General features: G+C 43.0%; 4 protein-coding genes and 2 pseudogenes across 6 annotated transcripts; 3 read left to right on the top strand and 3 right to left on the bottom strand.

Annotated features, from left to right (window-relative positions):
• The first annotated feature begins 29,811 nt into the window (after nt 1–29,811).
• Nucleotides 29,812–81,917, top strand: LOC135507815 (capping protein, Arp2/3 and myosin-I linker protein 3-like). The gene is given in 41 exon segments (XM_064927489.1): nt 29,812–29,869; nt 31,447–31,541; nt 46,300–46,350; nt 46,808–46,867; nt 47,116–47,237; nt 50,457–50,551; nt 50,874–50,944; nt 52,505–52,578; nt 55,330–55,405; nt 55,548–55,636; nt 55,842–55,936; nt 59,049–59,135; nt 62,153–62,262; nt 62,351–62,428; nt 63,065–63,141; nt 66,527–66,631; nt 67,036–67,105; nt 67,197–67,278; nt 67,375–67,471; nt 67,564–67,618; nt 69,852–70,024; nt 70,339–70,407; nt 70,772–70,865; nt 71,052–71,150; nt 71,269–71,388; nt 71,492–71,605; nt 71,830–72,005; nt 72,108–72,195; nt 72,353–72,466; nt 72,547–72,613; nt 75,898–76,085; nt 76,771–76,850; nt 76,931–77,050; nt 77,323–77,467; nt 77,470–77,505; nt 78,893–79,295; nt 79,423–79,520; nt 79,605–79,842; nt 80,000–80,068; nt 80,416–80,526; nt 81,224–81,917. Coding segments are annotated over 41 exon segments (4,296 nt in total). The 3' UTR covers nt 81,271–81,917.
• A 6,975-nt stretch (nt 81,918–88,892) lies between these two features.
• Nucleotides 88,893–112,294, bottom strand: LOC135506799 (uncharacterized; annotated as a pseudogene).
• A 14,156-nt stretch (nt 112,295–126,450) lies between these two features.
• Nucleotides 126,451–158,157, top strand: LOC135511179 (GTP-binding protein REM 2-like). Its single transcript, XM_064932790.1, has 5 exons — nt 126,451–126,758; nt 128,415–128,730; nt 129,302–129,375; nt 140,522–140,699; nt 155,729–158,157. Exons 1-5 carry the CDS (start codon nt 126,747–126,749, stop codon nt 156,052–156,054), a joined length of 906 nt encoding a protein of 301 aa, XP_064788862.1. The 5' UTR covers nt 126,451–126,746; the 3' UTR covers nt 156,055–158,157.
• Nucleotides 158,158–178,098: 19,941 nt separating this feature from the next.
• LOC135511156 (protein-glutamine gamma-glutamyltransferase K-like) lies at nt 178,099–195,057 on the top strand (annotated as a pseudogene).
• A 653-nt stretch (nt 195,058–195,710) lies between these two features.
• abhd4 (abhydrolase domain containing 4, N-acyl phospholipase B) lies at nt 195,711–199,412 on the bottom strand. Of its 3 annotated transcripts, none has more exons than XM_064932767.1 (8): nt 199,223–199,412; nt 198,965–199,006; nt 198,347–198,654; nt 197,908–198,199; nt 197,487–197,674; nt 197,272–197,383; nt 196,851–197,037; nt 195,711–196,723 (listed from the first exon to the last, which is right to left on the bottom strand). In XM_064932767.1, exons 3-8 carry the CDS (start codon nt 198,606–198,608, stop codon nt 196,634–196,636), a joined length of 1,131 nt encoding a protein of 376 aa, XP_064788839.1. In that variant the 5' UTR covers nt 198,609–198,654; nt 198,965–199,006; nt 199,223–199,412; the 3' UTR covers nt 195,711–196,633. The 3 variants fall into 3 exon arrangements, with proteins under 3 accessions (XP_064788839.1, XP_064788848.1, XP_064788832.1); XM_064932776.1 differs by lacking the exon at nt 198,965–199,006 and having other exon boundaries at nt 198,347–198,451; nt 198,569–198,654; nt 199,223–199,410; XM_064932760.1 differs by lacking the exon at nt 198,965–199,006.
• A 4,603-nt stretch (nt 199,413–204,015) lies between these two features.
• Nucleotides 204,016–205,609, bottom strand: LOC135507808 (C-X-C chemokine receptor type 4-like). Its single transcript, XM_064927476.1, has 2 exons — nt 205,540–205,609; nt 204,016–205,360 (listed from the first exon to the last, which is right to left on the bottom strand). The coding sequence occupies exons 1-2, from the start codon at nt 205,552–205,554 to the stop codon at nt 204,254–204,256; spliced, it is 1,122 nt and encodes a 373-aa protein (XP_064783548.1). The 5' UTR covers nt 205,555–205,609; the 3' UTR covers nt 204,016–204,253.
• Between the last annotated feature and the right edge of the window lie 10,684 nt (nt 205,610–216,293).

The following is a 216,293-nucleotide window of genomic DNA, read 5'->3' as shown; positions in this document are numbered from 1 at the left end:
GAAAGTGTGTGTGTGTGGGTGTGTGAGAGAGAGTGTGAGAGAGTGTGTGCATGTGTGTAGGTGTGTGTGACTGTTGGTTGAGTCAGCAATGTAAAAAGTATTTGAAATCTCTTCAGAACCAGAGAGAGGAACACCTTGTCTGTTCTGATCGACTCCACTCTAGACAGGGGATCGAAGGTCAATAAAGGAGGACAGATAGTTCTGGAGCTACCACACCATTTCAGAAGATACAAGATACTTTTCTGCTTGTTGACCCGGTGACAAATAGACATTGTGAGCTCAGGAGGGCTGCCAAAAAAGGCCAGGAAATAGAACAAACCTGACAGGGTGCACTGAACGTGATAATGTACATTTACAAAACCTACAGCACTCCTAGGCTAGCAGAATGACAGTGATTCCTCTGTGTTGACAAACACAATGTGGAGAATGATTTATTTTCAAAAGTAACACTAATACAATGGATTATATTTGTTTACTTAAGTTATTCTTTTTTCGAAGGGACTTTGTTTAGATTTGATTGGATTCAAGTATGCATGCCCAAGTCAGGAGGCAGGAACTAAGAGAAATACTCTATTATTAAATAATATTATTCTAATTGTATTATATAAATTCTACAAAAGGGATTGTAACAACAACTGACAGTATACAATTCACTGAAATGTGAATTCATATTATATTGTAATAATACCATATAAACGCTGCTCATTACAGGTTTTAACTGTATTTGATTATCAAGAATGTGCTGTAATGCCTAAAGGGGATTCTCAGGAATGTACTGTAATGCCTAAAGGGGATTCTCAGGAATGTACTGTAAGGCCTAAAGGGGATTCTCAGGAATGTACTGTAATACCTAAAGGGAATTCTCAGTAATGTACTGTAATGCCTAAAGGGGATTCTCAGGAATGTACTGTAATGCCTAAAGGGGATTCTCAGGAATGTACTGTAATACCTAAAGGGGATTCTCAGGAATGTACTGTAAGGCCTAAAGGGGATTCTCAGCAATGTTCTGTAAGGCCTAAAGGGGATTCTCAGGAATGTACTGTAATGCCTAAAGGGGATTCTCAGGAATGTACTGTAAGGCCTAAAGGGGATTCTCAGCAATGTTCTGTAAGGCCTAAAGGGGATTCTCAGGAATGTACTGTAATGCCTAAAGGGGATTCTCAGGAATGTACTGTAAGGCCTAAAGGGGATTCTCAGCAATGTTCTGTAAGGCCTAAAAGGGATTCTCAGCAATGTACTGTAATGCCTAAAGGGGATTCTCAGGAATGTACTGTAAGGCCTGAAGGAGATTCTTGAAAACACAAGGAACCAAACAAAACTGTACATCAGTAATGAAATGATCTGTGTTCAATTCATATGAATGGACACACGTATGACAAAACTCTAAATCAAGCCAATAAATAGTCTATGGATCAAGTTTCAAGTTGGTTTTACCATCTGAGTGTGGCACTATGACTGCAGGGCTGTTCACTCAGATGAAACGCTGCCTGCAGTAATACTGTACTAAAGGTGGAAAGGTTCCCTTTCAGAACAATAACAGCAATTATTAACCTGAATAATAGATAATAGTGAACTAACAACAGAGCTGGGCTGGAATGGGCCTGGGACGCAGTGCAGTGCTGCAAGGGGCAAGAAAGGCTAGGCAAGCACTCTGATATACTGTACACTACACAACACACAGTGCTGCAGGATTACATCACAGAGCGCAGGGCTGGTGTGTGTTCAGCGGGAAGCCACTACATGGAGATTCCTCATTCTGTTTGATCCTAACTGACACACTGAATACCCCATAGCTACAGTACTGCCTATGTGCAGTGTGTGTGTGTGTGTGTGTGTGTGTGTGTGTGTGTGTGTGTGTGTGTGTGTGTGTGTGTGTGTGTGTGTGTGTGTGTGTGTGTGTGTGTGTGTGTGTGTGTGTGTGTGTGTGTGTGTGTGTGTGTGTGATAACAGCCTCTGATGGTATCTGTGTAAACATATAAATATTTACAAAATATTGTCATTTTAACTTGGGGTGGAAACACAGTAAGTCACACAAACTTCCTGTCCTTAAGACAAGTACAGCATTTAACCCTATCTTTTCCTTGCTGTTTCTCCCTCTCCCCATATTCTCTCTCCCTATCTCATTCTCATTCTGTTACACTGGCTGCTCTGTTCAGTGGCTCGTTTGAAGTAGAAAATTAAATCTTCATTAACAATCTTAATTAGACTTTGATCTCCCAACAGTAAGTCGACAGATAATCTATAGTGTAACGGGAAGACAGGGGTAGGGGTGGGGGGCTAAGGAGGCAATCAGAGAATGAGAGCTTTGGGGCTAGCTAGTTAGTTACACAGGAAGAACTAGGCCTGCTCTCCAAAGGCAATGAGATGAGAAAGGATGGAGAGCACCAGAGTCATGGTAATGAGATGTATGCAAGCATTCAGACTGGGATGATGCAAAATGTATTGTGAATGTGTGATATATTCTGAACTCAATCATTGGATTGTTTGCTACATTCTGTTTATTCAGAATTCAAAATAAAAGAAAGCATTCTTTTGCAAATGTTTTGTTCAAATGACTGTTTGTATTGCTCTTCAGTGACTTGATGTTAGCTGAGGGGACATTATATTTTGTCATACTTACAGTACATAAGCATAAAGCAATTCTCTAATACTAGTTTGAAGAAACTTTTCATGTCCTCAGACAAAAAACGAACAGCTAAACGTATTATTGTAATATAAAAACTACCCACAACATACTCACCTTACTGTGTATCCACTTCCTAATGTCATCTACATTCAGAGTAGAAGCTCATAGGTTACAAGCAAACTGAGTGGAGCTGACTGGGCTTTGCCTCGGGGAAAACCTGTGAGGCAAAACGAAACAAAGACATCCTCTGTACTCTAAATATGACTGGTACAACTACAGACAACGTCTAAATGGAATTCCTATGGGAGATAGCGTAAGGCAGAAATCTATATTTATGAGTTTACCTGGGTCCTGATGTTGTGTACATTATAGAGGAACACAATGAATATGACCCCAGAATGTTTCTAAACTGTAAGAGCGGTAGATAATGTCAGGGGGAGGGGTATTTATCTGCCTTGGAGTGGTGCTGCACTATGCTGTGTGATCCTATCTGTGGTTAAGTTGTGCTGTTTGTGTGGACTCTGAGGGAAGTGTGTGTGTGTGTGTGTGTGTGTGTGTGTGTGTGTGTGTGTGTGTGTGTGTGTGTGTGTGTGTGTGTGTGTGTGTGTGTGTGTGTGTGTGTGTGTGTGTGTGTGTGTGTGTGTGTGTGTGTGTGTGTGTGTGTGTGTGAAAAAAATATTCAGAGTCAGAGAGGAAAGTCAGATTGTCAGGAGATTTATCAAGCTGTTTACAAAGACCATTAAATCCTAGTGAAAATATAGTGCATTGGAATTGCAAGTCCTGACATAGCTACATGTAGTGTTTCAAGGGTGTGTGGTTCTACTCTGTGTGTGTTCTGGAGGGTGGAAGGTGAACTTTGAACCCCACCAGACAACCCCAGGTTAGTCTCCCTTTGGGGCTTCATCGCTCCTGCACGATGTTGATAAAATTCCACGATGGCGTGTTGAATAAAGTGTATTTATTACTCTGTTGTATTTTTCCTGTTTGTGTGCGTGTGTGTTTCTCTGTGTGCGTGTGTGTTTCTCTGTGTGCGTGTGTGTTTCTCTGTGTGCGTGTGTGTGCTTGTGATTCTGGCTCTATTTGCACAGCTGATTAGAGAGAAAATCACATTGACAGGGAAACTGTAAACTGCCACCAATATACACACACAGGGCCTACTGTAAAATTGGTTCGTTAACAAAATAAATGACTGGAATAATAACTAATAAAAGGATATTGTATCCTCTCGATTCAAGGGTGTCTGAGATTGGTTCTCCGCTGTTGTATTTCATATGACACGGAGCATGAAATAATGACAATGGTAGGAAGACACAGAAATACATGCATTGTAATTTATGGCTCGTTTAATGTGACTGTCCATTGTTTGAACACATAAATAATAGATTGAATACAATAAGGTAGATCAAGTGACTGTGAATATGTCATATAACAATGGAATGGAACTGTTGTGTAAACATTCATGTTCTGTGGCACTATTTGTCAAAAATAATGATTTTAATGTGCTCAGAGGAGGATAACGCTCTTGAACCTGACACACCAGTGACACCACCACCAAAGTACATCACGTATGCGCTTAACCATTGTAAGGAGCATTAACTTAATTCAAACAGATTTCAAATACCACACCCATTACATGTGTTGCTACTGCCACCTGGTGGGGATGAGATGAAGACTTCATGAAGGCCTTGCTAAAGTATAATCGTATGTGTGTGTACTGTTCATAATGCATTTTCATCAATATGTTTCATGTGACTGGGCTGTCAATGATCACGTTAGCTTCTGTTACAATCATATGTGTGTATGCTGACTGACTGCTGTCACCTGGTGGAACTTTGCTTTGGAAACACGATCTAAACATAATTTTGACTGTTAATTTTTTCAAATCAGATCTGAACATGTTTTTTTTATCACAATCTTACAAACAGACTCAAAAAGACTCAAATTAATCCAGTGAAAAGCTCGCTATGGTTTCTAAACATGCCCTTACAGAAAAGCTCAAGAATGGCGCTGCTAAGATCAGAGATTTGAGTACACACCTTCGACTATTGAGTACCTACCTTGGTCTCCTGAATACAAACCAAGTAATCTTACCTTTATGTCTTCTTGTTCTCTTGAGAATCTCGAGGATCTCACAATGGAGTTGGTCGGCAATGGTGAGAACTCTGAGGTTGAGTCAGACCAGGATGAAGTGGCCCTATCTGTGGCGACTGGTGTAGTGGAGACTTCTAACATTTGAGCTGAGAATCCTACCGGGACCGGTAGGAGTGAGATTTTTGGAAAGGGTGGATTCATGCCTCTTGACCGACTCATACACGACCGGTCAAATGTTTTAAAACACCTACTCATTCAAGGGTTTTTCTTTATTTTTACTATTTTCTACATTGTAGAAAAATTGTGAAGACAACACTATGCAATAACACATATGGATTCATGTAGTAACCAAAAAAGTGTTATACAAATCGAAATATATTTTATATTTGAGATTCTTCAAATAGCCACCCTTTGCCTGGTTGACAGCTTTACACACTCTTGGCATTTTCTTAACCAGCTTCATGAGGTAGTCACTTGGAATGCATTTGCATTAACAGGTGTGCCTTGGTAAAAGTACATTTGTGGAATTGCTGTTCTTCTTAATGCGTTTGAGCCAATCAATTGTGTTGTGATAAGGTAGGGGTGGTATACAGAAGATAGCCCTATTTGGTAAAAGACCAAGTCCATATTATGGCAAGAACAGCTCAAATAAGCAAAGAGAAATGACAGTCCATCATTACTTTAAGACATGAAGGTCAGTGAATACTGACAATTTCAATAACTTTGAAAGTTTCTTCAAGTGCAGTCGCAAAAACCATCAAGCATTATGATGAAAGTGACTCTCATGAGGACCGCCACAGGAAGGGAAGACCCAGAGTTACCTCTGCTGCAGAGGATAGTTACTAGCCTCAGAAATTAGTTAATTAGTTACTAGCCTCAGAAATTGCAGCCCAAAAAATTGTTTCACAGAGTTCAAGTAACAGTAATCAAAAAACAATCAGCTGTTCAAAGGAGACTGTGTGAATCAGGCCTTCGTGGTCGAATTCCTGCAAAGAAACCACTACTAAAGGACACCAATAAGAAGAATTTGGCGAGAGACGTTAGACATTAGACGAGTGAAAATTTGTCATTTAGCTTGGAGTCCGAATTTGAGATTTTTGGTTCCCACCGGCGTGTCTTTGTGAGACACAGTGTGGGTGAACGGGTGATGTCTACATGTGTATTTCCCACTGTAAAGCATGGAGGAGGAGGTGTTATGGTGTGTGGGTGTCACGCCCTGGTCGAAGTATTTTGTGTTTGTCTTCATTTATTTGGTCAGGCCAGGGTGTGGCATGGGTTTTTGTATGTGGTGTGTTTGTATTGGGATTGTAGCTTAGTGGGGTGTTCTAGTTAAGTCTATGGCTGTCTGAAGTGGTTCTCAATCAGAGGCAGGTGTTTATCGTTGTCTCTGATTGGGAACCATATTTAGGCAGCCATATTCTTTGAGTGTTTGGTGGGTGATTGTCCTTAGTGTCCTGATGTCCTTGTTCTGTGTTTATTTACACCAGTATAGGCTGTTTCGGGTTTTCGTTACGTTTTGTAGTGTTTGTAATTGATTTGTGTTTTACGTTTGTTTCTTAAACATGGATCGCAATCTACACGCCGCATTTTGGTCCGACTCGCCTTCCCACCTAGAAAGCCGTAACAGTGGGTGCTTTGCTGGTGACACTGTCTGTGATTTATTTAGAATACATTTAAAAATATATATATATATATATTTCCACTTTTTTGGTTACTACATGATTCCATATGTGTAATTTCATAGTTTTGATGTCTTCACAATTATTCTACCATGTAGAAAATAGTAAAAATTAAGAAAAACCCTTGAATGAGTAGGTGTTCTAAAACTTTTGACTGGTAGTGTACATTGTGTCAAGCTGGGTAAAGGACAAACTGGGAATGGTTACATCTATGAAAGTGTAGAGAAGTGGAATGTATTTGTTTTTTTTGTGTATCCGCCGCCCACAGGAAGCGGGCGCTTCGAGTCATGTGTCTCAACTTGTGTCGTGCTTTGCTCTTTGGAGCAGGCCGCTGTTCAAAGGTGTGATCAGTGGGGTAACGTTGAGTGTAGAGGTGGATCAAATGAAAAATCATATTCCTGGTGTTTGTGACGCCCACCGTTTAGTGAGACATAGACCAGGTGGAAATGGCACAACTGAGAATACCCTGTTTGTCTTGTTGAGCTTTGACACAGAGCTTCTACCTGATAAGGTCATGTTGGGTAGTATTTGTTATTCTGTGAGGGACTTTGTTCTGAACCCGGTACAGTGCTTTAGGTGCCAAGGATTCTGAATGTTTCAGCAATGTGCAGAAGGGACATCCGGCCTCCCGGGTGGCGCAGTGGTTAAGGGCGCAGTACCGCAGCGCCAGCTGTGCCACCAGAGACCCTGGGTTCGCGCCCAGGCTCTGTCACAACCGGCCGCGACCGGGAGGTCCGTGGGGCAACGCACAATTGGCCGGCTTAGGGAGGGTTTGGCCGGTAGGGATATCCTTGACTCATCACGCACCAGCGACTCTTGTGGCGGGCCGGGCGCAGTGCCCGCTAACCAAGGTTGCCAGGTGCACGGTGTTTCCTCACACATTGGTGATAGGGGAATTTATATGTTTAAGGTAATGACTAAAGAATTCCACCCTGAAGATTAATTATTAGATTATGTAACATGTATAAGAATAATTTGACTTACGTAATTATTAGACTATGTAAAATGTATTAATAATATTTAGACTAAAGTCCAATAAGGTTTGGTTGAGAGAAGTAAGGAAGAGAAATGTGCGTGACTAAGAGGAGAGGACAATAAACTATACATGACCTGACCTGGTTAGAACTTTGAAAAACTTTTGACAGGAAAGAGACACTGTCAAGGTCCCTCTAATCTCAGGAGGGAGGCAACGGTATGGAACTGCCAGCTTGGTAGTGATATACGAGGAATGTGAACTGTGGGGAGGGATACAGCCCACCTACGGTTTGTGTGTGTGTATGTTCAAGGAAGTAGGTGGGGGTGAGAGTTATAAAATGCATGTTTGGACTTTAGAATGTTCTCTGAATAAACTTTACAGACCTTTTGCAGAAGCTGAGTCTTTGCCTAATTATTATTAAACCCAGGGTCATACAAACCTCGGGGATTGGTCAAAGCCTAAATAATGGTTTAGTTATCATCATTGGGATTGAAAATTCTCGTGACAGAGAGATTTTAGTGCAGAAGATCTACAGGAAGTTTTGAGAGAAGTGGTTCCATCCTCCCAGACCAACAGCCTGGTGTAGGATTGTTTAGCGCCAAAGTACTGGGATGGGTGGTGGGTTTTTGCGGATAGTGTATAGGTGGATGGTGGTGCAATTTAGGTTTTCCCATCAAAAGTTGTGGTAGAAGACAAGGACTGGTCCAATAATGCATTTCTTATTGGACTGCGTTTTTTTGGACAATGAGATTAATTTGGGAATTCCATTTGTTATATTGAGGACTGTGAAGAAATCAGTGGGAAAGGTGGATTTAATCAAGGATATTAGAAGCTGCCTTGTTTTGGTTAATTGTGTTGATGAAGAACAGAAGAACCAGGCACTGGATCTGGCAAAATTGTCCACCTCAGAAGTAACATGGAGCAGGGAGCCTGCAAAGGAGTTATAGCTGGAGTCTCGTTGGATATAGATGATGAGTACCAGGAGTGGTCAGTGCAAGTCGCCTGACCCGTATGGTAAATGAAAGTTAGGAAAAATCCTAGCAATATTATTGGTGTTTAAGGAGACTACCTGAATATGTGACGTTTGGATATGTGAGGTATGCGGTGAGAGCATTTGAGTCCAAACCACTACAGTGTGGAAATTGTGAAGGATATGGTCAAATGTTTGCAGATGGGAGAAGTATGATATTGAAGAATCTGTGAATGGAAAATGTAGCAACACTGGTGTGGATCATACCATGGACTTCCTTGAGTGCCCTGTTAGACTGAAGGAGGTCGAGGTGTCCAGGATTAGAGGGCTGCGCAGTGAATCTCCTATGCGGAGGCATTGAAGAGAGTTGAACGGACAAGATGGAACAGTGATGAAGATATGGAGGTGGATGTATTGCAACCAGTTGCTAGTATTTTAAGTCAATTGGATAATCTGGATACACTCATTGTGAAGAAGGTGGATAAGAAGGTGGATTTTGTGGCATTTATAGCCACAGTGACTAACTGTACAATGGGTCTTAGGGGTCCAAGAAGCTGGAAATCATTATATCTGCAGCCAAGAAGTTTTTTGGGCTCCAAGACTTCACTACAAGGACTAATGTTGCTAGGAAATGTTCCGGCCTAACAGGAGGCTTCTAAGCCTGTGTTCTGAGCCTGCCAGGTGTCAGGCCAGGGTGTCCTCAGTTGCGGTCCAAGCGCTTCAGGCCCTCCGGAAGGAGAGACAGAGAAAAAGATGAGGGTTAGTGAGAGCACGTCTAAGACCATAGTACACCAGATACAGTGCATTCAGAAAGGATCTCTTTTCCCATATTTGTTACATTACAGCCTTATTCTAAAATGTATTAAATAAATGTTTTTCTTCATCAATCTACACGCAATACCCCATCGTGACCACGCGAAAACAGGTTTTTAGAATTTTTAGAATGTATATACATTTAGACATATATATATTTGTTTATTTATTTTTGTAAATACCTAGTAGCCTAGTGGTTAGAGCGTTGTGCTAATACCCAGAAGGTTGCATGTTCAAATCCCTGAGCTGACAAGGTGCAAATCTGTCGTTCTGCCCCTGAACAGGCAGTTAACCCACTGTTCTTAGGCCGTCATTTAAAATAAGAATTTGTTCTTAACTGACTTGCCTAGTTAAATAAAGGAAAAGTAAAATAAAAATACGTATTCAGACGTGCATCCTGTTTCAATTCATCACTCTTGTTTCTACAACTTAATTGGAGTCCACCTGTGGTAAATTCAATTGTTTGGACATGATTTGGAAAGGCACACACCTGTTTATATAAGGTCCCACAGTTGACAGTGCATGTCAGAGCAAAAACCAAGCCATGAGGTTGAAGGAATTGTCCGTAGAGCTCCAAGACAGGATTGTGTTGAGGCACAGATCTGAGGAAGGGTACCAAAACATTTCTGCAGCATTGAAAAACTCCCCAATAACACAGTGGGGAGCTTTTCTAAGATGACAGAACCATGGCTGACCCACTGTAAAATGAGAGGCTTGCTAGCGGAACCCCTCGACAACATTCCGCTGAAAACGCAGTGCGCGAAATTCGAAAATATTTTTTTGAAATATGTAACTTTCACACATCAACAAGTCCAATACAGCAAATGAAAGATAAACATCTTGTTAACCTCTAGCGTCGAGCAATCCCGTATCCGGGGGCGTAATCATAGCCTCAAGCTCATTAGCATAACGCAACGTTAATTCATGAAAATCGCTAATTGTTAAAAACACTGTCATCTCAGATTTTAAAAATATGCTTTTCAACCATAGCTACACAAGCATTTGTGTAAGAGTATTGATAGCTAGCATAGCATTAAGCCTAGCATTCAGCAGGCAACATTTTCACAAAAACAAGAAAAGCATTCAAATAAAATAATTTACCTTTGAAGAACTTCGGATGTTTTCAATGAGGAGACTCTCAGTTAGATAGCAAATGTTCAGTTTTTCCAAAAATATTATTTGTGTAGGAGAAATCGCTCCGTTCTGTTCATCACGTTTGGCTAAGAAAAAACCCTGTAAATTCAGTCATTATAACGCCAAACTTTTTTCCAACTTAACTCCATAATATCGACAGAAACATGGCAAACGTTGTTTAGAATCAATCCTCAAGGTGTTTTTCACATATCTATTCGATGATAAATCATTCGTGGCAGTTGCCTTTCTCCTCTGAACCAAATGGAAAAGTGGACGCAGCTGGAGATTGCGCAATAATTTCGACGGAGGACACCAAGCGGACACCTGGTAAATGTAGTCTCTTATAGTCAATCTTCCATTGATATGCCTACAAATACGTCACAATGCTGCAGACACCTTGGAGAAACGACAGAAAGTGTAGGCTCATTCCTGGCGTATTCACAGCCATATAAGGAGACATTGGAACACAGCGCATTCAAAATCTGGGGCATTTCCTGTATGAAATTTCATCTTGGTTTCGCCTGAAGAATTAGTTCTGGGGCACTCACAGACAATATCTTTGCAGTTTTGGAAACGTCAGAGTGTTTTCTTTCCTTTTCGTGACAAAATATCTTGTTTAAAACGGGAATGTTTTTTTATCCAAAAATTAAAAGACCGCCCCCTATACGCAACATTTTCACAAAAACCAGATAACCAAATAAATAAAATCATTTACCTTTGAAGAGCTTCGGATGTTTTCAATGAGGAGACTCTCAGTTACATACCAAATGTGCAGTTTTTCCTGAAAGCGTCTTTGTGTAGGAGAAATCGCTCCGTTTTGTACATCACATTTGGCTACCGAAACGAACCGAAAATTCAGTCACCTACAATGTCAAACTTTTTCCGAATTAACTCCATAATATCGACCGAAACATGGCAAATGTTGTTTGGAATCAATCCTCAAGGTGTTTTTTCACATATCTCTTCATTGATATATCGTTTGTGGAAGCCTGCATTCTTCTCTGAATTCTGTGGAAAAATACTTGCAGCTGACTTTTGCGCACCAATTTCGGCACAGGACACCGGGCGGACACCTGGTAAATGTGGTCTCTTATGGTCAATCTTCCAATGATATGCCTACAAATACGTCACAATGCTGCAGACACCTTGGGGAAACGACAGAAAGGGCTGACTCCCTCCTCTCGCATTCACAGCCATATAAGGAGACAATGGAAAACTGAGCCTCAAAAATCCTGCTAATTTCCTGGATGCCGTTTCATCTTGGTTTTGCCTGTAGCTCACGTTCTAGGGCACGCACAGAAAATATCTTTGCAGTTCTGGAAACGTCAGAGTGTTTTCTTTCCAAAGCTACCAATTATATGCATAGTCGAGCATCTTTTTGTGACAAAATATTGCGCTTAAAACGGGCACGTCTTTTTATCAAAAAATGATATAGCGCCCCCAGAGTTTCAACAGGTTAATGCAACTGCTGTGTCAGATATTGAAAAAAACTTGAAGGAAAAAGCATAATCTGAGAACGGCGCTCAGAACCCAAAACAGCCAGAGGAATATCCAACATTTTGGAATCAACAAAGTTAGAAACAACACCATAAATATTCACTTACCTTTGATGATCTTCATCAGAAGGCACTCCCATGAATCCCAGTTCGACAATAAATGACTGATTTGTTCCGTAAAGTTCCATCATTTATGTCCAAATAGCCACTTGTTGTTGTTAGCGTGTTCAGCCCAGTAATCCATCATCATGAGGCGCAGGCACTTCATCCAGACAAAAACTTGAAAAGTTCTGTTACAGTCCTTTAGAAACATGTCAAACAATGTATGGAATCAATCGTTAGGATGTTTTTAACATAAAACATCAATAATGTTCCAACCGGAGAATTCCTTTGTCTTCAGAGAAGCACAGGAACGAGAAGTAACTCTGTCGGGAGCGCGCGTCATGAGACCAAGGCTCTCTGCCACACCACAGACTTAAAGAGGTCTCATGAGCCCTTCTTTTATAGTAGAATCCTCAAACCAGTTTCTAAAGATGGTTGACATCTAGTGGAAGCCCTGGGAAGTGCAACCTCATCCATATCTCAATGTGTATTCGGTAGGCCAAGCTTTGAAAAACTACAAACCTCAGATGTCCCACTTCCTGGTTGGATATTTCTCAGGTTTTCACCTGCCATATGAGTTCTGTTGTACTCACAGACATCATCCAAACAGTTTTACAAACTTCAGAGTGTTTTGCATCCAATACTATTAATACTATGCATATATTAGCATCTGAGACAGAGTAGGAGGCAGTTCACTCTGGGCACGCTATTCATCCAAAAGTGAAAATGCTGTCCCCTATCCCAAAAAGGTTCAAACATGTCCCAGCCCCAGTGTTGCCAACCTATATTTAGCGAATATTCTGACCCCACTAGCGACACATTTTCAAAAAATCGACTAGCAACAAATGATACGTGCTTACTCTTCTCAACGAGCAGTGGGTGCTGACGTAGGCCCCACGCCTGTCTCACAGGCAGCCCAGTCCTCGCGCAGCAGTCCCTCCCAGCTGCAGTCAGGGCTTGGCTTACATTCAGGGTGGGATGTAAATGTAAAATGTTCTTTGTCTAAAATACATCACTGCACAAAAATTAGGCAGATCATTGAAGACTGACATAAGAGACCACATTGTCCTGCGCCGATGCTGAATTGGTGCGCAAAAAGTCACCTGCCAGTATTTTTCCTTGGGATACAGAGAGGAAAGCAAGCTTCCACGAACTGCATATCAATGAAGAGATATGTGTACCTTGAGGATTGACAGGGATATTATCAATGAAGAGAGTTCCATGTGAAAAACACCTGGAGGATTGATTCCAAACACGTTTGCCATGTTTCGGTCGATATTATGTAGTTAATCCGGAAAAGTTTTAGGTTTGGGTGACTGAATTTTGGAGCCGTTCGGGCAGCCAGACGCAATGTAAGCAGACGTTTCTCCCTACGGCACAGGCGACCATTCTCCAAGAAAAACTGCGAAAATTTGGTATGTAACTGAGAGTCTCCTCATTGAAAACATCAGAACTCTTCAGGTAAATGATTTTATTTATTTGGTTATCTGGTTTTTTGTGAAAATGTTGCGTGCTAAATGCTACTCAAAACCACACCTGTTTATATAAGGTCCCACAGTTGACAGTGCATGTCAGAGCAAAAACCAAGCCATGAGGTTGAAGGAATTGTCCGTAGAGCTCCAAGACAGGATTGTGTTGAGGCACAGATCTGAGGAAGGGTACCAAAACATTTCTGCAGCATTGAAAAACTCCCCAATAACACAGTGGGGAGTTTTTCTAAAATGACAGAACCATGGCTGACCCACTGTAAAATGAGAGGCTTGCTAGCGGAACCCCTCGACAACATTCCGCTGAAAACGCAGTGCGCGAAATTCAAAAATATTTTTTTGAAATATGTAACTTTCACACATCAACAAGTCCAATACAGCAAATGAAAGATAAACATCTTGTTAACCTCTAGCGTCGAGCAATCCCGTATCCGGGGGCGTAATCATAGCCTCAAGCTCATTAGCATAACGCAACGTTAATTCATGAAAATCGCTAATTGTTAAAAACACTGTCATCTCAGATTTTAAAAATATGCTTTTCAACCATAGCTACACAAGCATTTGTGTAAGAGTATTGATAGCTAGCATAGCATGAAGCCTAGCATTCAGCAGGCAACATTTTCACAAAAACAAGAAAAGCATTCAAATAAAATAATTTACCTTTGAAGAACTTCGGATGTTTTCAATGAGGAGACTCTCAGTTAGATAGCAAATGTTCAGTTTTTCCAAAAATATTATTTGTGTAGGAGAAATCGCTCCGTTCTGTTCATCACGTTTGGCTAAGAAAAAACCCTGTAAATTCAGTCATTATAACGCCAAACTTTTTTCCAACTTAACTCCATAATATCGACAGAAACATGGCAAACGTTGTTTAGAATCAATCCTCAAGGTGTTTTTCACATATCTATTCGATGATAAATCATTCGTGGCAGTTGCCTTTCTCCTCTGAACCAAATGGAAAAGTGGACGCAGCGGGAGATTGCGCAATAATTTCGACGGAGGACACCAAGCGGACACCTGGTAAATGTAGTCTCTTATAGTCAATCTTCCATTGATATGCCTACAAATACGTCACAATGCTGCAGACACCTTGGGGAAACGACAGAAAGTGTAGGCTCATTCCTGGCGTATTCACAGCCATATAAGGAGACATTGGAACACAGCGCATTCAAAATCTGGGGCATTTCCTGTATGAAATTTCATCTTGGTTTCGCCTGAAGAATTAGTTCTGGGGCACTCACAGACAATATCTTTGCAGTTTTGGAAACGTCAGAGTGTTTTCTTTCCTTTTCGTGACAAAATATCTTGTTTAAAACGGGAATGTTTTTTTATCCAAAAATTAAAAGACCGCCCCTATACGCAACATTTTCACAAAAACCAGATAACCAAATAAATAAAATCATTTACCTTTGAAGAGCTTCGGATGTTTTCAATGAGGAGACTCTCAGTTACATACCAAATGTGCAGTTTTTCCTGAAAGCGTCTTTGTGTAGGAGAAATCGCTCCGTTTTGTACATCACATTTGGCTACCGAAACGAACCGAAAATTCAGTCACCTACAACGTCAAACTTTTTCCGAATTAACTCCATAATATCGACCGAAACATGGCAAATGTTGTTTGGAATCAATCCTCAAGGTGTTTTTTCACATATCTCTTCATTGATATATCGTTTGTGGAAGCCTGCATTCTTCTCTGAATTCTGTGGAAATATACTTGCAGCTGACTTTTGCGCACCAATTTCGGCACAGGACACCGGGCGGACACCTGGTAAATGTGGTCTCTTATGGTCAATCTTCCAATGATATGCCTACAAATACGTCACAATGCTGCAGACACCTTGGGAAACGACAGAAAGGGCTGACTCCCTCCTCTCGCATTCACAGCCATATAAGGAGACAATGGAAAACTGAGCCTCAAAAATCCTGCTAATTTCCTGGATGCCGTTTCATCTTGGTTTTGCCTGTAGCTCACGTTCTAGGGCACGCACAGAAAATATCTTTGCAGTTCTGGAAACGTCAGAGTGTTTTCTTTCCAAAGCTACCAATTATATGCATAGTCGAGCATCTTTTTGTGACAAAATATTGCGCTTAAAACGGGCACGTCTTTTTATCAAAAAATGATATAGCGCCCCCAGAGTTTCAACAGGTTAATGCAACCGCTGTGTCAGATATTGAAAAAAACTTGAAGGAAAAAGCATAATCTGAGAACGGCGCTCAGAACCCAAAACAGCCAGAGGAATATCCAACATTTTGGAATCAACAAAGTTAGAAACAACACCATAAATATTCACTTACCTTTGATGATCTTCATCAGAAGGCACTCCCATGAATCCCAGTTTGACAATAAATGACTGATTTGTTCCGTAAAGTTCCATCATTTATGTCCAAATAGCCACTTGTTGTTGTTAGCGTGTTCAGCCCAGTAATCCATCATCATGAGGCGCAGGCACTTCATCCAGACAAAAACTTGAAAAGTTCTGTTACAGTCCTTTAGAAACATGTCAAACAATGTATGGAATCAATCGTTAGGATGTTTTTAACATAAAACATCAATAATGTTCCAACCGGAGAATTCCTTTGTCTTCAGAGAAGCACAGGGAGAAGTAACTCTGTCGGGAGCGCGCGTCATGAGACCAAGGCTCTCTGCCACACCACAGACTTAAAGAGGTCTCATGAGCCCTTCTTTTATAGTAGAATCCTCAAACCAGTTTCTAAAGATGGTTGACATCTAGTGGAAGCCCTGGGAAGTGCAACCTCATCCATATCTCAATGTGTATTCGGTAGGCCAAGCTTTGAAAAACTACAAACCTCAGATGTTCCACTTCCTGGTTGGATATTTCTTAGGTTTTCACCTGCCATATGAGTTCTGTTGTACTCACAGACATCATCCAAACAGTTTTACAAACTTCAGAGTGTTTTGCATCCAATACTATTAATACTATGCATATATTAGCATCTGAGACAGAGTAGGAGGCAGTTCACTCTTGGCACGCTATTCATCCAAAAGTGAAAATGCTGTCCCCTATCCCAAAAAGGTTCAAACATGTCCCAGCCCCAGTGTTGCCAACCTATATTTAGCGAATATTCTGACCCCACTAGCGACACATTTTCAAAAAATCGACTAGCAACAAATGATACGTGCTTACTCTTCTCAACGAGCAGTGGGTGCTGACGTAGGCCCCACGCCTGTCTCACAGGCAGCCCAGTCCTCGCGCAGCAGTCCCTCCCAGCTGCAGTCAGGGCTTGGCTTACATTCAGGGTGGGATGTAAATGTAAAATGTTCTTTGTCTAAAATACATCACTGCACAAAAATAAATCACTGCATTTGACTCACCCAGCCTCAGTCACTTACTCACCTTGTCCACTGTGTGTGTGCCTCTCTGTGAGATAAGCTAAACATCTAGCTGGCTAGCTCATCATGTCTCAGTCTAAACTGTACACTCAAAAATACAGAAAAGAGTGGGAATCAAACCCTGAATTCAAAGGCTGGTTGAAGCTGTTTATTGGAGATGATACACGGGCATACTGTCTGTATTGTAAGGCTGGTTTCTACGCCAAACTTAGTGATGTAAAAAAACACATGACAACTCAAAAACATACTCAAAAGCCTTATAACAGTTCCACCCAAACCAAGCTGCCATTTGTGGTTAAAAAAATGGCAAAATAGGCTGAGGCCACCATGGCCTCGCCATGGCCTGCAATGCCTCTCTGAACACTGTTCCATGCTGGCATGTGATCACATTTGGAGAAGCATGTAGAGCTGCTTTCTCAGACTCCACTGCTGCTACCCCCTTCAAAAAGGACAGGACAAAGTGCACAGAAATTATTAATGATGTTCTAGGACCATACTTTCTGAAAAAGTTGGTTGCAGATGTGGGTGACCAGCGTTTCAGTCTCCTCCTCGATGAGTCCACAGATGTAAGTGTTTCTAAGTACCTGGGGGTTGTGATAAGGTACTTTAGTGACACCAGGCAGACAATTGTATCAACATTTCTGGGGCTTATTGAGTTTGAGGGAGAAGATGCCAAATCTATAGCCTGTGCTGTTGTGGCTTTCCTCAAGAAGTGTTGTCTTAAAGAGAAACTCCTGGGGACAGGGACTGACAATGCCTCTGTTATGACAGGATTAACAATGGGGTCCATAAAGTGATGGAGGAGGAGTATGGCCTCAAATGTCTGGTTCCTATTTGCTGTGTGTGCCACTCTCTGCAGCTTGCTGTAAGTCATGCTTCCAGTGACACCATCCCCTGTGGTGTGGAGTACTTGGTACGAGAGACTTATAACTGGTTTTCAGTGTCTCCAAAGTGCAGGGAGGCCTACAAGGCCATATATGAGACCATCAACTGTGGGGAGAAACCTTTACAGATAACCAAGGGGTGTGCCACACGTTGGCTCTCCATTGAACCCGCGGTTTCACGCATTTTGGACCAGTGGGAGGAGCTTAGGCTGCATTTTGCAGTCCCCAAGTCCAGTGAACACTGTGACATGGCTGAGGTTTTACACTCCATGTACAGTGATCCTCAAAACATATTGTATCTGACTTTTTTGAAGTCAGTGCTGGGTGGCCATCAAGGCTTTTGAGGGAGAGCAAATAGACCTTCTTAAGCTACTTGACAGCTTGGTTAGCCTGATCAAGTCTGTGAGCAGCAGGGTGCTGAATCCAATGGAAAATGTTGATGTACTCAAAGGGGCAATAGATGGATTCATGAGTCCCAAACCGTACCTTGGTTACCTTTTTGAGTCAAATGCAGCTGAGCTCCACCTTGCGCCTGTGGATGAAAACAATGTCCGAAAGCGGTGTGTAGCCATCACCATCTCCCTCACTAATGAGTTGAGGGTGAGACTGCCAGACAACATCGAAACATTGCAGTACATGTCAGTTTTCAATGTGTAGGAAACTCTAAAGTCCAATAAGAGAAATAGAAAAAATAGCCAAGATCCTTGGCTACACCCCTGCAGAGATAGACAAGATTATCCAGCAATGGCGTGCCATCCATCTTAGTAAATGGAACGAGACAAAAACACACTGGGCTTCTGGAGTGAGATTTGGACGTTCAGGGATGCAGCTGATATCAACCTGTTTCAAGAACTTGCCATGGCAGCTGTGTCTGTGTTGTCCTTGCCACACTCCAATGCTGAAGTCGAGAGAGTATTCAGACAGATGAGTGTGGTAAAAAGCAAACTTAGAAATCGGATGTCCTTGCAGACCCTTAACTCCATCCTGTACATTCGATATGGACTGAAGCTGTCTGATGAGGCTTGCTATGCGCACCAGCTGCCTGATAATATTTTGCAGCTTTTTGGCACATCAGCTGCTTACTCATTTAAGTCAGCTCCCTCAGTTACTGAACCTGCCATAGAGAGCCTTGACCAAAATGACGATGACCCACTCTTTCTGTGAGTCAGCACAGTCTGTGTGTGTGTGTGTGTGTGTGTGTGTGTGTGTGTGTGTGTGTGTGTGTGTGTGTGTGTGTGTGTGTGTGTGTGTGTGTGAAGGGGGGTCTGGGAAAAAAAGGCCAGACGAGTTACCATAATTTCTCACATTGCCATTGACAGCTTTTTCTATTGTCCCTTTTTGGTCCATTTAGATTGTTAATGTAGATTGTATACTATTTTGTATTTTTTTTAATGTTATGGTTAAAAATGTTCCTGTTTTACTGGGACTTGTTGTTGGCTACTAAGTGTACCATAAGGTTAAAAACCAAAGCAAATTAAGAAAACTAAACTAAAAAACACAATAAAAACGAAGTAACTCCGCCAGAGTGTCTCTTTTGGGTCACTTTTGTCGGTCCCAATCCCGAATAAAGGAGGAGGGTTGGAATTGTTACATAAAAAAAACAAAACAAGAATCAACAGAAGAAAGTTCAGTTGTCGTTCTAAACATATTTAGGGTGTTTTTTACTACATTTTTGTCTCTCCCACGGTGTTATTCCTCTCTCCTACAGCGTCCATCACAATAGATGCCTGATGCACATTCTATGATCAAAAGTTCTAAACACAATTCCTATCGGTTTGGCAATTTCCGGTCAATCTAGTTGTTATCGACGATATAACGTTACTACCACTATGTCGCAGTTTTTTTACTAAATTATTCGGGACTTGCCTCAAATTAATATTGTACATCGAATTGTTACATCAGCCTCCGAGACACCAGCTAGCAAGAATGAAAATGGGTTCAAGATGTATATAGGAAGCTACATAGACAACTATGAAGGTGAGTACCAAGTCAGTGACAGATATAACGTTAGCTAGCTACAATCATTAGCTAGCTAATTTAACTATTAACTGTAGCTAGCTAGTTACTTCGTAAAATGACGTAACTTTTACAGAATCTACCTGAGAATGTGTGTATTTTCGTTAGCTTGGTTAAGTTATGATTGCTAGCTATATTTGCTAGCTAAAACAATTGTTATTCATGTTTTCTAAACAGTATCTAACAAATATACATTGACAGGGGAGATCACCGTGAGGCCTGCCTGCCACAGGTCCACGAGGGAGAGTAAAAAGCCGCACAGCATGAAAGTAGGGAAAGGTTATAGATAGCTACTAGGGACCTTGTTAAACAAGTGAGACACTGTCATCATGGTCAAAATGTGATGGAGACAGTATCCACGTTTAATCTTATCAGTAGAAAGATATTAATGATGGGTCCCAATCCCAATTTAGAATTGCCCACTTAACAGGTTATTGGGTTAAGATCTGTTGATGCAGTGTTTGGTAGTTTTGTTAATGAAACACAATGTATTCCTGTATAGTTAAATTAGCCCATAGTTAAGAAGACTAGACACTACTATGTTTATTGTTATTCATTCTCACTTCAGTCTTCCATCACACTTATCTTCACAGATGGTGTTAAAGCACTCAGTACCAGTGATAGTGGTCCAAAGCCACTGCTCCTGTGTTGCAGGAAGTGTTCTGTGTATGCAAACCATGGAGATGAAGTCATGGAGCCAGTGGGATCTGGTATACAGACCATGGAGATAGGGGGCCATGGAGCCAGTGGCTGTACAGGGATCTGGTATACAGACCATGGAGATGAAGAGGGGGCCATGGAGCCAGTGGCTGTACAGACCAGGGGGGATCTGGTAGGGATCTGGTATACAGACCATGGAGATGAAGAGGGGGCCATGGAGCCAGTGGCCATGGAGCCAGTGGCTGTACAGGGATCTGTATACAGACCATGGAGATGAAGAGGGGCTAGCCATGGAGCCAGTGGCTGTACAGGGATCTGGTATACAGACCATGGAGATGAAGAGGGGGCTAGCCATGGAGCCAGTGGCTGTACAGGGATACAGACCATGGAGATATACAGAGCCATGGAGATGTATACAGACCATGGAGATGAAGAGGGAGCTAGCCATGGAGCCAGTGGCTGTACAGGGATCTGGTATACAGACCATGGAGATGAAGAGGGGGCCATGGAGCCAGTGGCCAGGGATGGTATACAGACCATGGAGATGGCATGTACAGGGATCTGGTATACAGACCATGGAGATGAAGAGGGGGCTAGCCATGGAGCCAGTGGCTGTACAGGGATCTGGTATACAGACCATGGAGATGAAGAGGGGGCTAGCCATGGAGCCAGTGGCTGTGTATACAGACCATGGAGATGAAGAGGGGGCTAGCCATGGAGCCAGTGGCTGTACAGGGATCTGGTATACAGACCATGGAGATGAAGAGGGGGCTAGCCATGGAGCCAGTGGCTGTACAGGGATCTGGTATAGGGGGCTAGCCATGGAGCCAGTGGCTGTACAGGGATCTGGTATACAGACCATGGACCATAGCCATGGGAGTGGCTACAGGGATCTGGTATACAGACCATGGAGATGAGGGGGCTAGCCATGGAGCCAGTGGCTGTACAGGGGGATGAAGAGGGGGCTAGCCATGGAGCCAGTGGCTGTACAGGGATCTGGAGACCATATAGCCATGGAGCCATGGAGATGAATGGAGATGAAGAGGGGGCTAGCCATGGAGCCAGTGGCTGTACAGGGATCTGGTATACAGACCATGGAGATGAAGAGGGGGCTAGCCATGGAGCCAGTGGCTGTACAGGGATCTGGTATACAGACCATGGAGATGAAGAGGGGGCTAGCCATGGAGCCAGTGGCTGTACAGGGATCTGGTATACAGACCATGGAGATGAAGAGGGGGCCATGGAGCCAGTGGCTGTACAGGGATCTGGGATATAGCCAGAGCCATGGAGATGAAGATGAAGGGGCTAGCCATGGAGCCAGTGGCTGTACAGGGATCTGTATACAGACCATGGAGATGAAGAGGGGGCTAGCCATGGAGAGTGGCCAGGGATCTGGTATACAGACCATGGAGATGAAGAGGGGCTAGCCATGGAGCCAGTGGCTGTACAGGGATCTGGTATACAGACCATGGAGATGAAGAGGGGGCTAGCCATGGAGCCAGTGGCTGTACAGGGATCTGGTATACAGACCATGAAGAGGGGAGCCATGGAAGTGGCTGTACAGGGATCTGGTATACAGGCCATGGAGCCAGTGGCTGTACAGGGATCTGGTATACAGACCATGGAGATGAAGAGGGGGCTAGCCATGGAGCCAGTGGCTGATCTGGTATACAGACCAGGGATCTGGCTGTACAGGGATCTGGTATACAGACCATGGATACAGGGATCTGGTATACAGACCATGGAGATGAAGAGGGGGCTGGCCATGGAGCCAGTGGCTGTATAGGAGTACTGCACACTGAAGAATGTGGACTTCTTTCCGTGTGGCTTCGTAGTGCACCCAGGTGCTCCGTGGTGGTTAGGATCCTCTCCAGATGGAATCATATTTGATCCCAGTGTGAGACCACACTTTGGAGTCTTAGAGGTCAAGTGCCCAAATGTACCAAGTTATGTTGACTGCCCTTACCTGAAGATACAGAATGGAGAGCTGAAGTTGAAGAGATCTCATGCTTACTACTAGCAGGTGCACCTCATAGTCACCTCATACAAGTTCTTGGGAGTATGGCTAGACGGTACACTGTCCTTCTCTCAGTACATATCAAAACTGGAGGAAAAAAAACACTAACTGGACAATTATCTCCATCTCTTCATTCAAAGACTCAATCATGGACACTTACTGACGGTTGTGGCTGCATTGTGTGATGTATTGTTGTCTCTACCTTCTTGCCTTTGTGCTGTTGTCTGTGCCCAATTGTTTTTGTGATATGTTTTATGCTGCTACCATGTTGTTGCTAACTTGTTGTCATGTGGTGTTGCTATCATGCTGTGTTGTCATGTGTTGCTCCGATGCTATGTTGTCTTAGGTCTCTCTTTATGTAGTGTCATGGTGTTTTTGTCCTATATAAAACAACATTGAATCCCCCACAGGAGGCCTTTTGGTAGGCCGTCATTGTAAATAAGAATGTGTTCTTAAATGTCTTGCCAAGTAAAGTAAAATATTTGAGCAATTACATTTACTTTTGATACTTAAGCATATTGAGAACCAAATACTTTTACTCAAGTAGTATTTTACTGGGTGAATTTTATGAGTCATTTTCTATTAAGTTATCTTTGCTTTTACTCAAGTTTGATAATGAGGTACTTTTCCCACCACTGATGATGTGTGTTCCTCCATTTTCTGTGTGTGTCATAAAAGGAAGCAGTGGCAAACTGCAAGAAAACCACCAACTCTTTAATGGCTGCGATGAGAGGGCGGCAAACGGAGATTGCCGTTATTTTTTTGTACTGGTCCCCTGTGGGAATCTAACCAACAACCCTGCCGTTGCAAGCGCCGTGGATTAGCCTGGTGGATCCAGCCTGATCACTGCGTTCACCATTCTATTTCACTTCAAACAATGGTGAACGAAGAGGGCAGGCTGGTTCTACCAGGCTAATAGGCTGTATCACCATCAATATATTATAGGCAATAAACCTACTGTAGTTGCTCTACAAATGCATTTTTACAATCCCACTTGACACTTTTTTTTCTTACAGATCAACATTTATCATCAAGACTTATGCAGTCTCAATAGCATGATGGACAAATAAACACACTCTTTGGAAACAGGATGGCACTAATAGGCCTAAATCCTTGTCTCCTTCCATATTGTCCATCTCTCCCACTGTCTGACATTCGGAGGGGTTAGTCTGGGATAGACACACTTAATTCTTCTTCAGGTCACAACATGAACCTTGATGTCACCCATGGAGAACCCTCAGCAAGTTGAAGAGTATTTGGGCCCTAGCCCATGTTGCCTGGGGTGGAGGTTTTATAATGGTGTAAGCTCAGTGATGAGGCCCCCTCATCACTGATTTTATATAACAAGACAGACACGCCCCCCGTTTCTAGTTCCTAGCCAACTTTGCAGTAATTTGCTAATGACCATTTTGCTGCTTTAACATCTGCTAATCAGTGTATGTGACAAATAAACTTTGATTGGATTTACTTTGACATGTGCAGTCAAACGCAGTGACAAACCGGGCTTTCCATGGTGAAGAATGTGTACAGCACAGTGAACATAATTATAGAATTTACTATATGCAACACATGTCAGTATCAGCCAACTTTCATCTACGTGGTAAGGAATAGAAGAAATGGATGTGATTTTACCCTGTCACCAGAGGAGGGCAGCACACCATAAGCACTGGAAGGCCTATTAACATGAAGTATTGTCTTATCCTACTTTCACACATCCTGGTGTACTATAGACTAAGGAAAATATCAAGGCACAGAAGGAGGAAATGGATACAGTTCGTAAAACATCTTTAGCTAAGCACCACTGTGTAATTGTAAATGCGCTGATTGAAAATGTTTTTTGACATTTTGTGCCTCTTGCTTTCTGACTAATTATACAATCTATAGGACCATGCATGGCGGTCAAAAGAACAGTCAACTGTACATTTGATTGGAAATGCCTTGTCCGAGCCATTTTACTGAGAAAGTTCATAAATGCATAGATCCGTACAGACAGAAGTAGTTGAGAGTACACTAAGGACCTATCTGCTCTCTTTGAGAGGCAATATTCATGAGTAAAGGTTGAGATCTTACTTTCAAGTCTGTGTGAACAGCTGAAGACTTTAACCCTGTGAAACCTGGACCCCATGCCGGCCTGTCTGTCACCTCAGTTAACCTCTCAAGGGCCCATCTCAATAGTCTACTGTCAAGGCTCAGGAGAAGACCCAGACAGTTCTGAAGACACAAAAGTTTATTACAAAAACTGGGGGGCAGGCAAACAACAGGTCAAGGGCAGGCAGTGGTCAGTAATCTAGAGCAGAGTCCAAAAGGTACAGAACGATAGGCAGGGTCAGTGAAACCGATCAGGGTGTGACAGTCTACAGTGGCCATCTGTACTAGTGTTGAACAACTGGACAGGGAAAGAACATTCCAGAAGGAGAGGAGACAAGGCGATGGAGACACTTAGACTATTACGACTATTAAGAGACCCTAAACCTTTTAATAGACCTTCAGTTTTCACTGTCGCTCTCTCATCCTCCTCCCCTCACTCCCTCCCTCCCCCTTCTCTCTCTGCTGTTATTCTCCCCACTGGGGTCTTTTACTCCAGTGACATATTTGAGAGACACAGACACAAAGGTCTCCTCTCATACATGTATACACAGACACACACACATGTTCAGGGCCAGTGTTCGGGATGACACCAGAGCCAGCTGCGTCTGTGCCCTCCACAAACACACACTCAACCTCTCACACACTCCAGCTATAAACCTGAACTGTGTGTCTACGTACACTGCTGACAGAAGGTATTCACTCCCCTGAACTTTTTCCACATTTTGTTGTGTTACAGCCTGAATTTAAAATAGATTAAATTGAGATGTTTGTCACTGGCCTACACAAAACACCCCATATTATCAAAGTGGAATTATGTTTTCAGGTTTTTTACAGATTTGTTAAAAATAAAAAGCTGAAATGTCTTGAGTCAACCCCTTTGCTATGGCAAGCCTAAATAAGTTCAAAGTAAAAATGTGCTTTACAAGTCACATAATGAGTTGCATGTACGGAATGTCAAACACACATTCAACCACAAAGACCAGGGAGGTTTTCCAATGCCTCTCAAAGAAGTGCACCTATTGGTAGATGGGTATTAAAAAAGTAGACATGGCATATCCCTTTGAGCATGGTGACGTTATTAATTACACTTTGGATGGTGTATTAATACACCCAGTCCCTACAGGCGTCCTTCCTAACTCAGTTGCCAGAGAGAAAGGAAACCGCCCAGGGATTTTACCATGAGGCCAATGGTGACTTTAAAACAGTTACAGCGTTTAATGGCTGTGGTAGGGGGAAACTGAGGATAAATCAACATTGTAGTTAATCCACAATACTAACCTAATTGACAGAGTGTTAAGAAGAAAGCCTGTACAAAATTAAAAAAAATATTCCAAAACCAAGCACTAAAGTAATACAGCAAAAAATGTGGCAAAGCAATAACATTTTTGTCCTGAATACAAAGTGTTATGTCTAGGCAAATCCAATTCAACACATTTCTGAGTACCACTCTCCATAGAAGAATAGTGGTGGCTGCATCATGTTATGGGTATGCTTGTAATAGTTAAGGACTGGTAAGTTTTTCAGGACAAATAAGAAATGGAATGGAGCTCAGCACAGGCAAAATCCTAGAGGAAAACCTGGTTCAGTCTGCTTTCCACCAGACACTGGGAGATGAATTCACCTTTCAGCAGGACAATAACTTAAAACACAAGGCCAAATCTACACTGGAGTTGCTTACCAAAAACACAGTGAATGTTCCTGAGTGGCCGAGTTACAGTTTTGACTTAATTCTGCTTGAAAATCTACGGGAAGACCTGTAAATGGTTGTCTAGTAATGATCAACAACCAATTTGACAGAGCTTGAAGAATTTTGAAAAGAATAATGGGCAAATGTTGCACAATCCAGGTGTGGAAAGCCCTTAGAGACTTACCCAGAAAGAGTCACAGCTGTCGTCAATGGCAAATGTAATTCTAACATGTATTGACTCAGGGGCTTGAATACTTATCTAATCATGATATAGCAGTGGTTTTTCATTCTTTAAAAAAATAAATGTTAGAATTTTGACATATCAGAGTATTTTATTTAGATCGTCGATAAAAAACATATAATTTTTTTAAATCCCACTTTGTAACCAGTGGCGATTTAAGCATGAAAAAAAGTGGGATGCATGCCAGCAAAGACATTACACAAAAATAAACAATACATGAATTGCACTATGTGACAAACAGATCCCACAAACTGTTAGGGCATACATAAAGCTTTCCCAACAGCAGAGTCCCAACAGCAGTCCCAACACCTTACCACTGCTACACCTGGCTATCAGCGGAGCCTTGTCTGGTAGCAAAACAGTTCATTCAGCCTCATTTACTGCCTTTAAAAAAACATAGCAGATATGGCAGACTTGCTTAAACAAATGTGATTTATAATGACAATTGAGATGTACAAACTATGGCATGAGGGGATGACAAGCGGATAAGAGGCAATCCGTAATTTCTATTAAGATATTAATGAGCGAGCTAGGACAGACATGGTCAATATAGCTATTTATTTAACACTTTTGAAATGTACAGCGACAGAATTCAGAACATGGGCCATTCTTACAGTGTTCTCCCTGTATACCAAGTCAGAACCGTAGGATAAATAAAGGGGGCATTCTGTATAAGCAGACTTAGAAAGCTCTTACAAAATGTGATGATTACATTTCTCTAAAACAGGTTATGGGCTACATGTGCACCAACAAGTCAGAACAGTAGGCCGAATTAAAAAGGGTAAATAGACCACATTTTTAGTGTGAGGCACATGGGCTACTAACAGTTTACTACACAATATACGCTTAGTATTACGTTCTTAGCTACAGTTTACATATCTCCCTGGCATATTACATCATTTATGCAGCAGCATACAATACATTTTTGGACTCACCTTGTTGTGCTGTGCTCACTTGAACAGGAAGTTTGCACGCCGGTCCTTCGTAGGCAAATTTTGTCATCAAAGTCTGGCATTCTCTGGATTTATGGTGCTTTCAAGACAACTGAGAACTCTGAAAAAAATATGTCAAATCATGATGGCGTCATTGATCCTCTATAAAGAGGCCCGAGTTCCCGGCTTGTTTTTTCTGGAATTCCCAGTGGTCTTAAACTCACTGAAGTAAATTTTTCGCAGTTCCTGAATTAACAGTTGTTTTGAGAGTGGCACAAATCATGCTTCGTTGAAAGCATGGCCAATGTTGAATGTTTATCATTTTAAACTTGGAAAAGAGATACTTGATCCCAGATTTGAGATCACACAGCCACTCCACTGAATAGCAGGCTAGTGTTTGCTTTGCAATGCTTGCAGTTAGCCACTATTACTGATTCCTTCCAAACCCCTCATTGTTGAATTTACGATTTCCCACTTGTTGTATAATGTTTATGTCAATGGCCGATGAGCACCGATACTTTTTATCTATAATTTCTCTTAATTATTTTTCTCCATATGACAAGGATTAAAAATGATTTGCCAGTAGATTGTCGACTTCATTCATGATGATGACTAATAGCTTTGAAAGTATGATGTTGACAGGATCAGTCCAATCATAGCTACTGTTGGTATAATGTGATTTGATGTAATTTTATTTGTGGCCAATGACCTTGAGCCTTCTTGGATAGACACTTCTAATGTAACTCTATGGCAGCACCCAAGGGGCTTGAATTTTCGAGGTCTACCCTTAGACTTGGTGGTGATGTACTGTCCCCACAAGTGACAGAACACTGAGCTAATCATGGCGCAACTAGAGAACATTACCAACACCTACACTCCGTATTTTCCGCTGGCTGCCCCACCACCACAGAAAGCACTGAGCTCGGATGAAACACCTGCATTTTGGAGCTGCTTTACTCAAGAAAGCAAAAAAGAGACCATGTTTGTATCCGGCTTTATTAACTCAATTATTCTTATGATTTTTTACATTGTTTGCAAACTGATATGTGACACGTATTAATGCCAATATAACATGAAAAACACCTGCTCTGAATGTGAGAAAAGTCAAGGGGTGTGTATACTTTCTGAAGGAACTGTACAAGGTGCATTCTCACACACATGGGTTCATCGTCCAGTTAAGTCTGCGGAGTGCTGTGTGGCTCAGTTGGTAGAGCATGGCACTTGCAACATCAGCGTTGTGGGTCCCAAGGGGGACCAGTATGAATGAAAATATATGCACTCACTACTGTAAGTCCCTCTGGATAAGAGTGTCTGCTAAATTGAGTGAAAGACACGAGAGGGAAGTACACACTACGCAGTGAAACAATCGTAGAAATGGCTTTGACGAGCGATGGGTGGAATTATCTTCTTGCTGCTTTGGGATTTATTTACTGCTTGATCCAACCTGGCCTCTCGAGCCCTTTGAACTCCCCTTTGCCAATCCTATCAAGAGTACAAAGGGAGGGGTAGTGTCTGAAAACTGAATGGATTTGTGCTTAACAAAACTCATGTCTGTACCATACTGTGAAGATTGATGCATTGTAATATGTTGTTATGTTACATGAAGGCATCCACATCTTCAAAAATATTGATTCCAATACAGATAACTGAATGGCCAGAACCTGGCTTGCCCTTGAAACAGTCTCAACATACTTGCCTCAATGCCTCTCCAGTTTTCACCTCTAAATGTATTACCATATGGTACAATAGCTTACTTGTTGGCAATCATCCAGCTCATGTACAAGAAATAGGCTTCATGGCCAAGGGTGACCATGGGAGCAAGGCCTAGCTCTACGTTAGGCTAAAAAAATATATATTAATAAAATAAGCCAATAGTTTTTGGTCTAATGAAGCAAAATAGTCATTATTAATTAAGGTAATAATTATTATAATTATCATTGTATCAATGTCATTAGTATTAGTATTGAGAATGTGGAGACTCGAGATCGCCATCATTATCCTTTTCTTGAATAAAGGTCCAGTGCAGTCAAAAACGTGATTTCCTGTGTTTTATATATATTTCCACACTATGAGGTTGGAATAATACTGTGACATTGTGAAAAAGATGATAATGCCCTTTAAGTGTAAGAGCTAGTTTGAAAAGATGGTCTGAAATTTCAGCCTGTTTTGGTGAGATGGAGTTTTGGCCTGACATCACCAGGGGATACATTTGTTAATTGACCAATCAGGAAGGGCATCCAAACTTCTTTGCCAATACGTTTTCAGTTTTCCCCTCCCCACGTAGACCACTCCCAGACAGTACGAGCACAATTCTTGCTTGCGAAATTAAAACAATCACAGTAAGGTAATAATTGTTACCCAGAAATTATTTGATATTGAGATAAAAAAAAGGGCTGCATTGGACCTTTAAAAAATAACTGACGCATCTCTCTCTCTGGAGTCGCCAGCGCTACTCTCGGATTGCCAGTGGAAACGCATTAGCGTCCCTTGATTATAAGAAGCGGAGAGAGGGCGAGTGAGTGAAGAGAAGAGAAGAGGGGAGCAGGAGTCGGAGCGCACTATGGCCTCTAAAGAGTCCACCGCTGCAGTTTTCATTAACGTCAGTAGGGAAATTACAGGTAAACTCAAAACTGCTCTTTTAAAAATCCCTGTCAAACTCGATACATGCTGTAGCTGACAGACCGCGTTTATTTGGCAGTATGTAATTAGTACGCATGTTACGCAGCTTATGGCTCTTATGAATTCGAATGGTTATTTTATTGAAAATGTCACTCTTTGGCATCTATTTGCGCTTGTGTGATCTTAAGCGTTAGTGCCGCTGCCGCAGGTAAATGACATGCACTCATAGGGCAGGCTAATGGCTGTGTAATCCTACTTCGAGAACGATAACCTGATACGATAAACAATCATACTGTAAACGGTTCATTCATCCCCATTTCGTTCAGCAGCGATTTGGTTTGTGTGCATTTCTGCAAATTCTTGCCTGCGCTTTGTGGGTATGGCCATTGTGCGTGCGTCTGTGAGTGCTTTGAAGTGTGTGTGTGTGTGTGTGTGGGGAGGGGGGGGGGGTCTCTACGAATAAGCATTTTTGTGTGAAGCGTAAGTTTCTGCATTGAGGGGCTGGTCCCCTCCACTGATGAGCTAGTCTATAGTTCCCTGATGGTGTGCAGCGCTCAGCACAATACTGCTTATAACACACAGAGCGGCAGGGAGAGTTACATTTATACACACTTATGACAAGCACAATCACATTCACATTGGTCACACATGCTAACACAATGGAATTGTCTGACACACACACATCGACTGACCCCATTGGTCTCTCACTGTTAATTATTGTGATGGCAAATTAATCCCTTGTTTGTTTCTGTCCCCCCTCCACCTGCATCTCTGTTTTAATGATCAGTCACAGCTAGAAGTACAGGGAGTGAGGAAGGAAGGGTTGTGTGTTGAGCAGGTCCATTCCATTAGACAATCAAGGCAGGGTTTTAACTCCTCCTCTCCCATCTCTCTCTCTCCCATTCCCTACTTCGCTCTCTAATGGTGGTGCAGCATATGCTGTGTCCGGCCGTCTGTGGGAATGCCCAGTGTTAAGGGCTTTAAGTGATTGGATTTGACTGAGATTAACGTTGATTACAGCTGCATTAACTCTCTGCTGGTCTTTCTCTGATCCTTCTCATCTCTCCTTCTATCCCCATCCCCCACTTCTCTGCTTGTAAAGCTCTCGGGTTATGTGAGTATTGGGAAGACCCGGGTTCATGAATGTGATTGAATGTGACAAGTGAGAATGAAGAATATTGCTATCCAGTGGGAGACTGGGTCTATCCAGTGGGAGATCCAGTGGGAGACTGGGTAGATTCTGACTGGGTTTGAGAAGGATGTGTGTGTTTGATTGCTTAGGGTTTCTTTTGGATATGACAGTTTTAGAAATATTATGACGATATATCAACTATTTGCTAAGACTTCTTTCATATTACATTTTTCTCTCTGACATGTCGCTCTGTCTTGTTGTCCCTTACCTCCACTATTCACAATCATAACAGTTCCCTCCCTCGGGATAAATATAAAATCAGTTTTGTGGTTTTGTTTCCTCTTGTTGTGTGACAAGGTGGTGTGTTTGTAATGTTGTGTATAAGAGTTTGTGAGAATAATTTACCTGCAGGATTGACTTTTCTTTGATGCCTTCTATCCACAGAGAGCATCAGGAGGCTCACTGATAAACAATCCATCAAATTTGTGCGAGCTGTGAAGCAGGACACCAAGAACGGCAAATCAGAGGACCGGATACTGGTGAGGCCCCTTCACCATCAAACTCTACTGGCAGAATTCGGTACTTTATACCTCAAGTCAATGCAGTGCATTTCAAACTTTCAATTACATTTCAATCCATTTTTAAAGCTAAATGTAAAAAAATAATAATAATCTAAAAATGTTTGGGTCCACACACTCCCTAACACCTCGCTCACACTGACCGCGTCATTGCATTTTGGTTCACCAGAAGTAAATTCAGTTCCAATGGAACACTGCGTTTGCATTGCTTTGCAGGGGCAGTTGCAGTGTGTTCTATGTGGTGAATACTTTGGACTTATCGAAGGTATGCTTCAAACTGTGTGCATAGAATGCTTGTCACAAATGGTGGCAGAAGGTTCATGTTGAACTTCTGTTGCACACATTAAAATGATGCTGCATACTATTTTGCGCAATGTTGGTGTGATCAAGGCGTAAGGAGCCAACTGGACACCATGGCGTAATTGAGTCCATCTTTTCAACCTTTATTAAAAGTGGCAGTGTGCCTCCAACGCCAGAGGTGTGTGTGTCCATGCCACTGGTTGTGTAGGTGTACTGAGAGGTGTCCCAGCAGCTTGTGCAAGCCAATACACACCGTTGCAATTGAGACTTCAATTAGTCACCCGTATCAGTTACTAATGACACACACTGGGCAAAAGGGTGGTAAATGAGTGAAGAGGCCATGAGCTCACTTCCTTTGCCTGCTGACTTAACTGGTGCTGGAGAGAAGGCACACGAGATTTGAGAATTTTCTGTCTTTGTCTCTGTTATTCTTGTTCTCCCCCACTTTCTCATTCCTTCACCCCCCCTTCTCATTTGTGCAGTTCTTTCCTTTCTACCTCTATCTCACTAGCTGTCATTACCACTCCCCCCTCTATTTTTGTCTGACTAGTCTTTGTTTCCCTCTCTGTCCATCTCTATTACGCTCCCGTCACCCTTCCCCCTCTACTCTCTTGCTTTTCTCCTTCCCTCCTTTATTTGGCAGAACTCAATTAGGCCTTATGAGAATGTTAGTCTAAATGGGTTTTACTGATACAACTTCTCAAAATACTTATGACATGATGGCAAGTAAATACAGTAGAACCAGGCATATATGTGTGTTGTGCATATGTAAAAGTTTGTTAATGGACAAAGATTTTGGAACAAAGTGTACTGTATATTAAACACACAGGCATGCATGTAGGAAGCTGGTTGTTGAATATGTACTACAGAGTATGTACTACAGAGTAGAGGTCGACCGATTATGCTTTTTCAACTCTGATACCGATTTATTGGAGTACCAAAAGGCCGATACTGATTAATCGGACAATTTTTATTTTATTTTTTTACATGTATTTGTAATAATAACAATTACAATGACACTGAATGAACACTTATTTTAACTTAATACATAAATAAAATCAATTTAGCCTCAAGTAAATAATGAAACATGTTCAATTTGGTTTAAATAATGCAAAAACAAAGTCTTGGAGGTGAAAGTGCAATATGTGCCATGTAAGAAAGCTAACATTTCAGTTCCTTGCTCAGAACATGAGAACATATGAAAGCTGGTGGTTCCTTTTAACATGAGTCTTCGATATTCCCAGGTAAGAAGTTTTAGGTTGTAGTTATTATAGGACTCTTTCCTCTATACCATTTATTTCATTAAAAATTAACCTTTGACTATTGGATGTTCTTATAGTCACTTTAGTATTGCCAGTGTAACAGTAGAGCTGCCGTCCCTCTCCTCGCTCGAATCAGCAACACAACGACAACAGCCACCATCGAAGCAGCGTTACCCATGCAGAGCAACTACTAGAAGGTTCAGAGCAAGTGACGTTTGAAACGCTATTAGCGCGCGCTAACTAGTTAGCCATTTCACTTCGGTTACACCAGCCTCATCTCGGGAGTTGATAGGCTTGAAGTCATAAACAGCGCAATGCTTGACGCACAACGAAGAGCTGCTGGCAAAACGCACGAAAGTGCTGTTTGAATGAATGTTTACGCGCCTGCTTCTGCCTACCACCGCTCAGTCAGAAACTTAGATACTTGTATGCTTGTATGCTCAGTCAGATTATATGCAACGCAGGACACGCTAGAGAATATCTATAATATCATCAACCATGTGTAGTTAACTAGTGATTATGATTGTTTTTATAAGTTTAATGCTAGCTAGCAACTTACCTTGGCTTACTGCATTTGCGTAACAGGCAGTCTCCTTGTGGAGTGGAATGAGAGAGGCAGGTCGTTATTGCGTTGGACTAGTTAACTGTAAGGTTGCAAGATTGGATCCCCCGAGCTGACAAGGTGAAAATCTGTCATACTACCCCGAACGAGGCAGTTAACCCACCATTCCTAGGCCGTCATTGAAAGTAAGAATGTGTTCTTAACTGACTTGCCTAGTTAAATAAAGGTGTTTATAAACCAATTTTAAAAAATTGGCAAATCGGTGCCCAAAAAATACTAATTTCCGATTGTTATGAACTTGAAATCGGACCTAATTAACCGGCCATTCCGATTAATTGGTCGACCTCTACTACAGAGAATCTACTGTTTGTCCCTCCGTCCAGTCTTTCTCACTGTTTCTTCCTCTTTATGCCCTTTCTCTCTCTGGGGCCGTGCTGGCATCCAGCTGTCTGTGTACTGTACCAGCCATCATGCTGTGCCACACACACACACACAACCATTCTCACCCTCCTAGTGCGTTTCATTCAGACACATGGTATGCTCAGCAAGACATCCTTACTGTGCCAAAGGCAATGCTACAAAGAGTACCAACATGCTCCCAGACACACCCTGTCATGCACATACAAACTGGAACATACACACACAGAGGGAACAAAACATCTTCAAAGACCGAGAGGAGGGGTGATGGGAGTCGAGGGGGGCACCAGGAGAAAAGGGGTGATGAGAGGAGAGGGAGAAGTCTGATGTTTTGCTGCCTTTTTGTCGCCCCGTTGGCGTCCATTAGTTATCTTAATCTGTCGCTCCATTTCACCCTCCAATGGTTCCCCGCTCCCTCTATCCACACTAATAATGGCCCGAGTTCTGGGCTGTGATTGCTAGTGTGACACCCCAAACGCATTGGGATGTTTTGGCTCTACCTAGATTTCCACATTCCTTTTCAGTCGTCATCATGAGATTAGATGTCTCTTCTCCTGTAGCTACCAAGCGGGATCTGTCCACTTCCATGAGAGATTAGGCTACATGTGGAGAAATTCAACTGCAGGAGCGAAAGATGACTGTTTCTCTTAAACACTGCAGAATACCATGTTTCTATATCTATTAGCACATCCTAATGAATTGGCAGATGCACATCATTGTTTGAGTACCTGTTGAGGTATGCCGTACTGTCTCTAGACGGCAGGCATCTAATGGTGGTAGGATTGATCTGATGATAGACGTCTTATTATAGGGATATGACTCTGTCTATGGAGAGAGATTTATTGGTCTCTGTACGTACCCGTTGGGAAGGCATATGTATTGTGACTGTTGACCTTCTCTCTGTTCTCCCATAGGGTACAGCTTGCTAAGATTTGAGTGCTCTTATCTGGAGGGCTTCTGTTCTGACAGCGGCCGCATCCTATTTCTCCCTCCTCTCTCCCTCTCCCATAGCCCTTCGAGGTTCCACAGGGTTGAGTTGCACGTTTCTTTGATTTAGAGTTGTGCAGCCTTTTGTGTGAGCAAAATCTGCACCAAGATGTTTTTATTTTTTTAAGCTGTGCATTTTCTCCCTCATTTGCCGCCTCTATTTATCTCTCTCTGTCTTATTTAAAGGCTGCTTATAGAGCAGGACCTGGGGCAGCTGTGGCCTCACTCTGTCAGGCTCTCTGCCATGGAAGATTGAAGTTTTTGTCCTTTTTGATGCTGGGTTCACCTGGGTAAAAGCAGAATGTCTCTTGAGGATTGTGTGTGTGCACGTCCTTAAGTTGTCTTCGGCAGAGCCAGAGAGATGGGATCCCAGATCAGTGGCCAGAACTCTCACACTCTGACTTCTCAGTCTCCCGGAGGCAGAGTTGTGACGCTTTGCTGCTCAGAGACAGCTTTTGAATGGCAGGTTCCGTTTTGAAGGGCCGGCCCAAAGCTTAATGGCTTATGATTAACATAAGCCAGCCCCTTCCCTCCCTGCCCTGCTCCCTCCACACATACCCACACTGGCTCTGCCTGGCTCTTTGAACTGAGAGCTCTTGACTTTGTGCAATTATTGCTGGAAGGGCACCTCTGTAGCCCCCATCACTTTAAAATTCTCCCTGTATGTCTCAGACAGCCAGGTTATAGCTAGATCATTAATTTAAATGAGAACAAAGTCGTTGCCCTGACTCAGTTTTGGTTAAAAGCTGAGGGATGGGCCTGGAAGAGTAACTCATTCCTCAAAAAATATAGTTTTAACCACCTTGAGGCTATACAGTTAGTGAACAAACTTTTAGAAGCTTATATTTTGGGTTCTGATGGGGTACGACAGTTGACCTAAGCTCATGAGGCATGTTCTACGCAGTGTTAGGGAAGCTACTCTGAAAAGTTTACCAAGGAACCAATGACTTCTCAATGGAAGACGCTAAGCTGCACTCGGCCCAGACGGCATCCCCAGCCGCGTCCTCAGCAGGCGCAGACCAGCTGACTGGAGTGTTTACCAACATATTCAATCAATCCCTGTCCCAGTCTGCTGACCCCACATGCTTAAAGATGTCCACCATTGTTCCTGTACCCAAGAAAGCAAAGGTAACTAGACTAAATGACTATCGCCATGTAGCACTCACTTCTGTCATCATGAAGTGCTTTTGAGAGACTAGTCAAGGATCACATCACCTCTACCTTACCTGACACCCTAGACCCACTTCAATTTGCTTACCGCCCCAATAGATCCACAGACGATGCCATCGCACTGCCTTATCCCATCTGGACAAGAGGAATACCTATGTAAGAATGCTGTTCTTTGACTATAGCTCAGCATTCAACAGCATAGTACCCTCCAAGTTCATCAATAAGCTTGGGGCTCTGCGTCTCAACCCCGCCCTGTGCAACTGGGTCCTGAATTTCCTGACGGGCTGACCCCCAGGTGGTGAAGGTAGGAAACAACACCTCCACTTCGCTGATCCTTAACACAGGGGCCCCACAAGGGTGCATGCTCAGCCCTCTCCTGTACTCCCTGTACACCCATGACTACATGACCACGCACACCTCCAACTCAATCAAGTTTGCAGATGACATAACAGTAGTAGGCCTGATTACCAACAATGACAAGACAGCCTACAAGGAGGAGGTGAGGGCCCTGGGAGTGTGGTGCCAGGAACATAACCTCTCACTCAACATCAACAAAATGAAGGCAATGATTGTGGACTTCAGGAAACCGCAGAGGGAGCACCCTCCTATCCACATCGACAGGACTACAGTGGAGAAGGTGGAAAGCTTCAATTTCCTCAGCGTACACATTTCTGACAGACTGAAATGGTCCACCCACACAGACAGTGTGGTGAAGAAGGTGCAACTGCGCCTCTTCAACCTCGGGGCGCTGAAGAAATTTGGCTTGGCATCTAAAACCCTCAAACTTTTACAGATGCACAATTGAGAGCATCCTGTCGGGCTGTATCATCGCCTGATATGGCAACTGCGCCACCCGCTACTACGGGGCTCTTCAGAGGGTGGAGGAATCTGCCCAATGCATCACCAGGGGCAAACTACCTGCCCTCCAGGACACCTACACCACCCGCTGTCACAGGCCAAAAAGATCATCAAGGACAACAACCACCTGAGCCACTACCTGTTCACCCCGCTATCATCCAGAAGACAAGGTCAGTACAGGTGCATCAAAGCTGGGACAGAGAGACTGAAAAACAGCTTCTATCTCAAGGCCATCAGACTGTTAAACAGCCGTCACTAACATTGAGTGGCTGCTGCCAACATACTGACTCAAATCTCTAGCCACTTTAATAATAAAACATTGGATGTAATAAATGTGTCACTTTAAACAATGGCACTTTATACAATGTTTACATACCCTAAACTACTCATCTCATATGTGTATATACTGTACTCTATACCATCTACTGCATCTTGCCTATGCCGTTCGACCATCGCTCATACATTTATATTTTTATGTACATCTTCTTATTCATTCCTTTACACTTGTATGTATAAATTAGTTGTGAAATTGTTAGCTATTACTGCATCGTCGGAACTAGAAGCACAAGCATTTCGCTACACTCGCATTAACATCTGCTAACCATGTGTATGTGACAAATAAAATTTGATTTGAGAATGCAATTGCTGAATTTATGTAGACATTCTAAACTAAGTGTTTTAATAACTTTCAAATGTATTAACAGGTCCATGTAGAATAAACAACCATTTACATAATACCATAGAAGCAGTGTTCTCCTAATATAATAATGTGCACCTTTCATTGCCATTCCCAGATACTAAGCCTATCGGCGTTTTGTCTGGTGGTAGTAAGGCTACCTTGACAAACGTGTCAGTGGTCCTACCTTCCTGTGTGGTGTCCTGTATGCAACAGGGGACCCCTGATCCTGGTGCAGAATACAAAGGGTTTCTCCCTCCCCACATACTGATACCATTTAGATTCAATCACACGGAAAAGTTGTCTAACATTTTAATGTCGACTGCCAGGTATCTTTCCATTCAAAAACATCCTTACCAAGTCAGTCTGGACTTCATCACATCCTCTTGCAAGTCTCCATGCGCTGGCTCCAAACATGTTGCTGTGAACACATCTACACAGTCACTGTTCTGTTACGAATGGCAGTTAGGGATCTGACACTCAAACCTATATTGTGTGTGTGTGTATATATATCTCTTGAAGAATTTGAACAGGTCGGCTCAAACCTACCCAAGTGATGGTCTACCCATCAAATGACCCAGGCTGCCGTCTGGCTAAAGCATCTCCCGTCAATCTGTAGAAATAAGCAGTTGAGGTAGAGTTCATCACTGAAAAAAGGGTGTTGCTATTACTAGACAGCTGTACTATATTAGTAGTGATCCCCTCATTGTGTCTGTGTTGAGTGCCTGGTCTCTCTGCATCTGTGAACACACACACACACAAACACACACACACACATAGTCACTGTTCTATTAGGGCAGTTAGGGATAGATGATATCTTACATATACAGTGCCTTCAGAAAGTGTTCACATTCCTTTTACTTTTTCCAAATGTTGTGATTTAAATGGATAATTAAAATTGTAAAACAATTCACTGGCCTATACACTAACCCATTATGTCAAAGTGAAATGTTTTACATGTTTGTTTTTTACAAATTAATAAATGAAAAGCTGAAATGTCTTGAGTCAATAAGTATTCAATCCCTTTTTTTATGGCAAGCCTAAATCAATTCAGGAAGTAAAAATGTGCATTGAAAATCCCTTTGAGCATGGTGAAGTTATTAATTGCACTTTGGATGGTGTCTCTTTACACCCAGTCACTACAAAGATACAGGCGTCCTTCCTAACTCTGTTACCAGAGAGGAAGGAAACCGCTCAGGGATTTCACCATGAGGCCAATGGTGACTTTTAAACAGTTAGAGTTTAATGGCTGTGATAAACTGATGGATCAACAACATTGTAGTTACTCCACAATACTAACATAATTAACATAGTGAAAAGTACCCCCTGTATATAGCCTCGTTACTGTTATTTTATTGTTGCTCTTTATTTTTATAGTTTATTGTTTTACTTCAGTTTATTTAGTAAATACTTAACACTTGTTTTTTTTCTTAACTGCATTGTTGGTTAAGGGCTTGTAAGTAAGCATTTCACTGTAAGGTCTACACCTGTTTTGTATTCGGCGCATGTGACAATGTGATTTGTATTGAGGTAGGCTAGTTAGAGTAGCTTGCTAGCTAACTTTAGCTAGCAATGGTAATGATGATCAAAATATTTTAATTTAACCAGGCAAGTCAGTTAAGAACAAATTCTTATTTTCAATGACGGCCTGGGAACAGTGGGTCAACTGCCTGTTCAGGGGCAGAATGACAGATTTGTACCTTGTCAGCTCAGGGGTTTGAACTTGCAACCTTCCGGTTACTAGTCCAACGCTCTAACCACTAGGCTACCCTGCCGCCCCCATGATCAAAATATACATGGTCTAGCTACAGGTATACTCACCACCACTGGGGACCAATGCACCTATTTCACATATGGTCCATTGGCAGGGCATGCAATCCAGTTGGCTGGCTTTTCAGTCTAAAACGGCCATGCTCCTTTGACCACGTTGGGACGATTAAACAACAGAACCCCATTCAATGAAGAGAAGCGGAGGGGTGATTTGCACGTGGAGTTTTTCAAAATGGTGTATGATTTGTTGACAATTGTCATTCATACCCATCCTTAATTTACTCGTTGTGACGCACTGAGGTTCCAAACTCTGCTTTAGACAAGACTGACTTTATGACCAAAATGATCTTATTTACACTTTGCAGTATTTTGACACTAGAATAAATGATTCTGACTCATTTTGATGCCAAAAACTGTTGTTTTTTTTCAAAGGGAATAGTTGTTTTTAGGGGAAGTTGCTCTTTAAGAAAATATAGTTTACTTAAGTCTATTGATGCACCCGTGTGTCAATCTAAGTAACATAATAAAAAATCACCATCAAAATCTGTCAGTTTAAATTTTTTTGTATGGGCTTTGTCTCAATCCACCCCATCCGACTATGTTGGCCTTCTGATGGAACGTGGCCCAAATACAGCGGTGTTTGTCAGGCCATGAGACATCCCGAAAAATTTAGCATCCCAACTGTTTGGCCTGCATGCTGTTATGAATATTCTATGGAAAGGAGACACTCACGGACATGATTGTGTTTTCTATTTTGCTCTACAACCCCCACAAGTTTAAAGGTAACCAATACAATCAAATGGATGACAAACTCCTGGCTGTCCGCAGTCCACCTGGTCATGCTGCTGCTGCTCCAGTTTCAACTGTTCTGCCTGTGGCTATGGAACCCTGACCTGTTCACCGGATGTGCTACCTTGTCTTGGACATGCTGTTTTGACTCTCCCTCTCTCACTTATTTACATACATATATATATATATACACACACACACCTGCTCTCTCAACCTCTGAATGCTTGACGATGAAAGCCAACTGACATTTACTCCTGAGGTGCTGACCTGTTGCACCCTCTACAACCACTGATTTATTATTTGACCCTGCTGGTCATCGTTGAATGTTTGAACATCTTGAAGAACGATCTGGCCTTGCACTCTTTATTATCTCCACCTGGCACAGCCGTATGATGACTGGCCACCCATCACAGCCTGGTTCCTCTCTAGACATCTTCCTAGGTTCCTGCCTTTTCTGGGGAGTTTTTACCAGCCACTGTGCTTCTACATCTGCATTGCTTGCTGTTTGGGGGTTTTGGCTGGGTTTCTGTAAGCACTTCGTGACATCTGCTGATGTATAAAGGGCTTTATAAATACATTTTGAAAGAACCGTTCACTCTGGAGTCGGATGTTAACAGTGTGTAAGCTTGTTTCAAGTGAAAACTAGGCTGGTCTGAAGCCAAAAATAGAAAGTTCTTGCCTACTTCACCCATATTTTCAAATCAAATCAAATGGCATTTGTCACATATGCTGAATACAACATGTATTCCTGACAGTGAAATGCTTACTTACAAACCCTTAACCAACAATGCAGTTAAGAAAAATAAGTCTTAAAGTATTTACTAAAATAAACTGAAGTAGTTTCCGTAATAGTCTAAAAACACTACCATTATTGTAATTTAGTTAAACTACTACCAAGCTACTGCAAAATGTAGTTAAATTACTAGTTCAACTACATGTAGTTTAAGGTGTAATATGCGGAAATCGCTCTGCCATTTCCTGGTTGCAAAAATTCTAACAGTTCGCCTAATTTCAGTATACAGTAGGTGACAAAACAAGCAGAGCAGAGAATCATTGTACCATTTAAACCACACTGCAATATATTTTCAATAACCAAAAATATTGTCTTTTCAGCTGATTGAAGCTGGTATACAAAACCGAAACTAAAAGACGTTAAAACGAAACTTAAGAATGGGAAGCATAGAAATAGCGCACATAGAACAGATCTACCACTTCTTAGTCTTGCTTTCAATTAGAATGACAGATCTTTCTGTGTGAATTTGGTCGGGTCGCTCAAAGTGACACATTGCAGCACAACAAAAATTCTATTAATAATACAGTGAATTTATAACACAGTTTTTTCAATGAAAAATAATATCTCAATGCTACAGTGAGTACATTAAATTAGAACAAGATGTAGAGAAAGGAAACAACTAGTCAGGGCTACTGACCCATAACAAGCTGACGCTACAAGGGACAAGGACAACAAGGAACACCGCTATAACAGGCTTTTTATGCCATTTTTAAAGGAGCCTAGGTTCTGTGGTGCATTCAGGTCAACCAGAAAGCCTGATCCCCCATGGAGCAAAGCTTGGTCCTGGGGGCATGGAGGAGCAGCCTATTGCTCAATCTGAGGTTGTGGGTGGGGAATGGGTGCACTGAAATGGATGCACTGGAATGTCAGCAGGGTGGTTTTGAACTCGATTCTGAGATGGGGAACCAGTGCAGAAATGCCAGGACGGGGGTGATTTCTTGATGTTTACACACTCTTATCAGGAGGCGACAGGTAGCCTACCTTGTAACCGAAAGGTTGTTTGTTCAAATCCCTGAGCCGACATGGTGAAAAATGTGTCGCTGTGTCCTTGAGCAAGGCACTTAACCCAGATTGTTCCTCTAAGTCACTCTAGATAAGTGTTTGCTAAAATACTGTAGTGAACCAATGTAATCAGGATCCTGGCAGCGCCGTTCTGAATGTAATGGATCTTCCGGAGACTCCTGCCAGGGATCCTGGTGAAGATGGCATTGCAGTAGTCCAGCCTTGAGGAGACCCCGGCATACAAAACATATTTTGTGACTAAATCAACAATGGACGAATGAAACAAATACCAAAACAGTTTTTGGGTAGAATTTTCCTTTTACGGTGAAAGAATGACGCTTTGCACAGATGTTTGATGTGATCAACGAAGGTCAGAGAGGAGTTCAGTTTAACGCCCAGATTAGAGATTATAGATGATAAAGGGATGTTCTGCCCTGCAATGGTGAGGTGGGTTATGGGTGACTGCTGGACCTGGTAAGGGGTACCAACAGCACTTATCCAGCTCGGTTAAAGTCCTCTCCTCTGGGCTATTAGGATTCTGATTGGTCATATCAGAGCTGCTAGGAAAGTCCTCTATATGTCTGAGAGCACTGATGAGATTTCACAGGCAGTAGGGCAACGTTATCTTTTCCCTCTCTCCAAGGTTGCGATTGGACAGTTGTTTCCTAAAGTCTGCTCTGACCGCTGTCTCTGATTAGGTCCACTAAACCAGATTTTCACTTCTGCATACCTTGAAAGTACAAAACAAATGAGTTGTTAATATGGCGTATGGTGTGGGGGATCTGAAATCAAGTGCAAATTCCACACACCTGGGTCAGAAAATGGCAATCCTGCTTTTTGAATAATGTACACAGAATCAGAAGGGACTATTCCATCCCAAGCCTTAATGGATAGGTCACAACAGATGGCCTTCTATTGGCAGTCATTCATAAAGTCTTGTTGGAACATGTTTTTTTATTTCCCCAATGCTCATATTACATTCTAATCATTGTTCCCTCATTTTGGGGAGGCACTGAGCAAATTTTAAGTATTGTGAGCGGTAACTTGAACATTGTGAGAATTTACTGTGAACACAGTTTCAGAGAGTAGCCAATAGGTTATTGTGGCTGTTGGAGCATAATGTAGGCCTACCAACATAACCAATGGAGCAAATCACATAACATTTTCACGTGAAATAGCTTTTGATTTCTATGATATAGCCTACAGTAGCCTATATGTGGTGTTCAATGCAGGCCTACATTGCATGAGACTTTTAAAAATGTTTTTATGTTAAGGGCTTGACATTGTTTTACTTGGTCTGTAACACTATGGGCCAAATAAGTTAATGTAAATTGTATTGTGTTGTATGATGCAAGAAACCACTTGACAAAATAAAATTCATTATTACCATACAGAGAATTAGACATTGTAGGCAACCCCTCCGTCTATTGGCTTATTTGCATATTCAAGTCTGTCTCAAAATACAACATTGCCCCTTTAATTAAGACAAGCTTTTTACCTGACTGGCTTTTCAAAGACAGCTTGAAATGTAGCCTACAGATTTTGTGCTCTTGTAGGAAGCAGGTTCTCCCCATTGCTGTCCTATACTTAAATATAACCGGGCTAATAGCTCACAAAGAATATCAACAAATGTGCACACGCTCTAATCCGCGCTCTGATCTGCACTGAAAAGCACATTCACTTGAAAAAGCAATCTATATAGTGCAAACGACTGGGTGGAACTCAGTGAAGTTCTCCAGTCTCTGGAATGGCATGTCTTCTGCGCTGCAGTATTGAAGGAAGTGCACATCCTCACACGTCCACAGCTTAGAGGGAACATTGATTTTTATACCCAAAATGTTTACCCTGATCTTGATTGACATATATTTTCTAAACAAACACCAAAACCAATCCATTGATTTGTTTTAATAATGATATCTCAATAGATGTTGAATGATATGTGAGCAGGCGAAATCCATGGCGGGCTGTGTTCAACCTCCCAGTCAATCAAATCAAAGCCCACCATAAGGCCTACATTATTGATGCCCATGTTTATGCGCTGATCTTTTGTGTCTGACAAAGGCTTTGATGAGAGATCTGCATCTCTGTCTCTTTTTCTCCCCCGGTCCCTCTCCCGCTGAGCGGTTCAGTCATCATCACAGTGTTCTCTCCTCCTCCGCTGTTCTCTGATCAGGTTTATATAACCGGGTTTTCCACACTTGTCAGAGCATTCTGACATGAGTAACAATCTCTGTAATAAGGGCTCTCAGAAGGCCTTGTTTCAAAGCGGTTTGGTGAGGCTGCCTGTCTCTCCTCTGACAGACCTCTGGGTCTGCTTCCTGGCTGCCTGGCCGTCTCATCAGATACAACTTGATCCACTGCCAACGTGCTAACTTAGCTAAGAATAGGGTGAAGAGATGCTCAATCTGAGGACTTTATTCATGGGAAATCTGGTGCCGCCATCTCTCTCTCTCTTTCGCCCTCCGTCTCCCTTTCTCTCCTCCTCTCCCTTTCTCTCCTCCTCTCCCTTTCTCTCCTCCTCTCCCTTTCTCTCCTCCTCTCCCTTTCTCTCCTCCTCTCCCTTTCTCTCCTCCTCTCTCTTTCACCCTCCCTCTCCCTTTCTCTCCTCCTCTCCCTTTCTCTCCTTCTCTCTCTTTCACCCTTTCCCTTTCTCTCCTCCTCTCTTTCACCCTCTCCCTTTCTCTCCTCCTCTCTCTTTCGCCCACCCTCTCCCCTTTCTCTTTCGCCCTCCCTCTCTCTTTCGCCCTCCCTCTCTCTTTCTCTCCTCCTCTCTTTCGCCCTCCCTCTCCCTTTCTCTCCTCCTCTCCCTTTCTCTCCTCCTCTCCCTTTCTCTCCTCCTCTCCCTTTCTCTCCTCCTCTCTCTTTCGCCCTCCCTCTCCCTTTCTCTCCTCCTCTCTCTTTCGCCCTCCATCTCCCTTTCTCTCCTCCTCTCTCTTTCGCCCTCCCTCTCCCTTTCTCTCCTCCTCTCTCTTTCGCCCTCCCTCTCCCTTTCTCTCCTCCTCTCTCTTTCGCCCTCCCTCTCCCTTTCTCTCCTCCTCCTCTCTTTCGCCCTCCCTCTCCCTTTCTCTCCTCCCCTCTCTTTCGCCCTCCCTCTCCCTTTCTCTCCTCCTCTCTCTTTCGCCCTCCCTCTCCCTTTCTCTCCTCCTCTCCCTTTCTCTCCTCCTCTCTCTTTCGCCCTCCATCTCCCTTTCTCTCCTCCTCTCTCTTTCGCCCTCCCTCTCCCTTTCTCTCCTCCTCTCTCTTTCGCCCTCCCTCCCTTTCTCTCCTCCTCTCTCTTTCGCCCTCCCTCTCCCTTTCTCTCCTCGTCTCCCTTTCTCTCCCCGGTGGGGTTCCATTAACAATTCAGCACAGAGAGGCCTTGAGGAATTGAAAGCAACAGAGCAGAAAAAGAATTGAAATCTCCTAGCGAATAAGAAAGGGGAGTGAGCGGGGGTCAGCGGGGCCAGGGAGGGAGGGCACAATACACAGAAAGGTGACTGGTGAGATGGGAAGATTAAGAAGATAGGCCGATGGAATACTGAACATATTTCCATGGTGATGGAGAGGTAAATGGAGTGATGGCAGGGGGCAAGAGAGGAGAGGTGTTAAAGAAAGGAGAACCAACTGGAATTGGGTTTAAACTTAGGAAGGAGAGGGCAAAGAAGTATAGACTTAGGGATGTAGGGAGTGAGGCAGGGTGTGTGTAATAAAGGCGTGGATGGAGTATGCTAATTTGTAGTTTGAATTATGAATGATAAATTACTTCTGCAGACGGAACGTTGAATATATGCACACTTTCACTCCCACCAACCACTAAGTGATGATTTGATTTGATAATCCCCTGCTCTGGATGAAATGGACTCTTCGTCCTTTTCTCCTGTTTCCCCCTGTCTCCTCAACTCCCTACTCCTAAATCAATTCAAGCTATGACACATTGACACTAAAATCTATTTGAAAATAACTATGTTAAGTAATGAAATGTCACCATCAATGTTTTTAAAAATAACCCTAGGAAGTAATGTCTAGACATGACAGAGTAGTGTGATGTTTGAGTGATCAGATCCTCTTTATTGGTGTTAATGCTTTATTTGTTGCGATGTTTTATTTGTATTTCTTTCCGGCTGACAGCTAAATACATCTTGTTTTCTTTTCAGGTTCTGGCAACATGGCGACTCTTTCTATTTGCTGTCAAAGTCCCCTCCAAGGTATTTCACCATTTGACTTTTAATAGACTAATAGTGTTTTTTAATGTATAATGAGTATGATGATGCTTGTGAGGATGGTGAAGCTTGTGAGGATGGTGATGCTTGTGAGGATGGTGATGCTTGTGAGGATGGTGATGCTTGTGAGGATGGTGATGCTTGTGAGGATGGTGATGCTTGTGAGGATGGTGATGCTTGTGAGGATGGTGATGCTTGTGAGGATGGTGAAGCTTGTGAGGATGGTGAAGCTTGTGAGGATGGTGAAGCTTGTGAGGATGGTGAAGCTTGTGAGGATGGTGAAGCTTGTGAGGATGGTGATGCTTGTGAGGATGGTGATGCTTGTGAGGATGGTGATGCTTGTGAGGATGGTGATGCTTGTGAGGAAGATTATCAAAATAATATGTCAGTAAAGGGAATTTGGTCATATTGACCACTATAACAACTATCAATCGCATTTCAGATGGAGGTTACTTTCAACTTCCTGGAGATTCGGGCAATGAACACTTATCCAGATCATCAGGTGAGAAACTATTGTATTCCCTAAACCAACCATCTGCCTCATTTCACTTTTTCCATAAATACTGTATTTGTTTATCAAAACTCTTCAAAGGTTTCAGTCACAACTATATTCCCAAGATTGTTTGTTAATCAGGATAAATTTGTTTCAGCTATGCTGATTTTTGTCTTCTGAAATGATAATTTCCTTTACTCTGGTTAAGTGTTTGGTTACTGAAGTCTCATCTCAATGATGTCAACTCCCCCTTTCAGGTTGTAATAGACACAGACAAGTCGACCCACTCCTTGAGACTGCAGTCACAAGACCACCTTGATCATATGATGAACCATGTCAACTATGCCCTCTCAAGAATATTCAACAACTCTATGTATGCGTAAGTCTACCTTGTTTTATTTTATTACTCATAGCAAGGGCCGAGAGTTTTTCTGGACCATGTGACCTGAAAAGAAGAAACTCTGGGTTGTTAGATTCTAAATGAACAGAGTAAACTTACAGACGACTCAAAGCTCAAACTAAGTTTATTCACCAACTGGGTCACACAGCTGCATATAAGACAAAAACATATTTACACAAACACATCTATTTATACCTTCCTCCTATGCACATCTGGACAGCCAATACATATGTTGCTAGACAGGACTTTAGTGATGCCTGTTCTTTCTCACTTCATCTGACCTGACCTCGACCCAAATTCTTCACCCCTCCCCAACTCACGGCTGTCCTACCTTACCTGTTGACTGAAACCAGACTGCGGCTCTTCTCCTCTCCATAGGATATCTGAGATTTAACAATAACATGTTCTGATAGAATGTACTTTCTGCACTCGGTAGATTTCCATACCCTCAATTCTAATATGAATAAGGATATTTCATATTTCAAGTTTAGAAGTTAGTTCCCAACAGGGTCCTACTTATGACTTAATGTCCCCTCGTACTACCGACCTTGCTATGTTGTCTGTAAGAAGAGTGACCTCTGTAACCCAATGTGAATAGTTACGGTATGGAATACAGATGTTAAAGACTACAAACAAAATACAGATTGGAAAAGAGTCTGGAACTATGTCTCAGTGTTCTCCGAAATGTTAATAATCAACCTATACACTATAAATGAATTCACCGATTTTATTTGACTCCGCAAACGTGATGTGGGACATGATGTGGGACTGCCCCGGTGTGAAGACCTTCTGGTCACATGATGTGGGACTGCCCCGGTGTTAAGACCTTCTGGTCACATGATGTGGGACTGCCCCGGTGTTAAGACCTTCTGGTCACATGATGTGGGACTGCCCCGGTGTGAAGACCTTCTGGTCACATGATGTGGGACTGCCCCGGTGTGAAGACCTTCTGGTCACATGATGTGGGACTGCCCCGGTGTGAAGACCTTCTGGTCACATGATGTGGGACTGCCCCGGTGTGAAGACCTTCTGGTCACATGATGTGGGACTGCCCCGGTGTGAAGACCTTCTGGTCACATGATGTGGGACTGCCCCGGTGTGAAGACCTTCTGGTCACACGATGTGGGACTGCCCCGGTGTGAAGACCTTCTGGTCACATGATGTGGGACTGCCCCGGTGTGAAGACCTTCTGGTCACACGATGTGGGACTGCCCCGGTGTGAAGACCTCCTGGTTACATGATGTCTGACTGCCCCAGTGTGAAGACCTCCTGGTTACATGATGTGGGACTGCCCCAGTGTGAAGACCTCCTGGTCACATGATGTGGGACTGCCCCAGTGTGAAGACCTCCTGGTCACATGATGTGGGACTGCCCCAGTGTGAAGACCTCCTGGTCACATGATGTGGGACTACCCCAGTGTGAAGACCTCCTGGTCACATGATGTGGGACTGCCCCAGTGTGAAGACCTCCTGGTCACATGATGTGGGACTGCCCCGGTGTGAAGACCTCCTGGTCACATGATGTGGGCCTCCTCCTGTGTGTGAACGTCCTGGTCACATGATGTGGGACTGCCACAGTGTGAAGACCTGAAGACCTCCTGGTCACATGATGTGGGACTGCCCCAGTGTGAAGACCTCCTGGTCACATGATGTGGGACTGCCCCAGTGTGATGACCTCCTGGTCACATGATGTGGGACTGCCCCAGTGTGAAGACCTCCTGGTCACATGATGTGGGACTGCCCACATGATGTGGGGTGTGAAGACCTCCTGGTCACATGATGTGGGCCTCCTCCTGTGTGTGAACGTCCTGGTCACATGATGTGGGACTGCCCCAGTGTGAAGACCTCCTGGTCACATGATGTGGGACTGCCCCAGTGTGAAGACCTCCTGGTCACATGATGTGGGACTGCCCCAGTGTGAAGACCTCCTGGTCACATGATGTGGGACTGCCCCAGTGTGAAGACCTCCTGGTCACATGATGTGGGACTGCCCCAGTGTGAAGACCTCCTGGTCACATGATGTGGGACTGCCCCAGTGTGAAGACCTCCTGGTCACATGATGTGGGACTGCCCCGGTGTGAAGACCTCCTGGTCACATGATGTGGGCCTCCTCCTGTGTGTGAACGTCCTGGTCACATGATGTGGGACTGCCCCAGTGTGAAGACCTCCTGGTCACATGATGTGGGACTGCCCCAGTGTGAAGACCTTCTGGTCACAGGTTGCCAGGTCTGTGTCGAGCATAGTTGGTGCTGCCATTCTCCATCTCTACATTATATTATTGTTGAATGATGACTCTTCACTGACTCTCACAGTACCCCAGAAACAAGTATGGTTGTCTGGACTGACTGCGACAAAAATAGTATTAGTGACCAGATGGAAGCCTCCACATAAGTTCAGCATAACTCAATGGCTACGAAGCCTCTTTGACATTCTTTCAATAGAGCTCTCTATAGCTTGTGTGATGGAATTTATAAATTGTATTTTGAATATCAGTATAGAATATCGATGTACTCTATGCAGGCTGATTCTATTCATGTGTGCCGTGGTCCCACAAACAATTATATAAACATAAGATGAGTTACCCATGATGTTTTATACATCAATATTTCCATAACATGAGCCCGAGGTGTGGAGAGCGGGAGGAATAGGAATGGGTTGCACCTGCTGAGATTGGTGGAGGGGAGATGGGACAGTTAGGACAAATAATGCTTATTTTATTTTCCTACTGTTTTTAGTTTCTTTATGTATGTACTTTTTGAATACTATTGCCTGTGTGTGTTCTGAACCCCTCAAAAACATTTTTTTTTTGATACAAAGTTGGTCACAAAAAGGGATTGGCTGTGTTCTGGGTATTGACCTCTGAGAGGCTCATCCACAGCACAGTATATCATCTTCCAAAATGACTGTTTTCCAGCAGATCAGATCATTTAACAGGATCCAGAGAAACTGTAGTTAAAGGAGTAAGTTAAAGTACTGGATTAAAGGTTGGTTAGGGGTATTGAACTAAGGATGATTAGGGTCAGAGATAACACCAGACAATAGGGTTGGTTCTACTATACAACTTGGTGAAGGACACTGTGCATTTAATATAGTAGTACAGTCACGTCACAAACATGCGTAATAAGTACTATATTCATATTTTCACTGACTGAGTTAATCTTTCTTTTTCTTCTCTCCCTCAACTCTCTCTCTCTTTCAGTCCGGCCATCTGTCGAACAGAGGGTGACGTCTCTGATGGAGTCCAAAAGTTTTCACCAAACTCTGAATCATCTGTAGAGACTCAGAAAACCTGTGGTGAGCCGCCTACTCAGTCAATCGGTCAGAGTCATCACTCTGCTAGTCAGTCAGTCAGTCAGTCAGTCAGTCACTGACTCACTCACACAATCTGTTCAGTCAGTGACACATTTTAAATTCACCTGGAGCATAATTGTATTCATTCATGAATTAATGAATCTATGACTGTATCTGATCAGTTATGATTTGAATCTAATTTAACTGAAGTTCTTTCATGAAGTTGTCTTTAATCTCACCTCAATATTTACCCCCCCCCCTCTTGCTCTGTTTCTCTTTCATCTCTTGCCCCTTCTCCTTTTCCTCTCCTTACTTTCTCTCCCAGGCGGTTTCTCTGAGACCTACGCAGCTCTGTGTGACTATAATGGCATCGGCTGTAAGGAGGAAGTGCAGTGGGTAAGAATACCACTCTGTGGGCCTCCCAAGTGGCGCAGTGTTCTAAGGCATTGCAGTGTTGCGGCGTCACTATAGCCTTGGGTTCGATCCCAGGCTGTGTCACAACCGGAAGTGACTGAGTCTCATATGGCGGCGCACAATTGTCCCATTATCGTCCGGGTTTGGGGAGGGTTTGGCCGGGGGGGCTTTGCTAGGTTCATTGCGCTCTAGCAACTCCTTGTGGTGGGCCGTGCGCCTGCAGGCTGACTTCCGTCATCAGTTGAACAGCGATTCATCTGACACATTGGTGCATCTGGCTTCCGGGTTACAGTAAGCGAGCAGGTGTTAAGAAGCGCGGCTTGCAGCGATGAGACAAGACCGTAATCATGAAATTGGGGGAAAAAAAGGAGGAACATTTTGAAGGAAAAAAAGAAAAATAGAATACCACTCTGTACCACATCCACAATACATCCACCAGATATAGTACCCAATGAACCTCTCTGGGGTATGTGGGCTAGCGTCCCACCTGGCCAAAAGCCAGAGAAAATGCAGAGCGCCAAATTAAAATAAATAACTATAAAAATCAAACTTTCATGAAATCACACATGTAAGATACCAAATTAAAGCTACACGTGTTGTGAATCCAGCCAACATGTCAGATTTCAAAAAGGCTTTTCGGCGAAAGCAAACGATTCTATTATCTGAGGATAGCACCTCCGTCAACAAAAGAGAGAAAACATATGTCAACCCTGCCGGCGAGACACAAAACACAGAAATAAAAATATAAATCATGCCTTACCTTTGACGAGCTTCTTTTGTTGGCACTCCAATATGTCCCATAAACATCACAAATGGTCCTTTTGTTCGATTAATTCCATCGATATATATCCAAAATGTCCATTTATTTGGAGCGTTTGATCCAGAAAAACACTGGTTCCAACTTGCGCAACATGACTACAAAATATCTCAAATGTTACCTGTAATCTTTGCCAAAACATTACAAACTACTTTTGTAATACAACTTTAGGTATTTTTTAAAGTAAATAATTGATAAAATTGAAGACAGGATGGTCTGTGTTCAATACAGGAAGAAAACAAACTGAGCTACCTTTCTGGTCACGCGCCTCTAACAAACAGTACACTTGAAGTGACCCTCGTTTTGAACAGGGCTACTTCTTCATTACACAAAGGAAAAACCTCAACCAATTTCTAAAGACTGGTGACATCCAGTGGAAGCAGTAGGAACTGCAAGAAGGTCCCTGAGAAATCTAGATTCCCAATGAAATCCCATTGAAAATAGTTTTTTTTCCTCAGGGTTTCTCCGGCTACATAAGTTCTGTTATACTCACAGACATGATTCAAACAGTTTTAGAAACTTCAGAGTGTTTTCTATGCAGATCTACTAATGATATGCATATCTTATCTTCTGGGGATGAGTAGCAGGCAGTTGAATTTGGGCATGCGTTTCATCCGGACGTGAAAATACTGCCCCCTGTCACCAAGAAGTTAATGGAGTTGTATTATGGTGTCGCTAGCATCATCATACAGCATTTGTAACCTGCTTCTCTCTCTCTCGCTCAGGATGTGGACACCATCTATCACTCTCAAGACAACAGGGAGTTCAACCTGTTGGACTTCAGCCACCTGGACAGCAGGTACACCACTTGTTCTATTCTGTAACCCTGGACAGCAGGTACACCACCTGTTCTGTAACCTGGGATAGTAGGTACACCACCTGTTCTGTAACCCTAACCCTGGACGCAGGTACACCACCTGTAATGTTCTGTAACCCTGGACAGCAGCTACACCACCTGTTCTATAACCCTAACCCTGGACAGCAGGTTCACCACCTGTAAGGTTCTATAACCCTGGACAGCAGCTACACCACCTGTTCTATAACCCTAACCCTGGACAGCAGGTTCACCACCTGTAAGGTTCTGTAACCCTGAACCACAGGTACACCACCTGTAAGGTTCTGTAACCCTGAACCACAGGTACACCACCTGTTCTATAACCCTAACCCTGGACAGCAGGTTCACCACCTGTAAGGTTCTGTAACCCTGAACCACAGGTACACCACCTGTAAGGTTCTGTAACCCTGAACCACAGGTACACCACCTGTTCTATAACCCTAACCCTGGACAGCAGGTTCACCACCTGTAAGGTTCTGTAACCCTGAACCACAGGTACACCACCTGTAAGGTTCTGTAACCCTGGACAGCAGGTACACCACCTGTAAGGTTCTGTAACCCTGAACCACAGGTACACCACCTGTAAGGTTCTGTAACCCTGGACAGCAGGTACACCACCTGTAAGGTTCTGTAACCCTGGACAGTAGGTACACCACCTGTAAGGTTCTGTAACCCTGGACAGCAGGTACACTACCTGGTCTGTTCTAACATCAGGTAACTGACGTAAGCAATAAAATTACATTTAAAAAACTTTTTTTTTAAACTTATGGAACAGCAGGGACTGTGAAGCAACACACACACACACACACACACACAATAACGTACGCACTATACATACACATGGATTTATTACTGTAGATATGTGGTAGTGGTGGAGTAGGGGCCTGAGGGCACACAGTGTGTTGTGAAATCTGTGAATGTATTGTAATGTCTTTAAAATTGTTTAAACTGCCTTCATTTTGCTGGACCCCACGAAGAGCAGCTGCTGCTTTGGCAGCATAAGAAATACACCACCTTTTCTGAGATGTGAATATGACATGAGAATAATGTGCAGGTGATTTGAGACTTGACTTTAGTCCTATGAAGTGACTGTCAGGTGCTCTAGTTCCAGCATGTCCTGTAGGCTGACCCTCTGACTGTCTGACTTCCCTGTCTCCCTACCAGGAGGCATTTGTGGTGCATCACTCTGGGCTGTCATTTCACATTCCCCCAATGTCTTCTGATTTCTGCCTTCTACAGTTACAACCTCCGACACCATGCTTTGTCTGCTGACTGCTGTACTCTTCTACTGTATTTCATTTAATTCTTCCTGTGTACACCTTTCTCTCTCTGCTGCCTGTCTGGCACTGCAGGAATAACCCAGGGGGTTCAAAATTCTCCCCCACAGCGAGCTAAACCTGGTTCCTGTGTGTGTGTGTCTCTGGATTATAGCTGGCAGTCGTCTGTCATGCTCTCGTGCCCTACCAACCCCAAGGGGATAGATAGAGCTCATAGACATGGACTAGAAGAGAAGCTCATCCTTTTAATGTAATTGTTGATTCAGGGAAATCGTTCCAGTAACCAAGGGTAAGATGGTGCTGCTGCTGGCTGGTGGGAGCACTGGGAGAGGTTGTGGAGTGTACACACACGCATACCACACACATCATTTGGCCAGCCAGAGGGAAGTCCTCTCCATGATGGCATGTGAAATGAGAACACAGCCCTCAGCCATACACTGGACTGGGCCCTAATGTAATTGAGTGCATTCCCCTTTAAGAGCTCTATCTCTCTTAATCTGTTGTACTTTCTCTCTGTTGGTCTCTGTTTGCTGCTTCCTCTCTCTGCCACTTTCTCTCTCACTCTCAGCCTCTCGCCCTCCGTCCCCCTGTCTCTCGCCCTCCGTCCCCCTGTCTCTCGCCCTCCGTCCCCCTGTCTCTCGCCCTCCGTCCCCCTGTCTCTCGCCCTCCGTCCCCCTGTCTCTCGCCCTCCGTCCCCCTGTCTCTCGCCCTCCGTCCCCCTGTCTCTCGCCCTCTGTCTCTCGCACTCATCCCTCTCTCTCGCACTCCTGTACCCTGTCTCTCGCACTCCTGTACCCTGTCTCTCGCCCTCCGTCCGACTGTCTCTCGCCCTCCGTCCGACTGTCTCTCGCCCTCCCTCCGTCCGACTGTCTCTCGCCCTCCCTCCGTCCGACTGTCTCTCGCCCGCCCTCCGTCCGACTGTCTCTCGCCCGCCCTCCGTCCGACTGTCTCTCGCCCGCCCTCCGTCCGACTGTCTCTCGCCCGCCCTCCGTCCGACTGTCTCTCGCCCGCCCTCCGTCCGACTGTCTCTCGCCCGCCCTCTGTCTGTCTATCTTCCTGCATCCCTCTGTCTCTCCTTCCTACTGGACACATGGTGTGTTGGGCAGGATTAAACGGTTTTAGGCCGTTGGCTAGGATCAAAACATGGCTCTGTGGAACCTCACACTGAGTAATCCACTGACCTGGCCTCCCTCAGTCAACCCATCGATCCTCCTCTCTGCCCTCTCTCCTTCCTTCGCTATCAGTTTAGCTCTATCTCGCTCTTTCCCACCACCCCAACAGGGAGAGTGTGCTGCAGAATCATACATCATTTCTCAATCCATCCCTAGGGCTCTCTCTGATGAATTGTTTTGCTGGATATTTTTTTGTTTAGCTGTAGGAATGTATTATTTCATTTTTTTTACATCTAAGGCTGAAATTGTGTGTGTGTCTATTTCAGGGACCTGGCAGTGATGGTTGCTTCCATGGCGTACAACACTTGGTTCACCAAACTCTACTGCAAAGACATGCGCATTGTAACTATCCACTCTACATTACTGATTGCATGTGATATGCAGTCTGTGTTTAGACAAGGCTACCAGGTTTTCATTATTTCCTAGTTGGTTAGAACAGGAGCTGGGCCTGTTCATGTAACAGTCTCTCTCTGTGTCACCCCAGGGGTCAGAGGTGGTGGAGCAGGTCCTTCACACCGTCAGTAAGTCCAGCAGTCTGGAAGAACTTACTCTGGAGAACGCTGGCCTCAAATCGTGAGACTCCTCCCATCCTCCTGAAATGTCATTTCTCTCTTTCATCTCCTCTTTTATCTGTCTTATTCTTGTCTTGCCATTCTGACTTCACTCCTGACTTTAGATGTTTCTCTACCATGACTCAGACATACTTTGATGTATAATGTATTACAGCAAGCATCAAAACAATATTTAATCCATCTTCTTTCTATATTGACTATTTTAGAGATTTCCCTCAGAAAATGGCGACAGCTCTGTCCGAAAACCCTGCCTCTGTGATCCACTCACTCAACCTGGCCCACAACCCCCTGGACAACCAAGGTACAGGAGCCTCAGACACACTCTGTTACTCATTCACTCTTTTTCAGCATCAGTAATGTGTGTGAATGCCAGTCTGGGTGCATCTTTCTCAGTGTTTGCTGTTTACTCTGCAGATTGTGTGTGTGTGTGTGTGTGTGTGTGTGTGTGTGTGTGTGTGTGTGTGTGTGTGTGTGTGTGTGTGTGTGTCCTCCATTGTGAGTCAGAGTTGTCTGCGTGCCAAGAACTCTCATTAGTACATCAGAATGTGCCGTTCTGACACCTGTCACTCCCACTCACATCACTGTGTGTCTGTGTGCCTGTAGACGCCATGTACTAGATTAGCTTTTTGTGTGCGTAGATTATGCACATATGTGTATGTGTTGATTTTGCTGACCATGTACACACTACCAATCAAAGTTTTAGAACACCTACTCATTCAAGGGTTTTGATTTTATTTTTACTATTTTCTACATTGTAGAATAATAGTGAAGACTTTAAAACTATGAAATAACACAAAGGAATCATGTAATAACCAAAAAAGTGTTATACAAGATTCTTCAAAGTAGCTACCCTTTGCCTTGATGACAGCTTTGCACACTCTTGGCATTCTCTCAACCAGCTTCACCTGGAATGCTTTTCCAACAGTCTTGAAGGAGTTCCCACATATGCTGAGCACTTCTTGGCTGCTTTTCCTTGACTCTTTTATTTATTTTATTTTTTATTTCACCTTTATTTAACCAGGTAGGCCAGTTGAGAACAAGTTCTCATTTACAACTGCGACCTGGCCAAGATAAAACAAAGCGGTGCGACCAAAAACAACAACACATGGGATAAACAAACGTACAGTCAATAACACAATAGAAAAATCTGTACAGTATGTGCAAATGAAGTAAGGATAGGCAATAAATAGGCCAATAGTGGCAAAGTAATTACAGTTTAGCAATTTACACTGGAGATGTGCAGATGCGGATGTGCAAGTAGAAATACTGGTGTGCAAAAGAGCAGAAAAACAAAAACGGGGATGAGATAGGTAGTTGGTTGGATGGGCTATTTACAGATGGGCTGTGTACAGCTGCAGCAATCGGTAAGCTGCTCTGACTGCTGACGCTTAAAGTTAGTGAGGGAGATATAAGTCTCCAACTTAAGTGATTTTTGCAATTTGTTTCAGTCATTGGCAGCAGAGAACTGGAAGGAAAGGTGGCCAAAAGAGGTGTTGACTTTGGGGATGACCAGTGAAATATACCTGCTGGAGCGCGTGCTACTGGTGGGTGTTGCTATGGTGACCAGTGAGCTGAGATAAGTTGGAGCTTTACCTTGCAAAGACTTATAGATGACCTGGAGCCAGTGGGTTTGGCGACATATATGTAGCAAAAGTCGGACTCTGAGGTCTGACTCATCCCAAATCATCTCAATTCGGTTGTGGTTGCGGGATTGTGGCGACCAGGTCATCTGATGCAGCACTCCATCACTCTCCTTTTTGGTAAAATAGCCCTTACACAGTCTGGAGGTGTGTGGTTCATTGTCCGGTTCAAAAACAAATGATAGTCCCACTAAGCCCAACCCAGAGGGGATGTCGTATTGCTGCAGAATGCTGTGGTAGCCATGCTGGTTAAGTGTGCCTTAAATTCTAAACAAATCACAGACAGTGTCACCAGCAAGACATCCCCACACCATAACACCTCCTCCTCCATGCTTTCCGGTGGGAAATACAGATGCAGAGATCATCCGTTCACCCGCACCGCGTCTCACAGAGACACGGGGGTTGGAACCAAGAATCTCCAATTTGGACTCCAGACCAAAGGACACATTTCCACCGGTCTAATCTCCATTGCTCGTGTTTCTTGGCCCTAATAAGTCTCTTCTTAATATTGGTGTCCTTTAGTAGTGGTTTCTTTGCAGCAACTCGACCATGAAGGCCTCTCCTCTGAACAGTTGATATTGAGATGTGTCTGTTACTTGAACTCTGTGAATGTAACGGCTTTCTTCCTGGGAAGGAGAGGACCAAAGTGCAGCGTGGTGAGTGTCCATCTTATTTAATAATAAATACAAAATAACCAACGTGGCAAAACCGAAACAGTCCTATCTGGTGCAGAAAACACAAAGACGGGAAACAACCACCCACAAACAAACAGTGAAACCCAGGCTACCTAAGTAGGATTCTCAATCAGAGACAACTAATGACACCTGCCTCTGATTGAGAATCATACTAGGCCGAAACATAGAAATCCCAAAATTATAGAAAAACAAACATTGACTGCCCACCCCATCTCACGCCCTGACCATACTAAATAACGACAAAACAAAGGAAATAAAGGTCAGAATGTGACAGTGAAGCATTTATTTGGGCTGCAATCTGAGGTGCAGTTAACTCTAATGAACGTATCTTCTGCAGCAGAGGCAACTCTGCATCTTCCATTTCTGTGGTGGTCCTCATGAGAGCCAGTTTCATCATTGCGCCTGATGGTTTTTGAGACTGCACTTGAAGAAACTTTCAAAGTTCTTGACATTTTCCGGACTGACTGAACTTCATGACTTAAAGTAATGATGAACTGTCATTTCTCTTTGCTTATTTGAGCTGTTCTTGTCATAATATGGACTTGGTATTTTACCAAATAGGGCTATCTTCTGTATACTCCCCTACCTTGTCACAAAACAACTGATTGGCTCAAATGCATTAAGAAGGACAGAAATTCCACAAATTAACTTTTAAGAAAGCACACCTGTTAATTGAAATGCATTCCAGGTGACTACCTCATGAAGCTGTTTGAGGGAATACCAAGAGTGGGCAAAGCTGTCATCAAGGCAAAGGGTCACTACTTTGAAGAATCTCAAATGTAAAATATATTTCAATTTGTGTTACACTTGTTTGGTTACTACATGATTCCATATGTGTTATTTCATATTTTTGATGTCTTCACTATTATTCTACAATGTAGAAATTTGTAAAAATAAAGAAAAACCCTTGAATGGTGTTATAAAACTTTTGACCGGTAGTGTGTGGTGTTGTCAATGTTGTGTTTTTGTGTGTGTGTTGTGTGTGTGTGTGTGTGTGTGTGTGTGTGTGTGTGTGTGTGTGTGTGTGTGCGTGTTTCTTTCACTCTGACAACTTACTCCCATATGTGTTTCTCTCCAGGAGTGTCAAACCTCATCCAACTGGTGTGTCGCCTCAACAAAGGCCTTCGTCTGCTCAACCTCTCCAAGACGTCCCTCTCCTCTAAGGGTGTGTTCATCCCTCTGTCCTCCCTCTGTCCCCTGGGCCACAGTGCCCCCGTGTGGTGGTCACCGCTCCACTGCTCTCGGAACCTAATGACCTCATATAGGGCCTGGAGTTTTCAGGAGGAAAAAAAGACACTGGGCCCTACTCATGGGACTCTTGAGCCATTCAGGGTCCTAAGGTTTATGTTCTCTTATGTTTGTCACATTTATGATTCAAATCTAGTTATATATATATATATATATATATATATACTCAGCAAAAAAAGAAACCTCTCACTGTCAACTGCATTTTTTTTCAGCAAACTTAACATGTGTAAATATTTGTATGAACATAACAAGATTCAACAACTGAGGCATAAACTGAACATGTTCCACAGACATGTGACTAACATAAATTGAATAATGTGTCCCTGAACAAGCCAGTATCTGATGTGGCCACCAGCTGCATTAGGTAGTGCAGCGCATCTCCTCCTCAATGACTTCACCAAATTTGCCAATTCTTGCTGTGAAATATTACCCCACTCTTCCACCAAGGCACCTGCAAGTTGACGGGCATTTCTGGGGGAATGGCCCTAGCCCTCACCCTCCGATCCAACAGGTCCCAGACGTGCTCAATGGGATTGAGATCCTGGCTCTTTGCTGGCCATGGCAGAACACTGACATTCCTGTCTTGCAGGAAATCACGAACAGAACGAGCAGTATGGCTGGTGGCATTGTCATGCTGGAGGGTCATGTCAGGATGAGCCTGCTGGAAGCGTACCACATGAGGGAGGAGGATGTTTTCCCTGAAACGCACGGCGTTGAGATTGCCTGCAATGACAACAAGCTCAGTCCGATGATGCTGTGACACACCGCCCCAGACCATGACGGACCCTCCACCTCCAAATCGATCCCGCTCCAGAGTACAGGCCTCGGTGTAACTCTCATTCCTTCGACGATAAACGCGAATCCGAACATCACCCCAGGTGAGACAAAACCGCGACTCGTTAGTGAAGAGCACTTTTTGCCAGTCCTGTCTGGTCCATCGACGGTGGGTTTGTGCCCATTGGCCATGTTGTTGCCAGTAATGTCTGGTGAGGTCCTGCCTTACAACAGGCCTACAAGCCCTTAGTCCAACCTCTCTCAGCCTATTGCGGACAGTCTGATGGAGGGATTGTGCGTTCCTGGTGTAACTCTGGAAATTGTTGTTGCCATCCTGTATCTGTACCGCAGGTGTGATGTCTGGATGTACTGATCCTGTGCAGGTGGTGTTACACGTGGTCTACCACTGCGAGGACGATCATCTGTCCGTCCTGTCTCCCTGTAGAGCTGTCTTATGCGTACGGACATTGCAATTTATTGCCCTGGCCACATCTGCAGTCCTCATGCCTCCTTGCAGCATGCCTAAGGCACGTTCACGCAGATGAGCAGGGACCATGGGCATCTGTCTTTTGGTGTTTTTCAGAGTCAGTAGAAAGGCCTCTTTAGTGTTCTAAGTTTTCATAACCATGACTTTAATTGCCAACTGTGTGTAAGTGGTTAGTGTCTTAACGACCGTTCCATAGGTGCATGTTTATTAATTGTTTATGGTTCATTGAACAAGCACGGAAAACAGTGTTTAAACCCTTTACAATGAAGATCTGTTAATCCAAATAATGTATCTATGAAAGACAGGGTCCTGAAAAAGGGACATTTTGCTGACTTTATATATTTACTCACCTTGATAGTGAATACTGCATTGTTGGGAAAGAGTTTGCAAGAAAACATTTCACTGTACTATTTTAGACTGTGCACGTGACATAAACGTTGAAACAAGATAGATTTACAGGAGAAGGATTGCCTCCTGAGTACAGCACAATGCAACATGCCTGTCTGCTGTCTGCTAATTTCCTATTTAATCTAGGCGAATTAGGGATTAAAATAATCTACTATATGGTGGCAGTAGTTTGGTAGAGCAGAGTTAGTTCTGCCACTGTATGTGGTTCATTACTAACAGTTTGGTAGAGCACAGGGCCAAGTTACTAACAGTTTGGTAGAGCACAGGGCCAAGTTACTAACAGTTTGGTAGAGCACAGGGCAAGTTACTAACAGTTTGGTAGAGCACAGGGCATGTTACTAACAGTTTGGTAGAGCACAGGGCAAGTTACTAACAGTTTGGTAGAGCACAGGGCAAGTTACTAACAGTTTGGTAGAGCACAGGGCAAGTTACTAACAGTTTGGTAGAGCACAGGGCAAGTTACTAACAGTTACTAACAGTTTGGTAGAGCACAGGGGCTAGTTACTAACAGTTTGGTTACTAACAGTTTGGTAGAGCACAGGGCTAAGTTACTAACAGTTTGGTAGAGCACAGGGCTAAGTTACTAACAGTTTGGTAGAGCACAGGGCAAGTTACTAACAGTTTGGTAGAGCACAGGGATAAGTTACTAACAGTTTGGTAGAGCACAGGGCTGTTACTAACAGTTTGGTAGAACACAGGGATAAGTTACTAACAGTTTGGTAGAACACAGGGATAAGTTACTAACACTCTTTGCTTCATTGCTCTAACTGTAGACTTTCGTTCCAGGCTTCAAAGCCAACATGAAAGTACAAAGTCTTGCCCTCATTTTGGCCAAATTAGGATGTATTGAGTTCACTTGCTTACTAAATCTGCTCTTACTATTTTGTTTCTCTTACGAATAAACTGTATTTTCTGCAATGAAGAGATTTAAAAATAGATTTTAATTTGCTGCTCTAATGTAATGGGCTGATTATATACACATATTTGTGTTTTGGTTTCAGATGGAGGGTTTTATGTGATTAGTGGTTGGCTCTGGTTAATAGTGCTGATTTGGTTTCAGATGCAGGGTTTTATGTGATTAGTGGATGGCTCTGATAGTTGTCTGGTTAATAGTGCTGATTTGGTTTCAGATGGAGGGTTTTATGTGATTAGTGGTTGGCTCTGGTTAATAGTGCTAATCTGTGACTCTTTCCCTCCCCTGCTGCAGTTTCTGTATTTTCTCTATGTCAACAGACTATTTCTTAATGAATGAATTTGTCTCTCAGGTGTGGTGTCTCTCTCCCAGGCCCTCTGCTCCAGTGATGACTACACCAACTCTCTGCTTCTCCTGGACCTGAGTAAGAACCCTGGGATTCTGTCTGGGGAGGACGCCACGGTGAGACCACACATAAACTCTACATGTACAGTACACTCATGCAACATACACAAACACACTGACTGTCTCTCTGTTTATCACTCTCCAGAACATGTACCTCTTCCTAGCCCAGACGAATTGCCTGGTTCATTTGGACCTCTCTGGGACCGACTGCGCTGTGGACTCGGTTAGTAATGTGTCCACTCTGAGTGCTTCACGCTTTGATCATACAGTTAAAGGTGCTTATTAACATACACTGTCTGATCTATGATCAGGATAGTCTCACTAACACGCATAATGAAGTGGACTTTGTAGTAATTGAAGTGGAGGTGTGGATGCGCTAATTGGGCTATTTATCAGTTCTGTACTACAAATGTATGAGCATGACATTTCATCTGTATAACTGAGAGGAACATTCTGCCCTAGAAACAGGAAGAACATACCTCTAATGTTGAGCATGAATTTTGTATAGAATATTAATGTATTCTGAGACATAAAGCTTGTTCCCAACTCACTCCTCTTCCTCTGGTGTCTTTTTGGGATGAAAGGAGAACACTCTCTTTACGGATGAGTTATCGTGACGATGTTATTGGTTGCATATCTTGTTTTCTCCCCTGTCGAGTGTCTGGTGGACTTTTTGAAATTGTCATTTTATTTTGTTAATAGATTTTTCAGAACATTTGCATTTTTGCTAACAGATAATCTTGACTCTTAGGAAAATGACAATGAAACTGCAAAGCTTATTTTCTTGACTGATATTTGTATGTATTTGTTGTTGTGTAAACATAATTATTACTAATGTGTTGGTTTCTCTCCATAACAGTTATTTGGCGCTCTGCTGAGGGGATGTTGTGCTGATCTCTCTTACCTGAATCTCTCCAAGAACTGCTTCTCTCACAGGTGAGGTGTTTGTCAATCCCCTTGAATGGACATGAATCCAATTCTATTCACGTATCTTTATTTATCCCTGAGGGGCAACCACCAGTAAGCCTACATGACAGCTTATCATCCCAAAGGAAAGTGTCCATCTAGACATTCCAGTCTACATGGACTCCAAGGAGTCAGCACAAGACATTCTATCACAGATGGGCATTTAGCCCTGTACCTACCACCTAGACCGAATTAGATAGAAATGTGTACAACTGTACAAGTTGCCTCCTCATCTATCTATTCTGTCTCTGAGCCAGTGTTTAACTAGTTTGGATTAGAATAATCTGGAGCAGCAGATCCATCTCTCACCTGGCCTCCCTCGGGACGGTCAGAGCCGCAACCCCTTTGCTGCTCTGCAGATTACTCCATTATGGAAAAGTTTCTGAAAAATGAGACTAATTTTAGAAGGGAGTTATTGTTCAAATCCCCAGGCTCTCGCGCCACTATTTTCTCACTCACCCACTCACCTCTCTCGCTCCAGCTCTTTTCTCTCTACTATTTCTCTCTCTCTCTCTTTCTACTATTAATATACATCTTTCTCCATGCCTCTCATGGCTCTCTTTCTCTATTGCATCTCTCTTGATTGTTTTCTTACTCGCTCTCCTCTCCCTTTCTGTGTGTCTGTCCTTCACTAGGTCAGGTTAATCAGCTGTATGTATGGCAGCAGTCACTGGAGCCGTGGTGGTTCTGCCTGAGCTCTGATCGCGCCACATGAAACGGGACATAAATCTGTTTGAGCTGATAAGAGGGAATATTAACAGCCAGCGCTATTTTCTCTCTCTGTCTCTCTCTCTCTCTCTCTCTCTCTCTCTCTCTCTCTCTCTCTCTCTCTCTCTCTCTCTCTCTCTCTCTCTCTGTCTCTCTCTCTCTCTCTCTCTCTCTCTGTCTCTGTCTCTGTCTCTCTCTCTCTCTCTCTCTCTCTGTCTCTGTCTCTCTCTCTGTCTCTCTCTCTCTCTCTCTCTCTCTCTCTCTCTCTCTCTGTCTCTCTCTCTCTCTCTCTCTGTCTCTCTCTCTCTCTGTCTCTGTCTCTCTCTCTCTCTCTCTCTCTCTCTCTCTCTCTCTCTCTCTCTGTCTCTCTCTCTCTCTCTCTCTGTCTCTCTCTCTCTCTCTCTCTCTCTCTGTCTCTGTCTCTCTCTGTCTCTCTCTCTCTCTTTCCTCCAGAGCATTGACTGTAACAGTGTGCAGTGTTTACCCTGGCCCTTCTGTGCTGTGTGTATCTGTTGCTCATCTCTATGTGACTAAAGCCTAAGTCTCTTGCCTGCAGCCCCGTCTGACAGGATTTATGCTGATGAGCCCATAGGTCGGATAGCACATGTTGGGAACACAGACCTGTTATCATAATGTCCTGCTCTGGCATGAGCCCCCATAAACCCCTTGTCCGCTATCTCTTTCTATGTCTTTCTGCCTCTCTCCACTTCCTCTGTTTAATTATTTGAATGGTCAGGCTAAAATGGGTGTTAGTTATGCGTTCTACAATTTAGGAACATACCATCCCCTGTATTACAATTAAATGCCTGGATGCTTCTGTTACCTGCTATGGCTCAGATGACTTTTTTCAACATGCTTAGAATTAGTTTATTCTTCTTCTGGTGTACAACCACATATGGGCCGCTGAAGTGTGTGTCTGGGTCCACGAGGAAAATATTTCACTCCTAGTTGTGTTAGCAGATGGTTTGATACAAAACTATTTTTGTAAGTTAAACTGTTTCGTGTTGTTCACATTCTCTGATATCATAAACTCAGCAAAAAAATAAACATACATTTTTCAGGACCCTGCCTTTCAAAGATAATTTGTAAAAATCCAAATAACTTCACAGATCTTCATTGTAAAGGGTTAAACACGGTTTACCGTGCTTGTTCAATGAACCATAAATAATTAATGAACATTCACCTGTGGAACGGTCGTGAAGACACTAACCACTTACACACAGTAGGCAATTAAAGTCATGGTTATGAAAACTTAGAACACTAGAGAGGCCTTTCTACTGAATTTGAAAAACACCAAAATAAAGATGCCTTGCGTCCCTGCTCATCTGCGTGAATGCGCCTTAGGCATGCTGCAAGGAGGCATGAGGACTGCAGATGTGGCCAGGGCAATAAATTGCAATGTCCGTACTGTGAGACGCCTAAGACAGCGCTACAGGGAGACAGAACGGACAGCTGATCGTCCTCGCAGTGGCAGACCACACGTAACAACACCTGTACAGGATCAGTACATCCTAACACCACACCTGTGGGACAGGTACAGGATGTCAACAACAACTTCCCGAGTCACACCAGGAATGCACAATCCCTCCATCAGTGCTCATACTGTCCGCAATAGGCTGAGAGAGGTTGGACTGAGGGCTTGTAGGCCTGTTTTAAGGCAGGTCCTCACCAGACATCACTGGCAACAACGTGGCCAATGGTCACAAACCCACCGTCGATGGACCAGACAGGACTGGCAAAAAGTGCTCTTCACTAACGAGTCGCGGTTTTGTCTCACCTAGGGTGATGGTCGGATTCACGTTTATCTTCGAAGGAATGAGCGTTACACTGAGGCCTGTACTCTGGAGCGGGATCGATTTGGAGGTGGAGGGTCCGTCATGGTCTGGGGCGGTGTGTCACAGCATTATCGGACTGAGCTTGTTGTCATTGCAGGCCATCTCTACGCTGTGCGTTACAGGGAAGACATCCTCCTCCCTCATGTGGTACCCTTCCAGCAGGCTCATCCTGACATGACCCTCCAGCATGACAATGCTTGTTTGTGATTTCCTGTAAGACAGGAATGTCAGTGTTCTGCCATGGCCAGCAAAGAGCCCGGATCTCAATCCCAATGAGCACATCTGGGACCTGTTGGATTGGAGGGTGAGGGCTAGGGCCAACTTGCAGGTGCCTTGGTGGAAGAGTAGGGTAACATCTCACAGCAAGAACTGGCAAATCTTGTGCAGTCCATGAGGAGGATATGCACTGCAGTACTTAATGCAGCTGGTGGCCACACCAGATACTGACTGTTACTTTTGATTTTGACACCCCCACCCCACCCTTGTTCAGGCAAACATTATTCCATTTCTGTTAGTCACATGTCTGTGGAACTTGTTCAGTTTATGTCTCAGTTGTTTAATCTTATGTTCATACAAATATTTACACATGTTAAGTTTGCTGAAAATAAATACAGTTGACAGTGAGAGGACGTTGACAGTGAGAGGACGTTTCCTTTTTTGCTGACTTTAGTAGTTATTTGAATGCCTGCCATTTACTGCAGTTGACTGTGCAATAATGGTGACCTAGCCTTCATGTCTATTCTTCTCACTTCTTTCTCTCTCTCATTTGTTCTCCCCCTCTCCACCTTTCTCCCTGTCTCTTTATCTTTCAGGAAAGTGAGGGAGACTCTTCCTGTCTTCAGGCAGTTCTTCAGCTCAGCCTTCAGTCTCACACACGTCAACCTGTCTTCTATGAAGCTTCCTCTGGACACCCTGAGGTAAGATAGGGACTCCGCTCTGGCCAATTGCCAAAATGACTCACTCAAGACCAGCTAACTTAGTTTATCATTTATTTACCTACCCTACATGAATTCCTTATCATGTTTGTTGGTAAATCTAAACTTCCTGAAGGTGTGTTTTTTCCTTGCCACACTCTTGCACTTTTCAATTTAAGCCTTACTGGTCCTTGGCAAAGTAGGTTTAGTTTCTCTAAGCTCCTTTTCTCCAAAATCCTTTAAGACGGCTGCAGAACCACTCAGTGTGTGAATAGAAAAGCCACGTGGTTTAATTTGAGGAAAATGTATGAAAAATTAGTCACAGCAATTAAGGGAAAAAAATGAAATGAGTTTGCTATGCATTGATGTTTCTTGACCGCTTCTCTCTCCCTTCTTCCATTTTTCAGAGCTCTCTTCCTGGGCCTGTCTTCCAATCTTCACATCACTGATTTACACTTGGACATCAGCGGCTGTGAGGTGAAGTGCCCGTCTGCTACAGTCTGAATTACCTTGCCTTCCTGTCTCTCCATTTAATTTAGTCTTCTCTCTCTCCCCTTTCCTCACTCAGCTGAGGTCTGCAGGTGCCGGGGTGCTCCAGGAGCTGTTTCCTAGAGTGGCCTGCATCGGAACTTTGGACATATCAGACAACGGTGAGAGAGTGACCCTTACGCATGCAACAGTCTTATGGGCCTTTTCAGGGCTGGCAGTTAAAATGGATTATTCTGTGTTTCTGTCTTTGATCTCAGGGTTGGATGGCGACCTGCTGGGTGTCATCCCAGCCTTCTCCAGACACCCTTCCCTCAAACACCTGCTGCTGGGCAAGAACTTCAACATCAAGGGCAGGTAGGGACAGTAATCCATTCGCCACAGGCACTCAGAAACACGCCCTGGGAAGATGGATGTTTTGTCTTACACTGCCAATTCTTTGTCTGCAGGGTACTACATGAAATTCTGCAGAAACTAGTTCAGCTAGTGCAAGATGAAGAGTGTGTGAGTTGTATAATGCATTTGAACACACACTGAGACACACAAACTCTCCTACGCACTCATACACATACGATACAGGTATATTTATGTACTCAAATGTTTAACCTTCTCACCCACACACTGCCATACCCTAGTATGATGATGAACTGACACCATTATTTACTGCTGTTGATGCTGATAACACAAAAAAATAACATGAACGTACAGCACTCAGACAGACACACACACGCACACACACACATATGCACACACACTAGTGATGCGCCAGTCAGCTGTTTGTTTATCCGCCTGCAATTGCCAATAACCCATCCGCAACCACCCGTATGTGATAAAGTGAGAAACTAAGGCCTGCATCCGAACTTAGCCTGCAAACATAACACATACGCTGTACAGTCAGAGATGGAGGAGTGATTTTATTTTTTTATAGGCCTTTTTAGATCAAATAAAAATTTATTGGTTGCATACACATATTTAGCAGATGTTGTCGCAGGTGCAGTGAAATGCTTGTGTTTCTAGCTCCAACAGTGCAGTAATACCTACTGTAAGAATACAAAACAATACACACAAATCCCCAAAATAAAAATAAAGGAATTAAGAAATATCAGGATGAGCAATGTCAGTCTCAAATTTAAATACACCGAACAAAAATATAAACGCAACATGCAACAATTTCAAATATTTAACTGCGTTACAGTTCATATAAGGAAATCAGTCAATTGAAATAAATTAATTATGCCTAATCTGTGGATGTCACATGACTGGCAATACAGATATGCTTCTGTTGGTCACAAATACCTTTAAAGAGGTAGGACCAACATGGGACCAACACTTTACATGTTGCATTCATATTTTTAATCAGAAATGCAGTGTAGACATTGATAATGTTGTAAATGACTATTGTAGCTTAAATTTTAAAAGGCTAATTGATCATTAGAAAACCATTTTGCAATTATGTTAGCACAGCTGAAAAGTATTGTGCTGATTAAAGTGGCAGCATGCTGTGGGGATGTTTTTAAGTCAGGATCGAGGGAAAGATGAAAGGTGCAAAGTGCAGAGAGATTCTTGATGAAAACCTGTTCCAGAGCGCTCAGGACGTCAGACTGGGGCCAAGGTTCACCTTCCAACAGGGCAACGATCTTAAGCACACAGAACATGTTTCCTCCAGATGTGACGCTTGGCATTCAGGCCAAAGAGTTCAATCTTGGTTTCATCAGACAAGAGAATCTTGTTTTTCATGGTCTTAATCTTTATGGGCCTTTTGGCTGTTGTGCCTTTTACTGAGGAGTGGCTTCCATCTGGCAACTCTACCATAAAGGCCAGATTGGTGGAGTGCTGCAGAGATGGTTGTCCTTCTGGAAGGTTCTCTCATCTCCACGGAGGAACTCTGGAGCTCTGCCAGGGTGACCATCAGGTTTTTGGTCACCTAACTGACCAAGGCCCTTCTCCCACAATTGCTCAGTTTGGCTGGCCAGCTCTAGGAAGAGTCTTGGTGATTCCAAACTTCTTCCATTTAAGAATGATGGAGGCCACTGTGTTCTTGAGGACCTTCAATTTTGCATAAATGTTTTGGTACCCTTCCCCAGATCTGTGCCATCTCCTGTCTTGGAGCTCTACAGAGAATTCCTTTGACCTCATCGCTTGGTTTTTGCTCTGACATGCACTGTCAACTGTGGGATCTTATATAGACAGGTAGTGTGCCTTTCCCGAATCAATTGAATTTACCACAGCTGGACCCCAATCAAGTTGTATAAACATATCAAGGATGATCAATGGAAACAGGATGCACCTGAGCTCAATAGGGTCTGAATTTTTTTTTCTTTCTATTTGCAGAAATTTCTAAAAACCTATTTTTGCTTTGTCATTATGGGGTTATTGTGTGTAGATTGATGTGGAAATCAATTTAATCAATTTTAGAATAAGGCACTGTATTGAACAATAATTATATATTCATGGATTTTTTTAATGTATTGTTTTCTCTTTATTCAACCCACCACCGCCCTTCATACACACTATTTCATGACCACCATGCAGATATAACCATGGGGACTGCGGGTTTTGAGTCAACACACACACACACACACACACACACACACACACACACACACACACACACACACACACACACATATTTCACAACTTCACTTTGAGAGCCTAGGCCCTTAACCCCTTTTGCCCCATCTCTCTCTTGCTCTCCCTCTCCTTTTCTTTATCCCTCTATCTATCCTTCTGTCCTCAGGCCCTGCAGTCCCTTTCTCTGGCTGACTCACGCCTGCGCTCTCGGGGCACGGTGATGGTGAATGCTCTGGGAAGCAATGCTTGCCTACGCAAGGTGGATCTGAGTGGGAACAGCCTGGAGGATGCGGGGGCTAAGATGCTCAGCAAAGCCCTGCAAATCAACACTACACTCAGGTAAGAGAGAATGAGGGAGGGGATGGGAGAAGTGGATTTGGGGCGGGGCGCTCATTATACAGTTGCTATGCTGTAGGTTAATAGAGTGACAATGTATTGAGGTGGTTTGTTATACGGCTGTGCAGTACACTCTGTAGTCAACACATTGCAACTTATTAGCACTTGTAAGGTTATTCATGTTTTGCAGTTCTGAATTTGTAATTTGACAGGTGTTATGTATGTGAGCTGTAGATGTAGTTATGAAGTCAATTATTGATCTATTTCTGTCTCCATTTATATCTTTCTTTTTCTTCCTCCCATCTGATCCTTCTAAGGAGTGTGACGTGGGATCGCAATAACACCACGGCTACAGGATTCCAAGATGTGGCTCGGGGCCTGGAACAGTGAGAGAGCGAGAGAGACACACACACACACACACACACACACAAACTTGAACAAACTTGAACACGAGAGACTCTCATTAAAGTCCATAGACAGATGTATCTTTGAGCTTGCTTTGCAGTCAAGTGTTTGTCATTGCACAGCATTTCATCAGCACTCTGACCTGTTTGTGCGGTAGGGCTGCCTGTGTGAGTTCTAGTGACAAGGATTCACATAAAGAGGCTAATATATTAGAACGCTATCTGCTACTGCCTCAAGCCTTTCCATTCTGTACTAGTTAAAGGCAAGGTAGCTGTAATTATTCATATCAACGTTATGGATGATTAATGATTCTTCTTTTCTCTCTTTCTCACTCTCACTTTACAGTAACTTCACCCTGCAGTACATGCCCATCCCCCTCAGTGATGTCACACAGGCATACCGAAGCGCACCTGAGAAGATTGACCAAGCACTGACCAAGGTGGGTTACCTGGGGGTGTGATATCACACCATGACTTAATCACACCTTGACATCATGACTGTTTTCAACAGCTTGTGTCTCATATCCATCTCTCATATGTACTTATTTCTCCTCTGTTCAGTTTACTTTGTAAAACCATCTCTCTTTCACTCTTCTTCCATCACATACCCTCCCTCCATCTGTCAGATCCAGCATGCTCTGCTGAGGAACAACCAGACCCAGAGGTTCTCTCAGAAACAGGCTCTGCGTCTACACCAGGGCCTGGTCACCAGCACTGCTGAACAGGTACGAATACTGTGTGCACTGTGATTTTTACGAGAAGACAGTCTTTAAGTCACAACTCCACAGACTGACGGCAGTGTGTATGCGTGTGTGTATGCGTGTGTGTATGCGTGTGTGTCAGGTGATGGAGCGGCTGTGTGTACGCGTACACCAGCAGGTGTGTGTTCTCCGAGGCTCAGAAGAAGGAAAGGAGCTGCAGGCTGCCAGACAGGTCCTGAAGGAGGCCAGAAACTCTCGTGCGGTAAGTGTGTGTTAGTGTATATTCTAAACCACTCTTTCTGTCCCTCTCAGCTATACTATGTGTGTGTGTTTATATATTTTAAGCTCCTCTCTCGTTCTCTCAGCTATACCCATCTCTGTGTGAGCTGGTTCATGTTCTCTCAGTGGATGGGCCTGTCAGACAGAAACTGGACTTTCTGGCAGGAGAGCTGACCAAGGCTGCTGATAAGGAACTACAGGTAGACTACTTAACACTCCTCTCCCCTGGATGGTTGGAGTTGGACTATGATGGATTCTATCAGAAATAGATTCTGAAGATGGATAGATGTATTCCCTTACAGGAAACCTGGTCATGGTTGCTGATAAGGAAATACGGTACTGTGATTCTTATCAGAGACAGGACTTATTGAATGAGGAACTAACATATTGATTGCTATAATGACTGACTTCCGTTTATTCCCAGGTGATAGTAGACTCCATGGTGTCTCTGTGTCGAGAGTTGTGTCCCATGTCCTCCTCTGCAGCAGAGAGACTCAACCCTCCGCTCTCCTCCATCTCAGAACGCGTCTCCATCCCTCGCTCCACCATCCGCACCGCCCTGATGGAGAGAGCAGCACAGGACATCAACAGAGCCCTGGAGTAAGTGTGGGAAGAAGAAATGCGAGAGGAGATGAAAAGGGTCTACACTAAAGAGAAAGAAGGAATTTGAAGGAAGTATTTTTTTCTCTCTCTCTCTCTCAGGGAGGTGAAGCTGTCTGTGGTCTCCTATCTGACCAACTCCATAGTGGACCAGATCCTTCAGGAGCTCTACACCACTCACAAAGCCCTGGTACTAACACACGCACACTATCTCTCTCTATCTGTGTCTCGGAGTCTTGATCTGGCTGGAAAATATGCAAGTGTATCTATAACAGTGACTTAGTGCAGTCTCAGTTTTGTCAACTCTTTCATGTAGTCTTAACAAGTAGATGGCTTTGTTGTCTCAGCTTCGTCAGGTGTCCCAGGTGAAGCGTTGGGATGATGGAGGAACAGGCAGACACACCATCAGAATCACAGACACACTGGACTTCCCTGATGAGGAAGGCCTGGGCATGAACATCGTACGTGTGTGGGTGGTTGTATGTGTATGATTGCATTTTTCCATTGCTCTATCACCTTTCCTTTCTCTGTGTCTTACTAGGACACCATTGCCATCCAGAAGCGCAGCGCCAGAACCCGAAGGATTCGGCCAGTGTCCACCAGACTGAGTAAGCTCACCTGATTAACTAAATCAATATTAGTCTTTTTTTACAGGGCATTATATGTGCATTAACATAAGTTTGACGAGAATGGCGCTGGAGAGAACAGCAGCTGTTTTACTAGCTACGCTATTTTGTACATATTGTTTCCCATGACCAAACATAGCTTCTGGACATCAGAACAGTGATCACTAACCTCGATTTGGATGAGGATTTCTACTTCAATGAGTCAGCAGCAAAGGACATACAGCTCACTCTGGACCAGGCCCAAATCCCTGACACTCGAAAAAGGAAGAGTTTATGTTATAGAGGCCGGCGTGCAGGACACCTGACGAGACTATGTTGGTGAATGGATAAACCGCTTCTACCCTCTGTTCTATTGGTGAGAGTGCAATCACTGGAGAATTAACCTGGCGAGCTCCGTTCGAGACTATCCTATCAACATGATCTGAAGGATTGTAATTTTCTATGTTTCTCCGAGACGTGTCTGAACAAGGATATATATCTAGCTGTTTTTTTCAATACATCGGCAGGACAGAACGGCAGCGTCGGGCAAACTCAAGGGTGGTGTGTCTCTAATCTATAATATTAAGGACATCTTGAGGTTCTGCTCACCTAAGTTAGAATACTTCATGATAAGCTGTATACCATACTATTTATCAAGAGTTTTCATCTATATTTTTTGTAGTGGTATATTTACCACCACAACCGATGCTGCCACTAAGACTGCACTGAATGAGCTGTGCAGGGCCATAAGCAAACAAGAAAATGCTCACCCAGAGGTGGCGCTCCTAGTGGTTGGGGATTTTAATGCAGGAAAACTGAAATCCGTTGCACCTCGTTTCTACCAGCAGAGGCAAAAACTCTAGATCACCTTTACTCCACACACAGAGATCCATACAATGCTCTCCCTTGCCCTCCATTTGGCAAATATGACCATAACTCTATCCTCCTGATTCCTGCTTGCAAGCAAAAACTCAAACAGGAAGTACCAGGGAATTGATGGGAAATTATGTAAAATATATCACTAGCCACTTTAAACAATGCTACCTAATATAATGTTTACATACCCTACATTATTCATCTCATATGTATACGTATATACTGTACTCTATATCATCTACTGCATCTTTATGTAATACATGTATCACTAGCCACTTTAACTATGCCACTTTGTTTACATACTCATCTCATATGTATATACTGTACTCGATACCATCTACTGTATCTTGCCTATGCCGCTCTGTACCATCACTCATTCAAATATCTTTATGTACATATTCTTTATCCCCCTACAGTAGTTTTGGAATTGTTAGATTACTTGTTGGTTATTACTGCATTGTCGGAACTAGAAGCACAAGCATTTCCCTACACTCGCATTAACATCTGCTAACCATGTGTATGTGACAAATAAATTTGATTTGATTTGGGGGATTTGATTTGACTCCCTCAATATGGAACTGGTCCGACGACACGGATGCTAAGCTACAGACTGGAATATGTTCCGGGATTCATCCGATGGTATTGAGGAGTTTACCACATCAGTCACTGGTTTCATTAGTAAGTGCATCGATGGCGTCGTCCCCTCAGTGACCATACGTACATATCCCAACCAGAAGCCATGGATTACAGGCAACATCCGCATCTGAACTAAAGGCTAGAGCTGCCGCTTTGAAGGAGCTGGACACTAAATCGAACACTTAATAAATCTTAATAATAAATTTCAGTACGCCCTCCGACGAACCATCAAACAAGAAAAGCGTCAACAGGACTAAGATAGAATCCTACTTCACCAGCTCTGACGCTCATTGGATGTAGTGGGGCTTGCAAACTATCATAAATTACAAAGGGAATCCCAGACAAGCTAAATGCCTTCTATGCTTACTTCGAGGCAAGCAACACCATACCTTGCATGAGAGCACAGCTGTTCAGGATGACTGTGATCACGCTCTCCGTAGCAGATGACAGGTTAACATTCACAAGGCCGCAGGGCCAGAAGGATTATCAGGATGCCTACTTGGAGCGTACGCTGACGAGCCGCATGTTTATTCACTGACATTTTCAACCTCTCACTGATCCAGTCTGTAATACCTACATGTTTCAAGCAGACCACCATAGTCCCTGTGCCCAAGAATGCCAAGGTAACTTGTCTAAATGACTACAGCCTCGTAGCACTCACATCTGTAGCCATGAAATGCTTTAAAAGGTGGGTCATGGCTCCCATCACCTGGACCCACTCCAATTCGCATACCGCCCCAACAGATCCACAGATGACGCAATCCCTATTGCCCTTCACACTGTCCTTTCCTACCTGGATGAAAATAACACCTACGTGAGAATGCTGTTCATTGACTACAGCTCAGCGTCCAACACCATAGTACCCTTCAAGCTCATCACTAAGCTAAGAAACCTGGGACTGAACATCTCCCTCTGCAACTGGATCCTGGACTTCCTAACGAGCCACCCCCAGGTGGGTAGACAGGGGGGTAGACAACAACACACGCTGACCCTCACCACGGGGGCCCCTCAGGAGTGCGTGCTTAGTCCCCTCCAGTACTTCCTGTTCACCCACAACTGCGTAGCCGCAAATAACTCCAACACCATCATTAAGTTTGCCGACGACAAAACAGTGGTAAGCTTGATCACCGACAATGATGAAACAGCCTATAGGGAAGAGGTCAGAGACCTGTCAGCCTCAACGTCAGCAAGAGAAAGGAACTGATTGTGGAATACAGAAAACCGAAGGGCCAAGCATGCCCCCCATTCACATCAACAGGGCTGTAATGGAGTGGGTTGAGAACTTCATGTTCCTCGGTGTCCACATCACTAAGGACTAAGGTGTTTATTGTTGTCAGTTGTCTCGTTTATGTGATTCTGGATTTTTGTTCTCCTTGTTGGAAGATTATTTTTTGAGTAAAGTTACTATTATTACTCATCTCTGTGTCCTGCGCCTGACTCTGCCTTACCCACATCACCTAGACTCTGCCTTAACCACATCACCTAGACTCTGCCTTAACCACATCACCTAGACTCTGCCTTACCCACATCACCTAGACTCTGCCTTACCCACATCACCTAGACTCTGCCTTACCCACATCACCTAGACTCTGCCTTAACCACATCACCTAGACTCTGCCTTACCCACATCACCTAGACTCTGCCTTACCCACATCACCTAGACTCCGCCTTACCCACATCACCTAGACTCCGCCTTACCCACATCACCTAGACTCTGACAGCATGAGACAAAAAAAAGTGATTTGATTTGACCCACCCCTCTTTCCCTCTCTCAGGTCTGGGAGATGATCCCACCTCCTCTCCTCCTCCCTCGGCCCTGTCTCACTCTGCCCCCCTGTCCCGCTCAGCATCATGGGAGTGTCTATCCTCATTGCCTACCCATGGTGCACCACTGCGCCACGTGACGCACGCCAGGCCGCGGCCCCCTCGAAGGCACAGCCGAGGACAAGTCCCTCTGGACACAGTGAGTCACCTTTGGACTCATAGCAACCTCTATGACTTTCTACCATATTGCTTCTACAATACTGTACCTGTCCTTCTCATATCTTCACAAGTGCGTAGGGGGTATTGATGAGGGGTGGGTGCTGGACCTTGCATCTGAGTCAAACAGGGTTTACTTTATTTTCTATTTACCTCACAGTTAAAATCCACTTTCCTTTTATGCTCATATTTATCATCCTGTTTTTTTTTCATGCCAGAGGCATTCCAAAAATAAGTTTCTTTATGACTGTGAATCTGTCACATTGTTTATGACATTCTTCAATCCGCGAGGCAACGTTTCTCAATTAGTTTTTTTTAGTCGTTGTTGGAAGCGTTTCTAAATCGGTTAAACCAGGTTAGTGATCTAGTCATGTGGAATCATGTTGAGCTCTGAATATAGCTCTCTATTGGCAGGCTATCAGATTCCTCTGATGCATCCCAAATGGCACCCATTTTGTCTATATATTGCACTTCTTTTGACCAGAGCCTTATGGGACCTAGTCAAAAGTAGTGATCTATATAGGGAATAGTCCTACAGCCAGTCATTGTAAATTATAATTGGCTGTGTCAGCACTGCAGTAGTTTCAGTAAGACAGAAACATGTTGTTGGTGGCTGTAGTGTGTGTGTGTTTGGCTGTATTGGAAGCCTGTTATCTTTGTTCTCTCAGAACTGTTCAGAGAATGGAGGAGTCAACCTGCTGGAGGATGGACTGCCTGATTTCTACACCAAGAGAGTCTTGACTGACAGGTAGGATTTACACAATACACACACACACACACTAGTGCTCTCACTGACCCGGTACCCATATCTGTATCTCTCCCCACCAGTCAGCTGTCATCACTTCATCATGCTCAGTCCTTGAGGAGGAAGAAGAGACGCAGTGTGCTGTCAATCTTCTCTGGGTTCCGCAAGAATCGCAATTCCACCATCTCCAATCAGGAAACTGAGTACGGATGGAGTCATGAGAAGTCATACACATGATTACATGTCCTTGTTATAAATGGTTCATTAATGGTTACCAACAACTATTTAATAAACGGATCAACTCTCTGTCTCTCTCTCTGTCTCTCTGTCTCTCTGTGTCTCTGTCTCTCTGTGTCTCTGTCTCTGTCTCTGTCTCTCTCTCTGTCTCTCTGTGTCTCTGTGTCTCTGTCTCTCTCTGTCTCTGTCTGTCTCTCTCTGTCTGTCTCTGTCTCTCTCTCTGTATCTGTCTATGCAGTGGCTCAGAGAATGTGTACTCTATGATTCAGCACCCTAAGGATCCTGGGAAGGTGGAGGCCATGATTGTGGTGGGGGCCAATGGGAGGATGATGCCGTCCCCCAGGCCCATCCAGGGTGTACCACTGCCTGGGATGAGGGGGCCAGCCCCAGCCCCAGCCCCCACTGTCTCACACAGAGACAGGTAGGAACATACCACTGTAGATCTGTCCCTAGCTCAGGCAAGCTTCAATGCCATACAACTCTCCTTCTGTGGCCTCCAACTGCTCTTAAATACAAGTAAAACTAAATACATGCTCTTCAACCGATCACTGCCTGCACCTGCCCGCCTGTCCAACATCACTACTCTGGACGGCTCTGACTTAGAATACGTGGACAACTACAAATACCTAGGTGTCTGGTTAGACTGTAAACTTTCCTTCCAGACCCACATCAAACATCTCCAATCTGAAGTTAAATCTAGAATTGGCTTCCTATTTCGCAAAACAAAGCAAACATCACTCATGCTGCCAAACATACCCTTGTAAAACTGGCCATCCTACCAATCCTCGACTTCGGCGATGTCATCTACAAAATAGCCTCCAATACCCTACTCAACAAATTGGATGCAGTCTATCACAGTGCAATCCGTTTTGTCACCAAAGCCCCATATTCTACCCACCACTGCGACCTGCACGCTCTCGTTGGCTGGCCCTCGCTTCATACTCATCGTCAAACCCACTGGCTCCATGTCATCTACAAGACCCTGCTAGGTAAAGTCCCCCCTTATCTTAGCTCGCTGGTCACCATAGCATCACCCACCTGTAGCACACGCTCCAGCAGGTATATCTCTCTGGTCACCCCCAAAACCAATTCTTTCTTTGGCCGCCTCTCCTTCCAGTTCTCTGCTGCCAATGACTGGAACAAACTACAAAAATCTCTGAAACTGGAAACACTTATCTCCCTCACTAGCTTTAAGCACCAACTGTACATAGCCCACCTATAATTTAGCCCAAACAACTACCTCTTTCCCTACTGTATTTTTTTATTTTTTTATTTATTTTGCTCCTTTGCACCCATTATTTTTATTTCTACTTTGCACATTCTTCCACTGCAAATCTACCATTCCAGTGTTTTACTTGCTATATTGTATTTACTTTGCCACCATGGCCTTTTTTTGCCTTTACCTCCCTTATCTCACCTCATTTGCTCACATCGTATATAGACTTATTTATACTGTATTATTGACTGTATGTTTGTTTTACTCCATGTGTAACTCTCTGTCGTTGTATGTGTCGAACTGCTTTGCTTTATCTTGGCCAGGTCGCAATTGTAAATGAGAACTTGTTCTCAACTTGCCTACCTGGTTAAATAAAGGTGAAATAAAAAAATAAAAAATGTATACGGCCATGAGTTTTACTTGACCTGACCAGCCATCTCCTGGTTTATTCCACTCATTACATAGAAAGTAAAAGCATACATGCTGTACTATGATAATCTATTGCATACGACACAGTCTAAGCCTTACAATTTTCTCTCTCTCTTTCCCTCGCTCTCTCCCTCGCTCTCTCCTTCTCTCTCCCACCTTCCAGCCTTCAGACCTTGTCAGCATGGTGTACAGTTGTATCGGAGCAGAAGATGAGGACTCCGACAGTAGCTTTGAGACCAGACCAGTGGACAGAGACACTGACAGATCGACTACATCAGACATCCAGACAGAGACCCATGCCAATGGACATGCAATGTCCTCCACTTCTCTCACAGACGGACAGCCTGACAGACAGCCTGACAGACAGACAGATCCAGTCAGTCAGGACCTGCCAATGCCCAGCACTCAGACAGACACACAGAAGGAGGTGGACAGAGGGACAAAGGGGACAGAGTCGTTGGACAGGCAAGAGGGAGCCCCCTGTGGACAGAAATCAGAACCCCCTTCTCAGAGCAGCAAGCCCAGTCTGGCCAGCATGAGACAGAGACACCTGCAGGGGAGTTCCGGTACTGCAACATAAATATCTAGATGCTTTTATGGCTCCGGGTGCTGCATGTGCCATGGATGTAGTTGTAACAAAATTACAATTTAACTTATGTTTCACACTTTCTTCCTTTTAAGATAAATCAACAGATGGTGTAGGATGGATAGATAGAGACGGGGTAGAAGAGGAGAAGAATGAAAAGAAAGACAGAGGAGCAGAAGGACAGCGTCCTCCCATTCCTGAAAAGGTGGGTGTGTGTCCCCTAATTGCTTGTATCGTTGTGTGTGTACGGTAGTCTGTATCTAACTATGTGTACATTCTCTCTCCACAGCCTGGTAAAGATAAGACTTCTCCAAAGACACCGTCTGCTGTCACTCCACCTGAGGAAACAGCCAATGAGAGAACCCCGCCTCCTGTTCCAACTGCCTCTACCAAGCCCACTTTTGATTTGTCTGGTCCTTCTGTCACTCACGATGGAGGAACTAATGAGATGAAAAGCCTGCCTCCTGTGCCACCTGCGTCTACCAAGCCGGTGGTAGACGCAGGGCTACCACCTGCTGGTTGTCAAGGTACCACTGTGATGAAATACCATTGAAGATGGTTTTAAGAATTATTATTAATTGTAATGATAATTGGTTCCTTTCTTGACCAACAAATCATTAATGGCTATGAAAATGTTGTTGATGATGGCGATGGCTAAGGTTGACATTTTGACAATTCAATCAGATGAGGGAGGAACAAATGGTTTTCCACTGAAGGCACATCGCAACAGGAAAGCAAACTCATGTGACGCAGGTATGTGTGTGACCGTGAGCGTGTGTGTGTGAGCGGGTTCACTGCATGTGTGAATGTGTGCTGTACATGCATGTTTGTCTACAGATGTTTGTGGGAATGTGCTTGTTTTATGATAGATTTTCAATTCGGATTTCTGATTTGATGCATTTATATTCTTGTTATTTCAGTCATTGAATGCAGTCCCATTGTCTCTGCTATATACTTGGTCCATTGCTCTGCCATGGACATTCCAGTAGATCTCTTAGGATGTTTATCATGACTGCTACATTTCTGCAACATGCCCCTGTGTGACCCAGTCACCATCTGTGTGGCCCTGTGTGTGTGTGTCTCATATCATTTTCCTTCAGGCATGGAACCGGACAGTCCCAACGATCTGGAGAGGGGGTTCTCAGATCGCGAATCCCCTGTGAGAAAAACCAGACTCCCCCAGAACAGAAACAGATCTCTGGACACTGGGTGTATGTATCTGTGTCTCTGGACCACGCTCTGTGCCATACCGCATGTGTATGTCTGAATGGTCATTCTGTAGTTTGTTTGTGTGTGCGAGCCTGTTCAAAGCCTTCTTTTCATGGCTCAGTGGTGAAAGAGAATTGACATGTCATGACAGTCTAACCCTAACCCAATGTGTCACATGGTCAGGAAACACTGGGCCATTAACATCTAGTTGACTGTGTCCCAGACACTGGGCCATGATGGGCATTTAAATCTAGTTGACAAATTCCAGATAGGATGAGTGTTTGGGGAGATTCTTAGCGGCAGGTAGTCTAGCGGTTAGGAGCGTTCGGCAAGTAACTGAAAGGTTGCTGGTTCAAATCCTCGAGCTGACTAGGAGAAAAATCTGTCTGTGCCCTTAAACGAGGCACTTAACCCTAATTTCTCCTTCGCTCTGGATAAGAACATCTGCTAAATGACTCAAATGTTGACATTTTGTCAATTAAGCCCTTTTTTCTACTTAACCAGAGTCAGATTAAGAAAGTTAAATGTCATTTCTGGAGCCATTTCTAACTAGCATTAGCACAATGATTGGAAGTCTACAGGAGCATCTAAGAAGAAAAAAGGGCCTATTTGCCAAAATGTTGAATTATCCCTTTAATGGCAGATTAGATTAGACCAAACCAGGACCCTGACATTCAACTCTGTCTGTGTGCTGTCTAGGTCCTGAATGTCCAGAGCCCGGCACCGGCAATGGTGAGACGTCATGACAACAAACGTCAGGAGGCAAAGACAATGTTCAGGACAGCTGTCGGGAGATGTGAAGAGAGCGCGAGACAGATAGATAGAAAAGGGAAGTTATGAACTTGGTCACCATAGACCCAACTGTGGTTATCCTCATATACAGTAGTAATTTCTCTCATATTGGCTAAACATGCATGATTTTTTCCCTTTCTCATACTCAGTTGCACTTGCTTTCATTCCTTTACAGAGGACACACACACACAGGTGTCTGAGGGCCCTCTGGTATTCTCATGCTGGTATTTCTTGCACTTCTTGTTGTACAAAAATCTTTGATCATATTTCTCATTCTCCCTCGTCTTTCTTTCATTGACAATTTGTGTCACTGCTACTATAAGAATGAGTTGGTATTTATTCTAAACCAGTATTATGTCAATATTGAATATAAGTTTTTTTTTAAACTGCACTAACCATTGTTATTACTAAGTCATTACATGGTAACAGGTAACTTCTTGTTTTCATTTACAATAAGGTTATAATGAATATGATTGGATGTTTTAAGGATGTTTTTCCTATGGTGTATGATAAGTGAAGATTGAGACGATGACGTGTATTGTTTATCATTATTACAGTAATCTATTAGTTGATCAATGGAACATAATTGCAGTTTGTTTAAATCTGTACATTTTCAAAAAATCCATATGATTAAACAATCAACAAAAAAATTATTTTACCAAAGTAACCAAACTGATGATGCACTCTCTCCTGGGGACAAAAACACCCCAACCTGACTTCTGCATCGGGAACTCTTATATTTTTTTTGTGAGATCTGGCCCACTAGGAGGCTGAGTTTAGACAAGTAGCCCAATTCTGATTATTTATTTAATTATTTATTTTTACACTAATTGGTCTTTTGACCAATCACATCAGATATTTTTCAGAGCTGATGTGATTGGTCAAAAGACCAATTAGTGAAAAAATAACAGAATTGGGCTGCCTGTGTTAAAGCAGCCAAACTGCCCTTCTACACTACAGCCATTGGGCATCCAGCATTGCAGCCAGACATACGCCATTGAGGGAATGCTTCCTTTGAAATCAATGAAAGCTGCTATGCTGCCCGTGTTGCACTCACGTCCAAGCTCAAGAATCGCAGAGGTTCAATTTGACTGCTGATACTTATGTTCATTATATCTTGTGAATTGTAAATAATGAGAAATAAAGTTGATTTTGGTTGCAAATGGCCTCGATTCTACACCACTGGTTATTTTACTAAGATTTATGAAGTAAATAAGCTACTAGCTAGCAGAAACGGTATCTACATTGACTATGTTCACAATGTAAACAAAAGCAACATGTGTGATTAGAGGATCACTTGCAACAATTTGAGAGTACTTGTGAAAAACTGAACCAAAGCTATTGTACTTACCCATAATCGATGAATATGGTACAGTAGGGGAAATAGAATAAATATGTTCTTCCCCTCTGGTCCTCTACACACTCCGTGTTGCAGGTAGAACGTCACATTGAAATGATGCACAGGACCCTTAAAGTGGAGCTGAAGTGTAATAAGCTGACCACACCGCAAAATAAATTTAGAAACCTATGTTATTCAATTATTGCACCCACACTGATCACGAGCGTCTGCGTTGCCAAGGGCTAAAATAGAAATCAGTTATATTTCTGACGCAGATCTCGCAGCAAGTCCTGCCTCTCCCATCTCCTCATTGGTTTATAGAAGCAGGTACCCATGTGCCATCTCCTCATTGGTTATACCCACGTGGGTGATTGAAAGACGAACTGTGTTGCCGGTCGGTGTAGTAATACTCTGAAAGTTTAGATGCCAATCACTATATAAGTTCGATTCGGTTGACCGTTTTATATGTGGATTAATTGTCGGAGCAGAGGACCTTGTGCATTTCATGTAAAATAACAACTCAATGTTTATATCCCAGGACAAATTAGCTAGCAATAGCAAGCTAAATAGCTAAATTGCCATAAATGTTGAATGCTTTTTGACTTGTTCCCAAATTAATGTAATTGAGAGTTTGTTCAGAGTTTGTGTTGATATTTTATCCTGCATGTCATGATAGCGTTTGGTGTAGGGGGACAAAATAAATGTATGCACGATGGAGCATGCGCGCAGCCGGTTTGGGTTCCTGAGCAGTGTCTGTAAAAAGTATTTTTCATAGAATTGGTAGCATCGATTTGCTTGAGGTAGCCTTCTGCTGAAAGAGGGTCCAAGAAGAAATGAATTAGGCAAGGATTAAATTTGCTGTGTAAAAAGTCAACATTCATTAACACTTTACAATAAGTTTTAATTTGTAAAGGGTTTATAAAGGGTTTGCAACAGTGTTATTAATGGTAATTTAATCATTTGTAAATGCATTATAAAACATCAAATGGGTTATAACAAATTGGTCAAAATAGTGTGATAGCCTGTCAGTGCTTGTCAAATAGTGAGCCACTACTTACATCCAGCTATTAACCATTTGTAAATGCACTTACAAATATGCATAATATTGAACCCTTATGTATCATCATATAACATTATTTTCAATGGTTGCACAGTTAAACAATAATGTAGTAATTTTCTCACTTTTGGGTGCGTTGTTGCGCTGTCCAAGGAACAGAAATGGTTGGTTTTCAGACCAATGGTCAACTCCCATGATGTGTCTTGCTCCACATTGAAAACCCTGATGATGCATTGATACTGTGCTATTTATTCCAGGGATGAAGGCCTCATCTGAAAATCTCAAGCCATGTCATTGGTGTGGTTTGCTGGTTTCGTGGAAATTCCCCCGACTTTGTGAGATCTGCCCATCTGTGAAACGCGCTTCAAATAAAGACGACCTGGAACATGCCCAGAAATGTATGTTAATTATGCTATAATATGCATATAATTGACAGCTTAGGATAGAAAACACTCTAAAGTTTCCAAAACTGTAAAAATATAGTCTGTGAGTATAACAGAACTGATATTGCAGGCGAAAGCCTGAGAAAAATCCAATCAGGAAGTGACTCTTATTTTGAAACCTCTGCTTTCCTATGCATCCCTATTGACCATTGAAAGGGATATCAACCAGATTCCTTTTTCTATGGCTTCCCTAATGTGTCTACAGTCACTAGACATAGTTTCAGGCTTTTATTTGGAAAAATGAGAGTGAACGACAACGACAATTGCGTCAGTGGTCCGGTGGTGGCTCTCAGTGATTTGTGCGTAATAGACAAAGGCGGCCATTGTTCCTCTCGCTCCTAGTGAAAGCCAATTGTCCCGGTTGATATATTATCGAAAAGTTATTTGAAAAATACCTTGAGGATTGATTATAAAAAACGTTTGCCGTGTTTCTGTCGATATTATGGATCTAATTTCGGCGTTGTCGTGTCCGCAATTTCCGGTGGATTTCTCAACAAAACGTGAACAAGAAAAGGAGGTATTTCGGCTATACAAATAAGCTTTATGGAACTTAATGAACATTTGCTGTCTAACTGGGAGTCTAGTGAGTGAAAACATTCAAACCTCAAAGGTAAACGATTTAATTTGATTGCTTTTCTGATTTTCGTGACCAAGCTTCCTGCTGCGAGCTGGACATAATGCTATGCTAGGCTATCAATAAACTTACACAAATGCTTGTCTTGCTTTGGCTGTAAAGCATAATTTCAAAATCTGAGATGACAGGGTGATTAACAAAAGGCTAAGCTGTGTTTCATTATATTTCACTTGTGATTTCATGAATATGAATATTTTCTAGTAAGATTTTTTTTGTCCGTTGCGTTATGCTAATTAGTGTCAGTTGATGACAATTCTCCGGGAGGGGTAGTTCTAAGAAGTTAACACTGACATCATGACATCATGTGACAGTGCGTCGTGAAGAATTACCAGTATGAGGTTACATGATGATACATAAGGGTTCAATATTATTCATATTTATAAGTGCATTTACAAGTGGTTAATAGCTGGAGGTAAATAGTGGCTCACCATTTGACACCAACCTTAAAACGCTAGCATCGCACCTCGACAACTTCCGGTGAAATTAGAGAGCGCCAAATTCAAATTAAATTACTATAAATATTTAACTTTCATGAAATCACAAGTGTAATACATCAAAATAAAGCTTAACTTGATGTTAATCCAGCTGCCGTGTCAGATTTCAAAAAGGCTTTATGGGGAAAGCAAACCATGTGATTATCTGAGGACAGCGCTCAGCGCACAAAACATTACAAGCAGTTAGCAGCCAAGTAGATTAGTCACGAAAGTTTGAATTAGCAACAAAATGAATCATTTACCTTTGATGATCTTCGTATGGTTGCACTCACAAGACTCCCAATTACACAATAAATGTTTGTTTTTTATTCGATAAAGTCCCTCTTACATACAAAAACCTCAATTTTGTTGGGGCATTTTGTTCAGTAATCCAATGGCTCAAATGCGGTCACAAGAGGAAGACGGAAATTCCAAATAGTATCCGTAAAGTTCGTAGAAACATGTCAAACGATGTTTATAATCAATCCTCAGGTTGTTGTTAGCCTAAATAATCAATAATATTTTAACTGGACAATAGCGTTGTCAATATAAAAGAAAAACAACGAAAGGCGGGATCTCGGGATTGCGCACCAAACAGGTTGGGGACTTTCCACTGACCTCTCATTGAAACTGCTCATTCTCCCTCATTTTTCAGAATAAAGGCCTGAAACAATGTCAAAAGTCTGTTCACAGCTAATCAAATCAAATCAAATCAAATTTTATTTGTCACATACACATGGTTAACAGATGTTAATGCGAGTGTAGCGAAATGCATGTGCTTCTAGTTCCGACAATGCAGTAATAACCAACAAGTAATCTAACTAACAATTCCTAAACTACTGTCTTATACACAGTGTAAGGGGATAAAGAATATGTTCATAAGGATATATGAATGAGTGATGGTACAGAGCAGCATAGGCAAGATACAGTAGATGGTATCGAGTACAGTATATACATATGAGATGAGTATGTAAACAAAGTGGCATAGTTAAAGTGGCTAGTGATACATGTATTACATAAGGATGCAGTCGATGATATAGAGTACAGTATATACGTATGCATATGAGATGAATAATGTAGGGTAAGTAACATTATATAAGGTAGCATTGTTTAAAGTGGCTAGTGATATATTTACATAATTTCCCATCAATTCCCATTATTAAAGTGGCTGGAGTTGTGTCAGTGTGTTGGCAGCAGCCACTCAATGTTAGTGGTGGCTGTTTAACAGTCTGATGGCCTTGAGATAGAAGCTGTTTTTCAGTCTCTCGGTCCCAGCTTTGATGCACCTGTACTGACCTCGCCTTCTGGATGATAGCGGGGTGAACAGGCAGTGGCTCGGGTGGTTGATGTCCTTGATGATCTTTATGGCCTTCCTGTAACATCGGGTGGTGTAGGTGTCCTGGAGGGCAGGTAGTTTGCCCCCGGTGATGCGTTGTGCAGACCTCACTACCCTCTGGAGAGCCTTACGGTTGAGGGCGGAGCAGTTGCCGTACCAGGCGGTGATACAGCCCGCCAGGATGCTCTCGATTGTGCTTCTGTAGAAGTTTGTGAGTGCTTTTGGTGACAAGCCGAATTTCTTCAGCCTCCTGAGGTTGAAGAGGCGCTGCTGCGCCTTCTTCACGATGCTGTCTGTGTGAGTGGACCAATTCAGTATGTCTGTGATGTGTATGCCGAGGAACTTAAAACTTGCTACCCTCTCCACTACTGTTCCATCGATGTGGATAGGGGGGTGTTCCCTCTGCTGTTTCCTGAAGTCCACAATCATCTCCTTAATTTTCCTGATGTTGAGTGTGAGGTTATTTTCCTGACACCACACTCCGAGGGCCCTCACCTCCTCCCTGTAGGCCGTCTCGTCGTTGTTGGTAATCAAGCCTACCACTGTTGTGTCATCCGCAAACTTGATGATTGAGTTGGAGGCGTGCGTGGCCACGCAGTTGTGGGTGAACAGGGAGTACAGGAGAGGGCTCAGAACGCACCCTTGTGGGGCCCCAGTGTTGAGGATCAGCGGGGGGAGATGTTGTTACCTACCCTCACCACCTGGGGGCGGCCCGTCAGGAAGTCCATTACCCAGTTGCACAGGGTGGGGTCGAGACCCAGGGTCTCGAGCTTGATGACGAGCTTGGAGGGTACTATGGTGTTGAATGCCAAGCTGTAGTCGATGAACAGCATTCTCACATAGGTATTCCTCTTGTCCAGATGGGTTAGGGCAGTGTGCAGTGTGGTTGAGATTGCATCGTCTGTGGACCTATTTGGGCGGTAAGCAAATTGGAGTGGGTCTAGGGTGTCAGGTAGGGTGGAGGTGATATGGTCCTTGACTAGTCTCTCAAAGCACTTCATGATGACGCAAGTGAGTGCTACGGGCGGTAGTCGTTTAGCTCAGTTACCTTAGCCTTCTTGGGAACAGGAACAATGGTGGCCCTCTTGAAGCATGTGGGAACAGCAGACTGGTATAGGGATTGATTGAATATGTCCGTAAACACACCAGCCAGCTGGTCTGCGCATGCTCTGAGGGCGCGGCTGGGGATGCCGTCTGGGCCTGCAGCCTTGCGAGGGTTAACACGTATAAATGTTTTACTCACCTCGGCTGCAGTGAAGGAGAGACCGCATGTTTCCGTAGCAGGCCGTGTCAGTGGCACTGTATTGTCCTCAAAGCGGGCAAAAAAGTTATTTAGTCTGCCTGGGAGCAAGACATCCTGGTCCGTGACTGGGCTGGATTTCTTCCTGTAGTCCGTGATTGACTGTAGACCCTGCCACATGACTCTTGTGTCTGAGCCGTTGAATTGAGATTCTACTTTGTCTCTGTACTGACGCTTAGCTTGTTTGATAGCCTTACGGAGGGAATAGCTGCACTGTTTGTATTCAGTCATGTTACCAGACACCTTGCCCTGATTAAAAGCAGTGGTTCGCGCTTTCAGTTTCACGCGAATGCTGCCATCAATCCACGGTTTCTGGTTAGGGAATGTTTTAATCGTTGCTATGGGAACGACATCTTCAACGCACGTTCTAATGAACTCGCACACCGAATCAGCGTATTCGTCAATGTTGTTATCTGACGCAATACGAAACATGTCCCATTGGAAGCCATAGGGAACAGAATCTGGGTCCTATCCCTTTAAATGGTGGATAGGCTTTCAATGGAAAAACACCCATAGCACTTCCTGGATGAATTTTCCTCAGGTTTTTGAATGCCATTTCTGTTCTGTTAAACTCACAGACATTATTTTAACAGTTTTGGAAACTTTAAAGTGTTTTCTATCCAAATCTACCAATATGCATATCCTAGCTTCTGGGCCTGATTAGCAGGCAGTTTACTTTGGGCACGCTTTTCATCCAAAATTCTGAATGCTGCCCCCTATCCTAAAGAAGTTAACCAGAGATCTTCTTCAGGTAAACTTTTTTTTTGTGTACTAAGTACAATGTTGTTTGTTGACACATCTTAATTTTTCTCCTATCACAGCTATTCAAATCTGCAACAGTTTTAAAGTCAACATTGGCATCATGCTGAAATCCCTGAGCGATTTCCTTTCTCTCCGTTAACAGTTAGTAAGGACACGTAACTTTGTAGTGATTGGGTGTATTGATACACCTTCCAAAGTGTAATTAAAAACTTTACCATGCTCAAATAGATATTTACATAGCGCAGGCTACATGTGAAAGGATAGCTTCCATCTGACTAAGTTTCAAATGTTGGCAGGGGCTGTATTTGACCCCTGTTGCTTTGGCCTTGTAGAGGACAAAGCCACACATAATGGCAATGGCTGCTAGGAAACATCCAGCCATGAACACCATGTTCATGTTGGTCACTGAAAAGACAAGAAAACAAGTCAACACTTTCTTTCACCAAAACACACCAAAATACCCTCCCATCCAGAGATGTATCTTGAGGACTTGACTGCAGAGGTCCTTTAAAAATCATGGATAAGAACTGTTGTAACTTCAACTCAAAAGTACAACATTTCATTTTTTGCTTGTCCTGAGCTAATTACCCTCAAGGTAAGTGTTACCTGAGCTCTCAGAAGTCTTTATCAGGCGCAAAGGACCCTGGGAAATGTGATGCCTGGCCGTTTGCATGGAGGCATCTCTCTTACGGTGGTGGTGATCAGCAGATTGGAGGTGAGGTGGAGTTGATGCAGCCCTGGGCGCACCGGGTGTTGGGGTTCCCAGCCTCACACAGAATCACTGAACAGCTGATGACACCTACAGCCAGAGAGATCAAAGGTCACTTAACTGAGATGATATCATACTGGGTAGTCTAGTGGTTAAACACATTGGCACAGTAACCGAAAGATCGCTAGTTCAAATACCTAAACAAACTAGGTAAAAATATCCGTCGATGTGCCCTTGAGCAAGGCGCCTAACCCTAATTGCTCCTGTAAGTTTCAAGTTTTATTAGTCGTATGTACGGGATACACATTGTATATTGTACATTGTCCAACAAAATGCTTACTTTCAGCTCTGGATAAAAGTGCTACATGAATAAAATGTCAAATGTAAATATGACCTTTGAATAATCCAGCAACCTGTTCCTATGTACCTGGTCGTGCAGTCCGATGAATTTGAAAGCTTCCTTTTCTGAACCGGAAATGTCTCTTGTGTGAGAAGATTTGAACAGTCTCGTCCACATTGCACCTGGTAAAATAAAACATGATATTACAGCATTAATGGTAATGTTTCTTTCATTCAGAAAAATCTGTTAATGGCGTATCTCGTATTCCAATAAAATGTTAACATTACAGTGACTAGTGCCATTATGACGATGATGAATGGATGTCTTTGTGTTCTGAGTCTCAAACGTTTTCCACGATGGGGTAGGTGGGGTGGTAGTTGGCGTTGTCGTATGGCGCCGCTCTGCAAGACTCCACGAAGATCTCTGTGTTGTTCACGGTGGTTGTGGCCTCGATGTCCATGTAGATCATCTGCTTCACCACCACGTCTAATGGGTAGTCACGGGGATCCACCACACTGGTGAACTCACTCGTCTAGTAGAACTCAAACTGGTAGGTGAACATACCGAAGCCTTTCTCCACCACCGTGATGCTGTCCCTGTGTGCGCTGAAGCCCAGGCTGACATTGCCACGTTTGGCGTACTGGCAGTAGAACTGGATCTCCACCTGGTGGTGCCTGGTGATGATGTCATTGGGGTTGTCGAAGGTGGTGATTTTGTTCTTGAAGAGGAGGTTGCATCATCCTCCTGAATTCAGAGAAATGGAGAGGGAAATCATCTAGATAGCTACATTTGTGGGCACTGCCAGCACTGAACTCTTGAAAACACCCAAGGTGTACAGTACCAGTCAAAAGTTTGGACACACCTACTCATTCAAGGGTGTTTCTTTATTTTTACTATTTTCTACATTGTAGAATAATAGTGAAGACATCAAAACTATGAAATAACACATATAGAATCAGTTAGTAATTCTTCAAAGTAGCCACCCTTTGCCTTGACAGCTTTGCACACTATTGGCATTCTCTCAACCAGCTTCACCTGGAATGCTTCACATGCTTTTCCAACAGTCTTGAAGGAGTTCCCAAATACGGGGAGCACTTGTTGGCTGATTTTCCTTCACTGTGTGGTCCTATTCATCCCAAACCATCTCAATTGGGTTGAGGTCGGGGGATTGTGGAGGCCAGGTCATCTGTTGCAGCATTCCATCACTCTCCTTCTTGGTCAAATAGCCCTTACACAGCCTGGTTGTGTCATTGTCCTGTTGAAAAACAAATGATAGTCCCACTAAGCCCAAACCAGATAGGATGGTGTATCGCTGCAGAATGCTGTGGTAGCCATGCTGGTTAAGTGTGCCTTGAATTCTAAATAAATCAAACACAGTGTCACCAGCAAAGCACCCCCACACAATCACGCCTCCTCCTCCAAGCTTCGCAATGGGAACCACACATGCAGAGATCATCCGTTCACCTACTCTGCATCTCACAAAGACACAGCGGTTGGAACCAAAAACCTCAAATTTGGACTCATCAGACTAAAGGACGTATTTCCACAGGTCTAATGTTCATTGCTCGTGTTTCTTGGCCCAAGCAAGTCTCTTCTTATTATTGGTATCCTTCAGTAGTGGTTTCTTTGCAGCAATTCAACCATGAAGACCTGATTCACACATTCTCCTTTGAACAGTTGATGTTGAGATGTCTATTTTGCTTGAACTCTGTGAAGCATTTTTATTTGCAGTTAAATCTAATGAACATCCTCTGTAGCAGGTAACTCTGGGTCTAACTTTCCTGTGGCGGTCCTCATGAGAGCCAGTTTCATCATAGCGCTTGATGGTTTTTGAGACTGCACTTGAAGTCTTGAAATTTTCCGGTTGATCAGATTCATGTCTTAAGGTAATGATGGATTGTTGTTTCTCTTTGCTTATTTGAGCTGTTCTTGCCATAATATGGACTTGGTCTTTTACCAAATAGGGCTATCTTCTGTATACCACCCCTACATTGTCACAACTGATTGGCTCAAAAGTATTAAGGATCAATTCCACAAGAATCAATTCCACAAATTCACTTTTAACAAAGCACACCTCTTAATTGAAATGCATTCCAGGTGACTACCTTATGAAGCTGGTTGAGAGAATGCCAATAGTGTGCAAAGCTGTCATCAAGGCAAAGGGTGGCTACTTTGAAGAATCCCAAATAAATGTTGATTTGTTTAACCATTTTTTTGGATAATATATGATTCCATATGTGTTATGTGTTATTTCTTCATTATTTTCTACAATGTAGAAAATAATGAAAAACCTGAATAAGTGTGTCCAGACCTTTGACTGGTACTGTAGATCATTTCTATTTTGCTGTGCAACTCTTCGGGTTATGAGCAAGCATGTTGGTGTTTCCTTTGATGTTTCTCACCGGGCAGCATAAGGCATCCCTCACCAAAATTCTACATCTTGACCCTTTCTCTGAGGCAACCCTTTCTAAATCATTAGGCTGAATGATTCAAGATGTAGGGTTTTGGTGAAAGGGAGGGCTTATGCTGCCCGGTGAGAAACATCACAGGATTCAGCCTAATTCGTCCCTTGGGGTGAATATGCACTCGGACCAGGTTCAGTATGAATAACATAGACAATCACCCAGGAGTGAATGGGTCTCACACCCAAATAGATTTCCACATATCATCACACTATAATATTTGACATTTCAGAGGTCTTACCTCTATCTGAGTCCCACAGGCATTGAGGGGGATGACTCCGATCATGTGGGTGCTGTCGGAGAGGCGTTGCAGGTCGTAGGCAGAGTTACTGGGTTCACTGAGGCGGAGATGGCCCTCATGTACTCCAGGGATAGAGGACTTCTCCACTTCCACTGTCATGGTGGTCTCTTGGCAAACCACTTTGGCTTTGACTGTCACAGGAGAATGTGGACATATCTTGTTATTGTACAACGTATCAGTCTTATTGAAAACAATGTGATCAAAAACCAATGGTGGAAAAAGTACCCAATTGTCATACTTGAGTAGATGTTAAGATACCTTAATAGAAAATGTCTCAAGTAAAAGTCACCCAGTAAACACCACTTGAGTAAAAGTCTAAAAGTATTTGCTTTTACACATACTTAATTATCAAAAGTCAAAAATAATTTCAAATTCCTAATATTAAGCAAACCAGATGACACAATTTTCTTGTTTTTTTATTTACGGATAGCCAGGGGCACACTCCAACACTCATTTACAAACAAAGTGTTTGTGGTTAGTGAGCCAGCCAGATTAGAGGCAGTTGGGATGACCAGGGATGTTCTCTTAATAAGTGCATGAATTTGACCATTTCCCTTTCCTGCTAAGCTTTCAACATGCAACGAGTACTTTTGGGTGTCATTCATATCATTCATGATCATAGAAGAATCTATACCCACCATTTGTACGTCCTACAGTAAGCTGAGAGCCCCCTCTCTTCGGCAGGGACAAGTGGACAAAGCATCCAAAGCAGTGTTTTCCCTCAATTGCATTTAGAAATGTCACAGTATATGATCGGAATGCATTTCTCTCGACTGCATGGATGTAGAAGAAAGTGGTTCGCCCTTCACAGCAGCATGCCCCAGCGATGACACAGGGCAGCGCAGACACATTCATTACAGGAATCATGAGGGTAATGCACTTTATTGTTATACCAAATCATGGTTTTAGCCGCCCCAAAAAATATGACGTTTTGAGTGAGGTGGAAATTATTTTTACATCCATGATCTTCAACCTGGACTCAGGTGTATGCCGGGCAAAATCGCACATCATTAGCTAATTGTTGTGGATGTCCCCCCCCCAAAATCACTTAAAAACAGCTTAAACAAATGCAAATGGACACTACTTTGCTGTTATTCTGGCTACACTGTTTAACGCGACTGTGTTAGCCAACGTTGGCTAGCTAGCAAGCAAATGTTGCCAGCCATCATGGCAACAGAACATTTAAAACAAACGACTGGGTCGCGTCCATAGATTTAGAACAAAAAGACTGAACGACTGGGTTGTGTCTCTGGCAACAGAACCGATAGAACGAACGACCAGCCGGGTTGGGTAGCAACCCTAGATTTGTGTCAGGACTATCTCTTGGAAGGTTGAAATAGTATGAACATAGTATGAATAAACATAAATAAAATAAAGATGAATGAAAATATGTCAATCATTATTTGAATATGTTTGGTGACCTGTTGTATAAATGTGATAATGCACGTGAAGCCGGTGTTTGGAGAATATATTGGCACAGTTTTCAAGTCCTCGACTTCCTGGCTTCTCGGGCATTATCACTTAATTACAATTTGTATGATATTTTACGAATTGCAATTTGTACAATATCTTACGAATTTGCTAAACGTATGATATGTTATGAATAAAACAATGTTGTGGCTAATGTTAGCTAGGTGGCTAACACTAATGTTAGCTAGGTGGCTGACATTAGCTATGCTAAAGATTATGTGTGAAAGTTAGGGTTAAGGCTAGGATTTAGGTTAAAGGGGAAGGGTTAGCTAACATGCTAAGTAGTTGCAAAGATGCTAATTAGCCAAAATGCCTGTGATGAGATTCGATCAAGCAACCTTTGAGGTACAAGACGTTTGTGCTATACTACTACCCATCCACCCCAACCAACTACCCTACTTTCATTTTTGCCTTAAGTAACCTTCTGTCTTGTGTAACCACACCAAATATAACATATTAAACACATTTGAGTGTCCCAGATTTACTTTTACTATGTTATGTCTAGTCTATGAGACCAGGCTATGATCTTGGCTGTCTAACTGATGATAGAGTCAGAGCAGGTCTCTTTGCGGATGCTGTTAATAACTTGCAGAAAACCAGGCCGGCCATTACCCACTGATCAGCCAATGATTCATTATAGATTAGTATAACAGAGAAATTGTGAGTGAAAAAATCTTGGCTGCCGGCCATGCCAAGTTTCATACTGTTCTATTTGTATATAAAAATGTATTTTTTTGTGTGTGTTCATTTCAACCAGCCCACCCAACATTAAAATGTTTGTGTTTTTTCCGGTATGGTGTTTCCCCACTATTTATTTTGCCGGTCCTGGAACTTTCCGGCTTACATATGGATTTAAGATCAGCATAAACAACAGCACATTGTATTGTTACACTTCCACATCTAATAATAATGTTTCTCAGTCAGGTGCATTGGGAGAATTAATTTGATTTAAAAAAAGAGATTAATATCCCAAGGAAAATACCGGAAAGTAGCAGAAAGTAGCAGAAAGTAGCAGAAAGTAGCAGAAAGTACTGAAGTACCAGAGCAGTTCTGGTGATGATGCAGCATCATGAAACATGATTAGATGCCATGAGACCCACCCGTCTTCTCCCTCGGCAATGAAGCAAATGGGGAAATGCTCCCCCAGATCTTCCTGAATGGGTGTCCACCGAATGACAAACTCCCATTGGGTGGTCATGTGATTGGTGATGTTCTGAGGTCCACTGATGATGACATCAGTAATCCTAGCAAGGGTGCAAAACAGACAATCACACGAATCCAAATCATTCAGAGATATCAGTAGGAAGTAGGATGTACTCTTGGTTGTTAGACCTTTTGGTGATCTTATACTGTAAACAATACAGTAAAATCATACAGCAAGATACACTATATATACAAAAGTACATGGACACCTTTCCAACAAGTCAGTTCATCACATTTCTGCCCTGCTAAAGCTGCCCCGGTCAACTGCAGGTGCTGTTATTGTGAAGGGGAAAAGTCTAGATGCAACAATGGCTCAGCCACGAAGTGGTAGGCCACACAAGCTCACAGAATGGGAACGCTGAGTGCTGAAGCACGTAGTGTGTAAAAATCTCTGTCCTCAGTTGCAACACTTACTACTAAGTTCCTGCCTCTGGAAGCAACTTCATGAAATGGGTTTCCATGGCTGAGCAGCTGCACACAAGCCAAAGATCACCATGTGCAATGCCAAGCGTCGGCTGGAGTGGTGAAAAGCTCGCTGCCATTGGACTCTGGAGCAGTGGATACACGTTGTTCAGAGTGACGACTCACGCAGTATCATCTGGCAGTCTGACAGACAAATCTGGTTTTGGCGGACACCAGGAGAACGCTACCTGCCCCAATGCATAGTGCCAACTGTAAAGTTAGCTGTTTTTGAAAAACAGCCCCAGACCATTATTCCTTCTCCACAAAACTTTACAGTTGGCTAGTTTAGTTATAACGTGAACTGTTTTGCAGCATGTGTAAATGACATCAAGCTGCTTGCTTAGTGAGTAACACTTCCACCTGATTCGGCTCACACCGAGGATCAAACCCAGGACCTCTTCCTTGCTAGCACACGTGACCACCCTCCTGAAAGCATCTTACCAGTCAGTGCCATCGAAAAGTTTACAATTCGGCGACGCAAGTAAGGAGCTGAGGAGTACGTTTCATAGATCCCCATATGCCACACATACACTGTAGAAATACGATCATGGGTTTAATACTGTAATACAGACTTCATGGATATTGTCCCTTACATTGAGTGTGTAGCCTGTGCCTTGACCCTGATCTCCAGCTCCTTGTTGACCTCTGCATTAAGATGCTCTCCATTACGTGGTGTCGGATGCACGAACATGGGCAGGTAGATTGCAAGAGGGTTTTGTTCAGTCATCCACAGGCTCAAATGCAGTCACAACAGGCAGACGAAAATTCCAAACAGTATCCGCATGAAAAATGTCTAGGTCAGTGTAGGATCCACTCATTCAGAGTGGTCTTACTCTCTCATTTTTCAGAATACAAGCCTGAAACAATTTCTAAAGACTGTTGACATCTAGTGGAAGCCATAGGTGCAATTTGAGTCCTAAGTCAATGGATACTGTAATGGCATTCAATAGAAAACCACAAACATAAAAAATAACACTTCATGGATGGATGTTTCTAAGGTTTTCGCATGTCAAATCAGTTCTGTTATACTTACAGACATTATTTTAACAGTCTTGGAAACTTTAGAGTGTTTTATATCCAAATATACCAATTGTATGCATATCCTTCTGGGCATGAGTAGCAGGCAGTTTACTTTGGGCACGCTTTTCATGTGCCCCCTACCCTAGTGAAGTTTAATTAAGGATCGGACCCTTTGTTTCAATTTTCGCCTAAAATGACATACCCAAATCTAACTGCCTGTAGCTCAGGACCTGAAATGACATACCCAAATCTAACTGCCTGAAGCTCAGGACCTGAAATGACATACCCAAATCTAACTGCCTGAAGCTCAGGACCTGAAATGACATACCCAAATCTAACTGCCTGAAGCTCAGGACCTGAAATGACATACCCAAATCTAACTGCCTGAAGCTCAGGACCTGAAATGACATACCCAAATCTAACTGCCTGAAGCTCAGGACCTGAAATGACATACCCAAATCTAACTGCCTGAAGCTCAGGACCTGAAATGACATACCCAAATCTAACTGCCTGTAGCTCAGGACCTGAAGCAAGGATATGTATTTTCTTGGTGCCAATTGAAAGGTACTATTCCGAAGTTTGTGGAAATGTGAAATTAATGTTGGATATACATTTTTCATCTTTGAAATGCAAGAGAAAGGCCAGTATATCACTTCGGAGTCTAGGAAAAAGTTAGAGTTTGGCAACTAGATGGCAGCAGTGTGTGTGCAAATTTTTACACTGATCCAATGAACCCTTGCATTACTGTTCAAAATGTTGTATCAAGTCTGCCCAAATTTGCCGAATTGGTCAATTGATACATTTTCAAGTTCATGGGTGGCAGGTAGCCTAGTGGTTAGAGCGTTGGGTCAGTATCCGAAAGGTGGATCAAATCCCCGAGCTGACAAAGTAAAAATCTGTTGGTAACCCACTGTTCCGAGGCCTTCATTGTAAATAAGATTTTGTTCTTAACTGACTTGCCTAATTAAATAAAGGTTAAATAAAATAAACATAACTCAAACATTAAAGTTTACATACTCCCAGGAATATCCTAAATTATGGAGGGAGGAGGGGCAGACACAGCATGGGTGCGAACTGTAGAACCCAGTTCCTACATTTGAATATAAAAATGTATTTTATCAAACAAAATTATGCTACACTTTATCTCTGGGACACAGCGATAAAATTACTGAATGTAAGTACATTATTTACCTTCAGAGGTGAATGTATTAAACCAGTTGCCGTGATAAAGTTTTTGTTGTTGTTGTGCACTCTCCTCAAACAATAGCATAGTATTTTTTCACTGTAATAGCTATTGTAAATTTGACAGTGCAGTTGGTATTAACAATAGTTTAAGCTTTCTGCCGATTTAAGGGGACACACACGCAAACACCGATCCCACTTTTTTTGTGTCTACGTGATTCAATATGTGTTATTTCATAGTTTTGATGTCTTCACTATTATTCTACGATTTAGAAAATAGTAAAAATAAAGAAAAACCCTGGAATGAGTATGTGTGTCCAAACTTTTGACTGGTACTGTTCATACATACATAATGTTACACTGATGCTTATATGAACTCGAACCCTGTCTCAGAGAAACAGCAAGCAGAGGTAAGAGTAAATCCAGATCTTTACTTAAAGGCTTGATAGAAACAAGGCACACGTATTCACACCCTTCAGTCAATGCGTGTTACAATCACGTGTATCAACGATTACAGCTAAGTTTTTCTGGGTAAGTCTCTAAGAGCTTTGCACACCTGGATTGTACAATATTTGCAGATTATTCTTTTAAAAGTTCTTCGAGCTCTGTTAAGTTGGTTGTTGATCATTGATAGACAGCCATTTGCAAAATATTGCCATACATTTTCAATCTTATTTAAGTCAACTGTAACTAAGCCACTCAGGAGGATTCAATGCCATCTTGGTAAGCAACTCCAGTGTAGATTTGGCCTTGTGTTTAAGGTTATTGTCCTGCTGAAAGGTGAAATTGTCTTCCAGGTTCTGTTGGAAAGCAGACGGAACCAGGTTTTCCTCTAGGATTTTGCCTGTGCTTAATTCTATTCTGTTCTTGACACATTGTTTTGTAGTATTATTTTAGTGCCTTTTTGCAAACAAGATGCATGTTTTGGAATATTTGTATTCTGTACTGGCTTCCTTCTTTTCACTCTTTCATTTAAGTTAGTACTGTGGAGTAACTACAATGTTGTTGATCCATCCTCAGTTTTAACCTAACACAGCCATTAAACTCTGTAACTGTTTTAAAGTCACCATTGGCCTCATGGTGAAATCCCTGAGCGGTTTCCTTCCGTTACGGCAACTGATTTAGGAAGGACGCCTGTGTCTTTGTATTGACTGGGTTTATTGATACACCATCCTAACTGTAATTAATACCTTCACCATGCTCAAAGGGATATTCGATGTCTGCTTTTTTGGGAGGGGGGAGGCTGTAACACAACAAAATGGGGGAAAAGTAAAGGGGTTTGTAATTTTCTGAAGGCAAGTCAAGACCAAAGTTGTTCTTGACCATAAATGTCTTGTCAAAATTACCAATTGAAGAACACAGTGTATAGTGTATATTATATATCGATACAACAAAGAATTCCAATGTACATGTATCTGTTGCTTTTAATACCTGCAAATGGCAAATAAACTACTTGAACTTTAATTTACACTCCAGTGATCTGTCTTCAAACAGTGAGTTGTCATTCTAGTGAAGCCTGATATGAATGTCCCCTCAACATGCGCAGACATGAGATGAATTCCCTTCAGTAGGGCCATGCAATAATAACTTACATGCCACAAATAAATCATATCATCTCTGTGTGACCTTGACAGATTTCATATTAAAATGTCAATGCGTTCATCAGGGTAGAACATGCATGCCTCATATTTCATCACTTTATCTGTTGAAGCATTATCTGTTGAAACAATGGCTTCCACTATTGGTCTGCTATCAATGAATCTCTTTCTCAGTGCATCACTATCTGGTTATTGTTATGACCCTTAACAGGCTTGGCAGAAAGTCACTTAGTTTGGGATTTGTGTTTACTGATCAATAAGATTGTGACTTACAGCTGGAAGGCGTGTGGAGATGGAATATTGTGGAAAAATACAGCGGCACTTTTGGAGACCAGTTGGTGGTGCTCTTTATCAATGTGAGTTGTACTCACCACACACAAGTTGCTTTTGGCATTTATACCTCAATACATGGCAAGCATTTAGAATTGGAGATAAGATACTGGCTACATTTAGCTTAGTCCTTGATGAAAATTCTTAATGGAAAAGCTCAATTGAAATAGTTTTCAGGCTAGAACAAAGCTCAATTTAGGGTTGGGGAACCAGTGAAGATATGAGTGTGTTCATTTTACACTTGGATCTTTTGTGAAGAATAGTAGCTCTAATTCTAAACCATTATGCTTCCTGTCAAGTTAAGTAGAAGCATTTAATAATCACAACCACCCACAGATTTGCACGCACACACACACACACACACACACACACACACACACACACACACACACACACACACACACACACACACACACACACACACACACACACACACACACACACACACACACACACACACACACACACACACACACACACACACACACACACACACACACACACACACACACACACACACCTGTGTGGCTCAGTCGGTAGAGCATGGCGCTTGCAACGCCAAGCGTCGTGGGTTCGATTCCCGCTGGGGCCACCCATATGTAAAAGTAGTGGCCCCAGCCGACTTGTAAGTCGCTTTGGACAAAAGCGTCTGCTAAATGGGATATATTTTTATATATATATATATACCTGAGCAGCAGAGGAAAGTGATAGTGGCAGATTATGGCAGGTTATATTGGCGATGCACTTGACAATGGTGTGTAAACAGAGGAAGGCTCATAATGAGTTTAAATGACCCTGTGTACCACAGAGTGCCATAGTGCTTCTGTCTGAGACACACATACATGTGGGGAAGCTAGCTTAACTTCCGTTCCTTTATTTATGACATAAATAAATATTGATTAGGTAACACACTTGCCTTGCTGTCTCCCACAGTATATGTCGTTTCTGGACATATACTGTATCAAATGGATGTTTTTGACAGTACGTTGAGCATACTGTATATTACTGTATATTAAGTTCCTTATTTTTCTCTCTCTCTATCTATCACTCTCTTCCTCTCTCATCCACACCTGGATGTTTTGTTTGTGTTGTGTTAAGTGTTTACTTAACAAAAGGTGGATTTCTTATGTCAGACTGCCACTGGGTTAGAGGACCAAACAGAGGAAGGAGGGAGGGAGGGAGGAGGGAGGGAGGAGGGAGGGAGGAGGGAGGGAGGGAGGGAGGGAGGGAGGGAGGGAGGGAGGGAGGGAGGGGGAGGGAGGGAGGGAGGGAGGGAGGGAGGGAGGGAGGGAGGGAGGGAGGGTGAGGAAGATGGAGGGAGTCTGAGAGAAAGAAAGGTCAGCAGTAGGAGGGGGGACAGAGGGAGAAAATAACAGAAGTGAAACATATGCCGGGGAAGAGAGAGGGAGATGGGAGATAGATAGAGAGATAGAAATGTCAGCATGTGGGGGATGCGGGAGGGTTTGGGGAAAAGGGAGAAGATATAGAGAGAGAACAGGGGAAAAGATGTGGACAATGTGAAAATAGGAGATGGAGATGGAGGACTCCTTTAATAACTATAAATTAATAAATTATTGACGGTAAGACACTACAGAGGGTAGTGCGTACGGCCCAGTACATCACTGGGACCAAGCTTCCAGCCATCCAGGACCTATACACTAGGCGGTGTCAGAGGAAGCCTCCACATTGACTCAGTACCGGTACCCCCTGTATATAGCCTCCACACTGACTCAGTACCGGTACCCCCTGTATATTGCCTCCACACTGACTCAGTACCGGTACCCCCTGTATATAGCCTCCACACTGACTCAGTACCGGTACCCCCTGTATAGAGTCTCCACATTGACTCAGTACCGGTACCCCCTGTATATAGCCTCCACACTGACTCAGTACCGGTACCCCCTGTATAGAGTCTCCACATTGACTCAGTACCGGTACCCCCTGTATATAGCCTCCACACTGACTCAGTACCGGTACCCCCTGTATATAGCCTACACATTGACTCAGTACCGGTACCCCCTGTATATAGCCTCCACACTGACTCAGTACCGGTACCCCCTGTATATAGCCTCCACACTGACTCAGTACCGGTACCCCCTGTATATAGCCTCCACACTGACTCAGTACCGGTACCCCCTGTATAGAGTCTCCACATTGACTCACTACCGGTACCCCCTGTATATAGCCTCCACACTGACTCAGTACCGGTACCCCCTGTATATAGCCTCCACATTGACTCAGTACCGGTACCCCCTGTATATAGCCTCCACACTGACTCAGTACCGGTACCCCCTGTATATAGCCTCCACATTGACTCAGTACCGGTACCCCCTGTATATAGCCTCCACACTGACTCAGTACCGGTACCCCCTGTATAGAGTCTCCACATTGACTTAGTACCGGTACCCCCTGTATATAGCCTCCACACTGACTCAGTACTGGTACCCCCTGTATATAGCCTCCACATTGACTCAGTACCGGTACCCCCTGTATATAGCCTCCACATTGACTCAGTACCGGTACCCCCTGTATATAGCCTCCACATTGAATCAGTACCGGTACCCCCTGTATATAGCCTCCACACTGACTCAGTACCGGTACCCCCTGTATATAGCCTCCACATTGACTCAGTACCGGTACCCCCTGTATATAGCCTCCACACTGATTCAGTACCGGTACCACCTGTATATAGCCTCCACACTGACTCAGTACCGGTACCCCCTGTATATAGCCTCCACATTGACTCAGTACCGGTACCCCCTGTATATAGCCTCCACACTGACTCAGTACCGGTACCCCCTGTATAGAGTCTCCACATTGACTCAGTACCGGTACCCCCTGTATATAGCCTCCACACTGACTCAGTACCGGTACCCCCTGTATATAGCCTCCACATTGACTCAGTACCGGTACCCCCTGTATATAGCCTCCACATTGACTCAGTACCGGTACCCCCTGTATATAGCCTCCACACTCTCAGTACCGGTACCCCCTGTATATAGCCTCCACATTGACTCAGTACCGGTACCCCCTGTATATAGCCTCCACACTGACTCAGTACCGGTACCACCTGTATATAGCCTCCACACTGACTCAGTACCGGTACCCCCTGTATATAGCCTCCACATTGACTCAGTACCGGTACCCCCTGTATATAGCCTCCACACTGACTCAGTACCGGTACCCCCTGTATATAGCCTCCACATTGACTCAGTACCGGTACCCCCTGTATATAGCCTCCACACTGACTCAGTACCGGTACCCCCTGTATATAGCCTCCACACTGACTCAGTACCGGTACCCCCTATATATAGCCTCCACATTGACTCAGTACCGGTACCCCCTGTATATAGTCTCCACATTGACTCAGTACCGGTACCCCCTGTATATAGCCTCCACATTGACTCAGTACCGGTACCCCCTGTATATAGCCTCCACATTGACTCAGTACCGGTACCCCCTGTATATAGCCTCCACATTGACTCTGTACCGGTACCCCCTGTATATAGCCTCCACACTGACTCAGTACCGGTACCCCCTGTATATAGCCTCCACATTGACTCAGTACCGGTACCCCCTGTATATAGCATTGTTATTGTTATTTTATTGTGATATTTTTTATTCTTCTTAACTCGTTCTTCAACTGCACTGTTTGTTAAGGGCTTGTAAGGAAGCATTTCACTGTTGTATTCGGCGCATGTGACAAATACAGTTTGATTTGATATAATAATTTTATTGAGTGGTCAGACAGAAAAATACTGTACACCAGATTAAGACCTCTGCCTTTGAGGCTCAGCTCATAACCTCTGAAATACACTGTGTGTGTGTGTGTGCGTACGTGCAGTGTATGTGAGAGGGTGGGAGGCAAGTGAGGGACAATATAGGGAAGGACACAGGTGTGTGCCCTCATCTCTCTCTTTGTATGCAGCAAAGCCTCTGATGGTGAAAGGATGGATTTTCCCTTGAGCTGGACCCTGGTCACGGTGAGTGTGACACACCAATAAACAACCTGATTTCTCTGCCTTCTGCTACAGTCCTTCAGTCTATCAATCATCCTACCGTTTATTTCAGTAAGCACACTCTTGTCTTTATATTCATGTATGGTTCCACCAATTACAGTTGAAGTCGGAAATTTACATACACTTAGGTTGGAGTCATTAAAACTCGGTTTTCAACCATGGTCACGGCTGTCGCTGTAAGAAGACCATAATGCAGCGTGGTGAGCGTCAATTTTCCTTTTTTATTTCAAAATGTCACCAACAAATGAAAAACAACCATGAAGCTTACAAGGCATTAGTGCCACAAACAAAGTTAACTATCCACAAAGCCAGGTGGGAAAAGTGCTGCCTAAGTATGGTTCCCAATCAGAGACAACAATAGACAGCTGTCCCTGATTGAGAACCATACCCGGCCAACACAAAGAAATACAAAACATAGAAAATAGAACATAGAATGCCCACCCCACGTCACACCCTGACCTAACCAAATAGAGAAATAAAACGGCTCTCTAAGGTCAGGGCGTGACAACCACTCCACAAATTTATTGTTAACAAACTATAGTTTTGGCAAGTTGGTTAGGACATTTACTTTGTGCATGACACATGTAATTTTTCCAACAATTGTTTACAGACAGATTAATTATCTTATAATTGTAACGCCCTGGTTGAAATATATTATGTTTATTCTTCATTTATTCGGTCAGGCCAGGGTGTGACATGGGTTATTGTGGTGTGTTTTTGTCTTGGGGTTTTGTGGGATGTCTAGCGTTAGTCTATGGCTGCCTGAGGCGGTTCTCAGTCAGAGTCAGGTGATTATCGTTGTCTCTGATTGGGAACCATATTTAGGCAGCCATATTCTTTGTGTGTTTCGTGGGTGATTGTCCTTAGTGTCCTTGTTCCTGTCTCTGTGTTAGTTTACACTAGTATAGGCTGTTTCGGTTTTCGTTACGTTCTTTTGTTTTGTAGTGTTTGTATTTTGATTCGTGTTTACGTTTGTTCATTAAACATGGATCGCAATCTACACGCTGCATTTTGGTCCGACTCTTCTTCACCGCATGAAAACCGTTACAATAATTCACTGTATCACAATTCCAGTGGGTCAGAAGTTTACATACACTAAGTTGACTGTGCTTTTAAACAGCTTGGAAAAATCCAGAAAATTATGTCATGGCTTTAGAAGCTTCTAATAGGCCAATTGACATCACTTGAGTTAATTGGAGGTGTACCTGTGGATGTATTTCAAGGCATACCTTCCTTCAAACTCAGTGCCTCTTTGCTTGACATCACGGGAAAATCAAAATAAATCAGCCAAGACCTCAGGAAAAAATTGTAGACCTCCATAAGTCTGGTTCATCCTTGGGAGGAATTTCCAAACGCCGGAAGGTACCATGTTCATCTGTACAAACAATAGTATGCAAGTATAAACATCATGGGACCATGCAGCCGTCATACCGCTCAGGAATGAGACGCGTTCTGTCTCCTAGAGGTGAACGTATTTTGTTGCAAAATGTGCAAATCAATCCCAGAACAACAGCAAAGGACCTTGTGAAGATGCTGGAGGAAACAGGTACAAAAGTATCTATATCCACAGTAAAACGAGTCCTATATCGACATAACCTGAAGGGGCCACTCAGCAAGGAAGAAGCCACTGCTCCAAAACTGCCATAAAAAAGCCAGACTATGGTTTGCAACTGCACATGGGGACAAAGATCATACTTTTTGGAGACATGTCCTCTGGTCTGAATAAAACAAAAATAGAACTGTTTGGCCATAATGACCATCGCTATGTTCAGAGGAAAATGGGGAGGCTTGCAAGCCAAAGAACACCATCCCAACCGTGAAGCATGGGGGTGGCAGCATCATGTCATGGGGTGATTTGCTGCAGGAAACACTGATGAACTTCACAAAATAGATGGCATCATGTGGCAGGAAAATTATGCGGATATATTGAAGCAACATCTCAAGACATCAGTCAGGAAGTTTGGTCGCAAATGGGTCTTCCAAGTGGACAACGACCCTAAGCATACTTCCAAAGTTGTGGCACAATGGCTTAAGGACAACAAAGTCAAGGTATTGGAGTGGCCATCACAAATCCCTGACCTCAATCCTATAGAACATTTGTTGGCAGAACTGAAAAAGCGTGCACGAGCAAGGAGGCCTACAAACCTGACTCAGTTACACCAGCTCTGTCAGGAGGAATGAGCCAAAATGCACCCAACTTATTGTGGGAAGCTTGTGGAAGTCTAGCCAAAACGTTTAAACTATTTAAAGGCAATGCTACCAAATACTAATTGAGTGTATGTAAAGTTCTGACCCACTGAGAATGTGATGAAAGAAATAAAAGCTGAAATATATCATTCTCTCTGCTATTATTCTGACATTTCACATTCTTAAAATAAAGTGGTGATCCTAACTGACCTAAGACAGGGAATTTTTACTAGGATTAAATGTCAGGACTTGTGAAAAACTGAGTTTAATGTATTTGGCTAAGGTGTATGTACCTCTGACTTCAACTGTATGTTATAATGATTGAAGTCATTGTTATATAATGTCATGTAATGGCTATGGGATAGAATAAGAGTGAATTCCCCTTGGATTATCACTGAAAAGTGTTAAATAAACTATCCTGGTTAAACGTACAAAATTATGAACACGGTGAAGTTGAGGTGATTTAGGAGTGGCCATAAATTGTTGTAATTCAGTTCAGCCGGAGGTCAATGTGTCTAAAACTATGCACAATTAGTTTAGCTGTCTGTTTTCCATTAGTCTGTATTCCTCACCCTTCTTCATCCCTCTTTTCACCTCGTTCCATGTCTCTGTTCTATATTTTAACACTTTTGTCTCTTCTACTTTCACTCAGTCTTTAATTTTTGCTGTGTGAATCACACATTTGTTTAGAGGGTTAATATTTTAAATCTGATATCAACACAATCTCAGTATATTTGTCAGCAGCTACAATACATCAATATATACAGTACCATTCAAAAGTTTGGACACACCTACTCATTCCAGGGTTTTTCTTTATTTTTACTAATAGTGAAGACATCAAAACTATGAACGAACATATGGAATCATGTAGGAAGCAAAAAGTAGCCACCTTTGCCTTGATGACAGCTTTGTACACTCTTGGCATTCGCTCAACCAGCTTCATGAAGTAGTCACCTGGAATGCATTTATGTTAACAGGTGTGCCTTGTTAAAAGTACATTTGTGGAATTTCTTTCCTTCTTAATGCATTTGAGCCAATCAGTTGTGTTGTGATAAGGTATGGGTGGTATACAGAAGATAGCCCTATTTGGTTAAAGACCAAGTCAATATTATGGCAAGAACATCTCAAATAAGCAAAGAGAAATGACAGTCCAAATCATTACTTTAAGACAAGAAAGTCAGACAATCCGCAAAATTTCAAGAACATTAAACATTTCTTCAAGTGCAGTCGCAAAAACTGTCAAGTGCTATGATGAAACTGGTTCTCATGAGGACCGCCACAGGAAAGGAAGACCCAGATTTACCTCTGCAGCAGAGGATAAGTTCATTATTGTTACCACCCTCAGAAAAGTCAGCCAAAATAAATGCTTTACCGAGTTCAAGTAACAGACACATCTCAACATTCAACATCAACTGTTCAGAGGAGACTGCCTGAATCAGGTCTTCATGGTCAAATTGCTGCAAAGAAACCACTACTAAAGGACACCAATAAGTTGAAAAGACTTGCTTAGGACAAAAAACACAAGACATGGACATTAGACTGGTGGAAATCTGTCCTTTGGTCTGAGTCTAAATTTGAGATGTTTGGATCCAACCGCCGTGTTTTTGTGACAGTGAGAAGCAGAGGAGATGAACCGATGATCTCCACATGTGTTGTTCACACTGTGAAGCATGCATGAGGAGATATTATGGTGTGGGGGTGCTTTGCTGGTTACACTGTCAGTTATTTATTTAGAATTCAAGGCACCTGTCACACCCTGACCATAGTTTGCTTTGTATGTTTCTATGTTTTGTTGGGTCAGGGTGTGATCTGAGTGGGCATTCTATGTTGTGTGTCTAGTTTGTCTGTTTCTGTGTTTGGCCTGAAATGGTTCTCAATCAGAGGCAGGTGTTAGTCATTGTCTCTGATTGGGAACCATATTTAGGTAGCCTGTTTGGTGTTATAGTTTTCTTATTAAAAACAAACATGAATTTCAACCACGCTGCATTTTGGTCCTCCTCTCCTTCGACGGAAGAATCCCGTTACAGCACCACTTAACCAGCATGGCTACCACAGCATTCTGCAGCGATTTGCCATCCCATCTGGTTTGCGCTTACTGGGACTATCATTTATTTTTCAACAATGACACAACACACCTCCAGGCTGTGTAAGGGCTATTTATGAGTGAAGGAAAAGCAGCCAACAAGTTCTCAGCATATGTGGGAACTCCTTCAAGACTGTTGGAAAAGCATTCCTGGTGAAGCTGGTTGATAGAATGCCAAGAGTGTGCTAAGCTGTTATCAAGGCAAAGGATGGCTACTTTGAATAATATAAAATATATTTTGATTTGATTAACACTTTTCTTGTGATGACATGATTCCATATGTGTTATTTCATAGTTTTGATGTCCTCACTAACATTCTACAATGTAGAAAATAATCAAATAAAGAAAAACCCTTGAATAAGTAGGTGTGTCCAAACTTTTGACTGGTACTGTAACATTCAACTTGTTACAGGCTTTGGTTTATCCTTTTATATTTAGGGGTTTGACGTCAGCACCGATTGGTGTCACCTTGTTCGTCAGTATGTGTTACACCTGTGCTGGTTTGGCATCTTGTTAATGGTTAGGCATTTCACCTGCGCTGGCCCAGGTGCTATTGAAGAGTGGCTGGCCCAGTGCTCCAGTGGTCTTGAGTGATGTGGAGGGTTAGCATCTTTAATTTGTTCTCCGTATTTGATTTGTAGGCAAACAATCATTTATCTGATCTTCCCTGTTGTTTTGCTTCCTGCCTTTAAGTTTGGAGTGAGTTTTAATTTTGTTTTGCTGTTTGGCAAATTTAGTGGGTGCTCATGGTGGGTATCTTTTAGGTCCCAGTTGTGGTTTCTAGTCAACTTGCAGTGGACACTCGCATGAGTGTCTATCAGAATCCCTCCTATATGTTTATTTATTTTATTTAACCTTTAACTATGGCAAGTCTGTTAATAACAAGTTCTTATTTACAATGACGGCCTGCCCCGACCAAACCCGGATGACGCTTGATCAATTGTGCGCCGCCCTATAGGACTCTCAATCACGACCTGATGTGATACTGTCTGGGTTCAAACCAGGGATTTTAGTGACGCCTCTTGTACAGAGATGCAGTGGCTTAGACTGCTGCGCCGCTCGGGAGCATATAAACCCACCTGTTTGTTCTGTTTATGGTCAGTGACTCTTTATTTGTTACCCTTTCTGTTAGTGACAAGTTTTACATTTTTTTGCTGGGGAACTAGAGAGATAGCATATCTGTATGTATTGGTCTGCCTACAGAATTTTTTTTATTTTACCTTTATTTAACTAGGCAAGTCAGTTAAGAACAATTTCTTATTTTCAATGACGGCCTAGGAACAGTGGGTTAACTGCCTGTTCAGGGGCAGAATGACAGATTTGTACCTTATCAGCTCAGGGATTTGAACTTGCAACCTTTCGGTTATTAGTCCAACACTCTAACCACTAGGCTACCCTAGTAATATTATTATTACTATTATTATTAAATGTACATAATGGAGAATGGATGTTATTTCAATGTACCAATATGTGGAACAAATCAATTTAGGCCCAATGTACAGAATATATACAAAAGTATGTGGACACCTGTTCAAATAAGTGGATTAAGGTATTTCAGGCACACCCATTACTGACAGTAATGGGTGTACAAAATAAAGCACACAGACATGCAATCTCCATAGACAAACATTGGCTGTAGAATGGCCTTACTGAAGAGCTCAGTGACTTTCAACGTGGCGCTGTCATAGCACGCCACCTTTCCAACAAGTCAGTTCATAACATTTCTGCCCTGCTAGAGCTGTCCCGGTCAACTGTAAGTGCTGTTATTGTGAAGTAGAAACGTCTATGAGCAACAACAGCTCAGCCACGAAGTGGAAGGCCACACAAGCTCACAGAACGGGACCGCTGAGTGCTGAAGAGCGTAGCACCTAAAAATGGTCTGTCCTCGGTTGCAAAACTGACTTCCAAACTGCCTCTGGAAGCAACATCCTTCCGTACAAGAACTGTTCTTTGGGAGCTTCATGAAATGGGTTTTCTTGGCCGAGCAGCTGCACACAAGCCTAAAGTCACCATGCACAATGCCAAGCATCGGCTGGAGCAGTGTAAAGCGCTCCGCCATTGGACTCTGGAGCGGTGTAAAGCGCTCTGCCATTGGACTCTGGAGCGGTGTAAAGCGCTCCGCCATTGGACTCTGGAATGGTGTAAAGCGCTCTGCCATTGGACTCTGGAGCGGTGTAAAGCGCTCCGCCATTGGACTCTGGAACGGTATAAAGCGCTCCGCCATTGGACTCTGGAGCAGTGTAAAGCGCTCTGCCATTGGACTCTGGAGCAGTGTAAAGCGCTCCGCCATTGGACTCTGGAGCGGTGTAAAGCGCTCTGCCATTGGACTCTGGAGCGGTGTAAAGCGCTCCGCCATTGGACTCTGGAGCAGTGTAAAGCGCTCCGCCATTGGACTCTGGAGCGGTGTAAAGCGCTCCGCCATTGGACTCTGGAGCGGTGTAAGCGCTCCGCCATTGGACTCTGGAGCGGTGGAAAGCGCTCCGCCATTGGACTCTGGAGCGGTGTAAAGCGCTCCGCCATTGGACTCTGGAGCGGTGTAAAGCGCTCCGCCATTGGACTCTGGAGCGGTGTAAAGCGCTCCGCCATTGGACTCTGGAGCAGTGTAAAGCGCTCCGCCATTGGACTCTGGAGCAGTGTAAAGCGCTCCGCCATTGGACTCTGGAGCGGTGGAAAGCGCTCCGCCATTGGACTCTGGAGCGGTGTAAAGCGCTCCGCCATTGGACTCTGGAGCGGTGTAAAGCTCTCCGCCATTGGACTCTGGAGCGGTGTAAAGCGCTCCGCCATTGGACTCTGGAGCGGTGTAAAGCGCTCCGCCATTGGACTCTGGAGCTGTGTAAAGCGCTCCGCCATTGGACTCTGGAGCAGTGTAAAGCGCTCCGCCATTGGACTCTGGAGCAGTGGAAACACGTTCATTTGTAGTAAAGAATCACGCTTCACCATCTGGCAGTCCGTCGGACAAATCTGGGTTTGGGGGATGCCAGGAGAACGCTACCTGCTCGAATGCATAGTGCCAACTGTAAAGTTTGTTGGAGGGGGAATAATGGTCTGGGGTTGTTTTTCATGGTACGGACTAAGCCCCTTAGTTCCAGTGAAGGGAAATCTTAATGCTACAGCATACAATGCAATTATAGATTATTCTGTGCTTCCAACTTTATTGAAACAGTTTGGGGAAGGCCCTTTCCTGTTTAAGAATGACAATGCCCCATGCATAAAGTGAGGTCCATACAGAAATGGTTTGTCGAGATCAGTGTGGAAGAACTTGACTGGCCTGCACAGAGCCCTGACCTCAACCCCATCGAATAGCTTTGGGATGAATTAGAATGCTGACTATGAGCCAGGCCTAATTGCCCAATATCAGTGCCCGACCTCACTAATGTGCTTGTGGCTGAATGGAAGCAAGTCCCCACAGCAATGTTACAAAATCTAGTGGAAAGCCTTACCAGAAGAGTGGAGGCTGTTATAGCAGCAAAGGGGGGACCAACTCCATATTAATGCCCATGATTTTGGAATGAGATGTTTGATGAGCAGTTATCCACATACTTTTGTCCAGTGTATTTCTAGCAGAGGAGGCTGGTGAGGAGGAGCTATGGGATGGCTGGAATGGAGTAAATGGAATTGAATCAAACGAGGTTTCCATATGTTTGTTGTTCCATTCATCAAATTAAATCAACTTTTATTTGTCACACAGGTGTGGACCTTACAGTGAAATGCTTACTTACAAGCGCTTAACCAGCAATGCAGTTTTAAGAAAATGGAATTAAGAAAATATTTACCCCCTCTACCGGTACAAGTCAATGTGTGGGGTTACAGGTTGGTCGAGGGGGTGGGGGTCAATGAAAATAGTCTGGGTGGCCATTTGATAAATTGTTCAGCAGTCTTATGGCTTGGGGGTATTATGTAGGTATTACAGACTCGGTCAGGGAGAGGTTGAAAATGTCAGTGAAGACACTTGCCAGTTGGTCCGCGCATGCTTTGAGTACATATACTTGCAATCCGTCTGCCCCCGCGACCTTGTGAATGTTGACCTGTTAAAAGGTCTTGCTCACATCGGCTATGGAGAGCGTGATCACACAGTCGTCCGGAACAGCTGGTGCCGTCATGCATGCTTCAGTTTTGCTTGCCTAGAAGCGAGCATTAAAGGCATTTAGCTCGTCTGGTAGGCTCGCGTCACTGGGCAGCACGCGGCTGGGTTTCCCTTTGTAGTCCGTAATAGTTTGCAAGCCTTGACACATCCAACGAACGTCAGAGCTGGTGTAGTAGGATTCCATCTTTATCCTGTATTGACGCTTTGCCTGTTTGATGGTTCATCTGAGGGCATAGCGATTTCTTATAAGCTTCCGGATTAGTGTCCCTCTCTTTGAAAGCCACAGCTCTCGCCTTTAGCACGGTGCGGTTGTTGACTGTAATCTATGGCTTCTGGTTTGGATATGTACGTACGGTCACTGTGGGGATGACATCATCGATGCACTTATTGATGAAGCCGGTGACTTAGGTGGTATACTGCTCAATACCATTGGATGATTCCTAGAACATATTCCAGTCTGTGCTAGCAAAACAGTCCTGTAGTTTAGCATTCGCGTCATCCAACCACTTCCCTATTGAGTGAGTCATTGGTGCTTCCTGCTTTAGCTTGTGCTTGTAAACAGGAATCAGGAGGATAGAATTATGGTCCGATTTTCCAAATGGAGGGTGAGGGAGAGCTTTGTGTACGTCTCTGTGTGTGGAGTAAAGGTGGTCTGGAGTTTTTTCCTCTGGTTGCACATGAGACATGCTGATAGAAATTAGGTAAAAACCGTTTTAACCGATTTAAGTTTATCTGCAATAAAGCCCCCGGCCACTAAGAGTGCGGCTTGAGCATTTTTTGGTTTGTTTATGGCCTTATACATCTCGTTGAGAGCGGTCTTAGTGTCAGCATCGGTTTGTGATGGTAAATATACGGCTACGAAAAATATAGATAACTGTCTTGGTAGATAGTGTTGTCTACAGCTTATCATGAGGTACTCTACCTCAGGCGAGCAATACCTCAAGATTACCTTAATATTAGCTGACATACAGCTGCACGTTGGCTAATAGAACGGATGGTAGTCGGGTTACCCACTCACCGACAAAATCTGCGCCCCCTGTATTTCCTTCGTGTGAAGGACAGGGATTTGGGCTGTGTCTGGGAGCAAGATTATATCCTTAGCGTCAGACTCATTAAAGAAATAATCTTTGTCCAGTTTGAGGTGAGTAATCGCTGTTCTGATATCCAGAATCTCTTTTCAGCCATAAAAGACGGTAGCATCAACATTATGTACAAAATAAGTTACAAATAATGCGGGAAAAAACACACAAAATAGCACAAGTTGTTCGGAGACCGTAAAACGGCAACCATTCCCTACACCACCATTCAACAAAAGCTGACAAGGTAAAACTGGAGGTTGTTTACCACAGTTACAGTCGGTTCCCAGTGGTCAGCTTGTTCCTGTTCCCTTCCTCAGCCTGAATCTCATTCAGACACATAATGCTGTTATGGCTGATGGGTAGTCTGTGTCCGTGCTGTGCTGCTGCACTGCTGCTTTCCCTGAGAGCAGATGTGATGTCTTTTTGTGCTTGTGTGATGATGTGTACTGGCCTATGTTGTGATGTGATTCAGTTGAGAGATGCTATAATAGGTTGCAGCCAACCGGCACCAGACAAACGGAAACTATAAATAGATTAATAATAAATGTGATAATAATATCAATTATTAAAACATTTCTGATTCTTCCCTCAAATCAATTTGTGTGCCTTTCTAATGTTTGAACAATGTACAGTTCAATAAGGGAAAACAAACAAACAAAATGTAAAACAACATGCAAATGAAAAACAACTAATCAAAATAGATTGAAAACAAATATTTTTCAGTATTTCCCAATTAAAAAGGTCAATTTAAATTGAATTCCCAACCAACCCAGATCTGCATAGGTAAACTGAGAAAAAGACAGAGCAGGGTAATGCTCACATCTCACATTGTTGTTAAATTAGCTCTTGCCAGTGGGAGATAGCATGTGACATATTGACCAGAGTTTTGGGCTTGGCCCCATGCAGTCTGGCAGTGGATCTTTCCAGCTGCACAATGTCCAAGTACATAAGCAACCAACATCTGCAAAGGGCAATACCCGGTTCAAACCAACTCCTTAGAATAGTTTCTTTGCCTGCTGTTAATGCAGCCATAACAATCTGCCTCTCTTGATAAGATAAGGAAATGCTCGGGCTACAATCCAACAGGAGGAGGGATGGGCAAACCGGTAGGATCCTGCCAAGAATATCATTTAAAACAATAACAACATCAACCCAAAGAGACTTGACCTGTACACAGCTCCAAAACATTTGCATTTAATTGCCCACTTCAGATTGGGTACATGTATTACATAAATCACTATCCACAAGCTTCATTTTGAGCCTTGGCTCTGGGTAAAATAAAACCTTTGAGTAAATTTGAAATTAATAAGTTGATGGGCAAGTCTCTTAGAAGAGGTAAAGATATTGCCCCATATCGTGGTCCAATCCCATTCAAACCCTGCACTTTGTAGGTCCTTCTCCCAGATCTCCATAACAAGTAGATGTTTTATATTATGAGTTACTAACCTATCATACAATGAGGACACCACTGGACATGAAAGTGAATTCAATAAAGATTGGGAGTTTGGTTTGGTGTCCCATGGCACACCGTAGGTTTTTAATGCTGTACGGAGTCTGAGATAATAAAATAAAAAATAATACAAAAAACAGGAAGAACCAGGGAGAGAATATGACTTTCAGATGTTGAAAGGAAAGAAGCCCTTTGCATGTTGAAGATGACCTTCACTACCGTGCTGAGATCATGAGGGAATGTAAAGGGCATGAAGATAAAATAAAATTGTTGTTCCAAAAAGGAGATGACTCATTAAAATGGCAAGTTATGCCCAGATAATTATTGATTTGGTACCAAACAGTCAATTAATTTTTTTATAATAGATCCCATAAAAGATTAGGACGTTTTTTTTGCTTTATCCCAGAAGAAGGAAGGTCCTGAATTTTAATTGGATGTGACTTGACTTCCTTTATTTTCCACTAAGACATATCAGATGAAGAATCAAGACAAATAGCCAGTGACCTCAGCTGGATTGGCTAATAGTAGAGTTTAAAGAAGGGAAAAGAGAGCCCTCCAAACCTTTTGGGATGTTGTAAGGTGGAGAGACTAATTCCAGGACTTTTCCCATTCCAAATGATATTTCTCACCAAGATTCTGTATCTACAGTGCATTCAGAAAGTATTCAGACATCCTTCCATTGTTCCATATTTTGTTACGTTACAGCCTTATTCTAAAATGGGGTTTATAAAAATGTTCCTCATCAATCTACACACAATACCCCATAATGACAAAGCAAGGTTTTTAGATAAAACATAAAATCAGAAATATCTTACTTACATCATTATCCAGACCCTTTGCTATGAGACTTGAAATTGGACTCAGGTGCATTCTGTTTCCATTGATCCTCCTTAAGATGTAACCCTTCCTTCCACCCCTCCTATCACCCTTTCTTTCACCCCTCCTATCACCCTTCCTTCCACCCCTCCTATCACCCCTCCTATAACCCTTCCTTCCACCCCTCCTATCACCCCTCCTCCATAACCCTTCCTTCCACCCCTCCTATCACATTCCTTCCACCCTATAACCCTTCCTTCCACCCCTCCTTCCACCCCTCCTATAACCCTTCCTTCCACCCTTCCTTCCACCCTTCCTATCACCCCTCCTATAACCCTTCCTTCCACCCCTCCTATCACCCTTCCTTCCACCCCTCCTATCACCCTTCCTTCCACCCTTCCTTCCACCCCTCCTATAACCCTTCCTTCCACCCCTCCTATCACCCCTCCTATAACCCCTCCTATCACCCTTCCTTCCACCCCTCCTATCACCCTTCCTTCCACCCCTCCTATCACCCTTCCTTCCACCCCTCCTATCACCCTTCCTTCCACTCCTCCTATCACCCCTCCTATAACCCTTCCTTCCACCCCTTCTATCACCCTTCCTTCCACCCCTCCTATCACCCTTCCTATAACCCTTCCTATCACCCCTCCTATAACCCTTCCTTCCACCCCTCCTATCACCCTTCCTTCCACCCCTCCTATCACCCTTCCTTCCACCCCTCCTATCACCCCTCCTATAACCCTTCCTTCCACCCCTCCTATAAGCTTTCCTTCCACCATTCCTATCACCCCTCCTCTATAGTGCAGTGTCTCCCACCACCATGCCGGCCATAATGAACCTGCTCTTCAACACCATGTTCACCAACACCACCATCTTCTCCCTGGTGCTGCTCCTGGTCAGAGTGCTCTCCCTCCTGGTGGGGGTCGGGGGTCATCTGCTTATGTGGCTGGTGCTGATGTGTAACCCACGGCGATGCTCCAAGCCCAGCTCCGTGCTGCTCCTCAACCTGAGCCTGGGCCAACCTGGGCACGCTGCTTACCCTGCCCTGCGTCCCTCTAAGCGACAGCTCCCAGGACTAGGAGCTAGGGGACCGTATCTGTGCGCTGCCGCGCTTCATCACCTCCCTGACGGCCGGAGTGCATATACAGTATTTATATTTTATATTTAGTCTGGAAACCTTGTCGATGTTCAGGTACCGCATAGTGGCCCCACCTGCTAGAACACCCACCAGCCCCACTGAAGTGGAAGTATAGGAATTATGGAATTACACTACTCATCTACACTCAGTTGTACCCACCTCCGCTATATATTCTCCTCTCCTGCTCTTCTGGTGCCGGCATCGTGGCAGTGATCTCGCTAGTCTCTGTCACCATGGCTATTCCCCACCTATATCCATTTTTACGGTGGGTGTATGTAGTCTGTGGCCGGGTTTCCTGGTGCCAGCCTTCCTGGTCTGCTACGTGGCTCCGCTCCTTTGCATTGCCCTCAACTCTGGACTCATCATCAACCACCTCATTTGCTGCCGGGTCATGATGACTGCAGACCGCCGCAACAAGAAGGCCACGGTGCTCCTGATCCTCTCTACGCTGTTCTTCGCCATCATCTGGCTGCCTTAATACAGCCTGGAATTTGCCAACGTCAGCTCTGCTGCCTCGCCTATCAGCCAACAATCATTCAGGCGTGAAGGGGTCTCCCGTTGCCCTTTTCCTACCTCAACTCGTCTGCTTCCCCGACACATAGGAGTCTCTACTCTGGGAGGTGGCGTCTCTGTCGGACATCATGTTGATGTGTTAGCGTCCTGCTGAAACCCACCCCTCTCCTTCCTGTTGTCTTGCCCAGCGGTACGTAGGCTCCATGCCCTCCTACCGTCAGAGGAAATGCTAGGAAGTCTGCACCTGCGTATCACCCCAGCGCTGCCACCACGTTTTCCTCCCGGCACACCTTGCCACTCAGGCTGATCCAGTGAGATGAGCACACACACACACACAATGCAATTACACAACCGATTTTGATTACATACATGCTTACACAGTTTGTGGCACAATTACTTTTCTTCTAACAGGCGATACCTTTTAGCCTACATATGTCACTGTGTGTGTGTTTGAGACACTTTAAACAGAAGAGTTAAAGCATCATAAATGTGATGTGTCATAAAAGCAGAGTCTTAGAATCTAAGATTTCCAATCACGTTGCAATTGTCACTTAGCAACTCAGACTCCTCACACAGGGAGGAGAGGCTAGGTGGGGGGCCTGGCAGAGAGAGGGAGAGGATGAAAAAAAATGAAGAGAGCATAATTCAGGGGGCTGATCAAGTGGTAAAGTGTGTGTGGGGAATGAAATGACAGTAATGAAGGCAGAAGGGCATGAAATATATTGTTAGTGTTTCTCTCACAGAGAAGACAACAACATGATTGACAGGTGAGAACCATTTATGCCATCATTGAACAACACAGTTAGTAGCCTCCCAAACCAATAATACAAACAATCATGAAGAATACTGATATAAGTGGACATACCATTGATCCTTCATCTAACTGGGCCTTAATTGCATGCTGTGCATAATCTAGGCCCAGTGCAGCCAAAAACACATTTTTTCTGTGTTTTATATATATTTACACACTGAGATTGGAAAAATACTGTGAAATTGTGCAAAGTATGACAATGCCCTTTTAGTGTAAGGTCGGCCCTGGGGACTGCATGCAGCCTGCGACCTGACTCAATTTGGCCTGTGGAATCATGCTTAGATCACATAAAGAATTTGCGATAGTAAAGTTTTGAAAAACATATTTGTTATTCAAAGTAAAAGCCCAATGAATACTCGCCTTTGTGTAATGATTTAACTCCCACCGTTTGTAGGACATTTATTTTGAAGGCACGTATAAATAACAACTGTACGAGGACAGACAGTGACTGGACAGTTACAAATAGTAGCTAGCTAGAAATTGTGCCCAAAAAAATGTCAAAGCTAAGTTTTTCTAAGCTAACAACGTAGACAATGAATGCAGGGTGTTCCAGATAGAGTGGACATCGACATATGTCTTTATTCAGGTGTCAGGGAAAGCTGTGTGCTTAGTGTGCAAAGAGAGCATCGCTGTCTTGAAAGACTACAACTTGTCACGACACTTCCAGAGGAAGCAGAGAAATATAGGAATATGTCTTCTGAGCAGAGATGTCACGACTTCCGCCGAAGTTGGCTCCCCTGCCTGTCCGGGTGGTGCTCGGCGGTCGTCGTCACCGGCCTACTAGAAGTTGGCTCCCCTGCCTGTCCGGGCGGTGCTCGGCGGTCGTCGTCACCGGCCTACTAGAAGTTGGCTCCCCTGCCTGTCCGGGCGGTGCTCGGCGGTCGTCGTCACCGGCCTACTAGAAGTTGGCTCCCCTGCCTGTCCCGGTGCTCGGCGGTCGTCACCGGCCTACTAGAAGTTGGCTCCCCTGCCTGTCCGGGCGGTGCTCGGCGGCACCGGCCTACTAGAAGTTGGCTCCCCTGCCTGTCCGGGCGGTGCTCGGCGTGGCTCCCCGTCACCGGCCTACTAGAAGTTGGCTCCCCTGCCTGTCCGGGCGGGTGCTCGTCACCGGCCTACTAGAAGTTGGCTCCCCTGCCTGTCCGGGCGGTGCTCGGCGGTCGTCGTCACCCGGCTCCCCTGCCCTCGGCGGTCGTCGTCACCGGCCTACTAGAAGTTGTCTCCCCTGCCTGTCCCTGTCCGGGCCTACGGTGCTCTGTCCGGGCGGCTCGGCGGTCGTCACCGGCCTACTAGAAGTTGTCTCCCCTGCCTGTCCGGGTGGTGCTCGGCGGTCGTCGTCATCGGCCTACTAGAAGTTGGCTCCCCTGCCTGTCCGGGCGGTGCTCGGCGGTCGTCGTCACCGGCCTACTAGAAGTTGGCTCCCCTGCCTGTCCGGGTGGTGCTCGGCGGTCGTCGTCATCGGCCTACTAGAAGTTGGCTCCCCTGCCTGTCCGGGTGGTGCTCGGCGGTCGTCGTCACCGTCCTACTAGAAGGTGGCTCCGCTGCCTGTCCGGGAGGTGCTCGGCGGTCGTCATCACCGGCCTACTAGAAGTTGTCTCCCCTGCCTGTTCGGGCGTTGCTCGGCGGTCGTCGTCATCGGCCTACTAGAAGTTGGCTCCCCTGCCTGTACGGGTGGTGCTCGGCGGTCGTCGTCATCGGCCTACTAGAAGTTGTCTCCCCTGCCTGTTCAGGCGGTGCTCGGCGGTCGTCGTCATCGGCCTACTAGAAGGTGGCTCCCCTGCCTATCCGGGTGGTGCTCGGCGGTCGTCGTCATCGGCCTCCTAGAAGTTGTCTCCCCTGCCTGTTCAGGCGGTGCACGGCGGTCGTCGTCATCGGCCTACTAGCCGCCACCGATCCCTTTTTTGTTGTCTGTTTGTTTGGTCTTATTAGTTGCACCTGTGTCTATTTGTGTGCTTGATGGGCTTCCTTATTTAAAGTACGTTTACCCGCCCTTGTTTCGTGCGGGATTATTATTGTGTTACGTGTGTGCGTTTAGGTGTGTTCGTGTTCTAGACCTGGTACCCTGTGTTTTGGGTGGTCCATTTATTTCCGCGCCCTGTGTTGTGTGCCTTGCTTTTGTGCGACATTAAAGTGCACTTTTCCCTGTGGAACTCTCTGCTCTCTGCGCCTGATTCCTCCTCACACACCTAGTCCCGCGTGACAAGAGGGCAAGTGCATTGAAAGAGTTTCGTTCTCAGTTGCAAAACCAGCAGAGACGTTTCACAAAACTGCATTCAGGGAACAACAGAATTGTGAGAGCTAGCTATGTACTGTCAAACAAAATTGCTAAACATATCAAGCCATTCACTGAGGGCAAATTCATCAAAGAATGTTTAATTGAATCTGCAGCAATACTTTGCCCCGACAAAGAAGAGCTGTTTGAAAATGTTTCCCTGTCAAGACGAACAGTTTTCACCTATTTCTCCTTGGCCCTGGATGAGAGCGGTGATGAACGTGACACGGCACAGTTGTTGAAATTCTTACGAGTCATAATCCCAGACTTTGAAATTACAGAGGAGCTTGCTTCAGTGCAGTCAATGAAGGGCACAACCACAGGGAAATATTTATTGGAGGAGGATAATAAGTGTGTGGCAAAGCTGGGACTGTGTTTTGAAAAGTTATCCAGTGTGACCACTGATGGGTGACCAAACTTGTCAGGACAAAACGTTGGCCTTTTGAAAAGGATACAAGATCAAGTAGCTGAGCTGAACCCAGAACAGAAAAGTATGTTGCTGCATTCATCAAGAGGTGCTCTGTTAATGTGTTCTGAAAATGAACCACATGGATACAGTCACTAAAGTGGTAAACTTCATAAGAGCAAAATCTGTTAACCACAGGCAGTTTGTCTCACTGATGGAAGAAACAGAGTTGGGTCATTCATACCACACAAACGTGAGATGGCTGTTTGGGGAAGGTGCTTAAAAGGGTGTGGGACCTGAAGTCGGAGATTGCTAAGTTTTTGCAAATGAAAGGAAAATATGTGGATTTCCCTGAACTGCAAGATAAAGAATGGTTGGCTGATTTTGCCTTCACAGTGGACATCATGGCCCTTTTTTTATTTTTCATCTCACCTTTATTTAACCAGGTAGAACAGTTGAGAACAAGTTCTCATTTACAACTGCGACCTGGCCAAGATAAAGCAAAGCAGTTTGACACATACAACAACACAGAGTTACACATGAAATAAACAAACATACAGTCAATAATACAGTAGAAAAAGCATATATACAGCATGTACAAATGAGGTAGGATAAGGGAGGTAAGGCAATAAATAGGCCATGGTGGCGAATTAATTACAATATAGCCATTAAACACTGGTATGGTAGAATGTGCAGAAGATGAATGTCAAATCAAATCAAATCAAATTTGTCACATAAACATGGTTAGCAGATGTTAATGCGAGTGTAGCGAAATGAATGTGCAAGTAGAGATACTGGGGTGCAAAGGAGCAAGATAAATAAATAAATACAGTATGGGGATGAGGTAGATTGGATGGGCTATTTACAGATGAGCTATGTACAGGTGAAGTGATCTGTGAGCTGCTCTGACAGCTGGTGCTTAAATCTAGTGAGGGAGGTAAGAGTCTCCAGCTTCAGTGATTTTTTCAGATGGTCCAGTCATTGGCAGCAGAGAACTGGAAGGAGAGGCAGCCAAAGGAAGAATTGGCTTTGGGTGTGACCATTGAGAAATGCCTGCTGGAGCGCATGCTACGGGTGGGTGCTGCTATGGTGACCAGTGAGCTAAGATAAGGCGGGGCTTTACCTAGCAGAGACTTGTAGATGACCTGGAACCAGTGGTTTGGCGTCGAGTATGAAGCGAGAGCCAGCCAACGAGAGCATACAGGTTGCAGTGGTGGGTAGTATATGGGGCTTTGGTGACAAAACAGATGGCACTGTGATAGACTGCATCCAATTTGTTGAGTAGAGGGTTGGAGGGTATTTTGTAAATTACATTGCCGAAGTCGAGGATCGGTAGGATGGTCAGTTTTACAAGGGTATGTTTGACAGCATGAGGGAAGGATGCTTTGTTGAAAAATAGGAAGCCGATTCTAGATTTAATTTTGGATTGGAGATGTTTAATGTGAATCTGGAAGGAGAGTTTACAGACAAGGATGGTGGATGGGGGTAAACCGCAAGCTTGTTCAATCCCAGCACTAGGCACTCATGTTTAAAAAAAAGTTTTACCCTACCCCAAACATTAACCCTTACCTTCTAACCAGACACCTAGGTATTTGTAGTTGTCCACATATTCTAAGTCAGAACCGCCCAGAGTAGTGATGCTGGATGGGTTGGCAGGTGCGGGCAGCGATCGGTTGAAGAGAATGCATGTAGTTTTACTTGCATTTAAGAGCAGTTGGAGGCCACGGAAGGAGAGTTGTATGGCATTGAAGCTCGTCTGGAGGTTAGTTAACACCGTGTCCAAAGAAGGGCCAAAGGTATACAGAATGGTGTCGTCTGCGTAGAGGTGGATCAAAGAATCACCAGCAGCAAGAGTGACATCATTTATGTATACAGAGAAGAGAGTCGGCCCGAGAATTGAACCCTGTGGCACCCCCATATAGACTGCCAGAGGACCGGACAACAGGCCCTCCGATTTGATGCACATCAGATGTACAACCTTGTCAAAGCCTTCAAGTGAAAATTGCTTGATAACACACACACACCCATTCAGATCACACAGCATGTCATATCAACAATATCTCATGGTTTGACACAGTTTGACTTCTGCATTCAACATTTGTCATGGGGGGTTTAAACATCAAATGTAGATTCCGAATGATTAAGGTCAGTGGTGTAAAGTACTTAAGTAAAAATACTTTAAAGTACTAAAGTAGTTTTTTGGGGTATCTGTACTTTACTTTACTATTTATATTTTTGACAACTTTTACTTTTACTTCTCTACATTCCTATAGAAAATATTGTACTTTTTATTCCATACAATTTTCCTGACAACCAAAAGTACTTAGTACTTAGTTACATTTTGAATGCTAAGCAGGACAGGAAATTTGTGAAATTCACGCACTTATCAAGAGAACATGTGGTCATCCCTACTGCATCTGATCTGGCAAACTCACAAAACACAAATGCATCTTTTATAAATATTGTTGGAGCGTTGGAGCGTTGGAGTGTGCCCCTGGCTATCTGTATATTTTTTAAACAAGAAAATGGTGCCCTCTGCTTTGATTAATATAAGGAATATAAAATTCTTTATACTTTTACTTCTACTTTTGATACTTAAGAATATTTTATCAATTACATTTATTTTTGATACTTAAGCATATTTAAAACCAAATACTTTTACACTTTTAGTATTTTACTGTGTGACTTTCACTTTTACTTGAGTAACTTTCTATTAAGGTATCTATACTTTTACTCAACTATGACAATTGGGTACTTTTTCCACCACTGATTAAGGTAAGAGTTAATGTTTGGGGTAGGGTAAACAAAATTAGTGCCTAGCGCTGGGATTGAACAAGCTTGCGGTTTACCCCCATCCACCATCCTTGTCCACAACGCCCTAGCAAGCCGCAAGCCTTCTTCATGATAATAGCATTCACTGTTACCTCGGGTGACCGGTTTTGAAGGCATCCTAGGGACGTGGAAGAATGTCAAATGTCACCTTGGGTCTCGAGTGACCTGGCTGGTCATATAGGCTATTTGTTAGGCCTTCAGTCGACATAATCTCCTTCAACAGCCGTGTAACTTTGACGAAAGACGTTCCTTAGCGTATAAGTGTTAATAGAGAATTGCTTGCTTTTATCTGGAGGTTGGACAAAATAACTTGGACAGGGACAATAGGAGCACATTGATGAATAGAGGGAGATGTCATTTTAACAAGGAATGACCAATCAAATCTCCATACACCTGAAACCCCACCTCTTTAAGGAATACCTAGGATAGGATAAAGTAATCCTTCTCACCCCCCCCCCCCTTAAATGATTTAGATGCACTATTGTAAAGTGGCTGACCACTGGATGTCATAAAGTGAATTCACCAATTTGTAAGTCGCTCTGGTTAAGAGCGTCTGCCAAATGACTTAAATGTAAATGTAAATGTTGGGTCTGACTCTGTAATATTATAGTAAAGAGCATCCCATGTTTTTAAAATGGCATTGTTTGACAAGCAGAGTCTCTAAAGTAGGATAATTGGATTTGAATGGGAGGTAATTCATATTTAGAGACAGCAAAAGTGGTATTTAAAATTCATTGGCATGGTGGGAATTACTTGAGCCCGAGATTGATTATATAATCAGTTGTTTTGCATCAGACTGAGTGCGTATGTGTGTGCGGGTGTGTGTGTGTGTGTGTGTGCGTGTGTGTGTGTGTGTGTGTGTGTGTGTGTGTGTGTGTGTGTGTGTGTGTGTGTGTGTGTGTGTGTGTGTGTGTGTGTGTGTGTGTGTGTGTGTGTGTGTGTGTGTGTGTGTGTGTGTGTGTGTGTGTGTGTGTGCGTGTGCGTGTGTGTGTGTGTGTTTCAGTTGCACTCAAATTCAGTTTGAGAGAGCACGTTCAAAACCCAGTGTAATCTAACAACGCAATGACATGGAGCACTTACTTCCAAATGTTCAATGACTAGTCTTTAAACGCACTCTGAGAAAAACAGAAATCTGCCCTATTTGCCACTTGACCCCTTTAACCTATTTCAGCCGAAAAGATCCTGCACACTATTGTTAATCAATCAACCTATTAACATGAGGAGCAGGAAGCATTTTGTCAGGCTGAGCTTTCTGTTAATGAGTGCAGTTATCTCAGTGATCTGCCTGCACTGTGATTCACACGCACACACATACACGATGCTCGCTCTGATGTACTGTTGAGACTTCAGTACTTCCTGCAGTCAAATGACTAGTGGCCTCATGGGTGGAATGTTATTTATATATTTATTTTTTTATAAATCCAATGTTTCTATTTCAAACGGTTTTGTTGTATTTCAGTCCCCATTCAGTCTGCATCAGTCATAACATGCTGTCCCGCTCTAGCTGCCACTGCTACTGAGGCTTGGGCCCAGACAGACAAAGAGATAGACAGACACAGGACATTGCTTTATCAGGCCCATAAGTGTGTAACAATTAACCACAAGGAGTAACTGGGGCTAACTATCCCTGGGGTGTAGTGAGTGTGTTGGAGGTGGTTCAGTAAACAGTTGTTCATGTGATGAGTAAACTAACCTTGGCTGAGACCTCAGACTCATGTTAGCTCCCAGAGGAAATGCCTGTCCAAAAAAGGTCCAGTCGTCAGCTCCACAAATACAAATTCCATCTAGACACCATAGCCGTAGAGCACACAAAACATACCACGGCCTAAACATCATCACCACAGGAAACTTCCACAAATTTGTCAACGATCTGAAAGACAAGGCAAGAAGGGCCTACTATGCCATAAAAAGGAACATAAAATTTGACATACCAATTAGGATATGGCTAAAAATACTTGAATCCGTTATAGAACCCATTGCCCTTTATGGTTGTGAAGTCTGGGGTCCGCTCACCAACCAAGAATTCACAAAATGGGGCAAACACCAAATTGAGACTCTGCATACAGAATTCTGCAAAAATATCCTCTCTGTACAATGGAAACCACCGAATAATGCATGTAGAGCAGAATTAGGCCGATACCCACTAATTATCCAAATCCAGAAAAGAGACGTTAAATTCTACAACCAACTTAAAGGAAGCGATTCCCAAACCTTCCATAACAAAGCCATTACCTACAGAGAGATGAACCTGGAGAAAGGTCAACTAAGCAAGCTGGTCCTGGTGCTCTGTTCACAAACACTGTGACTGACCAAAACTTAAGGAAAGCTTTGACTATGTACAGACTCAGTGAGCATAGCCTTGCTATTGAGAAAGGCCACCGTAGGCAGACCTGGCTCCCAAGAGAAGACAGGCTAATTGCACACTGCCCACAAAATGAGGTGGAACCTGAGCTGCACTTCCTAACCTCCTGCCAAATGTATAACCATATTAGAGACACATATTTCCCTCAGATTATACAGATCCACAAAGAATTCGAAAACAAACCCAATTTTGATGAACTCCCATATCTACTGGGTGAAATGCCACAGTGTGCCATCACAGCAGCATTATGTGTAACCTGTTGCCACAAGAAAAGGGCAACCAGTGAAGAATGAACACCATTGTAAATAGCACACACATTTATGTTTATTTATTTTCCTTTTTGTACTTTTTCTATTTGCTCATCATTACAACACTTCATATAGGCATATGACATTTAAAATGTCTTTATTATTTTTCAACCTCCGTGACCGTAATGTTTACTGTTCATTTGTATTGTTTAGTTCACTTTTGTTTATTATCTACTTCACTGTTTGGCAATGTTAACATATGTTTCCCATGCCAATAAAGTCCTTGAATGTAATTGAATTGAAAGAGAGCGAAAGAGAAAGAGTGGGAGAGAGAGAGATGAGCTTTGTAGCTCATACACTAAGGGCATTCTTTGGCGTTGGGACAAGAGGAGATTATGAGAAGGGGGCGTGCTAACGTTTTTTCTGTGCACAAGAAGGGCCGTTTATTCATAACACTCCCAGACGCAGGTGTAGATCGGGCTACCTATTCATATGCTCTGCACTCTTCTTCGATCAATACCTACACATCGAGACCAAGGGGCTTCGGGAGGAATTACCAGCCGGAGAATGGTTTCGCAATGTTAATTGATATTTGGTGCGGTTATTTTGTTCTCTCTCATCCATACTTCCCGAGCGCAAATGACTTGACATGGATTGTGGTCGCAGTTAGGGACTTTATTTGTGAAAAATAGAGGAATAATTTAACACGATGACTGACCAGGTAAGGTGACAAAAAAAATTCAGCTCTGACCTCACTGTTTTTATGTGCCAAACGTTTTCTTTGAGTTCACTAGACTATAACAAATTGCATCTTTAAACTACATACCGGTGCGCTGTATGCTACTTAACGTCTTTAGCAGAAAGACTACGGAGCTGGCTTGTGAGCTTCGCGATATGTGGAATTCTAGTAGCACGTGCACGCTGACAAAGCTGTCACTATGTTTACGCGCACAACTCCCACTCTCAATCAGCGTTGTCTGTCATCTCCCGAAAGGTGCGGACACATCAATAAGTATTTGTTTCATAAGCAGGCTCATCTCTCTTCTATAATAAATTAGGATCATTATTATGTTTTTACAGCATAATTACTCGACATGTTGAATTCGAAACTAAAATGTGATCATCAGTGGGCGAAATAATAGCGGGTCTAATAGTTATACTATAGTGGCAACACCACCAACAGTAGCCTAGAAGCCAGAGCAATTTAAGTCCTACAGTGGTAATACAATGAGCAAACAGAAGTATAGCAACAAAGCATTGCCTGCAGGCCTACAGTATTTTGTTATTGCTCAATGTTGTGTGTTACGGTTTGCCCTAGTTTCTCACCTGTCAGTCGATCCTTCTCCGTGTCGTTCTTTATTGCTCTCCTGCATCTCCTTGACAACAAAGACTTTGATTAATTCATTGCACCCTTTTAATTACTCTTATTGGTACTGTGCCTGAGTCCAGCAATACACTCTATCCTTGTGTGTCACTGAGTGGAGCTCAGCCACAGGCACACCTGCTCCTGGCTCTGTGCTAGCTGTTTGCTGGCTCCCAGGGTGAGTTCTCCAGCTATATGAATTGCTGTATTAATATTGATGGAGGTCATCTGACTGATCTGCTGCAGTACACACGCTGAATGCTCCCAGCAACACAAACTGATGGCTTTGGTTGTTGTTGAAAACTGATGGCTTTGGTTGTTGTTGAAAACTGATGGCTTTGGTCATTGTTCTGAGAACACTGAAGTCTCTATACTGTGCGTACACACACACTTTATTTTACTAGGCAAGTCAGTTAAGAACAAATTCTTATTTTCAATGACGGCCTTGGAACAGTGGGTTAACTGCCTGTTCAGGGGCAGAATGACAGATTTGTACCTTGTCAGCTCAGGGATTCGAACTTGCAACCTTTCGGTTACTAGTCCAACGCTCTAACCACTAGGCTACCCTGCCGCCCCATAGAGCCTATAGCTTACTGTAGACATGTTTAACTGCTTTTGTGTGTGACATGCAGGAGGAGGGCTCATGGACATTTATGTTCTGGACCTATTTTCTGCTAATGCATCCCAGAGTCCCATTGTAACAGTCTTGCTTCCATCCCTGTCCTCGCCCCAACCTGAGCTTGAACCAGGGACCCTCTGAACACATCAACAACCGCCCCCCACGAAGCATCATTACATTTCACTCCACGAAAGCCTTGGAGCTGATCTGATAGGTCAGAAGACCGATTAGTGTTTAAACGCAGCATTTGCTTCCATAGTAATAGGCCTACTGTGTCAACTATTTGTGTCAAATGTAACTCTTCTTCTCCTGCATTAACATTCACTCAGTTCCATGCTCATAAGGGTCATGTCCTTTGGGGCTTGTACTCACTACCTATTTTTTGTCTCTCTCAGTACAGTATGTTTCTTACCACCGCTCCCCCTCTGAGAAGAGGAAGCACACCTCTACCAATCAAGCACCAGCTGAGGCGGGAGGAGGCCGTATCAGAGGACCGTGATTGGATACCAGGGATTGACAAACCATCCACACTGCCAATCAGTGACACTCTTTGCCAGGATGAATTATTTGGTCAGGCGGCGGAGGGGTATCATGGGAGTGCTATAAGGATTGTACTACTTGGGCAGAATGGGGTTGGAAAATCATCGCTGGCTCTGTCCCTGGCTGGACTGTCAGACAGATCTCTTTCGGTGGACTCTGAAACAGCCTGTGGTAAAGTTCTTCAATGTGTTTCTATTTGTGTGTGTGGATTGTAGTGTGTGTGCAGTGTGCACGTGGTATCTACTTTATGTCAATCGCATTACATCATCCACCACAAAAGACCAACATCATTCTGATTCGTGAGGTTGAGAGTTACTTTTCCCATTTTCTGAGTGCACTCTAAAGGCAGAGAAATGACAAGATCAACCAAAAAAAGCACTCTGTGTCACGAGGCTGTCTGAAAGGTCAGGGTGATAATAACAGCAGTCTTGGGCCAATCACTCAACCAATCAATGCTCCAGCAGAGTGATGGGCACACGGCTCTGTAAGAGGTGCTGCAAGAGACATGTCATGAAGAGTCCGACCACAAAGTATTAATTTTTATGGTTCCTAGAATCCTGGAGAGTCAAGGTATTTGCAACATAGCTATTTCTGGAACCTTAACAACTGCGACCTAATCAATAGGCTGAATGTGTTCTTCCATATCCACCTCAAACCATTTGTGAGTGTGTGTTATCATGTGTTTGTGTATCACTTTATTGTTACATTGTTGTGTATGTTCATGTGTCATGTTTGGTTACAGGAGAAGGCTACGAGCGCACAGTGTCAGTTGACGATGAGGAGAGTTCAGTCATCATTTATGACAACTGGAAACAGGTATTTAAGGCATTCTCTACACCACAGGTGTCAAAACGCATTCACGGAGGGACAAGTGTCTGCGGGTTTTCGTTCCTCCCTTGTACTTGATTGATCAACTAAGGTCACTAATTAGTTACAAACTCCCCCCCCCCTTTTGTCTAGGCCTTAATTGGAGCCAAATTGAATGGAAATAACAAAAACCAGCAGACATTCAGCCCTTCATGGAATGAGTTTGACACCACTGCTCTACACTGTCATTCTACTACTGTCAATATGTTCAATTAATTCTCTCTGTACTGTCTGTCTTGTCTTGGTCTCTCTCTTTCTCTCTGAATCTAATTCACTTTGCCTTTATGACACAGATTGCATTCCTGTTCATGCCACTCCATTTTGAATAGATAAGCCACCCGGAGACAGTGGCAGCCACAGATTATATGCCTTTTAGCCTTCTTTAGCTCTTACTTAGATAACTTGAAATTGCTTTCACATTCATGTGATTTGCTCGAATTTCTGTCTGAGTACAGATATTTGGTGGGCGGTAATGCAGATGATTTGCTTCATTACATGTTTTGATAAATAGCCTGAATGTGTACAGTCCTCTCTTTTCCGGCAGAATTTGGAAGGGATTTTGAGTGGTCTTAGAATGAGATTGTTTTGTTCTATTCAAATATTTGAGTTATAAAGAGGCTAGAGGAGCACAGCTGGTCTAAGGTGATTTTGTGTGTGTGTGTGGGGGGGGGTGGCACAGGTGTAAGAGTATGTAGCCACACTGAGGCAGTGGCAGCCAATAATTTAATCTAATTATTTAAATATGTAATAAAGACATGAATCAGCATTACCACCCTGCAAATATCAGACGGAAAAATTGGAACATGAATGAGATTGTTTTGTCGTATTCAAATATCTGAGTTATATAGAAGCCAGAGAAACACAGCTGTACTAAGGCTGATCTGTGTTAATACTGTGTGTGTGGGGGGGGGGGGGGGGGTTGGACACTGAGTATGTCCTTATGATAAAGTACACTTGGTAATAGTCTAATATTAACCAGGTAATAGCCTTCTATGATGATGGTACACTCAATGCTGTAGTGGGTACACATGGACTTTATACCAGATGTCCAGGAGGATTTGTTACTCCCTAGTTTACTAAGTGTGAGTTATTTAAACCTACAGATGTAGGATCTTCATTTTATCACCCTGTTGCAGGACAACCTTCAAGAAACACAGGACATTTACAATGTGTAGTGTATTTGAGGTATAAAAAGGCCAGAAAAGGTTTTGTAATTTCCACTATGAATTGTCAAACTTGATTTTCCCTTACGAAAAATGTGTCAACACATACAAAAATGTCCATGAATTATAATCCACATAATAATTCCCATTTCTTGTTGCAGAATGATGTTCCTGCTGAAACAAACTGGTTTAAATTAAGATCCTGCGTCAAATAAAATACAATAGTGTTTGTGACATGCTTCATGACAAAAACGGGTGTAGACGGACAGTGAAATGCTTATTTTCGGGCCCTTCCCAACAATGCAGAGAGAAAACAGGAGAAATAATAGAGAAATAATAACGGGTGTAATAAATATATAATGAGTAACGGTAACTTGGCTATGCACGGGGTACCAGTAATGAGCCAATGTTTAGGGGTATGAGGTAATTGAGGTAGATACAGCACAGTGCCTTCAGAAAGTATTCAGACCCCTTGACTTTTTCCACAATTTGTTACGTTACCACCTTATTCTAAAATTAATTAAATTCATGTTTTTCCTCATCCATCTACACACTACCCCATAATGACACATTTTTTCAAATGTACACTACCGTTCAAAATTTTGGGGTCACTTAGAAATGTCCTTGTTTTTGAAAGAAAAGCAAAACAATTTGTCCATTAAAATAACATAAAATTAATCAGAAATACAGAGTAGACATTGTTAATGTTGTAAATTACTATTGTAGCTGGAAACGGCTGTAGTAGAATATCTACATTGGCTCACAGAGGCCCATTATCATCAACCATCACTCCTGTGTTCCAATGGCACGTTGTGTTAGCTAATCCAAGTTTATTATTTTATTATTTTAATCCAAGTTTATTATTTTAGAAAGCTCTTTGCAATTATGTTAGCACAGCTGAAATCTGTTGTACTGATTTAAAGAAGCAATAAAACTGGCCTTCTTTAGACTAGTTGAGTATCTGGAGCATCAGCATTTGTGGGTTCGATTACAGGCTCAAAATGTCCAGAAACAAAGAACTTTCTTCTGAAACTCATCAGTCTATTCTTATTCTGAGAAATGAAGGCTATTCCATGAGAGAAATTGCCAAGAAACTGAAGATCTCGTACAACGCTATGTACTACTCCCTTCACAGAACAGCGCAAACTGGCGCTAACCAGAATAGAAAGAGGAGTGGGAGGCCCCAGTGCACAACTGAACAAGAGGACAAGTACATTAGTGTCTAGTTTGAGAAACAGATGCCTCACAAGTCCTCAACTGGCAGCTTCATTAAATAGTACCCGCAAAACACCAGTCTCAACATCAACAGTGAAGAGGCGACTCCGGGATGCTGGCCTTCTAGGCAGTTGGAAAAAAAAGCCATATCTCAGACTGGCCAATAAAATGAAAAGATTAAGATGGACAAAAGAACACAGACACTGGACAGAGGAACTCTGCCTAGAAGGCCAGCATCCCGGAGTCGCCTCTTCACTCTTCACAAAACCAAGCCATGAGGTCTAAGGAATTGTCCGTAGAGCTCCGAGACAGGATTATGTCGAGGCACAATTCTGGAGAAGGGTACCAAAAAATGTCTGCAACATTGAAAGTCCCCAAGAACAAAGTGGCCTCCATCATTCTTAAATGGAAGAAGTTTGGAAGCACCAAGACTCTTCCTAGAGCTGGCTGCCCGACTAAACTGAGAAATCAGGGGGAAAGGGCCTTGGTTAAGGGAGGTGATCAAGAACCTGATGGTCACTCTGACAGAGGTCCAGAGTTCCTCTGTGGTGATAGGAGAACCTTCCAGAAGGACAACCATCTCTGCAGCACTCCAACAATCAGGCCTTTATGGTAGAGTGGCCAGATGGAAGCCACTCCCCAGTAAAAGACACATGACAGCCCACTTGGAGTTGCTAAAAGGCACCTAAAGGACTCAGACCATGGGAAACAAGATTCTCTGGTCTGATGAAACCAAGATTGAACTCTGGCCTAAAGCCAAGCATCACGTCTGGAGGAAACCTGTCACCATCCCTACGGTGAAGCATGGTGGTGGCAGCATCATACTGTGGGGATGTTTTTCAGTGGTAGGAACTGGGAGTCTATTCAGGATTGAGGGAAAGATGAACAGAGCAAAGTACAGAGAGATCCTTGATGAAAACTTGCTCCAGAGTGCTCAGGACGACACCTTCCAACAGAACAACAACCCAAAGTCACAGTCAAGACAATGCAGGAGTTGTCTCTGAATGTCCTTGAGAGGCCCAGCCAGAGCCTGGAATTGAACCCAATCGAACGTCGCTGGAGAGACTTGAAAATAGCTGTGCAGCGACACTCCCCATCCAACCTGACAGAGCTTGAGAGGATCTGCAGAGAAGAATGGGATAAACTCCCCAAAAACAGGTGTGCCAAGCAATTTGCAGAAATATCTAAAAACCTGTTTTTGCTTTGTCATTGTGGGGTATTGTGTGTAGATTGATGATGGGGGAAAAACACAATATAATCCATTTTATAATAAGGCTGTAACATTAAAAAATGTGTTTTTTTACATCGGTAGTGTCGTTTCGCTCAGGGGAACTCCATTTTAAGGCATTTCTCTAAAAGGGAATAAACTTTCAAGCTTTCACCTCTTTTTATCTCTCTGGTCTTGCTTTTTTCAGTAAAGATGTTTCTTTCTCCTCCCTCCATCTTTTCCCTGATCTACCTCTTTTCTACAAAAAAATCTAATCAAATTGTATTTGTCACATGCGCCAAATACAACACGTGTAGACCTTAGAGTGAAATGCTTACTTACAAGCCCTTAACCAACAATGCCGTTTTCATCTTAAAATTAATCTCCTCTCTCTCTCTCCTTCTCTCTTGCCCCTCTGGTTCGTGTGCTCCCTTTCTTACTCAGAACTGACCCTTTTTTAGTGTAGTTAAATCTCTCTGAAAGTCAGTTACATGTGTTATTCTCTGCATGTTTATACAAGTGCAGGTGTTACGCCATGGCAACATGAGCAGGCCAGTGGGGTTTGGAGCGGCTCCAGCCCAGCAGCAGTAAGGCGAGAGAGCAGACTGGACCAGCTCCCGCTCGCCCCAACACACACACACACAGTCATTCAAACACACTCACCAACACCCTTCTTTCACTGCTGATGCCACGTTGACCCTGATAGCAGCATCACTGCAATGAATTCTGGGTGTGTGTGCATACTTGTATGCGTAGCATGCGTGCAGTGTGCACTGACCCCAGAGGATTTTGCCTAACTCTAGCTAGTCCCCTATTCCATCTGTGCTCCACCCTCCCCAGGTTACCATGGTGACCAGTGGACTGAACAAATCCCCAACATGGATTACATCATGTAGTTGTAGAAGCAGTGGGCTACAAAGCCTCTGGCTCCCAAAGTTGGTGGCAACCACTGGTTTTACTGTAGCTGCATGTGCCTCATCATAACCCAACCAATCATCTGGAGTATTTTCTAGGATAATAAAACATTTATAATAACTAGATTGTGATTTTAGAGTGGTTCCTTGGTTCCCAGCTGATTCACACCTGCTGCTAGTTGTACCTTATTCCATGTCAAAGCACCTGAGTCCTACACTATCAGCAGCCATACAGCCACATCATCACAGAACATTTCACAGAGTACACTCACACACACAAAGCGCTCAGAGAGTCTACACACTCACAGCGGCGCTCTGAGCTTCTCTTCAGCTAGCCCTGGGACTGGGAGTCTTGACGTCAGGCTTAAATAAGTCATCCAGCTTCCTAAAATAGCCGGCACATGCATGGCCGGGACCTGGATGTCCTCGACTGTACTATTTGCCATCTTCTGTGTAGATCACTCATGCAGACAATTAGCCACCATCTTTCAGGGCCAGTGGGATGTGTTTTGATGGTTGTTAACAGGCTGACCACACCTGTCTGCACCACCAGGCTTTTTCGATGCTGGAGGTCTGAGCCAGCTGTGAGCGAATGGATCTAAGTGTAGAGCCATTCATTACTGCACCGGCAAGCCTATCGAAACACACTGTATGTCTGCTGCAAGTGTCTATAATTATTTGACAACTGTAAAGTGCAACATTTATGGTAGAAAACCTTGGAAGCACTCCGAGGCCAATCGAAGTCGGCCAGTACACGGTAGCTATCTTGAAAGGAGACAAGGATGTGTGTGATTTGGTGGTGTTCACTGCTTGACTTGGGCAGGTGCTCACGGGAGCCAAGTACCGGTACCTCATATTTTCTACTGCTGGAGCTTGTTTAGTTTAATTTTAGTTTAATTTATTTTCACCAAAGAAAACAAGTGATCGACAACAATACAAATAAAATTTGGATAAAATTTGGATTGATATCCGGGCTTTTCGCTGGCCATGGCAGAACACTGACATTCCTGTCTTGCAGGAAATCATGCACAGAACAAGCAGTATGGCTGGTGGCATTGTCATGCTGGAGGGTCGTGTCAGGATGAGCCTGCAGGAAGGGTATCACATGAGGGAGGAGAATGTCTTCCCACAGCGTTGTAATTGCCTGCAATGACAACACGCTTGGTCCGATGATGCTGTGACACACCGCCCCAGACCATGACGGACCCTCCACCTCCATCCCGCTCCAGAGTACAGGCCTCGGTGTAACGCTCATTCATTCGACGATAAATGCGAATCCGACATTCACCCCTGGTGAGACAAAACCGTGACTCATCAGTGAAGAGCACTTTTTGCCAGTCCTGTCTGGTCCAGCGATGGTGGGTTTTTGCCCATAGGCGACGCTGTTGCCGGTAATGTATGTGAGGACCTGCCTTACAACAGGCATACAAGCCCTCAGTCCAGCCTCTCTCAGCCTATTGTGGACAGTCTGAGCACTGATGGAGGGATTGTGTGTTCCTGGTGTCACTGGGGCAGTTGTTGTTGACATCCTGTACCTGTCCTGCAGGTGTAATGTTTGGATATTCCGATCCTGTGCAGATGTTGTTACACGTGGTCTGCCAATTCGAGGACGATCAGCTGCCCATCCTGTCTCCATGTAGCGCTGTCTTAGGCATCTTACAGTACGGACATTGCAATTTATTGCCCTGGCCACATCTGCAGTCCTCATGCCTCTTTGCAGCATGCCTAAGGCACGTTCACGCAGAGTCAGTAGTAAGGAGTCAGTAGTAAGGCCTCATTAGTGTCCTAAGTTTTCATAACTGTGACCTCAATTGCCTACCATCTGCAAGCTGTTAGTGTCTTAAAACCTCTTACAGCTACCCCCCTACTTTTTTCAATTTCCGCCTGAAGACAAACCCAAATCTAACTGCCTGTAGCTCAGGCTCAGAACCAAGGATATGCATATTCTGGATTTCATTTGAAAGAAAACACTCTGAAGTTTGTGTAAATGTGAATTGATTGTAGGAGAATATTTCACAATGGATCTGGTTTAGACAATACAATGAAAAAAACATGTGTTTTTTCATTTTTATTGTTGTATCATCGTCTTTAAACTGAACAAGCCAAAACAAACGTTCAGATAGAATGATAGGGACAATTTCAGTGACAAACATAAGAGGGCAACAGTACTTGTGCAAAGTTTCAGAATGATAACTTCCAAAATGAGTGCGCAACATGACATTTGTCATGAAGTCACCCAGGTGTCCCACACAAGTAGCCCAAATGTACCCAAGTGGCCAAATTGGTGAAGTTATACATTTTGAATGGAATAACTATATACAAAATACCAAGATGGTATTCTAACACACACCCCCAAAAAATGGAGAAAAAACATGAAAAAAAAATATACATTTACAAAATAACACTTTCAATATTTGGAAGACCCTCAGTCCTCTACACAATATTGTGCTGCTCATACCAGGTGCCATAGCAGTCTCTTTCTGCTGTAAAACAGAGGGTCACCAAGCATGTGGCGCAGGTGATGGGGAACTTAATTTTGCAAAGAACACAGTGACGCCTCCATGCTGTGCCCTTTTGGCCCTGAGGCACATCCATGCCTGCAGAAATAAATTTGGGCAGATGAACACCACTTGTGGCAGGAGCTGGATGAACACCTTGGCACTGGGGGCTCCCATTCGGAGTCAGTGTCACTGTGAAAGAAAATGTTCAGTTAGAATAGTTTCACATATGAGCACTGTATCAACAGGTATAATAAACAGATACATATAGAGTACAGGGAACATAAGGTTGAATATATTATTATAGACCTGCTAGATCTACTGTCTCATTTATATTATGACAGACCAGCTAGATCTACTGTCTATTTTATATTATGACATTTCAGCTAGATCTACTGTCTCTATTATATTATGACAGACCAGCTAGATCTACTATCTTTATTATATTACAACAGACCAGCTGTATCTACTGTCTCCATTTTACTTTGGCCATTTTTGTGGGCCTGCCCTCCCCTCAACAGCCTCATAGGCTATTTCATGTGGGGGTGGGTTGGCAGACACACGCATCTCACATTTCATTACATTACATTTTTATATATTGCTACTAAAATGTTTAAAAAAAAATCACACATTTTTTATTTAACCAGGCAAGTCAGTAAGAACAAATTCTTATTTTTAATGACGGCCTAGGAACAGTGGGTTAACTGCCTGTTCAGGGGCAGAACGACAGATTTGTACCTTGTCAGCTCAGGGGTTTGAACTTGCAACCTTCCGGCTCTAACCACTAGGCTACCCTAGGCTACCACTAACCACTAAACACTAGGCTACCCTGGTGGTAATTTCAAACAACGGCATTAGCAAAACGATGTCCTCTCCGTTCAAAAAATAGTCCTCCATTTGGGAATCGCTAAATGAATCGTCCTCTACCAATCTCTGTCTCACTTTCCCGATCAATTTCTTCTAAAATTGTGTGTACATCTGTATATCTAGACTTAGATTTAGCTTTCCCTGACTTGGTCGCCATACTGATTGATATATAAACAGCTGAAGATGCGCTTTACCACAACGTAACATGCGTTGCTCCTTCAGGTATGAAACTTCAATGGCGAATGACCCTCTTTTTCACCGGAGTTTACGACATGGGTTGGTCTTCCAACACATAAACATTACATATTGCCGTTTACCTCAGCTCATTGGCTATCTACCCAGCTAGATTTCAAGACGATCAGTGTTCATTGGGTTAAAATAGAGTCAATCAACGAAACAGCGGTCATATCATTGGTGCACAGTGATGTCATTACTTGTTGTCTTCAAATTGGTTTCTTTCAGTCAATACGTCCCGAGAAATGGCCCATCGCATTTGGTTGTGTTACAAAAAAAACAGTTGATTGCAATGAAACCAAACATGACTGGAAAAGTCACGTTTTGTGTGTGTATTTACATCGAATGTGTCGTCGAAAATGGAATGAGACGGAATTCACGACACAAGCGGTTCACAGAATGTTTTGTATTAGGCTATAAAAATGAATTTGATCAAACAAAAGACCATTCATTGTGTAACAATGAGCATTGGGATTGCAAACAGAGGAAGATCATCAAAGGAAAACTATTTATTTTATTGCAGTTTGTGATTTTGTTACGCCTGTGCTGGTTGAAATAGTTGTTTTTTATGGGGCTCTATACTCAGATAATCGCATCGTATTCTTTCGCAGTAAATCCTTTTTAAAATCTGACTACGCAGTTGGATTAGCAAGATTCTAGGCTTTCAAAACACGTGAGACACTTGTATTTTTATGAATGTTTAATATGACTATTTATGTAGCGATCACCGTATGTTGTTGAATTTAATCCCTCTAACGGGTTCTTTGCGCAGAGGTTAACGACCGTTCCACAGGTGCATGTTCATTAATAGTTGGGAAACAGTTTAAACCCTTTACAATGAAGATCTGTGAAGTTTGCATTTTTACGAATTATCTTTGAAAGACAGGGTCCAGAAAAAGGGACGTTTCTTTTTTTGCTGAGTTTATATGGAGAGCAGTATTGTGTGTGTCTGAATAGAGGGGTCAGTATCTATTGTTGTGTGTGTCTGTCTGTATAGAGCGGTCAGTATCTAGAACAAATAGATTTGAGTGTTTTTAAAGAGTTCAGAGTTTAACATGGGACACAGTATTTAGTAGTTCATTCAGATATTGCTGAAGAATCAGCTACTCTTTCTGGGGTCCACATGAAACATGAAACATTACATCATACAGAACACTAATGGACAAGAACAGAACTACACACATTTAAAATAAGAACAATGGACCAAAGGAGGAGAATGCAGACTGTCTTGGAGAGACTAATATACAGTAAGAGAATGAATTTTATTTTTATTTTGGAATCTTTCATCAGAGAGGCTAAGCATACAAGTCAACTGTATGTCTAGAAATGCATTGGAAATCATTCAGATTTCTTTGTAAAATAAAATATATGTGTATACTGTACTTTTAACTTCAAAACATATTTGACAAAATGATGTCTAATGTCATGTATATTCACCATTTTCCTGTATTGCATTTACACATGATCCTGAATGAGATTCACGGTGAAAACATCAGGTTTCAGTTGTTTCTGTTTATGGCTTTTACTCAGGAGGCCCTGGTGCATCAATAATCTTTGGTGATTATATGGGGACATACGCTAAGTGACAAGTTACACTAAAAGTGAGCTTGTGAGAGTCCGGTATGTGTGCATTAGTGTGGGCATGTGAGAGTGTAGTACACGTATGCAAGCTGTAAATAATTGTGTGTGTGTGTGGAGGGCAGTATACCATGACAGATGGTCTGAGTAGAACAGAACAGAGAGGAGCTGTCTGACTAGAAGACAAACACAGTGTTGAGTTATCAAGCATACCACTGATGAAAAGCCATTTTATTTTGTCACATATACCCTGGAGAGCTCTCTGTCATGACACTGACCATCCTTCTCCGGCGTGGCCGTGTTTCTCTTGGCTGCTTACAAAGATTAGTCGCTGTCTCTCCCTGCTCCACAAAGCCTGCTAGTCCCACTCCACTACCCCATCTCCTCCCTCCTCTCATCCTCCTCCCGTCTCTCATCCCTCCCCTCTCCTCCCCCTGCACCAAGCCCAGACGGTGACAGGTGGCCAGGCTCACTTCTGCGCCGCTAACTCCCCTCCCTCCTCCAGAGAGAGATGGAGTGGGTTCCAGAGACCATGGATTCCCTGCTGCGGGGTACAATCCTCTTTGGCTTGTAGGAGCTGGGAATTGTTCAGGCGGAGGCTCTCCAGAGGGCTGAAATGTACCTTCAGATCCATGTGGATGTAGGGCACACAGACCGAAACAGACACAGTCAGACACAGGCAGACAGGGCTGGCTATGGTGGGTTAAGAAAGGGGGCTGGCAGCTCTTCTCCTTCTGTGTGCCTGAGTGAGTGAATCAGAGAGGTCTGTCCTCCAGAGCCACAGTTTACTATACAGGCCAGGACTAGAGGGAGGGAAACATTTTTTAAGCCCAGTGCTTCAGTGGGGAGTGGCCACCACTAAAAGGGTCAGAAGCCTCAAACTGAAGCAGGAAGTTCACAAGGGCACAATGTGTTGTGTTGGATTTAGGACAAAGCCCCTGTGAGTCCACTCAGCAGAGAACGTAAAGTAGGATTAAAATAAGCATTATGCCAGGTGGTGAGGGATAAGAACTGGCACAATAGTACTGATTTAGAATGATTCAATTCTGAATTTCAGAGCTGGGTAATCATCTTAAATCCTCCCTCTGATATAAGCGGTCATTATGTTACTTGCATTAAAACAAGGTAGGTTATAGCCTGGGTGGTGTGGTGGTCAATATACATGTTTGAATCCAGCCCACTCTTTACCTTTCTTTCTCTGACTCTACACTATCCAACAAAACATAAAAAATGCTAAATATATTCATATAAACATAATGTAGGTTGTTGAGAAGAGAACAAGTGTATATCAGTATCATGTGTGTGTGTGTGTGTGTGTGTGTGTGTGTGTGTGTGTGTGTGTGTGTGTGTGTGTGTGTGTGTGTGTGTGTGTGTGTGTGTGTGTGTGTGTGTGTGTGTGTGTGTCTGTGTGTGATGCAGGACCTGTCCACGCTGCAGTGTGAGGTGGTTGTCCTGGTGTTCTCGGTGACTGACAGGAGGAGTTTCCAGCGCACTGCACAGCTCCGCCTCATCCTCAGGGAGTCACTGCCCCACACTCCCATCATCCTCGTGGGCAACAAGAGTGACCTTGTCCGTTGTCGAGAGATCAGCACAGAGGGTAGGGAGGACATCCTCGCTATACTGTAACACACATACACACCGTTATCATATGAGTGCTCAAGGCATATATTTTTAACGTGCCTCCTGTCAATCAAAGGGTCTCTCCTTTCCACCTTGTGCCACCATTCTCATGTAATCACCTACAGTGCAGTGTACAGATATAATACAGTATTGCATGCAAATGTATAAAATACTTACTTACTGTCGATACCATATAACCCCCACCACTTTTCCCAACCATTCTCATCATAACACCAGCAATGTCTCAGTACAGTATGGTTGAGATTGGCACAGGAGTGAAAATCCATTCCTGTCCCTTCTTGTCCTGTCAATTTTTTTTACTGTACTGTCTTGATCCTGCAACAGTTTTATAACGCAGGAACTTCCCTGTCCCGCCCAATAAAAATCACTCCTATTCCTTCCCGTGCTCAATTTTACACGCAGAAATCAGCTCTGCAGATATCATCTCTGCATGTGAGTAGCCATAGCAACTGCTCCATTTGGCTGCCACTTAGCGCTCACGAGACAGTTGCCTGCCATACACACACAGCCGATAACAACCACATTATGAGATTTTTTACGATGAAGGCAGCCTCACTACTTCGTCGGAATAACTCTATTCCTCTCATAAAGGCTTCATCCTTCACTGACATACGTTGGCATCTGAGGTAAAGTAGTGAGTGAGCCGTAGCCATGGCTACAACTGCAGCGAAATGACAATACATTTTTTATAGGTTTTGATTACGTAAACTACACTACCGTTCAAACATTTGGGGTCACTTAGAAATATCCTTGCTTTTGAAGAAAAGAAAAGCTAATTTTTTGTCCATTCAAAATAACATCACTTTGATCAGAAATACAGTGTAGATGTTGTAAATGACTATTGTAGTTGGAAACGGCAGATTTTTTAATGGACTATCTACATTGGCGTACAGAGGCCCATTATCAGCAACCATCACTCCTGTGTTCCAATGGCACGTTGTGTTAGCTAATCCAAGTTTATTATTTTAAAAGGCTAATTGATCATTAGAAAGCTCTTTGCAATTATGTTAGCACAGCTGAAATCTGTTGTACTGATTAAAGAAGCAATAAAACTGGCCTTCTTTAGACTAGTTGAGTATCTGGAGCATCAGCATTTGTGGGTTCGATTACAGGCTCAAAATGTCCAGAAACAAAGAACTTTCTTCTGAAACTCATCAGTCTATTTTTGTTCTGAGAAATGAAGGATATTCCATGCGAGAAATTGCCAAGAAACTGAAGATCTGGTACAGCGCTGTGTACTACTCCCTTCACAGAACAGCGTAAACTGGTTCTAACCAGAATAGAAATAGGAGTGGGAGGCCCCGGTGCAGAACTGAGCAAGACGACAAGTACATTAGAGTGTCTAGTTTGAGAAACAGAAGCCTCACAAGTCCTCAACTGGCAGCTTCATTAAATAGTACCAGCAAAACAGCAGTCTCAACGTCAACAGTGAAGAGGTGACTCCGGGATGCTGGCCATCGTCATGGTTAATCTATTCTGGGCCTCTGTATTACGCCAATTATCTCTCATATCTGTATTTCACAGATAAACTGTTTGGGAGAAAAAATGGAACTGTGTTATTGTTCCCTCAAGAACCCATAAATATCATTTTGGCTTGGTGATGTTAAGCTCTATTCAATCCATATTATGGAAGTTCAGAGTAATTTAAAGGCAATGTTCCTGCGTTGGTGGAGACTACATTCACGGTAAATACTGAATATGTTGGCTCAATCTTAAATGACCTTTAAATGTATATTGCACAATCTGTAACAGATACAGATTGAAAAGAGCCCTTACTGTGAAATGTCTTCCAGTGGGGTTTAAGAGCAAACATTCGCGAGGGCCGGGAAATTATGTTGACTACCTTTGGATAATGGTGCCGAAGGGGATGGCTGCCGTTTTACGGGCTCCTAACCAACTGTGCTATTTTGTTCATTTTTTCTCATTGTTTGTAACTTATTTTGTACATAATGTTGTTTCTGCCATCTCTTATGACTGAAAAGAGCTTCTGGATATTGGGGTGGCAGGGTAGCCTAGTGGTTAGAGCGTTGGACTAGTAACTGAAAGTTTGCAAGTTCGAATCCCTGAGCTGACAAGGTACAAATCTGTTGTTCTGCCCCTGAACAGGCAGTTAACCCACTGTTCCTAGGCCATCATTGAAAATAAGAATTTGTTCTTAACTGACTTGCCTAGTAAAATAAAGGTCAAATTAAAAATTAAATATCAGAACAGTGACTACTCAACTCGAACTGGATGAAGATATTTTCTTTAATGAGTCCGACACGAAGGATATACTGCTTCGCCGAGACCAGGCCCTAATCCCTGTCATTCGCGTGAAGGAAAGACGGAAATACAGGGGACGGAAATCGGGGTGCCTTGTGAGAATTTGTTGGAGAGTGGGTATCCCGCCTCTACCATCCGTTCTATTGGCCAAAATGCAATCACTCCGTTCGAGATTATCCTACCAACGGGACATTCAAAACTGTAATATCTTATGTGTCACGAGTCGTAGCTGAACGACGACATGGATACTATAGAGCTGGCTGGGTTTTCCATGCATCGGAAGGACAGAACAGCTATGTCTGGTTAGAAGAGGGGTGGGGATGTGTGTCTATTTGTCAATAACGGCTGGTGCGCAATGTCTATTATTAAAGAAGTCTGAAGGTATTGCTCGCCTTAGGAAAAGTACCTCATGGTAAGCTGTAGACTACACTATCTACCAAGAGAGTTACATTTACATTTAAGTCATTTAGCAGACGCTCTTATCCAGAGCGACTTACAAATTGGTGAATTCACCTTCTGACATCCAGTGGAACAGCCACTTTACAATAGTGCATCTAAATCATTAAGTGGGGGGGGGGGGTGAGAAGGATATATATTATATTATTCGTAGCCATCTATTTATCACCACAAACCGATGCTGGCACTAAGACTGCACTCAACGAGCTGTATAAGGCCATAAGCAAACAAGAAAATGCTCATCCAGAAAAGCCGCTCCTAGTGGCCGGGGACTTAAATGCAGTAAAACTTACATACATTTTACCTCATTTTTACCAGCATGTCACGTGCAACAGGAGGGGAAAAAACTCTAGACCAAATTTATTCCACACACGGAGACGCATACAAAGCTCTCCCTCGCCCTCCATTTGGCAAATCTTACCATAATTCTATTTTCCTGATTCCTGCTTACAAGCAAAAACTAAAGTGGGAAGTAACAGTGACTCGCTCAATGCCCTCTGACAAACCATCAGTACAGGACTAAGATTTAATCCTACTACACTGGCTCTGATGCTCGTCGGATGTGGCAGGGCTTGCAAACTATTCCGTACTTCAAAGGGAAACCGAGCCTCGAGCTGCCCAGTGACACAAGCCTACGAGGCTGGTCATGACTCACATCAACACCATCATCCTGGAAACCCTGCACCTACTCCAATTTGCATACCGCCCCAAAAGATCCACAGATGACACAATCTCATTCGCACTCCACACTGCCCTTTCCCACCTGGAAAAAGGAACACCTATGTGAGAATGCTGTTCTTTGATTACAGCTCAGCGTTCAACACCATAGTACCGACAAATCTCATCACTAAGCTAAGGACCCTGGGACTAAACACTTCCCTCTGCAACTAGATCCTAGACTTCCTGACTAGCTTCCCCCAGGTGGTAAGGATAAGCAACAACACATCTGCCATGCTGACCCCACACTGGGGTCCCTCAGAGGTGTGTGCTTAGTCCCCTCCTGTACTCCCTGTTTACCCACGACTACATGGCCAAGAACAACTCCAACACCATCATTAAGTTTACTGACAACACAACAGTGGTAGGCCTCATCACAGACAATGAGACATTCTATACTGAAGAGGTCAGAGACCTGGCAGTGTGGTACGAGGACAACAATGTCTCCCTCAATGTGAGTAAGACAAAGGAGCTGGTCGTGGACTATAAGAAAAGGAGGGTCGAACATGCCCCCATTAACATCGATGGGGCTGTAATGGAGTGGGTCGAGAGTTTCAAGTTCCTTGGTGTCCTTGGTGTCACATCACCAACAAACTATCATGGTCCAAAAAAGACCAAGACAGTCGTGAACAAGGCACGGCAACACCATTTCCCCCACAGGAAAAGAAAAGATTTGTCATGGGTCCCTAGATCCTCAAAAAGATCTACAGCTGCACCATCGAGAGCATCCTTACCGGTTGCAACACCGCCTGGTATGGCAACTGTTATGGAAACTGTCTCTGTATACATTTCCGTGATTACAATGCAAAACTCAGTCACATAGCCTACAGTAAGCAACAGAAACCCCTTCTATTATTGTTCTAGCAATGAAAGCAGTGACCTCTACGTACTTGTAGAGGTGTTTATGGACACGTAGCTCTCCCTCCCTCATCATCCCCTGCTGGGGGAATTCAGCTGTATGCCTCCTGTCTTCTGTTGTTATTTAGAGTATCTCTCTAGCACAGAGGACTGGTGTCACTATCTTTATACTCATGCAAGCACACACACACACGCACCCACACAAACTTACAAACACCAGCCGGCAATCACATGCACACACTCTCACACCTCTCTCTCCCCTCTCGGTGTGGGTGGGGGGTGGTGACACTGCCTGTGCCATGTGTGGAAGGCTGTGATAAGGAGCATCAGAGAAGAGAGAAGAGAAGTGACTGCGGTGTCTATGCTACAAGGTGCTGCTTCAGGGGTGTGTGAATAAAAGTGATTAAATCGGACCAGTTGTGAGTTGGTATCTGTGTACAGTGTGGGTGTGAGACCTTTTGTTTTGGGTGAAACATTTTTTGTTTCGTATAGGTTGTCCAGAAGATAATGGAAGTAAGTGTGTGTGTGTGTGTGTGTGTGTGTGTGTGTGTGTGTGTGTGTGTGTGTGTGTGTGTGTGTGTGTGTGTGTGTGTGTGTGTGTGTGTGTGTGTGTGTGTGTGTGTGTGTGTGTGTGTGTGTGTGTGTGTGAGAGAGAGAGAGAGACAGAGAGAACCACAGTAATGATGTGGTCATCGATGTGGAAATGCTACATCTGTTTTTGTATCCATCGATCTACGGTATTCTGAGCCTTGACTCCCTGTCCGATATTTGAGCCTGAATAAGGAAGAAAACTTGCCTGGCTGGAGGACTATTTAACATTGACTGTATTGTTTGGTGCCTGTGGTTGAGATATGGGTTTAGGTTATAAAATGTATTTATGGTATTGCTGTGGCACATTTATTTCTCTCTCCCTTCTCTTTCTCTTACTATGTATATATTAACAGTGCATTCGGAAAGTATTCAGACCCCTTGACTTTTTGCACAGTTTGTTATGTTACAGCCTTATTCTAAAATCGATTAAATAGTTTTTTCCCCTCATCAATCTCCACACAATACCCCATAATGTCAAAGCAAAAATAGTTTTTTAGAAATGTTTGCAAATGTATAAAAACCAATAAACGGAAATATCACATTTACATAAGTATTCAGTACTTTGTTGAATCACCTTCGGCAGTGATTACAGCCTCGATTCTTCTTGGGTATGACGCTACAAGCTTGGCACATCTGTATTTGGGGAGTTTCTCCCATTCTTCTCTGCAGATCCTCTCAAACTCTGTCCGGTTGGATGGGGAGCATCACTGCACAGCTATTTTCAGATCTTTCCAGAGATGTTCAATCGTGTTCAAGTCCCAACTCTGGCTGGGCCACTAAAGGACATTCAGAGACTTGTTCCGAAGCCACTCCTGCGTTGTCTTGGCTGTGTGCTTAGAGTCATTGTCCTGTTGTAAGGTGAACCTTCACCCCAGTCTGAGGTCCTGAGTGCTCTGGAGCAGGTTTTCATCAAGGATTTCTCTGTAATTTGCTCTGTTCATTATTCCCTCAATCCTGACTAGTCTCCCAATCCCTGCCGCAGAAAAACATCCCCTCAGCATGATGCTGCCACCACCATGTTTAACTGTAAGGATAGTGCCAGGTTTCCTCCAGACGCGATCCTTGGCATTCAGGCCAAAGAGTTCAATCAATCAAATGTATTTGTAAAGCCCTTTTTACATCAGAGGTCACAAAGGTCTATACAGAAACCCAGCCTAAAACTCCAAACAGCAAGCAATGCAGATGTAGAAGCACGGTGGCTAGGAAAAACTTAATAGAAAGACAGGACCCTAGCAAGAAACCTAGAGAGGAACCAGGCTCTGAGGGGTGGCCAGTCTTCTTCTGGATGTGCCGGGTGGAGATTATAAGAGTACATGGTCATTTAAGGCCAGATTGTTCTTCAAGATGTTCAAACGTTCATATATTACCAGCAGGGTCAAATAATAATCCCAGTGGTTGTAGAGGGTGCAACAGGTCAGTACCTCAGGAGTGAATGTCAGTTGGCTTTTCATAGCAAAGCATTCAGAGGTCGAGACAGCAGGTGAGGTAGAGAGAGAGATTCGAAAACAGCAGGTCCGTGACAAATTAGCATGTCCGGTGAACAGGTCAGGGTTCCCTAGCCACAGACAGAACAGTTGAAACTGGAGCAGCAGCATGACCAGGTGGACTGGGGAGTTATCAGGCTAGGTAGTCCTGAGGCATGATCCAAGAGCTCCGGTCCTCCGGGAGGGAGAGAGGGAGAATTAGAGGGAGCATACTTAAATTCACAGGACACCAGATAAGACAGGAGAATTTCACCAGATATAACAGACTGACTCTAACCCCCCGGAACATAGACTATTGCAGCATACAGTGGGGAGAACAAGTATTTGATAACCTGCAAAATAGGCAGTGTTTCCTACTTACAAAGCATGTAGAGGTCTGTAACTTCAACTGTGAGAGACGGAATCTAAAACAAAAATCCAGAAAATCACATTGTATGATTTTTAAGTAATTAATTTGCATTTTATTGCATGACATAAGTATTTGATCACCCTCATGGGGCATCAATGATCATGAGGAAGGTGAGGGATCAGCCCAGAACTACACGGCAGGACCTGGTCAATGACCTGGTCAATGACCTGGTCAATGACCTGGTCAATGACCTGAAGAGAGTTGGGACCGCAGTCTCAAAGAAAACCATTAGTAACACACTACGCCGTCATGGATTAAAATCCTGCAGCGCTCGTAAGGTCCCCCTGCTCAAGCCAACGCATGTCTAGGCCCGTCTGAAGTTTGCCAATGACCATCTGGATGATCCAGAGGAGGAATGGGAGAAGGTCATGTGGTCTGATGAGACAAAAATAGAGCTTTTTGGTCTAAACTCCACTCGCCGTGTTTGGAGGAAGAAGAAGGATGAGTACAACTCCAAGAACACCATCTCAACCATGAAGCATGGAGGTGGAAACATCATTCTTTGGGGATGCTTTTCTGCAAAGGGGACAGGACGACTGCACCGTATTGAAGGAAGGATGGATGGGGCCATGTTTCGCGAGATCTTGGCCAACAACCTCCTTCCCACAGTAAGAGCATTGAAGATGGGTCGTGGCTGGGTCTTCCAGCATGACAATGACCTGAAACACACAGCCAGGGCAACTAAGGAGTGGCTCCGTAAGAAGCGTCTCAAGGTCCTGTAGTGGCCTGAACCCAATAGAAAATCTTTGGAGGGAGCTGAAAGTCCGTATTGCCCAGCGACAGCCCCGAAACCTGAAGGATCTGGAGAAGGTCTGTATGGAGGAGTGGGCCAAAATCCCTGCTGCAGTGTGTGTAAACCTAGTCAAGAACTACAGGAAACGTATAATCTCTGTAATTGCAAACAAAGGTTTCTGTACCAAATATTAAGTTCTGATTTTCTGATGTATCAAATACTTATGTCATGCAATAAAATGCTAATTAATTACTTAAAAATCATACAATGTGATTTTCTGGATTTTTGTTTTAGATTCCGTCTCTCACAGTTGAAGTGTACCTATGATAAAAATTACAGACCTCTACATGCTTTGTAAGTAAGGAAACCTGCAAAATCGGCAGTGTATCAAATACTTGTTCTCCCCACTCTAGATACTTGATACTGAGATGGGTGGGTCCGGGGACACTGTGTCCCTGTCCGATGATACCCCGGGACAGGGCCAACCAGGCAGGATATAACCCCACCCAATTTGACAAAGCACAGCCCCCTCACCACTAGAGGGATATCAACAGATCACCAACTTACATCCCTGAGACAAGGCTGAGTATAGCCCACAAAGATCTCCCCCACAGCACAAGCCCGAGGGGGCGCAAAACCAGACAGGAAGATCACGTCTGTGACTCAACCTACTCAAGTGACGCACCCTCCTAGGGAGCGCATGGAAGAATCCCAGTTGAAAGCCCTTGCTGTCTCTGCCGGCCAGGCAGTGAAAGCAAGGGCAGTTTTTCGCTCCAGTGCCTTGCCGTTCACCTTCGCACCTCTGGGCCAGACTACACTCAATCATAGGACCTAATGAAGAGATGAGTCTTCAGTAAAGACTTAAAGGTCAAGACTGAGTCTGGATCTCTCACATGGATAATCAGATAATTCCATAAAAATTTAGGTCTATAGGAAAAAGCCCTGCCTCCAGCAGTTTGCTTAGAAATTCTAGGGACAATAAGGAGGCCTGCATCTTGTGACCGTAGTATACGTTTAGGCATGTACGGCAGGACCAAATCAGAAATATAGGTAGCAAGGCCCATGTAATGATTTGTAGGTTAGCAGACCTTTAATTAATATGGCTAGACGTCCCACCAGCGGGACAACTTCCAGGGAAAACAAATATGGATAGTAAACATTTAGTAAACATGAAGGTACATACAGTCTTATATCGGTTAAAAACTTAAATTCTTGTTAATCTAACTGCACTGTCCGATTTACAGTAGGCTTTACAGCGAAAGCCATGCGATTGTTTGAGGACGAAGCCCTACATCAAAATGTTTTTCCACCGGCACAGGTTTCATAAATTCACAAATAGCAATTAAATATTAACTTGAATATCTTGAAAATCTTCCTCTGATTTGTCATCCAAAGGGTCCCAGCTACAACATGTACTGTCGTTTTTTTAGATAAAATCCTTTATATCCCAAAAAGTCTGTTTAGTTTGATGCCATCGATTTGAGTAATCCACTCGTTCAACATGCAGAGAAAGGAATCCAAAATGCTAATGCTAAACTTTGTTAAAACAAGTCAAAATATGTTTCTATGCAATCCTCAGATACCCTAAAATGTAACTAAACTATAATATTTCATACAGAAAGAAGTATGTTTAATAGGAAAAATGATATTAGCAGGTGCGTCTCCTCCTCGTCACGGCGCATACATGAGTTTCCAAGTCTGTATCCCTGTGGTAAAACTCATAATTCTACCTCGTTTTGGAAGAAACAAGCCTGAAACCTTGAACAAAGACTACTGACACCCAGTGGAAGCCATAGGAATTTCATACTGAGAGCTAGATTTAATCTTTTACCTATACATTCTATTGGAAGAGCATGGGCTCTCAAAAAAGAAAATATGTTAGTTTTTCTTTGGATTTTCTCCTACAATATCTATTGTGTTATAATCTCCTACATTATTTTAACATTTCTACAAACTTAAAGTGTCTTCTTTCCAATAGTACCAATTATATGCATATCCTGGCTTCAGGGCCTGAGCAACAGGCAGTTTTCTTTGGGCACGTCAGTCAGTCGGAAATTGAGAAAAAAGGACCCTAGCCCTAACAAGTTTTAAATTAGTCCAAGCCTTAACAGGAAGCCAATGTAGAGAAGCTAGCATTGGAGTAATATGATAAAAAATGTGGGTTCTAGTCAGGATTCTAGCAGCCATGTTTAGCACTAACAGAAGTTTATTTAGTGCTTTATCTGGGTAGCCAGAGAGTAGAGCATTGCAGTAGTCTAATCTAGAAGTGACAAAAGCATGTATTAGCCTTTCTGTATACTTTTTGGACAAAATGTTTCAGATTTTTTGCAATGTTACGAATATGGAAAACGCTGTCCTTGAGATTCTTGATATGTTCATCAAAAGAGAGATCAGTGTCCAGAGTAACGCCGAGGTCCTTCAGTTTTATTTGAGACGACTGTACAACTATCAAGTGGCGCAGCGGTCTAAGGCAGTGCATCTCAGTGCTTGAGGTGTCACTACAGATACCCTGGTTTGAATACAGGCTGTATCACAACTGGCCGTAATTCATAGAGCGGTGCACATTTGGCCCAGCATTGTCTGGGTTTGGCTGGTGTAGGTCGTCATTGTAAATAAGAATTTGTTATTAAATGACTTGCCTATTTAAATAAAGGTTAAAAAATCTAAATAATTGTCATCCAACAGCAGATCTCTTTGTTTCTTGGGACCTAGAACTAGCATCTCTGTTTCGTCCGAGTTTAAAAGTAAAACATTTGCCAACATCCACTTCCTTATGTCTGGAACACAGGCTTCCAGGGTAGGCAATTTTGGGGCTTCGAATTGTACAGCCAAGTGTTGTCTGCATAGCTGTGAAAGTTGACATTGCGAATACGAACGACATCACGAAGAGGTAGAATATATATAGTGGAAACAATAGTGGTCCTTAAACGGAACCTTGAGAGAACTTACAATTGATTTGTCAGAGGACAAACCATCCACAGAGACTGATATCTTTCTGACAGATAAGATCTAAACCAGGCAATAACTTGTCCTTGTAGACCAATTAGGGTTTCTAATCTCTCCAAAAGAATGTGGTGATTGATGGTGTCAAAAGCAACACTAAGGTCTAGGAACACAAGGACAGATGCAGAGCCTTGGCTTCACAAGTGCAGTCTCAGTGCTATGATGGGGTCTAAAACCAGACTGAAGCATTTCGTATACATTATTTGTCTCCAGGAAGGCAGTGAGTTGCTGCGAAACAGCTTTTTCAACAACAACAAAAATTGAGGAATGGGAGATTGAATATAGTCCGATAGTTTTTTACATTTTCCTGGTCAAGGTTTGGCTTTTTCAAGAGAGGCTTTATGACTGGTACACATCCAGTGGATAGGGAATCATTTATTATGTTCAACATAGGAGGGCCAAGCACAGGAAGTAGCTCTTTCAGTAGTTTAGTTGGAATAGGGTCCAGTATGCAGCTTGACGGTTTAGAGGCCATGACTATTTTCATTTGAGATATAGGATTTTTTTAAATTGAGTGTCTCCATTGATCCTAGGTCCTGGCAGTTCTGAGCAAACTCAGGACTACTGAGCTTTGGAGAAATACAAAGATTCAAATTGGAGTCTGTAATTTGCTTTCTAATAATCATGATCTTTTCATCAAAGAAGTTCATGAATTTATCACTGCTGAAATGAAAGCTATCCTCTCTTGTTTAATGCTGCTTTTTTTTAGCTTTGCGACAGTATCTTATTCTCCTCAATTAGGTTGGAAAAATAGGATGCTCAAGCAGCAGTGAGGGCTCTTCGATACTGCACGTTACCGTCTTTCCAAGCTCGTCGGAAGACTTCCAGTTTGGTGGAGCACCATTTCCGTTCCAATTTATTGAAAGCTTGCTTTAAGGCTCGGGTATTTTCTGTATACCAGGGATCAAATTTCTTGTGACAAATGCTTCTTGTTTTTAGGGGTATGACTGCATCTAGGGTATTACGCAAGGTTAAGTTCCTCAGTTAGGTTAACCGATTTTTGTACTCCAACATCCATGGGTAAGTGGAGGGAGTCTGGAAGGGCATCTAGGAAGCTTTGGGTTATTCGAGAATTTATAGCATGTCATTTGATGATCCTTGGTTGGGGTCTGAGCAGATTATTTGTTGTGATTGCAAACGTAATGAAATGGTGGTCTGATAGTCCAGGATTATGAGAAAAAACATTAAGATCCACAATATGTATTCCACGGGACAAAAATAGATCCAGGGTATGACTGTGGCAATGAGTAGGTCCGGAGTCATATTGGACAAAACCCACTGAGTCGATAATGGCTCCGAAAGCCATGTGAATATTAAAGTCACCGAAAATGTGAATATTATCTTCCATGAATACAAGGTCCGATATGAATTAAGGGAACTCGGTGAAGAACGCTGTATACTGCCAACGGGCCTGTAAACAGTAGCTATAAAAATGACTGAGTCGGCTGTAAACTGGGTTGTAAATTGAAATTGCTGTCAAAAATGTTAGCAACACCTCTGCCTTTGTGGGCTGTGTGGGGGATATGGTCACTAGTGTAACCAAGAGGAGAGTCCTCATTTAACACAATAAATTCATCAGGTTTGAGCCATGTCAGTCAGGCCAATCACATCAAGATTATGATCAGTGATTAGTTCTTTGACTATGACTGCCTTGGAAGTGGGGGATCTAACATTAAGTAACCCTATTTTGAGATGTGAGCAATCACCATCTCTTTCAATAATGGCAGGAATGGAGGTCTTTATTCCAGTGAGATTTTTATGGAGGTCTTTATTCCAGTAAGGTGAACACCACCATGTGGGGAGACAGGGAAGCCTAGTGATTAGAGCGGTGGACTAGCAACCGGAAGGTTGCAAGTTCAAATCCCTGAGCTGACAAGGTACAAATCTGTCATTCTGCCCCTGAACAGGCAGTTAACCCATTGTTCCTAGGCTGTCATTGAAAATAAGAATTTGTTCTTAACTGACTTGCCTAGTAAAATAAAATGTTTTGTTTTGCCAAACCTACATTTCTACACTAGCCAGTTTTAGCCTTAGCCAGCACCATCTTCAGATTAGCCTTTACGCCGGTAGCCCTGCCCCCTGGTAAACAGTGTATTCTTTTTAAGTCTAATATTGCGGGTAAAATAGTCGCCAATGACTAGAGTTTTCAATTTGTCAGAGCTAATGGTGGGAGGCTTTGGCAGCTCAGACTCAGTAACGGGTGGTTGAGAGACCTGAGAAGGCTCCTGACTCCAACTTGTTGCTTAATGGGGAGAACCGGTTGAAAGTTTCTGTCGGCTGAATGAACGATACCGGTTATGCCGACACCATTTCATTCCAGAAGCCTTGAAAAAATTGTCCGGCTGCGGGGACTGTGCCAGGGGATTTCTATACTATCTGTACTTACTGGTGGCACAGACGCTGTTTCATCCTTTCCTACACTGAAATTACCCTGCCTAACGATTGCATCTGAAGCTGTGTTAGCAACATGGCTATCCTCACCATAAGGCGATAGTTCTCCTGTATATTATGAATGCAGCGACTGCAAGTAGATGGCATGGTGTTAATGTTACTACTTAGCTTCGGCTGATGGAGGTCCTGTAGAACCATGTGCAGATAAAGCGTCCGGTGGGAAAAACTTGACTGAGGAAAAAACTAAGATGTTGGTAAATGTATTAATAGTAAAATACAAAAAAAACAAGAAACAAATAGCAACAAACAGCACAACAGCACTGAGACAGGTCCGGAAGTTGAGGGCGCAGAAACAAGATGGGGGCTGAGCAACTAATCAATCTCAGACCTAGATAATTTTTTTTCTCATGGTCTGAGAGTCTTTAGGTGCCTTTTGGCAAACTCCATGCAGGCTATCATGTGCCTTTTACTGAGAAGTGGGTTCCGTCTGGCCACTCTACCATAAAGGTCTGATTGGTGGAGTGCTGCAGAGATGGTTGTCCTTCTGGAAGGTTCTCCCTTCTCCACAGAGGAATCCTGGAGCTCTGTCAGAGTGACCACCACAGCTAGCGACTGGAACGAACTGCAACAAACACTCAAACTGGACAGTTGTGGCTGCTTTGCGTGATGTATTGTTGTCTCTACCATCTTTCCCTTTGTGCTTTTGTCTGTGCCCTATAATGTTTGTACTATGTATTGTGCTGCTACCATGTCGTGCTGCTGCCATGTTGTGTTGCTACCATGTTGTTGTCATGTTGTGTTTCTAACATAATGTGTTGTCATGTGTTGCTGCCATGCTATGTTGTTGTCTTAGGTCTCTCTTTATGTAGTTTTGTGTTGTCTCTCTTGTTGTGATGTGTGTTTTATCCTATATTTTTATTTTTAATCCCAGTCCCCGTCCCCTTAAGGAGGCCTTTTGCCTTTTGGTAGGCTGTCATTGTAAATAAGAATGTGTTCTTAACTGACTTGCCTAGTTAATTAAAGGTTAAATAACATTAAAACATGTACCATCGGGTTCTTGGTCACCTCCCTGTCCAAGGCCCTTCTCCCCTGATTGCTCAGGCCAGGCGGCCATCCCAAGGAAGAGTCTTGATGGTTCCAAACTTCTTAAATTTAAGAATGATGGAGGCCACTGTGTTCTTGGGGACCTTCAATGCTGCAGAATGATTTTGGTACACTTCCCCAGATCTGTGCCTCGACACAATCCTGTCTCGGAGCTCCACGGACAATGTGTGTGTGTGTGTGTGTGTGTGTGTGTGTGTGTGTGTGTGTGTGTGTGTGTGTGTGTGTGTGTGTGTGTGTGTGTGTGTGTGTGTGTGTGTGTGTGTGTGTGTGTGTGTGTGTGTGTGTGTGTGTGTGTGTGTGTGTGTGTGTGTGTGTATATATATATATAAAAATGTTATTCATTCATTAGCTAATTGAGGGTCGAAGCGCTACCACCTTAATTGGGGAGGAATAGGTGGAATGGTATCAAATACATCCAACACATAGTTTGATGCCATTCCATTTGCTTTGTTCCAGCCATTATTATGAGCCATCCTCCCCACAGCAGCTTTCACTGAGCTCTAACCATTGTCGCTAATGCTTAGTCTGCCTTCTCCCTACACGTCCTCCCTCTGATACCCCCTCCTCCCTCTGTCACCCCTCCTCCCTCTTTCACCCCCTCCTCCCTCTGTCACCCCCTCTTCCCTCTCTCCTCCCCTCCTCCCTCTCTCCTTCTTTGTCCTTGCTCTCTCTCTCCCTCTTGCACTCTCTCTCGCTCACTCTCCTCTCTACTCCCCTCCTCTATCCTCTTCCCACCTCAGCCACTGCCACCACAACACTCTTATTGTGGCTCCTCCCTGCCTCGGCTCAGCTGAGAACGGCTCAGCTCCATTAAAAAAAATGTCATTTTCATTCCGCTCTTAACAGGTTAACCCTCCATTCAATCAGCTGTTATATGTAGTAGATATTAGGATAAGCCCAACTGACCTTTCCACTAAACATGGCTGTCATGGTATCTCTCTATTGCTACATCCCTCGCCCCTCTCTCTGTGTTCCAGAGGCCCACTCCAGTGCCATGATGTATGACTGCCAATATCTGGAGCTGTCTGCCTCCCTGGACCACGGCACCACCGAGTTGCTGGAGGGGGCAGTGAAGGCTGCCAGGGGTGACTGCGTGGGGCCAGGCTGGACGGAGGGGGACCCCGGGGCGGGGCGCAGGGAGAGCCTGACCAGCAAGGCCAAGCGCTTCCTGACTGGCCTGGTGCCACGCTCCTACGGCCGAGGAGACAGGGACCGAGGCCAATACAGGGAGATGAGCAGGCACCGGGGCAGCAAGATCCTCCGACAGAAATCACGCTCCTGCCATGACCTCAGTGCAATGTGACACATCAGACAGGCAGAGAGAGGGGATGGGAGGTGTGTGAAACAGGGAAAGAATGAAGGAGGACAACAGGGGATGGGAGATAAGTTATGGAAAGGGAAATGAATAGGAGAATGGTGAGAAGTGTAGAGGAAGAAAGAAGAGAGAGAGAGAGAGAGAGAGAGAGAGAGAGAGAGAGAGAGAGAGAGGACAACCTGGTTAGAAATGAGGCAGTACCTGAGGGGAGGAGAATGAAAGAGAGGTGAAGTCATCAGAATTGCGGGATGAGATGGATACGAGACGACTCATTACGCAATGAGAGAGAAAAAAACAATGAAGAGTGATATTGGAGAAATATTAATGAATCAAGAAGGAAAAACGGTGATTGGAAAATGTGCAAGATGGAAAATAATTGCTCACAAATTAATACACCCAAGAGGCATGTAGTGTCTGATTATGTAGAGACTGATAGAGATCTAATATAGACCTAATGATTATGTAGAGATTGATAGAGATCTAATGTAGACCTAATGATTATGTAGAGATTGATAGAGATCTAATGTAGACCTAATGATTATGTAGAGACTGATAGAGATCTATTGTACACCTAATGATTATGTAGAGACTGATAGAGATCTAATGTAGACCTAATGATTATGTAGAGACTGATGGAGATCTAATGTAGACCTAATGATTATGTAGAGACTGATGATCTAATGTAGACCTAATGATTATGTAGAGACTGATGGAAATCTAATGTAGACCTAATGATTATGTAGAGACTGATAGAGATCTAATGTAGACCTAATGATTATGTAGAGACTGATAGAGATCTAATGTAGACCTAATGATTATGTAGAGATTGATGGAGATCTAATGTAGACCTAATGATTATGTAGAGATTGATGGAGATCTAATGTAGACCTAATGATTATGTAGAGACTGATAGAGATCTAATGTAGACCTAATGATTATGTAGAGACTGATAGAGATCTAATGTAGACCTAATGATTATGTAGAGACTGATGGAGATCTAATGTAGACCTAATGATTATGTAGAGACTGATGGAGATCTAATGTAGACCTAATGATTATGTAGAGACTGATGGAGATCTAATGTAGACCTAATGATTATGTAGAGACTGATGGAGATCTAATGTAGACCTAATCATTATGTAGAGACTGATAGATATCTAATGTAGACCTAATGATTATGTAGAGACTGATAGAGATCTAATGTAGACCTAAGTCCCTATTTAAAAGCATGATGTTAGACAGTGAATAGATTTGCAGTGATAAGACTTGCCCAGTAGGCTCATGTAATTATAATAACAACGTCCTGGATTTACTTCTTATTGGCCGGAAGCTATGGTATACTATCCCTCCCCTGTGATCTCCAATCCAATGCCCTTTTCAAAAGCCTCATCTTGCACTTTTTATACCGATCAGATTTAATGTCGCTGCTGCATAATCCCTTTATATCAGGTATTGCTTTTGGAGATAATTTTTTTCTGTAGAGCAGGTAGTGATCAATAATCCCATAGATGAGAGAACTTGGTTGGAGCAGGTCATATATTACAGGAGCTATTTTGAAAGTGAATGTAAACTCAAGTCTTGCGGTTATATGGAATCAGAACCCACAGACTGGCAGAACTCACAGACTGGCATAACCTACAGACTGACAGAACCCACAGACTGGCAGAACCCACAGACTGAGAGAAGCCACAGACTGGCAAGAACCCCAGACTGGCATAACCCACAGACTGGCAGAACCTACAGACTGACAGAACCCACAGACTGGCAGAACCTACAGACTGACAGAACCCACAGACTGAGAGAAGCCACAGACTGGCAAGAACCCCAGACTGGCATAACCCACAGACTGGCAGAACCTACAGACTGACAGAACCCACAGACTGGCATAACCCACAGACTGGCAGAACCTACAGACTGACAGAACCCACAGACTGGCATAACCCACAGACTGGCAGAACCTACAGACTGACAGAACCCACAGACTGGCAGAACCCACAGACTGGCAGAACCCACAGTCTGAGAGAAGCCACAGACTGGAAAGAACCCCAGACTGGCAGAACCCACCGACTGGCAGAACCCACAGACTGAGAGAAGCCACAGACTGGCAAGAACCCCAATAACTGCTGACTGGAGGCTGGCAGAACCCACAGAGAGCACAGTCTGAGAGAAGCCACAGACTGGAAAGAACCCCAGACTGGCAGAACCCACAGGAATACAGATTATAACTGCAGTGAGGCTGAGCCTTTCGGAAATATTTCGGAAAGTATTAAGAACCCTTGACATTTTTCACATTTTGTTACGTTAAAGCCTTATTCTAAAATTGATTAAATCGTTTTTTTCCCTCATAAATCTACACACAATACCCCATAATGATGAAACTAAAACATTTTTTTTTTTTTTTTTTACAAATGTGTTAAAAATAAAAAACTGAAATATTACATTTACATAAGTATTTAGACCATTTACTCAGTACTTTGTTGAAGCCCCTTTGGCAGCGATTACAGCATTGAGTCTTTTGTATGACGCTACAAGCTTGGCACACCTGTATTTGGGGACTTTCTCCCATTCTTCTCAGTAGATCCTCTCAAGCTCTTTCAGGTTGGATGGGGAGTGTTGCTACACAGCCATTTTCAGGTCTCTCCAGAGAAGTTAGATCGATAAGAGGAATACTGGACAAGTAGAATACCTATGTAAGAATGCTGTTCATCGACTACAGCTCAGCATTTAACACCATAGTACCCTCCAAACTCCTCTTTAAGCTCAAGATCCTGGGTCTCGACCCCGCCCTGTGCAACTGGGTCCTGGACTTTCTGATGGGCCGCACCCAGGTGGTGAGGGTAGGAAACAATATCTCCACCCAGCTTATCCTCAACACTGGGGCCCCACAAGGGGTGAGTTCTCAGCCCTCTCCTGTACTCGCTGTTCACCCATGACTGCGTGGCCATGTACGCCTCCAACTCAATCATCAAGTTTGCAGACGACACTACAGTGGTAGGCTTGATTACCAACAATGACGAGACAGCCTACAGGGAGGAGGTGAGGGCCCTCGGAGTGTGGTGTCAGGAAAATAACCTCACTCTCAACGTCAACAAAACGAAGGAGATGATCGTGGACTTCAGGAAACAGCAGAGGGAGCACCCCCCTATCCACATCAACAGGACAGTAGTGGAGAAGGTGGAAAGTTTTAAGTTCCTCTGCGTACACATCACAGACAAACTGAAATGGTCCACTCACACAGACAGCGTAGTGAAGAAGGCTCAACAGCGTCTCTTCAACCTCAGGAGCCTGAAGAAATTTGGCTTGTCACCAAAAACACTCACAAACTTTTACAGATGCACAATCGAGAGCATCCTGTCGGGCTGTATCACAGCCTGGTACGGCAACTGCATCGCCCACAACCGCAAGGCTCTCCAGAGGGTTGTGAGGTCTGCACAACGCATCACCGGGGGCAAACTACCTGCCTTCCAGGACATCTACACCACCCGATGTAACAGGAAGGCCAAAAGGATAATCAAGGACAACAACCACCCGAGCCACTGACTGTTCACCCCGCAACCATCCAGAAGACGAGGTCAGTACAGGTGCATCAAAGCTGGGACAGAGAGACTGAAAAACAGCTTCTATCTCAAGGCCATCCGACTGTTAAACAGCCGTCACTAACATTGAGTGGCTGCTGCCAACATACTGATTCAAATCTCTAGCCACTTTATTAACAAAACATTGGATGTAATAAATGCCACTTTATATAATGTTTTCATACCCCACATTACTCATCTCATATGTATATACTGTACTCTACACCATCTACTGCATGCCTATATACTGCATGCCTTTCTACTGCATCTTGCCTATGCCGTTCGGCCATCGCTCATCCATATATTTATACGTACATATTCTTATTCATTCCTTTACACTTGTGTGTATAAGGTAGTTGTTGTGAAATAGTTAGATTACTTGTTAGATATTACTGCATGGTCGGAACTTGAAGCACAAGCATTTCGCTACACTCACATTAACATCTGCTAACCATGTGTATGTAACCAATCAAATTTGATTTGATTTGATCGGGTTTAAGTCTGGGCTCTGGCTGGGCCACTAAAGGACAGAGACTTGTCCCGAAGCCACTCCTGCGTTGTCTTGGCTGTGTGCTTAGCGTCGTTGTCCTGTTGGAAGGTGAATCTTCGCCCCAGTCTGGTATTCTGAGTGCTCTGGAGCAGGTTTACATCAAGGATCTCTTTGTACTTTGCTCCGTTCATGTTTCCCTCAATCCTGACTAGTCTCCCAGTCCCTACCACTGAAAAGTATCCCCAAAGCATGATGCTGCCACCACCGTGCTTCACCATAGGGATGGTGCCAGGTTTCCTCCAGACGTAAAGCTTGGCATTCAGGCCAATGAGTTCAATCTTGGTTTCATCAGACCAGAGAATCTTGTTTCTCATGGTCTGAGTTTCTTTAGGTGCCTTTTGGCAAACTACAAGTGGGCTGTCATATGCTGTTTACTGAGGAGTGGCTTCCGTCTGGCCACTCTACCATACAGGCCTTATTGGTGGAGTGCTGCAGAGATGGTTGTCTTCTGGAAGTTTCTCCCATCTTCACAGAGGAACTCTAGAGCTCTGTCAGGGACCATCGGGTTCTTGGCCACCTCCCTGACCAAGGCCCTTCTCCCCTGATTGCTCAGTTTGGCCGGGCGGCCAGCTCTAGGAAGAGTCCATTTAAGAATGATGGAGGCCACTGTGTTCTTTGGAAACTTCAATGCTGCAGACATTGTTTGGTACCCTTCCCCAGATCTATGCCTCGACACAATCTTGTCTCAGAGCTCTACGGACAATTCCTTTGACCTCATGGCTTGGTTTTTGCTCTGACATGCACTGTCAACTGTGGGACGTTATATAGACAGGTGTGTGCCTTTCCAAATCATGTCCAATCAATTTAATATAACACAGGTGGACTCCAATCAAGTTGTATTAATATCTCAAGGAGGATCAATGGAAACAGGATGCACCTGAGCTCAATTTCGAGTCTCATAGCAAACGGTCTGAATACTTATGTGAATAAGGTATTTATGTTTATTATTTTAAAAATTCTTTAATACATTTGCAAAAATCTCTAAAAACATTGTGTGTAGATTGCTGAGGAATTTTTTTTTTTTATCCATTTTAGAACAAGGCTGTAACCTAGCAAAATGTGGAAAAAGTCAAGGGGTTTGAATACTTTCCAAAGGCACTGTATAAGAGAAGATGACGAGAAAGACTCAACTAGCCTACCTGTGATTGTTTCATGTTAGATCATTTTTTTTACCTGCTGAAATTGTGTACATACGGAACATGTACATAAACATTCACTACCATAGAACAGAGCACTGTGGGGGCTGGCCACACAGGCAAACACAATGATAAGCGTTCTGGAAACGTTGCTTGGATGTGTTGACAGCGGGTGGCAACATCAGTGATATACATTTAGCTACACATGCTCACTCGTTTGTCACGGTCTATTATTTTGCACTCTTGTCTTTCGAAAGAGAATAAATTAATTTTGTTTGACGTCCTTTATGAGTGTTATGCTCTTGTCTCATTTGTGTGAACATGACAATAGAGTACTAGCGTTGTAAGGAAGCCTAGCAGTTAGAGAGGCAAGCCAGCAGCCAGAAGTTTGGCAGGTCGAGTCCCGGGACCGACAGGAAAAATCTGGCGGGAAGTGAGCTGGCAACCGGAGGGTTGTTGGCATCAAATCCTAGATGTCATTGCCTCCTGTTGAGCCTGACACATACAGACACAAGTCATCCTAAAGGGTTTACTACAAACATGGTGCCATGTTTCCTGGATATTGAGGGCAGGTATATGTGCTATTGTTTAAATTTCTGCTGTGTCAGTTCTTCAAGTAAAAGTACAACCTCAACACTTCGGGGATAAACAAATAACTTCAATGTCAACATGTTATTGTACTACTCCAGAAAGAAAACATTAGAAATCTTCATCAAGGATAAGTCTTCTGGCATTTACCACCGTTCAAGTATTGTGTCTCAGTATTGCAGTTCTTTCTACTTTCCCCTAGTTTGTGGGCATAAATAACATCACACACTCTGTTCCCCTTCAGAGGGGAATACACAGCCAAAGCTACAGACTCAGAACTACTGATGTTCATGGGGGCTAGCTGAAGTGAATCCAGGTGAACTCTTGAGATGGAGAGGGAAGATAGGGGAAGGGGACAGACAGAAGAGTAGGGGGAGATGGGGGTTGAAGAGTGATGGTTGCTTGGAGACTGTTGTCAAGGAGACACAGAGTCCCAGAGTCCTTTGGCATCTGTCTTTTTATCTTTCTTTTTTTTCAATCTTTTGGAGTAGGTTGTTTGTTTTGTTTTCAGAAGAGAGAGGGACAGAAATAAGCAGTGAGGTGCTGTCTGTGTTCAATAGAAAGTAGAGGAAAATAATATTATATTCAGCCTAGGACAAGTCAGAGCATTTTAATACACACCTCTCTCTAACACAGGCCTGCACAAACTGACAAATATACTGTACATTTGAGGAACACCACATAAGCATTCACATATTATCAAAATCACAATAACACACTCAAAAATAGCTGTAGACTCACTGTCACACTGAAATCACATTTGAACATGCACCACATAATGAGAAGCTCAAATTGGAAAGTATAGAGGTAAAGCAAAGTGTAAAATTATAGAAAATGAGACATGATTCTTCACTGAAATCTGATCAGTCTCTCAAATCGTGACAGATGCCAGATGCCTTCTATCACTCCTATGCTGACTCATTCTCTGGGCAAAGACAGAGACAGGCTGGGTAGATGAAGAGGAGGGATGGGGAGAGAGGTAAAGAGGTGAAAGAGGTGTACTAATATCTATGCCAAATAGCATTTATTTCCTGACTAATCTTTAAAACATGACCTAAAAACAAGTAAACTAATTCTTAGTAAATTGGAGTATGGGCTACATCTCTAAACACACAATGATATTAATATGCATATCTTTGTTTCTGTGTATGTGTGTGCGAGTACATACGTGTGGCGGTATGTTATGAAAGAGGAAATTAAGCAGGAGGGGGATGGAGCAGAATGCAGATGAAGGCAGCTGTGCTCATGCACTGATAGCTGCCATGTACTGAAGTAACTAAGACGTTGAATGGCAATGAGGGAAGCTGCTCTGAATCCCAGGGGAATGGTTAATTTATTTTCATGGAGCACTGCCTCATTGTACCCTAAAGGTCAGTGTTCTGCCGGTTTCCCCTGTGCATATACATCAGATTATACATGCACACTAATAAACAACCACAGAGATTCCAAGGAGAGAAACACACCACTAAATGGAGTACAGTGTGGCTTCTTATTCATGAAGATTTTGTTGCATGAGAATCGTGTCCCACAGACTACAGTAGAGACAACGCATCATGCTAAGTGATTGCATTGTCAGAGGAAAAGTGGCAAATCAACACCAATATGGTCTGAAATCCCACTAAACCCCCTGATGTGGACTAACAGCAGGTCAAGGGGGGGGGGGGAGAATGACATGTGGTTCTTAAGCTCTTTTTGGCAAGAGATGACATAATGGGTTTATGACATTAGTATCGATTTGAATGTTTGGACATAGGCCTATTGTTGAAAACAATTATACACAATAGATTACGTGAAGAGTATAAACTGAACTTACTCAATAACATATCATTTATTTTACCTCCAATGCTATAAGCTCTCTCTGTATGGATACAGTAGTATCCAGTAGATACAGTAGTATCCATACAGACATGTGCTTTAAGAGCTGGTTAATGGTGAAGTTGCAGTGCATTATCGTCATGTGATTCTTTGCAATCACACTGCCATCTAGTGGGAAGTGTGGAGCATTGTGTGACCCTATGGGTTTATTCTTCATGCTGAGCTGGAAAGAGGCCTTTTTAACTAGACCTTCATTAAACAAATCAGGTAAGTGCTTCCAGTTCCAGTTGCAATACCATTATGACACGTGCTTCTAGTTGCAATACCATTATGACAAGTGCTTCTAGTTGCAATACCATTATGACACGTGCTTCCAGTTGCAATACCATTATGACACGTGCTTCTAGTTTCAATACCATTATGACAAGTGCTTCTAGTTTCAATACCATTATGACAAGTGCTTCTAGTTGCAATACCATTATGACATGTGCTTCTAGTTGCAATACCATTATGACACGTGCTTCTAGTTGCAATACTATTATGACAAGTGCTTCTAGTTGCAATAACATTATGACACGTGCTTCTAGTTGCAATACCATTATGACAAGTGCTTCTAGTTGCAATACCATTATGACACGTGCTTCTAGTTGCAATACCATTATGACATGTGCTTCTAGTTGCAATACCATTATGACACGTGCTTCTAGTTGCAATACCATTATGACAAGTGCTTCTAGTTGCAATACCATTATAACAGGTGCTTCTAGTTACAATACCATTATGACACGTGCTTCTAGTTACAATACCATTATGACACGTGCTTCTAGTTACAATACCATTATGACAAGTGCTTCCAGTTGAAATACCATTAAGACAAGTGCTTCTTGTTGAAATACCATTATGACAAGTGCTTCCAGTTGAAATACCATTAAGACAAGTGCTTCCAGTTGAAATACCATTATGACACGTGCTTCTAGTTACAATACCATTATGACACGTGCTTCTAGTTGCAATACCATTATGACACGTGCTTCTAGTTGCAATACCATTATGACAAGTGCTTCTAGTTGCAATACCATTATGACACGTGCTTCTAGTTGCAATACCATTATGACACGTGCTTCTAGTTGCAATACCATTATGACAAGTGCTTCCAGTTGAAATACCATTAAGACAAGTGCTTCTAGTTGCAATACCATTATGACAAGTGCTTCTAGTTGCAATACCATTATGACACGTGCTTCTAGTTGCAATACCATTTTGACACGTGCTTCTAGTTGCAATACCATTATGACACGTGCTTCTAGTTGCAATACCATTATGACAAGTGCTTCTAGTTGCAATACCATTATAACAGGTGCTTCTAGTTACAATACCATTATGAAGTTACAATACCATTATGACACGTGCTTCTAGTTACAATACCATTATGACACGTGCTTCTAGTTGCAATACCATTATGACAAGTGCTTCCAGTTGAAATACCATTAAGACAAGTGCTTCTTGTTGAAATACCATTATGACAAGTGCTTCTAGTTGAAATACCATTAAGACAAGTGCTTCCAGTTGAAATACCATTATGACATGTGCTTCTAGTTGCAATACCATTATGACACGTGCTTCTAGTTGCAATACCATTATGACAAATGCTTCTAGTTGAAATACCATTAAGACACGTGCTTCTAGTTGCAAAACCATTATGACAAGTGCTTCTAGTTGCAATACCATTATGACACGTGCTTTTAGTTGCAATACCATTATGACAAGTGCTTCTAGTTGCAATACCATTATGACACGTGCTTCTAGTTGCAATACCATTATGACAAGTGCTTCTAGTTGCAATACCATTATAACAGGTGCTTCTAGTTACAATACCATTATGACACGTGCTTCTAGTTACAATACCATTATGACACGTGCTTCTAGTTACAATACCATTATGACACGTGCTTCTAGTTGCAATACCATTATGACACGTGCTTCCAGTTGAAATACCATTAAGACAAGTGCTTCTTGTTGAAATACCATTATGACAAGGGCTTCCAGTTGAAATACCATTAAGACAAGTGATTCCAGTTGAAATACCATTATGACACGTGCTTCTAGTTACAATACCATTATGACACGTGCTTCTAGTTACAATACCATTATGACACGTGCTTCTAGTTACAATACCATTATGACACGTGCTTCTAGTTACAATACCATTATGACACGTGCTTCTAGTTGCAATACCATTATGACACGTGCTTCTAGTTGCAATACCATTATGACAAGTGCTTCCAGTTGAAATACCATTAAGACAAGTGCTTCTTGTTGAAATACCATTATGACAAGTGCTTCTAGTTGAAATACCATTAAGACAAGTGCTTAGTTGAAATACCATTATGACACGTGCTTCTAGTTGCAATACCATTATGACACAGTTGCAATACCATTATGACAAATGCAGTTGAAATACCATTACGTGCTTTAGTTGCAATACCATTATGACAAGTGCTTCTAGTTGCAATACCATTATAACAGGTGCTTCTAGTTACAATACCATTATGACACGTGCTTCTAGTTACAATACCATTATGACACGTGCTTCTAGTTACAATACCATTATGACACGTGCTTCTAGTTGCAATACCATTATGACACGTGCTTCCAGTTGAAATACCATTAAGACAAGTGCTTCTTGTTGAAATACCATTATGACAAGGGCTTCCAGTTGAAATACCATTAAGACAAGTGCTTCCAGTTGAAATACCATTATGACACGTGCTTCTAGTTACAATACCATTATGACCATTATGACACGTGCTTCTAGTTACAATACCATTATGACACGTGCTTCTAGTTGCAATACCATTATGACACGTGCTTCTAGTTACCATTATGACAAATGCTTCCATTACCATTGACACGTGCTTCTAGTTTACCATTATGACAAGTGCTTCTAGTTGCAATACCATTATAACAGGTGCTTCTAGTTACAATACCATTATGACACGTGCTTCTAGTTACAATACCATTATGACATGTGCTTCTAGTTACAATACCATTATGACACGTGCTTCTAGTTGCAATACCATTATGACACGTGCTTCCAGTTGAAATACCATTAAGACAAGTGCTTCTTGTTGAAATACCATTATGACAAGGGCTTCCAGTTGAAATACCATTAAGACAAGTGCTTCCAGTTGAAATACCATTATGACACGTGCTTCTAGTTACAATACCATTATGACACGTGCTTCTAGTTACAATACCATTATGACACGTGCTTCTAGTTGCAATACCATTATGACACGTGCTTCTAGTTACAATACCATTATGACACGTGCTTCTAGTTACAATACCATTATGACACGTGCTTCTAGTTGCAATACCATTATGATACGTGCTTCTAGTTGCAATACCATTATGACAAGTGCTTCCAGTTGAAATACCATTAAGACACGTGCTTCCAGTGGAAATAACATTAAGACTGAGCACATAGAACATCACTAGAGACAATAGATGAAGTTAAATTGATTATCCAAAAAATTTATTGATTCCCAATGAAAAACTAAAATAAGCATGACATGGCTTTTGGAATAAGTGCAGATTTGACAAGTATAATGCATTCCCATGAATCAGTCAAGATGTCTTTGTAAATAAATAGTTCCTTCAAAATAAATGTTACCATAGATCAAATCAAAAGTGCAGTCAAATCAATCATATTTTCGGGAAACACTGGTTGACAAAAACAAAAACTTAACAGTATTCAATCACATCTTGTGACAAACAATCCCTCTTTTTCTACATGAGTTTGCAGATGGCTTTTCAGATGATCTCTCCTGCCTAAACCCTTACCTCATACACCACACTGGTGTGGCTTCTCCCCAGAGTGGATCTTCTCATGCCTTCTGAGGTGAATAAGCTGGGCAAAGGTCTTCCCACACTGGGTACAGACGTGTGCCCCTTCTCCGGTGTGGCCCAGCTGGTGACTCTGCCCTAGGTAGAAGAAGGACTCTTCAGGGCTTCTCCCCAGTGTGGAGCTGTTGGTCCTTCTTTAAATACGCTACTGAACTGATACTCTTCTCACAATCGGGGCAATCGTATATCTTTCTATCCCCCGGGTGATTTCGGACATGGAGTTTGAATTTACTGGAAGAGCTTAGTGTTTTCACGCAATATGAGCATTTGTACTCTTCAGCACCAGAGTAGAGGTGTTTCTTGAAAGTGTATTTCTAGTGAAGGTCTTGTGACACTCACCACAGTGAAATGGTCCCTCGTGGTGAATGATGTGATTTCAGATTACTAGGAGTTTTAACACCCATCCTACAGTGACCAAAGCTGTAATCTCTGGTTAGTATGAATTTTGTCATGACATTTGGGCTTTGGGCTTTCAAACCTGCTGAAGGTCTTTCTACACTGCACACAAGAGAAGGGTCTGTCCTCGGAGTGGGTTTTTCGATGGCCTTTCAGAGTGGTCGAGTGTCGGAAATTCTTCTCCCATATGGAACACTTGTATTTCTCCTCGGTGTGGATACGGAGGTGTTTCGACAGATCGCCAGAGCAGCTTAACCTCTTCTCACACTGGACACAAGGGTAAGGTTGCTCACCTATGTGAGCTCTGTGGTGGTTTTTCAGAATATTGAGGCAGCTGAACATCTTCTCACATAGGGTACATTTGTTTTGCTTCTCTCCGAGGCAAGTTCTCGTGTGTGATGTTAGATGCGACAGAAAGTTTTCTCTCATTTACAGCACTGAAACGGTCTGTCTTCAATGTATATCGTTTAATGTGCAACAAGCTCATATTTTCTTGTGAAGTCCTTTCCACACTTTGAACGAACAGGGAAATGGTCTTTGTCCAGCATGTAGACTTCCTCTAATCACCTAACTTCAGGAGCAAACCTGAGTGATGTCAGGTACTTCACAATGCCTTTGATGAGAGGTTTGCAGAGCTTGGGCCGGTTTCTGTGACACACCGTCAACATGGGCAGGAGCACTGTACTAGCCACAGCATCGGTCACACACACTGACGGAGAGATAGGTCATGTAATGCCACTGTGACAAAATGTCTCCAATAGTATGTACTATGAATATCTACTATGAAGATGTATTATGAAGTGCGATGTGGAGCTTAGTTCAATATATTGTAGCTTGATGACAGAATCCTTGCCATTGTTCATCAAGGAGGTAGACAGGGTTTTCAGTTCCCACCAAAATGACACATGTCAGCTGAGTGGTGACATTCCTGTCCTTTACACCTGAAACAAAATACACAGACAAGATAAGTTAGTGTGTATGAGTGTGTTTGGATAATTTTGTGTGTGTGTGTACCTGGGTGGGCTGGACCGAGGCAGCCTGCCAGTACATGTATGAGCACGCAAGCTACATGGGAGCCATGTGTGTGTCTGGTGAACTGTGCTCCCTCACCACGCGACACGGTGACAGAACCTGGGCCTCCAGTATCCCTTAATCCTCCCCTTCTATCTCTGTATCTCCTTCTGTGGTGGCTGACTTCTCCTCCGGTGAGCTCTTTTCTAAGAGAAATAAACAAGTAAGATTTATTATAAGTGTTATGACCTTAACGAAGTTACCTAACACAAGACCTTTCAGGGCCTAGGTGTTGTTTTCAGATTGGTAACCATCAGATTCACCTCTTTATCTGGGCCTCTGTCTGAGGGCCCTCTCTACGACGTGACCCCCACATTTTTCACATGACATTGTCTTGAACTCCAACCCGGATTCTCCGCCGAGCTCGGCCAGCACCTCCCCCACCAGGCCAGGGCTAGTCAATGGGAGCAGCTGCTGGCGGATGACACTTCCAGTCACATCCATGGCAACCAGGGTGGCCTGCCGTTTGATCTCCGTCAGCACGTTCTCCACAAAGAGAACTACAAGGAAAGGAGGAAGAAATTAAGATATGAAGCCATGTTGTATAGACCACAGAAATGTACATTTACACACACACACAATTTCAAACCCAATCTCCTCCCCCAACCCAAGGTCATTCATTTCACCTCTCTCCTCATCCTCTGAAGCATTCACTGAGTCTCTTTCCCACTCTGAAGTAGTCCAGAGTGGGAGAGGCATCCAGACGCTTCCTGGCACCTCCTTCTTCAACTCCTCCTCTTCCACCCCTACCTCCTATTCCACCCACTGCTCTCTTTCTCGCTCCATCTTCTCCTCATTCACCAGCTTCTCCTATCCTTCTCTCATCATCCCTTCTTCTTCCTTCTGCTCCTCCTCTTCCACCCCATCTCTTTAGCTCCTCCTCCTTCATCTCTCCATAGGAAGCTACGAGTTAACTGACAAGCCAAGATAATTTTTTGTCAAGTGAAACATCTCATTTTGACCAATTTCGTTTAAGGAGCGGTCAACAAATGAAGAATATGTATGATCTGAATCTGCTTCTGGTGAAGCTAGCTAACGTTATAGTAGCTAACAAGAAACCATGGTCGTGGAAGCCAGCTACAACCCCTCTCTACCTATTCAAATCGCCTACAAGGTTGATCTTATAAGTTTACCATATGAGTCAAATTAGTAACAATACCCTTGATCACCTCATGTCTGCCAGCAGGGGAGGACCTAACACCTCAGCTCGTGCCCATTCCATCGAAGACCTTCACCAAGCTCTGGTCCACCCTCACGTGCCTGAAGGAAGCACTGTGGTCCTCCCGTAACCTGCTGGTAGCGAAAAACGTAGAGACCACCCCCCAGGCAGTGGCCATGGTAGCCATGGAACCCCTGGGGTGGTACGGAAGAAAGGGGGCCTCGACCCCAAGCGAAGGGTCCCCCACAACACCCTAGGTCCCGGCGGCCACGGCCTGACAGCGCTGCGGCGCCTAGGGCGATGCGCCTAGGGGAGGGATCCCCCCCTCGGCCCCGAAGGACGGGACTATGATCCATTCAGAAGAGCAGGATGAGGTGAGCTTGATAAAGACTCACCCCGCTCCTGTACAAGGGACTGGAGACAGCCTTTTAACAAAGTGGCTTTTTAACATGTTTTTCATGTCTTAAAAATGTTTAACCTTTGTTAGATCATTAGTACACATTTTAAATGGCTTTTACAGATTTGATGTTTTTACAAGGAAAGTACTTTTATTCATAGTTGTTTTCATTGGTTTTAACAACATGTACTTTTTAACAAATTTAAATGTAACTTTCAAATGCTGTGTTTTATGCTTTGTTGCCATTTTTTATGTGTATAAATGATGTAAAAAATGTATGAGCTGTTTTTAAAGGAATTGTGCCAATAAAACTTTTCCAAAAGAAAAAAACAATACAGATTACAATATAAATGTTACAAAATACAGTCAGCAAGCTAGCGAATAGTATAATTCACATGTGAAGCGATGGCAAAAAATGTATAACCAACCCAAGATAGTTCATCAAAGTCGTTTACACTGGGAGCAAATGAAACATAGTGGACAGAACAAGCAAGGTGGTGGGCAAAGCCCAGCATGAGCTAGCGAGATCCTATTGGTGCGTTGTAGCGTGTATTTGCATATTTCCAGTAGGCATACACATTTCCAGTAGGCAAGTTCGCATGTGGCCATATTCAATGTTTCTAAACAAAGCAATTTTTTAAAACTTTAAAACTTTGTCTATAAAGTCTATAAAACTTTGTGAACTGTGTCCATAACAGATTGTAGTTTTGGGAACATAAACATTTATTGAGATCATATGTTTCGTCGATAAGAAAATTTGCAGAAAATCGGCCCTAGTTCCACACTCTTCCACTACCCGCGACTACCTCTCACTACCATATTTGGTGGTGAGAAAACGTTAAACGCATGCTTCAGCATTGTAGCTCCTGTGACTTGTCTGGCAATGGGGCGTTTTTGGGGCGTGATGATGACGTCAATATGCAAAAGTCTTGTTTTTTTTAAGTAAACTGTCAGGGGGCTCTTGGCTTTGTGTCATTGTTTTATCCCCAGGGCAATTTAGTGAATCATGAATAGTGGTTGCTGGTTGGCAAATACAGTATGTGTGTTTTATGAATGGGTTGATAAAAAGAAAAAATAATAATCGTCATCACATTGTCTCGCATCCCTTGACTCACACACAAATGCATACACATTTCATCACATGAATGTAAGACTCACAGTGTGGACATCACCCGTATGATGTCACCAGGGTAGTAGCTATAACTCTTGATTGCAAAATCCCTCCACTCCCCTGACGTAAACCCTTAGACACAGCAAAGACATGACACAATAAAGCACGATCAAACATGCACATAGATCATCGGTTTTATTAATTTATTTCATAATTCCCTCACTCCCTTCCTGACCTTAATAATGTTGCTGAGTTCTCTTCATCTATAGGTTCTCTCTCTCTCTCTGTGTGTAATCTACAACATATGAAACATTTCCTTAATTTAAATGTCCAAAATTTGTTTACCTTAATCTACAATACATTTATATTCCATAAATGTCTAATGTGGCCCACTCCTCTTGGTTGTCTGTCAAAATTATCCCCAAAGCCATCACCTGTTGAATGTTCTTCATTGTGTTGGGTTGCCTTCTTAAAACCCAGCCCAACAAAACACAAGTCAGTATATTAAACAATTAATTGTTTGCCTATTTCCGTTTAATGAATTTCAGGGCTCCAAAGATACAAAGTCAAATCAAACTCCAATCAAATTTGATTTGTTACATGTACAGAATACAACAAGTGTATACCTTACCATGAAATGCTTTACCCTTCAAGCCCTTAACCAACCATGCAGTTTTAAGAAAGTAGAGTTCATATTTACTAAATAAACTAAAGTAAACTTGCAACCTTTTGATTACTAGTCCAACGCTCTAACCACTAGGCTACCCTGCCGCCCCAATGTGCAGGGGTACAGGGTAGTCAAGGTAAAAACCCATGCTCTTCAATATGCTCTATTCAAATATTTCAGCTCTTTAAAGACTGTAATGGGCTATGGCCAATGTTTTACAGTACAGTGGCTTGCAAAAGTATTCACCCCACTTGGCATATTTCCTATTTTGTTGCCTTACAAGCAAAATATATTTTATTGTAAAACAAACAAGAAATAAGACATAAAAACAGAACGCTTGAGCTGCATAACTATACCACGCAGTCCTCATACCACTCAGGAAGGAGTCTCCTAGAGATGAACGTACTTTGGTGCGAAAAGTGCAAATCAATCTCAGAACAACAGCAAAGGACCTTGCGAAGATGCTGGAGGAAACAGGTACAAAAGTATCTATATCCATAGTAAAAAGGGGAGGCCTGCAAGTCGAAGAACACCATCCCAACAGTGAAGCACAGGGGTGACAGCATCATGTTGTGGGAGTGCTTTGCTGCAGGAGGGACTGGTGCACTACACAAAATAGATGGCGTAATGAAACGTGGATATATTGAAGCAACATATCAACACATCAGCCAGGAAGTTAAAGCTTGGTTGCAAATGGGTCTTCCAAATGGACAATGACCCCAAGCATACTTCCAAAGTTGTGGTAAAATGGCTTAAGGACAACAAAATTAAGGTATTGGAGTGGCCATCACAAAGCCCTGACCTCTAGAAAATCCTCTAGAAAGTTTGGGGGCAGAACTGAAACAGCATGTGCGAGCAAGGAGGCCTACAAAACCTGACTCAGTTACACCAGCTCTGTCAGGAGGAATGGGCCAAAATTCACCCAACTTATTGTGGGAAGCTTGTGGAAGGCAACCTGAAACGTTTGACCCAGGTTAAACAATTTAAAGGCAGTGCTACCAAATACTAGTTGAGTGTATGTAAACTGCTGACCCACTGGGAATGTGATGAAAGAAATAAAAGCTGAAATAATTAATTCTCTCTACTATTATTATGACATTTCACATTCTTAAAATAAAGTGGTGATCCTAACTGACCTAAGACAGAGAATTTTTACTAGGATTAAATGTCAGGAATTGTGAAACACTGAGTTTAAATGTATTTGGCTAAGGTGTATGTAAACTTCCGACTTCAACCCCTTTTCAGTTATTCATTTAAAAAAATGTTTTTAAATAAGTTATTTTTTCATGTCATTTCACCAATTTTGACTATTTTGTGTATGTCCATTACATTACAAAAATCCGTTTAAATTACAGGTTGTAATGCAACAAAATAGGAAAAACGCTGAGGGGTGAATATTTTTGCAAGGCACTGTAAATACCAGCCCTGACCCAACCCATATCCTGTTAGAGAAACATTGATACTATTATAGTCCAGTGATGATATAGAATCAATACCTGAAAGACCTGCTCTAACCCTGGCTTGGCCTTTCCCCAATGCTTGTTTTATTGAACCTTTATTTAAACAGGTTAGTCTCATTGAGATACAAATCTATTTTTCAATAGAGACCTGGACCAAGGCAGCAGCATCAACACGACCGTTTCAGACAAACAGGCACATAACATCAACCAGACGAAGATACATCCGTATAAAAAGCAACACGCCAGTAAAGATCATGTAGACAACACAAGTCTACATAAGGCAATGCTGACTAGTGATATTGGGTGACAACTAGAAACAGCTTCATGACTCACCAACCTGTTCATCTGTTTGACCTTTGAACTCCTCTAGGGACACCAGGTCCTGTGGCTTTAGGTTGGCTTGGAGGGAATTCCAAGACCCAGGGGCTTGGTAATGAAAATACTTTTTTTTCATGTTTGGAACTGTCAGCATAAAAGAAGATTAGGATCTGAGCTTGTACATGTAGGTGCTTTCGTTTCAAGCTAGAAGAGATGGTAGATAAAATGGCTGTTTTACTAAAATGGCATTATAAATAAGAATGTACCCGTGTTTGAGTCTGCGTGTTGCTTGCGATGTCCACCCGGCATTGTAAAGTTTACAAAGGTGAGTTAGACATCTCTGGTTAGTGACAAAATGAAGGATGCATGATAGACAGTCAAGAGCCTTCAGTGTAGAGCTTGAGGCTTGCACATAAATATTATCACCATAGTCCAACACAGAAAGAAAAGTACAAAGAATCAACCCCCTTTGTTGGCAAAGACAAATAAAGCCTTGTGCCGTTAATAAATCTCAATACGCAACTTGGGCTTCCTGACAAGGTTCTACATGGTTACTGAAGCTCAATTTGTCATCTTATCCAAACTCTATGGAATGTCCTTCCAATGTAGTAATGACATGGTTATCAGTGTTTACTGTTGGAAAAATACCATTGCATTTTGATTTTGAGGAATTTAGAACAAGCTCCAACTGGTACAGATTCTGTTAAATTGTGTTAAAAACTGTTTGAGCTTTTGCTTAAAAAGCTCAAAGATCTTTTAAAACCATTCAACAGAATATGTACCAGTCGGAGCTGTTTGAGCCTTTTCAAAAGTCGAACTGCTGCCACTAGAGTAGAGAATAACGGTTTCAGCTAAAAATGTACAACAGCTGACTCAACATGTCAGTAGCATACCGCTCTGCATTTCACTGCTGCCTCTGAAGCTAATAAGTGTTGGTCTGGCTGTTTTGTGGATGGGAGACCAGATGCTGCTGTAAGTGGGGCTGGAGGGCCAGTAGGAGGCACTCTTTCCTCTGGTCAACAAAAATTATAATCACAAATCTGTCTTTCAGATGGAATGTTGAACTGGTGTTCTGACTCTCTGTGGTCACTAAAGATCTAAGAGTAGGGGTGTTATTTTTGTATTCTTTATTTAACTAGGCAAGTCAGTTAAGTACAAATTCTTATTTACAATGACAGCCTAACCCTGATGTCCTGGCTAAATTCCCAATCAGGCCCTCATACCATCATACCCACCTAATCATCCCCAGCTTCCAATTGGCTCATTCCTTTCCCATGTAACTATTCCCTAGGTTGTTGTTGAGAATGTGTTCTTATTCAACTTATCTGGTAAAAAAACAAAACAATGGATAGATAATAAACAATAGGAGGCCTCAAATGCATCCTTCAGGCACACCTGAGCACATATATATGGTACAACAATCTGCCTTAACACGCTGGGTTCGATTTGACAGGTAGTTCACAAATCACTCCATAGCATGACCAGTAATCCCGATACACTTCAAACTCTGCACAAAGACAGTATGGTCGACAATGTCAAAATCTTTCGAAAAGTCTATGAACACAAGATACACAATGCAACTTGTCATCCAGGGCACAGTGGATATCATTCAAGGTTGCTGTCGCAGTGCTATGGCTTGACCGTAAACCTGATTGCATGCCACTCAGAATGTTGTTTTCATGACAGTAGACCATAAACTGTATATTGACTAGGGACTATTTTTGCCAAAACAGACTATTTAGATATGGGCCAATAGTTGTTCAGTTGAGTGGGATCTCATCTTTCCAAAAAAGGTACAAATATGCTGATCTCCATAGTTTGGGGATTTCATTACTTTCTAAGGTGAGGTTGCAGATGCATGTTAAAGGCATAGCAATGACGTCAGCAGCCAATTGTAGAAGGCGGGGGTCTCGATCATCAGGGGCAGGGGATGATTTTGACATCAATTTGCCATCAGGTCTCTAGACACCTCTGAGACTGAGAAGGGTGAGAAGGAGAACCTGGAGAAGGAATAGACAGGGGTATCAGGTAATTACACAGGGTGCTCATTTTGACATTCAACACTTTCAAATAATTTGCCTGTGTCAAGGAAATGCTGATTAAAAGAGTTCAAAATAGAGGTTTTCTCACTTACCGCTTATGTGTCTTCCAGCAGTTGTTTAGGAAGTTGTGCATTTTTTTTGCACTCCAAACCTTTCACTACTTGCCAAAATGTGCAGAGATTATTCAGATTCTATGCAGTAGACTTGAGGCAGCGGTCAGCTTTCATCTTTCAGGTCTTAGTCACAACCTGATTCCAAAGATGTTTGAGCTGCCTTTGACCACTGAATTTAAAAAAACTTTCCTTACACCGTCAGCTGCAGTAGTAATGGGAGAAGTGATTCCGTTATTATTTAACAAAGTGTCAATATGGCACATACCAATCGTGACTCTTGACCCTCAGCCTCAATCACAAGACGTCTAATTCTAGACTGTGTTTGGTGTACTGTAGTAAGACAAGCATACTTTTTTTTTTACATGTGAGTATAAACCTGAGATTTAAAGAGTGGGTGGTTTTGTGAGATTTTGTGGGACAGCTGTTGTACATTCAACCACGTCAACATGATGTTAAAGGTATTATTTATCACTCTGCAAGAGCAAGTTTAGACAGGACAGGGCAGGGCAGTTTGTGATGATAAAGTAAACCACAGACCTACCAAGTCATACTTTCCCCTCCACTGCTACATGACAGGTCTCTGTGAGGACATACTGGGCACAAATGTCAATTCAATGTCTATTCCATGTTGGTTAAACTTCATTTAATTTAAATGACATGGAAGCAATGTTGATTCAACCAGTGTATGCCTAGTGGGTGGAAACATCACCGGGAGACTTGGAACTCAGGTGTTGGTGACAGGTGTTTTCATTTACCTGATGAGTTGAATGTGGGAAGAGTTTTCTGAGACCACACATTTGACACAGGTCTTGACAAAAACCTACAGTATAGACTAATAAACTAGATGTTCTCATGTCATCATGTGTCATTGTTTTTGACTGAATGTAATTCTGAAAGACCAACATTCATTTTTCTTTTTCTTTTTATTCTGCTCAAACTCTCGATCTGCCTCAGCTTGACCTTTCAGCCCCATGACCGAAAAGGATAATGATCCAGGATATGACTTTCTGAGAAGATTACGATAGGAACTCAGAGGAACTCTTGTCACAGATGGGGTCCAGCTTGTGAGGTCATGAGTTATGAAAAAGTGAGGCGGGGGTGTAAAGTAAAACAGAACCGAAAGTCATTAAGGGAAGTTGACAAGGAATGAGACTATACTAACCTTTTTAGGGGTGTGTGTTGTGCATAGGCCTACTGTTTAGCTCACTCACTGTCTTTACATGCATTAGGATATAGTGATGAGTTGTATCCAAATTTAGAGAGGGAATGAGAAGGCCTACAGTATTATGTCAAGCAGCCACTCAGATAGAGGTTAAATTCGGACATTGGAGATGCTAAAATGTCCTTTGACTTAGTTTAGAATGGGCAGTTTATATTCAGCTGCCACTGTATCCAAAGGTGACGATATGATCATCACAGTCCACCCACTGTAGATGAGGGTAGGGTAAGGTGATGACCAGCCTTTGTTACTCACTTCCTTCCCTATGTCGCTTTTTTTGTCTTACCACATGCCTTTCTTTTATTCCCTCCACTGCCTTTCCCTGTATTTCCCCTCCCTTTCTGCATTGGAAACAAACGGCCTGCTATTGCGTAACCTGCGGGTTTGCTATGCTGTGCCTCGATGCTCCACACGGGACATCCTGGGCTACAATGGTTCATTTGATATAGCCTACTACTGTGCTAACGGTGACTGGAGGGGCGGGGGAGGGGAGGGGAGGTTTGAAGCAGAGGGTGTGTCAAATCAAATCCCGTTTGCATTCCTTAGGAGTGTATAAACCAGTATCTAAGACGCGTATGTAAGAGACATAGGAACTGGTAAGAACAACTTTTAAACCTGATCATACAAGAACGGAGAGCCATTGAAAACTTTAAAACGCACTGAAACTTTTTTGGTGAATCAAGAAGCCATCACCTAAGACAAAGTAAGGATTTTTTCATTCATTCGTATTTAAATAACCTATTTATAAAATGCGCTTACAACTCTTGACAAATAGTTACACTGTGGTAGGATTCTCATGTGATGAGGTTTTCCACAACTTTTTCAGTCGGGATGCGTTTTGCTGATATGCAAACCGTTAGACACTCACTGCAGTGAGTGAGAAGCTCATAAAAGGCAGGCAGAGGAAAATGCTCATGTAGCCTATTGATCATGTAGCCTATTGATCATGTAGCCTATTGATCATGTAGCCTATTGATCATGTAGCCTAAGCAAAATACCAGGCAATTAAATGGTAGATAGAGACAAGAGTTATTAGCTCAGTTGAGAAATATTACGTTTCACTTGACATGGGTTGATGGGTGTTAGACCTACTGGCTCCAGTGTCACAAGGCTCTTCTGCTCATAAAATGAAGTATTCCCAATTGCAAACTTAAGTCCACAGAAATGTTTCAGATACCATGCTGATATTAAAACACGTTTTTCTTGTTCCCTCACATCATGTTGCCGAGCTAGCATGTGGTTCCTTGGAAATTGTGGGAACCTACGTTTCTCATTTCCCATTGGTTCTGGGAACCAAGCTATAGGTTTCCTGGGAACCAAGCTATAACGTTCTGAGAACTGAAGTGAACATTTGGCTGTTTTGGGAATGTTAATTTTTAGGTTGCAGGGAGGTTCTGAGAACATTTTAATATGGTTCCCTGAAAGTTTTCCTGGGAGGTTTTATTAACGCTCTGAGAATATAAACATTATTTTGAGTTTCTTATTTTATTTAAGCAAGTCGATTAAGAAAAATAAATACTTATAACAATGACTCCTTAAAACTTTCACTGAATGTTTCAATAACACTTTTAGTAACACTACTAGATTATTTTGGGTTAACTCCAAGCACAGATTGGACACATGGAAATTCACTTCCTTAGGCATTAATCATGCAAACGCAGTTGTTTTTTTATTGTGACACGGCATCAGATTCATACATAATCTTCTGTTCTCTATCCATGTAATTAGTCCACTGTGCCACCAGGATGGAGCTAGCATGCCATGTTTTTTTACCTATACACAGCTGTTCATTTTAGTCTATTCAAGTAGACCTCATTTCAAAGGAAACAAGCACTCATTAAGATCAGGTGTGGCCGATTTGTGGGTGCGTCCAACACACCTGAACACACTTAACAAGATAGAAGATAGAGTTTTGTTGATGCTGAGAATGGATTGTATATGTTTTTAAATAACATTATTAAAACATTTTCTGAGCGTTACTAAAGTTTTCTTGTGTTTAAAAAAAAAAGTTTATCTTAAGATTCTCTGAACAATTTGAGAACTTTTATTTCAATAGAACCATGGGGAAATCTATAAGAAACATTATGCTAAAGTACTGAAATTCCCACAGAAAAATGTTGTTTTTAACAATCTCTGAACAATTTGAGAACATTCCCAATGTCAAACCAGTTGGAGAACGTTCCTAGAACATCACCAAAATGTTAATGTTTGAATGTTTAACCTTCTGTTAAAGTAATGAATTACCAAGAAAAGAAAGTTTCTTAAATGTGCTGAGAATGTTCCAAAGCCACGCAACTATCCTGCATCATTTCCAGAAAGTTGTGGGAAGGTTGTATGCAAAATAACCATAGGACAACCACACTCTGACCAAGCGCAAAGAAACAAATGGTTCTCAGAACATTATGTGCATTATACCTCTGCCATGATTTCACCTCTCATGTGGTCTATTGACCTTTGTTCTCAAACAAGTGGAGATAGAATACATGTTGCATGCCATTTCATTTTTTAACAAATGCTGATTGTGGGTGTTATGTTCATCAGGCATCACTTTGAGGGATGTTTTATGTGTGTTGGGGAAGCAGGCTTCAACTCATTGTATTTGGGTGTTATTGTTGGAAAAGTGCATTGAATTAGAAGCTCTTATCTCAGTAGCCCATGTGCATTCCAATCATGCAAGCAAGGTGCTAACTGCCAAAAACAAACCCACTGTGCGGGAGGGAAACATGTGGAGGGACAGGGGCAGGCACAGGTGAAAGAGAGGACCATGGAAACGTTGTGGAGTGGTGCTAGAAACAGGGTGGTTTTGGGTGGGGTCCCAATTCTATGTTGCAAGCAATTTTGACTTTGGAATTTGCATTTGTCATCATTGTTACATGATAAGTAATGCTTCTGACATGTATTTCTCTTTTTCAAAAACACAATACAGTCTCTTTCTGACAATTCTTAGGACATTTGGATGACTGTAAGGGAGGGGAACATTATTGGACCAACTGAGGAGTTTAGAAATCAGTCACTCACACGGGAATACATTCAACTATAAACACACACACACAGTGCTATAGTTACTAAGCCCACCATGACTACACACCCCTCTGCTACACCCGCTTGCTGTTCACTCTACTCCCTCTGAGCTTTTCCCTATGTTCTTTCTGTTTTGCTCTCTTAGCAGTCTTAATTATCAAAAGGTTTGTGAAACTTTTTCACTAGCCTCTACACACATTAAAGTGTCTTTTATGTTTAGACACAGCAGATCAAGTACAGATGGAGAACATGGTTGGAAACTCCTCGTGGTTTTCTTTAAACATGCTTCATGTTCCTCTTGTTTTTAACTCACCTGACCTCTGACATTTGTCATTGAACTCCCATTATGTTTACAACTCTAGCCTGGATCCACTCAGATTCATAGTCTCATGGATCCCCTAACCTTTCAGTTTGATGAATGGCGGTCTAAAAAAATGAACTAGATGTAACTGGGATTAATTAATTGCTCTGCGTTGTCATGAAAATATTATTATTGTTTCCCATCATCTCTAGAGATTACACACACATACATGTGGGGCTGTAGGGTCCGGTATCAATCAGTGAGTCAGGAGTTATGCCGGGGTGTTTGGGGAATTGGGGGAGTCCCTGACCTGGGATAAAAGCCTAACTACCCTGGCATGCTTTGGGAAAGGAGGACTGTTGAAAAAAGTGTGAGTCAGGAATGTGGTAATTGTGAGAAAAGATTGAATAGAAAACAAGCTAGTTTCTGGAATGGAGGGAGGAAAAAATGTAAGCGGAGAGAATAAAAACCAAGTTGATCAAGTATAGGAATAGTAATGTTACTATTGTTCTCAGTGGATTATTGTGCAGTGTTGTCCAAGTAATGTGTGCACTTAACCTCTCCAACATTGAATTGTTGACATGCTTTTGTATCTTCATTTGTTGTTATTTTATAGATTCTCTCAGTCAATTGCTCTTCTTTTCTATCCTTCCATTTTTTGATCTCGGCACTCTCCAATATGAGTACTATTTATCTCTGTCTGTATCACCCCTCTAACAGTCATCTCATCTCTAACTTCTGTATCACCCCTCTAACAGTCTCATCTCATCTCTAACTTCTGTATAACCCCTCTAACAGTCTCATCTCATCTCTAACTTCTGTATCACCCCTCTAACAGTCTCATCTCTAACTTCTGTATCACCCCTCTAACAGTCTCATCTCGTCTCTAACTTCTGTATCACACCTCTAACAGTCTCATCTCATCTCTAACTTCTGTATCACCAATCTAACAGTCTCATCTCTAACTTCTGTATCACCCCTCTAACAGTCTCATCTCTAACTTCTGTATCACCCCTCTAACAGTCTCATCTCATCTCTAACTTCTGTATCACCCCTCTAACAGTCTCATCTCTAACTTCTGTATCACCCCTCTAACAGTCTCATCTCATCTCTAACTTCTGTATCACCCCTCTAATAGTCAGTCTCATCTCATCTCTAACTTCTGTGATCACCCCTCTAACAGTCTCATCTCTAACTTCTGTTTCACCCCTCTAACAGTCTCATCTCATCTCTAACTTCTGTATCACCCCTCTAACAGTCTCATCTCATCTCTAACTTCTGTATCACCAATCTAACAGTCTCATCTCTAACTTCTGTATCACCCCTCTAATAGTCTCGTCTCATCTCATCTCTAACTTCTGTATCACCCCTCTAACAGTCTCATCTCGTCTCTAACTTCTGTATCACCCCTCTAACAGTCTCATCTCTAACTTCTGTATCACCCCTCTAACAGTCTCGTCTCATCTCTAACTTCTGTATCACCCCTCTAACAGTCTAATCTCATCTCTAACTTCTGTATCACCCCTCTAACAGTCTCATCTCTTCCCTAACTTCTGTATCACCCCTCTCAGAATGCCAGGAGACCGGTCGACGGTGAGTGGTTCTGTTGTGGGCCGTTTCCATGGCGTCGCCCCGGCCACAGTGCAGATAACCAACCAGAAGGAGGCGGACTCTAATTCTAAGAAGCAGGGAGGCTGTAACAGTCTCATTTCAGAAGATTCTGCTATCACCCCTCTAACAGCTCATCATCTAACACTGTCATCACAGATGATGGGGTGAAACCAGCCACGCTCCCCGAGCCTCCTCAGCCCCACACTGGAGACAACGAGCTGGAAGGTAGGTTACATGAAGCAACATAATCAGTCAAATTCATTAGTTCATAATAGTAACCCCATAGGAAAAACCCCTGGCCCTATATATAAGCATTAAGCACTGACCATTGCATTATCTTTTTAAATCTCTCTCAGAACTGATGTTGTCGGTGCGCTCGGTGGATCTACTGAGCTCTAAGATGGGTCAGAACCGCCTGGAGCATCACACCAACCTTTTCCATGGCAATGAGCTCATCATCCGACGTGGCCAGACGTTCCAGATGGAACTGGACCTGTCGCGACCTTTCAACTCCAACACAGACAAACTCCACCTGGAACTCAAGACAGGTCAGTTTGACTTTGAGGGCTCTCACAAAAAGGCTATTTTGTTATCCTTGGTACAGTACAGTATGTCCTTTACATGAAACATGATATACTATCAAGTTGTAGGATGTGTCCAGCTGTTTCCTGGGTCCCCAGACATGAGAAAGGAAGGCAGCTAGGCAGCTGTTACATTAGAATTAGAATTAGAATTGTGAACATTATTTACTCCAAAAGTATTAGGACAGTGTGATTTGTTTCTTATCAGGTGAACCATATCAGGTTAACCCTATAGTTGGTGCCTTGAATGACTTCCTGAGTGGGTCTGACAAAACCTTGGAGGTCTGAAAGAGAAAAAGATCTCCTGCACACTATGTGAATTTGCAAATTGACACATGCAATTTTTCCGTCATAAGGAATCCAAACTATGGAGACTAATGAGAATTCAGCGGCTGTCCTTACTAACAATGCTAGTAGAGAGGCAGTGTTTGGATAAATTACCTCTCAACAAGCGCTTAGAGAGACAGAGAGAAACCCATTAGCTTAAAGCAAAACCCCAGCCTAGAGATGTGATAGGCCTACGCACACAGGCACACATACTTTATGAGGACGTTCTGTGTCTATGCTCTCAGTGGACTTTTCACAGTACTACACTGTGTTTATCTCAGCTGAACTGAACTGTATGACAGTGACACATTTGTGGTTTACACTTGGTTTGGCACTGTCACTCTCTGGGACAACAGACTATGAATTGCAATGATGTGGACACTGTGGTTTTTCTCACTTTTCTGCATATAAGACTACACATTACCATTAAAGATAAACCACTGTCATTCCACTATCTTACCTTATTTCGTATCTTTTAAGGTAAATTCAATTAAAACGTTTCACTGGTTTGCAGAGCTTTCCCTTGCTCTTTCACACATGCAAGTACAGACAAGTAAGCACACATGTACATACTCATTCACTCTGTATAAATAGTCAACATTGACATTTGCCAAGTAGAGTGTGATGGTATTGGAATGGCCATCTCCATGGTTACGAGAGGAATGTGATTTCCTGCCTCTACAATGGAATGTGTGTGCTAGTCATGTGCAGCTGTTAAGGGTGCGTGTGTATGTTTGAATCTATGCACATTTAAATGTTGGTTTAGTGTGGTCCTTTTGTGCCAAGTCTAGGACCAAAAGGCTCCTCAACAGCTTCTACCCCCAAGCCATAAAACTGCTGAACAATTCATCAAATCACCACCGGACAATTTACATTGACCCCCCCCCCCCCCTTTTGTACACTGCTGCTACTCTGTTTATTATCTATGCATAGTCACTTCACCCCCACCTACATGTACAGATTACCTCAACTAACCTGTACCCTCGCACACTGATTGGGTATCGGTGCCACCTGTATATAGCCTCGTTATTCTTATTCTTATTGTGTTACTTTTATTATTACTTTTTATTTTAGTCTACTTGGTAAATATGTTCTTAGCCAACAGTGCAGTTCAAGAAGAGTTAGGGGCTTGTAAATAAGCATTTCCCGGTTAAGTCTACACTTGTTGTGTTCGGCACACGTGACAAAGATTGATTTTGATTTGAATTACGCTGTTATTACACCAATATTACACTGTTATGACAATGCTATTACATCAATATTTCACTGTTAGTACACTGTTATTACAACAATATTATGAGTTATTACATAATATTACACTGTCATTACATGGATATTACACTGATATTGCACTGTTCCGACACTGCTTAAATCACCCTGAAGCTTTGTTTTACTACCCTGATAATTGTAAACTAATAATTTATTCATTTGTCTGACAGGACCCGTCCCCATGGTGTCTAAGGGCACACACATCATAATTAAATTGGTGGAGGAACTAGAGGACCACAGCTGGGAGGCTAAGATCGTGAAGCAGAACGGCAACAGGATCAAGCTGTCCGTAAACTCGCATCCCAAAGCCGTGATTGGCCAGTACAAGCTCACTGTGATGGTGAAGTGCCCTAAGCAGGAGGTGGCCGTCACACACGACCCCAGCAAAGACGTCGTCATGCTGTTCAACCCATGGTGTGAAGGTAAGGATGAGTGGAGTGTTATGAGACAGCAGAAGGTAGAGAGAAGAAGAGAGGAGGTAGATAGAGAGACAAAAGTTGCGCTTTGATTAGCTTGCCTAGCAAAGTGGGTGGGCGGGGTTTGCATGTTTCGGGACCGTTGCCACTGACACCCAAACAACACCCACCAAAGGTGTGAAACAAGTAGGACAAAAAAAGATATTGCAATGAATCACAATTCAGCTTCGATGCTGTATATCGGTCCAGTATTTCAATGTTGTTATTCCATTGCAATAGGGACAGCCACATTCAAACACCAGGGCCAAGTGTGACAGATCCCAGAGCAGACACAGAGGAGGCTGGTTCTGGGACTACAATTTATCCTCTTGGTCTCTCAGAACAGCACTAATGTAAATGTACACATAGGCAGGGCATGTAGCTCACTGCCCAATAACGTGTTGCTATCCATCACAAAAAGAGTCACTGCTTGACCGAGAACACTTGTTTCATTCTCTGGCTGTGAGTCAAGACCAGACATCCATTTGCTTGGGACTCTGGTCTTTGCCAATTGATGTTGACCTGCTTTACCGTTATTGTCTCTAACTGTTCAATAAAAACCTGTATTTTGAGGTCTCTGGAATTAAAACACTTTCAGGCTGTGCATTTTGATTCATTAAAACTAAAGATGTACCTGCACACACTTGGTAAAATGAAAATAAATTGAAACTGGTTATATTGATTTAAATATGCTTTGTTTCATCTGATTAAGATGTTTGTTCTGCCTTCTGGAAAGGGTTTTGATTGAATAGCGCTATCTGTCTTTAATTGTACTGTTTGGCAGGTAGCCCAATCCATCCTTTCCTGTCATAAAAGTTGACATTCCACAATTACTGTACAAACCTCCTTAGGACCATATGATGGAAGCACAACAGCTGGTGGCACTCTCTCTCTGTCTCTCATTCTCTCTCTCTCTCTCTGATTCTCTCGGAGCACTTGTTGAGAGGAAATCTATTCAATGCAGCCCTATTCCCATAAATGAGCTAGGCCCCTCTGAGAGCTCCAGACATTGTGTTAGTAACAGTTAACCCTCTCCTGGCTACACTGACTCTCCCTGGTGTTTATCAAAATAGTAATTTTGTACTTAAGACAGATATGACAATGTTGTGGACTGTGAATGAAACAACATTTAAGAAGTGTCATGCAAAAACATACACATTTCACCTGTAACTCCAGGAGTGAAAAAATGTATACCTAATCTTTGTCCCCTGGTTCTCTCTCCCTCTCCTTAGTTGACACAGTGTACATGGATGACGAGGAAGAGAAGAAGGAGTATGTGCTGAATGACATAGGAAGACTCTACTACGGTACAGAGACACAGATTGGAGCTCGCACATGGAACTATGGACAGGTATTAGACAGGGAGGAAATCAAGTGTGGTTGGTTTGAAATCTTTCTGCAAACCCCAGTCATTCTGCAAACCCTAGTCATTTAAGAAGCAGACTCTGTTTATTCCTTGTTTTGACCTCCACCCTCTCTCCCATCTCACTGTGTCTGTCTGTTTCCTCCTGTTTGTGCTGTTCAGTTCCTTGAGGGGATGCTTGAGGCCTGTCTCTATGTGCTGGAGAAGAGTGAGATCCCTCCGTCTGGTAGAGGAGATTCTGTCAACGTGGTCAGAGTCATATCTGCCATGGTGAGTTACTGGTCAACTTATTCAGGAGTTGAACGTACAAAATGTTTCTCATCCTCCACATACTTTCAATGTATTTATGCCTGTCAAATCATGTGTCATATCATCTTGAATGATTGATCTGAATTATGCTGATCTCAATTTCATTACCATTACTGTATTATTGTAGAAAAAAAAAGATGTTCTCAATAACTTACCTTTTTAAATAAACCACCTGCTATACTTTATCTTACTGTAATCATCATAATATTTATATATTCCTTAACTAATTCCATTAGTTTACTTTTAGGTTGTGTGTATTGTTGTGACTTATTAGATATTACTGCACTGTTGGAGCTAGAATTTTGCGTGCCCACAATAACATCTGCTGAACATGTGCAACTGACCAATACAATTTGATTTGACTCGTTCTAATTCTCTCCCTTTAATGCATCAGATCAACTCCCCAGATGACAATGGGGTCCTGGCAGGAAACTGGTCAGGGAACTATGTGGGAGGAGTTTCCCCTACAGCCTGGAGTGGCAGTGTGGACATTCTGATGAAATACCACAAGGAGGGAGGCCAGCCTGTCAAATACGGACAGTGCTGGGTGTTCTCTGGCGTTACCACCACAGGTGTGTGTGTGTGTGGTGTGTGTGTGCCCGTACTAGTTTCTACACATGTGTTTTGCATACATAAACACAGTGGCAATATGATGATCCACACAGGCCCGTATGTTGTAGTGATGCGCGGGTTGACTCATAACCCGCAGTCCCCTGGTTATAGCGGGTGGGTTTAGGGTCATTAAGTATTTTGTGGATGAAGGGCGGGTGGGTTGAAGCAAGCAAAGAAAGCAAGGTTTTTCTTTCATTGTTTTAGGCTATCTGGTATTAGTGATAAGCCTAAGCTTTAAGGTCAATAACTGTACACTCGCCCAATAGCTTACATGCTAATCATCAAATGCTTTTGCGAACGAGCAGAAAAAGTATTTGGGCCTGAGCTACATACATTATATTGGTCCCCTAAAACAGGACTTGTAAAGGCCCAGTGCACTACATTTGAACACATTCTTTTGTAAGACTTTAATTTTTATTCTGATTTTTTTAGGGGGTGCTGCAGCACCCTCAGCACCCCTACTTCCAACAGCTATGAACACGGTCCATAAACATCTTTGCTCTGCAAAAGAAACAGAGATGACAGAGAACTTGATCGATTTCAACTAGATTGAAACGTTCATTCTATTGATTTATGACATTCTGTTGAGCAAGGGTTTATTTAGTCTTCTAGGGCAACATATAATGACAGAAGAGAAGCTGCATGTATCTAATGATTATAAACAAGTTAACTAACAAATAGCCTACCAAAATGTCAGAAATTATAAGCAGAAACATATCAATATCAGGCAGGGGAAAAATCCTCCACCCCCTGTCAAAAAATCATTCCCCTTCTCTGATGGGTTATTAGCAATTGCGGGCGGGTGTTGGTGAACAAAGAGTTGACCCGCGCACAATTAAGGCTGTGTGATGTCTCCTGTTTGCTTGCTTTTCATATCTATGGTCACTTGACTTCATATACACTCTTTTTTTACCTGGTCTCACTCTCTCAATCCCCCCCACCCTCTCTCCATCTCTCAGTGCTCAGGTGTCTGGGTATACCGTGTCGTAGTGTAACAAACTTCCAGTCTGCCCACGACACAGATGTCTCACTCACAACAGACGTGTATCTGGATGAGAATATGGAGCCGCTGGACCACCTCAACTCTGACTCTGTTTGGTGAGTTATAATCCAAATGAAGTAGAGCCTGGTTTGTCCTGGCCAGGTCAAGTGCATCTAACCTGCCACATGTTAAGAGTTCTCCACTTCAATCCAGGCCACATGAGTGTATGTTTGGCTTTGCTCTAAATACACAGATATGCCTTGCCACAAATCATACTCTATAAAAAAAACACCAGGCTGGAGTTATAGAAATAAATGTCTTCGGTAAAACGCAAATCAAATTGTATTTATCAAATGCGCCGAATACAACAAGTGTAGACTTAAAGACTTAAACCGTAAATTGCTTACTTACAAGTCCGTAAACAACAATGCAGAATTTTGTAAAAAGTAAGTAAGAAAATATTTGCTCAATTATTTGAGAAAAAATCTAATAAAGTAAAGTAAGAAAAGTTACACAATAAAATAACAATAACAAGTCTATATACAATGTGTACCGGTACCGAGTCAATGTGCGGGGGTACAGGTTAGTCGAGGTAATTGAGGTAATATGTACTGCACATGTAGGTAGGGATCAATGCAAATAGCAGTCTTATGGCTTGGGGGTAGAAGCTGTTAAGGAGCCTTGTGGACCTAGACTTGGCGCTCCGGTACAGCCCATGACTGGGATGGCTGGAGTCTTTGACCCTTTTTAGGGCTTTTCTCTGACACCGCCTGGTATAGAGGTCCTGGATGGCAGGAAGCTTGGCCCCAGTGATGTACTGGGCCGTAAGTACTACCCTCTGTAGTGCCTTGCGGTCAGATACTCCTAACAACCCCCTTCTCTGTGTAGGAACTTCCATGTATGGAACGACTGTTGGATGTCCAGGCCAGACCTTCCTCCTGGTATGGGTGGCTGGCAGGCACTAGACTCCACCCCCCAGGAGACCAGCCAGGGGACCTTCCGCTGTGGCCCCGCCTCTGTCACCGCCATCCGCACCGGCCAGGTCTACCACAAATATGACACGCCCTTCGTCTTCGCTGAGGTGAGTTCTATGGGAAGGAGATGGTTGAAGATCTATGATCAGTTGTGAATACTAATAATAAAATATGCCATTTAGCAGATGCTTTTATCCAAAGCGACTTAGTCATGCGTTGCCCTGGGAATCAAATCCACAAACCTGCCGTTGCAAGCGCCATGATCTACCAATTGAGACATACTTCATCTTACACACAGATCTCAAATTAGAGAAGAAATGGCTAAACTGACCTTGGATTACTTCCTATCTTTTATCAAATATTACACGCTTTCCCTGTTTCTCCATGAATGAATGGTGCTGATCATGCCTGTCTGTCTGTGTCTCCTCAGGTGAACAGTGATAAGATCTACTGGCAGAGAAACCTGGACGGTACCTTCACTCAGATCCACAGTGAGAAGAAGGCTGTGGGACACTTCATCAGCACCAAAGCTGTGGGCTCTGATGAGCGTGCTGACATCACACACCTGTACAAACACACCGAAGGTACAGTGATGTCGTCATGCACTTCAATACACTGTCAGAGGGTCGCTTGGTAACTGTATTTACACATGGAATAACACTCCGGTTATAAGGATGACATCACTCACCTGTAAAGACAAGACTCGGTAGCCTAGTGGGGGTTGGCAGGTAGCCTAGTGGTTAGAGCGTTGGGCCTGTAAGGTTGCTAGATAAAATCCCTGAGTTAACAAGGTAAAAATCTGTTGTTCTACCACTGATCGACGCAGTTGTTCAGGGGTAGACCCCACTGTTCTTAGGCCATCATTGTAAATAAGAATTTGTTCTTTACTGACTTGCCTAGTTAAATAAAGGTTAAATAAAATTAAATCATCTGAGATCAGGCTATGACACTCGGTCAAAAACAACAACCCTGCAATGAACAGCATTTTCAATATAGACATCAGGGATAGTCAGATAATCACACTGTCATTATCTGATTGAAATTAGCACACAAACAATAATCTCCCCTCTCTGATCCCCCCCCCCTCCCACTAACCAGAATCAGAGGAAGAGCGCATTGCTGTGGAGACGGCCAGTCGCTATGGCACCAGGCCTGATGTGTACTCCACGCCGATGGCGAAGGACGTGAGCGTGGAGGTGAAGATGGAGGGGGAGGGGCCTCGTATGGGGGAGGATGCCCAGCTGACCATTGTGGTGACCAACCTGAGCTCCCAGCCGCGCAGAACCACGCTCCACAGCCAGGTGGCCGTCATGTACTACACCGGGGTGCTGAAGGGAACCGTCCAGAAAAACAAACTGCCTGTGGAACTCATGCCCAATGAAGGTGAGTCGGCAAGGGGAATAGTTGGAGGATGTTGCCCCTAACTGCTACAGGGTCAGATAATTGTAATCTGATCCTAGACCTGTGGCTTAGAGCAACTTCTATCTCAACCCAACTGAGGCCAGCAGCATTCCCAGCTAGCACCTTTTCAGCTCAGTAACAATATTGTCTCCACTCTGCATTTCCTGTTACCACATGTGTATCCTCAATCCTCTCATCTGACCCCTGTACTGTAGAATGTGCATCTCAATTTCTCTTCCTCCTCAGTGAAGACCATGCAGTGGGTCCTACCCTACCAGAGCTACCAGAACCAGTTGGTGGACCAGGCTGCTCTGATGCTGACTCTGTCTGGACGGGTCTCTGAGACCCAGCAGGTCCTTGCCACTCAGACCAACTTCAGGCTCCGCACACCGGACCTCAACATCGAGGTAAGACGCAACTTAGCTTTAGCCCAACCTGTCACTGGATTCCTATGAGGTTCAAATTGGAATTCAAAAAGTTATATTTGAGCAACAGTACTGTATACAGTATGCTGGTTATGTTCAGTTCTTTATTTAAATATACAGTTGAAGTCGGAAGTTCACATACACCGTAGCCAAATACATTTAAACTCAGTTTTTCACATTTCCTGATATTTAATCCTAGTAAAAATTCCCTGTCTTAGGTCAGTTTGGATCACCACTTTATTTTAAGAATGTGAAGTGTCAGAATAATGGTAGAGAGAATGATTAATTTCAGCTTTTATTTCTTTCGTCACATTCCCAGTGGGTCAGAAGTTTACATACACTCAATTAGTATTTGGTAGCATTGCCTTTAAATTGTTTAACTTGGGTCAAACATTTCAGGTAGCCGTCCACAAGCTTCCCACAATAAGTTGGGTGAATTTTGGCCCATTCCTCCTGACAGCGCTGGTGAAACTGAGTCGGGTTTATAGGCCTCCTTGCTCGCACATGCTTTTTCAGTTCTGCCCACAAATGTTCTATCGGATTGAGGTCAGGGCTTTGTGATGGCAACTCCAATACCTTGACTTTGTTGTCCTTAAGCCATTTTGCCACAACTTTGGAAGTATGATTGGGGTCATTGTCCATTTGGAAGACCCATTTGCAACCAAGGTTCAACTTCCTGACTGATGTCTTGAGATGTTGCTTCAATATATCCACATAATTTTCTGTCCTCATGTTGCCAACAACATGATGCTTCCCCACCCTCGTGCTTCACGGTTGGGATGGTGTTCTTCGGCTTGCAAGCCTCGCCCTTTTTCCTTCAATCATAACGATGGTCATTATGGCCAAGCAGTTCTATTTTTGTTTCACCAGACCAGAGGACATTTCTCCAAAAAGTACGATCTTTGTCCCCATGTGCAGTTGCAAACCGTAGTCTGTCGGTTTTGGAGCAGTGGCTTCTTCCTTGCTGAGTGGCCTTTCAGGTTATATCGATATAGGACTCGTTTTACTGTGGATATAGATACTTTTGTACCTGTTTCCTCCAGCATCTTCACAAGGTCCTTTGCCGTTGTTCTGGGATTGATTTACACTTTTCACACCAAAGTACGTTCATCTCTAGGAGACAGAATGGGTCTCCTTCCTGAGCGGTATGACGGTATGACTTTTAGAAATTGCTCCCAAGGATGAACCAGACTTGTGGAGGTGTACAATTTTTTTTCTGAGGTCTTGGCTGATTTCTTTAGATTTTTCCATGATGTCAAACAAAGAGGCACTGAGTTTGAAGGTACGCCTTGAAATACATCCACAGACACACCTCAAATTGACTCAAATGATGTCAATTGGCCTATCAGAAGCTTCTAAAGCCATGACATCATTTTCTGGAATTTTCCAAGCTGTTTAAAGGCACAGTCAACTTAGTGTATCAAAACATCTGACCCACTGGAATTGTGATACACTGAATTATAAGTGAAATAATCTGTCTGCAAATAGTTGTAAAAATTACTTTTGTCATGCACGAAGTAGATGTCCTAATCGACTTGACAAAACTATAGTTTGTTAACAAGAAATGTGTGGAGTGGTTGATAAACAAGTTTTAATGACTCCAACCTAAGTGTATGTAAACTTCCGACTTCAACTGTATATACCAAACCCAATGCAATGCTGTAGAAATTAAGTAGTACAGATGTCTTGACTAGCGGCCATGGTACAGACTGCATACAGATGTCTTGACTAGCGGCCATGGTACAGACTGCATACAGATGTCTTGACTAGCGGCCATGGTACAGACTGCATGCAGATGTCTTGACTAGCGGCCATGGTACAGACTGCATGCAGATGTCTTGACTAGCGGCCATGGTACAGACTGCATGCAGATGTCTTGACTAGCGGCCATGGTACAGACTGCATACAGATGTCTTGACTAGCGGCCATGGTACAGACTGCACAGATGTCTGCATGTACAGATGATCTTGACGGCCAGCGGCCATGGTACAGACTGCATGCAGATGTCTTGACTAGCGGCCATGGTACAGACTGCATGCAGATGTCTTGACTAGCGGCCATGGTACAGACTGCATGCAGATGTCTTGACTAGCGGCCATGGTACAGACTGCATGCAGATGTCTTGACTAGCGGCCATGGTACAGACTGCATGCAGATGTCAGTGCCCAGATAAACAGCAACACTGCAAAGTATGATGTTGTGTTTGTTTCCTCAGCCTGAAGGGGACGCGGTGGTGGGTAAGGAGATGGCAGCCAAGATCACGTTCACCAACCCTCTGCCACATAAACTGAGGGGTGTGGTGTTTAGGGTGGAGGGACTGGGCCTGCAGAAGGTCCGCGAGGTGGTTGTGGGGTAAGATCATAAAATTAAGAATACAAGTAATTTAACATGATCTCTATGGGCAAGACCCTGTAACCATCTCAATGTTCAGATGAAGGATCTTAATTTGAGCAAGTTTGCTACTGCAGGAAAATAATCCTTCAGCAACAGGAAATGTGAATTATTATTATGTGGATTATATTTAGGGGTTTGTAGGGGTTAATACTTTTTGCTGGGGAAAATCAAGTCTGAAATTTCTAAGTGGAAATGTAAAACTTTAAAAGCATTTTTAAAACTCAAACAAACTACAAGTTTGCATTTCCTGCTTGGCAGGAAAACTCTCTGATTAAATTTTATCCTACATCTGTATTAGCCTTTTCTCGGTCAATTACGCTCACATCTGTCTCTGTATTAAACCCCTCTTTGACCCTCTTCTAAGTAATATTAACCCCCCTTTCTCTCTCAGTGATGTTGGAAGCCACTCCACGGTGACTCTGACAGAACACTTCATCCCTACCCAGGCTGGGCCCAGGAAGTTGGTAGCGGCTCTGGACTGTAAACAGCTGACACAGGTACATGGCGTTGCTGACATCGACGTCCAGAACCAATGAGAGGGAGCCTGCAGCTCTCTCCTATCCACTTACCTGGCCTTTAATTCAAGTCTCATCATAGAAAATGGGAAACCTTTTATTTAGTTCTCCCAAGGCATAAGTATTGTTTGATATATTTGATATTTCATGCTGTCATGTAATTATGGAAATATCCTGATCTTTGGATGAAGTTGTAAACGATTGTTAATGTTAACAAGCGCTAATCTTTTTGATACGTAATATCCTAGAACCACCAGTGCGCTTTGTTCTGAAATGGATTTGATGTTACTGTAAGGGCTGTCCACACCTATAAAGAAGAAACATCAAACTATTGTTGGGGCCATTGAAATAGTTTATAAAAAATCCTGTGGTAAATGTAATTATCTAGCTGTACATTATCTAATATTACTGTATTTGTATTTTTTAACAAACAATGTCATGGTGCTGTCATCAAAACATTTTGATAAATGCACTGTATACATGCATTAAACTATTCCATTATGTTAGTGTTCAAGTATTTATGTTATCAACATGTTGGATAAAGTGTTACACATGTAGCATAACATGTCGGTCAAATTCATATTTTATATGGCTTATTTGAAGGTGAAGCACTAGTTTGATTTTATGAGGGTTATGCCTAAAGATTACCTTCTCAATGTGTTTATGTGAAATAACTCAAGTCAGTATTATGGCCCATTGATTGGTCATTGTGCTTCCTTGCCTGAAACTGCTCTTATGAAACAGTCAGCTCCTGAACACTAAGAGATGGAAACAAAGCCTTTGTTGACCTCGCTCTGCTCTCCTAGTGTTAGGGAGCTTTTTACTGCACTTAAAATACAAGGAAGTCAACTGTTTTAAAGAGTTACATTTTATTGTATTTTTTTTATGTATTGTCAATGTATTTGCTAATAAAACAACTACAGAGTGATGTTTCCTATTGAGTTATGTGCATGACTCCCTGGAAGACAAGCCCTGACTGAATGGAAAGGTGTTAGGAGATCAGAAAGATGCCATTATTCACCGTAGCAACTACATATTTATAGTAGCAGAACTTTCCATCTGCAGCCAAGTCTCTTTGTTTAATCCAGAAGACTTGGCTTATGCATTAACCTGTTATCTATGCAACTTGTATGGCTTCAGGCAAAGGTGTGTCTTGCACACTGTATCCTGTGGAAATGGAACATTTCATGCATCTAATTGAATGTCTACAGTACATTTAGAAGTTGATATGATTGGGATCAGTGTGGCTCATTCTCACCGCCCTTATTGGACTCTGCACTGCACCACTCCTTCCCGTGCCAAAGACCTCAGTGGAAACACCCTAAACCTACTGCACAGGACAGTACCTTATGGAGCAAAATGCTGACTTCTAGTGGTCATATGAATACATATTACCATGCATTTCAAGCTTACAGAGCAGTCATGGTAACAAGATCCTTAGCTTAGTAGATTTGTGCTCTCCAGAAGATATATACTTCACCCTTTTTAAATAAGCAAAATGAGGTGCATAGCAATTACCGAAAAATGGATAGTAATGGTTGAATACCCTCAACATGGAGAGACAGACGCCTGACAGATCAATGACGAGATCAAAGATAAGCATTATTTTAATCATATACATTTCTATTGAATCCATGTAGTAGTATAAAATACAGGTATTTTGATAGTGAAGATCAGAGGTCACAGAGAACATTAATCACATATTTACTTTCCAACTCAGACACAAAAGCATGCTGCAGTGGCATTTACCATAGTTACAGAAAGAAACATAACAATATACCCTGAACATTGAGTGTTCCACCCAAACTCTTATTGCATTGACTAATTCATTCAAATAACAGAATTGTGAACTTCGCTTTAGTCAGAAGGCTGCAATATGAACTAAATGACCATGGATAACTGTGTATAACATATAGCTAGATCCTAGAGGTTTCCCAGACTACATGGAAAAACTCCTTGCCATACTTATAGGAACAGTACTGATAAAATACAACTGAATAAGTGATTGAATAGTAAACACTCCATTGTCAAGGCCTTGTCTATCATCCCAACCTGGACAGGGGAACTTCAGTGCAGGGTCTGGTTTCCCTGACAGTCAGTCATTGGAGCAGAACCAGGAGTTCACCAGACCATGTAACCTGCCCAGGACTTTTCCTGGTCAGGTCACATGGTCAGTTCCTGGCCCTAAGCGTTCCAATTGGTCCTGCATGGCTCAGTTGTTAGAGCACGGTGCTTGTAATGGGAGGATTGTGGGTTTGACTCCTGGGCCACCCACATGTAAAATGTATGCACAGATGACTGTTAAGTTGCTTTGGATAAAAGCATCTGCTAAATGGCATACATCATAACCACTCAGCCAACTAGTGTCCACTGATCAGAACATAGTGGAATAGGCCCATCTTATAAAATCTCCCACCAACATTGGAGCCATTTCTGTGACACTAACGAGGTACAGACCAAGACACACATTATGACATCTTGGTTTGTCAGTCATGTATGCTTTTTCAGTCTATATCGTTACATATGTTCTGGACCACTCTGTTGAACTCCATTGGTTGGTCAGCATATACATGGTGAGACGCATCTTCTATCATCTGAAGAGAGATGGAGACAGGAATGATCACATGGGTATCGTATTATGTCTTGTTGTATGATACATATTTAGAGGATAAAATGTATGACATCAAAACTTAAATGAAATAAATTCCCCCCCTTCCTCACCACAGTGCGTGTGGCTGTCTGGACCCTAATCTGGGCCACCTTGTCCCCTGAGGCGCTGTCCACCCAGGAGCGTGAACCGTATAGCATGGTAAGAGGCATGGAGGGGGGCAGCAGGTGAACCCGCTGTAGCATGGGCCTCTTGGCCCAGCCCAGGGACTCTGACATGGCCCTGAAGCCTACCTCCCCACTGGGTATAGAGGGAAGAGAAGGAGGACAGAGAGGGTTAAGAGTGACAGAGGGAAGAGGATAATGGAATAAAGGAAGAGGTTTGAGTAGAAATAAATGTTTTGTCATTCTGTGGCAAATTCAGGCTAGTAAAGCCAAGTAAGGCCATGTCCCTATGGGATCAGGAGAATGTGAACGCAGTATGCAGTTTAATAGTGGTGATATGTAATGCAAGCCAAGGAGTGACTCTACGTACCTAGGGGTCTGAGCATTACAGTGGTAGATGTACTCGGTCATGGTATCATCATCAAACAAGTCCTCAAATTTCCTCTTGAAATCTGGACGCAATCTATTTACCAACCCTGGACCTGACAGAATGAAAGGAAGAGAGAAAAAGGGAACGATGGAAGTATTGATAAAATTGTGAAAGCTTTGAATAAGTGATCTGAATGTGAATAAAGTGTGTCTCACCCCATGGACCTGCTGCTCTGATGACAGCCAGAGGGTTGAACAGTGAGACGACTGAGGCCACAGCCTTGACCCAGCGTGGCAGGGGCGGCCTCTTCACAACCTCTGGCCCCTGCCCCTCCGGGGTCTCCACCCCTGGCTGTGGGTGTTCAGGGAAACCCCACGGGTCCACCAGGATCAGGTGACTCACCCTAAAGAAGGGGATTATATTAAGTTATTATTCCATTACTATAATAAAATTGGTCATGGGAGTTTTTCCTGACCAGGAATCATGGTACTAATGATTAATAATAAAGTGCAGTGTAGATCCATTTTTTAACTGTCACCGTACATATGGAGACATCCTGTACGTCAATCAATAGCTTTAAGGAAATACCATCATAAATACTATGACATCATCATAAATAAAAACATGGCCTCTCACCTAGAAGGGTGCTGGATGGCGTAAGATGTTGCCAGGTATCCCCCCAGACTGTGTCCCAGTAAAATCATGTTATCCAGGCCTACAGACTCCCTCCAACGCTCCATGGAGTTGACAAACTGCTCCTCGGCCAGGGCAGCATCTGTGGGGAAGGGGGGTCGGGAGCTCCGGCCAAACCCCAGGAGGTCGAAGGCGTAGACCGGCCGAGAGTGACTCAGAGGATCCAGGTTACGAATCCACAGACCCACTCCTCCGCCGAACCCATGGACCATCACCAGAGGAGTCTTCTTAGGGGCTATGGGAGGGAGGGAAGGCATAGAAAGAGAGACAGACAGAAAGGAAGAGTGAGAAGCAGACCGAGAGACAGACGAGAAGTTAATACCAACACAAAAGCTAATTCATATGTCAAAAGCCTAAAGGGACAAGGAGACGGAGAGAATACCTTGCTCAAGAGGTTTGTGGGCGGTCTTGTTGGTCAACGTGAGGGTCCAGATCCTGTCCTGGTTGGGTAACGTGACAAACCTGGACCACACTTCATTCTGTATACCTGACACACACACACACACACACACACACACACACGAAGTGTTACTATATAAACAAGAAGTCAACCATTTAGCTCCTCTGAAAAGATAAAGAATTTTCGTTATTAACAAGGTGTTACAGGAGAGGATCTTGGCCTCTGTGCTCTTCAGGAGGGACATGGAAGTCGGACGCCAGGAAGGCCACCAGCCCCACCCAGAGTATGGCCTGGGGGGAGAGAGATGATAGACATTGTGTTACTATAGCCGTCAGGAACATGAACACTGTACTATGACACTAACGACATGATCACTACAGTGCAGACACAGAGTAGGGTAAAGGTCTAAGCGTCAGCCTATCAAACACACATGAAGCTAGCACTCCTTGAGCGACCTCAGACAGTTATACAACCAGTAGTTCTCACCACGTGACCTGACCAGGGAAAACTCCTGACCCTATAATTAAAAAACAGCTGACAGGTGGGGGGCAGTAATTAAAGTAATGCAGGGGTCATGATGAAAAGTGCTGTGTCACTCACTGTTAGTTGTTCCCCCTCACACAGCGTCGCTGCTGCACTGCTCTTCAATGAACACAGATCGAACCTACGTTGCTGTTATGTAGCCTAGTCTCAATGTCATAGTTGGCCAGCCACCATCATCATCATAACAAAACTTGTTTTGACAGACATTATATAGCCAGACCATTTAAAGGTGGTATAGCATAAACACATCAAAAGATTATGAAAGCAGTAGGATATGTCTGGAAGGATAGTTAAACCACATGAGTTACAACTTACTCTGTCTCAGTTTCGTGTTGCATTGGCGCTACTGTGGGATCCATAGCATGACATATTCTGATAACGATACACAAGCTGTAGCAGTAGCCTAACAAACGTCAAAAATTAGTAGGGATTTCCTCTGTTTGAGATTGCGACTCGTGTACAGTGCCAAACATCCGTGTTCAATGTTTTGTAACACGAACATTCCTAAGTCAGCTGACCCAGAAATGGGTGGGGTTTCGTCCACAGACGTTATGATTCGTTAAGCTGGCTGTCATTTTTCTGCTTTGTCCTTTATGACCAGCTTCGTTGGCTTTCTTGTCAATCGTTGATATTCGTCGGCTAGTTATACAAGTTATACAAGTCTACAATATAATGAGGACAAACAGTTGATGTCGGAAGTTTACATGCACCTTAGCCAAATACATTTCATTTCATTAGTTTTTCACAATTCCTGACATTTAATCCTAGTAAAAATTCCCTGTCTTAGGTCAGTTAGGATCACTACATTATTTTTAAGAATGTGAACGGTCAGAATAATGGTAGAGAGAATTATTTATTTCAGCTTTAATTTCTTTCATCACATTCCCAGTGAGTCAGAATTTTACATACACTCAATTAGTATTTGGTAGCATTGCCTTTAAATTGTTTAACTTGGGGTCAAACGTTTCAGGTGGCTTTCCACAAGCTTCCCACAATAAGTTGGGTGAATTTTGGCCCATTCCTCCTGAGAGTGCTGGTGTAACTGAGTCAGGTTTATAGGCCTCCTTGCTCGCACACGCTTTTTCAGTTCTGCCCACAAATTTTCTATAGGATTGAGGTTAGGGCTTTGTGATGGAAACTCCAATACCTAGACTTTGTTGTCCTTATTCCATTTTGCCACAACTTTGGAAGTATGCTTGGGGTCATTGTCCATTTGGAAGACCCATTTGTGACCAAGCTTTAACTTGACTGATGTCTTGAGATGTTGCTTCAATATATCCACATCATTTTCTGTCCTCATGATGCCATCTATTTTGTGAAGTGCACCAGTCGCTCTTGCAGCAAAGCACCCCCACAACATGATGCTGCCACCCCCGTGCTTCACGGTTGGGATGGTATTCTTCAGCTTGCAAGCCTCCCCCTTTTTCCTCTAAACATAACAATGGTCATTATGGCCAAACAGTTCTATTTTTGTTTCATCAGACCAAAAGACATTTCTCCAAAAAGTACAATCTTTGTTCCCATGTGCAGTTGCAATGTGCAGCAGTGGCTTCTTCCTTGCTGATCGGCCCTTCAGATTATGTTGATATAGGACTCGTTTTACTTGGTTATAGATACTTTTGTACCTCTTTCCTCCAGCATCTTCACAAGGTACTTTGCTGTTGTTCTGGGATTGATTTGCACTTTTTGCACCAAAGTTCATTCATCTCTAGGAGACATAACACGTCTCCTTCCTGAGCGGTATGACAGCTGCGTGGTCCCATGGTGTTCATACTTGCTTGCTATTGTTTGTACAGATGAACGTGGTACCTTCAGGCATTTGGAAATTGCTTCCAAGGATGAACCAGTCTTGTGGAGGTCTACAATGTTTTTTCTGTGGTCTTGGCTGATTTCTTTTGATTTTCCCATGATGTCAAGCAAAGTGGCACTGAGTTTGAAGGTACGCCTTGAAATACATCCACAGGTACACCTCCAATTGTGTCCTATACGTGTGTATGTGACAGGGAAGTCAGGCGCAGGAGAATCTAACTTGGTAAAATGGAGTAGTTTAATAACTTAAAAAAATAGCTCCAAAACCATGACAATAATCAAAACAAGGTGGGTACGAGGACCCAAAGCGCACCAATACAAACAACACAATAAATGAACAACAAACAATCTCTGACAAAGACATGAGGGGAAACAGAGGGTTAAATACACAACAAGTAATGAATGGGATTGGAATCAGGTGTGTAGGAAGACAAGACAAAACCAATGGAAAATGAAAAATGGATCAATGATGGCTGGAAGACTGGTGACGTCGACTGACGAGCACCGCCCAAACAAGGAGAGGCATCGACTTCGGTAGAAGTCGTGACAAATTGACTCAAATGATGTCTATTAGCCTATCAGAAGCTTCTAAAGCCATGACATCCTTTTCTGGAATTTTCCAAGCTGTTTAAAGGTACAGTCAACTTAGTGTATGTAAACTTCTGACCCACTGGAATTGTGATACAGTGAATTATAAGTGAAATAATCTGTCTGTAAACAATTGTTGGACAAATTACTTTTGTCGTGCACAAAGTAAATGTCTTAACCGACTTGCCAAAACTATAGTTTGTTAACATGAAATTTGTGGAGTGGTTGTAAAACGAGTTTTAATGACTCCAACATAAGTGTATGTAAACTTCCGACTTCAATTGTATTACATGTACACATTTTCATAACTGTTTAGACCTTCCTTTGAGTCAATATTAGCATGGATATGACTTGTGTTGTCAAAAGAAGCATTATTTCATAGTGCAAAGTTAGTAGCATTTAGGCTCAGCCTAAAATAAGCCTAAATCTGCTACATATCGTGTGTCCACATGCAGATATTACAGTATCTAATGGTCTTGCCAGAAGTTAATGCTTCCTGTCCATGTCAACAGCTTTGGCCTCTAACCCACACTTCAGCCCTCCAACATACATTTGAGTCATTTAACTAGGGTGAAGTAGGGTTAAGTGTGTTGCTCATGGGTACATGGACAGATTTTTAACAAAGTCGACTCGGTGGATTCGAACCAGCATGCACACACACACTAATGTTTATCTGTTGTTGTGACTCACTCACACCTGGTCCAAAGTCACATGTCTAAAATATCAGCTAGTTTCATTTTCAGTGTGTGTGTGTGTGGGGGGGGGGGCTGTGACTGTGTCATAGTGAGGGGAGTATCATGATGGTTATAACGTGATATGAGGCCCACCTTCCACCCATGGTCATCACACACACACACACATCATCATCACACACACACACATCATCACACACGAACACACACAAACACACACAGATCTATTAGCCACTTACCTATGTCGGTGGGGGGTAAACAGCTCCAATAACAACACCTGAGAACTAGTTAATGTCTGCCCTCCTGCCCACACGCACAGCAGGTTGTTTTAGGTGAGCTTGAATGGCAAACTGCAAAATGAGAATTTACCCCATTTCACATTCAAGAGGGTTAAGGTACACCTCCATCTCTCTTTTGCTCTCTCTCTGACACACACACGTACACACACCATAACATCACTCAATGAGAGAAACTAGTGAAGACTAATATAATGTTTTTGCACATTTTATTACAAAAATGTTGAGCCATAAAAAAGCCTACATAAATACCATAACAGCAGTGAATGGGGGCAAAGCAACAAATATTTCCCCCCCCAAAAGATTTGCTCTTGTGCTCCTTCTGAACAACACCATTTTTAAAAACTTTGGCAAGTAATTCAGTTTACAAAACACAGTTCACTCTGTTTGGTACAGATTGTAGTTTTGGAAACAGAAAACTGTCTGGAGATCAAATGTTCATCGATGAGAAAATTTGCAGAATGTCGGCCAAAATCCAACTCGCTCCATCTTTTCCCACTGCCCGGCCACTGGGCTTCCTCTGATCACCATATTTGATAGTAAGTGGAAACCCCAAATGGATGCTTCACATTTATACATGCAGTGAAATATTAATCTCATTATTCTATCTGTGCTATTGGTACACTCGCAATGGCCGTCCCAGTCCACCCATTATGCCGGATTCCACTAGTTGGGTGGAAGGTGGGCCTCATATCATGTTATAATCATCATGATACTCCCCTCGCCATTACACAGTGTGACTTTGGACCAGGTGTGAGTGAGTCACAACAACAGCAAAACATTAGCGCGCTTGTGTGTGCACGTGTGTGCTTGTGCGTGTGAGAGTTTGTGAATGCTGATTTGAATCCCCGAGCCGACTTGCTGAAAATCTGTCCATGTACCCTTGAGCAACGCACTTATCCCTAATTTCTCCTGTAAGTCGCTCTGGATAAGAGTGTCTGTTAAATGACTAACATGTATGTTGGACAGATTTTCACCAACTCGGCTCGGGGATTCAAATCAGCATTCACAAACTCTCACATGCACACACAAGCGCGCTAATGTTTTGTTGTTGTTGTGACTCACTCACACCTGGTCCAAAGTCACATGTCTAAAATATCAGCTAGTTTCATTTTCAGTGTGTGTGTGTGGGGGGGGGGTGTGACTGTGTCATAGTGAGAGGAGTATCATGATGATTATAACATGATATGAGGCCCACCTTCCACCCATCGTCATCACACACACACACACACACGAACACACACATACACATCATCACACACGAACACACACAAATCTATTAGCCACTTACCTATGTCGGTGGGAGGTATACAGCTCCAATAACAACACCTGAGAACCAGTTAATGTCTGCCCTCCTGCCCACACGCACAGCAGGTTGTTTTAGGTGCGAAATTATTATCAATTGGTAGGTAGAGTGTTCTTCTCCTCAGTCTCAGTCTTCTTCAGTTAAGTCATGTCAAACTGAGCGATCTCACGCACATCTGAAATTATTATCATTGCGTTTACTTGATAGCTACCGACACAAATAGCTTGCTAGAACAGGGTTAATAAGATAAATTCATTAAAAAGATTAAAATGGCCAACTGCACCATGGGAATTTACCCCATTTCACATTCAAGAGCGTTAAGGTACACCTCCATCTCTCTTTTGCTCTCTCTCTGACACACACACGTACACACACCATAACATCACTCAATGACAGAAACTAGTGAAGACTAATATAATGTTTTTGTACATTTTATTACAAACATGTTGAGCCATAAAAAAGCATACATAAATACCAAAACAACAGTGAATGGTGACAAAGCTAAAAATATTTACCTCAAAAATCTTAGGACATTAGAAAGAACGACTGACCAGCAGACTTCTCCTTACTCTCTCTCTCTCTCTCACACACACACACACACACACACACACACACACACACACACATAATATTAGGCTATAGTCTATTGTCTCTGTTAACTGGAGTGCAGACTAGATGACTCTGACTCTGTCGTTGTGGACGTCATGGCGCCTGTTCGTCTACGTGGGACAATCTTCAGGCTGGAGGTGCGTGTAAGTGTGAGGGCGCGGCGAGCAGAACTCTTGAACCCCACTCCAAGGAACGCATAGAGCAGCGGATTCAAGCAGCAGTGAGCGTACGCCATTGGTTCAGACACCGCTAACCACACCCCCAGGGCTGACTCCAGCGTACAGCCTCGAGGGATAAGCTCCAAGCGGAGGAGAGCATCCACGGCGATGCCAATGCAGTACGGCAGCCAGCAGAGGAAGAAACAGAGAACCAGAGCTACAGTGGTCCGCACCGCCCTCCTCTTCTGTCTCTGGCCCCCTAACGGCCCCCGGGTCAGCCTGGACACAATCACGCAGTAACACACCAGCAGCACCAGGCCCGGCACCACCAGCCCCACCAGCACAGTCTGCAGGTGGAACAGGGACACCCACAGTGGGGCGTTCTCTGGCGGGTAGAGCCTCGTGCACACCATCTCACCCTCCCCTGCCTCCTGGGTCCGAGCGAACACCATATCAGGGATGGCCAGGAGACCAGCAGGCAGCCAGGCACCAGCGTACACCAGCCTGTGTGCCAGCAGCTGCCGGGTGTGTGTGGTGCTGGTTACCGTGGCTTTGACCACTGCAAGGTAGCGGTCCAGACTGATGAAGGCTAGGATCAGCACACTGCCGTATAGGTTCACTGTGTAGATGACGTGCACGCCCACACACATGACCGCTCCGACGCGCCAGTCCCCGAGCGCAGCATCTACAGCCCAGAAGGGCAGTGCCAGAACGAAGAGCAGGTCAGCAGCAGAGAGGTGCAGCCGGTAGCGGTCCGTTAGGCTTAGACGGGCCTTCCGCTGGCAGCCCAGTACGAACACCACCAGGCCGTTCCCAGTGATCCCCAGGGTGAAGATGAAGCCGTACACCACCGGGAGGAAGATACGCTGCACACTTGGGCTCAGCAGTTCACGGTCACACGGCTCCTCAAATCCAGTGCCGAAATCCCCCAAGCCAGAACCAAAACCGGAACTTGTGTCATTGTAGTCATTATCTGATTCTGATATCACAAAGTGCTTTAGAGAGAGGAAGAAAGAGAGGATAATTGAGTAAACTTGCAAATAAATGTGCAAAACTCTAAGAACAGATTCTACAATCTGATAAGTGAATAACATGATAACTGAGATGAATGTTCCAGTAATATAAAGTCCCATAAAGTTTGTTAACATGGTCTGAATAGTGAATGAAACCGTACCTCATAATAGGACATGATGGAGCCAGTATACTCTCTGTCTCCGTTCTTCACGGCCCTTTTCTCTTTTTCGTCTCAGAGTGGAGTGTAGTTTTGTACCCGGTGAGGTTAAATAGCCGTGCCAACACCGCTCCCTCACTTGCTCCACCCTCAACCCACACGCACACACACATCTGTGTCCCGTGGAAACGCTTTTCCTGTTTTCGAGGTGTCAGCTGCTGAAAGTGGCTATATCACAGGATATTGAGTGTGTGTGTGTGTGTGTGTGTGTGTGTGTGTGTGTGTGTGTGTGTGTGTGTGTGTGTGTGTGTGTGTGTGTGTGTGTGTGTGTGTGTGTGTGTGTGTGTGTGTGTGTGTGTGTGTGTGTTGTTGTGTGTGTGTGTGTAAGTGTGTGCGCCTTTGTTTATTGTTTAGGCTCCTAACATAAAATCTGTGAGAATAATATTGTTGGAAATAGCATGATGATATAACACTGTTGTCTACTTGAGAGTCAACCAAAGTAAAGAGGAAATGTTTTAAACACATTCTCACTGTACAGATGTAGTGCGTATGTATATGGGGGTACAGCTGCACTGTGTGTGTGCGTGTTTGTGCGTGCTTTTGTGTGTGTAAGAGAGATCAACAGAGAGAGAGAGAGAGAGAGAACTGTTTTAGTGTTGCACCTCTTAGTCCCTTTTACACAGAGCTGAACAGTCCTGCATGAGTAGCTGGAGTTTCGGCTCTGTGAGATAATTTTCACACTTGCGTCATCTGATATGATATGGTTATGATTGTGTGCAGTGGTGGTAAAAGTACCCAATTGTCCTACTTGAGTAAAAATAAAGATACATTAATAGACAATGACTCAGTGAAAGTTACCCAGTAAAAGTTACTCAGTAAAATATGTCTAGAAACTTTTGATTTTAAATATACTTAAATATCAAAAGTAAATGTAATTGATAAAATGTACTGATGTATCAAAAGTAAAAGTATAAATATTTTCAAATTCCTTATATTAAGCAAACCAGACGGCACCATTTTCTAGTTTTAGAAATGTACGGATAGCCAGGGGCACACTCCAACACTCAGACATCATTTACAGTGAGTCTGCCAGATCAGAGGCAGTAGGGATGACCAGGGATGTTCTTTTTATAAGTGCGTGAATTAGACCATTTTCCTGTCCTGCTAAGCATTCAAAATGTAACGAGTACTTTTAGGTGTCAGGGAAAATGTATGGAGTAAAAGGTACATTATTTTCTTTAGGAATGTAGTAAGAAGTAACAGTTTTCAAAAATAAAAATAGTAAAGTGAAGTACAGATACAAAAAAATGACTTAAGTAGAACTTTACACCACTGATTGTGTGTGTGTGATATTATAGTCATGAATGTCACATGCTTATCTCATCCCATTCTCTGTTCAGTTAAATACCTGCTGGTCTCCCACAGGTCCTTTCACCCTAAACGAACACTGTGTCTTATTACCGTGTTGCCTCTCAGTGCGCCAGTCTATGCTCCACATTCTAAAGATTGGTGCGAGATCTGGAGGCGCAGGGTGCCTTTGCTGCATTCTGGGTGCTCAGTCTACCCACAGCAGGGGGCCGGATTATAATTCCAAATCATTTGTAGACTGCAAGAATCCCAAACAGATGTAATGTTTGACTAAACCATAATGATTTTAAATCTTGCCTACATTTGTATACAATCACATCTCTCTTTATAATGCGCGTGTCACGTTCTGACCTTTACTCCTTTGTTTTGTCTTTATTTAGTATGGTCAGGGCGTGAGTTGGGTGGGCAGTCTATGTTCGTTTTTCTATATTTTCTATTTCTGTGTTTGGCCTGATATGGTTCTTAATCAGAGGCAGCTGTCTATCGTTGTCCCTGATTGAGAACCACATTTAGGTAGCCTGTTTTCCTTTGTGTTTTGGGGGTGGTTATTTTCAGTCTTTGTGTGTCTGCACCAGATAGAACTGTTTCGGTTGTCACTTCGTTGTTTTGTATTTTTAAAGTGTTCAGTTTCTTATTAAAAAGATGAACACTAACCACTCTGCGCTTTGGTCCTCTCCTCTCTTCCACCCAAGACAACCGTTACAGCGTGGGAATAACTAGGAACACATTTTCAAAAATAAATCACTTGGAGCTGATTTCCTGGTGTTTTTATAGTCTTTTATGTCCAACAATGAAAATTGCACACACAAAATTATATATATACAGTGCATTGAGAAAGTATTCAGACCCCATGACTTTTTCCACATTTTGTTGCATTACAGCCTAATTTATAAAAAATATTTGTTTTAACTAGGCAAGTCAGTAAAGAATAAATTCTTAATTAGCGCAACTGGCTCTAAACAGAATAGAAAGACGTTTGGCAGGTCCCGGTGCACAACTGAGCAAGAGGACGCCTCACAAGTCCTAAACTGTCAGCTTCATTAAATACTACCCACAAAACACTAATCTCAACATCAACAGTGAAGAGGCAATTCCGGGATGCTGGCCTTCTAGGCAGAGTTGCAAAGAAAAAGCCATATCTCAGACTGGCCAATAAAAAAAAGATTAAGATGGGCAAAAGAACACAGATACTGGACAGAGGAACTCTGCCTAGAAGGCCAGCATCGCGGAGTCGCCTCTTCACTGTTGATGTTGAGACTGCTGTTTTGTGGGTACTATTTAATGAAGCTTCCAGTTGAGGACTTGTGGGGCGTCTGTTTTTCAAACTAGACACTCCAATGTACTTGTCCTCTTGCTCAGTTGTGCAACGAGGCCTCCCACTCCTCTTTCTATTCTGGTTAGTCAGTTTGCGCATTTCTGTGAAGGGAGTAATACACAGAGGTGTTCTATTCTATACGAGATCTTCTATTTCTTGGCAATTTCTCACATGGAATAGCCTTCATTTCTCAGAACAAGAATAGACTGACGAGTTTCAAAAGAAAGTCCTTTGTTTCTGACCCTTTTGAGCCTGTAATCGAACCCACAAATGCTGATGCTCCAGATACTCAACTAGTCTAAAGAAGGCGATTGCTTTTTAATCAGCACAACCGTTTTCAGCTGTGATAACATAATTATAAAAGGGTTTTCTAATGACCAATTAGCCTTTTAAAATGATAATCTTGGATTAGCTAACACAACGTGCCATTGGAACAGAGGAGTGACGGTTGCTGATAATGGGCTTCTGTACGCCTATGTAGATATTCCATAAAAAATCTGCCGTTTCCAGGTACAATAGTCATTTACAACATTAATTAACAATGTCTACACTGTATTTCCGATTAATTTGATGTTATTTGAATGGACAAAAAAAATGTGCTTTCCTTTAAAAAAGAGGGACATTTCTAAGTGACCCCAAACTTTGAAACAGTAGTGTATATGTAAAATACATTTATCCTCCAAAGAGGGAGAGTGGTGGAGGGGTACAAAAAAAAGTTATTTACAATGATTGCCTACCCCGCGGCACTGGGCCAATTCTTTCACCACTCTATGGGACTCCAGCCTGGAATTGAACCAGGGTCTGTAGTGACGCCTCTTGCACTAAGATGCAGTGCCGTAGACCACTGCGCTACTCAGGAGCCCAAGTTAACATGGTCTTCTTCTAAAATTGATTAAATACATTTTTTTCCTCATCAATCAACACACAATGCCCCATAATGACAAAGCAAAAACAGGTTTTTGGAAATATTTTCAAATGTATTAAAAATAAAACAGAAATACCTTATTTACATAAGTATTCAGACCCATTGCTATGAGACTCGAAATTGAGCTTCGGTCCTGTTTCCATTGATCATCCTTGAGATGTTTCTAAAACTTGATTGGAGTCCACCAGTGGTAAATTCAATTGATTGAACATGATCTGGAAAGGCACACACCTGTCAATACAAGGTGACAGTGCATGTCAGAGCAAAAACCAAGCCATGAGGTCGAAGCAATTGTCCGTAGAGTTCCCGAGACAGGATTGTGTCTCGGGAAAGCTACCAATTCTTTTTTGCAGCATTGAAGGTCCGCAAGAACACAATGGCCTCCATCATTCTTAAATGGAAGAGGTTCAGAACCACCAAGACTCTTCCTAGAGCTGAGCATTCGGGGGTGAAGGGCCTTAGTCAGGGAGGTGACCTAGAACCCAATGGTCACTCTAACAGAATCTTCTAAAGCGGCCAGACGGAAGCCACTCCTCAGTAAAAGGCACATCACAGCCAGCTTGGAGTTTGATAAAAAGCACCTAAAGACTCTCAGACCATAAGAAAAAAGATTCTCTGGTCTGATGAAACCAAGATTGAAATCTTTGACCTGAATACCAAGTGTCACATCTGGAGGAAACCTGGCACCATTCCTATGGTGAAGCGTGGTGGTGGCAGCATCATGCAGTGGGGATGTTTTTCAGTGGCAGGGACTGGGCGACGAGTCAGGATTGAGGGAAAGATGAACGGAGCAAAGTACAGAGAGATGCTTGATGAAAACCTGCTCCAGAGCGCTCAGGACCTCAGACTGGGGCGAAGGTTCACCTTCTAACAGGAAAATGATCCTAAGCGCACAGCCAAGACAATGCAGGAATGGCTTTGGGACAAGTCTCTGAATGTCCTTGAGTGGCCCAGCCAGAGCCCGGACTTGAACCCGATCGAACACCTCTGAAGAGACCTGATAATAACTGCAGCGATGCTCCCCATCCAACCGAACAGAGCTTGAGAGTATCTGCAGAGAAGAATGTGAGAATCTCCTCAAATACAGGTGTGCCAAGCTTGTAGCTTCATACCCAAGAAGACACAAGGCTGTAATCGCTGTCAAAGGAGCTTCAACAAAGTACTGAGTAAAGGGTCTGAATTCTTACAGTTGAAGTCGGAAGTTTACATACAATTAGGTTGGAGTCAACAATTCCACAAATTTATTGTTAACAAACTATAGTTTTTGCAAGTCGGTTAGGACATCTACTTTGTGCATGACACGAGTAATTCTTCCAACAATTGTTTACAGAGATTATTTCACTTATAATTCACAGAATCACAATTCCAGTGTGTCAGAAGTTTACATACACTAAGTTTACTGTGCCATTAAACAGCTTGGAAAATTCCAGAAGATTATGTCATGGCTTTAGAAGCTTCTGATAGACCAATTGACATCATTTGAGTCAATTTGGAGGTGTACATGTGGATGTATTTCAAGGCCTACCTTCAAACTCAGTGCCTCTTTGCTTGACATAATGGGAAATTCAAAGAAATCAGCAAAGGCCTCAGAATAAAAATTGTAGACCTCCACAAGTCTGGTTCATCCTGGGGAGCAATTTCCAAACGCCTGACGGTACCATGTTCATCTGTACAAACAATAGTACGCAAGTATAAACACCATGGGACCACGCAGCCGTCATACCGCTCAGGAAGGAGAGACGTTCTGTCTCCTAGAGATGAACATACTTTGGTGCGAAAAGTGAAAATCAATCCCAGAACAACAGCAAAGGACCTTGTGAAGATGCTGGAGGAAACAGGTACAAAAGTATCTATATCAAAAGTAAAACGAGTCCTATAGCGACATAACCTGAATGGTTGGTCAACAAGGAAGAAGCCACTGCTCCAAAACCACAATAACAAAAGCCAGACTATGGTTTGTAACTGCACATGGGGACAAAGATCATACTTTTTGGAGAAATGTCCTCTGGTCTGGTGAAACAAAAATAGAACTGCTTGGCCATAATGACCATCGTTATGTTTGGAGGAAAAAGGGCGAGGCATGCAAGCCGAAGAACACGATCCCAATCGTGAAGTGGCAGCATCATGTTGTGAGAGTGTTTTGCTGCAGGTGAGACTGGTGCACTTCACAAAATAGATGGCATCATGAGGACGGAAAATTATGTGGATATATTGAAGCAACATCTCAAGACATCAGTCAGGAAGTTAAACCTTGGTCGCAAATGGGTCTCCAAATCGACAATGAGTCCAAGCATACTTCCAAAGTTGTGGCAAAATGGTTTAATGACAACAAAGTCAAGGTATTGGGGGAAAAAGTGTGTGAGAGCAAAGAGGCCTACAAAACCTGACTCAGTTACACCAGCTCTGTCAGGAGGAATGGGCTAAAATTCACCCAACTGAATGTGGGAAGCTTGTGGACAGCTACCTGAAACATTTGACCCAAGTTAAATAATTTAAAGGCAATGCTACCAAATACTAATTGAGTGTATGTAAACTTCTGACCCACTGGGAATGTGATGAAAGAAATTAAAGCTGAAATAAATCATTCTCTCTACCATTATTCTGACATTTCACATTCTTAAAATAAAGTGGTAATCCTAACTGACCTAAGACAGGGAATTTTTACTAGGGTTAAATGTCAGGAATTGTGAAAAACTGAGTTTAAATGTATTTGGCTATGGTGTATGTAAACTTCCGACTTCAACTGTATGTAAATGTGATATTTCAGTTTATTAATTTTAAAACATTTTTAAAAACTTCTAAAAACCTGTTTTTGCTTTGCCATCATGGGGTATTGTGTGTAGATTGATGAGTAAAAAAACAATTGAATCAATTTTAGAATAAGGCTGTAACGTAACAAAATGTGGAAAAAGTCAAGGGGTCTGAATACTTTCAGAATGCACTGTCTCTACTGTATATAATTTAGATTTTTTTGCATAGAAAACTTTGGGGGATGGACAAATAAAACCATCCGTGGGCTGCCAGTTGCGGAACCCTGGTGTGTGTTTGCGGTGTAAACAGTGTGTGTGTGATGTTCGTTACAGGGGAGCCATATCCTGTACAGACATAGACTCAGACAACACTGGCTGATGTCACCTTACTGTTCTCTTTCACACTTAACCCCACTCTCTCTAACTTTCTACACCCTCACAATCTTTCCTTTCCTCATCCTATATACTCTCTCTCTCTCTCTCTCTCTCTCTCTCACTCTTTCTCTCCTCTCCCTTTCATCACCCATACTGACTCTCCCTCTCCTCTCCTCTCCTTCTCAGAGGCCTAATTAAAGACCTTCTGTACTTATCTTCACACTTTGCAGCTACTCTCCTTTCTCATGCACAGTGGCTTGCGAAAGTATTAACCCCCCTTGGTGTTTTTCCTATTTTGTTGCCTTACAACCTGGAATAAAAATAGATTTTTGGGGGGGGTTTGTATCATTTAATTTACACAACATGCCTACCACTTTGAAGATGCAAAGTAATATTTGTTTGTGAAACAAACAAGAAATAAAACAAAAAAACAGAAAACTTGAGCGTGTATAACTTTTCATCCCCCCAAAAGTCAATACTTTGTAGAGCCACCTTTTGCAGCAATTACAGCTGCAAGTCTCTTGGGATATGTCTCTATAAGCTTGGCACATCTATAAGCTTGGCACATCTGGGATTTTTTTCCCATTCTTCAAGGCAAAACTGCTCCAGCTCCTTCAATTTGGATTGGTTCCGCTGGTGTCACGACTTCCGCCGAAGTCGGTCCCTCTCCTTGTTCGGGCGGCGTTCGGCGGTCGACGTCACTGGCCTTCTAGCCATCGCCGATTGCCGATCCACTTTTCATTTTCCATTTGTTTTGTCTTTGTTTTACACACCTGGTTTCAATCCCCCAATTACTTTGTTCATTATTTAACCCTCTGTTCCTCCATGGGTTCTTGTGAGTGATTGTTTGTATGTAGGAAGGCCCGTTAATGTGGGCTCGGTTTTTGTCTTGCATTTATTTATGTTGAGTAAAATCCGTTTATTTACTCATATCTGCTGTCCTACACCTGACTCCTATACACCAGCTACACACAGACTTCCTTACAGCTGGTATACAGCAATCTTTAAGTCATACCACAGATTCTCAATTGGATTAAGGTCTGGGCTTTGACTCGGCCATTCCAAGGCATTTAAATGTTTCCCCTTAAACCACTCGAGTGTTGCTTTAGCAGTATATTTAGGGTCATTGTCCTGCTGGAAGGTGAACCTCCGCCCCAGTCTCAAATCTCTGGAAGACAAACAGGTTTCCCTCAAGAATTTCCCTGTATTTAGCACCATCCATCATTCATTCAATTCTGACCATGTTCCCAGTCCCTGCTGATGAAAAACATCCCCACAGCATGATGCTGCCACCACCATGCTTCACTGAGGGGATAGTGTTCTAGGGGTGATGCGATGTGTTGGGTTTGCGCCAGACATAGCATTTTCCTTGATGGCCAAAAATATTAATTTTAGTCTCATCTGACCAGAGTACCTTCTTCCCTAAGTTTGGGGAGTCTCCCACATGCCTTTTGGCAAACACCATACATGTTTGCTTCTTTTTTTCTTTAATTAAGCAATGTCTTTTTTCTTTACCACTCTTCCGTAAATCCCAGCTCTGTGGAATGTACGGCTTAAAGTGGTTCTATGGACAGATACTCCAATCTCGGCAGCTCCTTCAGGGTTATCTTTGGTCTCTTTGTTGCCTCTCTGATTCATGCCCTCCTTGCCTGGTCCGTGAGTCTTGGCAGGTTTGTTGTGGTGCCATATTCTTTCCATGTTTTAATAATAGACTTAATGGTGCTCCGTGGGATGTTCAAAGTTTCTGATATTTTTTAATAATCCAACCCTGATCTGTACTTCTCCACAACTTTGTCCCTGACCTGTTTGGAGAGCTCCCCCCTTGCTTAGTGGTGTTGCAGAATCTGGGGACTTTCAGAACAGGTGTATATATACTGAGATCATGTGACAGATCATGTGACACATAGATTGCACACAGGTGGACTTTATTTAACTAACTATGTGACTTCTGAAGGTAATTGGTGGCACCAGATCTTATTTAGAGGATTCATAGCAAAGGGGGTGAATACATATGCATGCAGCACCTTTCTGTTTTTTAATTTGAAAGTTATTTTTTAATTTCACTTCACCAATTTGGACTATTTTGTGTGTGTCCGTTACATGAAATCCAAATAAAAATGCAATGCAACAAAACAGGAAAACGTCAAGCGGATGAATACTTTTGCAAGACACTGTAGACTCCAAAAGATTGAAGTGAAATATTGTATTTTGATAACAATTGCAGTTGGTGCCGTTTAAGATGAGGGAAGACAATTTTTGTTGTTGTTGGGCATGGCCTTATTTCTATTACAGTATATTGGATGACTGTCATTCATATTCCATTCACCCAGTTCAATGTACCATTGATAGGTTAAGGCTATTACATGATACATTAATCTTTCCTATACCCATTATGAGTTTGCTACAACCTAGCCTATGAATTAAAGTTTACAATGTAGTTGCACAGGTCAATCTTTTTTTTTTTGTAGTCAAGGTGACAGACAGTGACACATTCAATACCACCTTGAACACTCTTAACTGCATCTAGCTGATCTAGGGTGTAATCATTAGTCCAACAATTGCAAACAAGAGTTTCTATTGGACAAATTCAGGTATATTTATCCTTGTTTCGTTCCGTTTGCTTCTGTTTAAGAAACGTTTTCAACAGAATCGGCGCAACAAATACACCCCTGATCACACGCTAACACAGTTCACTTTCATAGCAGCCACATACAAATAGCATGATCAATTTGCTCGTTTCCATTATTTTTCTAAATCTATGCGCTCTCCTCCTCTCTCACCTTTTCCCTTTGCTTGTGGACTTCAGTGCACAACACATCAGCTGTCTGTGACCTGGTGAGAAAATCTTTCCAAACCAAACCTTCATATCATAACCGCTAACCGCTACACACAGCTTATATCATTGTCACCATATTAGCTAGCTAACATCATAGTCAACATAGCAAATAGAACTAACGCATTAGTAAACCCGCTACAATGATGCAGTACAGCGTACAATCAGCTAACGGGTTAGGAGTTACATCGGCAGGCCCTGGTGTCAAAAAATAAAAAAAGACAAAAGCCTACCTTGACTTGGAAGAATTCCATTTTTGGATAGCCATATCCAGCTAGCTAACATTGCATCCCTCTCTGTTTGAGCCGGGTGTTTAGTAGGCTAAACTAGCTAGCTGCATTGGCTAGGTAAATAAGTGGAAGTGAAAAAAATACTATGAAATATAACTCTCTCTTTCTCTCTCTCTCTCTCTCTCTCTCTTGCTCTTGCTTCTCCTTCATTTTTGAAGAAATGTATATGTTCACAACTTTTCAACTGTTGTCTTTCTCTCTCTTTGAGTCAAGTACTCACCACATTTTATGGACTGCAGTGCTAGCTAGCTGTAGATTATGCTTCCAGTACCAGATTCATTGGGTGGGCAAAATGTCAGTTCATGTTGGAAGAGCTCTAATAGGTATGAGGATGTCCTCTGGGAGTTGTCATAATTACTTTGACTATGGAAGGGGGTGAGAACCATGAGCCTCCTATGTTTTGTGTTGAAGTTAATGTAACCAGAGGAGGAAGAAAATTACACAACATGTACAAAAGTATGTCGAAAAACTGCTCGTTGAACATCTCATTCCGAAATCATGGGTGTTAATATGGAGTTGGTACCCCCTTTGCTGCTATAACAGACTCCACTCTTTTGTGAAAGCTTTCCACTAGATGTTTGAACATTGCTGCGGGGACTTGCTTGAAAGATGGCGCAGGAAGGGATGGTTGCAGTTTTATGCGGTCTTAACCACCCGTGCTATTTTGTTTGTTTTTTCACAATGTTTTTAACTTACTTTGTACATAATGTTGCTGCTAACATCTCTTATGACTGAAAAGATCTTTCTGGACATCAGAACAGAGATTACTCACCTTGAACTGGACGAATAATTTTTTAATGAGTCGGCCGAGAGGGATTTACTCAAGACACCTGAACAAGCCCTCATCCCCGTCATTCATAGGAGAAAGAGACGGAGGTTTCGCAGAAGGTGATCTTGTGAG

Source organism: Oncorhynchus masou, chromosome 3, assembly GCF_036934945.1.
Source record: "Oncorhynchus masou masou isolate Uvic2021 chromosome 3, UVic_Omas_1.1, whole genome shotgun sequence".
NCBI lineage: Eukaryota > Metazoa > Chordata > Actinopteri > Salmoniformes > Salmonidae > Oncorhynchus > Oncorhynchus masou.
Note: the sequence above shows the minus strand (reverse complement) of the source record. Positions and strands in the feature narration are given on the sequence as shown.

Bases quoted from the DNA above. Each gene is read 5' to 3' on its own strand.
- LOC135511179 (XM_064932790.1), top strand. The intron at 129,376-140,521 runs GTATTTAAGGCA...TGTGTGATGCAG, and splicing joins TTTATGACAACTGGAAACAG to GACCTGTCCACGCTGCAGTG. The intron at 140,700-155,728 runs GTAGGGAGGACA...TCTGTGTTCCAG, and splicing joins TCGAGAGATCAGCACAGAGG to AGGCCCACTCCAGTGCCATG.
- abhd4 (XM_064932760.1), bottom strand. From the start codon at position 199,266: ATGGATCCCACAGTAGCGCCAATGCAACACGAAACTGAGACAGA. The intron at 198,200-198,346 runs GTATTCTCTCCG...TCCCTCCCATAG, and splicing joins CCACAAACCTCTTGAGCAAG to CCCCTAAGAAGACTCCTCTG. The intron at 197,038-197,271 runs GTACGTAGAGTC...CTCTATACCCAG, and splicing joins TGTAATGCTCAGACCCCTAG to TGGGGAGGTAGGCTTCAGGG.